The sequence below is a fragment of the Parambassis ranga genome, chromosome 12 (genome assembly GCF_900634625.1).
Source record: "Parambassis ranga chromosome 12, fParRan2.1, whole genome shotgun sequence".
Taxonomy (NCBI): domain Eukaryota; kingdom Metazoa; phylum Chordata; class Actinopteri; family Ambassidae; genus Parambassis; species Parambassis ranga.
Window position 1 is genome coordinate 3,772,660 of NC_041032.1, and position 284,920 is coordinate 4,057,579.

Below are 284,920 nucleotides of genomic sequence, written 5' to 3' on the forward strand. Positions count from 1 at the left end.
CTTACGGTGTGGCGGGGGCGTGGCCTCAAAGTTGACCATTCGCCATTACAAAGAAACACTGTATTTTCTGCAGTACCACCAACACACTTCATCAAAATCTTACAGTACTGCTATGGACCTGAGTCTGAACAGATATATATGCCAATAGGATGAAACCGTCACAGCGCCACCTACTGGCAGCAGGAAATTTCTGTTGTAAACATGTGTTTGTTGTACGTCTCTGGAAATGAGGGGAGAGGAGAGCATAGGACAGGAGACAGCGAGGGCCCCGATGCTGCTTGCAGCTTTAATTAGGTTTTCCTTTTTCACATTTAGAGCTAAATACCATTGTCTTAATGCTTTATTTTAATGTATTTATCATCAGTGTTCAGTTTTAGCATCATTTTTACACATCCTGTTTCCCCATTTAAAGGGGCATATAACTTTCTACAAAGCTGAGGGAGACAAGATGACAACGATCAGAACATTTGTTATATTATGCTCTTTCCAGGAGTGTCCCTTTAAACCATAAAAAAACAAGTCCAACCGACTTCGTCAGAACATTTTTACAGACAGATTGTATCCAAAACTCACCTGCAACAGTATTTTAGTTGGTTGTGCAGATTTAAAGGAGCTGCTGTTCCTTCCACATATAGGGGGTAGGGTTGCCCTTTAGGATTGCAACATATCTGAAGGAGCGGCACCAATTAGGCCTTTGTGTGTCATTATGTGGGTGTGTGTGTATTTGTTCGTGTCATGTAAGGACAACACAAAGAGTCCTCCTGCTGTGACATCATCTTTCTTTAAGTGGCTGGGAGAAGAGCACCTCCTGTCTCACACCTCTTCATAGAGCTGCAGAAAACACACACACACACACGTCTGTCTGAGAGGATTGTACACAATTATATTGTTCTTAGAAATTAAAACATCAAAAATGATTAAATAATACATTAGTGCTTGTCTTTGTAAGAAAATCTAAAGCAAAATTTAAGTCAGAACTTCAAATAAGCCCTTCTTTGGTATGTGTAAAAGTTTCATCATTCACTAACAGTAAACAACAAATAATAATAATTTATATTTATATTAAAAGGAAAAGGGCATCATCTTATGTGCTATGTCTGTGTAGTCTACCTCCTGCCCTCCTGTGGTCAAAGATATTAGTGCAGCTTTCTTTAATATCCATGCAGCACACAATGATGACATTTAAAATGTATTATGTTAACTGACTTGGACATTATTGAATTCAGCTGCCATTGGGTGGTTTTGTGCCTGTGTTGTCGTCACATGGTCTTGCTGAAATTCAAGCAGAAATAATTATGATGCTGAGAGCTGAATCGCTAAAATCAAAAATATAGTTTTTTTTTAATTTTGGGTATTCATAGGTTTAAATGTAACTCACTGTGGTATCTGGCTCATATGTTTCATTACTAAATCCAGCGGAGGAGAATGGTGATGGATTGGACATAGCTGTGACATTCTGTCGGGTTCGCAGGTAGTAAACCAGCAGGCCGGTCAATGTAGCGATCAGAAGCAGGACCACGATCACTGTGGCGGCGATCCCTCCTGCGTTGTCTCGTTTTGGTGCAGCTACAGGAGAGATGTGAAAATATCAGTCAAAGATCTGATCTGCTGGTGCAGCAATTAAAGACAACTAAAGAACTTAGGACTACAAGACATGTGCTGGTCTGATCGCCCTGAACTACAGCCAGCATGGATTGAAGGTGGCATTGAAGCCGTGATTGCTGTGATTGCTTTTCAGCTTTGTATTGATTGAACAGTAAGTGGAAACCGCAGTCTGTGATGATGAAGCTCAGACATGATGCGAGCAAAATCAACCTCACACATCATCTATGTGAGCAAAGCATCCAGGAAGACCAGCAATAAAAAATGAACATTTTGTGAATTTATTTTATAATTTAGATGATTTAAAGATAATAATATGTAAGATCAGGGACATCCTCACTTAAATCTGTGACTTGGTTAGCGCAGTTGATCCCAATGGTGTACACGATGTCATCCAGAGCTACAACACCTGCTGTACGTTTGATTCCTTCAAACACAATCTGGTAACAGCAAACACAACACGCAGGAATAAAACATACAAAAGACTAAAAAGAGATTAAGTATTAAATTAGTATATTGGGTGTTTTATTGGAGTGTGACCTGGTATTCCTCAGAGGACTCGACGTTGACATCAAAGCGTTTCCACAGTCCTCCCACTTCACTCACTTCCAGCAGCTGATGAAGACGACCGTTAGACAGCCTCCACACAAACAGCTGGCTGTCTGCTGCTCACATTCAGAAAACACCAAAAAGAGAAATACACCAAACATTCACACAAGTGATGGAGCCTGCACAAATACAAGATATGCATCCATACATGAGTGCTGTTTGTAGGCCCAGAATCTCACACAGGTGCCCTTGGTTGGTGGCAGGTGAGAGCTCAGCAGCTGGGCGTTTTGATTGGCTTGTGTACGGTTGGTGCTCGGAAACAACAGGAAGTGACCTGGAGGAAAATGAGTTTAATTTAGCAACACTATTTACCAAATGAATGAATTCAATTCTTTTAATCTCCATGAACTTCAAGTTTTTGAGCTACTGCTCCAATTATTCTGCATTCACTCTACTCAGTGCCCCCTATGGGCAGTAAGTTTAAACAGTGATACTGTTCTCTACAGAGAGTTTGTGTGGCATCTATAGACATTTTGATTTACCCTTTTCTGTGCCCAGAGTGTGGTCTTCAGCTGGGGTGGGGTAGTGCTTCTCTGTCTCGTGACTCGTCAACACCCAGTCCAGTTTGTCTGTTTTGACGTTCTGAGTGTTGCTCCAGCCGCACATCCCTTTCTCCAGAGTACACTTGGAACCTTTAGCACGACAGAAAGATGTGAGGTGAAGCAGTTGTGGGGATGATAATAAAACATGTCTTATTATTATTCCAGCCATTTCATCTCAAATATAGGGTCAGGTCTCTCCAACACAATGACACTATTAACCATATTTTCCATATTGCATAATGTTTGTTTAGCATTCCCAACAGACATCAATACAAACCCTGATCTTCACACGGGTGAGGAGAAATAAAGATGTCATCGACTGCAATGTGACCGTCTTTGCCTCCAACTGCCTCAAACTCCAGCTGCAGGGAGAAAACAGCTTATCAGCTTAGAAGAGAGTCTAAAGTTTTAAAAAAAAACTACACTGAAGGTCTTTAATTGTTCCAGAGCGGCCCTCTGCTTCCCCTACTCCGTACCTGCCAGTCCACAAGTGCACTCGAGATGTTGCCGTTGCCATGGCGCCAGACATCTCCTTGTCTCAGGCTGTTAGAGAAGATCCTCACCCTCTCCCCATTCATCGGCTTCATATACACAGTGAGAGAACCTGCAATTTACACACAGTTAAACATTGAAGAGTTTTAAGTTGTTATCTGTGTGTGTGTGTGAAGGAGCCTCACCAGGATTCACTCCTCTCATGTGATACCAGAAGTGGACACACACTGTCTTGGCAGTTCCTTGGCGAACAGGGGAGGTGAGGACTGAGCTAACACCGGAGGGTAGGTTAGCCACCATGTAGAAACCTGGACACAGATCAGACAGAGAGTAACCTTTGTTTCCACGATTTTTTTGTATGAATAATAAAATATTTTAACAGTTTTCTGTCTCACCTTGTTCAGTCTCCAGGGTGTGGTCAGTTTTGGGTCCAAGGGAGGTGTCTCCACTAGTGTGGATCCACGGAAATTCACCAGCGCTGCTGTACCCACAACGTTGACCTTCGAAGGAACACATACTTGGTGAGGTGCACGGACGGTCCAAGAATGCCACATCATCGATGGCCACCTGCCCATCAAAGCCTGAGCGAACCGCTTCAAACGTCAGCTGTTGGTGAAAGAAGGAAAGTAGAGGTAGTTTGAAAGTAGTGTATGTAGGAAAGTGGATGTAGGAAAGGGAAAGTGGATGGGGACAAAGTAAAATATTTATGCTGTTTGTCCATACCTGAAAACGAGTGTGCTGATTTGTCACTGGGCATTGTGCTTCGTGCCAGACGTTGCCATGGGCTCCACTGCGGGTCCAGAGAACGATCTCATAACCGTTCATATCTGATAGCTTCACATTCAGAGTGCCTGGATGGGGTTTGATTACTTTACATTACAACTATCCATTCTAAACTGACTGAAATTATCTTATCATTAAAATGTCACCACCTGTGTTTGGTCCATAGAGTTTGTAGTAGAAGAACAGGCAGCGTTCTGTTGGGTGTGGTGACTGTGGAAATGAAATCAGGCGCCCAAACGCACCACGCAGAGAAGGATTCCACATGTCCACGGCAAGGCTTCTGCCTGGGTGACAATACAAATGTTAACATGAGTTACAACAGCATTGAGAGCTGCTATAAAAGCTTACTCTATTGTAACATCTAAGAATTTCATGTTATTGATTAACAAGGTTGTTACAATGAACATACACAAGCACATATTATCATAAGTGTAAGTGATGCTGCAAATGTTGCTTTAGGGGCCCTATTAAGCAGAGTAACAAGGAATCAAAATTTCAGTGAGTGATAAAAAAAACACTCCACTAAGATCTTTGTCCTGAACCCTCATATTATATACAGTCATGAAAAATTAGTACAATCTCGTATAATTCTCTGCTTGTTGTGTAAAACATTCATACAAAACTGTGCATTACTGCTGTTCCTGCCTGAAGAGGCCAATCTGCAATTGCAATTCTGCTAAATAAATAATGGCATGGTGAAAAAAAGACTACAATCAGATTATTTCTATGAAGATTTTCCAACTCGTGAGACATAACAAAACAAAAAAGAAACACTGAAACATTGTACATACATTGTTTTATTATGGTTTCTTACCAGAACCTATGGTGTGGTCAGTCCCATTCAGCATCACCCAGTCAAAGTTGTCACTGTTATCCTGATACCATCCACACATTCCATCTTCAAAGTTACATGACAGTCCTATTGAACAAAGATTATTTTAAGTAATGAGAGTTATATATTGAATGCTTAGTTTGAATTTGTGTCATACCTGTTGGATGAGATGGAGTAAAGTCAGCATGGCAGGTGGTAAAATGAACATTTTTCACTTTAATCTTGGCATGAGGGCTAAGCTTCACAGCTCGGGCTTCAAATGCCAGCTGTGAAGACAAAGCAAGGAAGAGCTCCACTGTGATACCTTTACATAAAAACTGTTATAGATAGCAATGGAAAATGATATAAATATGTCTTCTAATTATCATGTGTCACTTGGAGAGGTTAAAAAAGAAAACATGTAACCTGAAAGCGATGTTTCCTGACACCAATGAGAATATCTGTGTGTTTCCACTCCCCCTCCCCTGTTCCCGTCTTCCCACTGAACTCCCACAGTTTAGGCTGCATGCCCAGCAAGCTGTCAATCACCCTCACAGACACCTCACCTGCAGCAGGAATGTACAACAGTTATTTATGCAAAAAAATCTGGCTTGTGTGTCTAACAACACGTAGGAGTTAGAAGTTACCGATGTGATCGAAATCCCCAGTGAGTGCATAATCAAAGCTCAGGTTGCAGGCTGGACCTGTGGGGCCCAGGAGGGGGGTCCTGGTCTGGGCTTCAGTCAGCTGCTGGCCCTTGGCCTCGGCAACATACAGATACTCCTCTGAAGAGTGACAACGAAGAAATATTCAAATATGCAAGTAGGTAAATCATTTATTAAAGATAAAAGATAACACCACATCATTGGAGTAAACAAAATATTTAATTAGTATATTATTCTTGGAGTATAAAATCAACAAGTGATAAAAGTGTTCATACCTTTACTTGTGGAACTTTTATATAGCACCCACCCCTGACTCCCAATGCTCCTGTCAGTCCATCCTGAGCTGCCCTCAGGGTAAGAGAAGTCCCCTGCAGGATTCATGGTGACGTTACACTCAAGATGCAGGAAAACCAAACATTTTTGGCAAAAAAAGGGAAAAAAAATCACAGTTCACGGTGAACAGGATGAGCAGACTCACCACATTTGGCTTCATCCTCTGCTCCCGGACAGTCATCATGAAAGTCACATATTAATGGTGGTTCAGCACATGGATGTTTGGGTGGTTTAGGGAATTTTTCCAGGGAAGTAGTTCCTATTACAGAGGAAGATGTAAAACCATACTGCAAGTCAAAAGGTGTTTATTCTAAACCCTTGTAGTCGTGAAATCACTTTTACTCACCAGATGACAAGCGGCATTCGGGAGAGAGAATGATGCTGTCCACGCCGATGCCTCCATATGTAAAGTTTCTGATTGCTGCCATTATTAAGATCTACAGGTGGAGAAGCGTTTGTTAATTCCTCTGGTGACTTGTTTCCATATCATAACTTTTTTGTTTTGTTTTTGTGGCTTTACACTCACCTGGAAAGTGTAGTTACTCACAATGTCCACCTCTGCCTTTACCCATAGGTCACCTAGAGACCCACCCCTCTCCCACACTGGGTAAACGTAGCGATCCGCCACCATCACGGTTAATCCACCAGATCTCGGCCCAAACTGGTGAGTGTACATCACCATCTACGGCAGGCGGGTACAGAAAATGTATTAAACTTACTATGTCTGAGGAGAATTAGTATCTGGAAACTGAATATTATGCTAAGTAAGCATAAAAGCCTCCATGGCTCACCTTACACGGGTGGGAACTATTGGTGGGTTCCAGATGTACACTTTGGAAAACAGCCCAGTCAGCTGTGAGACTGGTTTCAGGGACAGTAACATAAAGAAAATGACCTAAAGAAACAGCACATTTATAATGAATCAGAACATAATAGTTTCATTGACTAAAATAACTCATACATGCTTTCTGATTGGTCAGAGTATGACACCTGATGCACTGTTCTTGGAGTGATCTCTGCCTGGTCCTTTCAGAGGATCCATGGTGGAGATATTTGTCTGGTTTGTCCTCACCCATTTCAGTACAGAGAGTGACCTCAGGTCCCAATCACCAAGGTCATCTTCAAAGTCACTGAGCCGGTACCCTGCTGAAGACACAAAAATCACACACAAAATCACATCAAGTGTTTCTGCACATATTTCAACGTTTGCTATACTCTGGTGTCAAAATGTTTCGATGATTCCTCACTGCAGGTCTCCTCATCCGTCCCATCGCCACAGTCATCGGTGCCGTCACAGACCAGGCGCTGCTCCACACAGTTCCCACGTTTACACCTCAGCATCCCTGCTGGACAGCCTTCCCCAGGAGGTGGTGCTGTCGATGTAAAGATAAACGCAAACAGTCTTAACTGCTTGTCAGCCTTTTAAGAGCTCATACAAAGAACAGCACACAGGACTCACAGGGCAGAGCACAGTCCAGAAACTCCAGGTCATCTATGGCTACGTCTCCTCTTCGTCCCTCTGAGCGCTGAGAGTGAAGACGGATTTTAAAGGGTGAGGAAATACGGCCCAGAAAGATGGTGGCCTCCCTCCAGCTTCGGATACTGGAGGCCTCGGGGCGCCACACTACGGACTCTTGAGAACCCTGATGAAGGATGGAGGCCCACAAGGGTGCAGAATCCAGACCTGTCTGACCTATAATGAAAGTACAGATGCTTTATTAGCAGTGAAGCAACAAGGAAAAACTAACTGTACGTCTGCAGTGATTACCTGAGTCCCACAGGAAATATCTGAGGCGAAGACGGCATGTTGGTGAGGCCTGTTTAATCTCAGGAGAGATTAAAAGTGCAGTGTGAAAAGACACTGCCTTCACTGTAGTCACTCCCATGAACCAACCTATGTGAAGGAATATATTGTCACTGTATGAGCACTGTAGCTCAGCCTGGTAAGCTGATATATCTTCTATTTTTTATCTTCTGTTCTTCTGAATCTTTGGTTTAAGTCCAATTTGTTAGCATATAGAAAAAGAGGATTATGAGAAACATTGCTTAATTTGGATTGATTTGTCATCTGATCAGGTTTTAAATGAGCAATACGTTTTTTTATTTTGAAAGTTCAGTCATTGCAAAGCAGGTCTGATGCTCACTGAACAGTTAGCAGTGGAGAGAGCGCTGACCTTTCAAAATAAAACACATACATATTGCACCTCTTAACACAAAAACAGTAATAAAAGGAAAAGTCATATTATGTGCACACACTGTTTACATTACATCATTTCCAATTGTTTCAATTTTTATTAATATATTAATCAATATCTATGCACAGTGAATCAATTATATTATATCAATGGAATGAATGAAAGAGCTAGAATTAAATATTTAAAATGCAATATAATATTTCAAACCATAATCCATCATCCCTCTGCTCTCTTTCTGACTATTATAGAAGGACAAGCTGAACCCGTGTTCAGCCCTCCTTCATGCTAAGTGACTCTAATGTAATTTTAACTGCCGTGCTGAGATCACTGTGGCCGCAGCTGCAGAGAAATGACTGGCTGCTGGCTGTGAAAATAACCCTGTGATGTGCTAATTACACACTTTATCACTACATATCATGTTTACAGTGATTTCATTAGTAGCCTCTGCAAAGACCTGACTCAACTGATGCCATTTAAAGTAAAGATCCCACATAGTGTGACTGGACACACACACACACACACACTACTTTACCCATAGCTGTGCCAGTGGTGTAGTCAGATGATGGCCCACTGTCAGGCATTGCGTCCCCTCTCTGAAGTCTCTCCCATTTATACTCTGCACCGGAGGACTGATCAGTCTATCCACACATCCCTGCATCCTCAAAGTCACACTCAAACCCATTCCCTCTGTAGCCTTGGGGGAGGTTAAAGAAATAACAGCTATAACTAAAATGCAGATCCAAAATGCAGGCATCAATAAGAGCACGGTTTTGTCATATTCAAAACTGATTTTTAAACTTACCACAGTCTTGCTCATCGCTGCAGTCTGTGCAGTCGCACACAAAGTCGCATTTCACCTCAGGAGCCTGACATGCCCAGGACCCAGCAGCTGGGTAATAAGATAAAAAAATCAAGGGCTGGATGAAGGTGAAGCTGTGTGAAGTGGTTGAAGTTGGACTTTGTGTGGATCAACAGGTCATAAATGAATGATCTAATGTGTGAATTTAAAATTTGTATGTGGAGCATAACCCCCGACCCCCAGCATGTAAACAGGGATTTAAAAGACAAGATATATATATATACATATACCACAGCCACAGCTGACTCAAAGCCCCGAGTCTTATCAGGACTCATTGTGGTCAAAGATTTACAACACAACTAATGCGAAGAGGCTCAAAGGCCAGAGAGAAGTAATAAGGTTACTGCCTCCAAAACACCATCTGTCCAAGCAAAGGTCTGCGATTAAGATGCAACAACTGGAAATCTGACATATAGTACAAATAGACAAAATATCTATAAAACTATAAATACTAAAATATAGTTTTATATTTCTAAAATAATAACTTGACAAAAATAAATGATCTCAACAAATAGTCATGCATCGTATATTCTGATTGGAAGGAATCAAATGACTTCCACTCCCCTAATACTATTTGTTTTTTTTAATCAAACTAATGTGTGGCATGTTTGGAAATTTGAAGCCAACTAAACTTCTATGAATTACAGCACCACACAACCCAACAGCAACACATCTGCATAACATTCAAGACTACCCATTGAACACCCACATTGTCAAACCAAACATGCTCTTACCCCACTGCAGAGTTAACAGGAGAACGAGTGCCGAGCTTCTCATCCTTTTTCCTTCTTCTTATTCTACCAGATCACCCTGAAGCTCAGCCTGCTGCTGGAGAGGCTCGTCTAGTCAACTCTACTTCTAGGAGATAACAGCCGGACTTTAAAATCACCCGGCATGCAACAGAAAAAATCATAAAACAATTTCCTCCAAATGGCAAATTTCCACAGCGGACATCCGTAGATTGTGCAAGTGACACAGACATGATATTTTTCCCCATTTTTTTTTTAATTTAAGCCAATTTGACTTGTTTTGTCTATTGGTCTATCTAAATAAATAAAGACAGCATGAGCAGTTTTGTTATTAAGTAAGACAGGTCAAATACATGAGATGGAAGAGTAGCATTAGCTTAGCATGGAACAAACTTTATCTTATCTATTTTCAGTAAATGATCTCACTTTCTGCTATCAGCAAACTGCAACAATCAGGTTGGCACCTATAACTAGTGATTTTAGCGGCAATTGATGCATCTCTCATTGTTTATGTCTTATCCAGCATCTTCTCACTTGTATTTAATTACTGCATAATACTTTAATGCACAAGTTATCTTTAAGGGTCATCAAGTTCATATTGCCTTTATCTACCTACATTAAAATGAGGTCACAATAACCAGGTTAGCGGCTGTCCGGCTGCTGTAAAACAATAAGATAAGCAATATCCATGAAGGAAACAGTGCGTACAGTGTAAAAATTTATGAAACATAGTCATCGATGAGGAATGTAAGGCTCACAGCCAACATATGAGACTCTAAACAAATCATGTGAATGGCTGGGGGTCAATCTGTAAACCTGCCACAGACATTTATTTTGATGAGTTATTTTACAAATCAAATTATACACTATCGTTGGTTTGTTCTTGGCAATCTCAATTTCCTGCATTAAAAAACATGGTTTTGTCTTATGCTAATTAGTTTGATCACTGTTCCGCTCTTTCTCCGAGATTATTAATGCAGTTTCAGACAGTTTGAATGATGCATTCTGCCCGATGTCCAGCAGTTCATTTCAGTAGCCTTCATTGTCCCAGGTCACCTCATAGTCTGGATACCGCACCTTCAGTTTCTCAGTGGTTACAGCATGGTTTGCTCTTCCAAATCCCTGTAATAGAAAAATCCAAACATTAATGTTTCATTAGAGCAATAAAAACACTCTACATAACCTCAGAAAACTCTTACCATGGAATACCCGTAAACGTGGATCTTCTTGGCCTGGGAATCATGTCTGATCCTCCCTCCTCCGACACACTCGCAGTCCAGGTGGCCTCCCTTCTCCAGCTCCTCCGATACCTTTTCATAGATATCAGCTACAAGAAAGAGAGACAAAATGTAGCTGTCATAATATTCAAATAATAATCAAAATATTGTTATTCAACATGAATAAAGCTGGACTTACTTCTAAAACATTGATTTATTTAAGGTAATGTAAATTGCATTTTTAAAACTCTTGTTGTAGATTTAAACTCTGTCCAGCAGAGAGCAGCAAAACGCCTCTAGAGCACAGTCATTACTGCAGCATTCATGTCAGTTTCTATAGTTAGTCTACGGGCCAGGAGAGATGTCGGCCCCACTGAAGGTTGCTGTAACTTTCATAACAGCTGATAACAATAATTTAGCTGTGGCTTCAATAGGGGGTTTCTACCAAAAAGTTGACTACAGACATGTATCTTTTCAAAAAGTATAAGCAACCTTTGCCACCTTGAGTGGTACCGACAGCTCGTCTGGCCCATGGACTAAGTGGCCTGTGTTTCTAATGTGGTCTTCCACATCCACATTAACAAGGATGCATCTCTCATGTCCCAGCTTGCTTCACAGGAGTGACGTGATCCAAATGAATGCCAAACAGTGGTCAAGACTGGGGGAAATAAATGGAGAAAAGCGCAGGTGGAGTCATGGCAATATCATGGTTCCCCACTGGGATTAGTGACACTGAGAAGGAGCAGGCCTGTATGTGGCATTATGAAAAGGCTCAGGAGAAGGAAAAAAGGTGGAGATTCATTAGTAAGGAAACAAGGCTGCTGGTGGAGGATAACATCTTGGCATCCATGGCACAGAGTAGAGTCATCAACCAATGTTAGTGAGAGGAGGAGATTCTTAAAGACAGAGATCAATGAGAGACATCTGGAAATAAGACAATGACCTATCGAACACAAGTGGGTCACTTAGAAGAGTTTTATACTGAGAGAGCGAAAACACTTATGATGCGTTCAGGTGAACGAACGCCTTGCTGCCATCTTTCATTCGGACACAATGCTAACTCACCATGGTACTCAGCCCAGCCGTATCCTCGCACTATATCGACCTCCGAATCGTCTCCCTCTTCTCGGCTGTGAACTCTTATCAGAACGTACTTGAACACACCGGAGGGGTCGATGTCTGCCTGAGGTATGTTGGCCATGAGAGCTGCAGCCTTCGTCTGAGTGCACATCTCCAAACTTCTCAGCGACCACGCTAGCAAAGCGACCAACAGACCGAACGCTTGTATTTTCACAACAAACTCCGTGTCTGTCTGTGCAGGAAGCACAACCACTCGTTTACACGTTGTTAAGAAATATAATGCAGAAGCATTAAGTTATTAACACGAAACACAGCTCTATTTCGGCACAAGTACCGCCATGATGCATACGACAGCAACAACAATTCTACTTCCGGCAACAGCTTTCAAAATAAAACTTCAATTACATACGTATGCATTTGCGCCAAGCGGCATCCGGGGCACAGTCCATGCGGAAGTGTCAAAACGTGTAGTTCACAAGTTCCCTTCTAGTGTCAATTGTATTGGGGGGTTAATTTATTTACAACTCTCTTATTTGTTGTTGTTTTTTTTATTTTTTTTATTTTTTGTTTTTGCTGCTTCAGTCCATCGTGGAGTGGCGGGTTTCCTCACGAGCAGTGATGAGCAACAGCAACGCACTGAGAGTAAAGTTCAGTGACATAAAGTACCGAATTACAAGCGAGGGAGTCTAACTATATGTACTATATATATATTATCAGTTCCATGCACGCTTCTACCTGTCGCTTAAAAGTCCCTTCTGTTGTGCTTACTACTAAATTTAAGTGCAAAGCGCCCTCTGGTGGCCCTCTACTAGAATACGTGCAAATTGAAGCGTACAGTATGAGCACAGGTGGCATCTCTTTTGTCTGATATAATTCTGTTGGAGACTTGCTCATCTTTTTTACTTTACTTATGAAGGTATTTATTTGTTTATTTTTTTACTAAGTGCTTTCCAGCATTTGGTTATGGAGGACTTGAAATTCAAAGACAATAAATAGAGTCAGGAACTAAGGCCTGAGGAGAATTTAAATAACTAGTAAACAAGTAACTTGTACAACTGTGAAGGTTCAGTTCATTCAGACATCCACCAAAGGCAAGACTAATTGTGTAATGAGCAGCTAAAATCCTATGAATTAGCCCAGAAATCAATTTCACTCAAACCTACAGCCAGAGAGTAGAGTTTTTGGAGGCAACAGGTTATTTACACTTTCTCTCTGGAGGAGAACCAGCATGGAGCTAAAGTGCCCAACAGTGTATTTGTCATATCTTGACTGGCTCACCACAGCACCTTGGATTGAGGTTTATGGTATTTATCATAACAGCAACAACATTTGCAAAGTACGATACACTGAGGTCAGAAAAGTGTCTTTAAGCTTTCATTGAGGAGCAGTCTGGCCTTGTTTTATCTGGAATTTGCATGGAGTAACCTGAAACACAAGACATGATGACAACCCAATAAACCTGTAGTCATGTGTAAAGTTATTCCTCATAAAAGCCTGTGTGGCTCACGCCACCTGCTGACCCTGTGAACATTTCCAGGATCATTTCTATTCCACTCTTTAACATTGACATTGTCAGAGTGACATGTGGAGAACAGTGCTTGACTGTAATGTTACTTTAAAATAAGAGTTCATGTCAAGCATCAGTGCTGCACTCCCCAGAACAATGGCATACAGTATTTACTCCAAAATAAGCAGTAAAGCTCAGAGGTCATGTTATGGATCTCAGGCTTGTCCTAATGCTGCATTCAAAAAGCAGCAATAGACAGTTATGCAGCAAATTAAAGGCCATGATCAGCCTGTTCATGGAGGACAGATATCAGATCTTGGTACAATACTATAACCACAAACAGATGGATGGGATGAAACCAGGTGCTTGTATTAATAGGACAATTTATCTTGTTAAACCTTTCTTTCATGCTTTCTTCTAGTTCTTCTTCTTCTTCTTCTCTTACCTACCATACATCCAAAATCTGGTAGGTCAACCTAGAATATACTCCTGAAGACAGATGGCACTGTGAGCCAGTGTGGCATTACTGTGGGTGCTGAGCAGCACCACGGATAGCTCCAGGTGCTCCTCTTTTTTTTTAAGGTAGATCCACATCAGTGTGTGTGATTGAGTGTGATGAATTCATTGATGCACAAATCAAAAACTATAAAGGTAATTGAAATGGACCTGGTTTAATAAGGTAATATGCAAAGGTTTCACAATTTAGAAACTCTGTTTTAACGGTACTTTAATTCCTGTAGAATCATTTCATCATTTAATAACAGCTGAAACAGGTTTGACCTCAGTGCAGTAGGTTTTCTTGGATGTGCCAAAAATGAAAAGTGAAGGTCTCCCTTTGTCTGTGTTTATGTAATTTAATAAATGTTTTGCAAAAATGAACTTATTATATGTATTCAATAATTATAACCCTTAGTTATTAATCCTCCTGATCCTGTTGAAGACAATATATTTTATGGGTAATTAACCAAAAAAACGTGCATTGGTGCAACAGAATATTAAATTCATGTTAATGTGCCACAATAAAAACTTCCAAATGGATGGACATGTGACAAATCTAGTTTGTTTTTCTCTCTGCCACACAGTAGTGAATCCCGTCCAGTCTGTTCGGAGTGATGATCATCACATGAACTAAATACTGATAATGTGATAATGTGTGATATGATGAACAAAGCTTAAGAATTAGAGCATAACCGGTGACTATAAATGATGACAGATGAATAAATAGCATTTAAATGTTTATTTACTCATCTAGGACCAAATCAGATTCTTTGCCAATCAAACTAACATGCTTGCATTTGGGACTGTGGGAGAAAACCGGAGAACCCGGGGGAAAACCCACCTGGCACGTGGAGAGCATGTAAACTCCACACAGAGAGAAGCCAGCTGCTGTTACTGACCCTTCTGAGAGGCACAGTGCTGACCACTGCACCACCGTGCCAGCACAAGTTTGATGCTGTCCAGACGTCCTCCTGTTTCCACATCTTCGGCTGCTTCGTCTTCTTGGAGGAGCCTGGACCATCTGGACAGCATCTGTCCATGAAGCTGCACACAAATGCAGTGATTTAGTTTGAAGAATTATATTAAGTACAACTGTGAGAGCATGAAAAGAGTGAAACCCACCTCATGTGGCCTCATGGACCGCTGGTGTCTCTGTCTTGTTGTGATGTGTGAGGAGCTTCCTCTGAATGGGCAGAGTGGACACCCTCCTCATCCTCCTAGTGGCTGGAGGCTGGGGAGGATGGGATGGAGGCGTATTCTCACTCCTCTCACTGACTGGACTGCCTTGGTGCTGTAGGAAACATCATCAGCATAAAGTCAGATCTGTTAGCTTTAGCAGTTCAGCACTGGTCCTACTGAGGGGACTACTTACAGAGCCCGCTGACACACAGGTCACCACTCCTCTCCATCTGGTCTTCTGTTTTCAAGGAAATCCACCTGTTAGAGAAAATAGAGAGAGAGAGAGAGAGAGAGAGAGAGAGAGAGAGACTAGAAGACACACTGAGTCTGATGAACATTTTGTTATTGTGACTTATCCTTACACAGCCAAATTATTATTATTATTATTATTAGAAATTATTGGAATCTTCACTAAGGACTTACCTTCACCTTCACTTACCTTAACTCCAGACCACAGCAGATCTCCTCAGTCGGAGTCGCTGTCATCAGACCATCTAGGACCAAACGGGCCACACCCGAGGCCTGAGGCTGACGGAGCGGGTCTCCGGTTTGAGGAGGAGCTGAGGCCTGAAGTGGAGGGTGAGGAGTATCTGTAGACCTCCTCCATCATCCTTGGTGCAGTGGAGATGATGCCTGAAGTGGAGGGCATGGAGTCCTGAAGCAGGTCCAACTTTGGTTGTTTGGCAGCAGGCTCCTCAGGGGAGACGCTTCCAAAGCTTCCAAAGTCAACGCTGACCAGAGAAGAGCCAGGAGCGACCTCATCAACACTAGAGACTGACATGACAGGGACATCATTGGCAATCTCACCACTCCCAGACTCAGATCGGTCCTCCGATGGGAGAGAGAGGTCGCACGTCATCCCCATCCTCCTCCTCCTGCTCATCAAACTCCATCTGATCAATGAGTCGATAAATGTGTAACGCTGCAGCAGCCCACCAGTCGTCATCGCCGTCATCGTCGTCAGGAAACAGGACAAACTCAAGGAGGTCTTCTGGGGGATCCGCGATGACAAGGCCGACAAGGTCCTCTGAGGAGAAAAACATGAAAAAGGTTAAAACAAAGAGCATTCAAAGTGAGAGAGTTGTGCTAGTGTTGAAGAATGACTGTGAGATTAAGAATGAATGTATTATTCATCATAGAGAAATTAGGTAATCTGACAGGAAACACAGCTAACACTACTGGGTCACTGGTTATTGATTAGCTATTGGTAGCATGTAAACATAGAGGGATGGAGATTGCTTATTTCAGTAAATAAAACATTTGGAAATATTTCTGGTCTCAAAAAAGTACCACAACAGGCTTTATATATAAATATATATATATAAATATATATAAAACTGCATGTTCAAAGTAACACTCACACTAATGGTCAATTTTTCAAAAATAAACACCTCATGAAACACAGCAGGAACACATTCTGCACTACAGACAAGCTTTAATTTGCACAAATTTCCTGCCTGCACCCATAAACTAACAAAGTCACACAGGTATTTCATGCTAGGAAACTTTTAAATGTGTTTATCAAGCTAAATCGCTGATTTTGTCATGAAAAAGAAGGAAATATTTTCAGTCCTACCAGCCATCCCAGGGTCCATCTGAGCCAGCAGCTCGCAGGGGTGTCCGCTGGGGGCCATCAGGAAGAAGTTCACCTGAAAAAAATATTTCGGTTTTCAGGAGATGTTTAATCCGGACTGTCGATGCTCCAAGTGTCAGCTAAACAAGGGTTAACTATAGTCCAGAAGTCGTTTCCAAAGAGTCCGATGCTCTGTCGATAATCCGGGGTGTCGATGATGATCAGCTGTCCGCTCAACTTTTAGCTGCCACAAGGTTTTTTTTGCGCAAGTCTGCTCTTGTCAGAGGTCAAGTGCAAAAAGGGGAGTGTGAACGGTCAGCAGGCCACATAGAGACTGTGTTCCCATAACAACCCCTCCTTCGCATCTTTGGAATTAAATACTTGTTTTGTTTTAAAACTATATAGCCTATGTCATATATTTACACAGTTTTATATTTTGAAAATATTGTAATGTTTAATATTTTATAAAACAGGGCATGTGTATGTCTGGAAATCTAAATATCAAACATAACATAAACATATGACAAGAAGTGGAGGAAATGATGCCAAATAACGGCTTCAGATTAGAAGGACAATGATCATATGTAGCCTGCGGTGACTCTATCCGGCCCGCACCACCATGTGTAAAACACACATGATCTTTTTTGTAAATGTAAGATTTACATTTTGTATATACATGTTTAACTACCTACAACATTCCATAACACCACAGTAATATGAACAAAAATGATTTATTTTGTGCAGCAAAAATAACAAAGATCAAAGGTGGGCGCTGGACTCAGGCTGTTGGTGCGAGAGCGCAGCTCAGAGCTTTAACTGTTGTACGGCTGTGAACAATAAAGATGTTTGGTGATAAGTTTCAAAGATGGACACAGCAGGATATGTTGGGGAGTTCGGTGGAAACGGGCCTGCCTGACGTGCAAGGAAAAAGTCATCCTAAAGGAAAATAATCTCAAGCGTGATTACTGGACTAAATGCGGAGAACAGAAGGATCAGAGAGAAACACAGCTGCAGAGGAGGTTCACATCTTAGCAATATTATGAACATATTTCTTCATACAGTCAGATTCGTGGTGACCAACAGTAGTGAGTGATAAGTGCAACTTCATCCTGTTACTGTTTGCCGTTTATTCAAAGAGAGAGCGGGAGAGAGAGTCGTGCGCATTTACGCACATGACGCGTGTGTGTGTGTCTGCGCGCATTGGGGCGAACTCCACTGTGCGTGACACAGAGACCAGAGCAGTGTAAACCCAGGGACTGTAGAGACGGTAAAATCTCGATGACTTTAAAATGATGTTAGACTCAACTTAAAGAAAACGCTGGGAGGAAGCTCTTGTCTACTTAAAGTTACAGTAGATGGTATTATTTGGCTGATGATCTGTTTTTTGCCATATCTGCGACGAGGAGAAGGGTTAAAGGCTGGAATTAGTAGATCTGACTCCAGAATCGGAAAATAAGCGTTCACTTCTGTTGTAACACAGGTGTTTAACAAGCTGTTAAAATCCAGCAGAGTGCAGAAAAAAAGGCATCTAGTAAAATAAACATTTTCTATAGACCCCCAACTCTTTTGGCCCTTTCATAGGATGACAAAGTCTGGAGTGGCCCCCGATCAATTTGAGTTTGACACCCCTGCTCTAGAGCCTGCTGGGGGCCAAACAGCGTTCATCATATCTGACACCAACAGAAGTGTAAACAATAAATGTTTTGAAACTATAAATAATAATAAATATAATAATAAATATAAGTAATATTTTAAAACTATTAATATGACTTCAAAATGAACACACTTTGTACATTACCACTGCTGGAGTTTAAAGGCCCCTGACTGACACGGGGCCACAAGTGGTGTGCTGTAACATATTTATTGGGTGTAATAGTTTCCTGTCATGGTTAAAGTGAACACATGAACAATTGCTGATATTGTTTAAGATAAGATAAGATAAGATAAGATAAGATAAGATAAAACTTTATTAATCCCGAAGGAAATTCTTGTGCCAGAGGTATTAAGTTACATTAAATGCAGTTAAGTACAGAGTATAAGTGTCACTATAATCCAAAAAGAGTACAGTACACGGTATGAGCACAATATATGATACATGGATACAATATGGAGATGTAAGGTGCTAAGTAAACATAATATAGGAATGACAGTGATGCCTGACATGATTATCTAGCGCTTCTCCCTACAGAAAGGGGAGGAGTTATATAGTCTGATGGCCACTGGCAGGAAGGACCTCCTGTGGCGTTCTGTGCTGCTCCTCGGTAGTCTCAGTCTACCGCTGAATGTGCTCCTGTAGGACAGCAGTGTGTCGTGCAGGGGGTGAGACGTGTTGTTACGAATACTGAGGAGTTTCCTCAGTATCCTCCTCTCCGTCACCTCCACCACAGACTCCAGCTCCACTCCCAGCACCGAGCCAGCCTTCCTAATGAGCTTGTTGAGTCTGTTGGTGTCGGCCGTCTTCATCCTGCTGCCCCAGCACACTACAGCGTAGAAGATGACGCTGGAGACCACCGAGTGGTAAAACATCTGCAGCATGGTCTGGCAGACGTTAAAGGACCTGAGTCTCCTCAGTAGATACAACATATCTTATTGACGTGTTTGTCAGAGAGATTCTTAACTTTAATTCTAACGTTTTAAAATGTTGTGGATGTCTAAGAGCTCACCTGATCACAGTGTCATTTGCTGTTACTCGAATTGGGTCCTGTGTACATGTCAGGGAGTGTGAAGGACCCAGCTGTTGACCCATAAATCTCTGTCTCTCTTTGAGAGAGTTGAGTTGAGTTGTGCGTACAGATTGATTTAGTCACTGGTTGGATCCTCTTAGGAGAAAAACATGAAAGGTCAAAACAAACATGAGTCAAAGTGAAAGAGTTCTGCTGGGTTACCACTGGTTCTGGTAGTATCTGGAATGTATTTTGATATGATATTAATCTGATATTAATCACACAAAAAGGTTAAATATTCAGAAGGAAAAATGAAGACAAATGCTAAGAATAGGAGGAATAAAAATGTCCATAATAGTTTTAATTGATGCATGTTACATTCGATACCCACTGCCTTCCTCCCACACATAATTGCATACATACGTAAATGGCGTACACTATATTTACACATCTTCTGCTTCTGTACATGGAAAATCCTTACATATGCTCAAACATCAGAGGAGTAACAGGATACAATGTGTAGCTGATTGTATGCAGCTCCTTTGAAGCATGTTTTATATACCATTCTTCCAAAATAGGCATGTGCATACAGCACTGTCACAATTAGACATGACAGGTTAAAAACTCCACAACGCCTCTTCTTCCTTCAATAGATAAAAGTCTTCCTTCAGCAGAGTGTTGCTTCTAAAATGGACAAAGGTACAAAAAGACATGTAAGGTACCCAAACAGGATAGAAAATCAATATAAAATGTGCTCAGTGCATTAAGACTTTCCAGTATAACAAAGAGGCGCTCGCCCTGTTCCATCTCTGTGATAAATAGATTCACATTGTTACAGGCAGACAGTGAGAGGGCTTCCATCCAAACCAAAGTACAGTCACAGTAAACAATTAGCAAAGACATTAAAAAATACAACTGATGGGTCAAATATTTTCTAACATTACAGCTTTGATGAGCAAAAATAAAACTTATCTAATGCTCTTAGCTACCCTTTAAATTGTTGTTCTGACTACTGCAGTGTATACCGACTGGCTGACATGTGGCCATGCAAACACACACACACACACACACACACACTCAGCGCAGTGCCTGTTGTGTAACAGGATGACCTGGCACAAAGTGCTTTCAAACACTACAGGAGTCCTAAAACTAAAAAACCTGTTAACAGTGTGTGTGTTCAGTCAGCGTGTGTTCAGTCAGTGTGTGTGTTCACACAAGGAAGACTGTAGCAGGTGTTTACATGTGTTTGTTGTAGAATTAGACTAAATTGATTTTCTTGCAGCCACCTGCCGTGAAAAGCATTTTTATGATGCTTGTATGTTTTATCTCCATGCAAACGGTGTTGATATATGTATTCATATAAATAACAAAATAGTACAGTATAAATATAACGTTCTTCTTTCTCCTGTTTCTGTGTTACCATTCATGAGTACACCTTCTTCCAGCATTGCAGGGTTACGTCAAATGTGTGCGTAACATCCTTTCCGTCTTCGTTTTTGGCATCATGCGCAAAAAAGGTCATTAATGAAAACTATGACGAAAATGATTTGTCAACAAAATTAACACTGGATAGCAGTTTGTTTCCAGACAGATTACCTGTACACCTTTGTAGGTCACTTTTACAATACATTTATTTCTTCCACTAAGGCCACTAACTCTTTTTTCCATTTACTAATTTTTAATGTAGTAGGCTATTTATTTATTTTACTCTGATGGCACAGCATTTGTAGCCTAGTGCAAAAATCACAATCAGTTACACAGCTAAGCTTTATGGGAGTTGAAGTTCAAATTTGAATCTATCTGAGAATGTCTGGAAATAAGCAAAATTTAGCATAACTGGCAAAAAAAAAACCCACACTATGGGAAAAAAAAGAAAATACTGGCCTTTAACTTATGTAATCTGTTACATCATGGAAGGATTTAAATCCCTCATACAACTTTATTATGTCATAGAAGAGAATGAATATTTATACAATTTAACATCACTGCATTTAGTAAAATATTATAACACAGACGCTGTGTGGTTAAAATTCATTTTACAGGCCAACAAATGGATTGTTCAACATAATTATTGGTGAGGACAATTCAAGCATCACTGGATAAGTGGCAGTATTGACAAAAGTTTTATTAAGAATTGAGAGCAGCAGTTAGGATTTTTAAAAGATAAGACAAAATATGCTGCGAGAGTGATGTGGTTGGGTGGGTTGAAAGAATGTTGCTTATGCAGTGTTATTAAAATTTGTATACAGTACATATATTTCATAATATACTTCATTCTGATGTAACAGTGCTTCTTAGCATACTATAAAAACTGATTTCAAGCATTAAAAAATACATTCAAACTTCAGTCTAGATGGTGCTTTCACTGCCTCCTTTCTTCCTCCCATCTCTTGCTCTAAGTATGATGAAAACCAGGACTGCAGCGAGGAGCAGAGCAAAGAGAAAGATCAGGGTTCCCCACGCTCCAGGTGTCAGGGCCTTCCTCAGCCCCACCGTCTCTGCAGGCAGCAGATTGCTCAGACTCAGCATGTAGCCCAGAGCCCAACCCACCGAGGTGTCACCAGCCTGCAGGGTCAGCGGTCAGACGTTATGGACATATTACAGGGTGACGTTTTTCGTGCGAAAGCATGAAGCATTACCTTCTTCTGAAAGGAAATGTGCGAGAACGACGTGTCATCAAAGCCGTATCCTGTCAGGGTGAGGATCTTGAGGAACACGGCGGAAGCGCAGTAGTCCTGCAAACGAGACTTCTGCTCAGGAGCCAGGAGCAACATCTGGATAAAATAAAAACAAATCATTCGAAGTGATAATCAGCTGCTATAAATTGATGCTATGAATAAACAAAGCACAAAGAGCAGGAAACATTACTTGATTGAAAGTCATGCTGCACAGTGTCCTGGCTGCCTCCTCCAGCTGTGCAGGAGTGCTCACAAAGATCCCAGTGGTTTGCTGGAGAAAGGAGTGGGTGTAGAAGAAAGCAGAAAACGCCTGAAACAGAAAAAGAAGTGCAATACAACATATTCATGCTGTCTCTCCATGATGCTCAGAAACATCTCATGTTTTTATGTATGGAAAATGAAATTCTCTCTTTTATATATTTTGTTAATGTGCTATATAATTGATACAGCCTTTCTTACCATGAAGTTACCGGTGACATTTGGTTGGAAGACTTTGTCAAAGGAGCACTGAGAGAAGGGACAGCTGCTGAAGGAGAAGATCTCAGACACGTTACCCAGACAGTGCTCATAGTGTCCGCTGCCTTGTACCGTTAGAGTAGCCTGAGGGTTGTAGGGGCTGGGTTTGTGCTTTGCTGTACACGGGGTGCCGAATACGCTGCTCAACTTTAATTCCTTACTGTGGTCTGCAGGATAGCAGGGGTGGGTGACGGACTCAGAGGAACCCTGAGACTGAGAGAGACAGAGACACAGTGAGCGTTCACGCTCCCTGAAATGCACACTCTGTCCACCAGAGTGCACTGTTATTGTTATTTTAAAATACTACTGGAGAAACTTTTGGGTGTTAAACATCCTGATGCTGTGGAAACTCTCATGCAACACTAAGTAAATCAATGCTGGCAGTACTTCGATGATGTGAGCCAGCAGTCGTTTGAGGAACTGGTCCTGGCCGTAGCAGAGGAAGCTGTGCGTGTACAGAGAGTACTCCTGGCCGTAAAGACGCAGCTTCATCAGGTCATGTGCGTCCTCTATTTCTTCCTGAGTAGCGAACGTTATCTGAGTGGATGCCCCACCGAAATCAAGCGCCCCCACTGTCGGCCTGCCAGAGCTGAACCATCGGCCCACAAAACCATACTGCAAAGAAAAAATGTACAATGCTAAAAGAGAAAAGAAGACTAAAATATATATATAGACATGCAGAATATAAGATGATGGACATGTTTTAGTACCTTGATGAAGTTCTCCAAGAGGTATTTGACGGTGACCCAGCCGTACGCTCCTTCCTCTTGGCCGCTCAGTATTGCCGCCCCCCTGTAGCTGAAAGGGTAGGACTGGATTTTGCGACCCACTTCCTGCAGAATCTCAGCAGACTGTTCTGGGCTAGAAATCCTGAAAAAAAAGTCTTACTCTCATCACAAGGGAACCAATTTGCAGCCTTAATTAACAAGCAGTCTGCCCTGACTGGACATTATTTCACTGCTAGAAGGTCCACTACAGGATCTAGGATTGGTCCTCTCTTTGAAGGTCGCTATGGTCTACCAGGCAGCTCACAACTGTTTTTCCCTGCCTGAAAGTCTGGGACTCATCACAGACATGTTTGCTTTTTATCTTCTAACAGCTTTTGTATTTTGATCTCTTTATAGAACAGCTTATTTAGCTTAATATAAAATGTTCATCAGTTAGAACTGAAGCTTTGAAGTGGTATTTTTAACAAATGTACTGTAAAAAGTATTATTTTAAAAACACAAACACACTTTTAAAATGCTGTCGTTTGGTGCCAAAAAGACAGAGAAAGAACATTTGCATTTTTATATATGCCTCATACAGAGTAACTGGGCAGCTGTTAAACCACACATACTTATATTTGAATATATTTTAACAACTCCCTGATGTGCTGTAAGGCTCGGATCAGCCCTGCAGCTTCACACTACCAACGTCTGTAGCTAATGTTGTAAGAATGCTGTAGATGTTGTTTCAAGTACTTAAAGTCTTAAATATACATGACAGGACACATATACACACTAACTCACTGTAGAAGCCTCATGCCAGCTGTGGCTCCCAGGTACACAGGTGTGAGATGGTGTCTGTCTTTTGGGATGTCCTTTACTGCCTGGTCCAGACATGCCTCCAGACTCTGCCCTGCTGCTCCCCGTTGGCCTGCATAGCTAGAGATCCCTCCACCTGTGAGAAAGAGTGATGAACAGGATTAAAGTCATGCACAATCATGTTCTTGGGTGTGTAGAAATACTGTGTAAATTGTTGCAACACATGCATATCATGATGCAAAAACTCGATCCCACACCATTTCGACATTCAAACTTATTATTATTGTTACATTCAGTCACTTATATACAGAAAAAACAAATATGAATTAATATAAACATTGTGTTTATATTCGCCTGTATCTACTAAGGAGACTCAGGTCCTTTAACGTCTGCCAGACCATGCTGCAGATGTTTTACCACTCGGTGGTCTCCAGCGTCATCTTCTACGCTGTAGTGTGCTGGGGCAGCAGGATGAAGACGGCCGACACCAACAGACTCAACAAGCTCATTAGGAAGGCTGGCTCGGTGCTGGGAGTGGAGCTGGAGTCTGTGGTGGAGGTGACGGAGAGGAGGATACTGAGGAAACTCCTCAGTATTCGTAACAACACGTCTCACCCCCTGCACGACACACTGCTGTCCTACAGGAGCACATTCAGCGGTAGACTGAGACTACCGAGGAGCAGCACAGAACGCCACAGGAGGTCCTTCCTGCCAGTGGCCATCAGACTGTATAACTCCTCCCCTTTCTGTAGGGAGAAGCGCTAGATAATCATGTCAGGCATCACTGTCATTCCCTCCACTTTATGTTTACTTTACACCTTATATCTCCATATTTGTATCCATGTATCATATATTGTGCTCATACTGCGTACTGTACTCTTATTTGGATTATAGTGAAACTTGTACTCTTATACTCTGTACTTAACTGCATTTAATGTAACTTGATACCTCTGGCACAAGAATTTCCTTCGGGATTAATAAAGTTTTATCTTATCTTATCTTATCTTTATGGCTAATTGGAGAAAAGACTGTTTAAGTCAAGTGATGTAACTCCTTCTGGCAGGACAGGAGCTGCAAACCACAGGGCACCACTCTGACTCCTACCTGATTCACCACTGCCCGAGACAAATATTTGTTTACCTGTGTCTGTCTGCGCTGTGATGTAACAATGAGTGTGTGAGAGGACAAATAAGAAAGACATTGTGTCGCTTCCAGCTTTCTGTCTGAGTGATCGCCAGCACGGTGTGCATGCTGATTTTATCAGACTACATCACGGTTATAAGATCAGGTGGTGAGTGGATAGCGGAATGATTGCTTCCGTCTTAATGAACACGTTTCAGTACCAATTGGTAAAAATGAGGGAAAAGGATGTGAGAGTGAATAAGCTGTGTTAGAATATAATATCTGTGGGCACAGAGAAGCCAGCAGATGTAAAGGTCAGACAAAAAGGTCAGCTAGCAACAGGACAACAGTAACACACATCCGGTCTTGTCTTAAAACCAGGCAGTGTGATGATATACAAGATGATCTACAGTATGTGACCAAAAGTTATTGGACACAATGTGCAGCTTTATACTGCTGGTCTGTTGTTCTGTAGTTCTGAAGGTGGAAAAACTTGAGGCTGCACTGTACTAGTTTTGCTAATAACTGTTAGCATCATTGTGATTTTCCATTACCAATCAATGTATTCTGACAGTGTATTGACAAACCAGTTAAACAATGTCTTGAAAATGTTCCAGACTAACAGTTCATTGACCAGTTCTTGCAGCTTTTGAGCATATTATCAGTGTTTTGATTATAGCTTTGTCTGTTTGTTGGCTTCCTGTTTCAACATGGTGTAAAGTATGTGTAAAGTGTAAAGTATTAATACTCCCTTGGCTGGACAGTGAACCACAAAAATGGAGTCCAGCAAATAAATTATGCTCACTAGGTGTCCGTATACTTTTGATCATATAGTGTGCAGCATTTCTTGCTAATGTAGCACCACCAACAAGAACGGGGGCCACTTAGTTTGCTACATCTAAACCACAAAGAAGCCTGAACCACTGACGAGAGGCAGAGCTACACCTACCTATTTCTCACATCACAGCACAGGATACAAAGATATCCACTCAGTCATAATACATGAATACATTCCCATGTATGATCTAAGGTTGAATTTTGACCTATGTATTTTAAACTGAATACTTTTGTTTGAATAAGCCCAGGATTTCTTTGATCTTTGACCCCTTAAATTCATCTCCATGTCAGTCCCCCCTCTTGATTCCAAGTGAAATTTAGTGCCAAATGTGATAAGAGTCCTAAAAGACATCCCAAAGATATGAATCATGTTTGCAAGAATAGGGCCGGTGTAAGTGCATATCAGCACAAAAAAATGAATCTCCCATCCTCCACTGCTGGCACAACAACTATGAAAAAAAAACTTGGAAAAAGAGACAGATCTAAACAGACCTGCAGCATCTAGAGTTATCAGATAGAGAACTCCAGACAGAGGGGCTGAGAATAGTGCAGCCAGAATTAACAAAAGAAAAAAAAAGTGCTGTCATTTGAACAGATTGCCTGAACCCGGCAGCTTTAGACTGGTCCCTGTGTCACCCTTTAATGTTGACTTATATACAGCATAGATCTGCGTACCATTTAATAAACTAGCCGGCTACTTTTGCTCACTCACAAGCAACAACAACAAACCTTTTCATTGTGAATCCCGGCTGCTCTCGGAAGCACAAAGCTGTGGCGTTTAACATGCAAAACATGTTGGTAGAAAAAGTGCTGGTACTTACCCTTAACGTGACACTCGCTGTGCTGGGTGACCACACCTGTGCCATTTTGCTTGTCCGCCGGCCACTTGTAAATATACAAAGCCGTGTGTGAAGATCCAGCATCCAGGACGATCCCGTACTGCAGAGACAGAGAACACACAGGAGATGTAGGAGATTTAGAAGGAGCTAAAAAACAAGGGGGTCCAGACCTGAAGATGGATCAGCATCTGGAAGATATCAAGCTGAGACCAGGTTAAATAGTAATGTCAGTCTTCAAAGAACCCCATCTGTTTATTTATGGGGGAGACCAGCTTTACAAGATTTACAAGCCAGCATACCAGCACAAACGACAGCACTGAAATCCTAGTTTCTTGCTATCATTTTCTAAAGGTATTGAACAGAGACACAAAGCTACATGCCACAAGTATAAAAGAAGAACTGGGTAACTATGCACACACAGAAGCTAAAGGGATAATTGTATGTGTAAAAACGCATCACACTGGCAGATGGAAGATTTAAAAGTATGTGGACACTCAGCTACCACGTGTGATTGCTGGTCTCCATTTCTCAGTCCATTAAACATTTGTAGAGTAGGCTATGATGAACGGTGACAAGGTCAGGGGTGGGGGGGCCTTCAGGTCAGGGCAGGTGAAATGAGGAAGATCATTTCTTTGAGGTATTTGTGCCATGTTGAAACAGGAAGTTATCATAAATACTCATTATATGCTCTAAAGCTGCTACAATTAGTCAATGAATAGATGTTTGGAATGGTTACTCTGGAAACAGGAAGATTTTTAGGTCATCTTCCACTGTTAAGAACCATCAGCTGCACAGTAGACTGGGGCACTACACCTAAAAACAGAGCAGTACAACCATCCCTTTCAGCTCCTCCATGTGTTAAAGCATGCTTTCATTCATTCATATTGTTTTTCATGTGTCTGCAAGCCTAACAATATCATTCCCATAAATGGATTCATGTATCAGGCTGATAACAAGAGTTTGGGCATGATTTCTCAGGTTTTTTTGACTGGTTGCCATAGCAACAACTTTAGGTCAAATCTACACAGGAACAAGTTTATTCATTGTAAACAAGACTAGATGATGGATTTAAACTTTGCTTTCCGATTACATTCCAACTTTTTGAGCATTCTCACTAACATTTGGACATTTTCTTGTCCCTTTTTATATATGAATATTTCTTGCTAACTTTTATGTTATGAGCAGATGTCATGCACAGGACTCCACATTCTTTGCATAGAATGCTGCAGCTGGTACAACTTATATATTTATGAGCTGTTGTGCAGTAAAATGACCTGTTTTCAGGCACAGACCCTCTCGGTTATATTTTTTTTGCAGCCACCTACACTTAAACGAGTTTGTACAGTTGTTGTTGGGGTTTCCAAACTGAAACAGTCTGTTGAAATGCTCCTTTAAATGTCAAATGCCAGTAGCCTCCAGCTAGTCATGACATCTCACACGTTCTATATCTCCTAACTTTGTGAGAAGAACATTTGTGATGTAGTGTCATTAAAAATTATATAATATATTCTATGTTTGGTGTCTCAGTGCTGTCTTTCCTCCCTTAAATAACACATTGTCCTGGCGATGCTTCCACTTTCGCTACAATGCAGAGTCACTACAACTTTAATGCCCATTTAAATGAATGGGAACCTGGAGAAAGCGTGTTGAAATTCTGCCACAGAGAAAGCATGTGACTGACAATCCAAAGGAAAAGGACCACACACACATCAAATGCACAAATAGAGGCACATGCATCCAGTCTCTTGAACTACTACAGTGAGTTTACGTGGATGTGCCCATTGTTGTTTCCCATAAGATTTCCCCATTACTGCTGTGCACTCAGTTGTGAAGGCTCACTCTAACACTTGCCAAAATCAGGAATAGCTCTAATGATTTGTTTTCTCCTTTCTTTTATTACACTACGGGAACTGTTGCACTCGTCTCCCTGCAGAAAACCACTTCAATGTCCCCATTTTGTTTTTATGTGTGACTGGTCTTCCAGAGAGAAAGGGCAGAGGTGTTTTACTTAAAAAGGAACCACAGGATATGCAGCTGGGGAGAAAAAAAGGAGGCAGGAGAGGGGAGCTGGGTAGCGATGTGTGGTCAAATCTTTTACTGTCACATGGTTTTTACTCAAATTCTATTATATTTTTAAAAAAACAATGATTCAATGTTTTGCATTGTTCAGACCACAATTTGTTTCACATTGTGTTCTATCATTTTTTTTTGCTTTCAGATGAACATTCATCAATTTTCGTTAATTATTGCATGAGCAATCAGTGAGTGGTTGATAAGGTAATTAGATCACCAAGTAGACATGGCACATAGGCATTTTGATAGATAAAATGCAAATAGTTACTGTCTTTGTAAGGAGACATAGTCCAGAACCCTGAAGCAGACTTTATAATTAAGTTTTAAATTGCCTTTAGATATAAGTTAAAGTGCAAAAATCAAACAAGTTCAATAAATAAAAGACAAAAACACTCTGTTATGTGTTAATTTTATGTGACTTTGCATTTTAAAAAAAATATTATAACTGTAGGTGCAACAGGCAAGACAGCCAAGAGCCTAACTCACTAACAACTTTATCAGTGATGCATACACACACACACACACACACACACAGAAAGAGAGAGGGAGAGAGAGGAGGGGGGTAATAATGTCATTGAATTCTCCAGTGCCACACATTTTTACTCCCAGTCTGTCGCCTGTTGCCCAGTTTGGTTTACGCACCGTCTCAACAACATATAATACAACGTTGACAAACACCCGATCCAAAAATACCCAGCGGAACCGACCTTACCATGAACCCGGGCGCCTCCTCCACGTCCTCGGCGGGGACAGTCAGGAGCAGGATTGCAACGAATCCAAACACCAGCAGCGCGATGGGAACGAGAGGATGAGCGGAGCGCTGAGCCATGAAGTGAAAGTGAGAAGTGCAGCTTCTACACTGTGGAAATGTGAGCGCAAACTTAACAGCGGGCCAAGTGGGAGAAGTCGGTGACGGCTTCCCGCTGGCCGGGGCGTTATCACACACGCAGTCCGCTTGTGTTCACGCTTCACCTGCTGCCTGCCTGCCTGCCTCCCTCCTGTTTTACATTTCACTTGAGATAGCAAAGTCTGACCTGAATTACAGTTCCGAGTGCAGCAGCGGCAACAGCAGCCTCCTCTACGTGTCTGAAACCGTGCGCTACGGTCAGTGAATGGAGACAGCTCCAAGGCTACCAGCACCATGGAGGGAAAAATGTTCCGACAGGAGGAACCTGCAGCTGCTTGCATTCAACAGGGTGGAGCCACACACAATACAATCACTTCTGTATTATTTCATTGTTGATGGGACTTGGAAGGATGATTCATATTTATTCAACCATGAACGGCCAATAAAACTGGAAAGGTTCAGGCTGCTGGAGTGAGGAGTTGTTGTTTTCCTGCAGTTGCTATTTGCATGTGAATGGTTGCAGCTTACACCCTGACTTGCAAATTGTTCTCATTTGAATGACTAAATAAAACTTGGAATTAAGTTTTCACTTGAGACCTTTGCAGTCTATTTTTGTAGAAACTTTGCTCTCACAGTAGTAGCATGAGTTACTTATAGGAGGAGTTGCACCTCATGTTGTCGCTCACAATATTATTGTATCATATTATTGTATCCTTTAAGGTGACATCATGCTTCTGACAGAGATCCTTGAATAAACACACGTGAGGAATGTGCCTTTCCTTTGCTTGCTTTCTCATGTCAAATACAGAGAACAAGCCTCTGACAATAAAAGCGGGTGTGATCAGGTGTAAAGTTCACAGGGCCGAAAAATACAAATCATATAAGATATATAAGAGACAGTAAAAAAAGATAAGGGGTTGCTATGAGCTCATTTAGAGCAATGGATAATCAATCCTTTATCATGCTAGTACTGCTCAGATACCAATATTGAAGTGTAGTTCCTGAAGTGGCCACTTGAGGCTAGCATTCATAGGTGAGTAAATCCCCATAGATCTCAATGCAGGGAGCAATCCAGGGAATATGGTGCTAAATCAGGCAGGCTGAACAGACACAAAGTGACAAGGACACAGGCACTGAGCAAGGGTAATGAGACACATGGGTGGAATCAATGAGGGCCTGGCATGCAACCACAGTGGAGGGTTAAAAACACCAGGACAGGAAGTGATAGAAACTGAAAGGTACAAAATGAACCAGGAAGTGCAACTAAGAACGTTAGAAACACACAGACCGTGGATCATTACACCTGCGGTCGTTCCCTTTCTGGTTCAAGCCAACCTTTCAACTCACCATTGTGTATCTGAGGACTGCATGCAGAGCACATCAGTAACCCCCAATGTGACTGATTTCCCATAATCCTTCACTGTGCGTGGACAGAGAGAGATACACAGATGGACTGCACCAAAGCAAAACCAGCATGAACTGGACCTCAGAGCCTACAGGTGGTGGACTCAGGGGGTGGAGACACTTCAAATGTTACCTTATGGATAATGCAACACGAGGTGACCTGGTCAAAACAAACACTTTATCCACCATCGTTCTTGTTGTTGTTTATCCATCATGTCTTTCTGCTGTGACACCAAAATGGCATCTTTCACATTATAATTTGTTCATATAATGTGGTGTGTGGGGGATACACACACACCGCTGCATCCATTAAGCTAAACTATGTGGAAATATACTGCACACAATTGTACAGTAAAGTATAAATCATTGTGTTTCTGCCATAGGGTTCAGACCCTGGTTGTCATCCACTCAGACCCACATTAATCTTTCTGACAGACTGTCTGTAGCGATCAGAGCGGAGGGTCAATGGACCAGAGCAAATGTCTCACCTGACAATATCCTTCTCCTAAGGTACGTCATTAATTAACGATGACAGCCACAATTTAATTAGCCGTGACACTGGTGATTTAATTAAAGAATACACACATTGTGACAGTGTTGTGTTTGATTTCTAAAATGCTGGTTTTCATAACCACATTAGCAGCTGCACAAATGCTATAGGGGCAAGTAATGTTTTATATGTACACACCGACCTACCGAGAATGTCATGAGGTCACTTCTGTTATATGGGTTTCTACTGATTATTTACCAATGGGTGGCTCGGATAGCAATAACTCCGCTTCCCAGACTCACTCGCACACGATCCATTACGTTGCTATATATGGATCACTATATGGTGTGCATGTCTGCTTGTCACAGCACTTTCCTCCTGTGATAAGCAACTTCAGTACCTCAAGTTGTAATGAGCATATTATATATCCAGATAGGCACACTGTTGGATTTTAAAAGCTGCCTTTGTATCTAGTTTTAGAAACATTTGCTATATTTAGACCTGATTAAAATGTTGGTGTAGACATATATCAGTACCACAATGTCCTGGTAAAGCCAAGGGAGGAGAGCTGTTGTGTGACTGACTGTACACATTCAACAGGAAATCTGACAAATCATTTACAGACGGCCACATTTGAAGGTAGAGGAAGCAAATGGATTCCTGCAATAATTCCCAGAAACAACTGAAACCCAGCAGCCAAAAGATTAGTAATGATAATACCTGACACCATTTTAGCTGAATATTTGGTTAAATGCTGTATTGATGACTCATCTTTTATTTTATTTTTGTGTAAGCATTTATTTAAAAATACACAAAGCCAATTTGGATGATCTAAAACAATTAAATTATATAGGCACTAATACAGACAAATGTTCTAATGATGAATAGATGATGTATATTTCCTGTACAAAGCTGGAAAATCAAAGCACTACTGACAAGTAACAATATGTTTGATTGTTTGTGCCATACGGCTTTGGCTTTTGTAGCCTTCAGTCTTTGCTTCCTGTATTTTGTGTTAGACCCCGTTCACACTGGGGGAATCAATCCGGCTACAGCGGGATTGATTTCAATCCACGTCTCAGAGGTGGATCTAGCTGGATTGGCTTACATCTGGCTTAGGTCTAAACGCAAATGCGGCTAGCGAATCCCTAGTGACATCATACTTCCGGTTCATAGGGACAGTGTCCGGGTCGCGTACAAAAGCCGTATGTAAAGCCCAGACAACACGCTGGATGCGTTCAGACCTATTTTCAAATCTGGCTAGCACACACTTGTGTCCGTGCTCAATCCGGCTTCATCCAGCGTGTTTGCGGTCCTCCAAACCACTAGGTGGTGCCTCGTAATATACAGAGTCCGTTAAGGCACGCCTGTACGCATGCGTCGTGCGTTTTTTTTGTCCCGTGAATCGGAAGTAGCACACCGCTAACCGGAAGTAACATGTCGCTAACCGAAAGTAGCATGCCGGATTCGCTAGCCACATTTGCATTCACACCTGAGCCATATTTGAGCCAATCCGGCTAGATCCAGCTCTCGTGGGTGGATCTAGCCGGATTGAAATCAAACTGGATACTGCCAGATTCGAGGTGTTCACACTCAGAAAAAAAAATCTGTATAGGCCCGAATCCCGCTTTAGCCAGATTTTTTTCCCCAGTGTGAACGGGGTATTAGTGACCCATGGACTGCTGCTTCTTTACATTTTAAGGGTCACTGTCTTGAATTTAAGCAGATAACCGTCTGTTGTACTCCTACTTTACTCTCTTGTGATTTGAGTTTTAAATAATTTGAGCACAGGTAAATCTTGGCAATGCAAGTACATTTTATTTACAGTTGTATAAACAAGATGATTCAATGCAAGTTTTTTACTGGAAAAGGTAAGAAAAACAAGTGAATCCTCCTTGTGTGTGCGCATGTGTGTGTGCATGTGTGTTGATGCATGCCTTTGTATCAATTTGTGTGAGTGTAACTATAAGACATTCTCCGCTGCAGTTGCAAAAGATGCAACAGTACAACTTCATGAACCTTGTATACATGGACTGTATGTACATTTCATTCAACTGAAGTGTTCCAAACAGATGAACTTAACTGTATATACGGCAACAACACGCATCCAAAAATCAAACTGAAGCACTGATAAAAACACAGAAGCATGCACGGGCCTGAATGAGGATCAGAAGCGGCCTTTTGGTTCAGTTGTATGTGTCATTACTTATCTTTAATAAAACAAAATCAAAACAAAAAAGTGTTGTGGGACTAAAACACCTTACAGGATGTTGTTCTAATCGGTTTTCTTTTACCATTTGGGAGACCCCTCAGCATAAAGTGCTACGCAGTGCCAGACACCACAAAAGGATAATGATAGTCTTGTCATCAGCAGTGGTTTCTCATCTCCAGAACATGGGAAACGGCCTGTTTTTACACCTAACCAAGAACTGGCACACAAGCTCGCAACCTGAGCGAAGCTTTTGTTGTTGTTGTTTAATTAAAAAAATTCACCCGGTTTCCTTTCGTGTAAAAGTTCCCAACATGGGAGGAGGTTTTGCACGAAAGGCCGGGCGCTGGTTGGGTTAAAAAACGACGGCCCTTTGATGCAACCCCTTCGGAGACTGGAAATGAGAAAGACCGCCGCGGCAGAAGAGAGGAGGAGAAGAAGGGAGAGAGGGGGGGGGGACGTCCCAAAATGCAACATGGCTGTCTCAAAGGAATAAATAAATAAAATCAAATAAAATGTAAAAATACCTTACTGATTAAACTGTCATTTCTTATATTAGCATAAATAGTAGTAGAGCTGAGAAAAACTAGAAACACGTGCATTTAGAAAGGTTAGTGCAAAATTAAAAGAGGGGGAGGGGGGGTGCTATACAAGCTGGCCTTCAAAATAAGAGTAATCATCATTCAAGTACATAAAGCTCTTATTCATATACAAGCACACACATGCTTTCATCATCATCATCATCATGACTGATAGACAAGATTAGCTTCTCTTCAGTGCTATTAGTAGTGCTTTCCAGTGAAATAAATTTGTATCTAAAAACTTTTAAGGTGTAGATAAAAACAGGTAGATCCTATTAAAAATACTCCATTGAAGCTTACAGTACAGTATCTTGTATTGCAGTATATGTTGTTAAGAAATATTACAGTGTAATCTATGCCCTAATTGAAAGTGATATGTCAAGAGTAGTACTTGCACCAACAAAAAAAAAAAATCTAAATGCTAGACTTGGAAAACATCAAACATTAAGTAAATTTATGCGCGTTGAAAGACAAAACAAGGTTAAATAAGTTAATATACAGAAGGAAAAGAGTGTATATGTGAGTCAGATGGGTTCGTCTGTGCATGCTCAGGGACCCTAACAAACATCTAAGACCACGCAATCCTGTCTTTTTTTTTCAATCTTTAAAAAAAAAAGGTGCAAGTTCAGTGCCACTTCTTCAGCAAGCCGTATCCTCAAACGCTCCTTCATCAGGCGACGAAGGGGAACGAGGAGTCTTTTTTGTTCTCCCCCCTCGGCTTTCCTCTCCTCTTCTTCTTCCTCCTCCTCCTTCTCCTCTTCCCTCGTCTGGTTTCCTCTCTCCTCCTCTGGGAGCGAACGTCAGCGTCGCCCTCTCCTTTACACCACAGTGCTGACAGACGGATCAGACAAGTTGAGCTGGCCCGTGATGTCAGTGGGTGGGTACTGCTGCAGAGGTTGAAGAAAGAAAATAGAGGAGAGAAAAAAACACACAATAGGGTGTCATTTCTTGACATTAGCAACATTTTGCTGCTGTCTTTACATTATTACAATGTTAGTTTTCTAGACATTCATTCTGCAGAAGCAGGAGGGTCCTCTAACCCCTCTCAGGCAGGCTCTAATTTGTTTTTTGCAAAGCATGTTTTGGTTGTGCCTGAGGTGGGTTAGCTGGGAGTGGACGTATAGTCCTGAGAGTCTCAACAACAGCAAGTTTGAATCAGGCTTCATCCATTTTTTTTTCTTTTTTGCCTCCACAATATGACTGGGTGATAATTTCCTGCCACGGATGAAATAGACAGCTCATTTATCTCCCTGCAGTCATTTGTACGCATGCAGTCAGGCGGCTCCTCTAATTTTAGCAGCTGGAGATGAATTTTTTGGGGGGCTGATTTCAAAGTGCTGCTGCGTAGGGACTCTTACGTCCTGTCCCCTGCTTCTCTTTGCTTCTTTAAAAGCAGAATGCGTTGAATTATAGGCTTCTACAGTGCTGAGAGGGATAGGGGGGGGGCAGGATCCCAGATCCATGCATGTGTTCAGTTTCTATGGCAACACTGATTCTTTTCGGTGTGACAGCCATTTTTTTAATGATGCTGAGGCTGCTGTGGGCAATATATATATATATATGCAGACACAAGTTTGCAGCACCATGCTTGCAGTGAGATTGGGTGGTGTAACCGGTTCTTCGTAAGGCCAATCACATGTAGGTGCAGGTAAGCATCTCTGGCCTGCACATCAAACATGAGCAAAAATAGGGGAAGGTGTACCCAGATTTCCTTTAGGTGCCTCTCGTTTTAAGCTGATAGAGCCAATACATTCAAGCGAATGAGCTTCAGAAGCTGTTATGATGCAACTAACATGCTGAAAGATGGGGCAACATCCAGACTGAAGGGAAATAGCTGTTTTTTTTCTTTTAATCATCAACAATCAGAGTGGATGTCCCTCATCCTCTTGACCCGAGAGTTGCATCATTATAGAGCTTACAACCCCCATTTGGGTCTCCTCATGTCTTGTACCTTGAGGGCCTGCTAACAGCGCACCCTACTGGGGGTCAAGTGGACCAGCAAAAGAGAGACACTTGACTTCACATCACAACCACAGTTAATGGTTAAAGCTTCTTATAACACAACTACGGTGACTTTCTTTATATATGTATGTATATATATGGTACAAAGAGTATTTTTCTACTGTGACTACATCTATGACAGTTATTTAGCATGCTTGCAGAGGGAGAGAGGAGCAGTGTGGCATGTGGGTGAGGGACACTGACACTCAAGTCCATTGATATCCATTAATATAAAAGAAGAACATTTATATAAAATCAAAAATAATGGTCAAAGACTGAAGATGGCAGGTCTTTTGGAGCATCGCTTCTTTTTTTTGGTTACGTTACATCCTATTTAAAACCTTTTTTTGTGTGTGCGTGTGACTTGGGCTCTCAAACCAGCAGCCGAACTCTCAAATAGACATATTCTTCTTCTCTTCAAACCAATTCTATTGTCCGGAGGAGAATGCAGAAAAAAAAAACATCCATAAGAAAACAAAAGAGAAAGAGAGAAACACAGGAAATCAAACAAAAAAAAACACAATTCTTTTTCTTTTTTTGTGGCCCAGCCGCCATAGGCTACGTCTCTCCTGAGAAACACATTCAAAACAAAACGTTAGTACAAAATTTGTGAAGATGTCTGCATCTGATCTCCTACTTGGCCCAAGCCAGATTAGGTCAGTGCCCAGATATGTCTGGCCGGGCACAAATGAGCGCGGATCACTGATTTTATCTGAGCTTGTGCAGCACAATCTCCTCACACTGCGAATGGGCCTTTTTTTTCCAACTGAACTGTGAAGGAATGCACCAAACCCTCACACTGTCATTGTGCTGCAACAGAGGGGGATCAAGTAAAGATGGTTGTAAATCAAAGGACGGCTTGTGTTTATGCAAACACAGGGAGACTCTAAGGCTTCACCGAGGCCCCAATACCAATAAATGTAGACTGTCTCCATCACCTGAAAATATACCCTGAAAAGAGGCATGCACAGTTCAGACCACAAGGACACTAGAAATTAAACAAGAATTATGATAAACAAAATATGACAAAGCAAAAAAAGTAAATAGATTAATAGAAATCCATGAGTGTAAATCCTGAAATAGACATGTTGATAAATAAGATGACGCATTAGTTTTCTTCGCAGCAGGACTTCAACCTTGGAAAAAAATGTAAACATTTTTTGAAAAAAAAAAAAAACCATGACCAGGACATGAGCGCATGCTTTTCAAACCATAAGCAAACCAACAGCTGCTAAAACCCAAACACTGGAAGTGCAGGATTGGTGCAAAGGAACAATGAATATACAAAGGATCAAGCAGTCAAAACAACAGGACGTGAACACAAATATATTAACAGACAGTACAGTATACACACACACACATACACCACAAGGTCATTACCACCATCACCACCACCATTACCACCACCAAATAAGGACACAATGGCCAGAATCCACGTCCAAAACCAGAGGCAGGGAGGAAGAGCAGCCCAAGACAAAACACCACTTTTGCTTGCTTTTGTCGCCCCCCGTCCTCCAGCAGCAACTAATCCCATAGAAATAAATAAATAAATAAATAAATAAATAAATAAATAAATAAAATCCCTGGACACTTGAGGTGTTCCCTTCTTAAATTCAGAGCCCAGCTCCTGGCCTGGCCTGGCCTGACCTGAGAACCTGCACTGACCACGCCCTCCAGGCTCGCAGAGGAACTAAATGTTGTGATGGGGCTGATCGATGGTGGACGGACAGACACGTGGGCGGAGGCCGCGGAGCCGTGTGTGAGAGATGAACGAGTGGAAGATGCTTTTTTTTGTCGTGGTCGGAAATGGGGATGTAGGCAGAGAAGACAGGAGAGAAAAAAAGAGAGCAGAGACAGGAGCGAGGCGGAGGAGGAGGAGGAGGACGAGAAGGAGAAGAAGAAAGAGAGGGAAGAATAAACAGGGGAAAGATGTTGCTTCTTCGTCTTCTTACCGTGTCTTTGGAGGACCTACGTCTCTTGATGCTGGAGGCCAGGGTGGTACTGATGGACCTAAAAGAGGCTTTCTTTTTGGGGTCGGGCTCTGCTCTACCACTTTTCCTATCCTAAAATAAATATATGTAGAAGGATTATTTATGATCTCTGGCTGGGGTGATAACTGTGCTTTCAGTTTCACCCATTTTCTCTACCACCACCAAAACCACCACCACCACCACCACCTTATCTTTAATCATCTAAACACTGCTGGGGTCCTTGTGAAAAAGACTACAGCATTTGGAAATGTAAAATGCAAAAAGAGGGAGAAAGAAAAGGATAAAGCCTGTTAGATATGAGAGTGGAAATAGTTTTGTTCAGTCTGATATGAGGGTATTCGGGCTACATTTTCTGCAACCTTATGACACTTGGACGGCACAGCAGTCCTCTAGAAACATTGACTCGGGCCCCTAGAAATGCACTGGAATGAGTGATGACTAGTAAAGATGTCAGCGGGTGTGATACTGCTTAACCCATCTAAAAGATTCTGCCTTCCAGCTGAAAACACACAAGCAATCTCAGAATTAAAAAAAAAAGTAGGAAAGTATCTACTCGCATATTTCAAATGTCAGAAAAACCAACTAAAAGCAAGAGAAAAAGGAAGCAGTTTTAACCGTATCCTTACAAGATGGTGAGCCAATTTCCCTCCCTCATACCATCAGAGTGCCCCACAGCTACTCTCAGCACAATAACTGTGTGTTTGTGTGCAGTAAAAAAACAAAAAAAACTCATATTAAGGTATTCTTACATCCTGAGTCTCTAGAGAGGAAGAGGGCTGCATAGGGGGAGAAAAGAAAAATAAAATAAATTTCCATCCACCTGATTACTGTTATTACTTTAAAGAAGATCCTTATAAGCAAAAGCCAAGGGAACCAAAAAAAGGGGGGGCGGATATATATATATATTTTTTTGTAAAAACTAGCAAAGCAAACATCCACATCCAAAGCCAGGCAGGTATAAAAAGGTTAAGAAGCTATATCGGATGCCACTAAAATGCATATCAAAGAGGGAACACAACAGTAATTAAAGCCCATTTATAATCATTATACCTCAAAGCGGTATAATGGAAATTCACCCCACACACAAGGGAATGGGATGGAGTGAGATGGCAATGATCGCCTACTGTAGCAGCAAAATAATATCTCACTGTATTAAAGAGCAAAAAAACAAAATAAAAGTGTGCAGTAGTTATATAATAATATGAACAAAAGGAGGCTAATTCTAAAAGAAGAAAGCGCTCTAAGATGGATGTTGGGAGTAAAGTATAAATGGAGGATGGCTGAGTAGGAGCAGCGAGGGAGGCCCTCTGGGCGGGCGGGGCAGTGTGGTGTGAATTTCAACATGCCAAAAATGGATGGAGGAAAGGAGTAAAAAAGAGGGAGAACATAGAATAAGTAAAACACAAAACAAATAGCATGACAATTCAATCTTGGCCAGCACTGGCCCCCGCAGTACATCCTTTTTCATCAGGTCACATGACTAGGCTCTTTCGAGGGCACGTTCGTACCACCAACCAGCAACTTTTTTTCTCTCCACCCCAGTGCTGACGTGATACCAGGTTGTCGAGAGCCGGCAGAGGAGTGATTGGTGTGATACGGTTTTAGTGCAAATGGCAAATAAAAATAGTTTTTTTCCTTTTTCCTGTTGGAAGATGACATCTCATGTTAGTAAATGGTGAAAGTCAGCCTGTGTATTGTTCAGAAACAAAAAAATAAAAAAAATCAATGCCCAAGTGACATCAGCTCCCTTCTTTAAATCTTTTCTTCCCTCCTCCCAGTTCTTACAGACTGCAGGAGTGCAGCCCAGGCCGCTATGAGCCCTGATGAGGCGCTGCGTGTGCACAGTCCCGGCCATGCAGGGCATGCTGCACCATCGGATGAAGCGTGGGCATGGGACTCACTGCATGGCACTGCAGCAGCCGCCCGTTTCACATCGGAAAGCGAGCTGCCGCAAGTCCAGCATCGTTATATATGCCGTTACTGTTATCACAGCTGCGGGGTTTCTGACACTTTGTTTTCATCCCAAACTGACACCAGTTTCAGTTCTGTTCAGAGAGTGCACTTCTGAGTAACATCTGTTGGGAATGATGTGAGGCCTCTCAGGGATGCAGGGGTAAAACTAGTAGCACTAGGCCCGAAACAACCCAAAAGTGAGGTAAATGTTTACGATATAAATTCATATAAAAGCAAGTTACAAAACAGTCCTTTACATAAATCCCTAAAACAGACGTTTAGAAGTTTAAGTTGTAAACTTGTCTGCACACATCCATAGATTGTATATAACAAAGCACATCGGTTACATCACCCATTTATTTCTGAAGAGCCATGAGCCTCTCTCTAAAAGGGCAGAGTAATATAAAAATTCACCCCTTCTATAGTTGTTAGATAGACATTTTAACACGGTGGTCGACTCACTTATAGAGCCAGCTTCTAGAGGCCACAGGGGGAACTGCAGTTTATGATGCTTAGGCGTGTGTTTTATTTCTTAGCGCCGAAAGTTGCCTCTTGTACAGTCTTCAAATTCTTATTTTAGGTGAGCATGGAACAGTTTTTGTGTGCAAAAAAAAATCGAAGAAAAGTATATTTTTAGCATGGACTGGGTCTAATTAGTTCATACAGTGCTAAAATTGTCAGCTTGGTCAAATGTAAATCATAAATATAAATCATAAAGATTAAATCACTTTGAGCTACACAAGAATGGGCAGTTTTACCACATCTGCATCTCTGAGGCTACAGCCTTATAAAGCTATCTTTATTTTTTTCACAAAAGTTTACGAACTTTGAGGACAATGGAGAATAGATATAATGTCATCCTGACTACTCGAACAGATTTATTCAGGCGTGCACGGCCTCTGAAGTTAACGTCTCCGAAGGTATGTGGGTGCACAGCGCTTTGCGTAACCCGGGGCAGTATAAGCACATAATTACATACAGCACATGTACAAGCGGTCAAAAAATGATGGTCCAGGTTTCAGTGCTTGCTGCTCTGAGTAAGGAGGAGGCCACATGAACTGTGAGCGCAGATTTTCCTTCGTGATGACTTCTGCATCAGACATGTCATCTCAAATTTGTGAAAATTAGATGATGGTGAGTAATCAAATCAGTGCACCCAAACAGTATGAATAAGATCCTGAATAATATTCACCCAGAGCAGATTGGATTAACTTAACTTCATGGGCTCCGTAGCATGAAGGGCCATTAGTGCAGATGTAGTCAGAAGATTGTGTTTTTTAGCTCCGGGGCCAACAGTGACAGTCAGTGAGCAAGATGAGCATGCATGAGCCGTCTTTGTTCAGCAGTGCAGAAAGGTCAACATGATCATTACTGACATGGATCTAAATAGCACTGGTCTATGGGCAGTTTCGTGTGGCCCTCTCCTTCCTCAGTGAAGCCCCCCCCCCGTCTGCATGCATTCGCCTGCTGTATGCGCCTAGAGAACGTACATCCATATGAGGACACTCACAACAGTTACACACAGGAGTCAGTTCGATGGCAGACACTATTGGAAGGACATTGATTTGCTGACAGGCACTTGTGATTTTTTTTTTCAATACTGTACCTTCCACCGGCCCTGCTGTTTTCATTTGAGCAGGGCCAAACCTTTGGTTCAAGGTTTACAGAGACACAGCAGAAAGACGGCTAAGGCCACATCGCATGGCCAATGAAACGGGGATACCCTGTACCTCCAAGCTATCCAATCAGGGTGTATAAGGTGTGTGGGGACAGAGGAGGGGGTGCATTGGAGTACAGGGGCAAATCATGTTCTTCATCGGATAAGCAAAGGAATTATTATCTAGTGGTATCTTGTCATGAAGTTTTATGCATCCCAGAACTGTCTTCATGCTAAGATACCACAAGAGAAAGCAGAAACATTTTCGTTTGGGTGAACTGAACCTACGTATGAAGCCTCTGGCATGCAGGTGTTACACTCTTATTATCTATATAATAGGCAAGAAGACATGGCTGACGATGCTGGGAGGGTCACTGCTGTGTGTTTGTGCCAGGGCATTGATTTTGCTCTTTATGCTCTATTTGTATTTTTAGCTCCTGGCTGCCACAGTAATGGAAATCAATAGTGGCACAATGAAAGTGGTACAGTAATCATTGTTGTGAACGTTTTTATAATGTGTCTGGCAGGGAGCTTTGTTTCTTTTTTCGTCGGTGCATCATATGACCTCATGAAGCGCCACAGCTTAGAGCTACTATTACTTCATGCCATGGAGTTTTAATTTAGATATCCATCATGTTATAGGGTCGCGCGGTTAAATATCTTATCGTTATCTATTAGCAGCGAGAGGTGACATGGGGAGGGGGTGCAAATGGCTCTGCTACATACTAACGAGGGAGTCCCAACCACTGCTTGACTTCCAGAGGCCTCCTTACTGTCCTGCAGGCACACACAAGAGACACGGGCGCAGTTGGCCTCTGGGAACTGTTATTGTGTGGCCGCTCTCAGAATGCCTTACATTACATGAAGGCATCAGAGATCAGAGTTTTGCGTACAGTGATCTAGAAGTCTGACCACTACTGAAACAAATAAAATGTGAGGCAGAAATGGAGGCTTTCCATTCTTGAGCCCTTCCACCCCAGATGTGAACGGGCACAGGATATCATTCCTACCTGCAAGTTCTTCCTCCAAACATTGACGGCCGCAAAGGCCAGCTGCATCTGCTTCCTGCGGGCGTCTTTATGGCGCTTATAGGCGATTTCGATAAAGATGAGGAAGATCCCTGCTGCGATGCCTCCAGCAACCAGCATGAAGACACCTGTCAAAGGGTGAGTGGGTGGGTGGGTGGGGGGAGGGGGAAGACAGAGCAGAGACAGAGAGGCGTGAGATGCCGGCCTACGTGCACCGCCGCTCCCACCGAGCATGAATGCAACGTCTGCCTGTCATGCTTGGTGGTCGCACCTAATTCTTCATCTTAAGAGAAGACCACAACCGCACAAAATCACAGCACTGTACGGCACATTTCCACAGAGCACCCACGCTGACACTAATACACCGATGGTTTATTGTTTGTTTGTTTTTTTTATTTAAAGGTATTGGACAAAAAAGGGCTACAGTACCTTACCACTGCAGTTTTTGTCCAATCACTTTTAACGCTTTTTTCTACGCCATAATGACCATACCTGCCATGTTTTCAAAGGTGAGTGTGGCTGGGGCATTGCTCCTCGAGTCACACTCCTGGTATCTCACCCAGGTTTTATCTAGGTCTTCCATGAAGCCGTTCTCATGAGAACTGCAGGGGGTTGGGGGGGTAGTGGGGAGAGAGGTGACAAAGTTAATAAATGCTCTGGAAATTATGGAATAATCGAGCCGTTTACTCCCAGATAGCAACAAATAATGAGACAGGCAGACAAGTGTAGATACAGACAGACGTAAACTAGACAAGAGACAAACAGACAGACAGGGCAGGAAAGGGTAGATACAAAGAGTTATGTGACATAAGGCAATGTGTCGGATGGCTATAAACGGTCAATATGTGACCACGAAATCATACTGATAAGAAAAAAAAAAAGAAGTCATACGAGTAATGCAGCTTCGGCTGGGACAGACCTGAGAATGGCCAGGGACACATTCTGTTTCCAGGGGCTGTCCTTGCGCATGCCTATGCCAAAGCCCGAACGGAAAAACAGCTCTCCCGTGGTCACCAGGTCGCACTTCTGCGAGGCTTCAAACTCCAGCACCGCAGAGTCCCAGATGAAAGCATGCAGCTTGCTGTGGGGGGGCAGGGGGAAGGGGGGGGGGGTAGGAGGAGCAGGAGGAGGAGGAGGAGGAAGGAGTAGGAAGGAGGAGGGAGGAGGGAGGAGGAGGGGGTTACGGTGCAACAGTACAATGATTTACATACACATTTACGGCTCCCACCCCGCTCTCTCGCTCTCGCACACCAAATTGTCATTCAGCGTTTACCAGCAAACTGCTTATGGCCCAACTGAAATCCAATGCCAGATGGGTGAGGGCGCGTCCCTCATTGGATTCCCCCAATCTCAAAGATGTTCCTCTGGGTACAACCTGAAAAAGGGTGCTCCTGGACTCATTGTTAGCTCAACCTCACACTGGTGTCAGAGCTGCAGACACGCCTGTCGCTGTCCCTAATACGGCTGTCTGCGCTGGGCGATGGGCCTGAATCAGAGGAAACGTGCCAGTAAGTCCTGCCACTTCCCATCTGGTCCAGAGGTCCATGTCCCTTCCCCCCTGCGATAACTAGACTGTCCCTGGTCTGTGTGCCTGATAGGGCCGACGCGCTCTCGTCGGCCCGGCCTGTGCGAGACTCACTTGTCGCGCACGGCTTGGATGGCCTCGGCGGCACTCTCATAGTTGTGCTTCTCCATGTGGCGGTACATGGTGCTAAGCTCCACCTGCCGCCGGAAGTAGATGTCCACGGAGCTCTGCTTCACCGTGGCGTAGATGAACTTGTCGGATGGGTTTCTCAGCTGCACAGAGACACAAAAAACTCATGAATACATCATGTTATGTGTACGTTTATGACACATTAACAGCACTAGCATCACCCACCCTTGGGTCATTGATGCCGGTGATGCGCTCCTCAGGCCGGTCCAACACCAGGAAGGCAGCCAGGTTGGCAGTATAAGAGGCTACAATGATCATAGCAAATCCAGCCCACACCATGCCTAGGATTCTCGCTGAGAAGCTTCGCGGGGCACCTGTGTGGTGAGTTCAAGTCTAAGTTTTTGTATCAGTTATTTCCTATTTCAAATTGGATCAGCTGGATGATATCATTTTGGGCGTTCGTTTCTAGCAACCAAAAGGTAATACTTGAAGACGAGTGAAATAAAAAAGACCCACATGTAAACTGTTAAAAGACGAAGTGTGATTTGAAAGCAGTTAATTTGTCATCTTTAAAGAAAAACACGACAAGTGAGACGACACCCGGTGCCACCAAAACGCTTCATGTTGGTTCTTTCACAGCTTGTAAAGACTCACAGCATCACGTGGTGTTCTGTGGATGACAGAACATTAACAGAGGGATGATTGTGTCTCACCTTCTCCTATTCCAGAGTTCAGTAACACTCCCCAGGAGAACCACATGGCAGATGATAAGGTGAGGGCATCTTCTTCTTCTTCTTCACTATTCACTTTAAATCTTCCAAACGGGCTACAGGGGAAGAAATCGGGGGAGGGTAGCAGAAGACAGAATGAGAAATCACTGAGAACATACAGTGAGGGAATACCCTGGCGACCCAGGGCTGAGAGGGGAGAGGGGTGGAACTGAACATGAGTGAGCGAAGCGATATAAAGTCCTCAGAAAGGAAACTGGATAAAGACTGCGGCACGGGGACAGAGCGGTGGAATGGTTGGAGCCAATCTTCACCTCTGTCTGCTTTAGTGGTCCACACAAGGGAAGATCTGCAGTGCTCAGGAATACGTGTACACACACACACACTGACTCAGTCATGAATAGACACACACACACATATGGACACACACATACACACATAGGTCCCCCTTGTACCTGAACCGGTCTAGTAGGTAAAGCATCACCGCCACCACATGCACCGAAAGACCCACCAGCAGCCACAGCGTACTTTGGAAAGGCTGCATGAACGAGTCCAGTGTACTGCGAGGGATTTCCTGAAAACACACACACCGCAGGTGGTTATCGATTGATGATGAATACACTTGATTGCCTTAGGTTAAGTTCCCAGGAGGTTGTTTCAACTGAAAAGTTTCCACAAGTTAGATACCAACTTAAAACTTCGGAAAATCGAACCTAAGCAATCCAAGATGGCCGCCCAAATGCCTTTTATTCTGTCTATTCGTCTCACTCATAAGGCGACTCGCAACAGTGGGTGATGGGAAAAAATGACAGTATTGTGGTCACCATGGTAACCTATTTTGTGTGGAAGAATATGCTCCATTTCAGCCAAATAGAACATTCATGCCCACAGTATGAATGCACAAGCATGGCTGCTCCTTACCTTTTTAACAAGGATGGTGAGGCCTTGATATTTAAAAGGTTTGGAGAACTCGATGTACTGGGCTCGTTCATTGTTTATCGTCAGCGGGGCAACAATCATGTCAGCCAATCCACCCAGGAGCTCTCCCATCATGCCATTCCACTCTTTCTTGTTACTGTTGTTCACCTGCAGTCGCAGAAGGAAAGCGTTAACATCAGAATCGCTCCTGCTGGCGTCTAGACCGCAGAATGTTCCCAGGCTTTATCAGGATTTGGGTTAAGCCAACTGGGGATATAAATGCTAGGCATGCTCCACATCTCTGAAATTGTGACTGTCTTTTATGGTCAGAATAGAGCTTGTAGTTGTGCGTGCTTGTTGTAGGATTGTGCAGAGTTAAAGTGTGCTCATGCTTTACAGAACAAGGTTTTGAGGGTTAGGGTTGAATGTCCTGTTCCATCCATGCAGGTCTCCAGTTAATGGTGTCCTGTTTCTCCTCCATTTTGCCAGTGTATGTTAGTTCTTTATCTAGGCTACTTTAACACAGCACATGTCAAAAAAAAATTAAATTACAATTTAACAGAAAAATAGTACATTTTATGGTTAAACAATGCAACATTTCAATCAGAATCAATACATACCCCCATGGCAGAATATTCACATGGCTCATATTTGAGTCAATTAATGTTTTTGGATTAAAATGTAGCATTACCTACAAGGTTTCAAGATCATTGTATAAAAAAAAGATGATCTACTTAGTGACTTAGTGATAGCTGAATGCTGTTTGAACACCTAGACATAATGAGCAATTCATACTCTGATTTATTATCAGTTTATTAGGAGTAGTTCATCAACACAACTGTGGGTTCTATACAGCTATAAATGTGTCCCACATTAGTACAAGGTGAGGTTATATATAGCTGATCTTGATAGGACATGTGTCCTATTTCATTTGCAGAAAGACAAGGGGTACGTGGGGAAAATGGAAATTACAAGAAATCTTCAAGTGAGTGTTTTTATGCAATTTTAGGGCAGATAAAGTGGCAATGCAGTGGTAAATATATATTTTATATTCAGCCATGGGGGTCAGGACTATGTTCATCTCTGAGATTAATACTGTTAAAAGAAAATAAAACATGCATTATATGAGATGTTGCTGTGCCTCATGCAAAAAAAAAACAAAACAAAAACACTGAAACTAACCCGCTCCTGCGTTCCAAATTTCCCATCAGCCACCAGGTGTACTTCATAGGTGAAGTTCATGGTCATAGCCAGCTTGATCAGAAGATCAATACAGAATCCGTAACAACATTGGGGTACTATTGGGCGTCCTGTAACAAAACCAGAAACAACTAAAGTTACAAACAATCCTGAGAAAAAAAACATGTTAGATGTTGTTTTTAAATCCAGAGGCGGCGCTGGTAGACTGGACAGAATGCATGACACAGCGGTGCACTGCAGGTGATCACACACACACAAACACACACACACAAGCACACACACACACACACACACACAGCCACGCTTCACATTTCACTAGGCATCATGACACTCATTCTGAATGGCTGCATGCATACATATATAGATACCTACTGCATATATATGTATGCATCTCCAGTGGGTGTTTGGCGCGTGCAGTAAAGCACAGATATAGTATAAACGTCCCTGATGTGTTACCTGGGATGGTCTCATTGGGGCCAGTGCAGATAACCTTTTTAATTAAGACTCCATTTAATGTCATTTCCTCCTTGCATGTTCCATCCGGCATAGTGGGTTTCACATAGACAAATGGCTCCTGGTGTATCGTCACTATCTACAACAGACGGGACAGAAAGCTGTTTATCACGAACTCAGAGACGGATCTGTTTGGACCCGAGGGACCTCGGAGTGTTACAAGATGAGACAGAAAAGACTTCCAGCGATGCCCATGTACGGACTGACACGAGGATACACAGAATGTAAAAATAACTGACAAGGATACAGATGAGAGGTCCTCTGAAGGCCTGTGACAGATATGAGAGAGATAAAAGTCATAGCAAATACATCAGTGCTCCCTTTATGAGCGTGGATAAACTTCACTCCCCTGTGAGCAAGAAATGTTAGTGCGCTGTCTCAGAGGAGTACATCCGCTTAGATCTGGACCCTATCTGTGTGGGCATGTATGTCATAATGCGGCAGTAAATCCAAGACGCCCTACCTTTAAACGAGTGGACATCTGGAAGCCCTGTGGTTTCTCAGTCTCTCCTCCGGGCCAGATGATCTTCCGCTGATTGTTCATTACCACCTGCCGAGGGACAGCACACACATACATACAGGTGAGTGCTGACAGAAGGCATGCTGCTGATGAGGCTCCAACACTGTGGGTGAGCATCATTAATGAGTCAGCCTTATATAACCACAGCTCAGCGGTTCCTTTATTTATTGCATCCACCTCTGACTCGTGTGTTGTACCTGAGGGTTGTAGGGACTTATTATTGTTACACTTATCATCGGGGATGTGCTGATCCTGTCAGTCCTGACTGCCTCCCCTGGCCCATTTTTAAAATAAGCACAATTAGCCAGAATGTGGAATCGAAATTTACAAAATGATTGGGACACGGTAGCAACTAATGAGGTACGTCTGGAGCTTTTGGTTGCACCTGGCAGTGGAGAACTTGCAGTGATGACACTGCAGTAAACAGTAAAAAAGGGATTTTATACTCAGATCAAATGAACACACAGAATATGCATGACTACTTTTAATGATTTTGGAGTTAATAAAACCTTGAAATTAGTGGAATAACAAGCCAGAGCTAAAGATAATACCTTTTTAGAACCCAGTAGTTTCATTATTAGATACAAGCAGCTCTAGTTAGCCATCTAGAGTGGAACAGTGGGCAAATCCACAACCACAGAGGAAAGAACATGCAGTGATCAGGGGAATATAGAGGCCATAATGCACTTCACCCAAGCATAATCACTGGAAATTTCAAGAAATTTCATATGTAATATTTATATATAGGGAAGAGACTTTGTAGCCACTTCACTTCTGTGCATCCTGATGTTTTAAATGGCATCCTGCGTGTATTTTCGTGCCTGGACCCAGGGATGCGGAGTTGCCCTACATTATCCTATAGATAGAAAGCTAGGTCAGCATGACCCCTATGAATAAAAAATAGATGACTTTGTAGCCAGTGTGGCGTGTGGATGGGTGTGGATGGGGGAAAATGATGGGTTAACGTGAGGATATGTTGCATAGCTGAATGTCAGTTCACCTGTGTTCCATTGTATATGCCGACTTGAATGAGCCGAGACTTCTGATAGTTGAGTATGCTGTAGTGGGCGTACTTCCTGTCGCCGTCGTCATTAAACTCCACGCGCCCTGTCAGGCCCTCTGGATACTTAGATGACATGAGCACCCTGCGGCATACGAATGAGAACCATTATCTGGGTGAATGGATATTGTGCATCATCTGTTAGTGGTGTATGATTCCTTGGGAATTGGTCCTTATTTAATTTGCGTGGTTAAATGAATGATTTACCACTTCTTTTGTCAAAAAATATGATGCAAAAAGCAGAGTTGTGGTTGCTGAGCTGGGATGATGTTTGCAGTTACATGTGTTTGTAAGCATTTTTTATAAATGGGTCAGCTGAGACTCTTCATTTGGAAGTGACAAATACATTCTAGAAAATTCTGATCACACTCACCGTTTAAAAAGAGGCCCAGTTTTCCAGATGTTGGTGTTTCCGACGCATCCTCTGGGTGGCTCCGTGATGTTCTCCTTCTCAAACAGCTCCTGGATGGATTGAGCCACCACGGCCACCGCATCGTTGATATGGGCCGACTCATTTTTGCCGTTGATGAGCTGGAGGCCGATCAGACCTGAGACCGGGCCGACAAGCACAATCACCAACCTGAGCTGACGGCAGCCTCTCGGGCAACGCGTAAAGTGACAAAAAAAACTTATAGGGTCTCAATTTAGACATCCTGAAAAAAAGGTCAGACATCAGTTGCGTGATCCTACTTTGCTTCTCGAAAGAGAATTTGTCTCATAAGTGGTCGTTCATGAGACAAGGCAGCAAAAGTAAATGGATCATTTCTTCTGATGTTGCCACTGTAGACCTTTTCACAGTGTGTGTAAAGAGCCCCTTGAAGTTGGATTTTTTTTCAGTAAGAGGAATAAACACAGGCAGAAATACTATATACACAAAAAAAAACAACATGGCCTAAATTTAAAACCAAGCAGCAATCCAACTTCAGCTAAGTTTTCTGATTGCAACCAAGTCCATCAAGTGTTGCAAGTGTGAGAGAGAAAGAGAGGACAAGGACGAGACAACACACGCTCCGCAGGGGTTGTTAGTGTTAAGAGTGCCTGTGCGGGAAGACGGTCGACATTTGTGACCACAAAGTGATAAAATATCGTGAAAGCAAATCCATGAGCACAGACAAGAAAGGCTGTTGTAGCTTACCATTCTACCAGTTGTAAAACTCTTCCTTTATAATTCGTTAGAAACCAGGGTATTATTAACCGCAAAATACCAACACATTGATAAGTGTAGGTACACACAACATTTAAACCTTTAAACAAAGCATGCTTAAACGTTTAAATGCTCAACACACAACAAGCGGTAATACATTTAATCATGTAATGCATCCATCGTTAAATGGTTAATCTCTCTAATCCTGTGTGTGTGTGTGTGTGTTATGCTCGGCCTCAGAGTAAAGCTGGGGGGGTTAACTTGTGTATTCCCACAGATCTCTGCCGGATGAACGTACCGTCTGGCGCCTCACTCAGGGCTTTACCCGACATCTCCCGCTCGCCCACCAGCCACACATAGCCCGAACCCGTCATGTTGAGGAAGCGGGCGGCCTTGTATACCGCGGCAGCATCCTCCTCACTGGAAAGATGAGAAAAAGGATGTTCACATCACAGGATACTTTGTCAATACAAAAGTGAATGCTATACTTGGGCAACAGGCAGAATTATTTTTTTTTACAAACAAAATATAATAATATCACTTCTAAATTGTGTTTCCAGTCACTCATTGGATAGATTTAAGAAGCTTGTGAAACCCACAGAAGACGTCTCTGCAACAAGTTTTTCTACCATTTTTTTGGTTACCATGGCAACAAATTCCCACCGCAAATGGGGAGTGTTTGTGTAGTTACTCATACCACCACAATCAACAACAGTGACAGGCAGAAAAAGAGCCTGTAAACATCAAAATGGCATCAGGAGCATCTTTCACAGCATCTTCATACGTGTATCCATATTTTCTTGAGAAAACATATTAATACCTTATGAAAGACCAATCTTAAATGCAGATTAAACATGCCGTCTACTATGGAACATGAACATTGATGTAAGGGTTAAGTTTATGGTCGGCTATCTCTCCATATTGGCGCTACCAGCTACGAGGAATGCATCATTTCACATACCTTGCAGACAGGATGATGACTCGGGCCTCCAGCTCTTTCGCCTCCAGCAGCAGGGCAGTTAAGTTAGTCTCCTGGCTGAACTGGAGGACTTTCTCAGCCTGTGATTGGGGCATAAGAAAGGTCAAGCCAGCTACTTTTTCCTAACCTCAGACACCATGCTGCCTCTTTACCTGCTTGGCTCGAGCTTGGTCGACTTTTTTTTTTTTTTTTTTTTTTGTTAAACGAGAGACAGAGTAAAAAAGGAAAGAGCGATCCAGGGGGAACCGGCTGTGAACTAAAAAAAAAAAAAAAGCTTGAAGGGAAAAAAAAAAAACTTTTGCATTTGTTCGCATGCAAACTGAGGGTTATCAAGGCTCCAAAGAAGGACGTGCATGTGTTAGGTAAAAGGGGGAAGAAGAAGGTCAATGCAACCAGTAAACTAAAAACGGGTGAAGGGGGGTGAGGGGGGGAGGGAACGTTTTCCCCCAACAAAAAAACAAAAATTAAGTGGCTGAAAACTAGGAAAGTGCTACAGAACGGGAGGAAGTAGCATCTGGGAAACGGTTTTGTCCCACACTACCGGTTCTCCACAAAGGAATGGGCTTGCAAACTCTTTTTGAGTGTGTGTGTGTTTGTGTTTTGAATACATGCATTCCTTTATTGAAGGAGAAAATGAAAATGATAAAAGCGTGGCGCAGTTCACTGTTCAATTCTTTTTTTTTCTGTAATGACCGGAAATAATAGATTTTTCATAACAAAATCATTCTTCATTTAAATCATAGGGAAATGTCTCAAAGTAAAAAATTAAAGAAAAACACGTGCTACCAAGAGAGGGACATTTCTGGGTCGGCTGGTGACTGGTTTGGGCTGGTTTCTAGTTGCTACGTTTGGAAAGTTGGTGGGCGGCGTGCATTGACCATGCAAATATACCTTAGGTCCTCGCTTGTTGTCATAGGACAGTTGGTCGAGGTTTTCATAGTTCCTTTTTTTATTCTGATGAGTAATGTGCACAGAGAAAATATGCAGACACAGAAAAATATTATAAACAGTTGAAAATGGAGGGCAGTAAAGCATTCCAACAAATCTCCACTTTTCTGCTTCAAATTGGGATCTTTAACAGTGGGGCTTGCAAAGAACATCAGAGATGACCGTATAATTCAAATTCTTTTAGATTTTTGTGCAGCCATCGCTGTCGAAGAGTACAATCTGCTTTTTTATTCCACAACATCAACTTGATCACATTTTTGGCTAAAAATAGATCAACATGAAGAACTCATTAAATGTTTTTGCAATATGGTGCACCAGAAACTACTCATCTAAACAACCATCTGTTCATGCAACATCATTTCACAATTTCCCTGGAGCTTGTTCTAGAATTAAAAAAAAAAAAAAATCCAAAACAAATATTCATTTTTTTTGTGTGGCTTCTGTGACAATGTAGAATTTTTGCTGATTTGTTCAACTTCTTTTGCCTGATTGCTGAAACATCAGCCATAAAATATTCACATATTTTTCCCACCTTATCACTAGAAACATTACGCCCTTTCTACAGTGAAATTAAATTATTAAAATGTCAAACCTACAGTGTTAAAGGAACGCCAATGCAGAGCTATCACAGGCAGCCAAAGGCCATGCCAGCAATTTCTGACCTTCTCTGTTATTACAAAATTTTGCCAATATCTGCATCTTATCAGTAGATATTTCATTTTTAAGACGTTATCTGGTGAATATAATGTTTTGTCGGTTATATAGTGCATCCCTAATGTCTATCTTTTGTTCTGGTGACTGCTTTCTCTCCAATATAATAAACAAGAAGTCTTGATGAAAAAAAACATCACATTTGGTGGATATACATCCATCAGATACGACACATGGTCATGTTTATACTAACAGGATGTATGATCATATTGCCTGACATCATCCAATTATGAGACCAATATGACCACAGAACTCTGGGTAAGGAGGTATAGGCTGTGGACAGGGGGAGTAAATACAATGCAACAGACTTTCATTAAGGAGTCTGAGGTTCAAGTCCCCCTGACACTGCCAGTTGCTTTGTTTTCACCAGCTGTTTAGTTGAGTTTTTAATCACAGTTGAATTTGGCATAACAAAAATTTTCTGGTTAAGGTTATACATTAATAAAATAGGGTAAGGAAAGATCTTAAAACACCATAAATATAATTTATTAAGGAAAACCATTTCTGCAGTTGCCATTATTGGCTATTAAGTCCCTGCCTCTGTGTAAACATAGAGATGCAACTGGTGACATACGCACACATTCTGTTTTCAAAAATCATGACATCAGTACATCCATAACATAACGACAAATCTACCCTGTGCATGTGATAGTGTTAAGATGATAACTATGGTTGCCATGTAGAAAATAGTTCCTCCTAACAGGGTCTGTGGACTGTCTTGCATTGAGTGCATTTTAGTTCCATTATATCAGAGAGAAAGATGAAAGCTCTTCAAAACTCAACAACTCACATCAAAACAGAATAGCTGGACAACTGTAGTCCACAGGAAAAAAAATGAATATTTGATTTTGGGGATGAACTATGCCTTTAACTTAGTAAGAGAATCCAACTCACTGACTTAAATTAAAAAGGGAAACCTGCTTTGATACTCTGTCCCAAAAATTCAAACACTCAGCTCTGTGTGTCCCAGTTTAACTTCTCACTTCTGGCTTCTGTCTGAAGATATAACATCAACAAAAAACCTCAGTATGCATACTGATTGTTATAGGACATGGCACCTGCTGACAATGTGCAGGTTAAACTACAGTCAGACTCTCAGGTGTCACCATTTTGGACTCCAGTCCTATTTAGCTTTCTGTGTGAGAGTCCTGCCTGGGATATGCAGGGAGCCATTTTGCAGGAAAATAAAACATCTTTCTGCCTCACGGGGTTTCTTGCACAGCTGTCTGGCCACACAGCTAACACCTCAGTGCACTCTGATCCTCTCCCTTTTACAAAGCCTGGGCTGACCGTGCATCAACACGATATTCAGCCGTACGTCAAACTCACAGCAAAAGCTTGGCTGTGAAAACGCAATCCATTCACATCAGCAGCAATTCTTATATAATATTTGAGAAGTAATCACTAAATTCTGCATCATAATGATAACACTTCATAACTATAGCATAAAATATTGTGAATTGTTTATGTACAATGTTCATAAAACACTGCAGTTACAGAAAAAAAACATCTTTGTCTTTTTTTCCCCTGGAGTTTTTCTGAGTGCTCTATTTTTGTATTCACAGCGAGGCATTAATATTTCACATTGTGTTGGTCACGTTTTCATTCTAAGTCCACAGTGTCCAGAGCTTCTGTGCCAGTGGTGACAGCGATCCCCCCGTGACTGTGCGACCTCGCTAAAGACTTGCCACGAAGCTAAAAATACTGCTGAGTTTATACAACACAGCAGGGTGACAAGCAACAACTGAAGTACCAGAGAGCCAAACTAACAAGCTACCGCAACACCTTCAAAAACATTGTGTTTGCTATAATGTGAAGTAACCAACAGTGAAAGAGCCAGGGCAGTTTTAAAAAAAGAAATTTTAACCTAAAACAGAAATTGCACCAGCAGCTTGGGCACAAAAGGGATCTGTTTCATCTAATCATTTTTCCTCTTTTTCTATAAAGTTGTTAAAATCCTCAAATATCATCTCTGTTGGGAACGTTAGAATCATTCTTGGAGTCAGCCTCTAGTGGCCATTCAAGAAACTGCCTTTGTTTTTGGCACTGTGCACTGGTTGGGGATTGTTTTCAGCTCATGTGTTGATGGTTATCCACTGTAACAGGATGGCTTATGTAAGGGATAATGTGCTGTGACCGGGTCATTATAGCGAATTTAACCCGGACGGGGTGATCCAGGAAGGCTACTTGCACAGCTACTTATAGAAAGAAACCAATATTTTATCAATATCCAAATATCCAAAGTGACGGTTCGGTCTTCATAAATAATTGACCAATCAGAATTAAGACTTCACAGCAGCAGCGGAGCATTAAACTATACAGCACCATGGGATGTCATATTCATGCAGTGGATACACAGACAGCTTATTAGCATTAATTTGCTGCTGATAACAATATATAGAATCTGGCAGGCCTTTATTTAAGTTTTTAGTGTAACTATTGCCTCTTTGCTTTTGTAAATTAAAAAAAAAAGTTCAAACTGGCACTGTCATAACTGGAATGGAATCATAACTAAATATATTCATAATCAAAGCCTCACAGGCAGAAAGGCAGTTGCAGCATCATCTCTCAGTATTATAGCTGAATGGGAGACACAGATGGGTTCATTTGGAGATTCAAACTAAGATGATGCAAACATCAAAGCAACCTTCTGGATTCTTATCAAAGGCTTTTAATATCCAAAATTTCAGGCGCAGGAAGTTAGGCACAATCCTGATGGGAATCTTTTGTTTAATTGATGGCTGATACTTGATCCCAGTCGCTTAAATTAAGCAGCTTTCACTTTAACTGTAGCTGCTTTCTGCAAATTACCTCGGGTGTGTGTGTCATACTCAGTGTCTCTTCAGCTTCTGATTTAATTAAATCTCCGAATCAGGACTCATTTCACCCTGCCACACAATTACAGCAAAAAAAAGCCCCAGAGAAAGACAAGCATCGCAGGGTATAGAGAGAAAAAAAACATATCCCAAGGTGATTTCATCTTATTAAGTGGATGAAATAAATGGTGTTTTTCCCCCTACTCCCTTAACTCTCTCTCTCTTTCTCTTCCTCTTCCTCTTCCTAAAGGCCACGCATCACTGTTTTTGGCTCAAATATCAGCATTTCACTGACCCACATACACGGCTCAGAGCTACACTTAAATGAATGCAAGGAAAACGCAAAATCCCGTATTTTGTGTCTGTGGCGTCGCAGGCTGCAGTGAAAACAAGCCATCTGTAAAGAGCACCTAACTTACTACCATTATCTCCAATAAGACAAGTCTGTGATGGTTTGCACAGCCCCATGTTAAAGTCCGCTATTTGGCTCCCAATGTGGATAGACACAAGGGTAATTTGGACTATGGCGAAAAGCAACGTGAAGATGAGCAAATAAACATACAAACTTTTGTCAGATTTAGACCACATATTAGACGCTGTTGATGTCTCTAGGAATGTTAGCCAATGTTTACACAATGGTGAGAAAGAGATGTGTCCACACAACAGAAAGGAAAACAGTTACATACATAGAAGACCTTTGAGGTTTAAAAGCCTGACGCACTCGCACGCTCATGCTCACACGCTTAAGGGGTAAGGGAAGCGGGAGCGTCTCACCTTTGTTTCCCTTTCCTCTAGGAGGGTCTCGAGCCTCTTTTGAGCAGCCCGCCCCTCGTGGTCGTCGCTCACGATGAGGATGATGTGGTTCCAGTTGAACTCGCGCATCAGGTCGAACCACACATGGGCTTGGTGGGAGTACGGGGGGACTGTCCTCAGGAAGGACAGATGGATGCTCTGAGGGGGTAAAGTGGTCATAGCTCTCATTTTCACTTCCAGAGGTAGTGTTGGTGCCCTAATCGACTACTGTTCAAATCTATATTATGACAAGAGCTGCTCAACTAAGACAACAGTCTATTGTTATTTTAAGCCCAGACAATTTCAAGAACATTGAATGTATCCTCAAGTGTAGTCTGGAAAACCATTAAATATGATGAAACTGGCTCTCATGAGGTCAGCTCCTGGAGAAACTGCAAATTAACAGCATCTCAGATCAGGGGCCACCTTAATGCTTCACAGAATTCAGGCACATCTCAACATCAAGCGTCCAGAGGAGACTGTGTGAATCAGACCTTCATGGTCAAATACCTGCAAAGAAGCCAGCACTAAATAAGAACAACAAAAAAGAAACACAAGGAATTAACCTTAGATCAGTAGAAATCTGTACTTTGGTCTGATGGGTCCAAATTTGAGATGCCTTTCAGAAGCACAAAAGGTGCAGATGGTTTCTACACTGTGTGGTTTCCACTGTGAAGCACGGAGGAGGAGGTGTGATGGTGTCAGGGTGATGTATTCAAAATTTATCCAGCATTACCCGATACACTTTACAGTGACATGCCATCCCAATCTGGTTTGTGCTGAGTGGGACCATCAAGTTCTCAACAACTTTGGGAACTCCTTCAAGACTGTTGGAAAACCATTTAAAGTAACTAATGGATACCAAACATGTTCACAGCTGTCATTAACGTGAAATATGGCTACTCTGAAGAGTCTAAAATGTAAAACATATTTTAGTACTTAATTCCATAATGTGCTCTTTAAGAGAGGGTCTGTCCAAACCTTTAACTGGTAGTGTATGTGGACATTTTGCATGAAAGGTTAAAGTGGTTGAATGCTCACTTCTACAATATTAAATATAAATATCAAACCTGTAAAAAAGCATTAAAGGCATTAAATTCCTGCCACTGCTCAAAGTGGGCTACACAATCTGAATTTAAATGCCTCTGATTTCCCATTAATTTGCAGGAATGTGGACTGCACCACTTCGAAAACTCTGGCATTTTGTTTATGTGACTGCTTTAAAATTTCATTCCTGTGCCTCGTGCTTCATAATAAACATAACTCAATTCTGACGCATTATTAATGATGCTCTTTCAAATTTCAGCTGGAAACCCTTTTAATCACAGCTCCCCTAATGGACAGTGACGGGACGTTTAATCTAGGAATCTTTTGAAGACGCCTCAGGGGAGCGCTTACACTCCTTTGACTCACTTCCTGTTTCTCTCTCTCTCTCTCTCTCTCCCCCCTCTATTATTACATCTCCTGGTCTCATCTATCACTCACCTTGTCAGAGTAGATGGACATGCGGGTGGTGAGCCCCACTACGGGGATGCGGTAGAAGCCTGCGGTGTAGGAGACGGGCGTCGGTGTGAGGTGATCGTTGGACTGTGGAGGGTGACTCACCAGGATAGCGTAGACCTGCGGAGACACAGAAGAGGAACACTTTGTCATTCTGACACTGGCACTGAGACAAAAAGACTCTGGACACATGCTTTTCTTCCTTTCTCTCACACACAATATATGTGAATAAAAATGCTTCTGTGCTCAAGATTCTACGTCATAAAATGTGTGTACGGATGACATTTGCAGAATAAAATGTTAATTTGTGCATAATTAAAGGGAAAAGGATGCTGTCTTGGAATGAACACACCAATCTGATATAATAACGGTGCGATGTGGACACTTTTTGAGCCTTCTCATTTTACTTTCAGACAGTATTATTGTTGCCTTTAAGCCTCTGTAGTTTATAGTTGCAATTAATCACTAACAGATTGCCTCACAGAATCTAGGACATGTGAGGCCCTTGAGCACATGAGGCCCCGGGGGCACGCTGCCCACTTCACCAAGTCGATAATAGAGCCCTGGCTAAAACATCTGTTTTATTTTCCTCAAGAAACTTGTATAGGCTTTTAATTCAACATGCTGCTCTTGAATGTTGTATAACAGGTACATACACTGTAGAAAATGAAAAGAAGATGAGACAAGTCCTCTCCTTTGTTAAAATGATACTCAGTGTGTGGGCTAATATTCTTTCTTTTTTATATAGCTTAAAGCTGACCAGCTGCCTGATTAAAAAATGAACTTGTCTGAGCTTTGAGAATTGCCTCGGAGATGTGGAGGAAGGGGGATAAAGTTGGCATGGCTGTGCAGGCATGGATTATTGGATACGAGCAGGCCCGTATGGTTGGGTCAAAAATGAGGTCTATCTTCCAAGGACTGCTCGCAGGCATCTACTCCTCCATCTGCCACACACTCTCCTTCTCAGTGACTGTAATCACCTACAAGCTGATTAAACCTGCCACGAACGTTCTGTCTAATTTAGGTGTGATTTCCGTCTCATTTGCAAGAGTAGAGAGCGAGTGTGGAACCATTGTTGGTGTTATCTATACAACCCAATGGGGCTGATTGCAAAAAAGCTTTTTGGGGGGAGGTTGAATGTGTGACAAGAGAGTAGCTGTGAATGTATTATTCCACAAGCCTGTATCAGAGTCATTACACTAAGAAGAGGAACGAGGGACATGAAAGCAGCACTGAAGCTGTGGGTGTGTGTTTTTTTTTTTTCATAAAGCTTAATTATGTGTGTGGGAGAAATGGATGGAAGTGAGAGCGAGAGAGAAGGACACAGTGTGACATAATGTTGGCGCCCTTTAACATGAAGAGCGTCACATGAGAGGATGGTTGGTGCATTTCAACTCCCGAAGCAGCGCACCCTCTCTCATCATGCATTAGTTATGAAATGTGTTTTGTTTGTTGGATCCGACAGCACATATGGTGTGAATCTTTAAGATCACTGCATCCTTGAATTAAAAAAAAATCTGCATTTAAGTCAGATTTTTATTATGCATGTCTTTCTAGTACACTTTACAAATTGCGTCGTATCACACACACAAACACACACACACAGTGTTAGAACAAATTGTTTCCTCAGGGCCTGTTTTGCCAAAATGTTATCATGCAGCAGTGAAAGAAAAGGCTATTAATTTCAAATGACGTATTGCACATTTTCACTCCTGACTTGTTTCTTTGCACTTCACTTGATCTGCAGCTGTGTGTCCTGAAATGTACATTTGCCCTCTCATCCGGAGATATGCCCCAAAACCAAGGGCTATTTTTGGATGTTTAGAAAACACATTGTTCTTTGGGGACTTCACTGTATTCCAACAAAGTGGACTGATGTGTAGGAGGAGGTGGGTGCCAGATGGGACAAATGACTGGCACATATAGACTTGTTTTGTACACATGAAAGTCTGGCAGTCTCAAAACATGTATGTTTTCTGAGAGAAACAACTTTATGTGGCAAAGATGTTCTTCCAAAACACAATCACACCCGATTCAGACTCTAATAGCGGTTTAATGGTGGATTTGGTTACATGCTGTGATACAGTTGTGTGCTGTAGCGCCCATGCAGAGGTGGTAGTGAAGTACCTGACTGGAGATGAGGTCCTCGCAGACGGACAGAGCCATCTGGATGGCGTTGGGTTTGTGCGTTACGGAGATCGCGGTCAGCTTGAATTTGTCCCTGCCGTAGACCTGGTTAGCCTGGGTCACGGCATCTTTGAAGACCTGCTCGTACCTCTTCTGGCTCAGGACGGCCCCGATGTTCACAATTTTCGGTTCGCAGCCGGCCCGCGCGCAGGAGCACGAGAAGAGCACCGCCAGCAGTAACAGACGCATCGTGTGGACCAACAAACAGCACAGTGCAACCCGGTTGCTTTTCTCTCCGGTGGCGGGTCGGCTCGACCAGCTTCTGGACAGCGGCACGGCTCAGCCAGATGAATGCACGACTGCAGAAGCACGATCCAGGTGGGCGGTAAGAGCGAGGGAGGGAGACCAAAAAAGGAAGAGGAAGACTGAAAAAAAAAGCTGGTTATGTGCAATGCGGAGGAATGTGCATGATCATGTTAGGGACAGGGGCATCCACACCGCATTGTCCAGCCTTTTTTTTGTGCCCTCCTCTGCAGAATTGTCCAAACCTCCCAGCTGCCGCTTTGAAGAAGGAGTTAAACCACAACCAAGGCGTCCAGACGGCTTCTTCTCCGGGGCCGTGTATCGTTCTCTTACAGCCGCTGCTCAGTGCGCTCTGTCCGGACTGATCGCACCGAAGCGTGGCTGGCTGGTCGCTCCGGGGCTGAGCGGCTGCTGTCCTTGGTGCTGACAGCTGTGCATGCGCGCCGCGGTGATACTGCGCGCTCCCGCCGTATCTTCTTCTCACTCTGGGTTTTTGCGCGTTGGCGTGCTCCTAGGGAAGAAACTGCTTCAATGAAACACACACACACACACACACATATGCACTCAATTGTTAAAAAAAGCCATCATAACATGAGATGCAAAGCGGGGTCATATAGGCACAGTGTTAAGTTGCAAATACATGCAGGGTATATGGGCTGAAAAATGATTCCTCATTAGCTACAGCGTGGGCTTTGTTGGTGTGTGATTCTAAATGAAACATGACGGTTTCAGTGCAGAGGAGGGAAATGCTTTCTTATTACATTTACTTTGGAGTTATTTTCCTCCAAAGTAGGAAGCAGAGCCTGATTTGTCGTGTCGCTCTCTGCGTAAAGTGGACCGACCCCTGTGGACAGCTCATTCATCAAACGGGGCGTCAGCACCATCCGTCTTTCAGGCTGTCACACTTCAGCAGGGACGGACCCGCCTGTCTCCTCAATCTAAGAGAGTATAGGGAAACGAAACAAGACTGCAGATGTACTAAAATGTCCCTGACCCCCTCGAAACTGTTAAAAAAAAGCATCCCTGCAGCTAAAAAAGACAAGAGGCAGAATCAACCTCGTGGTTACCAAGGAAACAAGGTTTTGCTTAACGCGCACGCGCATGCATGTGCGTGCGCAAAGGAGATGCTTACAAGGAGGAAAATATACTCAGGCAACACGACAGTGAGTTAATTTATCACAGCAGGGAACCTCAGAATACATCTCTACAGCAAAACGGCCGTTCACACGCAAAAACCAGAAGATTTAGAGGGACTCGACTAGTCAAACAATCGTTTATCAGCTTAATTTTATTATTAATATTAAAGTACTGTTCAGATGTTTTCCCCGAGGGGTTCTAGTGCCGGGTCTCTGAGTGTTTATTCCAAGTATTAATCAAGACTTCTTGAAAAAAGAAGAAAGAATGTTTTGAAATGAGGCCAGTATATGAAGAGTGTTCTGAATTCTAAAGCACACAACACAGTGGTGTCTCTCTGTGAGCTGATAAATTAATCACAAGGCTGAAGAAATCAACATTCATCAGCTGCTGTATGCCCTGTCCAAATGAGCTCCTCTGAAACAAAAATAATTAGTAAGTTGAAAAAAACAAAAAAACAAAACAACAGTATTTGCACCTGCAGTTAAGTTTGCATTAAATGTTATTAAAATAAAATAAAATAAAATATAGGCTATAATAAACATTATCACCGTATATGAGAGCTTTACTTTACTGAGACCAAAAAAGTACAACTAAAATAAAATATAAATCACCAAATTTGGAAGTTTTGACTTTAAATGAATACAATTTAAAATCAAAATAAACATTATTACAGAATACAGGGGCTTTACTGGACTGAGACCCCCCCCTCCCAAAATATATATATATATATATATATATATATATATATATATATATATATATATATATATATATGGGGGGGGGTGACTGAGACCCCCCCCCCTCCCAAAATATATATATATATATATATATATATATATATATATATATATATATATATATATATATATATATATATATATATATATATGGGGGGGGGGGGTGTCTCAGTATATATATATATATACATCACCACCAAAGATGGAAGTTTCATTGGACTGCAACCAAAAAAAAAAAAAATCTAAGAAAAGAAGGGAAGAATAGTTTTGGTCCAGGATTTTGGTTTCAAGATAAAGCTGTATTAAAAAAAAAATAATAATTGAGATAGTTCTGCTGCTTGGCCATATGGATGAGTCCAGGAATTGGTACACAGTGTGTCCCCCTGGAGCTCAGCCTGGACAGATCTATTTTCAAAGACAATTTTCCTTGTTGAAGTGACTAAACAAAAAAAAACAAAAAAACAACCACAGAGCCTCCAAAATGGCAGGCACATAAAAAAACTGGACAAAGTAATCACATTGGACAGTGCAGCTAATGATTACCCTCCCAGCTTCAGTGTGGCTGCCACAACCAGTTTGTATTAAAACTCTCCACCTATTGAATGGCCCTGATGGCATGAAGGCCTCTTCTTATTAGATGGGTCCTCCTGTGTCCATCTCCTCCAGCCCACTCATCCACCACTCACACATCAATAAAGCAGGACCAATCTGCTCTGCAGCCAGTATATAATAAGCTGGTTTGTTTACTTGTGGAGCAACTCAACACAGACTCCTGTGGAGGGACTCCAGCTCGGAGAAACAAAAATAGGTACGATCAGCCGAGCACACAAAGATCACCGCAGGCTTTTAAACTTAAACATACACACACAATCCACACAGAGATGCACGGGAATGGACACACACCACTTGAGTTCACACTTGAAGCCGTCCACCCACACACAAGTCATACAGACTCATACACTACCCACGCACTCCTCTGCGAGGCTAAGGGAGGGTGTGTAGATTCAAATGTGAATGTAATCACATAACCTTTTCTAAGTGGCATGCACAAGGCATGTTCTTCTAATGATGGAGCAGAAATGTCAGGGAAATAATAACTGCATGACTGCTCAATAACAACATGAATCATTTAACCATGTTTTACCAAAGCCCGAAGGCACAATAAATGGAGGGGCAAAAAGAAAACGTTAAACCACACAAATAGCAGGAAAATAAAAGGAAAAAATACAAACGTAAAAGAGAACTGCCCCTTTAAATGCTGGATTAACCGAAACAAAACTTGTAGTTTCAGAGAAATGATGACACAGGGGAGATTTTCAGGGCAAGTACTTAAATAAATCTTAATCTGCAGCCTTTGTTTGGGACTACAGTAAAGGTCAAGCAGTCAACAGGATTACAGATAAGGATAAATCCTTGGGGGGTTGGGGGGAGTATGATTTCCTGCTGTATGTATTGACTGGGATATTATTTCTTTAAAGTGAGCATAACCAAGTGTATTTCATTTCAGGCATATGGACAAATGTATACGGACACCACGATCCAATCCAAGGTTTTTATTCCACCATTAATGCCGTGTTTATTAAGATGTGCTTTATTATTAATATTTATAGTATTAGCTTATTAGAGGACTACATATTAGGTTAATCCCCATGATCCTTCACGCTGTATAGATTAAGCTATTCACATAGACACCAGCAGTATCACATAAGGGCCTTGTAGTGTGTCTTGCATGCTAAATCTTATGTGTACAAGTGGACACATATACATATGTGTAAACAGTATGTGTTCTGGTTGCAATCACTGTCTAAAGTCAAAAGTGTGTTCCAATGATTTGATCACCCGTGTGTGAAGCACACAAGGCAGGTGCAAAACGGAGGAAAGAACATGACTCTTTAGCGCTTAGCATGACAGCATCGTGTTTCTCTGCAAACTGCGTGTCTTGTCCTTGCGATCTGACTTGAATATTTGAATGGTGTAAAAGAGGACTATAAATGACGTGTGACTTTAATGCACGGAGCAGCATTTTGCAGGGATGGATGTCCATAGATGTTGGACGCCTGTAACATCAAACCTACATTATCTGATTGAAGCAAAAGAGGTCAAGCTGACATAAACAGAACTTGGAAATGGATTGCCTCAATGAGTCATCCGCAGATGGATGCCTGCCGATCTGATGTGTTTCTCATGTAGTGTGAAGTCTTTGCATAAATTATATATGTGTGAGTTCCCTTTGCACTTCTCTTGCTTGCTTGCCTGTCCCAGAGTCGACCTGAAGTATTTATGCTTCCGACTCCTGACGTGCTGCAAGGCCATGTGGGAGGCTGAGGCCTTGATCAATATGGATCAATTTTTTGCTCCAAATTAGAAAAGCCAGGCTGCTCCACATATGGGATTTTGTTATTGAGACAGTCCAGCAAGTCAACAGAGAATTAGCATTTGATTTCAGGAAAACAAGCATGTACGCAATTCAGAGAAGCAACTCAGAAAAACGAAAAGGGGGCACACAACCAAAAACAAGCGTTGCATACAAAGATTCAGGCACCAAAAATGACTATGCAGTGCACGTATTTTATTTCCTCAATGTCTACAAGGTGTGCACCCACTGTGCACCCACCATGAACAATGAAGACAGTGGGGTTGTTCATATTGCACACGTGCAACTTTTAGCATACCGCTGGTCTGCTTAATTGTTCAATAATTAATCGATCATCCTATATTTTATGTATAAAACAGTGTAAAATGTACTGAAATTGTTCCTGTTTCCAGGCTGACAGTTCCAAACTTCCATTAATTGAATCATTGTGCAGCCTTAGAGCCATATAATGAGGATTTAAATGATAAACGTTCCTTTCAATTTGGCAGGAAAACAAAAAATGCAGGAGGTCAACAAACACAATATAGTTGCTGGGTCATATGGGTGGTGGTGGTGGTGGAGACAGACTTTTAACCATGGAGACCTGACTCTCATCAGGTACTGTTCAATTTTTGAACTTGACCACTATAACCCCTTTATTTGGTTAGGGTTTAAAAAAACTGCCACCAGCCTCGGTTGCCACGGTTATAACTCCATTATTTCTGCCTTTATAGCACTTCTATTAAAGTCTCAGACTAGTTACTGCCCATCTTTACACATTCATTTGATAAATATTTTAAGACATACATGGCAGATTAAGAAGTGTCCCAACTAAATGCTAAACAATTGTCCATTGCTGTAACTAGCATAATTGTATTCATCAAAGTAAAAGAGCTTTACTGGCAATAAAATGTACTTCATAGTAAATACAGACTATACAATTGTGCTTTTGCTAATTGTCTAAAATTGATTTTTTTAAGTTCATAAAATCAAAAGTGAAATCAAAAGAAAGGCTTTACTTGATTACAAAATACCTAATTTGTCTACACACACTAAGGAGCCAACGTCCTTCAACACAACAAAAAGTCCAAAGTTGCAGTCTTAGCTTTCATCTTTGCTGTAACTCTTTGAAGGAAGATACAAAGACTGAGATCCTAGGGCCAAGTTTCCTTCATGTGCACTATGAAAGCAGATCAAGCTGGGTTTTTGTTGCTAAGAATAAGCAGCACGGAACATCCGAGCTGTTCTGATGAGAAGTAGGGCAAAACAAGACCCAGAAAGATGTGAGGAGTTTTGATCCAAAGTCAAACTTCCATTATCAGTGGCACTGAATCCTACAAAGTTCTGTCACTCAAAACGACAACGAGGTTGACTGTCAGTTTTTGAAGTACTTCACAGGAGTTCATTTAACTTGTACCAACTCCAAATTGGATTTATCCCATGATAATGGCTACAGTGAAGGACCGAGATGCAATCACAGTCCAAAGGTCAGTTTGGAACAACCAGGTTAAGTGATAAGAGGTTGATTAAACAGATGAAGAAAAAACGGCCTTTCACTAGCCATTGCTGAAGAGTATGGACAGCATTATAAGAGGAATCACCATGTACAGAAAACTGCCCAGCAGCACCAGGAAGAGCAGCAGGAGGGCAGAGGCGGCGAAGCAGGCAGAGTATTCTCGCATTACTCTCAGTCCTCTGACCAGGCAGGAAGGGTAGACACAGCACCCACATATGTTTCTCTGTGTGTGAGCCTCCAGCTGCCTCTCCAGAGTGAGGCAGCATAACGGTGATGCCGGGACCTCCTGAATTTCAGGGCCTGCCCTGATGAGGGTCTGCACCGGCTCATAGACGCCGGTACAATAAGAATCCTCCTGCAGTCTGCAGATCTCCCACTGCGGGAACGGAGTGGTCTGACGACAGAGGGGGCACTGGAGCCTGCTGGCGTCCCTGGCCCGGCTCATGATGCCGGCCGTGCAGTGATGGCACAGTGAGTGGTTGCAGTGGAGCAAGGTGACGCGGTGATCCCCGTGCGAGTCCAACGGCTCGCTGCAGATGGGGCACTCGTGCTGACTGCTGTTACTGCACAAACTCCTGACACTTCCACTGCAGCCTGGCTGATCCCTGCCAGCCAATTCCAGCTCTTGTAGAACAGATGTCTTTCGGTCAGCCCCATCTGCTGCTGTTTGCGTGCCCTCTCTGTAATCCTCATCACGGCTGCCCTGATGTTTGTGCCCAAGCAGAGGCTGTATGCTCTCATTTTCTAGGTTTTCTGCTTCCTCCCTTTCCGATGTGAGAACACTTGCTGGCAGGTGATTTATTTCCAGTGTAGCACTTTCCTCCTCAGGTACAAAGCCTTTCACTTCAGACATCCTTCAGCAAATTATTCTTGGACAAAGCTCAGGAGGGGAAAATGTTCAGCAACACAGTTCTCTCTCACCACTAACTAAGATAAGAAAAGTACATTCACAGATAAACAGTGATAAGCACTAATGTGAGCTGGGACAAGTGCCACTGGCCAAGTATTACAGTGAACATTTCACCATTATGCTCAATTTAACATGTTAACGGATTCAGTGCATTGGAAAGCTTTTCCCAGTTCAGACCTGCATGAGCAAGCACATTAGAGCAGAGCGGTCTGATCTATTCTGCATATTTAAATAAACATTACAACTGTAGATTAGCCAGCTACACAAATACATTTTAATATTGAGCAGAGTATTACATCTGATATTCATAAGACAGTAATTCTTAACAGCGCCTGGTTGCCTTGAAATGCTTCTCCTCATCCAACAGTGACGGAAATGAAAGCAGTCACATCACAACGGAACATTATCACCATCACGTTTTGTCAGCAGGCACATTTAATACAGACTCGAAAGCACTGTAGTCATCTGCGGTGATGATGACAACAATGTGCAGCCAGATTAACTGAATACAAATAAATATTTAACTACAAGGCGACACACACACCTATGAGGTGGGGGCGTGAGTGTTAAGGGGTATAAGATAGTTGATCATTTGCATTAAAAACTCAATTTCACCTCCATTGTCTGTGTTGCCATAGTAACAACATCCAACATAAATGCACTAGCATGGTCACCATTATAATCGGGATTACTTTTGTATTTATCATTCAATAAATATGTGCAAAAAAATTGTATACATACATATTTGGACCAGGGTCCTGTTGAGGATAATAATGATGAGGTCATCTAGCACTATATTTCTGAATATATATATATATAGCAACATACATACATACATGACAATATGTTTCATAATAGGCTATCTAATATATCAGTAAGGCTTTGGTGCAAAGTGGGTATGTTTGTACATACTTGCATATTTTTGCTCAGTGTTTTATGATGTTAAAACATAAAAGATATCTTTTCTTAGTACATAGACTGCTGTTCAGTTTGGATCAATGCAGTATATTTATCATTACGGTCACACCACCATTTGCTACACCATTATCTAACAGAGTCATGTGAACTGTGTTTATGTAAAAGACATAGTTCAAATTTGTTATATATTCATATATGTGTGTGTTACCGTCAGTTTAAAAAGCATCTCACATGATTAGGTTTGTGAAAAGATCATTCAAAGCTGCTGAGTATTGATCTGAATCAGCAGGTTGCTCTCAGCTGTAATGAGCCCTACTGCAGACCGTGTGTGTGTGTGTGTGTGTGTTTCCAACCCTATAGTTTTGCACTTCCATGTGTAATTTTAGGCAACAGTAAAAATATGCTACAACAAATGTTCCTATTGAAATACAATGACACAATTATGCTTTATCTACACAATCAGTGGTTGCTAAGTAACCTGAGATATCAATGAAAAATAAACACACCTGCTATTGTACCTGCAGCTGAGAGGTGGTTAAATATTAGAGATTTAAAGTCACAGTTTGGAAGTCCAGATGAGTATGTATGACAGCGATAACACTAGAAAGAAAGCTGATTGTGAGTCATATACTGTGGAGGCCTTTCCACTGACCTTAACCAAGAAGCAGGTGTTTTATATTAGCACCAAACAAAGGCGACACTAAGACTGATTTACATTCCAACGGTCTTCTTGGCACAGCGGTGTTGTGCTTTCTTTATCAAAATGTCACATTTATGGGATGAATTCACTCAGTCAGTTACACTTCAGTGCTATATGAGGGACAATCCATCTGTTCTCTCCTCTTGTAATCTATTACTTGTGATTAATGCCACCCCCGGTGATTACTAGCCTCTCTGCTGAGCACTCCTCATGCAGTACGGAGAGGTCAGAAGTCCAAGGTGTCGCGCCGGAACTTCAGCCGCGGGCTGTTCTCGCTGTAGAACTGGCTGAACCAGCGCCTGTGCTTCTGGATGGCTGAGTCTTCCTTCACGAGGAGAGGCTTGGAGATGTACTTCTTATTGTTCCAGATCATCACATCACGCTCAAACTGGACACAAAACAAAAGCATAACCACAAATATTTATATTACAGATTAGTGTTCTCATGCTAAGACATTTAAAACATGTCTCCTCTCTTCCTCTGACTACATACTTCCCATAAAATGTGAAATAAAGTGGCATGAAATGAATAGATTTCCACATAAGTAATAACACTGTTGTCTCAGTGCATCCAATCATTATAATTTAACAGCAGGGATTTTGGTGTGAAGTGCTGTTGATTAAATGTCACTCTGCAGTGACTCCATCAAGCTGCTGAGATGTTGCATTTCAATGAAATCTCTTCTGAAATGAGTGTCAACAGAGACTAAAGTGATTTAATAATTCAAAGCAGTTTCCATCTCCATCTACAAATAAAAGCTGTTTATCTGTGTAAATCTATCTATGTTAGGCCGAACTTTAGTGCACCGTTTCTCCTTGTACTGTGAGCCAACTGTGACTATGATTCTTCGCCACTCTGCGTTAGTGATTATCAAGTTTAATGAGGACTATTTACACCTTTTCTGTGAGTGTGCAGTGTTACTTCTGGTGGTAATGCGGAGGCAGATTTAAAGCAAAGGCAGAGTGAGACGAATGTACACAATGAACTCTCAAAAGTAGAGCACTGTCTGTATTTACACCTAATGGGTTTCATAAAACTTTAAATTAAATTAAATTAAATTAAATTAAATTAAATTAAATTAAATTAAATTAAATTAAATTAAATTAAATTAAATTTTATTTTATTTTATTTTATTTTATTTTATTTTATTTTATTTTATTTTATTTTATTTTATTTTATTTTATTTTATTTTAGTGATCTCTAATTAGTGTTTTAGTGGTAGTAGTAGACCACTGTCTGTATTTAAAACACATTTTATTGTGTTTTAGCAGCTTTTATTTTATAACAGTGATCTCTAATTAGCGTTTTGTTTTAATATTACCACAAGGGGCACTAAAATTAGTGGCTTTAAATAATATTGTCCTTTAATAAATATTTGTCTCTGCACCTGAATTCGTTCGGCTGTGAGGATGAAGTTTGGCACCACAGGAGGGATATTAGACTGATAGAAGATGGTGTGAGAGACACACTGCAACAGAGGCTCCACTGGAGTCACACAATGCATGATTACACCCCGGCCCAAGAAACTGTGGTTAAACAGCAGGAACACCACACCTGGACCCACCTGGAACACAGAGAAAACGGCTGCATGACAATATATGAGTGTACAAGATGCTAATCAAACATTTTTGCATCATTTAACATCTTTTAATTACCTTTTTTTCCAGATAATTTCATGCACACGGTTTGTTGATAATAACTTTACTGCATGATTAGGTCCAATAATGGCTGCCTCTCATGTTATTATGTCTTTAATTCAATCTGATCACGTGTAACAGGGAGTATGGGTTTATTCAGCAGTTACCAGTTTGGTATCCTCACATGCTGTCCAATTGGCTCTGCGGTGGTTTAGTAAAGTGCTGTTGTTGCACTATGAGAAGTCCTTAGGACCACAGCCAAAAGCCACATCAGTGTTTTACCTCTTATCTAAATTAAACAGCCAACTCTTATCAACATGATGAAATCATTTTTAATTTGAATGGAACTACAGATTAGATCATTGATTTGCCTGTCAGGAAAGTGTGTGCATTGCTCCTTTGACCTTCACTGTACCTGTCTGGCCACAACGTGGACGTCCAACAGAGACCAGTGGCACCCAAACACAGTAATCTTATGTTTCACCAACATCTGAGAACAGTGCTTGTTGGGCTCTGACTCTGGTTCCCATTGAGCCTTCAATACAGAGGCAGACATATGGTGGTTACTGACACATTTTCGGTTATTAAACACATCTGACTGCAGATGGCACTTTACCTTCCAGTCATGTCGTATAAATTCCCAGGTTTTGCTGTTAGTATACCGCAGATCTACACCACTGACGATGCCAGGGGTGTGCAGATGAGCCAGGTGAGCTAAGTCTGCTGCGTTTTCAGGAATTTCCTACACAAGAGAGAAGACGTGATACACTCTACTGTCGGTGAGAGGTGAATCATCTTCCCAGATGAGTACCAACCTGTATGTGTGCGTTGATAAAATGCTCAGTTCTCCCCCGATAGACCCACCCGCCCGTCGTGATCTCCTGCAGCTCTGGGACGGTCCACTGAGGTTCTTCTCCATCACAGTGAAACCACACGAGGATCTGCCTGTTGACCTCACAGCTGGGCCAGGCCCGAACCTTGGCAAACTCTGGAACTTAGGGACAAAGCCTGAATCTGAATCATTTTTTACATCAAAGTTTCCAGACATACAGTAAAAAAATAACATGTTTTATGCAGAACAATACATAAAAACATCACCTTTTTCTTACCTTTTTCTGCATAAGGAATTTTGACACATTTGCCATCACTGCCCCGAAACTGCCATCCATGAAACGGGCACTCTAAGCAGCTTTCTAACACTCGTCCTCCCACAGCCAGGTTGGCACCCAAGTGAGGGCAATAAGCATCCAACACATAGGCCTTCCCATCCTGGCCCCGAAACACTGCCACCTGCTGACCTTCAGATAAATCACATAATGCAAAATACAAGTTCTTCAATAAGATGATATATATGTGATGATGGATAAGAAGGTTTTATATTAAGATTTGAATAAATAATACCCACATAGTACATATTATTCATTGAAAGCCAGTACAAAATCAGCATAACAACTTTATTAATTATTAATTTATCAATTATATATAATACAAATTGTGCACTGGCTAGTCACATGTAAATTCTCATACAGAATAGTGTAACAAATATTTTGGAGTACTTAAGTAGTAGTAGCTTTTATTTTATTTTATTTTATTTCTTTCTAGTTACCACATGGGAGTGCCAACATAGGGAATGTTCAAATCCTGCAGAATAAGATGCAGCCAGTCTAGATTGGGAACTACACTGCGCACATCTCAAAACCCACTGTATCTACTGTACTTGGCTAGACTTTTAGTTAACCTTACCCTTAAGGCTCATATTGCAACTAGATTAGCACAAGCTTTTTAACTGCTGAGCCAGCTCTGCCAAGGTAGCCCAGTCAGGGTGATTTATGGATTCTTAGAAATCCAAAGTAAGACTCATCCAAATGAAGGATGACACAGCACTGCAACGCTGCCCCAAGACTGTCGAGAGGCAGAACTCGACCAGGCTGAGAAAAGACACGCTAGGCAGAATTTAATATATGATGTAAACGGATGACACAGACTGCAGTAGTTCAAAGCAGGATGCTGTCCTTGCACATAAGCCCACTTTTGATTTGGGTCAGGAGAATTTGGGACAGTACGTGTCTGAAAACTTGTCCTGAAATGTACTAGCTACTGGGAGAAGAAGGCAAGTGATAAAAGTATGCATGTCTACACTCCATATAATGTTTTCCAACACGCCAACACACCCTGTGGTGTCCTGGCAATCCTTCATTGGCAGGATCTGCATTACGCTTGTATAGTGTGTAGGAGCTTTGTTAACCTGGCACACTGGAGCTCACTGTAACATATCCAAACTATAACAGTGCCAACATGAGACCAAGAACTGCAACTTATCATTCGAAACTTTACTGTTACTCTTGGCTTTGTGCAGACAAAAAGATTTATCAAAAGACTGATCCGTTGTCATGGAGATATTGACACATTGTATTAATCTACTAACAGATTCTTTTCCATGACAACTGTAGGACCCAACTGAAAGCAAAGAGGTATAATTTATGATAAATATCACCATTAGTTCCAGGAGCAGGTGTGTCCTTTTTACAGGTGGATATCTCTTTGGGATATCAAAACCTTCATACGCTGTTTGTTTGTCGATCACTTCCACATCACTGCAGGCGATGTGACAGAGACATGAAAGCTCCTCAGACTCTTTGAAATCGTTTTGAACTCAAACTCAAAGAAACTCTCTGAAGAGATCAAAGAGTCCCACAGCACAACACGACCAGAATTTCAACTGCAAAACACATATCAGCATGAAATACATTTAAACATTGCTATAAATCAAACGGCATATAAACTTTTGAATTGTCAGTGGTGCAGGTGTTGTATTAGTGATTGGACAGACTGGCTGTCCAAGCTCAGCACCGTGCTCATCTATTAAAAATTGATCAGTACAGTCAAATTTTCAAGATGACACATGATGAAAAAGGGGATGGACGAAGAAAGGTTAGCCAAGGCTAAAACTGGATATTTGTTGTTGCCTGTCACCCACAATGCCTCACAATGAGCTCCACAAATATTAGTAACGGCCGCCATGACACCTTCAAACCAAACAAGGCTTTGTTCTAAAACAAAGTGTTACTAAGCACCCTAATACATAACATGCCTTCCCTAAGACTTACCCATTGTTTTTGAAATAATGCGTATTAATACCCCCTCATATTAATGGTAATATGAGCTTCAACAGTTAGGCTACCTGTGAGACAGCAACAAATAGCCTACTGAATGCAAACATCAGATTTGTGGAAATGTGTCTTTAAAGCACCAATTTAAATGAATTAGATGTGGATGTTTTCTCTGTACCCAAAGATTATTATGTATAGTATGTATATAATTGATTTACCTGATGAAATTGACACTATACGTGTCAATTTCATCAGGCAAATGGCAAACAGTAGTGTAAAAATTAAAGATGACAACTAATTTCTTCTCCATGAATTTTAGAAAGTTTTTGGCCCACAAATTTCAGAATAAAAGACTTTCATTGGGAGCTTATCATTCACGGTTGCTATTTAACAAGTGGTGACATGAGTTATTGTAGTGTTAGTGCAACAGCTACTGTTCATCATACCTAGGACAGTGACATTTTTGACCTGGCCCCTCTCCAGCAGGTGTGAGTCCAGCACTCTGTACCAGCCGTTTGGGTAGACCGGAGGCAGGTCTCCAACTTTCCTCCTGCGCCTGACCTCGTTTGCTGCCTGCGCTCTGGTGCGACCGTCCTCTGCGATGTATCCCACATCATCAGGTGACCTGAGGAGCTCCAGGGGACAGAAGAGCAGCCGGTACAACCAGCTCAGCATGAGAAGGAAAACGCCGGCCACGATGCAGAGGACGGCCCGCTCTGGAGCGCCGACCCACCCGGCAGTTTGGCTCCATGTTGTCGGGTACCCGCTGCCCACTGAGTCAAGCGGATCTCCGACGTTTGTGATGAGCATTGCACCCACTCCCAGCCCAATGACAGCAGCTGCCTTTGTGCCGGACATGTTCGCACTGCAGCCTTTGCGCACACTTGGACATATCTGAAGGCAGGCAGCCCGACCCCCTGGTGTGGCCCCGGGTGTGGCTTTGTCTCCTTCAACACGCTGCGTAAAGCCATGCTGTCTGTTTCCCATGGAAACATATTACTGGTGCCTAAAGTTAAAATACACAATGAAAATGTGTATTTTTGCAGGAACTCCACAGTTCAGTGCGTAATAATTATACTAGTTTTCAGTAATTTATCTCTGTCATATTCATTTCGCATAAGTTTGCCTCATAGTCAAGCCTGTATGGTTATACTGACCTGACTTGTGTGCTGCCTGCGCCCTCTTGTGGTTGTTTGTCCATATTGTTATTGAATTTGTGTTCAAATTATAATGTGATTCTTTCCTCAAACATCCAAAGCCAATATGTTTGTACTCATATAATATTGCACTATAAGTACATCACTCAGCATCTAGAAGGCTGGGCAGAGTGCTCTTTCATCTTTACATTGGGCATTACACTGGGCTCACTGAACAGGTAGGAGTAAGTCCATCCAGACCTGTTAAAGGTCATTGTGTTTAGTCCGTGTGGCATGTTGACAATCAGATTAAGCATCCAACAGCAACTAAAAGAAGCTTTTAGGGCAAGGAAACCTCATGTGGCATAAGCATCATGCAGGTTAATGGCCGTTTCTATGGGAACAAGGAAGATGTAGTCTGTGCCAATGTGCACAGCAATTCTCTTGATGGTCTCTTGATGCTGATACCCAGTTGGACGAATATTCAGCAAAGGCAGCCTCCAAACCAGCCTGCCCCTTCTCTTTGGTATAAGCAGCAAGGAGTCTGTATCCGTCTTTATATCTTCTCTGCAATGATAATAACAGCATTATTTTTATAACCTCAGCCTTACAAAGGAGTTTTTTTTATTTTTGTCACCTAGGGAAGGAATGTCCTGTAAGATGAAGAGGTGTCCGTCCATGTTATTAACACCTGCGAGGTGGTCTATTTCAGCAGCGTTGTGGAACAACTGGATGATCAGGGAAGAAGTCTCCATCAACAACAGAAGATAGCAGCAGGTTGAACACTCCAGGATCTGAGGTAGGTTGGCACAAATATAAGAGTTAAAAGAAGTTCGAGTCCCCTGTTCTGATGAAGCCCAGGGCTCCCACATGGTATCCTATTGGCCCCACAATAACATTTCCCTTGTGTGCAATTTCCTGAATGCTGTACAGATAGTTGTTGAGAAAATGTGGGCCCATGGAGCCAGCAACCATGAAACCTCCTTCATACAGCCAAATCATGACTGGAAGATTAGATGACACCATGTTGGCCATGAGGAAGCCAAATGTTAAGGTAGAGGCAGTCTTCACTACCAAAACATGAGGGCTGATGTGGAGAAACCTCTTGCAATGCACCTTCCCAGCCAGGTTGAGGTTTGGGTTTGTCAGAATTGGGAATTCTTCTTCACCTGACCTTGCTTCTGAAGAGTGCAGACGCTTTTCTGCTTGCTCCTGCTCTTGCCTGCCTTAACTTTATTTTTCACTCCCTTTCACTCTCACTTTGCCAAAACTGCTGGAATTATCTTCAGGAAATCACCGAGCTTAAAGCAAAGATTTTTGCCCTGGAAATGGAAAAAGGACTCCATGAGACTCTCCCGATCACACCCGGTGGTAAGAAGACTAAATCTACATCAACAACATGCAGTGTTAATTATGATTCTGCCGCTGATACGCTTAACCTGGATGACACTGTGTCCTTTCCTAAACTTATGAAAGCAGTACCTAAACAGACTGATGCCACCTGGCATACACTTGGTGCCAAACCAAAAAGGCACAGAATGAGAAAAATTAATGATAATATCAGTGGGGTATACGCTGCATCCCCAAGGCATACAGCTCAGAAACAAATATTAACCACTGTCTGAGTTGGCTGTAAATAAGCCAGTATACAATGCAGTCAATAAGAAACGGGACATAAAGAATAAAACAGAGTGGGAGAGACGAAGATGAAACATCGGGCACACAGAGACCGGATCTATGTCAGAAGCGAAGGACAAAGGTATCTTGCTGCTTGGAGACGGCGCTAGCAGTGACATCAAGAATGAAAGAATGCTCACATGCAGCTATCCAAATGCCACGGTCACTGATATAAACAGGACTTCTCCCCCAGGTCGTGTCAAACCACCCAGGAGTCAAACAGATCATTCTGCATGTGGGTGCAGTTCACTCCAAGAGGGGCGAATCAGAACTGTTGAAAAAAGATTTAGAGAGACTCAACAAACTGGAAGTCCAATCAACTCCTCAATATCCATCTCCCCTCTGTCCTCCCCCAGATTATGCAGCTCAGGTCAACCCAACCCACCCCTCCCTCTTCCACTTCCCTAAGTACACCATCTAAGCCTCCCTGGCCAGCACCAAGACCACTGGCTTCTAAGGCCTTTAACAGCACTATGACTGCAATCAGGGACTAGGACACCCAGGGCTTTTGCTGTTTGAGGACTTGTAGCCATAATAATCCCACTACCAACCTGAGGCCCAGGGAGAGAGCACTCTCCCCCAGCACAGATTCATCAATTCATGTTTTGATAAGTGAAAGGAAAAGAAAGCCCCATCTTCCTAGAAATGTACTACCAAATTTAAAATATATTCCATGTTAGCCACAGTCTGTCCCCGAACATGGACAGGACAAGGGTTTTAATACATTAAATTTAGCTCTCTTAAATGTTAGATCTTTGGCAGGCAAATTGTTCTTAATTAATGATTTTATTCAAAAGCACCATCTGGATTTTATGTTTTTAACTGAAACTTGGTTGGGGCAAAACAATAGTGCAGCAGTTCTTATTGAGTCTACTCCTCCTAACTTTGGTTTCATGAGTGAAGCAAGATTGCACAAGAAAGGAGGAAGAGTCGCCATCTTGTTTAATGACTGCCTCTGGTGCAAAAAGGTATCCTATGGAAAGTTTGACTCTTTTGAATATGTTGCTCTTCAGCTAAAATCCTCCTGTCAAGCAACCTTTGCAGTTATCTACAAAACCCCAAAATACAATGCAAAGTTCTTTGATGAGTTTGCCAAACTATTGTCTATTATGTGGATTGACTTTGATTTGATTGCTCTAACATGCACTGTGAGCTGTAAGGTCTTATACAGACAGGTGTGTGTCTTTCCTCATCAAGTCCAATCAGTATCATAAAACACAGCTGGACTCAGATGAAGGTGTAGAACCATCTGAAGGATGATCAGAAGAAATGGACGCACCTGAGTTCAGTGGCGGTTTTGGGCACGGGCAGACCGGGCAGTCGTGCAGTTGGAAAAAAAATCATCTGTGCGGCGGTTTTTTATGTATATTATAGATCACTGTGTGGAGAATTGGCAAATTAGCGCCCCCTGCAGCTGCAGGCGCCCCTGATGCTGAGAAGCTGCCGGACAGAAACTGTGTGAGAAGGGGAGGGGGCGCGGGGGACAGCTCACCTCTGGGTCTCCTAACAGAACGGACAGGGAGTGAAGGAGGGAAGTCTCACTGTCCTGATAGTGTGCGTCACTGCGTGTTTGTGTATAGTGTGAATAGCGTGAATGATCCGAAGGAGTGAGAGGTCTTACCGTTAAGATCATTAAACAACACGGAAGTTTTGGGGCCATGAGTCCCGTTTTTAATACAGTATAATATTTTTGTTTTTATCTGAATAAGCAAGGACATATGTTTGATTCAGTACAATTGTAGTGCTCTAGTTTACATGCCTTTTATTAGTTTAATTTAAAAAATATATAGAAAATGGGGAATTTATTTTTATACCATTTATCATATCCATTTTGCAACCTGTCATGTTTGTTCCTCCGTCTCTGCTTCATCCTCTCTGTCCTGTCTCCCTCTTCTTCTCCTCCTCTACCCGGCCGACTGGCAGCAGGAAGGTTCTTCCTTATGAGCCGGGTCCTGCTTTTTCCTGACACTGTGGGTCTCTGTGAAGCGCTTTGAGACAATTTGTGATTGTAAAACGCGCTATAGAAATAAAACTGAATTGAATTGCAGCCTTCCCCCTTATTTAATGACCTCCACTCCCTGGAGTCTCGCCTGGGGAGTAATTCAATGTAGAACCGCCACTGCCTGAGTTCAATATATGAGAGTCATAGCAAAGGCTCTGAATACTTAGGACCATGTCATATTTCTCTTTTTCTTCTTTAATAAATCTGAAAAAATGTCAACAAAGTGTATATTGCCACACGGGGTAGAAACGGTACTTCAGAAGAAATAAAACATTTTGAGGTTTTGTCTGATAAAATACCAAAATTTGGAATGTTCCAATATATCGCATTTATGCCTGTGAGCCGACTGTAATAAGAACATGGAAATATTTGTGAATAAAATTCTATCACCATACAGTATGTAAGATCTGTTAACAGAAACAGATGGACTGATTCCCAGACTAGCAAATAACACAATAAGTTAAGATAAAAGCGTTAAAGCGGTACAAACATATTACATAACTAAGACATTGAAATTCTTCTGTTTTGAGTTTGGTTGTGTGTTTTTTTGTAGGATTTTAAATACTTTGCCATGATATAGGGTTTTGTTGGTAATTTCCCATTTTATTTTGAAAGAAGTAACTTCTGAGCAGAAGATTTAACTACAAAGATCAGTTACCATGACACTCATTGAAATAATGTCTGTAAATTTAAACATAAAACCATGAAAGTAGTATGTGTCTGTCAATTTATTTTCCATGAACCAATACCGTTATAACAGTTTAAGATCTACATTCTAGGTGCTCATGTGAAAAGCACAAACTCTTTATTCTGAGACAACTGTGGGAAGGTTGGGCAGGACGCTGGTCCAGAAATGCACATAACGCAACCTCAACTTCTGTCCCACATAGTTCGCGTTCATCTTAGAATTGATCTCCAGGAACTGGTGTCCAGTGCTGGTGAATTTGGGCCAAGTGGCTGGCACTTTTGAGTCTCCTTTGTTGGGATCTCTGTGGACACAATCAGAGAAACCGGAAAATGGAATTATTCAGTGTTACTTTATATTTCTCCGAAATTGTGCTGTTTTTTTTTTTTGCAGAATTGTACCCGGTTTTGGCGAAGTTAGTCCAGTAGGCAATCATGTAACGGGAGACGTCACGATGCTTTGGCCAGTATCCGAGCGGCGTGGTGAAAGGCTTTCCAAAGACGTACTGAAGGTCGTCAGCGTGGTCAGCCCCCACCCAGCTGGGGTAGGGCCTGCCAATGCCGCCCATACGGTTGGGTTGAGAGAACAGGTAGGAGTAGGTGCGTCCAGTTCTTTGGTGAGAAGAGGAAGAGACAGATGCAGAGGACAGTCACTGTGAAATTCTACAATGACATCTGTTTCACAAGATCTTATTCTCACGTGGCGTTGGTGGCATGATGATAAAGGGCAGCCTGGGTTGGAACCAGGAAAATGTAGTCTGTGCCAATGTCCACAACGGTCTTCTTGACGGTCTCTCTGCTGGGATTGGATCCCCAGGTGGATGTGTACACACTGTAGGCGTTGTCCAAACCAGGTTTGCCCTTCTCCCTAGTGTAGGAAGCCAGGAGCCTCTTCACATCCTCACTGCAATTAGACAGAGTGGCTTTCACACCGAGGTCTGTATCGTTACCTGTGTAAATCTAGTCCACATTGATTAAATAGTGGTGCGCACTCACATGGGGGTGTCCACAAGCTGAGAGTTGATTGACGGAACATCTAAACTAGTGAAGATGTGTCCGTCCATGTCGTTGACTCCTGCAATGTAGTCGATCTTGGCAGCGTTGTGGAACAATTTGGAAGGGTCATCAGGCAGGAAGTCGCCGTCAATCACAGGGGACAGCAGCAGGTTGAATAAAAGAGGGTCTGAGAAATGCGGATAATCAGAATAAACAGTGCTGTCTACATGTTTATTTGTATCTGCCATCTGTTGTTGACACAAGAGATGCAAAGTAAACCTTACGGTCAGGGGAGCTGGTCAGACTGAGAGTTCCTGCCAATGTTAGGGCCGCGGCATCAGTCATCTTCAAACAGGCAACCATTTTGTTATCAGTGGGGCAGTTGACCTTCAGAGCGACCTGGAGAGCGGGTTCAAGTCATGGTTAATTAAATTCCAGCCCTGAAGAAATGATTATTTAGAAAAATGTTGTGTATGTGCTTGTACATACCTCCTCAGCAAACCTGCGTGGGTTTTTGTTGATCGCCCAGGGACATAGGGCCACTCCACTCTGAGAGATGGCTCTCTTAAACAGGCCTTTGTTGTGTGGAGTGAGAGTCTGAGGCAGACGATCCAGAAACAATTGACATTTTAACACTTTTGCACAGTACATCATAAGAAATGCAGCATAAATGTTTCTTTAAAAAATTTTTCTTATCAGTTTTTTATATGGTCTCACCTGGAAGCTAACGCTAGCTCCACCTGCAGACTCTCCAAAGATGGTGATGTTGTCAGGGTCTCCTCCAAATGAACGGATGTTCCTGTTCACCCATGCGATGGCAGCCTGCTGGTCCCACAGACCGTAGTTTCCTGACAGGAAATTAAACACATTTCAGTTCACATGAAGAAGTAGCAGGGCAAACATCTACCAGGTTCTGTACTCTAGGTTGCCACCTACCAGGCAGACTAGAATCCCCAGCGCTCAGGAAGCCCAGAGTTCCCACACGGTAGCCCAGTGTCACTACAATAACATTCCCTCTGTCTGCGATCTCCTGCCCACTGTACAGATAGTTATCCAGGAAGTTGGCTCCCATTGAGCCTCCAACCAGGAAGGCTCCTCCGTAGATCCAGACCATTACAGGCAGATTACTGGACACTAGAAGACGGAGAGGCGAGTTAATCTTGCTTGGATGTTATTTGACTTTTGTGGATGTCAGTGTTTACCTGAGCCGCTATGGGGAACCCAGATGTTAAGATACAGACAGTCCTCACTGCCTCTGGTTTCAGTCATGATCAGGTTCACCTGAAGGCATCTCTTCCTGTACTCAGTGGCCTTCAGAACACCTGATAGACATGCATTTATGAATTATTTTTTGATGACACTTTTGGTCGTTTACATTATGTAAATCCAATAATGGCAGACAGACCACCCACCATCCCAGCCAGGGTGACGTTTAGGTTTCTCAAACCTCCCCGGGATGTCAGCAAAGGGAATCCCTCTGAAGACGTCCATGTGACGGCGCCAACCAAGGCGAATGTTTTCACCGCTCACCATCCCTCCCTCTGTGTACACCACACCGAGCTACAGAAATGAAATGACATGGACTAAACATCCAACAAAACCTCCTCCACTCATTTAACAAATAAACACAAAGGCTGTATATATTCTTTAACAACACAGTATATCCATGCACAGAAGCTGAATAATAGGGTTTGTGTGTGCAGCACTTACAGAGGCCGCAGAGGCAACTTCCAGAAACACGGTGACGGCAACGAAAATCCCCAGCATCGCCATCATGACCAAACAGTGAGAACCAGGTCAACTGTGAGACAGAATTTTATAAAGGAGACCCCGCCCCCTTAAACAACCGACACCTGACAAGTGTGCAGTCGATGGGCCAGGCTTTTCTCACTGTTATATAATAATATATGTTTATATAATATAACCACCTTCCTCAGACTCTAGAGGTACAGTAAACAATAAAAACACAGCATAATGAGGCAAAAATGTTACAGAAAATATATGTTCATAGTACCTTTATGGAATCAGATGGCTAAAAATAAAACATATAATGGGACAGAGTTCATGTATTTATGTGTTTTCTCTGCATATGAAACAACTTCTGGAAATGTACTACCATCATAGGGGAAAACACATCAGCAATTTTCCACCTCCAACCTAGCTTCAGCTGAGTTTACACAGCTGTCCAACTGAGCATAAAGTCACACTGCTCTATCCTCATTTCAGGTGTATTTTAGCTTTAGGGGCATGATATAACAGACCACTTTCACACAAATCTTTACAAACACTTGCTTTCTTTATTTACATATAAACTAAAGTCACAGAAATGGATGAAGCAAATTATATTAACAACATTGAAGTGTCTGCCTTTTGTTACATGTAATCTAATATTTCAGTCTCCATCTCATTTTCACTTCCCTCAGATGGCTCAAAATCATCGTCCTCATCTTCCTCTTCATCTTCCCTGTTCTCGTACTCCTCGTCCTCTTCCTCTACATCTCTCGCTGTAGATTTTACATTGAGGCTTCTGCGTCTCCGTTGTTTGGGCATTTCAGGTAATGCTGCAGTAGAGAAATTAAATCAGTTGGATCGAAAAAGTGTGAAAATGAACATGCTTTTTCATTCTACACTGCTCAAAAAATAAAGGAACACTTAAAGAACACAAAGTAGCTCCAAGTCAGTCACTCTTCTGTGAAATCAGCCTGTCCAGTTAGGATCAACACTGATCGTGAATCAGTTTCAGCTGCTGTTGTGCAAATGGAACAGACAACAGGTGGAAATGAGAGGCAGTGATCAAGACAGCCCTATAAAGGAGAGGTTCTGCAGGTGCTGACCACAGACCATTTCTCTGCTCTCATCCTTTCTGCCTGATGTTTGGTCACTTTTGCATTTTGTCAGTGCTCTCACCCCTAGAGGTAGCATGAGGCGGTGTCTACAACCCACACAAGCTGCTCAGGTAGTGCAGCTCATCCAGGATGGAACATCAATGAGAGCTGTGGCAAGAAGGTTTGCTGTGTCTGTCAGAACAGTGTCCAGAGCATGGAGGAGATACCAGGAGACGTGGAGGGGGCCGAAGGAGGGCAACAACCCAGCAGCAGGACCACTACCTCCTCCTTTGTGCAAGGAGGAGCAGGAGGAGCACTGCCAGAGCCCTGCAACATGACCTCCAGCAGGACACTAATATGCATGTTTCTGCTCAAACCATCAGAAACAGACTCCAAGAGGTGCTTACAGCCCAAGACTGTGCAGGGCGATTGGCATTTGCCCGAGAACACCAATGTTGGCAGATTGGTCATTGGCGCCCTGGCGATCGTGGAAGCGGGAAACTCGCGCTGTGATACGGCAACCGCCTGTCACTCAAAGCAGCAAGCCTATAATTATGAATGAGTTGAAATTAAAACAAGTAAGTTGTAAAAAAATTCACCCCCCATACAATTGACACTCGAAGAGAAGAGAACTTATCATTTGAGACCAGAGTGTTTTTTTTGTACCAGGCTGTAAGCATTTTAAAATGGGAGTCTGTGAAATGACTCACTTCTGGAGCCAGCCCCCAGCGGTTGCGGCGTGAACTACAAGTTTTGACACTTCCGCATGGGCTTCAAGTTTGCCGCTTGGTGGGAACATATGCTGGTGCAGTGGGCCCTGGGTTCCTTCTGATGCATGACAGCTTTACAGTGTTTAACATTGCAGTTTCAGTGCATTAGCATGTTAGCATGAGCTAACAGGGAAATAGTAAGTCCTAAGGATATCCTTTGTTTTGTTTGGTTTTTTTAATGGGCACGCTCCTTACCTGGTTTCTGTGATCGGACGACCTTCTTGATCATAGATGAGATGATGTCCCTCAGCTTGTCTGTGGTGCCAATAACACACCAGCCGTCACGCTCGTCACATGTCCGCTCCGTACCGCTGTTCTGGTCGATCACCTCGCGGATGCTGGGATGAAACAAAGCACCAACCATAATTCAATTTTTTTTTCAAATCTTTTTAAAGTCACTATCAAAATGTGGGTTATGGAAAATAAAAATATTTAAACCTTCTCACGTCCAAATCACAAAGTTGGTAAAACATTTGTCTGTGAGGGGGCAGCATTCCCTCCCTGAAAATGTAGGATGACTCCTGTAGAGAAGAAAAGAAAGGTTAACAGACAAGTGCTAATTACTGCCTTTGTGTTCAATTGTATCAAAATGCTTATAAATAAAAAGCTTATAGAGACTCCAACAATAAATATAATATATAATAAATGACATGCTTTTTCTTTATCGACCTTTAGCTGGTATGTGACTGGAGCTTGATCTCGACTGCTGCCTGGACCCTCCTGAGTGGGAAGATCCATCACACTAGCTGCCTGTGGACCTGGGAGAAAAGTCACTACATGTAAAGCACCGTTTAATTTGAGTCAAACTTTATAATTGTGAAAAATCACATGCAGCCAGATGTAACTCATTTACCACCATTCATTTATCTGCTTTGTCCAAGCAATCTGAATTAAAATGTTGCTACGGTAAATAATGAGGGCTGAATTCTCTGTAACTGCTTCACATTCACGGTCCTGGGATTGTGCCTGCTGGCTTAAGGTCACAAGAAACATGGCTGCATTTTGAATTTTAATGCAGTGGCACAACAAGCCCTGTGTAAAGTAAGGCAGCTTATGGCACATTTAAGGAGCAGTGTGTGTGGGATTTATTGGCATCTTTAGTGGTTGCAGATCACAGCCAACCGAACAGCGATTTGCATTTAATATAGACATTTAATTACTTACCTGACTTTCTGACTGTGATGGGTAGATTGTAATTGAGAGCGCTCCTCTTGGCTTTTACTGGCATGTCGGATAGTGAATAGCCTAAATTTGGGTAAAAAAAAACAACATACCGGTATCTTGCTGCTGATTTCTTTATTAATAGTATATTATTAAAAAAGTCAAGTCAAGTTCTTACCGTGCTTGCTGCTACAGCGGATCCTGAAATCCAGCATCTGGTATTTCTTAGCCTCTGGGTACTTCCGAGGGTCATAACCTAGCCTCACCCACAGGCTTCTCCATGGTCCTGTTACCTTAATTTAATTGTTCATTAGGAAAACTGTATTATGTGATAAGACAGGGCAGATTGTAACAATAATGACAACTTTGTAAATATATAGTTTGTAAATATAAGTACTGGAGATGCTTTAAAGCTTCAGATTTTCCATTTTAACATAGTTCTGTTCAATTGTTGCCTCTATAAGGCTTAATGCTCAGGCATTTAATTCTCATATAAGTCTAGCAGTATTTATTCTTTTACCCTAAAGGGCAACGATAAAGCTTACCATGTAGTAGGCATGGACGGGCAGCAGCAGCTTCAGTTTATCAGGGTGGATGTTGATGTTGGCCTTGACTGCGTTCCGTGACCAGATGGGCCGGCTCTCAAACATCTAAGCACAAAAAGTTCGGTCTGAGATAAGATAAAAGTGCAAAAAGTAATACATTTGTAACTTTTTTTATTGCATGAACCATTAGTTTTTCCTGAAACTGTTGATCTGGCTACAGCAGAGAGCAGAAGGAAGCAGAGACACAAATAACTGCAAGGTCAGTGTTTGCAGCTGTACTGATACTGCACCTCTTTCATCTGTTGTTCAACCTGCTTGTCGTAATCCTTCACACAAACTCGCACCCAGTTAACCTTGGCTGCCTCAAGACATTCAGTGGGTATGGTGGGATCACTGAAGCTGACAAAAATAGCATTGTGGGGCCGGCGAGCGCGATTTAAACCAATAAAGTTCTTCTTGATCATGGGAATTTGGCTATAAGCAGGACAGAGGAGAGGAAATTATAGCCAATATCCAGAAATGAATGATATTCCTAATAATATTGTTTAGACCTTACTGACTTTTGACACACATCAGGCCGGTAGAAATAATCCACTGGATTGTCAAGACGTGAAAAGATGGCTGGGGGAAGGAAGTAAGGCAGGGGCTGCTCAAAGAACTCCTGATTCTTTGATTCGTGGAGAATGATTTTGTCATACAACGATGTTTGTTTTCCATCTTGTAAATGCACAGCGAGGCACTGAAAGTCTGCCATCCCTAAAAAGAACAAATACGAAATCAGAAAACCCAACCTGAGCCACATCATGTTATGTATCCTCCAGGGAATTTAAATGAAAATTGTTGATGAAGATTCTCAGTCATCCAGGTCATCATACGTAGAGAAGATTGAAGCAATTGAAGAAGATTGCTTCAATCTTCAATCTTCAATCTTCTCTACATAAATGAAAATTGCATTTAACCTTGGAATTTGTATGTTGTTCCTATAACTCCGAGTATTTCCATGTGGATTTCAGCATCCTGGGGGTCTTTCTTTCGCACCCTTCTTCGCACTCTGAGGAGGAGGTTGCTTGAGGGGAAGCGATTTCCGCAAACAGAGTGACAGAATGGATCCTGGGGTCGGAAACGAAGCTCTAGACGCTTGTTGGGGTTAGCAAAAGTCTGTGGGATTAACAGGAAATACAGACAGTTAATGAGAGATGAAAAAATGATGGTGCCCAATACACAAAAGACATATACTGGACATACAGAATATAATTATGACCAAATTAACATATTAGACACTCATCACAGGGACACCAGGGCAGCATAAGATTAATACCCATTACAGAATTTATACACAAAGTAAATAAAAACAGAAGCTAATACACTGTAAATGTATTATAATTGAGGCACGTAGTTTTATAACTAGCTAGAGAAATATAGAGTGAAACGTTAGTTTAATGTCGTACGTTTTGGATAACTGAAACACAAAGTTTAGCTAATAAACAACGAATTTCTTTCTACAACGGTATGTCCGAGTTATTATGGTCTTCTTACTTTGGTCACTGTCTGTTCACCACCCAGAGTCTCCAGCATCTTGTCCACGTTTGTGACCATCGCTGGATAATCCACACACACCAGCTTCTTGTCTTGGAGCGGCACTGTGGACGAGCTCCCCGGCACATCGACATTTTCGGTCTGAGAGGAAATAGTCAGTTCTTTCAGGGTAAAATTCAGCTTTGCGTCCTTGGAATGCGCCATGTTTTACTTTAATTGCGACAAAAATTGCTCTGCGATGATTAATAGAGCGTAATGGACTTGATATAGAAATTCCCCGTTCAGAAAACGGAACGGAAATCCCGCAGTAACACAAGTGTGTATGTGTGTCCAGGTGCAAAATAACGCCGGGCAGGAACTGAAGTTCATATATATAGTTCCGGCGCGTTTAAACAAGGAATGAACTCAACAAATGGTCAGAAATAAAGCAAAAATAATTGTAGAAAAATTAAATTGTAGAAACACTAAAAAACATCTACACTGAAAAAGTTATATTTTCCTTTTTTAAACTTTATAAAACCAGGTAGGTCAATTGAGAACATTTACATTACATAGGATTACATTTACTTCTGTTTTTTTTTTGCACTTTTTAAATAGTTTTTTTTTTCATTTGCTGCTGGTTAAATAAGTAAGATTTAATTCAATGTCTTTATTTACAATTCAGTATTTTTACATTGCTGTTCTTTTTTTCTATACTTTTACATTTTTTAATCATGCTAAAAACATCACAGTAGTATAGTAGAGATACGATGTACAGTGCTTTCTCGTGGTCACTGACTCTTCCCTTGTTTTCAATAACTGTATAGTTTTCACAACTAAATTAATAAACTGTTGCTATGCAGCTCATGGCCTCATGATGGCAGTGTAAAACCAAAATAACATCACAATTAAAATCTTATAAATATATTCTGAATCCAGGTGTTATTAATTCCCTTTGAAACTTGATATGGATATTATTACAGCCTGTGAAAAGAAAGATCAGTTGTTATGATAGTGGACAAAAACAGACAGGATTTATGAGCTGGCCCATCCCAGAAACTGTCTGTCATCCCCTGAGAGAAGAAAGAAAGGGGATGAGGAGACAGTTGTCGGTGTGTTTACCTAGTTATTTAAGATGCATCGTTTAGAGGATAATTGTCTGATGTGTCGCTCTGTTTACTTTGATTCTAGTTTGTCTTCTTTTCTCATGCCTTTAAGTGAGTACAAGTTGTAGCCATGTAGTTTTCACAGTTCCAACGTTTGATTTTAGATTTAATGTTTTTTCCCCTCTTAATATTGTTTTTGTAATTGCATACAAAAAGCTGAACACTTATTCGAGTTAGCTATTATAAAATGTAGGTAATTTCACAAATGAGAAGTTATTTGATGATTGATGATTATCAGTTTCCTTTTTTTGGTAGGGATACTAGTGAGGAAGGGACTCACAAGCCTGATAATCTGTTGTGTGCTGCAATGGATATGGTCTATATGGGCTCCAGAGGGCTTCGTCCACAGAATGTTCTTCCCCAGCTCTTAGTACTCTGAGATATCTCATTTGAGGGCCTGTCCACTCCTCCCTGTCTCGCTGCTGGCCTGTTCTGGCCGTTACAGTGTGGTGAGGCCATGATAAGGTTATCGTGCTGCCTCCATGGCCCGGCTCACTCTGGAAGAGCCTGCTGCCCACAGATTTTACCACTCCTTCCTGCTACCACTTCTTGTTCGGTACGTCCCTTCGCCTGTCAACCATTCAGCTGTGGCTGGTTGTTTATCAGTTGGAAGGGGAAATCTGTATATATGGTCATATTTGGATGTGGGATTGGAGGCCACACCCCCAAGCCTGATCATTTTTTGTAGTCAAAATAAATGATTATAATCAATGATTTATTTCAATGCATCCTGGTAGTTCTTTTGACAGTGTGACCATCTGCCACGACTAATTCTCAAAACTGAGAAGAAGGGAAACTGTACAATTATTTGTTCTGTGGGTCTGTGGCTCATTAAACTAGAGCTTAAATGTATTTACTTGTTTGATCAGAACATTTTTGAAAATGTTTTTTGACTTTGAAATGAATGAATGAACAAAAAAGACTTGACACCTTTAGGGAAAGCTCAACACAGGAGTCAGGGTTGTGTTGTGTCACCCACACATTTTATATTGTACAACAATAATTGACAGAATGTTGCGATTCTGGGCCTATTAAACAAAGACAGGCAACCTTTCTAACCACCAGGATGAGAGTGAAATCACTTATAAAGTTCAAAATTTTATTCCAAATGTCACCAAAACACTGAAGATGGACATTGACTCAAGGCAAGTGACCGTCCACAAACCAGAGGTCATCAAAATTTCCGGTGGTACGGAGTTAGCGGTCAGATCATGATCATTATCTACTGTGCAATCATAAATTAAAAACATGATCAAAAACACTGCTTGGTTTGGCAACCTAACAGCTAAAAAGCAAGCTCACCAACATGCAGCAATGGAAATCATAGTGAGGACTGATGAACTAATAAAAACCCTGCAGACAGAATAGGAAACATCACCATCTCTTATTTCTTCAATATAAAAACTGCCTTCAGGAAAAAAAATTATACTTGCAAGTATTAGTGCAAAGGCAGTAGGCTATGTGCAAAACATATTAACACGTGCACCTTATTTGCATGTCTGACACGTCGAGCAGCTCGGTGTCAGTGATGTCTACATACCTGTTTGTACTTTGTATTATTTTTATTGTTCAGTCACACGGAGAACTTACATGTCACCATGACAACGCTGTACAATATTGTATAATGTTACATTGTGTCGAATATCCCCATGGAGATTAATAAAGTTTAACCTAAATTAACTAAGTGTTGGTTGTAATTAGCCACAACAGGCTCCTGATCATAACAGAAGGCTGTAAATGCAAAACGAATTTCTGTTTCTGCACTCCTGTAAAATATTGGCAACCTGCAACAGGCTCCAGCTACCGAATGGGTGGGTGGATGTTTGCCATGATCTCTATCTTTGTTTAGCAGTTTAGCATGCTAATGCACACACTGTAGTAGAGGCCAAATTAGTTTTGGATATAAACTAAAGGAAAGAACCAATATTACCATTTTTAACAGTGTATTGCTATAAAAAGTAAGACTAATTAAAGACTAGATAAGTGGCTTCAGTCTAATTCTGTGAAGCCACCACAGTAAATTGTCAGGATCCAAAATACAACCACAGAGGAAGCTGGTGTTTTTTTCTTCATCATATTTTGTAGGCGTGACCATTCAAACACGTCATCGGCGCACTTATCTATAGCAAGGCAGGACCATACTGCTGTGTCACTGGCAATCAAATAGTATCACACCAGCCAGACAGTGTGACAGCAGTGGTTGTGATCATATATATATAAATATACACACACACAGCATCTTCCTGTGCCCAGTCACACAGAGGAAATCTGCTGACAGCCTGTTTATTTCTGTTGGGATTATTCTGTGTGGCATGTCTGCTTCTTTGAGATGAGATTATGCAAAGTTAGGGGTCATTAAAAACACGAGATGTTTTCAAGATTTACACGTGCTTTCTTTAACAACTTCTTGTACTATTATATTTATGTCAAATGCACAGACCTCCATATTTGTACTTTTTCAACCTGTTTCCTTTGCTCTTTAATCCTTGTGTGGTCTTAGAATTCTGCCCTAAGGGTGAAAAATGACAAACGGCTGTGAGTTACTCACTTGGATGAATAGCAAATCACCCTCTTAGCATTGTCGATGTAGCAGCTCAATTGCTAAGCAACAATAAATCAATCAAACTTTACCCCTTCAATTAACCCCCTTATAATTTTGTGCATGAAACAACCTCATCATCAGCACAGTGTGGTATTTTATCAATATTTAATAAGTGCCACACTTGTTTGTTTTTTTACTGAATATTGATGTTTGTTATTATTTCTACTGCTGTTTTCAGCTAGACAAAGTACAAAGAAGCAGTAGCTGTGAATGCAAATAAAAGAGGTTCTGCAATCTATGTATACTTAATTTCCCTACAGGGATTAATAAAGTCAATCTTAATCTTATATTAGCATACCCTAATAATAAATAATGCTTTTGAGACATAGTTTTGTGTGACTTTTATTTTACAGCTGACCCCTACATGAATCTTTGTGCCCTACTTGTCTACAGCAGTTCATAGAAATATGACAGGTGATGTTTATTGGGGTCTTTTTAGGAAAAGTAATCGAATTTCAAGTTGAAAAATATCCTTTATGTTTTTTTTTTTCAGGGTTAATTTTTTTAGCCCCTAAGACAAAATAAATACAAATCAATTCACTCCCAAGTCACTGAATCACCCCAGTTTAAATATTAGAAAAAGGGTTAAAAAGATCAAATCTAATGTGTCTCTGTTTATGAAACAGAGACAGTTACAGATACAAAATGTCTGTTTGGTGACAGGTAGTTTTACAACAGTAAATAATGACTCAGATTCCAGACACATTTTTTTCAGCTCACAGGGAAAAAGGCCACACTTTTAGGGGATCTCCCACTCTTGCCTTCCATGAATGTGTCATCGATGCCTCAGGCATGTTCAGCCATCCCTTCCACCCTGCTCTGCTTCCAAAGTATCAACCAGGAGCTCATTTGCATAGATCCCATTTGCAAGACAAATTTGACTGTATCTCTTTACCCTGTGTGTGTGTGGGTGAGGTGGTGGCGCTCAGTGTATTTTGGAGCAGCGTGTGTTGTTTCTCAGACAAAGGGCTGCTGTTTTTAGTAATTTGTTGGTAGTACTGATTTTGAGACATCATGTCATGTTACAGAGTTGTTGACATGATGTCTTCATAGATTTACAGGCAGCATCTGCAGATGTTTAATTAAACTTGTACTGTACAGGGCGGGGAGAAATAAAAAGTCAGTAAATCTGCAGCATTTAGGATACCATGACACCTCAGGCAATATGCAAATAAGCAAGGGCTGAACAACAACAGTTCTCTGGGGCTACTTTGTGTGTCACCATGTGTTCCAAAAATCAAAATGACTCCACTGGATAAAGCTTTACACCTGTACACAAGTGAAGGAATGTTTCCGTGAAGGGTGCATGCATACTTCCGTATGCCCGTTATTCCCCAGGCTACACAACCCCTCCTCTTTCAGGACCCATGTCCTGTTTGTGTATAGTCCCACCCCGGATGATCCTGTATACCTCTCAGTCTGTTACCTGTTGGTGGGATTTTGATTTGCTCTGTCTCCTCACATCAGGGTGCAGCAGCACCAGCAGGTCTAACTGTTGTCTGATCCCATCAGACCCTATTGGTTTGGTAATATCAACACATTTTGCATAAAGACCTCAGATTTGTTTGCCAGACAGTAAGCCCTCATGTTTCCTCTCTTCCTGTTTTTCAGACACTGATTTCTGCAACAGTGCTGTAACCACTGATGAATGCATTTTTATGAAACCATCTTTTCATGTGCAGATTGTGCGTGTTTTGTTTACTTATTATCCGTCTCTGATGTAAAATTGTGGCTACAGTAGAGACCTAGTTGCTTCCACTGAGGTTAGCTAATCCAAAAAACCATAGACTGTATCCTTGACAAAAAGTATTTATCTAAAATAATTTGGTGTAATTTTGCTGTGTAACTATTCACTTTCAAATAGAACCGTAGGCTAAAATACTGCATTGTTATACATTCTGATGGCTTTAATGGCCCTATGTGTAACTATGGTGTCTTGTCATGAGTTGGCCCATACAGGAACATAATAGGTGGTAATCAGATTACTACATTCTTAAAATCAACATGACATTAGCTCACTTTTTTAAGTCACAAGACAACTGTGAGTTACCTACTTAGCTGAATGTAGCAGCTTGATTGCTATGAATCAATCAATCAAACTTTATTTATATACCATGTTTTGTACAGCTTAAGAGAGTCGCAATTGATAAGTTTATATAAAATTAAATAACATGATGTTAATATGTTTTATTATTTAGGCTATTATTCCTATTCACATAATCAAGCTGTGGGGAAACAGAGGATGTAATCTAACAGCACCATTAGAGCTGGCTCTGTCTATTTTATCTTAATAAATAATTACTTTTAGCAACATGCACATTGTAATCTATAGTGATAAGTATATAACATACGCCCTATAGAGCGTATATGTAAAACACAGTCACTTCATGATCCACCTATAGCTGAAAGTCTGAGCCATTTTCATGTTACATCAGTTGTTTTACTTCCTCTTCTGTATTTCCTGTCAGATTTAGGAGCCACAGGTGATGATCTGATTTGCCTTGAGCAGCTTAATGTCCTAACAGGTTTGGTGTTTGAGGAAGGTGGTTCAGTCTTCGTATAGTGCCGCCATTTGTTTGTTAAAGTAAATCCAACAGGCTGGTTGGGTGTGGTGACAGTTGACTAAGCAATCAATCCCTTTTCCACAGCCTCTTATTAATCCTTGTATCCCGTTAGGCTTCAATGCACCGGGAAGGCCGAGCCACCACAATGGATGTTTTCCCAAGTGTGTGGCCAAAAATTCATTATGGCAGATCTCAATAGTTTGTATAAGTCTGATTTTTCACTGAGATTATGAAGACGGTTTTGGCTCTTTAGCATCTAACAGAATGACACGTCAGCTGTATCTGGTTATACATTTCCTGCAGCCGCTCTCTAGTCACCGGTCTTGGATTTGCATGGTGTTCCAGGTGCGTTATTTGAATGCAGGATTACTGCATTATATGCTCTATCTCTTCCTCCTGCGAGAGATTTCCACCTGAGACTACAGTCGTGTATTTATTCTACATCCTGCTCTTGCAGGAAAGTGAGTCAGAAAAACACACAGAAAGAACTGAAAAGTGTGTTTACAGTGCTCATCTTAGACAAACATGTTATTTTACCTTGTAGCTACAGAGGATCACTCAGAAGAACATCCCACTTATTTTTACCTTTTATTACAATTTTACACTTTTTTAATACAAAGAATAAATCCAAAATATCATCTTTCATTCATCCACATGTAAACACAGTCTTTAAAGTTTACTCCCTGATATATTATCTGATACATTCTTCACTTAAATCACCTTCAGTTATTCACAGCCCTAAAATATAACCAATATTTACATTAGATCAGCTTATTGTTTTCATTATATATACACACTCTTCACTTCATGCCGTGCTGGCTCTCGTGATGTCTGCGGAGATCCACCTTACGCTGGAAGCCCTTGGAACAAATGTCACACCCAAACGGTTTGAATCCTGTGTGTTTTCTGCTGTGTGTGATCAGGTTGGAGCTCTGACTAAAAGCTTTCCCGCACACTTGGCATTTGTGTGGCTTCTCTCCTACAAAATTAAAAAAAAAAGCACAAAAAGTAATGAGAGATCTACAAATCACATCACATGTTCTCTAAAAATCTGTTTTTCCATCACTGTTAGGCCTTTTTTTGCCATTAAAATGCTGTTTGAAGAATCGTGCCATTGTTCAGATTTGTCGCACATGTGCTGGAAATAAACATTATACAGTATAGAGTTCTTTTTTTATGGATCACTGTGTGAAGCAGGAAAACCAGATATGCAAATCAACAGGATATTTGTTTAAGCTTCTTTTTTTCTGATTTATCAGTATACTCCTGGAAAACAATTTCTGCACGCTGCACCTGGAAAGTATAGGGACACTTCAATTTAAGTATATTTACCGGTATGAATATATGTGTGTTTCTTCATATCAGACTTCTGGTGGAACCTCTTTCCACAGTACTGGCAGGGGTAAGGCCTCGTGTCCGAGTGGATGAGCAGGTGCGTGGACAGGGTGGAGGAGCGCTTGAATGATTTGCCGCACATCTTGCACTCAAAACTTTTTTCCTTAATGAAGACAAAAGCATTACAAAAAATCATCAGCATTTTAATCAAATAAACTGATTTTACACATCCAGATTGGTGCTTTACAAGCTCCATGACAACAAGGCCAAGCAGGAAGGTGTGGTGCATTATGGGAAGTGTAGGATCCACACTTATTTATTTGAGGTTAAAGGACTATTCCTCTTCTTTTATTATCCCACAAGCTTGTACCTGAGAGTGGACATTCATGTGTTGCTCCAGACTGGCTGCGTGACCAAAGGTTTTCCTGCAGATGCTGCAGCCGAAAGGTCTCATCCCGCTGTGTGACCTCCTGACGTGAACCTCCAGTCCATGCGGTGTTGAAAACACCTGGAACACATAGGTCACGTTATTATTGATGCTAAAAGTTTGCCTTAATTTTTTTTTTGATTTGGAAATGCCTATACCTTGTCACAGGAGATGCAGTGGAAGTTGTTGGAGTTTGAGGAGTAGTGCGTGCTGCAGTCCAGAGGCTGCGGAGGCTGCGGACTGCGTCTGATGTGGCTGCCGTACAGACTGTTGGCGTGCTGCAGCACCGTGGGGCTGAAGCTCATCCGTCGGAGCTCGTAGGACGAAGAAGACACCGGGTCCCAGGCGTAAGACGGCTTGTAGTAAGGTGGGAATTCACCCATGTGAGACTCTGATTGAAGAAGGCGCACAAACACAGAGAAAACACAGTTTTACCTCTGTTGTACAGGATTAAATAGTTTCTAAAGATAAACCTGACAGCTCACCGGTTAGGTAGTATGTCTGTGAGGGAGCCACGGGGGGCCTGGTTGGCTCTGGGTGGACAGGTACAGGGCATTCCAGCTCCGTGTCCTCCTTTTTAGGCGAGCAGCTGTCTGCAGGAGAAGACTGCCCGTCAGACGGAGGCCTGTCTGTGTCTGTGGTCTGACCCTCCAGTGGGACTTCTACAAACCATTAAATAAATAAACCATCATAAAGGTTCCTTAGCAGCATGTAGCTGTTTGCTTTCATTTGCAAAAAGGCAACCACATTTAAAACATCCATGTTGTTTACATCACAGCCTTTATATGACAAGTTGTGTGTTTTATTTGTTTTTCTACAAGCCTTACCGTGACATATGGGACTCTTGGGCTCGTCTTCGTATAATCGGTGAATATTATAGGTCGTGCACCTTTTGTTTTTGACCAGAAATGACCGCGGCATGTTGATACTGCAACAGAAAAATTGTTTAAGCGAGATGGAAATACTGTAAATTATTTATTTATATATAAATAAAACGACGGAGACTAATGTGAATACATGAAATCTTTTGTGGGCGACAGTTTATATCGTCTCTTTAATTTCAAGTGCGTCACTCTTTATATCTTTAAAGCATACTCTTATATATATTATATTCTCTATTCTATTATATTCATATTTCTAAAATCTAAAAAAAATATGTCATCAAAATTGCTTGTTTTTTTAAAATTAAGTCGAGAACTTTCTATAATTTCACAGTTAACATTCTGCCGTAAAAACAGCTGGAAACTCACCGTTAACTTTCAGTCCACAGGTAAAATTGGTGCAAGGATGAGAGGAATTATTATTGTTTCCTTGTTCTATGGAGGAGGAGGAGGAGGAGGAAGAAGAGGAATCGTCTCTGTCTCGTCGAAATCCTTTCTCCAAAAGTTAGAAAAGCAAAGCAGTGTAAAACCATGACACTTGTTGCTCCTCTCTCTCTCTCTCTCTCCCTCTCTCTCTCTCTCTCTGCTTCTCCCCTCCCTGATTTTCAATCAGATAATTTCGCAGGAGAATCTGACTGTGGTTTCAGCCAATGAAAAGGCCAACCTGCAGGTGGAAATTTGCTTAAAAAAACACAAGGCCCGTAGAACAGTTATACAAAACACCCAGTAGCCTACTCCGATTACAAAATATAACCTATATAACTTATATAGAAGTTACACGTAGCCCTATGTTGAGCCTGTCAAACCAGAGTTAATTGATTGACGTTCAACTTCCCAAAATAAATAAATGAATAAAAACATACAAATAAAAAATAGCCTATGTTGATTGACAACAAAAGATAAAAAAAAAACAGAAATTAGTCCAAATTTCACAATAAAATAGCATTTCAAAACAAAAATCCCTCTCTCAAATCTCACCTGGATTTATTTGCTTTAAGTATAATGCTGTATATTTGTGTTGTGTGCAAAATTTAACTGGTTAAAAAGAAAAAAAAGGGGGAAAAAACCAATCATATAAAACTTTACAGCACCTCCAAAGATACACACACCAAACCAGTCCGGGAGATTAACTCTATTGACTCTTTTCTTGCTTATATGGAAGCGTATCGTTATTCAAACACGACAGATTTAGTGTAAGATCAGAATGACACATTCATTTCAACATATTTTAAAGGGTTAAAATGTATATACATGTATTAATTTTGGGAAAGAAAAGTTTTAATATCTGCTTGTCCAAATTGGTTAAAGAAACTCCCAGTTGATGGGTGAGAAACGCTTCGTGAGGGAAGAGGTGTAAGTGCGACATCTGGTGGACAATGTGCGCAACAACGTAAACTTTATTTGGACATCTATGCCTATATGCATATTATACATACACATATATATATGCATATTTGTAGGTGTATTAATGGCCCAGTGACTATTATTCCAATAGTTCATTTAGTTCTAAATTATGAATTTGAAAATATGTTTAAGCTCCTTGATCATTTATGTTGCATATATGTTTTTCTGTGTATGTGTATGAATCAATAAAAACTGTGTTTTATGATTTAATAAACTATTTAAGTACAACCTGCATTTGTGCATGTATATTTAATATCTGTGTAACAGCTGATGCTCTCGGTCTATGCTTTCACTGCCTGTAGGTGGAGCATGGTACCACTAAAGCTGCAGGATGCTACACTGACTTAACCTTAAAACTAGGCTTTATGCTAAAATCAATGGTGTTTAGACTTTAGGACAATGTGATGTTATAAAAAAATATATAGAACTAAACAAAATGTACATTTAAATCTGAATCATCTTCAATTTACTCAGTTGACTTGATATATACATCAGTAAAACAAACAAACATAAGTAAAAAGAAATGAAAAAGTGTAAAAAGTTGCAGTGATGGAAGGATGTTTGGGACCTATAGCTGTAGCTTAAGCAGTCATGTATGTGTAACTGTGTTCGATGAGGAAAGAGGATGTGGGGCATATAGTCACACATTTACAGAACCTAATACTCACTTTTTCCTCCCTGGGGGGAGTGTAAAAAGTTCCTGACTGCAAATCTAAAATAAAATGTAATCATCTAAACTACTTTTTATGTAAAGCTTATGATTTGTATTCTCTCAACAGAATAAAAAAAATGTCCACCTTTACTAAAATTGTACAATCAAAACAAACAAACATACATTTTGCCATCTATTGTTCATATTATTTACGCCATTGCTTACTTTAGATCGTTATTTCCTGGCAGGAATAAGCTTCTATATTGATCCCCTCACTAACTGATTACAAAAAAATTCATTTGCGCGTGCGCTCTCTGCATGTGGGTCACGCGAAACCGCATTACACCCTTCCACCAATAGGGAGATGGGAAAAACAATCATAGCTTTGCAGCAGAGCTAAGAGTTTGTCAAAATACACACGAGAATACTAATACAGCGTTAAATGATTTGATTTCCTAAACTTTAATTTTTCGTTAGAGTGACAGACTTGTAAAAGTTGCCGTTCTGAGGCGCAGGGAACTAACTTGTGGGATTAGTTTGCATGCAGCCTGACAGCGAGGCTGACTGCGGTGGGATGGGCTGTGAGGTGTTCAAGATGGCGGCGCCCTGTGGAGTGCAGCTACTCTAACAGGTAAACAGGTCCGATTATCTATATCTAATACGTTTTTCTTACGCCGAATTTCAACGCATATGTCATGTTTTAGTGAACACGAGTTGTTCTGCTTGCTTCACCGGCGATTGCAAGTGGGTGACAGGCCAAACGAATTCTCCACCGAGTGTGGGTCGCTGCTCCCAGCTAACGTTAGCTCTCGGCGTTGGGACTGACTTGTTTTTAGAAAGAGCCAGCGATGTATTTTCACGGAGGTTGATGTTTTGAACATTTCCCCCGAGATATTATCCGAGTTTTCTTCGGTCTTTAAACCGGTACTCGGTTTGCCACAGAAAAGATGCCCACATATTTTTATAATCGGATAAAGTAAACCCAACCCTGCCCATTGTTCTCTGCGAGTTGTTTACGACAGACAGCAGCCAGTGGTCAGTCTACATACAGCAGCAGCTCTGCTGCTCTCCAGCCTCAGACCACAGCCTGCCCGGGCTCCTCGCTGGTATAGTTATGCATGTCACTTTTCTAGATCATCATTATGGCCTTTGTGTTTTTTTTTTTTGCGCATTTGGTGTCTCGTACTTCTCACTAGATGATCTCTTGTAGCTTTCTGCAGCGATATAATATTAGCATGCTCCGTGTAAATAACGTGAATTCGTGGCTTTTCTGTTGCTATATCAACCATTAAAATCCAGCTGTTAGCATGTATTCACCGGCTTGCCCTCGTCCCTCCACCGTACAGATGCAATGGGTGACTAGTTTCACAGTTTGACCTCCCTGACCTCTCTCGTCACACCGTCACAGAGTCGCATGTCTCGTTGTGTGATTGCCTAATCTATGTAAACGCTAGCATCTTGTAATTGGGCTGTGAACAGGATTTTATAAGTGCTATGCTAACACAGGAGCGAGGTCAGAGCATGCTAAGATTGATTCCAGAGAGCCTGAGTCTGAAGAACATGAGGCAGGTTTTTCTCTTCTCCTTATGCTATTATGTTTCAGCTAATGAAACACAGTCTGATGGAAGATGAGTGAAACTGATTGCTTTCGAGCTCCTGTAGCTTGTTTGGCACTGAGGAATTTAAAATGATTGCCATAGAGGCCGTTGTTTTTGCCACTTCCTAATGTCAATAAACAATGGTAGTAAATGTTTGCTTTTATATTATATTATATTTAAAAAGAAATGTGTATAAAAATGCAAAGAAACTCCCCATGGTCTCATAATTATAAAGCATACTGTAATATTAAATTAACTTTAAAGCTGACATCAGTTGATTAATTTATTAGTTCTTTAGTATCTAGCTTCTTCCCTGTTTGATGCCATGGCTCTTCATATAGAGCTGCAGCAATGAGTCAACTAAGGTAAAAGTATTTGGCTACTGTGAATTGTTTATATTTATGGTTGCTTCTGTTTAAATTTGCGATTACAAGAATTTTCCCATACAGACTTAAATTGTGATAGACGTTTTTCTCTGCTGTCTAATAATCAGATAATTCGTCTTTAAATAACTAAACCATTAATAGATTAGTCAAAAAACAATGAGAAGATGAACTGGTAATGGATCATAACACTGAATCTATTATTGGACTGTAGTCAAATACAATAAGCAAGTTTAGGTCGACACTGAGCTTTGGAAAAGTTATTCTTTCTCTTTTGTGATATTTCAAACTAATCAATTGTTTGAATAATAATATTAGTCACAGCTCTGCTTCGCCATGTAAACCTCTGCAACAAACCTCGATCTGCTCACTAGACTGGGCCATTGAATCATTTATTCAAATTTGAGTTGTTTATGAAGCCGCTTATAAATATTCACGCTGGAGAATAGAAGGCCGCTAGTTACATGGCCAAATGTTTTCCAGTGTGTACATGGAAGCGCTCTCGCTGCATAAAGGGTCTTTGTGTGCTCCTGAGCTGCCTGAGATCACACTGAGCGTAGCTCATGTTTGCGCCACTGACCTGTCCCTGCAAGACGCTAATGTTTGTATCCGCTTTCCACACCCTAACTCCCAACCCCGTGACTCAGCAGTGAATTGACAACAGGAACACAATTGCACCGTGACTTCATGTGTGAATCAACAAACGGAAACATCTGCAAACGGTTTGCGTCTTGTTTTTGATTTGTTATGAATGAGAGCGGCCCAACAGGCTGTCATGTTCCTACCCGGAGGCCGGTGTTTTATGTGACATATGACTTAAGTGGAAATACACTAGATATTGATTCATTTCTTCTTCCTCAGATGGGCTCTTGTTATCTTGGTTTTTTTTAGTCTATGTTGAAATATTCAACATTCTTCACTGGTGCAGTAGTTTATGTCCCTGTCAGCTAGTATGAAAACAAACAATTTTCATCTCATCACCTTCTAATGTGCGAGGTGTCCTGGTTCAAGTGCTGAAATGAGATCTTTAAGAGCCCATGAGATCTCCGGTGCTGATTCATTTCCCCTGTTAGGGAATAAGCTGCTGGGTGCAGACAGCCATGACGATAATGACCTGCCTATCAGGATTATTTATGCCTGTTTTTCAGATGGAGATTTGCAAGGCTCCCCTGGCTTTCTTTACTTGACTCAGCGTCCAGCCTAAACGTATCAGACAAATATGGTAAACACATTTGGCCACAGTGTATCTCTCATCGCAAGTGTTGCAATCTTCAAGTCATCTTGAAAGAAAGTCACTCACAGGAAGGTAACAGGGAGATTTAAATTTTAGTTAATAAACCTGTTTGGTTATTATATTATGTGGGCTAGGATGGAGAATGAGTGATGCAATTTGTGGTTGCTCTGGTGTTGAACAGCATGGGATGGTTTGTTTACTTGTATTAGTTTGTTGTGTTTTCACCATATCAAATGGAGCCTGTAAAGGCAAATTATTTTAGTCTTTTTCACACTTTAACATGCCACAGTGTGAACAGCACAGGTGTAAATAATGCTGATGTTTTGCTCATTGTTGTGCTTATTGCAACACTTAGTTAATGTTGATGACATTATGCTCTTTCGAAGTCGAAGTGTCTCTTGTGGAATACAAAAAACATATTCTTATTAACAATCCACATCTTTAAGATTACACTGCGATCTGTTTGGCATTTGATGACGTTATGATCCCTAAAATGACATTTGTGTGACTCTTCTGTCTGTCACAGTTTGCCACAGTTTGTCACTTGGTTTCTGTCTAGTTGTTGTCACACTCTGTACAAAGGTTGGATAATATGTTAACATAATGTAGCCTGTGTGTGTTCTCATTAGCTGTATCTCAGTGATTTGTGAGGATTGACTTTTTATTCTTTCTGCATACATTTTTGCATCATCCTATTCTCTGCTGTCTGTGATCTATGTGTGTGTGTTTGTTGCTTGTGAATCAGCAGCACTTCCTCCTTGAAGTTGAAGTACCCTTAAGCAAACCACCTGAGTGGTTTCTTCTTCTTGTCCTCTTCTTCCTCCTTTTTCTACCTCTTCTTCTTCTGCTCCTCCTCCTCCTCCTCCCTCCGTTTTAAGGGGCAAAATACAGTATGTCCACCAGCTAGCCACTAACTGCTGTTAGGTGCTGGGTAGTACAGTGTATTTTTATTTTACTGTGTGTGTCATTGCAAAAAAAAAAACACAAGTCAGCACTCTGATGGGATTAAATGTCACATTATCTTACTTAAAGATAGAGTTTGTATGTATTTTTTCATAGAGTTTCTATTCCTGAGTATCTCTTATGAGTCACCAACATTCTCAGTTATCTGGTTGCCTTTGGCCAGCTTCCCATTGCATTGGTTGTCACATGAGCTCTAATCCTAGATCAGAGCTCTTAACTTTTTCTGGGAAATGTTTATGTCTTGGTGTAATGTAGAGGTGCCTGGAGACTGTATTGGTGGGTGGGCCCCAGGAGTCCTCCAGGCAAGCAGGGACGGACACCGCGAAAGAGACGCTCCCTCCACCTCCAGCACTGCCACCACTATGGCCAGGGAGCAGCCCAATGTGGGGGACCTCCTCCCACTCCTGGAGACCTCCGACCTCCACCAGCTAGAAGAGATCAGAGGCCTTATCAACGAGCAGCTGAGCACTGGTAGGGCCACTCGGCTTGTTGGCACGCTTTATCTGCCTAACCACCAAGCATGTAGCAGTTTGGTTTAATTCCATGTCAAAAAAGATTCCAAATGTATTCAAAATCTCCTCCCTGTCATCCATGAAGAGCGAGGGTCCATGCTGCTGAACGGGCTGGTGGACTACTTTCTAGACACAAACTCCGCCCAGGCCATGCATATCCTCTCCTCAGTCAGAGAGCCACATGATAAGGTGAAGAAAATCCCCTTATGAATTTGTAGACTGTATCTAGTTTGTTATCACAATGTAGTTAAGGGAAACAGGATGTACAAATTGTGAATGTTCAATACGTTCTAACCCTGTCACCTCTCCCTCACAGCACCTTCTAGACAAGATGAACGACTGTATGACCAAACAGGCCTGCCGGCTGCCCACCCTCACGCTGCTCGGTCATGTAATTCGCAAGCAGCCGTCCTGGATCCACAAGATCGCTCGATACCCTCTGCTGCTCTCGCTGCTCAAATGCCTAAAGGTAATGACCCAGATACGACTCGGTGAACAAAGAAATCTCCTTGTCAAGGCACCAAGAGGCATGTGGATGGATGAGGATTCAAGATTTCTCATCCACCTGCATTTAGAATGATGATAGAATCTCTTCCCGTAGATACATTTCATAAAGCATTATTAGCAACCTGCAAGATGTTGTTGGCTACAATGTGCTGGAGAGGTCATTATTGGCCAATAATTTAAACATTGAATGTATAGTGTCGTCCCAGTATATTATTGATAGCTTTGTCAGTCACTACTCAATTTGGACAAAGGTGAGGGCTACAGGGCTGCTCCTCAAACGTGTGCTGATTGAATCCTTGATTAGATCAAGGTCTTTAGCTGAAGAGCAGTCTACTAAATTTTCTCCATTGCTATTTTGCATTCCTGTAAAATTTAAACTGTAAATCTGGAGGTGTGTATGTGTGTGTGGTGCTAATCTGCAATGCTAAAATTGTCATTGCAAGCATGTTATGCGGACATAACTTGCTAAGTGTTCCTCCTCTACATGAAGGAAGGGGACAATAATTGTAAACTCTAATTGTCTGTCTTCACTAAATACTTTTTCATCTTTATTTTCCTGCAGACAGATACAGATGTAGTAGTGCTAATAACTGGAGTGCTGGTGCTGATCACTCTGCTGCCCATGATCCCTCAAGCTGCGAAACAACACCTGTGGGAGTATTTTGACATCTTTGGTCGTCTGGCTTCGTGGAACCTTAAGAATCCAGGTAGGTTATGTTTTCGGTGTGCAGTGACTGTCTAGAGGGTGTGCAGTGTAAAAATGCTATTTATCAAATATTGCCTGTTTAAGATTACTCTGTTTGCCTGGCATTCATGTTTTTGTTTTTTTAATCTTTGGTGGCATTCAGGGCATGTTTCAGAAGTTTACCTAATCCACCTGCACGCCAGTGTCTATTCACTTTTCCACCGTCTCTACGGCATGTACCCGTGCAACTTTGTGTCCTACCTGCGGTCCCATTACAGTATGAAGGAAAACATGGAAACCTTTGAGGAAGTAGTGAAGGTGAAGATTTTTTGGCTTTATTGTTCTTTATTAGATTTTTTTTGTTGCAAAATGAATACTCATTTTTATTCTGTATTTATCCTGTAGCCAATGCTTGAACATGTTCGTATACACCCAGAGCTAGTGACAGGAACCAAGGATCATGAGCTTGACCCCACCAGGTAAGCAACAAGTCCACATTGAATCCTCTCACCAACTTCTGGTTCACCACTCTGAATAATGGCGCTTTGCTTTTCTGTAGGTGGAAAAAGTATGAAATCCATGATATTGTCATCGAATGTGCCAAAGTGTCTCTAGACCCCAAGGAGGCCTCCTGTGAAGAGGGTTATGCCACCATGCCTGAGAACTTTTACCCCCAAATCCACCTGAGAGCACAAGACTGCACTTCCAGCCCGTACACAGACCTCCATAGCAGCTATGGTGAGAAAACACTCAGAGCATGAACAATACAGTACTTAAATGTACTTAACCAGGTGACACTGAGATGGGGTCATATGTCTACCAATGGGTTTTTTTTTATATATTTTATATTATCTTAAGCATCTTTTTTGGAATGTCTGCTTTTCAATTTCTTTTCCACTCTTATGTTATGACAGGATGTTGCAATAAGTAAAAAACATCTCCATCATTAAACATACTGTCAAGCTCAAAAGCTCAGATTAAAGTGTGTCAGTGTTTACTCATTAGCAGGCTTTTATGTTGGATAGCTGGCAAATAACAGCTCTTGACTAAACCATTAATCGTTTAATGGAAAATGTTTTAACACTGATTTTTTTTTCCTTGAGGCCCCTGTATTTTTGATTTCAGACCCTGAACTGTTTTAAAGGACAAAAACCAAACAATGGTGTCCCAAAGAGCTGAGGGAGACCCTAGGTTGTAGGGTGTCTCCGTTCATATACTGATCAGATTGTTTGTCTTCTTGACAACAGGAAGCTCTTCCTCGACCCCGTTCTCCACTCCACGGCAACCGCTACCCCCGCCCCTGTCCTTGCCCCCCTTCTCAGGGACACAGTCCTCCAACCGCAGCCCACAGACCTCCAGACGGCAGGTAAGATCATCCATAATGCGATCAAAAGCTGTCAGAACTGTGGTTTAGGACACAGGATTGGTCAGTAATTGATGATGAGAGGGTAATGCCAGAGCACAGTGTCGTTAAGCCTCCGCTTGCTGCTAGCTGTTGTACACAGGATGATGTATACACTCGATATAGCTCCTGTCAGATGGAATGTCTCCAAATTCCCTACAAATGGCCTCAATCAGAGGAATACCTTCTTTCTCTAGGTTTTTTAAAAAAATGTAAGCAAAGAGAAAGCAAGTACTGTCCTTACAGTCAGCGGACTGATAGGCAGTCAAAGCTTTAGGAATTACAACTTATGCCTCCTCTCCGTAGACACTACCAAGGGTTGGTTGCCTTAGAGATGCTGTCTCTTTCTTTTCTATTATTGGGCCAGTCACAAGAGGGAGGGTTCTGTTTTTCTGCCCCCTGGGGTCTGTCACAGGATTTGTCTCTGCGTTAAACACCCAACAACCCAGCCACATGGAAAATTTTGGAATTTTTTTTTTTATGAAAAACTGCAATGTTACATTGGCTCACTCAAACCAAGTTCATCTACTCTGCTGTTACTGCTATGTTGTCATACTTCTGTAAAGTAAGCATCTAACAAGATCTATCTTGATAGCTATCTGCATATGACTGATTTTTTTTTTAACCATATTTTTGTCAGCCTGACTTGGAGGAATGGTCTTAAATGTGTTGCAGTCACTTTGACCCAGGTTCTATTTTCTTTTCAGAACTCCACCTGTGAACTCAACTCTTCCTGTGGGGGGAAGGACCCTCTGTGGAGCCCATCCTCGTTGTGTGGCATGGCCACGCCCCCTTCCTCAAGGGGCATGTCACCCAACTTAGAGCTCTCCCACAGTGCCTCACACCTTCCCAGCCGCTTCCACTGCACATCAGGTAATGAAATACGGCATTCTAAAACATTCTGACTTCACACAGCAGCAACAGGATAACACACCGCTGTCCAATTATCTGCAAATGAACAATTATGTGGAAGTAACAATAGTTTGTTATTGCTTAAATGACGATTAGACAGATAAAAAAAGCAAAATTGAAATGTGCTTAATTCAGGTAGTACTGGACATTATACAGATGTAGTGACCGTAGTCTGTGGATTGTTTGTATCTGAGCAGGAGGGAAAGGAACGCCTGCCTCCAGCACTCCAGCCACCTCTTCCCCACCTCCCACCCTATCAGACGACTTCCCCATAATTTCCCTGCCAGCTAACACGGTCCAGTCCAGCCCACCAAGAAAGGTATCCCTTCTACACACCACTGTCAAATGTAATGTTCCCCCAGGATGTGACTTAGACAATAGTCACTGTGTTTTGGGGATTTTGCTTATGATTTTTTTTTCTGAATGTCGGCCACATTGTTCAGGATTCTGTGACTGTAAAAACCTGGACATTGAGTCAGATAATGTTGTAGCAAGAGGCAAAAAAAAATTAAACTGATTTACCAGACATAGTAACTTACATATGGGGAGAATAAAATGTTTCTCTCATTCAAGTCCTGACACGATTCATGATTAAACTGTATGACTTAACAGGATCGACGGCATGGGGATGGCAGTAAGCCAGCACTGGTGAGGCAGGAACCAGTGAAGGATCAGGAGAAAAGTGCTGAAGTACCTACAAACAGAGGTTAGACACGATGCATCTCTTTATTGTAATTTGTAGAAGTAAAGACCTTACTTTTAGTTAGAATCGAAGATGAAAATTAGTCAACATAATAATCTGACTAGAATTAATTTATTTGATTGAAAAGGTTCCAAGATCGGTGACATGCAAGAACACATCTATTAGTCTGAACTACAAACCATTACTATAAACAATTAAGCCATAGGTTTTAATATTAAGATTTTAAAAACAATTAAGATTGTAATCTTAATCAAGGGCAAATGTCACTTCTCTTGTTTGTGATTTCTGGAGACTTTACCTGTCGTAACACATATTTCTTTTCCACATCAGATGGCGGAGCCGCAGAGAACATCTCTATGACTCTGACAGAGCTGTCGGTTTTTATGAAGAAGCAGGAGCTGGAGCTTCAGCTGAGAACAGAGAAGGAGAGGGAGGAGGGTGAGTGTGTGGCTTGTAGAAGCAGAATGAATACTGTTGTTGTGATCTTTTTCAAGGAAACGTGGAATTTTACTGAGAGCTTGTTGCACTCCAGTGAGTATGTTACAGCACGAATCAGCTACGCACACATAGTATGTAAAAAGCACATGAACGACCACTACAAAGAAAGAAAAATAAACGTAACAAATTTGCGATTGAGTTCACTCTAAGTTGAGATTTTGATGCAATGTAAATGAATAGTCCAAAACAAAAATATATGTATAGAAAAGACATTTTAATAGATTTTAAATTATGTGAAGTGATTCTCCTGTTGAGTTAAATGAGTGTGAGCTCATGGACTAAATATCCAGGATGCCAACACATCCCTGTTTATATCCCTGTGTGTTCTGCTTGCTTGGCTCAGTTATTGGTTTAAATCCCACTTGAGCCACTTGTACTAAAAATAAATGCACCTACAGTGCTGTGAACCACTTTAATAAAAGTATCTGCCAAATGGCACATGCTCTGTTGCTAACGCTAACTGGTTAGACTCAAACATTTCTTTCCTCAGTTTCTGATAGCAAAAAAAAACAGAAGTCTCAAAAAGCTCAGATTTCCCATGCAGCAGAGCTGTTTGTGATTTCAAGTGTTGACATTTAAAATAGCCATCCACGTCTCAGTCCATCACAATCCTCCATATGTTGTTTCTGCTGCAGCAGCAATCAACGAGGAGCTGCTGAAGATCACCGAAGATAAGCAGGAGCTGTTGGGCCTGAGGGGCTTTGACTCCCCATTTTATCACACCACTGAGACTCTGACCGGCTGTCAGACACAGGACAAGACCCACTGCAACATCCAGCCTGGAGGCCCCATCAGGGACACGCACCATGGCGTATCAACACCGGACAAAGTGGAGAACACAGCAAGCAGCAGCGGTGTTGGGAGCGAAAGAGTATGTGGAGGAGCAGGAGGAGACAGTAGGAGTTCAGCCCTCGGCCTTGAGCAGTCTTGGTTGTTCCAGTCAGTTTTCACTCCCATTGATCACCACTTGCACCGGAGCCCCTCTGCCCCAGATGAGGAGGTCAGCAAGTTTGGGATGTTCTCGCCTAGCCCCTGCAGCAAGACCCCAGCCCCAGTTCCCTATGAGTCATTTTTTGACCTGGCTCTGCCAAGGGCGGCCTCACTATTCGTTGGCCAAAAGACTTCGGAAGCGGTGCATAAGGCGGCAATGGAGAGGCTGTCGCAGCGGGAGGAGGGTTTGGAGGATGGGGAGGAGGAAGGGGTAATGTCTGCTTCACCACTGGAGGTGCTGGATCGCCTTGTTCAGCAGGGGAGTGACGCCCATGATAAAGTTCTCAAGAGGTGAGGACACCAACCCTTTGTTTGTTTTCCTGAATTTAACACTGTAGTGACTGTGTATCGAGTTCTGAGTGCTGCCAAAACCTGTGTGACCTACACTCTCTCTCTTACATTATGCCCCCAGGGCTTTGTGTTCATCTACATTTAAGGTGTATCTATCGTTTTGTCCTGCATAATTGGATGACTTTTCATCTATAACATAAAGAATTATATGTCATACATTCAGATATTCTGAAATATATCAAGAATTTTGATGGAGATGAAGAATCTTTTGTGTGCCTGCTGCTGCTGTGCTGGAGCTGTTTACTCTCTGACTGCTCTGTTGTCAGTGTGAAGCTCATGTTGATCACACTGAGGCAAACTCGGGAGTGTGTTTTGTTGTGCTATTCGCTGTGCAGAGCCTGCCTGGGTTGTTTCCAGTCTATTACTGCAGACTAAAGGAAACACCCAGTTTAGAACAAGTATGACATTGTTCAGAATCCACCCCCCCCCCCTCTTCTCACACACATGCACTGAGCAGCCGGTCCGCCGAGCCAATAATCCAACAGCAGAGACAGTGTCAGCAAAGTCGGCACCAGGCACAGAACAATCTGTCTTCACTCACTTCAGTCGTCCACACATTTTACTGTCCTTATCAGAGTCAGACACAGGCCAATGGAGAGAATGAGGTCAGTCAACACAGAGGTCAAAGTGTGAATGAGGCAACGGCCCATTCTATCACCATATGGTTCTTTGACCAATATGGTGGACATTAACTTAATAGTAATAAATTATGGCGTCCTCTAGTATAGCATAACAACTAAAATATGATGAAAGTATTACACTTGTTAATGTCTTTCGTGTCTTTTAGGGAAGGGAGTAGCATTTAAAGGAACAGTTTGGGGTAATTTGTTTCTTGGTGTGAGTTTCCAGGGGACCTTATATGCAAGTCATTTATCTCCAGAACCCACCATGGTAACACCTATGGGACGTTTTTAGGAGTTACAGTTGTTATGGATACAGTAAGCCAAGAACAACAGAAGGGACACTGCACCTGCTCTTGCCTCCACTGAGGTGACACCTTGACTTTACGCTTGTAGCTGCGTGATTCACTTTTGTGGGAGGGGGTCAGGATAAGTGTGACACGAGTATCATCAAAAGAGTTTCTATTCTGTTAATTGTATTAATGGCTCTTACTTAAACCAGTCAGAAATGTCTGCCCAAGGGTTTGTGGAGTCCCCACCAGATTTCTGGTCACGCTACTGCAATTAGAAGTCCCTCAAAATGTGTGGTTTTCACTTTGTGATTGTATGGACTTTGAAATTAGAGAACTTCTTATTTTTGGACAAATTAAGGCTAGCAGTTTCACCAATCTTTCAGACTTTGCTCTAAGATAACTAGCTGCTGGCAGTATTACATGCAGGGGGAAAAGAAAATAAGCATATTATCTGAAATGACAAATTGTTCCTATAAGATCTCATGCCAAGACAGATTCTGTGAAATTTAACCTAATCCAAGAACTTCATGTCACTTAGATAAGAGTGATGGTAATTTAAAGGTCTGATACATTCTTTCATATTTGCAGGTTGCCACACTAGCTCCTTTGACCTGTGCTTTCCTCACCTTGTTCTTTATAGTTATAGCAGAGTTTAAGCTGCTTGCATTGTTTCTCATCATTGCCTCTTGCAGCAGTGAAGGCAGCCTAATGCCAAAGAGATCATTTTTATGACCTGTTTTTTTCATTCTCTTTTTCCAGATTACCTTTGCCAAGTAAGTCAGCTGATTGGACACACTTTGGAGGTAAAGCACTCCCTCCACAACGCTGTTGTGCTCTGATAAAAGAAGCTATTATAAAGACTGCAGACGGAGCATTATTTAGGCATGACTAGTGATTCGTCACGAGCTCCGAGACATGAGCAGCATGTTAAAATGTTACCAAGCTGCACAGGGAATTTGTTCAACTCCAGGTTTATCGAAACACAAAGTTCCCACAGTCACGCAGAACCTGTTCAACTCTGGTTCTTCCCTCCTCTTATTTGTATGCCAAAGCCACAAGAATCTAATTTTCTCCAGCTGCAGTCCACAACAAAATAGAACAAAACAAGTCTGCCAAGTTGTAATTACAACTCCAGGATTTAATTATCTCCCCTGGATGCTGGTTGACTGATAGGAGTCATGTAATTTCAATCGCATCTAAAAATGAAATTCCACTCTTCAAATGGAAGTGACTTTTGAGGTGCCCTCCATGTGTGCACGATCATCAGTCAACCATGAAAGTTACATTTAAACTCTTCCCAGTAATAAAAGTTTGGTATTTCTTAAAGCATTACTAGGTGTTCTAGTGTTTCGCTCACAAATCATAATTCATTTAATTCCTAAAAGCGTAGAGTATGTGTCAAACATTTGACTGTATTAATTACGTTATTATTACCGCGGCCTCCCCAGGTTCAGCTCCACTGGACGAGCTCCACACGCTGCGCAGCCAGCTGCTCCTGCTGCACAACCAGCTGCTGTACGAGCGCTACAAGAGGGAGCAGCACGCCGTCCGCAACCGACGCCTTCTCCGACGCATCATCAACGCCACCGCACTGGAGGAGCAGAATAATGCAATGGCGAGTTCGCACTCCTGGGAATGAGTTTACTGTTTTTAGAACCAGAAATGATTGAAAACAGACAGGTGTTGTGTAGCCTCTCTCTACAATAGAGAGTGTTTTCATTTGTTAAAACAATGAGCTGAGAAAACACATCTACATTCTAAAGACTTCTGTGATCACTGAGGCATTTGTAGCATTTCATAGTACCAGCTGTCGAATCATTTAGGTGTCATCTGCACAGAGATGTTCAGACAGATAAAGTGATTCTTACAAAGGAAGCATGAGGCCATTTGTTTTCCCTGAGCTGTAAACAAAACTGTCACCAGAATCACTAATTTTATTATTTAGCTTTACGTGTGCTTTTTTTTCTTACTTCGCATGTGTATCTGTGGTGTGTGTCTGTACAGAAAGACCAGCTGAACCTGCAGAGCGTGGACATCCTGTCTCTAAGAGAGAGCCTGCAGGTGGAGCAGCAGCGGTACAGGCAGCTGTGGGACGACCGCGAGACGGTGGTGACCAGGCTACACAGTCAGATCAGACAACTGCAGCAAGGTCGAGACGACTACTACACCAAGAACCAGGAACTCCAGGTATACACATGTATCCCCCCCCCAAAAAAAAAATAAAAAAAATAAAAACAATTCTCACCTGACCACACAATAAAGCATAACTAACCTGACTCTGGTTTCTGCAGAGCAAGTTGCTGGAGTGTCAGAAAAAGATGGATGAACTGGAGGCTGAGCTGCAGAGGGCCAACAACAAAGTCTGCCACACTGGTCACCTTCTCAACCAGATGACTATCAAGGTAAAAAAGGAGCCAGACTCCATAATCTTTCATGTTTAAATGGCCATCTTTACATCAAAAATATAAGACATGTTTACATGGCACAACACCCTTTCAGTCTCTACAGATAAGTGCCCTTTTTGTGAGAACTTATCTGCACAGGGGCGGAATCTTTATCTAAATCTTTATCAAACACAATAATTGTGATCATGAATACTTCACTTTAGTGACAAGCGGGTACCATCACAGTGCAAGCTTCCAGCTCCTCAGCTCTACTCTTGGTCTACCTCTTTGCCTGACTCCAAACAACCTATGGATGACAGCACAGATGCTTTGTCCATAGTTATTAAAAGAGTGTGTTTTCATTCAAGTGCTTGGTGGTGTTGACCCTAGTTTTTGCAGCCTGTCCCACACAGTTGCCACTGTTCAGTTCAGTGAACCAGTGCAGAAGGAGAGAAAATAGAAGTTACAAAAGCGAGCAAATACTGAAGTCAAGAGGGCACACACACACACAGCTGTTTTCATTTTTTTGTCCGCTGTTTGTGGTGAGCTACATTCTGACATGACGTTTTTTTCTAGTGTAATTCTTTGCACACTTATATTTCAAATGTCTCAGCTTGCATGTCCACAAGACCTCTAGCAATCGAAAATCGGAGAACTAAACAGGATGGTGAGCGTGCTAGTATACAGCAGGGTCAGACTTGGGGATCTTGGGGGTAGGGGGGAGCAACATGCCCCCGTCCTTCTCCTGCTACCTCTGTGTAGACTGTCCCAGGGCTCGGTTGCCTTGGTGATGTTGTCTCACCCTCTTTATTTTTGGGTCAGCAACACAGGGGGTCTGGGTGTTTTTCTGCCTCCTGGGGTTTTGTCTGAAGTCTACTTTCCCTCTTCTGACCCAGACTGAAACAAAAAAACCTAACAAGGAGCTGTTGGTTCAGGAAATATCAGACAGCACCCACACAGTGGCCTAAAGGTCATTGTTTATAATAGTTAGACATGTTGGGGGACATAAAAATGGCATATAATACAAATTGTATAATGCATCGTTGCAATGGTAAATAAAATATATTTATTTGGCAAACACAACAACAATATTTAGACATGCTCCACTGCCTCTAAAACAAAAAAAATAATCTGTTTACTTTCATTATGTAAATAAATGTCTGTACAGAAAACTGCAGCATACTGTTTAGCAGTACAAAAATTAATTAAATTTATTTTAAAAAATATTAAGCTCCATGCTTCGGAAAGAAAGCAAGCCTTTAATATGGCTGAAACTGGCTAACAGCCCAGCGTCATCACTCATCTCTCTGTCCTCCAGTGTGAAGAGACTCACTGTCTGTAGAGAGTAGAAGGGGCTGCTTCATCTCCAACTTATTCTCAGATGCTAAGCTAAACTGTTTACTGCAATTAACATTCTTTTTTAACCTGTTTACAATTTGCTTCCAATGCATTCCATTTGATGCCGGTGGGGGCAAGAGAAGAAGTCTCTGTTATTGGCAGACATGCAGACATCTTGCATGTATGGTTAACCATACATCATCCCCAGTTAGAGTGAGCTGATTCTGCTCTGCTGTGAGAGTAGAAAGGGAATCAGAAGCTGATATATCGTGCATGCCTATGTTGTAGGGCTTAATATTCTGTGACATCGTGGCCTGGGAATTGATTTCTTAAGATAATTTCGCAGAATGTTAAGTGTGACACATTTTCAATTAAGCTGAGTGACATTCTGTGATAAAGCAGTGTTTGTTTTAGACATAAATAGCTCCCTCGATTCATGTGCGGAGATAAATATTTGCCTGTTGTCGGAAGTTTAGATGATTCAGCTAAGCTCCCGAATGATTATTTCTGCCTCTCTTATTGTCGACATGTTCACAAATCCTCTCGGACAGGTTTTTATTTGTAGCATAATTGCTCCTTTGCCCTCCGTCATCATTGTTTGTCTCGTTTGTCCTTCAGCTGAGCAACAGCGAGAGCACCCAGCAGCAGATGAGCTTCCTGAACAAGCAGCTGCTGCTCCTCGGGGAGGCGCATAAGCTGTCCATGCAGGAGTTGCAGCACGCAGGCACCGATAACACAAAGGTACGGTCGAAGGAAGTGTGTGTGTGTGTGTGTGGAAAAACTGCAGAGATGATGAACCGAGATGAAAATATTGACACTAATTGGGTGTGTTGGGTTTCAAGCTGATACACGGTAAATGAAGTCAGAGGATGGATTTATTTGTTCATTAACAATATGTGTATATGATCATATGAAGATTGTCTATCAAAAGGTGACATTGTAGATATTTTAGGACAGGAATGTAGATTTATTTGTTTTATTTAAGTGTTTGATGTTTGTCCTACGAATTTTCCAGCAAATTAGCTTTTGTTCTTTAAGCAGTTTGATTCTGGGAATTTTTTGCATCTAGGCTGAGAGTGTTTATGACATTTTTTTGGGATACTGGTACTTGTGATGTTGGATTCAGGTAGGATCCAATCTGTTTTGGTTTCAGATTATATTATTCCAGAATTAAATAAGTTGATATAAGAAAGGTTAGCATAATATCCATCATTAATGAATACACTTTTCTACACACGTTTTCCGCCTGTGTCTGCATATATAGGTACAAAATGTGTTTTGTCAAAAGCATATAATAGCCTCTGTTTAATGTGTTGATGATGCAGTTTCAACTGAATGTCTAAACTTCATAAACTAACTAATTGTTTTGGCCTTTTTTTCTGCATTGTACCTCACAGGAGGCCCAGATGCTACGGGCATCATATGGCAAGGAGGTGGAGGCGTTAAGGCAGAGTCTCCTGGTTCAGGGTCAAAAACTAGAGGCAGCGCAGCAGAGAGTCGCTGAGCTGGAGACACACCTCTCCAAAAAGGAGCACCTCATCGCCGAGCAAAAGAAGTTCCTCGAAGATGTAAAATGTCAAGCAAAGTGAGTATCTGTTTTTACAAATTCCTGTATGAGCAATAAATCTGTCTCTTTTATTTTCCTCACCTCACATCTTTCCTCTTCTGTTTCCTTGTCCCTGACTTGTCCATTTGTTCGCAGGGCGGAGCTGCAGGCCTCAGAAAGCAGGTATCAGGCACAGAGGAGAATCACTCAGCTGCTGCAGACTGAACTCCTGCAGCTCTACAGCAGAGTAGAGATGGAAGCTCCAGCCAGCACCTGCTCCAGCTCACCACCAGGGCGCAGAGCTGACCCACAATCTCCTACTGACACCAGGTCACTGATTTTTTTTGCTTGATAAATCCCCCTGAAATGAATATTTGTCTTAATATTGAAATATTCTGTCCTCCACAGTGTCACAGTGCCAGATGGACCAAGTAAAGTTCACACCAACGAAGAGGCGGACAGCAGACCACATGACTCCCCTCGGGGCAACGGCAGCACTTTATCTCCAGGGCAACCAAAGGCGAGCAACTCTTCCAAGCCAACAGCCAATTCCATCAATGGCAGCCAGGACCTGGCCCCTCCCCTGCTCGTGGAGCCCTCGCTATCTTGCCCCCACAACAACTCACTCACACCCTTGCCCGCCTCAGATGCCCCACTGACCGTGGGCTCTTATCCCAGCGCCAAAAGCTTCCTGGGCATGAGGGCGCGCGAGCTGTTCCGCAACAAGAGCGAGAGCCAGTGTGACGAAGAGCAACCACCTCCCCGCCTTGCTGGCCTTGCCCACGGCTTGAAGACTGAGTTGTGCGTGGAGCCACCCTCCCCAGGTTATATGGCTCCTGTCGTCCCAGCACCTTTGCCCATTCCAGCCCAGCCCCCTACCGCACCCCCCGCCTCGGCTACTCCTCTCACTGTGCCCACCAAGGAGCCCGCAGCCGAGCCCAAGCAGCGGGCCTCCAGCCAGGAAAGTCCTTGCAGAAAAGCAGGAGCAGGCTCAGGCGGAGGGAGGAGTCAGGTAGGGTCCGGTCGCCCCCGGCAACAGCAGCTAAAGATCATGGACTACAATGAAACACATCACGAGCACAGTTAGGGACACAAGACTGGGCTGGGATGAAGGGCGGACTGAAATTTAATGATGGAGAAGAGCTACAAATCAGCAAAAGAGTAACATGTCAGCAACTCTTTGGATTCAGTGTCATTTGTTCCATTCCCCTGAGTGTCCTGTAAGTGGACAACAGGATTTCCCTCAGTGTTTGTTTTTTTTTTTACTGATTCATTGCCCTGAAGAATTTGGACAAGTCATTATGTAACCAATGAACATACAAAACTTATGAATTAAGTCAAAGATGCTGAAAAGTATGACACTATGGGCCTCATGTTTAAAGGGTCAGTCCACCCAAATTACAATTACAGTTGTATTTACATGCAAAACTCCATATGAGATACCTGTCTCATTGTGTTGGCTGAACATCTTAAAACCTGAAAAAAACGAGTCCAGACCACTTGCTGTTAAGTAAAAAGATCTGTAATTTGGATGAACTGGACACCCATTCGTATTAGATGTGCAGCAGCTAAGCAGGAAATGTCATGTCCGACGTTTGACACCTTATCTTGCCAGACTGAACTTGAGTAAGTAGTTCCATACAAACTTCCAGTTTTTTTTTCAGTGAGAATGTGTTTTGTTCAAATCTGTGAAGGTAATGAACTCATGTTGATTTCAGTAACAACAAATGTATGAGATTTTGAGTCTGTATTTAAGAAAAATATGAACATTCCCTATTTTTTAAAAAAAGATTTATTCAGCCTTGAAGTGTGCTTACACTTGGTTATCCTACATTCGAATCAGATCTGGCAACCCAGCACTACACAAATCTGTTCAAAGAAAACCTGCTGATTATTTTGACAGCGCCATGCAAACATTTAGTGTTCTGGCTGAATTCTGTCATCTCTAAACATAAATGTTGTTTGTCACATCCAGCCGTTTATGTACAGCGTATCTCGTTTTCTGCCGGGGCTGATAAACACGGAGTTACCTCTTCTTATTAAGTAAACTCCGGTTGTGAAAGTCGTCTAAATCCTGTTGTCCACTGGGAACTCCTGCTGTCATTTCCTTCTGCCTCGCTATCTAAAGCATGTTCAACAATCCACTTTAAATGCCAACCGTAGTAACTACAGCAAACCAAGACAGGAGGTACAATCAGCACAAAACTGAAGGAACCAGGACTCTGACCAGAGCTGGAGAATCTGGGACTAAATGGCAAAAAATGGAAGTTCTTAAAGCAGTGGCTTGTGTTTAACTGTGAACAATAAAGATCGTCTTCAATGTTTTGCACTACAAATCTGAGTGTTTGCCTGATGAATGTCAATAAGAAGGATCAGCTGATGGTCATGATTTGGTTTGGTTGTTTGTTTACAAAACAAGTATGCATATTTTAGTTCAGTTTTGATACCAATAATCAGGTGGTAAGAGTGGTTGTCCACACATGGTGTTTATCCACCATGTGTTGAATGTTCATAGTGCTGCAGCCATATTCAGTGAAACCATGATTATGACCATGACTAAATGCTCAGTGCAGGTCCAATAAGAACTTGGAAAAGCTGGAAAAGAAAATGGCCTAAATAAAAGTAAAGTAATATTGCAAAACTATTACGCAAATACAGTCAACGTTAACCCGTAAATTACGTCCGAAAATGTGCTTATTCATAGACAAGTGAAAGTATTTTGCCGAATGTTAGCCTAGCCTAGCATAGCCTAGCATGGTCACTGGCTGGGAAATGGCTAGCTTAACTTTGCTCAAAGGTAAGTCGGCCTACTTGCAACTCTGAAAGCTATATGATGTAATATGTGATATAAATATGAAAAGTACATCTCGTACTGATGAAGTTTATCACGTCAGCTACATGCTCCCAGCCTGTAGGTAAGTGGTTCATCTATAGACTGATAGCCTATAGCCGCTAAGCTAACAAGCATGTTTTCGAAAAATAGTGGCTGTTTATAAACACAGAGCATATGTTGTTTGTTAAAAGGTTAATGCTATTAAAACGGGTGAGTTTTATAAAGCAGTACAAAGATTTGTAGAAAAAGGAAGAATTGTGGCCATTTGCGTGGCAACATTTAATTTAACCGGTGCTGTAAGTGTACTTCAAGAATACAATTTACTGGTGTGATAATGTTTTATTTGCAGTTACTGAGTTTGAACACCTGGCATATATTGTGCTAAATATATTTGTTTTTCCAAATACTGTCTTTTATACACCTTTTTTGTCTGAAATTCTGCTTTTAACAATATGTGTTATATTCACATATGTGCTGTTCTGCTTCTTTCCACCAGAGGACACTGTTGTTCCAAAAACCTGAGAGCAGGCTCTGCAGCCATGTTGGGATCAACAGGTAAGGCAGGCCTGGTAACTATGTTGTTACACAGCTGATGATTGGAGATGATTTAAATGCTTAGGATGTTAGCAGTGCTGTTAAGGTCAATATATGAAATCATTACTGTATTGATGATTTTGGCAAGAATCGCAGGTTATATGTTTTTCTCACTGACAACAATGTAGTTAAATGTACTTTGCAAAAAGTAGTCATATCACAGCTGTAGAAAAAGCAGAACTACACTGTAAGATTACAGACACCAGATTTAACCCAGAGCAAAAGTTCAACCACATACATTTAAATACATTTTAATCTAGAAATTAAGACAAACCAACAACTGAATTTTGTCATTTTTCTGTTTGTATTTTTCAGTGTGCTTATGCCTCCGTGTCCGTGCGTGTTATATCAGCTCCCAATTCCCTGGGCCTATCTGCTAGCTCTCATCCTGCTGCCGGGACTGAATCATTCTTTGTGAGTACAACCGACCAAGTATGATTAGTTTATCAAACGTGTGCATATGTATTGCACGTCCAAAAAAAAAAAAAAAAAAGACAGAAAAAGACTGGTATGATTAATTTACCAGCATTCCACAGGGTCAAGGAAATTGATGCAGGATAATTGGGCACATAGGGAATCCTTGGCAATTTGTGCTTTCAGACTCTACTTGAGAAATTAGATGTCAGTGCAAATGTGAAATTGCTCCTCAATGTTCTCAAAGATTCCATGAAAATTTAAATATAAATCTTAAGTATTTCCAGCAAAGGGATTCTTCCTCCTTTTTTTGTGCCAACTTGAAATGAAGCTCTGTGAAAATGATCTGAATGAAGTGAAAGTGTATGAGGAGGGGGAGGGGGGGAGAAAAAGACATGCGAGCTTGTGTAAAGTTCGTGGCTGCACTCCGAGAAGGATGTCGGGGCTGTTGCTCTCAGTAAAATCCTCATGCAAGAATTTATTAGATTCTTTTTGACAGAAAGTAAAGTTTGAATTCATCTGAAGACGTGTAATTATAATATTCAAGATACGTACACCTATAATGTAAAGTCGGACGGTGCGGTGAAGCCTACTTTGCTTGTCAGTATTGAAGATAGAATACACTAACATATGACACATGTGTTCATATGAATGAGAATAAATTACACGGGGTGAATAATTGATGTAAAGGAGTGTATGTTTGCCAAGTTCAGGAGGCAATTGATTGATGAAGTTACCGTGTGTGGTTTACTTAAAATTATTCATCTGAAAATCACCCTGCATTTTTACACTGGGGCTATCAATTATTTGTTTTTTTTTGTTTTGTTTTTTTTTAATTTAGCTTCTGTTACATGAATTACAGAAAATTAATTAATCATAATCATCATTATCAGTCTGATCAAAACTTGCGGGGAAATTTTATATTTATGCAAGATCAAGATAAACTGATTGCTTTAAAAGTCTTGCTCCAAACTAGTTTATATTTAAATGTTAGTGTTTATTCCTCACGGACACACAGTGTAAAAAGAAAATGCTAAACAAGAATATTTTTGGTAAGCATACTACATACTGACACTCTGAAAAACGGCTTCATTTGTCCTCATTAAAAGCTTAAAAGTCCATGAATAAATAATCATTAAAGAGGATATTTTTTCCACCCTTTTTTTTTTTTTTTTTTTTTTAATCTTCGGCCTTATGCAAAATACACCCACTGACTAAATAAATATGCTTCATAAAGGCTGTTTAGAAACATGCCCTCCCCCCTCTACATCCACATTTAGATGGCTGACATGCACCTAAAGATCAGATCCTACATTGGCTGTTGGTTTTGGAGGGAAAAAAAAATTGGACCTCCGAGAGTCAACTTAATGCAATTAAGTGAGGATGATGAGTCTTTCTCTCTCTGTGCTGCTTGAATCAGTAAGCAAGGCAGAATCAAAACTTAAAGGCAAGAAGAAAAGAAAAGAAGCCGGGGCTGAGCGTGCACAGACCGGTCCCAGCGGTTTAATTATTTTAATTATCTCTCCTCTTTCAGCTTTCCTAAAAAAAGAGGCCATTAAAGGATGCCCGTTTGGGTTAATCTGATTAAAAAAACAAGATGGAGGGAGAGATGAAAGGCTGCAGATGTCAGTGCTAATCAGGGGAGTTAAAACTGCTATTTGTGAACTGGGACGGTTGTTAAAGTGGGTAGAAAGTGCACACAGTGTGAGTGTTTTTTTTTTTTTTTTTTAAATACGTTTTTCCTCACTTCAAAACACCTCCTTCCTGCAGCCTCTGTTGATAAACTCCCTCTCATGCATCTTCCTCAAACTAACGCCATGTTTGATTTTCTGCCGCCTATGTAACAGTGCTGGCAGCAGGTCAGGCAGGCACGGCGATGACGGGAAAGAAATAATATTAAAAGTTTTAAGTTTTGGTCTCTGGTGGTATAGTTTGGTAATTGTGGAAGCAGCATTAGCAAATAGCGACAACAAGATTGAGCCGAAAGTCGGCCAATAAGGCGCATGATTATCAATCTAGCAGTTCCTGCATTTTATTAGGGCTTCTTATTAGGGGAGTTTGCAAAAAAAAAACTCGGCAAAGACAGCGTCTCAGTCTTGGATTCAAAGTAACTTGTCTCATGCATTTTCGAAATAAGTTTCTTTCTTCTTCCTTGTTTCAAACTGCGTGAGAGTAGAGGGGTAAAAGAGCGGATTGACATGATGTTAAAGTCCAGCATGTATAAAATAAACATGTTAAAGTCAGTCAGAATATATTATTCAAAGGGATATATTACTATTTCACTGTAAGCTGTTGTGATGATAATAAATACTATAATGATTTAGTTCATTTAAGACGTCTCTGCAGGCCAAATGCAACTCTGTCAACTTTCATAATGCAAGGAGTTGGTAAAGTTCTTCTGACTGCAGAGCTTGACATTTGTTCAGGCAGGAATGAGCACAAAACCAGCACAGGTGTTGAGCCACAGCGTGGCTAGAGAGGCGGGGAAAGGAGAGGGGAGAAAAAAACAAAGATCTACTTTCAAACTAAATCAAGCAGAAGGAATGTTCTGAGTGTGTACAGAGATGGACGGGAGCCCATGCAATATTAAAGCGCCATGTCTGGCAATGCCAACCGTGCCACTCCTCTCCGCAGCTCCCGCCCTCCCGGCTTCCCGGCCATCGGCTCTTCCCTCAAGGTGACACTTCAAAGCGGGCACGCAGACGTGGCAGGCCTGGCTGTCGGCATGGAGCCAGCCCCCACCACCACCACCGCCGCCTCTCCCTTCCTCCTCTTTCTCTCCCGCCCACCACCCATTCTAACCCACCAACATCTCCCCCCCGCCTCTCAACACCTCCACCACCACCTCAAAGACAGAGCTCCTACCCCTGCTGGGCCAGGTCAGCGCCAAGATCCACACCGCTCGCCGCCTCGGGAGCCGCTGTCAAAAAACTCTTCTCCACAAGCTTAATTAATAACGGGCCATTCCTAATGCAAACCCTCTGAATCTGCAGCCTGTTTCCCTCCGATCCTATTGGTGAGTTCTGAGGCCTCGACAGAAGGCAGACAAGGAGAGGAGGGCTGGTTGGGGATGCATCCAAATCATTTGAATTTCGATGATTGGGATTCACATGCATTATTCTCCATGCTTTATAACCTATTTTCTGTGTTGTACAGTGTGCCTGCCTGCCTGCCTGCCTGCCTGTCTGTCTTGGTGTTTTTTTAGAAGATGTCTCTCTTCTGCAGATGATTGGAGACATTCGAACCAAAGAATATAGGGCTGCACTCCTCTGCCTGTCTGAGAGGTGGGGTAGGAACAACCTAAATGTGCACACATACACACACACACACCCAGTCTGCATCAGCTGGGTCCAGGGCTTGTAATCACTTCTCAAACCTGGAGGGAGAATTTTACCGAGCGTGCCGTGATCGATATTTGCCGATCCGTCTGCCCGTATCAACCTTAAATAAAAGGAGAGAGCAGGAGACAAGGCAGCACAGGCAGGTCGTGGGGAGGTCTGTGGCACTCCCGTTTGATGTCTGTGAAAGCGCTCATCAGTGTGTAGAACTGGCCTCATCTTGGCACGCCGGGTCACCGTTGCCTCACCCCGAGCTGCACACGGCTGATTGTCTCGCTGTCGGGGCGTGCGGGGTTGTTGTTTTCTGAGGTGAGAGGACGGATCTTTTCCAGCAAGCTGGGCTTCAGCTTTTTTTTTTTAATAGGACCCCGGCTCTGGCACCTCGTAGGCCTGCTCAGGCCGACACGCTGATGATGAGGGGAACTCGTCCAAACTCACTCCTCCTCCTCCTCCTCCTGCCAGTCCTGAGCTCATGTTGTTACTGTATTTTTATTCACCGCGTGTGCTCCTCAGGCTCGTCCGTTGCATTCTTGATGGGCTGAACGGGGGGAAAAAGTGCAGGCTAAACAACCCTGTGTGCCTCGAGAAGCCGTGGTTAAATGGTACACGGCTCGGAAACATAAGGTCTGCAAGTACGAGCTCAGCCACGAGAGCATTGCGGCATTTAGGGCAAGAAGCTGGTTGCATTAGCTGACACACTGATATAATTAGGTCGTAATAAATAAGAAAGGCAACGGGGAGTGAGGGCGTGTCTCAACAGTGGCCATTAGAGAAACCACATAGGTTGCTTTTAAAGAAAAAAAAAGAGTCACCTGTCTACCTGGAAATACACACATTTTTTTTCTTCATCCTGCTCCATCTCACACACATTTACTCAGTGTCCTACTTGCAGAGTCCTTATGAGTTTTGTTCTAAACCCCAGAAGCCTTGGCCCTTTAAGTGAGCTAACTGGGATGGTTGTAGGCTCAAACCAACCTTAATTAGTACACTTACTGCACAGCGAGGGCAGGTACAAACTCAAGCCTCTGCACTGCAGTTTCCCTCAGATTAAGCCTCGTTCAGACGATGCTCTAACCTCCCACAATGACTCGGTAATTAACTTCATTAGCTTTCAGTTCTCTTTTTAGTTTTGGCAAAGTGGGTGAGGCTTAGTTTTGGCCTCTGTTGAGATAATAGTCTTAGAAATCGGTTAATCTTATCTGTCTGTGTTTTTGCACCACCAGTGTTGCTGTATTTCATGAATGTTACCTGCTGTTCATCTTGGCGACATGCATGTGCATGAGCGGGTTGTAATGAGTCAGGCATCGGGTTTTAATAAGCAGAGCTTTACCCGTAGATCCTTCTGTGATTTGCATCCGTGTCGGACACGAGGCGTAAAGCGGGATGATTGATTCATGGCTCGTCCCATATTGGAGCGAGAGAGAGAGAGAGAGAGAGAAAGAGAGAGAAGAGAGATAGAGGGAGGCTGTAGATTTATTATCAAGCTCAGCGACAAAGGGAGGAAGAGAGTGTGCATATGTTAATCCGCTGGCTGAACGATGATCAAAGACTGGAACAAGCTGAGCCCTGCTGATCGCCTCGGGGCAAACGATGCTCTCCAAGCAGCTGGGAAAGTGTGCAGACGAGGAGTAAACAGATAGTTAGAAAAATCAATAGCTGAGGTTTCGGGCCACGGCATGGTGTGAAGGTCAAAGCAGGCCGGTGTCCGCGGCGCGTGGAGAGATATCTGGAGACCAGGGGCGCTTTTAGTCCAATTTAAGTGAAGTGGTGTGTTTACAGCTGAGTTGTGTCTAGGAATGAAGGAAGTTGAAGTTGAGGTTACGGCGGTTCTGGCCAGCTCGATGATATATATAAAATATAAACACCATGAAAAAACATTAGTTTGTGGTTCAGTTTTCAAACATCCAAGGATTCGGGTTCAGTGGCATGGGTGTGTGTTTGGAATGAAGACCCCCACATCAGCTCATTTGGGTTTCAAAGGAAGCAGGATTTTCTTTTGAGTGTCAAAACACCCTGTGTGGGTCTTGTGTGTTCGTTATCTGTTATCACACCCTCTTCTTTAGACTGACCCAAAGTATTCCCTCGAGGCTGCAGCTTCAGATACCAACACTGGCTGACTGCTTTGGGAATTTGTGCCATCCCTGTGATCCTTTCCTCAAAGCTCATATTCAGTTTGGATTTTAAAATTCCCTCCTCACAAATATGTCATGTCGATAATGTAGATAAGCAAACATTTTGTCTGTCAAATCTGCCATTGCTCTGTTTATTATAAATGTATATCTTTGTTCGCCTATAGCTGAATAATTATGATTGCTTAGCTTTTTACCCCCAAACTTTGCTGTCTTTTGCCTTCCTCCACTTCTGAAGCGGATTGTTTTTGTGATTAGTCACTTTGTTTAATCTGTTAATGATGCCATCCCCTCAGGCTAAATGCCTGATTCGCGCTTACCAGTTTATTTATTCATTTGTACTTTTGACGTGTTAATCTGCATAAACGGCACAGAGCTCCAGCAGGACCTCCGGATGTCTCTCTGCACCTGTCAATTACAACAAATGTGAGACACCAGGAAGCACCCACCCTGGTCTCTGCACCTTGATCAGGGTAGAAGTCTCCCTGTCAATCAACAGCTCTTATCCACCCAGTGCTGTCAGGGAGACATTGATATTCAAACCTTCATCTCTACTTCAGTCCTGTGGTATTAATTGAACAAAACTGCTGCTAATTAGGGTTGATGAGTGAATGTGCTGCATGCACAGAAATAGATTATATAGTAACACGAAATGCATTGCCTTTTTTTCCAAAAGCTCACCACTTGTCATCAGCTGCATGCATTATATGCTGTATTTAGGCCCTTCAGATGTTTAGATCCGTCATGCAGTCATCAGGGATGCATCTGATTGATTCCAAATTTATTAATGCATGAGAGGCTGACCCCAAATATACAGATAGAGTGATAAAGAGCTATTTTCAGTATGAACAAAGAGTACTGCAAACACCACATTAACATCAGGAACATCTTCAGAGTGTGCCATTTTTAATCTGAGGCTCAATCTGACATAAAAATGTGAAAGACTATCCTGATGCCACTTACTGTGCTGCTGTAGTTCAAATGTTGCAGGATGGTTTCAAGTCTGCCATGATGCAACTGCACAATGCATTTAAGCGTAGTGAAAGCTTGTGTCCAATATCTCCTATTAATGTCAATGCAAAACACTTATGAAAAAATGATGAAGATTATATGATTTTGATTAAAAGATATTTAATGATATTTTTTTTTTCACTGGGAAAACATGTAATGGTAAATGTTTCTTGTACTCCACAAACCCAGATATAAGCAGACATACAGTATGTAAACTGTATCACCTGAACAGTTTGCAGTATTTAAAGAACATTCCCAAGTTTTGACTAAACTACTGTACCAGGAGAGTTGGCAACACCACATGTCAAAAGGACGTAGATGACCTCTTGTGCCGCAGCCTGGCCATTAGCAAATCCTCTAGCATGTTGTTGGACAGCCGGAGACCTATAATTTACTGCAGCACGGCTCAGTTAGCCCTACAGCAGGCCTCTGGTTATCTGATGCAAATGTTCCCAAATGAAACGAATAGGAAATATCAACAAGCTCTGAGTAATTGCTGCTGATAAAAAATGCATGGGGGTTGTGGTGCTGGACTTGCTATTCGCAGATGCAGGGAAGTTATCTCTCATTACCCAGATAGTGATAAAGTGCACCGACTTCGCCGTCAAGCTAAAGCAATGCATTCAGTTCCATCTAGGGCTGCCGCCTACCACACGCTTGCCTGTGAAATCCATTTGCAGGAGTTTGTTATGAAGGAGAATATTGTTAGTGGCTACAACGATTAATTTTCTCTCCGTGTGCTTTGACGCTTGCCTCCATAGTTAAAAATCCATGCACATGAAGTTTAGATGTTTTATTCATTGTGGAACTTAATTTATATACAAGTATAGATGTACACTGTGAGGATTTTACACTAACAACCCCCACAGTACACTTAAAATCTAGAGTCTGTTGGAATTTTTTTATTGCTACTGAGGATTAGAATATCAGTTTTTCAGCTTATCTTTATCTGTGTGTGTGTTTTTTTTTTTACCCTGCCATAATTCAAGTCCTTAGTCCTTCTATCTGTCACCTGAGTGTCAGGAGTCATGACAAGCTCTGATTCAATCTGCCATGCAAAACAGCTGTTTGGCTCCAAGAAACCTGAATAATAAAGAGGATGACACGACGGCTGTCGCTGCAAGCACAGTGGGGGATCCTTAAACCCACTAGAGTAGATTATGAGAAATGGATGAGGGTTTCACAGCATAGATGGACAGATTTTTTTTTTTTTTGGGCTCCTGGGAAAAAAATATTCTAATTCAAAACAAATCTATGTTTATTACAAAAGCCTACCCTGAATATTCTCCCATAATGTTCTGCTCAACCTGTCATGTTTGCAAGATTAATCACAGCAGCTTCAGATGTACATTGTTTTACTTGTTAATTGGACAGAACATATTGCTAAACCCAATTACCAATTGGTAAATCTGAACATAATACCTGCTAAACATCATATATTGTAGATTTATGACTTTATGATAAATAAAAAAACTAATTACTTCAAGATTAAGGTCACAAAAAATAGGACATAAATATTTAAATAACTACATTTACACTGGAAAACCTTGGATTTTGTAGTATGTACGAAGTATGCACAAAAAACAGATTTTAATACACGTACATTTTGGTTGTATGACCCAACCTTGGAGAAGGAAATAGGAAATAGGTAAATTGTATAACAATTTGAAAGAATAAAGTTTTTTCTCATTAATTTGTGACTTTTATCACAGTAATTATTGATGTCAAAAAGACAGATCACATTCCTGTGAACTTAGAGATCTCAACATGCAGATGAGGGGAAAAAAAACTTCACATCTCAACATGGTTTAACGCTTGTGGCAGTGCGCTGACGTCAACAGCTGTTCTCAAACAAGCCCTTTGATGACTCATTGACAGTGGAAGCTCTGGATTGCCACTTTCACTAACTGGGGAAATGTCAGCGTCTGTGCTCGACGGAGGCTGATCACAGTCCCCTACAGCTACTGCCTGCCAGAACGAGGCAGTGATGAAATAGGTCTGGTGTTAATGGATGTGAGAGCAATCTTGACCCTCTCCAAAGAGCAGGCTCTCTGTCTCCATTAAAAAGGGCCTTTGCTTTGGTTGGGATCAGAGCCTTGGCTCTCTCTGTGCCACGGGGAGAAGCTAGACAAAGGTAATTGTATGCCTTCTCTGCCCCTCCACCTCCACATCAGGACTCTGGGGAGTGCCTGTGGAGGACACGGATTTTGAAACAGAGAGAAAACACACGCAGACAAGTAATGATTAGGTTATTAGCGGCGAGGTGACTAATTACCTAATTGTACTGTCAAAAGGGGGAGCAGGAGGGGTAGCTGAGCTGCAAGGTGAGGAGAGCAGAGCAGAGCAGAGGTGGGGTGTTTTGAGAGACTCGGGTTCGTCTCCTCTCTCCTCCCTTTCCAGGCTGGCCTACAGGGGTGGGTCCCTCGCTACGTCTCTCTTTCCCCGCGGCAACCCCCTAGCCTGCTGCTCAGGTCTCGGTGACATCTGCTCGTAGCACAGTCTGTCCCCCCCACCCCACCCCCCACCTCCCGGACGCAGGAGTACCCCCCCACATATGCCTCCCCGTGCAGATGTTGTGGTCCCTGGGTCCTCCCTGCGTGGAGAGCGTCAGGCCCGTTTGATGTGTGATGAAACGGAATCAAGCGAGCCACTCAGGGGCTCAGGGAGCAAAGGGGGTAGAAGGGGTGACGATGGGTACCAAGGAAGATGAGAGCCGGGGAGGAGGAGGGGAGGTGGGGAAGAGTACAGTGAAGATGGGATGTTGGGATAAGTCTCATTACAATATGAATCAGAGGGCAGACACTTAGCACAGTTGGGATGTCCCTTCACTGGAGGTCAAAATCCTCAGGAAGAGTTTGTTGACAGGTAGCAAAAGGGAGGTAAGGAGATGGAATAAAAAGCTTTACTCCATCTGATGAAGGAAGACAGAATGGGATGGATTGAGATCAGGGGAAAGGAAAGAAAATGAGGAAAAGAGACCAGAAGTCAGGACAGAGTAGAGGAACTTTACCTGAAGGGCAGGAGGAGGACTAGGTAAAAGGAGACAAGGAGGGAGGAAAGGAAATAGTAGTATAAAAGATATACAGTTAGTAAATATGGAGCAAGGAAGCAAGAAGAAAAAATATGAGATGAAAAAAGTCAGAACCAAAGCAGAGAGAAAGAAAGTGAATCAGAGAAATTGTAATAAGAAGAGAGGAAGCAGGAGTTGAGGAGCTGGTCGCATGCGTCTCTTCTCTTGTCTCCTCCAACATGGCTTCCTTCCCTCATCTCTTTACAGTGTTGCTCTATATTCATTTGCTCCAGCATCTCTCCCTGCGTAATCTTGCTCCCTGTGCAGTATGTTAATTATTGTTGTGAAAGAACAGAAAGTTAATGACGAGGATGATGATGATGATGATGATGCGATTATGATTACCACTTAGTGCGGGCAGTGCGACGCCCCGTATGAAAAAGTTTAACGGGAGGAAGTGGGCGAAGAAGCACTAACGGGGGATCAGGTGAAGCACTGGATAGGTTAGCAGTTAAAGATCAAAGTGAAAAACAAAGGCGGATTTCAAACGGGCCCAGAGAGCTTGGCAACAGACCCGCGGCTCCTCTGATAATACTTAGATCTATAAATGTTTCTCTTTTTTTATTTATTTATTTTCTTATTTATTTTTAAAATTATTCATCGCCATAATAATTTGGGCCTAACAAGCACTTGAGGGAGACGGCTTCCTTTTGCATCTCTCTCCCCCATTTCTTTAGTTCCCCGCTCCGTGGTGCTGGGTGCTCGGGGATTTGGGGGCACTATTAGAGAGAATTTCTTTTATTTGCTGCTAATGAATGATATGCATGATACTATTTTCTTTTTTCTTGTGTACTTTGTGGGGGTAACTGCGAGGATTGGGGCAGGAGCTGGAGAATTGGACTCTTTTTCAAGGCTTTGTTCACTTAACCCTCTTCTCGCCTTCCGAGCTAGTGCACAAGGTTGTTATCGTCACTTTGCCAGATTTCCAATTCAAATATGCCATCATACTTCATTTGACTTCACTGATATGGCATAGTTTGACTTTGTTTTGCTATTTTCAGACACACCGTATGTTTATGATATATGGGTTAACTGGTCTGTAGATACAGACAGCACAGCAGCTTTGTAAACAGCTCTGTAACTGAAGCAACTGCATATTTCTCTTTGTAATTGTTCTCGATTCAGCTGTTTTATGTCCATATAGTCAAAAACAGAGCCAGGCAGGGTGGACACTATATGAAGAAGATGGCTGGAAGAAACAGATATGATGATCAGGTATGATTTTTTTGCATTCCTCCCCCTTCAGAAGATCAGGTTTAGCCACAAAATGTAAAAAAACTAAAAATTACAGGTTATGCTATAAAACATTTTTATTACTCCTCTGTTACTCTGCCTTTATTTAAAGTACCTTAAATATGGCCCAACAACACTGCTAACAGCATTGTGCAGTTCTCTAGCCCTTTAATTCCTTCACATTTGCCTTATGTGAATGCAGTTTTCCTTGTTTCCCAGATCTTTACAAATCTTGTTAATCTTTAACAAGACAAAACAGAGCATCTCTGAGCTCACGTCATCAAAATTCTTGAAGCAGTTTGATGTTTTCTAATACTAGGAGACATTATTGCAGCCTTAGTGGCAGGTTTTGGAGCCCACAAAAAAAACAAATGACTTGTTAAGTGTGATGTTTTTGCAGTGAATTCTCCTGGTGTGTCCTCTATAAAGTATTTATTCTGCTGTTTGTGCAAAGACGTAGAGACTGGCTTGGGAAACACTGACCTTTACCTCTCTATGCAGAAATAATGCAAATACCTTTTAAAGCGTCGTCTGTGGACTTTCTGAACAACTCACCAACACAGAAACATAAACTATTTCGCCTGCAGTGATGGCTGCAGCACTATTTCCAAGTGTTAAAACAGCAGCACACATCGTCATTCATCTGTTCTGAGCCAACGTAAACATGGCCTGATAATGACCTCCCTCCTGACTAGAGAGAGCTGCTCCTCCTTGACTGTCCCTCCTCTGCTTTGCCTTTTTTTTTCTTCTTTGAAGAGCCCAGCCCTCCAAAAGTTTGAAGTTGTCTATCTGCCACCTTCTGCTTAAATCGGCACCTTCAGATAGGAATTGATGGAGGCGCTATTGTCTCCCTTTGGAGCGTGCTGCAGGAGAGGTTGCGTGATGAATGTTTGAGCAGTGGTGATAAAGCTGCACTTTTCCCATGCTGAGAGTCATGCCAGAGGCTTCGAACGCCTCGCTGGTCAGGAGGGGAGAGTCCAGGCTGGGCCGCCCTGATCTTTACCTCCTACAGTGGGCTGTATAGATGGGGCTACTGGGAGCTCTGGGGCTAAAGGTCGACTGTATAAGTGCAGAGCAAGTCAACAAAGCTTCATAGAGAAAACTTGTGAAGACTTGTGTGTGTGCTGATGGGCAGATCCACATTGATGCTGGCACTTTATTCTATTTTAGGCACACACCACAACTATGTGTGAAGATGAGCCACAGATGGACTCAATTGGATGCATCCAGTAACATATAAATATGTTAAATACCAGCCTTTGTTTGTTTATTCGCAGCTTGTTGCTCCCCAAACCCTGAACATCTGTGCAGAAGGAGGGGAAGGAGGGGTGATTGTAGGCCACATGGGGAGGGCCTCCTCTTCCTCAGTCTGTCAGCCCACCTGACTGCTGCTGTGGCAGTCCTGCCCAAGGCAAGACCACAGGCTAGGGCCTCCTGTGGGCCTCCAGCAGGGCTCACCAGCCTCCCCAAGCCCATTAGAGCACCCCTCCTTCAACCTCCACCCTAGCGGCCCCCACCCAGCCCCGCAGCCCTCTGCCCCAAGATGCCATCGCTCTCTGTCCTGCTCTCCTCAGAGCTGAAATAACTCTATTGTTTTCCAGTGTTTTCCGTTGTGTGCTTGTAATAGGAGCAGTTTGAGGGCATGTTTTTTTATTTTTATTTATTTTCTGCGTTTGCTTGCCTTGTCCTCAGGCTGCAAGATTTCAAATGAGGCTCTTGAGAGCCTCTGACTTCCAATGGTATGAGAGTATTTTTAGGGAACAGATCCCAGAAAGGCCTTTTACAGTTGCTGCACTAATGTGGTGTGACTGTCAAAGCTCCCACTTATGTCCATAGCTCTCTTAAACAGTCTAACATGGAAGATTTTCGAAGCACATTCATAGCATCTTACAGCACAGACAATAGCAAAGGGGTATTTCTGTTGTATATTTCTCCTTCTGGTTCTTACATCTCTGATTTAATGAGATTGTCTTGGGAGCAGCTTAGATTCTCAGAGGCAAGGTGAGGTGTGGAGGGGGGGATGATCAGATATTCTGGATATCCTGTGATTCTCTGTCTATTTGAGTCTTTTTGATCTAAATGAAACTACAGGGTGTGGAACAGACCCTGCATGTGAATCAGACCCGGCGACTTTGCATATGAGCTACAGAACTATCAGGAGAGCAAATTCATGTTAAACCCCAGTTGTGGATGCAATTTGTGAACGTGAGGTTCTGAAGCGTGCCGTAATAGTTCAATTTATAATTAATCATATCTGATTTGCCAGATTGCCATAAACTTGGGAAATAAAAATTTGGGAGTGTTGGGGCTTCTGGTTTTTTTTTTTAATGCATTAAGTATTTATGATCCATGATGGATATATAAACTGTGGTAAATCTGTTGCCTTGAATATTGATTATCTACGATTAAATATGCAGTTTGATAAGAAGGTTAGCACCAGTCATTGGTCAGCCTCGCTCTGTTTTACAACTTTCATATTATTATTTTTTTAATTCCTGACTTCCTAGTGGTGTTTCCCTGCTTGCAGTTCAGTATGCCAATTAGCTGTAGAGTCCTTTAACGAGCAAGTCATTAGTTCTAATTAGGACGTGGTTAACTGCAATGCATTAAAAGGCGAAACCCATCATGCTGAAGGATGGCGATGTCGCTGCTAAGCCTGACTGAAAACAGCTGTTGACTCTCCTGTGAGGCTCGCACCATAAACAAAGACTCCCCTGAGCACAGCGAGAGCCGACGGTACCTGTTTGTACAAAATTATGCAAAATAATAAAAGTAGGTGGGTGCATTCAGAGAGAATTGCTGCTTGAACATTATGGAAGCTTCTGGCCAACTGCTGTGATATCTTTTTTCTGCACGAACCTACAATCTCAACAGTGATATTTTATTTCACTGTCAATAGTAATTTTTATTATTATTATTATTTCTAAAACCTTTATTAACGGACTTTAAGCCAACACGGTGCAGTAGACAGGACATAAACAGCAAGCATCATCAACTGTCAGTTACTATTCTTTACAATTCTTATCCTGGTCACTGTCCATCACAGTAGAAAATGTTCAGAATGTAACACTTCCTAGACTAAAAAAAACAATGGACTCTAATCCATACAGCAGTTATGCTTCCTCCAATATGCAGTAAGTTGTTGATTAAAAGTAAGTTTAAAAAAAGTAGAATGTTAGCCACAGCTAAGATGATAACAGTGCACTATGTCATCGTGAGGCAGAAGCTGCTGATGCAATGAATTGAATTTAGTGTTATTGATTTGTCTGTGTTATTGTTTATTGTCTTTTTTAGAGACTGTGCTGTGTTGTGATTTCATCAAAGTGCCAACGAGTCTGACAGTTTAAATGAGTGGTTTGAGTCATAGCAATAGTGACATAAATTTGTTAATGTTACGGCCTAATTATTCCTTACCTGTGTCCCTAAGTGTTGGCACCATGTCACAATGTGTGACTGTGAGACATCATTAAAAGTGATAGGATTATATTTCTGGCAAGAAATAGTTCCCGGTTTTCCGGTAACTTTGTGCTTTGCCTGCTCCCTCTGGTTGGGAGAGCAACGAATGTCTGCTGTTGGCTATTCCGTCACACTTGGTGCGCCTCAAGAATAATCACTGCCATAGTGCAACAGCCTGACCTGCAACAAACTGCAGAACTTGTTGCAACCTCTTTGTTATAGGTCACAGCTACCTGTTATGTATAGCATCCACTGGAGTACTGATATTTCAGCCCAATCTATATGTGTCATCCTATTACGTGAAGTAGTCATGTAGTTCAATCTATTGTGTCATACACAGCGACATGAATCGTCCAGTGTGTTAATGAAATTTTTTGCGAACATGCGAAAGACACATAGTGAAAGGATTCATCATGCAGTAGTTCTGGGTTTGTCTCCCCCATGTGGCACTATTGCTTTATTCATATATAACGCCTACTGATTATTGCAAATGTCACATCTTTCTCATTTTCCACTTGCAGTTGGGGTTGGTCATTAAACTACAACTGGTTACGTGTATTTTAAAAAACAGGGTAATGTTGTAACTGGTTGTCTGAAAATTAATTAATGTCACACGAAAAAGACAATTGAAAGGCTCAATATCAGAGCGTTTTCACCATGCATGTTAAAAGTCAACATCACACACGATAGAATCATTGGTCTTTAGAATTTTTTATTTCATTTTTGCCACCGTAAGCTACTGGTCTGGAGCCACTACACTGAGTTTCAAAAACATCCTTTGGAAACCACAGTTAAATTATTTTATTCGTCGCAACTGAACAATTTTTCACAAAATATCAACACATGGATGCTTTGGTTTTTATCAAAAGCACAGTATCCCCAGCGTGAGAATTCTTTGAAGACATCTGGAGAATGATTAACTTAAGTACTTTTGCAAAAAATGTGCTTTTAAAGAATAGAATAGATTTACCGGTATTATCTTTGACACATTTGACAAACTCTTTTTGGTGAAGCTGCATCCCATTACTTGAAGTCAGAATATTTGGGAGACTGCTGTTTTTGCTAATGTGTGTGCTGGGACGAGGGAGGTGGCAGGGCGGCGGCAGCGGCGGCGGCGGTGGTGATGTGCAGGTGCGCAGCGAATGTGACAGAAAGGTACACAGAGAAAAACAGAAAGTGGAATGAAAGACGGTGAGGAAAGATAAAGAGGAAGAAGGAAATCAGCGTGCTAGACTCGTAATGTGGGTGTTGCGGGGCTCGGCATAAATCGTCGTAGATTACGGAGCCTGTGGAGATCTTTCGACTTGTGTTCCTCCTCTTCCTGCCTTGTGTTTGACATGAGAGTGAATGAGGTAATCCACAGTGCTCAGGGGTACACAGGCTCTGCTCCCATCTGGGCTTTGAACCTTTTGCTCACCTCACACTCGGTCTCTGGTGTGTCGTGGTACACTGGAGCATGTCAGACAAAGAAATTAAAGATGGCAGTTTACAGGGAAACACTCGGCTCTTTAGGTAACGCGGCACCAAGAAGAACCTGACAAATTGATTTAAAAGGATGAAATACATTCCCCAACCCACAAACGTTTTCCCCTCACCTTTTAAAACATATTTACCTCCCTGCCTGTTCCCGTTTTGTCACTTTGGGAGCCGTATGCGTACTTTGTGTCTGTTTGCATGGTTGCATTTATGCACTCATTCATTTTTTATGCCCGTAATAGCTCTTGCAGCTATTGTTATCAATCAGGATTTCTTTTTGTTTGCATCTGAGATTATATGTGTGCGCATACAATACGTGTGTGTTTTGAAAGTGCTTCGCTTGCAAGTGTGTTTTCAAAAGCAGGACTGCGACTGTTCCCTTTGTTGCTCACAGCTGTCCCATATTAGGGATCAGCAGCTATTCCCCAGGCAATAAAGGGTTTTCAGAGGACTTGCTAATTGGCTGTAATCTCCTTTTTAAACTTGAAAGCCAGCAAGCCTCCAGCCTCGCAGTTTACAAGCAATTAATGCAAGGGAACACTAATATTGCTGGTCACAACTGGTGTATTCCTGCTCCCTCTTCCTGCGGCTCCCTCTTATCTGATCTCACGGCCGTCACAGAGGCGGATTGACTCCTCCTGCGTTTTGGGCCCCGGTGTAAACAGCTACTCAGTAGTGGGGCCTTCTGAGGGAAGAGGCGCAACGGGGGGGATTTGGTCTGAATCTTGAAGTGTCCATAGGGATAGTGGCGGGGTTTGGGGATCGGAGGGGTTTCCTTCTTAGGAGCTGATGAAATAATAATGCACAGAGTTGGTGAGGCTGAAATTTGCACATGAAAATCCTCTCCCTTCGCGCTCCTTGCGTCTAATGTGCCGCCGATGACAATCCCTGCCTCTTACAGTTTATATGCAAATGAGTTCTCTCAGCTTCCTCCTCCTCAGAGAGTCGCCCAGCCAAGCTGTAGAGAGCCAGATAGACAGAGGGATATAAAGTGAACGAGACAGAGTGGGGCTTTTTTGTTGTGTTTTGTTTGTGTTTGTCTTGTTTATTTTTAAAAGGATTCTTAAAAGATGATAATATATTTTAATTTTTCCCTTTGTTTTTTTTTCCTGAAAGGCAATATGCAGATTCTCTGAAGAGTTTGAAATGCCAGACTTTTCTTTTGTGTTTAATTGGAACATAATGCCGGTAGTCTAAATAAAGTGTTTGTGTGAAGTGAGAAATGGTTGTATAATAACTTTTTTTGTTTCTCCTCTAACAAACAAGCCTCATCTGCCCCTCAGGAGTCTGCTCCAAGCTGCCTGCCTAAAAAATCTCTCTCTCTTTTTTGGACATAAATATGTTTCCTCTCTTTGACCTCTGCTCTGCCTGGTTCTCCCCTTTGTTTGTCCACAGGCGAGGGGCCTCTGCTCAGCTATCCTGCAGGGTTTTGTAGAGAGTAGTCAGGTGTTAACACCAGATCACTAGATATACAAGATGTGGCAAAACAAATCTGCTGAGAAATTACCTCTGTGGATTTAAAACGGTCAAAGATAATTGCCATGTTTTGACCTCTGTGCTGAGGTGTTTACAGGAACAATAACTAATCAGATTTGCAAAATAATGTTAAAAAATTATTATTTGTCACTTGATAAGCTAATAAAGGATTATCTTGCCATCTGTCTATTTTCACATTTCATGTCACTTTTCTAGCTCATCCTTTGTTTTGCTGTTCTTTGTCTATCTGCTGGATTTTTCTAATGCATGTTGCTTTTATTTACCTCCATGTTAAACCAGTAGTTCCTTTAGGTGACATTTAGCAGCCCAATGTGGCAAGCATGTATGACATTGGCACATCAGCTGAAACATCCAAACCATGTGTCAACATCCTATAGGGCTATACAACTAAGCCAACTACAGTTCTTTAAATTCCCACTTGAGGCAAGTCCATCCCCATAAACCTAAAATGTAAAAACTCAATGTTTACAACCTGTTATAACAAAACAGTTTATGAATTAATTATTAATTAACGAAGACTATCTAACTTAGTTGTTCGCCCCTACTTTGCCCATATTTGGAATCAATGGGAGTTAGGAAGTCTCAGGTGGTGTCAAGATGTCAAATGCTCCAGCAAAGGGTTTTACTGCCGAATCTGATGGACAAATCTTAAAATAAGTTTAGCTAGTGTAAAATAAAACATAATTCAATTTGTCATTTAGTGATGACTGCAGCTAGTTGAAACATTTGTCCTAAAACTCTTGACTCATCTGTATGTTATACCTTTTCATAAGTATGACTGTCCAGGACCCACCGGGCCACATTTTCAGCTTGGCTAATTGACACTTTGAAATTAATTGGCCAAACAGTAACTCGTTGTCAAAACAAGAAATGGCTAGAGGTTTCACACTGTGTTTTCACTGGTTTCCTGTAACCCCCATTTCAAAGCAAACAGTTAAACAGATGTGGGGGTGAGATAGACGGGAGGAAGAGGAGGGGAGTACAGAGATGGAGAGGAGAGGGGCTTTATGTCAGCCCGCTCTCCTCAGTCACGGCCAGTTAGTTAAAGCAAACGCAGGCGGACCCTAGAGAAAACGCAGGGCGGCGGAGAGTGCCAATCACGGCCGAGCCCTGGGCATTCCCTGGTACAGCTCGCCTTGAGCAACTTTTTATTAATTTAATAAACATCCCACAGAGACGGAGCAATGTGGACTTACGTACCCTCGCAGACAACAGCACTGCTCAGGCCTAATGAGATGTGCTACGCAAATAGACACAATGGACAAATTTACACATATACACACAATGTGGGCACACTCTTTCTGAAAGCACACAATCGTGCAGCCCACAGGCTCAGTTGCTCAATAAATATGTGAGAAAAAAAAAACATTTTCTCACTTAGCTATTGTGGGCTCCAGCCATGAAGATAGTTTTGGTTTTATTTGCCCAAGTTTTGAGATATACATCCTCTGTGCTTACCTCGGTGCCGTGAAAGCAAATAAAATATTATTTGTAGTTATACAGTAGTAGTATAAAAATTACATCTTTTGTGTACTGGAAGTTTGTTTAGCCCAAATAACTGACAATAACACAGAAAAGCCAGAGAAAAGATGCGTCAGATTTCAAGTTACTTTAAATTTTAATACTTAAATCTTAATGTTGAAATTTCATGTACCGTATTTTCCGGACTATAGGTCGCACCGGAGTATACGTCGCACCAGCCAAAAAATGCGTAATGAAGAAGAAAAAACCACAGATAAGTCGCACTGGACTATTAGTCGCACCAGCGGGCCAGCGTAAATCACTACGTTTTTAGCGTAACGTTGCCTCTTGAATTCCTCTTAAGTGGTGCGGCTGCAGGGCACTGAGACAGTGAGAGAGTGAGACGCATTTCAACAAGTCCTCACGCGGAGAAAGGATTAGCTTCACCGCACAGAAATTCCTATAAACATCCTGTAAATGAGTAAAAGGCAGATTACTGTGCGCTCATATAGCTGTCTGGAATTAGCGACCTGTCGGCCTAACAGCTCAGCTGCAAGCACACGCTCCATGAACGTGCGCGTCAAGGCTAAATAATTGTATATTTTTTCATATATAAGTCGCACCTGAGTACAAGTCGCATACCCAGCCAAACGATGAAAAAAGTGTGATTTATAGTCTGGAAAATACAGTACCTACATTTGTCTTGTGAGTTAAAGGTAAAATCTGCGGACTATGAATCCACTATAGCAGAGATTTTCTAGTCAGTACCAGGACCACTGAAATGACATGGTTGTCAATACCAGATATAGTTGGCTGCCAGTGTGTGTTGTGTGTGTCTCCTGCTATCTCACCATGTGTACAGACCTGTTGCTCCACCTGCACTTGCCAAGCCTAGTTCATGTTATTGTCATTATCTTCTGTTTGACGCTAGCTTACACCTGTAGGGTTATTATATTGCTGATCAAAACTGTTGAGTTTCACTTTTTATCTCTCTGCCTTCCAAGAAGTGGCTACCCTAGATTTCCTTAATACTTTCCTTTGAAGCTTTTGAAGCCCTTTGTAAACACAGACCTAACATTACAATGTAATTTATGCAATGCTCTGACTAATTCCATTCATTGTATTTGAATGCAGGCAGATCTCTTTGAGTTCTATTGCTTTTGAAATTTGGTTGAAATGGTCCTTTAACTTGGCACACTGTCTTTGAAGTGAACTTTTTTTTCCCTTCAACCCACAAAACACTCCTCAGACTGGAGTTCATTACGATTCCGCGGACAGCGTGCGATGCGCCAGGGGTCCGACTGAGAGCACAAAACATTATGAAAATAATAATGATCTCACTTTCACGCTTGTTTCTTCCTGCCCTGGCTGCTTATGGCGGGCGTCAGTGTCGATGGGAGTCATTAGAAAGGGTCGGCCTCTCCTCTCGACTGATGAGAAGCGGCTGCAGCAGGAGGGACCAGGGGGAGCGAGAGAAGGACAGACTCTAGCACGCTAACAACCATCATGATCATCACCATCACCACACGTATACCTCCTACTCTGGGGAGACGCTGCCTCCTGTCAAACAGTAGAAGGACCCCTGTTCGCCTGCTATGCGTGTATGTGTAAATGTATGTGACTGCATCTGCTTGTGTGTGTGCGTGTGTACATATGTATAAACATGTGTGTGTGTGTGTGTGTGTGTACACGCATCCTGCTGTCTACATAATCCCCTCCCTCGGCTTTGGCTTTGACTGTTCACTCCTCTTTCTATTCCTTCACCTCACCCCTCTGTCTCCCCCCTCTCCTTCCTCCTACATTTTCTCACTGCATCACTCCATATATTCATGAATTTCCTGTTTATCATGAAAACTTATGCATGAAAATAGAGGGTGGGAAGGAAAAAAAAAACAAAAACAACAACAACAAAAAAAACCAAACAGGGTGAATGTTGATGGGGGTTTTGTCTTGTCTGGGTGCAGCACTGCACAGGCAGCCTGGTCCTCAAGGGACGTATGCAAGAAGACCCTGATTCCATCTCCCTTTTCTTTACTTTTTATTCCCTTTCTTTACTCTCCTCCCTTCCATCCATCCACCCACCTTCCTTCTCTCCCCTATAACACTCACCCCCCGCCCTCCCCTTCTCCTTGCTTTAGCCTCCCCCACCACCTACCCACTGCCTTTCTCTTCTCTTCCCCGTCTCTCCTTCACAGTGTCAAAGCCAGTTACAGGCAGAAGAGCTCTCCTTCTTAAATAATTCACAAGTTGATTAATAGACTCACAAGGGTATAATTAGGCAGGGGAGAGACAGTGGCTAGTGTAACCAGTACAGTGCTTAGGGGAATTAGAGAGCGGGGTTATTGAGGAAATGGAGAGTACTAGTAAAAAAAAAAAAATAAAATAAAAATCGTGGCGGTTGCAGTGGTGGACTTGTGAAGAGGAGGGGGAGAAGAAAAGGGGGGGGCACCTTTTTCTGAGGCTATGTGTTGGATATGAGGCAGCCTCTCCAGGAGCATGGAGCCTAGGGTTTGTTTGATGTGGAAATTGGACAGTTTGAATCCGTCTCCTTTAATTTTTCACAACTTACAGGGCCCCCCTGGGTGCCTCACATTCCTCTTATAGGATATAAATTAGTTTTTTTTGTCCTCTCACCCCCTTATTTTTTAAACCCCCTTTTTTCTTCCCTTTTTCTTTTACACATTACCCAGGTACACCCTGTTATTTTTTTTCTTCCCTGCACCTTCCTCTGCTGAAGAGAGTTGTAGTTTCACCCCCCATGTTTGTCAAACAGTCAGTCATCAGCATAAAACTTCACTTATGTTGCCTCTAAGGCATCTTTTGTATTCTGAAAGGGATGTGCTTTCTGCTGCCAGACTGGTCTTCAAAACAAACAAACAGAACAATAGAGCAACAGATCTCTTCTCTCAGTTTAGACATCATATTTCTGTTGTGGTGATCTCTGTCTGCCTGGCTTTCACTGTTAAAGTAAAATGAAAAGAGCCGGTGGAAATACACCCAGACAGGTACAACAGTCTGCCTTCTCCAGGCATGGTGTTTTTCTTCTCCTCCTTTTCAGGAAGTACTCCACGCATTAAAACAGTCATATCGGAAACACACTGCTGTTTCTTTGGTTTGTTCCTCTGTATTTATTTCATTGTCAATATCTCAGATTGCTTCCCACAGTCCTGCTCAGCTGTGGGTTTTCTTTTTCTTCTTCTATTTTGTTTAAACTTAGAAATCGCCAATATCCAAACAGACTGATGTGTCCATCCCGACACAGCGGCACAGGGCTGACTCTGATGTGCGGCAGATCAGCCTGCATGTCCACGTGTCAACTCTAATTCAGACTCCTCTGTTCTCCTCTCATCTGTCTGCTCCAGATGTTGCACTGAGTGTCAAATCAGATCTCTGCTCCTGAAAAAAAAACATATTTCTCTGTTTGTAGAAACTGAAAGATAGACTTTGAAATTCATGCAGGAGGAGATGAGCCCAATTCAGCGAATGTGCGCCTTGATGCCACTGCTGATTTCATTTCTCGCTTGTTATCTGCACTGAATCATCTGACGTACTGCCAAAAGAAAAGATACAGAGCTTAATAGTTATTTCACTTCCTTCCCTGTCTTGCCGGTATGTGACAATAGTGTATTAATTATCCTTTTTGTCCCGTGTAATTGGCCTTTCTTTGTAGTCCCCAGCAGACAAATAATGACTTCTTGATATTTTTTTGGGTGCAGATACCCTGCCACCAGGAGGCGCTGAACAGAACGGGACCCCTGTGTGTTGATTTATTTATCTGTGTCTGGATTAAAGCCTGTATACCTGATAAAGGGGATGTCAGAGGAGCTTTGACAGCCACAGAGGCAGCAGAGTGTGTGCGATTTGGTCGTTGCGTCGGCAGAAACAAGGAGTGTCGATGGCATCTTTGAAGTCTTGACAGACGAGAGCCTCTGAACATCCCCTTAATCTTGCCTTCCCCGCAGAAAGGCGTGCAAGCAGGCAGGTTCTGAGCGCACTCGGCTCCCTGTTTGCCTTATTCTCTTAATGACACAAACCATTCAGCGACCACGCATGATAGCATTTCATCTGGCATAATGTGTGGTGGCTGCTTACTTCAAACGCTTCAGCGCCTCTCCACGTTAAGCCGGCTGGAGACAGCAAGGCAAGAGCCGGGACATGAACACACACACACACACACACACAGAATTTTTTCCTATTGGCTTGGGATGCCTGTGTGTAGTGTATGCTGTTTGATTGTGCTGATTGTTTTCGTGAGCCCGGCTAAAGCAAATACAAAGAATCTGCCGTGTATGATTGTCTGGAAATCAGATCAGTGGAGAGAGATATGTTTCGCACCTGAACGCTCTGTCTGCCTCAAATGATTCATGGTGTTTATAATCACCCTTGAACCTTGAACTGTTCCTATCACTGTTTCTTCGCACAGCACAGACAATGCTGTTTCCTCTCATAAAGACAAGTCACTACAAAGACAATGTCAGGGAAGGGTTGCATTGCATTAGTCTGCAGTCTGTATTCAGCTTATATTCCATCAGTGCCAATTTGATTTTTTTTTTTTTTTTCTCGTCCATTTCCATCTTCTTCCACATCACATCTAGGACAGGAATACAAGGGGCGTTTGTTGTGGAGGACCAGAACGGCTGGGCAGAAAAGGGCACCAGGGTTAATTACTCTATTACTGGGTGGCTCAGCCAGGAGCTGTTTAAACAGGCCCCAGTCAGCAAGGGATTAGGCCTCATTACTCCAGCTAAAGTTACGCCCACGACCCTTCCCCACCAGCTCTTACTGTGGGCTTGTCCAGCATTCTGGGGAATATTCATATAGATGGAGGAGGGGTTGAATATCGGAAGGAAAAAGAGATTAAGACTAAGCAGCAGAGGGGGAAGGACAGGTGAGAGGGAAGAAGAGCAAACTGGCAAATACGACGAGGCTTAACTCCAGTGGATCGCCTGCATCATCACCTGAGCTCAGCCAGGGCTACAATTATCCCCCAAAATGGCCAAGTGTAGCAAGATTAGCATCTGTGGCTCAGGTTACCCTCCCCAACCCCCCCTATACATACACACAGAACCGAACTCCCGGTCGTGCTTGGCCACCGCCTCTCTTCACCGTCCTGCTCTTCCAGGTGTCTGATGGCACTCTGTGATAATGACGGTGCTCTCATTTGCAGGAAGGACGGCCCGCTCGAAATTAGGTCGATGTTTGTGCTCCATGAGTGGAGCACGATGGGTCAGTTTACCAGGTCTATAGGGCATGAAATACTTTGGTTTACAGTGACAGTCATATGACTGATTGATGGAGAAGACTTTTGTGGTGTTGTAATGCTTTTAATGTCTCAAATATTTTGTACGCCAAAGTTTGTTTGGAGAACTGTGTGATGAGATGGTAGCTTGCAGCATACAGAAAATAAAATACAGGTGAAAATTCCTTTCATCTGTACAGCTCAATATCCTTATGAATATCCTTATATATCAAAAGAAGTTTAATGAAGTTTAAATGACAAAGACAAATTATTTTTCTTTATTGGTATTTTCAGAGCAATTACGTTCGTCTTGTACTGGACTAAAGTGTAAGTGGCCGCTTAGACTGAGCTGAATTGTGTTTTTGCTGTGAAACAGGCAAAGTGCCGAGTTGTGCTTTCACTCACCGTGGTGCTCCTAACCTGCATTTTCCTGTCAATATCGACATGCCTGGGAGGGCAGAGAATTTACGGATGTATTTCAGCAAAGTTTCCATTGGATCAAGTGGCTAAAAATGTGGATGTCTTCCAATTAGAAGAGTCAACTGTGTACTGGGAGAACTAATCCACAGGCTTTTCAAAACAGATTTGTGAGAGCTTGAGTTGTGGCTTGCTGAACTGCACACTGAAAGTTTTGTGTCAGTGACTCCTTGTCTTTAGTCCAATCACCTGGAACACATGAAAAAACACAGACATACACTTTTGTATCACACTGTAGTCACGCAAATCTCTCCAGAGGGGCTGCCAAATGCAGTCGATAAAAATCCCATTTCATATGAGTCAAAATGTTTTTTTTTTGATTTATGGGACATGCTCGCTCGCCAAACTATGTGATTTAAGTTTAAATCCAGAACAGAGCTTCTATTATATAATTGAGGACAAAAAATCAATAGAAGCAGCTGGATGTGGCCGTGGCATGCGTGGCGAACATCCATATTGAGAGTGTACCCTCTTCGATCTGTGTCTGGGCTGCGCTCAGCTTCACTAGCCTAATCAGACACCGAACAGGTCGATTGGAGGACTTAGCCAGTGGCGCTCTCTGATAGCATATGTTAACATGATTCTCCCTCTTGTCTGAAAAAAAAAAATCTGCACCTGAGATCCTGGGCCATTCAGAGCTCAAAAACCAGGGATTATTTTAAACATAGCCTGAGGTGAGAGCAAGATTCTACGCTCCAGTAACCTGAGCAAGCTGGAGGTGGGCGGCTGAGGACAAGAGGGGCAAACAGGATATTTATCCTATTGATTTTCTAAAGTTGAAACAAGAAGATTTAGGGGGGCTTGACTCTTAAAATTCCCAAGGAGCTGCTCTCTGTTCACAGCCACGAACACACACGCACACACTTGATACACACACACACAGACAAACAGAAAACATCCTGCTAGTGAGAAGTGTGAGCGAGGTTTAGGGGCCTTGAGCTGCAAAGCTGTGCTGTGCTGTGGAATGATGTGCCCCAATGTGTGTCAGAGGAATCATTATAGCTAGTGCTAGAGCTGAAGCCCGCCTATGGTGTTTGTGTGTGTGCGTATGTGTGTGTGAGTCATGTAGCAAAGTGGAGGTGTGAGCAGACAACAGATGGGAAGGGCCTCAGTATTGCAGAGATGTGGCTTTTGTCTCTCCTGCTGAAAAGAGGAAAAACCTGCAAATCAATAAGAAACGTGCTGTGAAGGAAAATGTGTGGGAATGTGACTCAGCTCCTGGAAAATTACAAATGTGTATGGCAGGTTCACAGTGTGACGTAGATTGTTTGCCTGTTGCTATATTCAGAATTTATTTTAGAATGGTGTGACAATTTGGGTTCTTTTAAGTGTCTGAAGATCCTCAGACATGCACATCATGGAGTATTAAAGTGAAGACAACTGGGCTTGCATGAAAGTTTTTGAAGGCATTTTAGTACTCTTTCTGTTTATGGCGGTTGTCAGTGTAAAACTTGCATTGATGCTTTTGAGTGTTAGATTGTAGACTGTTATTATGACAGTTAACTTGACAGTTGTGAAGGCAAACACAGCTCTCCTTGTTGACTCATTTGTGCATACTGGCTGCCGTGTTGGCTAGCCAATAGGCTATCTGGTTCTTTGGTAGAATTGAGCATAAAAACTATTATTTATAGAAAACTGATGAAACAGTCTGCAGAAGTCAGTTTTAGGAGAATACAATTTTTTTTTGTTCTATATGTTTTGGTCTCATATTCGTTGAAAAGTAATCTAAAATGAAGCCATACAGTTTGGAAAGAGCACAACATGTTAAAGGTAGGGTAGGAGATTTAGAAAACTCAGTGAGAGTCAGCCAGATTTCAAAAGTAAACACACGCCCCTTTCTCTCGGAGCTCACCCCGAAGCCACGCCTCCAAATCACTTGATTTAAGTCTCAACAACCTTCAGACCTCACTGGCATTACCTGAAGAGGAGCTGCGGTCTGTGACTTCGGCCATCATGCATGTACCTCTCTGGTGCGCGCAGAGCAGGAAGAGAGTGACAACCAGCCAATACTCCGCGCAGGGTCCACCCGGAGGATTGGCTGATGCTTTTAGCATTTTATAGCTTCCACAGATGATTCATATTCTTCGTTTTAATGCGAAACCGCCTAACTAATTGGTTGCTATCAGATTGTAAAGAGAAGTTAGATTAATTTAACAAAAAGTGAATCAGAATGAAATCGCCTACCCGACCTTTAAGCCAGTGCTCAACCACCCAGGCTATCACAGGCCAAATGAAAACAAATCAGTCACCTTCTAGCCGTCAATCTATCTTTGTCATAACAAAAATCCCTTTTATTTTCTCACTGGTCACTGATTATCCCAAACCACTGTTCTTCAGCCACAAGTGCACAGCTTGAAACCTGGCATGTTATACTTACAAAAAAAAAGTGAATATATTTCTATGGTTATGTTTGTAAGTCCATGTGTTATGCAACAGCAGTCCAGATAAACAAAGCAGAAGAAATTAAATATTGATTTATGACTTGATTTAAGTCTCAAAAACATTCAGACCTGAATCTAACTAACAGTCCAGTGAAGTCTCTGTTTTCACTTCACTGGCCCTTGTACTACAGCAACTAACCCTGTCATCACATTTCAACCCTCATCCAAACTAAACCTACTCCCCCCTCACCAGGACAGGTGGTCTTTTGATTAAATAAAGGGTTAAAGTTGTTTGAAATACAGCATTTGTAAAGGCAATTGTCCTACCCAGACGTGTCTGACATTCTTTAACCTGCTGGCTCCCTAGTGCTATGTCTGGGTAATGTCTTATTCAGCCGATGTGTGAACGCAGCAGGTAATAGCTCTGTGTTTAATTATATTGATGACAAAACACAGTTTAACTGCCACATAGTCTACTGAGGCACTTCCGCTTACCTGATGCACCGACAGCCACCCTCTGTGAGGTGCATGTGTGAACAGGGGACACAGAATAATGTTTGGAACTGATTCTTCAGACCTTAAGCTGAGACCATGTGTAAAAACTGCTCTTTGTATGTGTAATGGGGATTGATATTAACAGCACAGGCATACATGTGGAAAAAAAGTCTATGACGTGTCTCTGATAGTAATTTTATTTATTTACACTGTAGCAGCATATATTTTATGTCGTCCGACTCGAGACCGAGATTTAATTTAATCAATTTCTCCAGTAACTTTGGTTATGCTCTGTTGTTTAATAATATAGGCGGCATCGTGTGTTTCACTGTAATTGCCCCTCTTTATGATAATTACAGATTACCAGACAGGTCACAGGCCTGCAGTCTTGGCTGCAGCCATCATGTCTGCATTCTCCAGCTGCTCCTCCTGTTGGACCTCCTGGGTCAATCTGCAGCCATGACTCGCCGCCCTGCCGGTCACAACGCGTGACTCCTCAGTCATGCTCGCGGATGATTGCTGATCTCATAGGTGGGGAGGGAGGTGCCACGGTAATTGTTCTTTGGAGTGCCCCAATTATGCCATTAACGGCCCCCTCAGTGATGAGGCTAATGGCGAGAGACCTCGTTTGCATAGCATTATCTTAATTGAGCCCGAGGCCTGGCATGAAAACAAGCCCAAGATTATGTTACTGATGGATGGTGGCGATGGTCCGGCGGCAACCATTTACCCGACAGCTATATTAATTAACAGCTATCCAGTTACATGGGCTTTAACAGGGATGAATAAGTTAACATGGTGACTGTGACGGTGGTGGTGACAGGGCTCCTGTGCCTATGTGTGGGCTTCTAATCGAGGAGACACACTAATATGGCATGTGTGTGCGTGGTGAGGGATGCTAAAGAAGGCCTGGCATCGGATCTTATTACCCATTTCCTAAAGGAGGAAATCGAGCCAGTATTAGTACCAGCCTTTAAATAAATCACCACACAAAGCCTCTACTAATACTTTTAATCGTGAATTAATTACATACTCATTGCAGGGAGAAGACCCATAAATGTTCCAATATGCTCAGGCCTGAAATCTTTATTGCAGAATATTAAAGGAATATTACTACTCCAGAATGTGTTGCCTTGTGTAATGTGAAGCCAGGACTCATTGTGGATCACCCTCAGACCAGAACCTGGACTCACACATGAAGAGTGTCTCTGGATCAAGAGGGAGTTTTAAATGAAGCGGGCCAGCCCAGGTAGCTCTTTTGTTATGTAAAGATCTGCCATGTGATCCGGTCGGATAAAAGAGGAGAGAAAAAGAAACCGTTCAGATAAGCTTCCCCTCATCAGATAATTAAGGATGCCTTTGCTCCAGTTTCGCCTTCTTAGCATAAGTGTCTGATCAACTTTCAAAAAGCTCATCAGTCAGAGTTGCTCCTCGGAGCTCCACTCCAGGGGTTTAAGCAGGTTCCTCAAGGATCTGTCTCCCTGAGCTGAATGCAACAAAAGGGGGTCTTGGCCTGTGGCCTGCCCAGGATGATAAAAAATAAATACATCTAGTCTCTCAATTATTTCTTTAGTCCTTTAAGAGGAAGAACTTGACTGGCAGTTTTTTATTGCGGAAAAAATTACTTTACTTTCAGTCTAATCGTTTAATCAGCTAATCGATTTGTTCCAGCGCCCTCTGTGGTTTTGTTTTCAGCCACAGTTCTCCTGCTGGTGCACACCAGCACTTTGTGAGAAGGATTTCATTCCTATGTTGCTTCCTTGGATGTCACTAGTTTTCCATAGTGTGGTGGAAATGAGCCATGCAAATGAGAAAACACAATTCTCAACAATATGCAAAAAAAAAGGTCACTTGGCTACAGGCAACAATAAGTGAAATTAATTACTGTTAGCGCTGCCATGTAATTGCAGCATCTCAGCGAACGTCTTTTTTCCCCCCCTGGTACATTTTCCACCTCGACACCCCTTTGCTCCTTGTCAAAACTCTTCCTCCACCTGTCACGGTATGTGAGTTTTGTGCACGGTCGCCCCCCTCCCCTCCTCTTCCTCCTCCTTCTCTCCATCGTCGACACCCCACCACCCCTACCCCACCCCACCCCACTGCCTCCTCCTCCTCCTCTTCTTCTTCTCTGCCTCCCCTGCTGCCAGTTTTTAACTACACTCCACTCTGGCCTCTGCTCTACTTGTTACAGCCCCAACACGAGTGCAAACAATCAAAGTCTTTGGGAACGCTAAAATATGCATGGCTATCCGTGACAGACAGATAAAGCAGGGCAATTAGCCACGTAATCCTAGAGCATCGTACGGAATAGTCCGCCTCAGCTGTCCTCCCTCCCCTCCTTCTCTTTACTCTCTTGGTCTCCATTAGTTAAATGTACTCTGTGTGTCGGCTCCCCATCAAATCAAGTAACACTTCCCCTAATTGGCTTATAAATAATACAGCAGGGCCTACATTATAATTTCATCAGTGGTAAACATTGCGGGGGCAGTTGGTAAAGAACCTATCCCTCATTAATTTCTTAATTTGGGTAGATGGAACGAAGGGGAAGTGAGGGAATGAAAGGTGGAGAAAGAGAGAGATGTGGAGATCGGATGAACGGAGGGACTCGTATCACCTCAGGCAGAGAGAAAGAGAACGAGGGAGAGATAACGGAGAGAGGGGAAAAAACAAGGGAGAAGATGCTACTGCTGCTGCTTTTGTCAAGAGATGTCAGATATTCAATCCAGGGGTTTTGTCAGTACTCCTGTGCAATAGGTGATGAGGGACCCCGCCGCCCCCATTTTACACACAAATACACACAAGTAAACACACTCTCTCTCTCTCTCTCCCTCTCTTTCTCCCCATTCTCATTTGCCTGTTCTTTTTTCATAGCAACTTGATGAATATTTCATAACGAGCTACATAAATATTCATTCTAATAGTTTTGCACACAGTTATTACCGGTATTTCCTTTAAAACAAAAAAACAAAAATACTCATTACAGATTCTGCATAACCAGGGCCTGAAATAAATTCCCGCTCCCATGCAGACACACAAAAATTAACTAGATCAACTGCTCAGACAGTATTTCAACAAGATCTTCCCCAGTATGTTTGCTTCTTGTCAGCTTCAAGGTGTAATTATTTGCATGGAGGAAAGAACATATTCGTCCACGGGAAGTTCATTTCTAATTTTAGTCATCAGCTGCAATCGCAAGACAAAATGGAGAAATTCACAAAGGGTCCCTGTGTGATGAAATCCTTTTTGTAAAAGGCAATAGGTCTGTAACTAGCCTTCCTCCTCTTGACAGATAAATGTCACCCAAACCTGCTATTATATTGCATAATGCACTTTTAAGGGAATTTTACATAGCCTGTGATAGATGCTATGAAATATGAGGTATGAGAATATGACACCCTCTGATCTCTGAAAGACAGATATTAAAGCAAACTCTCAAATGAGCCATTTCCCCCCCCACTTCCTCCCACCCTCCCCTGCTTTCTCTTCCTGCTGAAATCTGAAAAATAAAAGGCGCTGAGAGCCCTTCAGCCATCAAAAGGAAAGTTAAGCGCTTCACGTTCTTGGTGAGATTTTGAAAATGGAGCCACCTGAAGGCAATCTGTCTCCACTGGAACCTGGCTTGTCACCGTTACAGAGAGCTGTCACTTCACGGTGCCTGCGCTGATGGAGACAGACACCCGTCATCCGCTGCATTTGTGAACGCTACGTGATGTCTTGCATGCCTGCTGAACGCTGTGTTTCACTTAAGATCTGCTGAAATTCACTTTTGCAGAGCCAGGAGTGCTTTTTGTTCACTTATCGCTGTCATCAGAAAAAAAAAATCCAATCCATAATGAAAAGCAATAAAAACATAACTGTCCATCAGTCACACTCAAAGCCAAATCACACAGATCTCATTAAACAGAGATGTACTTTAATCCTTCGTTTAAACGCAGCACTAAGTCCTGAATAAGAATGTTCTGACATGTATTTTATAGCTGTAAAATGTATTAAAGTATCAAAACAACTTCAAAAACAACTCTTCACATAGATTAAATGACAGCTTTATAATAAGACATCGATAGTTTAAATCTGAAACTGAAGATCTATTTGTGATGATACAAACATGCCAGCACTTTTTTGGCAGCACCTGCATGTGTGTGTGTGTGTGTGTGTGTGTTCTGTTGGACTGATTAGATTTGGGTGGTCAAAGACATGTGACCTCACAAAACACCTTGTTAGCCTTAGTTTAATTAGGACAAACTTACACAAATGTCTAAAGAATAAAACTATAGCATTTGAACATAGGCAGTAATAATGATGTCACCCATTGGTTTCTTGAAAGCTCAATGTGGAGGCTCTAGTCATCACTGTCTTGCCTTGCATGTCACCAACTGTAACCCCTGATTGATCTAAATATGGGCAAAGAGGTGGCAATTGGCCATGAAGGAAGCTTGTAAAATGGCACCGACCTGTCACTCAAAGAGTCCATGCCCTTAATTATGCTAGACTTTAAGACTTGATATAATTTACATGAGTGAATAATATAGATACACACACATGCAGTGATGAAAATAATGATCGCATTTAAAACATCCTCATTTTTAGTACCAGGATGTAACACATATATTCTGTAAATCTGTGTATAGGGCATTGATTCACTTTTGGAGACAGCCTCCAGAGGCAATTGGAGTAACTATATTTGTCAGGCCCAGTGTTTGGATTTTACATCCAAAAGGTCAAAGGTTAATTTCAGTGATCTTCACTGAAAATACTACTCTTTCAAAACAGCTTCTTAAGGTCAAGAATTTCCCTGGCGATGTTGTCATAGATTTCTGAGCTTGTTAGAGACTGATGTGATGGTGATGGCATTTAGCGGGCAGATGGTAGCCCCATAGAAATAAGTAAGATGCCACATTCTATGCTGAATACTGGGGTCTCCATCTATCAAAGACAACAGAAAATTAGGTTTCAGTGATAAATAGTGTCTGAATTTCACCCATAGGAGTAATAAATCACAGGTCACTCCCTCCTATGTTGCTGTCATTATCGTGAACAATCATTTTTTTATGGAGAATAGATTCTAATTGTGACACATTTTTCTTTTTGGTAAAGAAAATAAAGTCCTAAAACCTCCTAAACACTCCTCCAGCACCTCGTAACTGTATGAAAGCAAAATGTGATTAAGCCAAAGTGTAGCCTCTTTTTTCATGTCACCTCCCACCTCCGAAAATAAAAGACGTGCTACACATCAGAAAAGGTTAAAGTAACTGCATCCACTTAATTACAGCAGAACAAGGGGAGACTGGGAGCATGTTGAGAATGAGCTTAATTAATGTAGCAGTAAAAAGAGGCCCTCCCTCTTCACGTCCATTCTGCTGCTCAGTATTAGTTCCACTTCGCTGCTCTCAAAGCCAGGAACAAATAGTGACTCTAATGATGGACATGCAGTTTCCCCCCTCCTCTATTCACCCTAACACAACCCCTCGACTAGTCTCGGGTCACTGCTCTCTCTCTCCCCCCCTCCTAGCCATGTCTTCCCCAGGGACCTATGGAGGGTGGGGAAGTTAAACCAATGGTGTTCACTCCCCCATGAGAGAGCCGCAGACAACCTTGCATACTGACTTCATTAGCAGTGACAAGTTTGTGGGGATGCGGCTGAGTTTAGAAGACTTTCGAAACAGAAGAGAGAGAATCCTCGCGGGAATGATGTGCCAAACAGTTTATTGTGGTGTATTTCAGACTTTACAGACAGCCATGTTTGTTTCACAGCGAAGGGAATAGCGGCTTCCTGTCTGGTCGCTATTACACAAATAAAGAAGAAGAGGGATGTCAGATAGGGCTGGGCAATCAAAGCACAGCGTCCTGAATGTCCTACACATACGCAATCATTTCAGTTGCTTAAAAATTCTATGGATCTGCACATAAATATGTTCTAAAACAAACAATAATTAATGAATTTTAGAGAGAGAAAATACATAGGTTTGTATTGAAGTATTGTGATATTATACTCTGTTTACTCCGGCAACAGTGTCTGTTGTTTTTTATCACATTCTCATCCTCCTCATTTATTTGCACAATTCCCTTATACAACCGGATTTTGTGTAGAATGCTCCACTGTATACTGTAATACTGCCCGCCCTGTTATAAACTGCTCCTGAACATTTCTCCAGAAATATAAAAGGAATCAACAGGAGAGCTGTCAGTCTAAAACCACCAGGTGATGCAGTCACATGTCTGGTGTAGTCTAAACGAAAATATTCCGAAGCAACAAAATGAATAGGTGCCCTCAAGAGGATACGTTGGGACATATCATGTTCCAAATCTAGTCTAAACAAAACAAAAGGAATATCACATGAAATTAAGGTGTGAAAAGGTGCCATGAATGTTTTATGCCTTCCAGCCACTGACATAAAGGATATAAATATTGTATGCAAAGAGAAAAATCCCCTGTTTGAAGTCTTGAGAGCAAAGACAGTGGGAGAGAAAGGGAGGGGAAGAAGGTAATTACAAGTGGAGATGCTCTTTGACGGATTATTATATTAAAGCGGGGAGGAGGATCAACCAAACACAGCTAACCTCTAACAGTGCTGGTCTCCACCTATCAGTGACAGGAACATTACAACCTGAGGAGCCACTTCCACTTGACAAACAACACACCGAGCACCAAATCCCCAAGCTGGGTAAAAAAAAAAAAAAAAAAATCCCGACAGCCATGAAGGCACCAAATGCAGCAGCTAATAACAAGGATTTTACTCAACCTACTCTTTCAGTTATACAGCAAATGTCTACAGCTGATTAATAATGAAGTACGGCACTAATGCTTATTCACAAATCATAGGTGATCTTTCAGTAGTTCACTGTATAATAAAAATCTTATACAAAATTTAAATTCTTATACCGAGGACATAGCTTTATTTATTTATTTACTCACTCGCTTATTAACTCCGGGACTAGTACAATGTTATATAAAAGTTATTTTCTGACATGGACAGCGCAGTGCATCTATGAATGTCATACCAGGCTGAGGAATGTTGCACAGGGTACATCAAATACATTAGTAGTGTCAGACATAAAGGCATATCATCAATGCCATCACAGCCAAAACGGCAGCCATCCAGGTCCTTCGGTATCTTGTGGGGAAAAAAGCTGCTGTATCTCCACTGTGGAAGGGTTGTCCTTGTCAGAGCACTTCTCTTGTCAGCTTCCCTCACTGAATTTTGTGGACTTTCTGTGAACTCTACCCTGACAGCCCACCAGTATCTCACTTTAAATCCCTGACAACAGAGGTCATCATTTACCTGCAGATGTCACCCGTTTTCTACTGTTTAATCATTATTTCATCTCTGGTGGGGAAGTAGTAGAAAATATTTTTCAGGATCCACCTCAAAAATGGAAAGTCCAGTTCAGAAGCTGATGAGCTGACACATTGGTGATTTGGAGTCTGCTGTGGATAACTACATGGACACATTCCTGTGAGATATCTGTCAACATCATGTCACGGATCTTGTCTCTTTGTTGACTCTGACCGGCCCTCCGGGAAGGGGGTCGTCTTCTTGTCTCTCTCTGCTGCAGCTGAATTCAGCAGCCCACTTCTTCACTATATTGTAAAAAGTAACACCCTCCACCTGCCATCATGTCGTTATAGACATCTTTGAGTGATAAGGACTGAGGGAGCAGATGACTGCACAAAAGAATACATACAAAAAAAAGTTGACGTCAAACTTTCTGCACAAACCCCATGCAGGTTTTGCTTGATCAAGTTTTGATTGTTTAATGTGTGGCTAAAGCAGCTGTAAGAATAAATCACACCACTCCAACAGCAGTGTGCAGGATAATCTGATAAATGATTCACTTTCTAGTAAAATATAACACACCCCTTTCTTCCACAAATACGCTGAATCTTCCCTGAGTTTTGGGCCAATAAATACCACCACTGAACTGAGAAATATGGCTTTAAAAATAAAGTAAAAAAGGCTCCCTTTCATGAGCTCCTGAGTGTTTGGAGCATAGCTGCCTCCTCTCTCCTCGCCCCGGGGCAGGCTATCATCTCCAGTGACACCAGAGGGAGGGCAGACCCGCCCCACCTCTACCGGGCCAGAGGGATGTAAGGGATGAGAGGGTCCACGGTGTAAAGGGAGGCTCTGCTGCTGGCCCAGTCTCTCAGGTCCAACTTCCTCTTTGATCACCGGCCGACGACCTCCATGTCTCCCAAACAAGAAGACTAGGCCGAGGGGAGGGCCAGTGAACGTGCTGCCGGGTCTGTAACCCCTCCCTGATGCCCTTGTTCTCTCCAAATATGAATAAGGGTTAATTGTATTTAACAATATGCTCTCTAACCCCCCCATCACCACCGCCAACCCCTCCTTGATTAGAATTAGAATCACATCTGGAGCCATGTTCTGTCCCTCATTACTGCTGAATCTCATTACAACCCGCTCCCGTGGGAGGGACGCGCCGGGTTTTTAAGCACACTTTTTGCTTTCTTCCTGCCTCTTGCTCATCTCATCTGCCTCGCCGCTTCTTCTCTTCTGCGTTTACATTAGCGGAAGTCCTCATCTGAGAGAATGAGTGAGCACCACCACCCTCCTCCTCCTCCTCCTCCTCCTTCCAGAGCTTGGAAATTGTTTTACAGTGCCAATTAAAGTAGGTATGTTGAGTTTTTTCCAGAGTATGTATTATTCAGAGTGTATTATTTGTTGCACTCAAAAAGGAAGAAGAAAAAAACACTAAAATAGGACTAGCAGAGTAAGTTCCACTTACTTACAATAAAAACTACACCAAAGGTTTGAAAATATAGTCAACACAAGGAAAATGAGGAGAGCTTATTTATGGTGCCCTGAAGTCCTACTGAATAATAAAAAACTCCACATATAACCACATTTTAAACTTTGTTTCTGTGCACCCTTGTGCAAACACTGCACTTGACTGGGAATTAATTTTAGAGGGGGGAAAAATAAAGAAATCTGTAAAGTTTGATTCCAAAATGTTTTACCTCGGTAAAATATTCATGTGAAGCCACGGCAGCTTCTCTGCACAGTTTGCAAGCTACGTTAGTGAGTAAAATAAAGACTTCCAACCAATAATCAAAGCCTTTTATTAACACTTAAAGAAGGATTTAACTTAACAAAATACATTAAAAAAAAAGATGAAAAAAAAAAGTGTCTGGAAAAAGTCCCTGTGTCAAAGCTCTGAAGGTCACAGGGAAGCCCTGAGGTTTCTTTAGATCATCGGTGAGTCACAGAAGGAGCAGGGCGCCTGCAGTATCTTCCTTATCCACTCTGGATCTGTGGCGAAAGAAAACAAGGAAAGGATTTTAATTACATAAATTACATTCCCAGATTACACCATGTGGAGCAGCACACTACAGCAAATCATATAGGTAATGAGAAAAATTGCAGTATGGCCACTGGGGGCTGGCTCCAAAAAGAGTCAATCTGAGTAGATTCCCATGTTAAAAAGTCCTAATCTGGAAATCCAGAAATAAACATTTGGTGGCAAATGGCGTCAAGATGGTGACACATTGAGTTTTAAAAACCTTCTTTAGGAAACCCATGGGTGATGTCCAAGCAGGGCCGGCCTGAGCCTTTATGGGGCCCTAAGCAAAATTTCATACCACCACCTCAGCATCAGATGCTTCATCATCCTATAGGCTGCACTGTGTGTGTAACATACCCACTATCATTACCATCCCATCCTGTTTGTATTAATCAATGTTATTTTTTAAAAATATAAAATATATATTTTATCATGGACTTTTGGTGCTCTTGGGGGCCCTAAGCGACCACATATTTCGCATATGCCTTGGGCCGGCCCTGTGTCCAAGATGGTGTGTCCATCTTTATTTAGACTGCAAGGGTGACACATTGTGATCATTGACATGCCATCAAAATACTCTCCTTATATAATCACTTTTCACAATAAATGTTTTATCTTGCCTTTCTCAGCTTTAAACTGGCACATCAGTTATGTATTCCATGTTTTAAAAAAGATTATATTTTTACTATTAACCGCCTTAAAAAAAAAACCAGAATAATCCAGACATCTGCAGGATGTTTTTCGACAGGCGGTGGTAGGATTCTGTTCTTGACAGATGCCAAAAATGTACAGACCTGTCAGTCTTTAGCTCAGATAAGCTGCAATGACCAAGAGAGCTGCGCCTCAGGCACTCAGGCAAGACAGATAAAGACCTGAGATGCATGCAGCCGGTAGATGAAGCAGACCCTAAAACGCTGTAATGTTTTTCTCTCGCAAATCTAAACCATTGCAGACAAACACAAAACTGGTAAAACCAACCAGGTCTCCAGCTTCTCATTTTAATAATATGCTGTAAAATATTGCAGTTGTGCATTATTATGGTGATATATACATTTATGTGTAATAGACATGTGCATTGCATAATATATTTATTAACGTGCATGCATTTTAACCTGGATAAGTGGCCCACTGTGGTAATAAAGTAAGGGAATACTAAAATATATCATTCATTACATGTGGTCTGTTCATCGTGCAGTGTTTTTGTTTATGGTCTTGGACATACTGATTATAAATCCAATCACACATGGCAAAGAGAAATGAAAAAAACTGCTTTTTGGAATCCTGATTATTGTTTACTTGAGGTTTAAAATATCCCAAAGACTGGTGCAAAAACCAGGCTCAACTTGCCTCTTTGTTGCTGGTTGCTTCCTTCTCGGTTTTCTTTAAAAAAAATAAATACACTAATTCTGTTGGTAAACCCTTTAAGACTTGGTTCCAAAGATCATCATACCCTAGGGAAAGTGGAAATTATATTATGGACAAACCTGCTGTATGTCCACAATATTGCTATAATGTGATAGAAGTGACACAGCTTTAAGGTGCAGCCAAGAAAGAATGAGCTCTGAGACCAGTGACTCAACCCCTGACAGCAATATGATCAGTGTGACACATAAAGAAATCGAACCCGGCTAATTTCTACAATCATTTGTGTTATTAGGTTTTTAATGTGACTCAGAATCCAACACGTCACGCAGTGATCTGAGCAGCAGAGCTGGATGAAGGCTGACGTTGAAGGTGACAGGAGGAGATGGCTGATCGAGAGTGTGACTGTGAAATGGAGGTGGAGGGAGATGGAAAGTGGCGCTTACCCTCAGGCTCTGGCAGTCTGGCAATGCTATCCAGCAGGAGGCACCGTCTGAACGTCAGCGTCTGGCAGGCCTGGTATGACAACACACACCTGGAGGAGACCGAGAGAAACACATTAGAGAGCTGGCTGGCTGGCAGGGACAGACGCGCACACACACACATATATACACACAATACAAAAGTAGAGCAGTGCCAGCACTGAGGTACAACTGATGGGCACAGATTTCCCCCTCAGTGCCCAATAGAGAAACCACGTTCTAGTCTGAGAGCAGGCAGGAGGAATGTTTGACAGACGATATTTATGAGACGATGAGAGCGGTGCATGGGTAAATATCAAAAGGTGGGAGGCTTGATTACTGCTCAGCGAAGGTAAATAAACTGTCAAAATAAGGCATTTGGCATTAAGATTCAATTCATGTCCTGACTGTCAGGTTCAACTGAATTGCCTGTGAAGCAAAAGCTAATAATCTTTAGAAGTTGGAAGCAGTTTTCTAGGATGATCTGCGTACCTGAGCCACATGTGTCCGTTTTCACAGATGGCTTGTTGGTGGTCTGTGAAGGGCAGCACAGCCTGACACAGGCTGCAGCGCTCAGAGAATGTCTGCTTGTTCATCTTTTTCTTGATGTGGCCTATCAGGACCTGAGGAAGACCATGCATAGACACAGAGCCAGAGGGTGTAAATAAAGACAAATGCAACATGCAGTTCAACTACAGTTTTGTCTGGTTGCATAGGAGGAGACAGTACAAATGTTATTTGTGAGTTGACTGCATATTTTCCACTGAATTCCCAAGAATTATACTATTGTATTTGGAATATTCAGTACTGCTGCCAGAAATGGCTTGAGCCAGGTTTAAAATTCTTTATGTAAATCATTATTTGGGAAGTTAAATTTGAATACATTTCTCTTTTGTTAATAATGTGTTTATAATTTATGCTGTCTTTACATTCAAGTGAAAAAATAAAACACCCATTGTATTTATAGTGCGAGCCTAAACGTCCATAATGTTTTTGAACTCCAGAGCTGTAAGTGAGAATATAAATGGCCAATGAAAAACAAAAATTCACCCCTTGAGTCAAACCTAGTATGATTTGAGTGACAGCACTACTGGCAAAGACAGGTTCTTAACATGAGCCACATTAGCATCAACAGCTACCCCTGCAGCTGTGGCAACATGTACTGTTGCAGTTGTGCATGAAGTTTACTTACAATGTTTAAAAAGTATGTGGACACCAAACAACAAGCTGAGAGATTCATTTATGGATTTAATTAGGGGAAGCAAATGCCAGAATATTTTGGGAAAATAAAGAGTGTATGCTACATCAGCAGGTCATAGGTGTCTGCATACTTTTGGCAACATAGCAGTAATACTGTATAACAAAACGAGTCCCTGTGCGTTACCTCTGATGCTCTGTCGTTGTCTTTAGAGAGGTACTCCACCAAGCCACAGGTTGGTATGCTGATGTTTTCTGCCACCCAGGTGTTGAGGTACACCACCCCCAACACCTTCTTTATGTTTTCTCTCATGAGGTGGGTCTCCACAGTGTTGATCAAAGACTGCACCTCCGCCCTCCGCTCCTCCTGATTGTCCTCGCTCTCCTGCTTCACTGCAGCAGGCTCGTCTCCCTCTTTCGCTGCATCCTCCCCGTCCTTGCTGTCCTCATCTCTTATGAACACCTTGTTTTCCTTGTGTGTGGGTTTCCAGCTGAGATCCGTATGAGGTGTCTGTAGTGACTGATGCAGAATACGCACCAAAAAAAGCTTGAAGCGCCAAAAGTAAGATGAGTCTACTTCCTGGATTTTCTTTTCGAGTTCTTCTTGCAGAGATGCTGGGATGCACTTGTTTTTCAAAATTTGCCACCTCACAAGGTCGAGCAGGTCTGCCATTTTGTACAAGTTCTGTGTGGGGGACTTGAGAAGCAGACTGGCTGCAGCCTCAGGTGTTTTCAGGGTCACAAAGTGAACCTGGTAAGTCCTGTTTACTGGATGAAAGCCACCAACCATACCTTGTGTGGTGACAACTGCAACATACGCTCCGTTACGGCTCACTGCAATCCCGTGCATCCTCCTTCCAGTTAAGTTCTCAGGTCGCAACATGTCCTCTTGTTTGAAAATCAAAGTCTTGTGTGTAAATGTTGGCGTCAGCTTTTTAATCCAGCCGTCTGGGGAACATGTGTATACTGCGACACCATGCTGACTGACCGCTAGTGAGACCACAGGAAGCGAGTGCAGACCTGCGATGTGGGAGTTGTGTACATTAAGTCCAGCGGGTGAAATCATGAGCAAACACCAAAAGACGTAGCAGCCACGCGATGCGACAATGAGGCTGCAGCTGGATTTGTGGATCGGGTGGATCATGGGGACACATTTGATGTTTTCAACAGCAATCTCGTCACACTCCTTCCAGAGGATGACGGGATGTCGGAGGGTGAAGTAGCCTTTCACTCCCGACAGGCTTACCGGCACTATCTTAACGGGTCCCACAGCGCTGCCGATGATCAGGCCACTCATCCGGCGATCTGCGTTTTCATACTCCCACCATGCCAAGTCACTGGGTCTGCTCACACCTGATTCGATGATGTCATAAAACACCACACTATCCCCGTTTGTAAAGGGCAACACAAACTTCCATAAAACAAGATCACCGTTTTCCATTAGGACAGCGAGGAGGACCATCTCCACATCGACACACACGTTGTCGGACTGAACCTGCTTGATGGTGTAGATGCTGGACCACTCCATCCTCAGAGGTGTCTGCATGTGAAAACGCCGCTGAAGCTCCTCAAAGTCAAGCAGGTTTTCCTGTGGCGGCTTATTGTCCTTTTTGGCATAGCCTCGCTCCTTTAGCCTCTCACTATACTTTTTGGTCAGATCCACTAGAAGGTTCCACCCGAGACGCTTGTGGCTGTTATGAATGGTGAGTCTGTGGTCAAGTGTCAGGCAGGCGAGCAGGCAGCGTCCACTAGAATCACAGCCTAACGGAGACCAGCTGGCATATTTTATTCCTTTGTGCACGCCAATAGATGGGTTTATGACCTTGTCGGCCATAAAAACTTGCCTTACTGTGGGATCAGGATGTGTTGTGAACTTCTCCATCGCTTGTGTGAGGTCAGCTGACGGCCCCACCTTAACAGTTAAAGACAAAAATAATTAGGATGAATAAATAAATCAGGGATTTGTTCTCTTTACGATAATACACGTTCTATTTAAAAGCAGTTAATCACATCTCCAAATGACAGCAGGAATCCGACTTTGCCTGCCTGCCACTGTGGATTATGGAAATTCAACTGCGTCCAAGATTGTATCTGCCAAGTGGATTTTTGGAGTGGAGACGAACCTATAAACACTTGTGTTTACACAGCAGAGCAGCTGCGCAGAGACAAATTTACTATATCCAAAATGTTTCTCTTCACCACCATTTGTACTCCATCGCATCTCCCCCCCCCCCCCCCCCCCAATTTAGATCAACAGCTGCCAAACTAATAGCACACAAGTGAATATACACTTGGCTTGCCCAAGTTGCCTAACAAATACTGATACTATTACAACAATGTTCCGCTCAACATGTGACATCATCTGCTTTTCTCTCCCATACAAAAAAGGGATGTAAAGACAATATGAATATCAGTTTGAATAAAATAGTATTTATGTTGAGAAATATAATAAGATAACAATATGCTGGGAGTGCACCAAGTGGAGCAAGTAAACATATGCTAACAAATATGCAGCAAGACAGGACAAGACAAGACAGACAGATTTCACAAATACAGCTGCCAGTGAGTGAAATGAGGATTACAAATGTGACTCAACAGTACCTGTTTAACATGTGTATATAAGGATATTGCAGTGCTCTCCCTTATAATCCACCTCGCACATCTGTGCACATCTGCTCTGCTTATAACTGTTCATTACACTCACAGTACAGATATTCATTTACTGCTTACGAAACTGCACTGCTGCTCTCAGACTTGTGTGTAATAGTCAAGAGATCAGACACTTAATAATTCATCAACAATATTTACTGTATTCAACTGCAGTACAAGACGTGATTAGGCGGGAATCGAACCGGGGATCCACTGCTCTTGTGGTTCTCTACTCTGACTGTTAGAGGAAGGAGGAAGCATCTAGCGTGCAATGTTTCCCAGCGCCATTTCTATGAACAACTGTACACGCTAAATTATGGTTACACCACTATAAACAGGCGAATATCTGCAGTTATTTACCCGCAGCTTGCAGGCTTCCGTCGGGACAGGAATGGACGTCCTGTGCAAAGTTAGGTCCTGCTTATTGCTGTGGACATCACACACCAGCTCTATCACCGACAAGGAACTGGAGGTACACACGGCCAGTCGGTGATCCTGCGACCAGTTGAGAGGCTGTAGTCCGCACACCGGAGCCATGAGCGGAACGACGGGGTCCCGCTTAACCGACACATCTTCCCTGACGAGCAGCAGATCATCTTCGTCTTCTGGCTCAGTCTTGATAATAACATTCCCAGAAACTAGCGGTATCGTGTCACACGCACTGGCAGCCGCCATGTTTATCTGTAAGGTGGAAGTGACGCGAGAGGGAGCGGGATGAAAAAGAAGGAGGGACTTCCTCCGCTGGGTAAAATAGTCCACAGTGCGCGGACATAATAATAATAATAATAATAATAATAGGATTTAATGTAAAAGGCATATCCTGTATTGCATATTAGTGTTAGTATTATTAGTATTAGTATTAGTATTAGGACTAAAGTTGACTTTAGCAGACTCGCTGATAAATAAATACTATTGTGTGGAAGCCACGACCTTACTACATGATGTATACATTTCATTAAAGGCTACTGATACATGACTAAGATACTGTGAGAGCCCTCGATTGGAGCCATTATAAGAGCTGAAAACTAATATAACTGTTTTTATGCAGGGATTACAGTTTCTAAGAAATCTTAAGAGAAGTCCAATACTGAAGGTTAAAGAGATGTCATTTACACAGAATCATTATTTCTGATTGTTGACATTTTTGTCATTTATGCTTTTATTGAAACATATTGATTACTGCCACCTCCACAGACCTTTATATCCCCTTTAAATTAACAGTCCACAAAGGAACAAAGCTGTAATAACATCTTGAGCTGTCATTCAAAAAGGTTTCAAAATACTGATTTAATTTATGTTGTAAATCACATTATTGGAAAAGGTCTGTTTATGGATTTTGATACTAAAATAAAATACACAGAAATCAGATAAGGGGTAGTGAGTTTATATAAACCTGATATTGTGATTTTTAATCTGATCAGAAAAATTCTAAATATAATAATAATAATTATTATTATTATATAAAATTGATAAATATCATGTGTAGTGTATAGTACAATTCAAAAACTTAAAAAAATTAAGTCCCATGTGGTCACCTCTGTAAGGTGTAAACTTATATTTTATAATACATATATATTTGATGTATTCTAAATATATGTATCTATATTTATAATTGCAGCCTTGGACAGCATGTCAGGACTTGCTCATCGTCTGTATTAATTAGATTAGATTAGATGAAACTTTAATGACGTCCATGGGGAAATTTTGTCATCTGTGTGACAAATTCATTCAAAAACAGCAGGACTATGTTGAATCAACACTGGCACCCTACAATGACGAATACACCATTCTGAGAAGAAAGAAAAGGAATGAGCCCAATCACTCACAGAAGCAACATTTGTCATTTCATCTGTCCGAGCACGGTCACTCGTCACCAGGAGAGATCATTAATTGTCATTAATTAATAAAAATATGCAAACTGTCCCGTCCACAGTTGATGGCTCAGATCTATAACAGCATGCTCGGCGTGACGAGTCACCGGACGCTCCTGTGCGGGGTTAAAGGTCAAACTGCTGCCGTTGGATGCAGAGCAGGAGGAGTCCCCGGCAGACAGTGATTTGTTACAGCCCTCACATGAAAGCTCCTCCCGCAGTAGCTGCCTGACTCTCAGCAAGATGACAGCAGGATTTCAACAGGCAGGAGTTATTTGTCACAAAACAAATTGTTACAAATCTGTGAGACAAATATAGAATAGCGCGCCCACCATGTTTTAATCTCTCATTTTTCTGTCTTTTGTTTCGATAATCGAAATGAATAAATGAACGGGGACCATGGTATGTTTCATTCTTAATGAAGCGTGTAGTGAATGAATATTTTACATACCTGCTGTGTGTCTTTGGTGGGTTTTGACTAGGGACCCAATCCCAACCCGGGATGTATGAATGTTGGATTAAACATTCATCAAATGCTGTCACAAAAACTTTATCCTCTCCTGTCAACCACACATAAAGATGGAAACAGTCCCCAGTGCAGGCCAAAGAAGCCCAGCCATGATTTGAACTTCAGCCTTTGCTTTGCTCATTGTGTGGTAGTGGAATTATTTAGGCTGCACTGGACTCATGTCTGAAGATATATAGGTTATGTAGTGTGGGTTTATGGATATGGATGGGGTCAGCGCGAGTCAATCCCCTGCATCTCTAATATCCACCTGCTGTCTTGTTATTGCCTGCAGGTTCCTTCTCAGCCTTTCAAACCTCAGTAGACCACATCCTCTTCTGTTTGCTGCCTCTGAGAGCCAGTGGAGCCGCTTACATGTATCTTGTGAAGAAGCCCGCAGGGACGTTTTGATGCATGGTTCATCATACATGTTTTAATCATTCAGTCTTTCAGACACCTCCCAGGAGGAGGCTGCTGCAGCACATTACCGAGTACACACAATTAGTGATATAATCATGATGATGATAATGAAATGTATTTAGAGCATATCAGCGTGGTTCATTCTGTTCGAGGGAGACTGCAGCCCTGGAAAAGCCTCGGTGCTCGGGCTCCTGGCGCTCTCCCCCCCTGGAGACTGGCAGAGCCCGGCAGGTTGCCACGTCAGAGATTAGCAGTCATAGCAGTCGACTTGGCGCTCCTTCTGCGCCGTCAACTGCAAAATCCTCACCTGACAGGTGTTGCTCTCAATCAGTGCTCCTCTGCCGCACCTCGCGCTTCTCCTTGGGGTTAGAAGGGACGAGGAAGTCTTCCTTCACCCTTTATGCATCCTGACAGCCACTAGCAGGAAATGTTCTGAGATGTACTGGGCCAGAAAAGCAACAGCAAATCCCCCACTCAGTGAAAAACCATTGATATCACATCAGTGAGATCAGTAGGAAACACAGCAGTGGCCTTTTATTTAGCTCTCCTCGGGGATGTTCAGTCTCCTGTAAAAGGTCAAGGTGATAGGATGTCAGGATCAGAGGGAGGGCTTCAGTGCAGGAATAATACTACACAGTGTAAACCTTTAACAGTGATCACTGGTCAAAAATGACAGCAGTGGGCCAAGGGTGTGTTTGTTTTTGAATGGAATGGTGTTTAGATTTCTGGTAATGCCCCATTTGAGATATATATTTGCCAAGAAAAGAAGTGATATTCACCCCTAAAACACTGCCATACACACTGTGGCATTATGCAAATGAACCATGAAAACTGCTTTTTATTAAAAAATAGATTTGTTAAAAGTTGTTTCACAAAAGACTATATTAAACATTTAAACACTCAATTCTCCACTGGTGGCTTACAATAGGAGCAAATAAAACTAACAACATGAGAAGTGAGAAAATGTGGTGACCTGGCCTGTGGGCTAGACTGGTGCATAAATCCAACGCACCTTGATAAGGAGGAATATTAATCGAAGCCCCGCCCACTTCTTTTTTGGCCGTGTGACGCATTTAGAAAACGCGATTTGAAAAAGTAGGTCAGACGGCAACATGGTATAATTTCCAAAACTAATAGTTCTATCAACAGTCTTTAAACACTAGCATTTTCTTTAGGACAGAAGTTAGACTTATATTTGTGTGTTTTGCGTGAAATACCTGAGGGATGTATCATCTGCTGGGATACCTGAGGTTAACCAGGTGAGTAGCAGCTAGCAACTGTAAAGAATTTATGTATAGTATATAAAAAAACGTATCTGGTTGTTATTGAGCTGCTATGTTTACTTGTTATACTTGTTTTGGGGAGACTTACTGTTTGTTGTTGAGCATATTTAGGAAACAGTGCAAGTGAGTCCATCTGACTGATTACCAGTAATAGTGACTCAGTATTGTCTGTGAAGCAGATAAATGTTAGAGCTCATTCAATATGCTCCAGCAGGCCTGGGTTCCAAGACCCCTTCAGGGGGGTCGCCAGAAATCCAAACCTTTGTCTGTTTTAATATTGATAAGTTCACAAAATTAAACGTTGTTGCTTCATCAACTCTTTAATCATAATTACATCTAGATGAGCATTAACTAAAAGAAAGTGAAAACTGATTGTTGTTGTTTTTTTTTTTTTTTGCTGTACAGGGCTCAGCCTTTCATGTGTGCAAGTAGTGCATCTAACTTTCCAAGCAAAAAGGTTGTGAAACACTGCTTTAGCAAAATCTTCACATCTTTCTTGCTCTTTATATTTCTCCCTAAATGCTTGCTAGTTTTTTTTGGATTCATATACAGCTGCTGTATTTTTTTCCAATGTTTTAGTGAACAGGTGATCAAGGAGCAGCATTTCCACAGCACCCCAGTGTCGCCCTACATGCCAAGGATAGACCCAAGAGCGAGGACACACGGAGCTCACCACTCACCTGATTGGTTGTTCATCGCATGAGTTCGACCAAGGGGCTCCAAGGATGCTGAACATGACACGGGCAGCTGAACGCTGAGGTATGTGTGTGACTGTTGAGTGATGAGTGATAGGTTAGAAGATGTGTCTTTGCTGTGAAAGTGACGATGAACAGTTGCTTGTCTTGTCTCCCTTTGTGTTAAAACAAATTTCTACCCATGCTGTGACAATCCCATGGCTGTGAAAGAGCACTATTGTGGCATTTCCCTAAACAAGCGAAATGCCCCACAGTGTGATTGGTTGCAGAGCCAATATTTTCCCAAGGCATTTCAGTGTGTATCTGTAGGAAATTAAAAATGGAGCTTTGTGATTCACAAACTGTGGATACTTCACAAAAAAACTCTAGAACTGCTGAATCAAGAGACTGTTTAGTTTACAAAATCCTGCCACTATTTATTAGTTCGAGATTGTGTTTACCCAAGACCAGGCCCTAATCTGTGGGTTTTTAGGGGAAACGTGGGAACTGAATGGGAGGAACTTGTGTAAAAAAAAAAACAGCTCTTTCTATATATTTCTATTTATTCCCAGTGATAATGGCTGAATTATTCATCCTGTGTGATGATTAATTAAAAAAGGCCCCAGGTCCTGTGGCAGGTACAGGCTGCTCAGGCACACACTGACATTCCCATGTGATGTGCTGGATGTCTCTCCCTCCATTCACCCTCCTCCTGCTTTCCTCTACACATCTTTAGGGAAGGTGCCCTAACACGTGATGCCTGTGCACCCAACATATTAACCTAAATCACAAATACATGAGGTGAAAGACTAGAGCCTGGTAATCATGTGTTCGAACACAGGGTCAAGTCACAGCTCTAATCTGCAACTTGTATAAATGATGTACTTTATTTTAGACTCAACAGTACATCATTTGTGTGATGATTTAAATATTCTGACATGTTACGAAACAATTTATGGATGAGCCCAGTGGCTAAGTTCACTTTAGCTGACATTACAAGTTCCTATGAAAGCTTCACTCAGACTCAGGATAGGTTTGAGCAGGTTAGTTCATGCTTAAACTGTGCTCCAGCAAAAGGCTTGCAGTGTGGTTGTTTGTTCTGTCTTGGTAATAGATTTTTTTGGAGACCTTTCCTCCACATTGGTGCATTGTGTGACTTGCTGTAACCAGCAGTTGATTGTTGCCAGACTCAGGTAGGCAGCGGTGGTTTTGTCCCGTGACCCAGTATGGGCATCTGGCGGTGGGAGGACATGCCCTGTGGCAGTGCCAGGGGAAGGCCAGGAGGGCCGGGGTCCAGGCCTGCATTCGCTTCTGCTCAGGCCCCACTAATGGAACGGGGCTGGGCCGCCCATATGGCACTTGTGAGAAAAGAACTGGGGACTCTGGAGGTTGGCAAGCAGAGTCACCAGGCAGTCTCCCGTTAGATATTAAACAGGACAGGGCCAGACCTATGCGATCACCCCAAGACCACGAGGCATTATGGATGTGCTCACTGATGGGGATGGAGGCACACCTGCAGCAGAGCACACTATCTGCTGTTCCAGACAGCGCTGGGGAAAATAACGCACTCACTGTGCTCCTATTTATAACAAACAGAGAGACTTAAAACTAATAGTCTTATTTTCATCAGCTAGAACCTTCCCTTTCTTCAAGCTAAAATAATGTAAAGAGATTTTAGTGGGCAAATACACGTAACATATTTGCTATACTTATTGCAGTCAATTTTGAGTGTGTTTAATTTGCAGTAACTACTCGGTGAAGGCCTCACAGTCTGGGTTAACAAGCCAGAAACTTAGAGGATGTCCTCTACAGTTAGAGGTCAAGGAAAAATCAGTTTGCCAGAATGTACGCAGTGCTAGCTCCATGTTCAGAAGCTGGCCAGATAGGCAGTGTGTAGGCAATGAGGTGGACAGGGGGAGAGCAGTGTAGCCCACCAGCCCTCTCTGGCACTGGCCCGACCTGGCTTCTCTCTGAGCTGCATGGGACCAGGGGAAGGAGAGCCACACGGGATGGGAGGAGAGAGGAAAGTGTGCTGGGCTGGACTGCAGTGCTGCGGTATGGACTGAGATAATGCTTACCCTCTAGAACAACTCTGTGACTGTGCCACACAGGCTGATGCAAACGGAACTAAAATTACCACTTCAGGGTGACACTGGCAATTTGTACTGCAGACCTAAAAACAGAGAAATAGCGAGGGTAATTGCAGTCAGCGGAAAAATACAGTTTGACGTTGCCCTGCCCTGGTTTTCCTGCTAATACTCCATTAAAAAGTGAGGCCAGACTTTTAAAACAGGTCACTCTTTATAACCCCCCCCCCCCCTCCTATCTCAATTTTCTTTCACATCTCTCTCCTCCTCCTCCTCCTCCTCCTCCTCCTCCTCCTCCTCCTTGTTCTCCTTCCACCACCCACTTCTCTGGATCTGGAACAAAAGCCACCTCCGCTGCCGCCACCTCCCCTCCCCATCTCCTGCTTTTCCATTTTATTGGTGACAGCTGCCGCGAAACAGACTCGCGGAGCGAGAGAAATGATGTGTCAGTGGAAGGTCCTTTAGCCCGCGCTGCTAATCTGTCACACACCGTTTGTTGTTTACTGTTTCTTCCTGCTCGCCGACTGGCCGGCAGTGTGTGCCGCGCAGTAATGGCGACAGATGCTGACCCGCAGAAGTGTGAATCTTGCCGATTTCTCCCTGCTGTCAACCTGTAAATTACAGCTATCGGGAGTAATTAGACCCGATAAAACCCTTCCAAGCCTCACCCCCCTTGACACACACGCAGACACACACACACACACATGCACAATGGCCTGTCTTTGACCTGAGTGTGTGTCATTTGGAGGTAGTAGGCTGCAGGCCTGAACAGTTGTCTTCAAACTTAATTGAAAGTTGTACACCTTTATTCTCCTTTTTATAATTGAAATTGAATTATCCATTAGATATTTTCTTTGTGGTAATCAACATAACTTATTGACCACTCTTCATGTAGTTTTCTCTCTCTTTTGGGTCAAAGACTGACAACTTTTCCCAAAACATTTCATGACTTTGAGGACTCTGATTAGTGTTGGCAGTAGCCCTAAAGTTGCAGAGGTGAGTTCATCTACAGTAAGGTATCTTGGATGAATCTGCAGACATTGCCAGTTGTCCTCTACTTATCCTCACTGAGGTTTTGCAGGGACAGCGGGGTCTTGGGCACAACTAGACAAGTCAGCATCGGGGCCACCTCTTCTTGCCCTGGCATTCGTGTTCGGCCTGCAACCACCACGGCGGCCACCACTGCCAAGCATGCTCTTAAAAGCAGGGCCTCTGCCCCTTTAGGTAACTCGTGCGATACTAAAGGTCGCGCAGCCGGGTCTTGTCATCCTCTCTCTTACTCTCTGCACTCCTCCTCCACCTCCTTCTTCAGCCCTCAGTGCCCACTTCCTGACCATCAGAGCCAATCACTTTCCACCCCTCACCTCCTTCGCCGCCAATGCCGAGCGGCAATCTGTCACCCGGGCACTAGGAGATGCCACCCTGCCGTCCGCCTTCCGTACACTGCGGTAATGGCTTCTGGCAGCCCTAGAAAGATAAGTAACCGGCAAAAAGGCAGCAGAGTGGGATGAAGAGGGCGGGAGGACCAAGGGGCAGAGAGCAGAGGACCCTTTCTCATATCCAAGCTGCCCCCATCTCGACCCTCCTCTCCCCCTTTTGCCTCACCCTGCTTTGGCCCGGTCGCTTTGCGCGATACTTCAGTGAATAAATGAGTCGTTTTAATCCGACTGACAAGCTGGCATTGCCCAGCCCTGCCCTCCATCTGTACTGGCGGCCAGCGCAGCAGCAGGCCCCAGGCAGCCCGATGTGCCAATCCAACACACAGCTTATCCTGGCTGTAGCTTCAGGGACAGAAGGGTTAGAGCTCTATGCGGCAGCTACCCTCTCCACCAAAAGAGCTATTTATATAAGAAAGGGATTAGCCAGTGAAGGCTTTGATGAACTGAAAAAAATTATGACTTTGCTCCCATCTTGCTCTACTATGCCATCTTTTAAAGCAAAAACGGTAGTTTGTGTTTTGCTTTTCCATGTAATTAAATAGTCCAGTTAGTGTTAAATTTAGTTTTACTCTAGCAAAGCAGCTCTTTATGTTTTTAGGGCAGCCAGGAGTCTGATGAATTTAATTCATTTTAAAAACACACTTGTGATTCTGCTATGAATGCAAAACAGAAAGTGAAAACAGCTTAATATTTCTGTCCTGTCCCCACTACTCAGGGGTTAATTTTGCTCTGTCATCCTTGGCACAGCAGTGTCCAAATGCACTATCACTCACGCAGTCCACCGTCCCAACCAAAAAACCCAGAGGGAGAGAAAAAATACTTGGCCGCAGGAGGTGCTAAACCCTCTGCTCCATTTCCTCTCTCCACAAGCTCCTCTGCACTCCCTCACTTGGCCATGTGTCACCTCCAAGTCGTTTGGGAAGGGACCTGGTAACATTTGAGTGCCCAATTAAGCGCAGGGGCTCAGTCCGCACCCCCCTCTGGGTTCCGTTCAGGCACGTCACTATGAGCGGGCTGCCATCTTCCCTGTGAACCACACACACACTCTGATATATACACACTCCTCCCACCCTCTCATTCTTTTTCATGCTTACTTCCCCCGTCTGTTCTGCCTCTTTTTCACACAAACACACTCTCCTCCCTGGTTAAAGATCCCCCACAGATCTGATTGCAGCTTATCTTTGGAACAGGAGGTTATGACTGTTTGATCCATGGCCGCCAGACCCGTTGCCAGTTATACACCGGGGCCTGGATGCTGCTTATTAACCAGAGGGGTCCTCCCGCTGCGACGCAGCAGATCCAAAGGCCCGGTGTTTTGCTGCTTTTGGTGAAAGATTAAGCACTGTTTTCTTAAATTAGCCTGGAAAAGATAAAGCATAAAGATAAAAGAAGTTGTTCTTTATCCACAAGGTCAACTAGGCGCTCATTATCACCCAGATTGAATAATTACTGAACGTAAGAAGTGTAGAAAAAAAACATAAAACAACAACTCAGAGTTAGCGCAGTCGGGCCTTTTGAAGTGTTAAAGGACTGCTTATTCCCTTAACTGAAGTGAAAGAGCATCACTGGATAATTTAGGTTACAGGCTCAGCTGTGACAGCTGGGCAGCATTGAAAGCCAACCAAATCGACATAAATCACTGAGTTTTTTTCAATAAGTAGGTTAATATCTCAGAATGGGTTTTAATGTTTTATTCAGCACTGAGGCAGGGACAGTGTAAAGGGACGGCAAGTGTTTTTGAATGCAGACGGGAGGTGGAGGGCTGGGCTGGGTTTGGCATTTCCCTGTGGTTGCCCCTGAGCACGTCGGCCCTGTTAAAGGAGCACAGGAACGATATTCGCCCCTCTCGAGCCCTCTCCATATTAAACAAGTGCTTTGTAAGTGCGCCGTCATTACTATTCATCACAAATAAATACTTAAGCACTGAGAGCTTAGCACCCCGCTGCTTTACAGTTATCCATTATTTCTGTCACCTGGTTGTCCTTCTTTTGTCTCCTCCCCTCTCTGCGTATCTCCCTTTTGTGACTGGATGTTCTGATGCCCTTCAACTCAGTAGTGTGCTGGGAGGGAGCTGGTGGCTAGTGCCCATGTGCCAAGCCTCCCTGCTTGGTGTCCCATATTTTTTGCCCTCACCTGAGGCCTTGCCCCAACAGGACAGCAAGGCCAGAGGCTTTATTGTGCACTGTGCATGTCCCAAGATGATGCCCTTCCCTTTCTTCTTTCTATACACAGACACAACAAGCGCACACACAAACAGCCCCCAAGTTCAAATGATGCATGCAGCAAGTCCACTCCTGCTCCCAGACACGGGGGCAAAAGTCCACTGCTCTCCGTCCTCTACGGCGGAATTTTGGAAGGTGATCCGATCCTTTTTCCTCTGCCACGGTGCTTGGTGGGCTGGCTGGCTCTGGTGCAACGCGGCGTGCGCTGGCGTGGAGGCTGAGGCTGGGCCAGTGTGCTCAGAAGCTGATGAATTGCAGGCGAGATGCGGAGCGGCAGCCGGCGAGGAGCTCCGGCAAGCGGCCGTCACGCACTATCACCGTCTGCTCATGTGATGGGGGAAATCGGAGAGACAGCGCTGACAACTTAATTTAACACCAGATCTGGAGGAAGCCAGAGTGCCACTGCGCTCTGGATAATTGATAACTCTGCCACCCCACAACACCTTGCTTCACCTCGTACCCACCACACCTCTGTTCATCATTGACCCAAATCAGCAGTGGACAGTTTGCTGTACTGCTTTTAAAGCCTTACAGTAAGCTGTAAACTGAGTGTGGGTGGACTTTGTTGCTTTTCAGTATCGATACAAACACAGTACTTCAGTGCTCAGCACCATTTTCTGAAAAATTCATACAAAAGCTTTGCCTACATGAAAATAAAATGACTGCGTTCAATACCCAGATCTGACTTCTAGGCTTTTTAGGCTTTGTGCTGCCTTCTCCCTTTAGTAAATAGCATCTACAGTCAGATAGAAAGCACAATCTGTCCCTCGTCCTGACTTAAGAGCAACAGCGATGCTGAAATTTCTCCTTGGGCTGTGGTGTTGTGGCGCTGCGGGGGGATTGCGCTGCCTGGATCTCCTTCACAGGCTGTTGGAGGCTGCCGAGCAGGAGCCCGGTTGACTGGTAATGCCTATTAATTACTAATACAAACTGCTAATTAGCAGACCAAACACTGGCATCTGTACAGTTTGTTTTCCCTGCAGCGATGATATTGAGTTCTAACACAAAGAGGCAGTAAACCTGAGCTGCCTGATGTGCATCAGAATCAAAAGGGACTTGCTGCTAAGCATACTTAATGCCAGGATCAGTGGTCAAATAAAGGGCAAAGCCAAATGTTATGATAATGAAGTGGAACATGACCTCTTGTAAGGTTAGAAATACTCAAGCAGCAAGTAAAAGTAACCTTCTGATGTGGAACTCGGATCCGTTTCTTTTCCCACACAATATGTTTTAGCTGTCACTCCACAGCACTTACAAGACAGGTGTAATTAGGCTGTAGTTGCACATATGCTGTTAAACCTAATGGCAAGTATAGAAGCTTGTTTTGTAAATAGAAGGTTTACATTTTGTTGTGCATTTACTGCAGTACTGGGGTGGTCAGCAATTAGCACTGTCATAGCGAGAAGGTTTGTGGTTTGACTCTGGCAAAGGTTGCAAAGGTAGCACATTATACCCATGCCTGCGCGTACTCCAGTTTCCTCCCACATTTCAAAGTTGTGCATGTTAGGTTAACCGATTTTTTTTAAATTGGCTGTAGGTGTTTGGTTGTTTGTGTCTGTGTGGACCTACCTTTCACCCAGTGACAGCTGGGATAGGCTCCAGCCCCCTCAGGGACCCTGTCCAGGACAAAGCCGACAAAGAAAATGGATGAATGGATTTGACATTGCACCTGCACGTTGTTGCACTTCTACTTAAGTAATAGTTAAGTAAAAAAAATCTAAATTACATGCGAAATGAGCATAAAGTATTAAAACTGTCCAGCATTGGCTGCTGGCATCAGATGTAAGACTATTGACTTATTTTTTGTTGACCGTGAAACTTGATCTACATATGTTTGTATTTTGACATTAGGCATTGAAAACTCTGGAATCATGGGAATTAAACTTCTAGAGGTAACCAGTTATAGTGAAGTCACCCTGGGGTGCATTTCTAAATTATCACACTTGACTAGCAACAGTATCTGTTGAGTAACCCACCCTCAGGCCCCACCCAGCCCTTCCCAGCCAAGTCAAGATGCCACCCCACCCCACCCCACCCTGCCCACCCCTCGTTTCTCACGCACAAAAAAATAAATGAGTAATCGGCCACAAAGTGTCAGCCAGCCTTAATCCCCTTTTAATTTCCTTGTGGGGCGTGCGCCAGGGCTCTGGCTGCAGAGCGAAGCTGGCCGCTGATGGCAGGATGGCCGCAGTGGCAGGCAGGCAGGCAGTGCAGGCCTGGGGGTCTTTACTGGGATCCAAGCAAAGAAAATACAATAACCACAAACTGCCGCCACTGTTTGCCTTACACTTGAGCAGGATTTAGGTTCCCCCCGCACTCTCTCAAAAATATGTGTGCGCACACGTGGCTCCCCACACACACATGCACACAATTGTCATGCAACCAGATTGTACTATGGACATATGCATGCTCTTTTTCTTGCTGCCTCCCTTATGAGGGTGCACACACACACACACAAACACATACCTACATGCATATATTAAGCATGTGCTTGAGCACTCAAGCACACCCCTGGTAATACTACGTTAGATGAGGCTATTTATATCTTAATTTATACAGGTTGGTTTCAGCATCGGGGTCGCTGCCACACAGCTGCCCAATCCCCAGCAATCCCACAATGCCAAGAGTATTATCTCCTTTTGAACAGCAATTTATTTTCTCCCTCTTCACTGTTATTCAAAAGTAAAGGTCCCGTCATTAAAATGTATGCTTTCTCAATGAACTCGGCACTGGAAAAGGGCAGCCTGTGAACGGCATTCACTCGCTGTTCACGTAATGAAAAACATAAAGGAGGAACGAGATGCAGGCTGCGCATCTTTGTAACACATTTGCCTGAGAGGTGGCTTCAGTGGAACAAAATGGTGAAGGTTAACGTTATTCTGGCAGATGAGGGAATTTTTCATGACATTTACACATAGCAGGGATTTTCTTCACTGGGAGTACCCTCATAACGCTCTGCTACTCAGTATATGGGCAATGGCATATGCATTTAAGTGTACAAAATATTAAAAGTGCCTCTGTGTTTCAGAGGCAGCACAGATGCGGCTGTAAACACTTAACAGCGTACTTCATGCCGATCACAGTGAAGAGATGGGTGTAAAAAATACGAGGAATGTTGTTGTATATTTGAGTCTGGAATCAGGACTTTTTGCACCAAAGTAGTTTAGAATAGTTTTACCCTTACATAGCCTGTCCATTAGAGGGCAGTCTAAAATTCAGTGTACCTTTTTGTATGTACATACAGTTGGTCACAAAATATAGCAAATTAAGTTTTTTTTTTTATTTTGTACAATATACATGCATCACATTTTTTACCACTTTATTATAGAAATCATCTCAGAAGCCAACTGTCAAAAAGTAACATACTGAAACAATTACTTGACTAACTGGAAAGTCTGCAACAATGTTGGCTGTACATGGTTATTGTAGGGTGACTTTTGTAAGCTTCTTGGTTTTGAGATTTTTGTTCCCCAAATATCATAGAATGTTTTATTGGTAAAAATGAGCACAGTTTAATGTGTATAGAGCATTTATTTTTTTACAAATTGTCCATTGGTCAAGCGCCATCATCTAAATGTGTGTCGCACAGTAATTTGGTAACCTTTAGCCCAAATACTGAACTTGACAAAACAATTTCTGACAATTAAATTGCAGCGCAGCTTCTCAAAAGCATTCAGTTAGTGGGACTAAAAGGGGAAGAAAATATATTGGCCTCTGAGAACGTGTGATGGGAAATTTCCACCATTTTCTGACGTTTTATGGCTTAAATGTTTAATCCATTACTGCTCTTGAATGTATATTACAGCATCTGCTGTGTTTGATTATAAATAAAGCACCGAAAAGAGAATTTTCAAACTGTCCCTGCTTTCTGTCTATAAGGGTTTTTCTAAGCGCCAATTTTCACAGCAAAGGTCTTTATGGCAACATAAGGGGTTAGCCTAGATTTTCAGTCCAGTCTCATTTAAGGCTAATTCCTGTGTGGGTCTGGATGTTTGATCCCATTGCCCATCTGAAGTAATTAAAGGGTTATTAGTAAACAGATATTCACGCTCGCTCACTCTTGCCAACTGTTTCATGCCATCTGCTGCCGGCGCACGTGCTTTGACATTGGAAATATGCTGCTGAACCGACACGGGTGTTTCAACGCATAGGGAATGAACTGAGCTTTCATCAAGTCTAAACACAGTCAAACAGTGTCATCTTTGGGTGTGTGTGCGTGTCTGTCAGAGTGTGTGTGTCAGAATAAAATGGAAGCAAGCACAAGAAATTATAAGCCTGCTTGTGCTATTTTAAACATGCTTGTTAATTTCAGTTCCTTTTAACTGGCTTTACTTTTGAGAGCAGCCGACCACTATTCTTATATTTCATCTCCACAGCCCCCTCTTCGTCGTCATCTCTCACCATCTCCCTCGCTCCTCCGGCACCAGCTCTGCCCTCCTGTCTGTTTTTATCCTTTTTTTATTTTCAGTAATATAGAAGGGATTAACCCTGCTGGCCCCTTGGTGGTTACTGTTTCATTTTATTCTTATTAAAATCTTAAGAACCTGCTTTATTATTCCTGTTTGATACTACCTCAATAATCCTCTGCCTGCCTGTGTGTGTGTGTTTGTGTGTGTGCGTGCGTGCGTGTGTGTGTGGCATGCAGCCACAGACCCATAGGTGTGCAGTGTGATGGATGTGTGTGCTTGTGTTTGTGCTGGCAGGAAGTCCAGGACACATTACACAAATTTTGATCACGCTTGTGCAACATATAGACGCACAAACACTATCTGAGATCCAGGAGTTTATCTTTTTTCCTCACATTTAAAGCTTTAATATATGAAGAGAAGCATCGTAAAATGACACATTTGAGCTCATTGTCTGCTGTGTTTTTCTTGTTCTGTAATTCGCCACTTCTGACAGATGTGTTATTTTTTTTATTTTTTTTCCCCTGTACGTGTCGAGATGGCTATTACCGCTGATGGGTCTCTAGTGTTTGCTGTGATCTTTCTTACAGTGAGCTGCATTGATTTTGTGAAACCTCTGATAAATCTCAGACAGGAGCTAGACAGGAGTGTTGTCACAGCAAAGCTTCCCCCGGATCATGATTTTTCCTGCAGTTTCATTGACCCGGGAAGGTTTATTTAGAGAAGCAGTGCAGAGTGGCACTGTAAGGTGTTGTCTGTTAGTGTTCCATTACATCTACTGATAAATATTTTAAAGTTCACTGAACGTCTGTTGGAGGATTGGAAGCAGAGTATTGATTGATTTGAACTCCCATTGATCTCTCTTGTTGCTTTTAATTTTGAAGTATGTGGTTTTTTTTTTGCATGAACATGCAGTGACTCTTGCTGTGTCTGTGTGTGTGTTTTGAGACTCATGAGTGGAGGGTGGGTGATAAATTAAGAGGAATAGCTAATGTGACTTTAACCTATCATTTAGTATGCTTTTGAAGAGCATCTGTCCAAGTCCAGATGTAAGCTCTTCAACCTGGAGACTGATCATCTCTTCATTAAAAGCGTGATACTGTTCAAGCATCTCCGCAGGCAACCAGGAGCACAGAGGATTACACTATCGACTTAGAAAAAGGTCAACATTATTTGATTTTCTCAAAGGTTACTATTTATACCTATTTATCGACTGCCGTTTTCTCGTACTTGAGTGCGCCCAAACGGCACACGTAATTCATTTCCTTTGTCCTGTTGCGCGGGAGTCGTCTGCAAAAGTGTGTGCATTATAATTTCTCATTTACGATGCATTAAATTCAGATGAGAGGAGGATTGTTGGGGACAAAGCTGATCACGCTGTGCGAGATGAATCAGGAATTGAACCAAAGTGTTTCATTAAGAGCTGCTGGCTGGCTGCTAAGACAACACATGGCTGCATTCCACCCCACACACACTCCCTCCTTCTTTTCTTTTCTACATTTCCTTCTTATTCTCTCTCCTTTTTCATCACTCTCTCTCTCACTCACATCCTCTACAGGTGCGTAATTTGCTTTTTCAGCTCCAAACACCATGCAACTCTCTTCCACTTTCTTCCTTGCCTATTTCCATTTTCCCTCTCTGTCTCTCTCTCTCTCCGAGGCCTGTGAGAGCACCTCCTCCTTGCAAACAGAGACATAACCAAATCCTCCCACCCCCCCCCTCCCGCCTGTGCACCGGGGTCACGCCGTCAAAATGACTCTTTTTATTACAGTTCATAAACAGCGGCTCCCCCGGCGGCCCCGGGAAATTTCACATAAACTTTGATCAAACAGACGTTAGCCTCCCTGGTCCTCAACCACCTCTCTCCACGCGTGAAAATAGCTCCGCTCAATCACAGGCAGAGAAAACACACAGAAAACAGTGCAAATAGCAAGGCAGTCACTGATATATCAAGTCATTATTGACCAGAACACCAAGGGAATAGATCTCATATAAAAACAATAAGTTACTCTTTGCCTGTTTTTTTTTTCTCTGCAAGCCTCTACTCTTTTAGCACAGGCAGAAATGTAAGGCGTCGCAATGGTAGTAAACTTTGTGGCTTAAAATTAATAGCTTCGAGGGGAGCTCAGGTGAGCAATCCAAAGCCTCCAAAATAAAAGCCTGCAGCAGCTGATTTAAACTGTGTAGACGCTGGGACCTGCACGGTAGTTCTTCTCTCGCTCCGTCATCCTCTCCATCTCGTTTAGTAGAGCTGTCAGAACAGTTTTTTCTCAGTGTCGAGGGCTCGCAGTGCTCCCTTGTTGGTAATTGTGGGTGAGGCTCGCAGTAATAGAGATGAGAAAAACACGTTTTGTTGTTCAGTAAGATTTTCAGGGGGACAGCTTTTCACAAATGTAACACAACATCCACTATGCAAGGACAAAGGTCAGTTCCTTTTATCTCGCTTGTACTGGCTTCATGAGTAACAACTTTCCTAATATGTCTTTTATTTTAATTCATAATCAAACTACACATCTCTTACAAAAATAAAAAAAGAACTGTATGAACAAAACATCTTTAACAAGCTATGTTTTTCAAACATCAAATAACAATTTTATCTGAGAAAATATATCCCAGAATTGCAAAATGTTCCCAGCTTATATTAGAATATTATCAGCAAAAAAAAAAATCCAGCAAGCATGGCTTATTTCTTTAACAGCCTGCCTTCCTGTTACTTTTCTACCCTTGGATTTAAAAATGCCACATTCACTTTATGTTCTATTTTTATGCAAGTCCCATCACTCCTACTACCTAATTTTGGAAGAAAAACAAAACAGTCGGTCCCTTTCCAGCCTGTCCGTCTGCAGCCAGACAGCGATGACTATGTGTCAGTTTTGTATCGCAGGACATGATGCAGCTGTATTGTTTGTGTATCTGCCTCCTCACCACACTCAACCGGCTCTGCCTGGGTCCTCATATCAGCCGGTCTATCTTCCCCACCCCCCGCGCCGACTCCTCACCTTTCCCTCCGCTGCATCTTATGACTCAACCTCCCCTTTCTTTAATACTCCGTTAGCCGCACCAATTACACTATCTCTGCGAGCCATCTTCCCCACTCTGTTACATCTCCTCCTCCCGCTAATACTCTCCCAGGCCTAATTGAAGGGGACAGCAGCTCTGTGGCGTCACACGCCAACGTGGCGTTAAAACAGAGCGCCTGGTTACCGAGTGACACATCTCTTCATCCTGATCAGCTTGCCATATATTTATATATATATATATATATATATATATATACACCCAGCTGCTGTTATTGTCTGAGCCTCTTTTCCATTTCTACCTCTTCTCCTGTTTCTCCTCCTGGGGGTCAGAATGCAACCTGGAGCCAGAATCAGTCTACAAATTGTCAGAGAGGAGCCCAGAAGAAGAAATAGAGCCTCTGTGCCTCTAGTTCATTATGACTTAGGATGTGAGTTAGGCAGCAGTATGTGTTGACATTGTCATAGTTATCACGGGAACATCTGTGTACGGCCTGTCAGAGGTGTGTGTGTGTGTATGGGAGTGTGTTGCTCATAGAAAGGAGGACATGTTTGTGTGCCTGCATGCATATACATACGGCATGTGCTCTCCGTGCATATCTTTCTGTTTTCATGTGTCCATGTGGAGAATGATGGTTCCAGGTTTGGATGGCGGCATCTTGGCACCCACGGGGGTCTGCTGAAACCTGCTTCAGCGCAGGATCAAGGGGTGCAGGGGCTGCTGCCGCACCCAGCCAGGCTGACTGCACGCCAGCTGCAATCCCCCCCGTGCCTCCGCCACATCATTGGCAGGCTGCGCCCCTGCCCTTTCCCTCCCTGCTCTTCGTCTTCGCAAACTGGAAGGCTTCTTAGGAATTTATTTTATTCCTGCTTTTTCTCCTCACACCTGTGCGACACACATTTAGATGATGGCGCTTGACCAATGGACAAATAAGATGATTCTTACTCAGCATTACATCTAGTAAAACCACATGTTTTTGGGTAATTGCAGGGAAAATAACTATACATATATAACTATATAACAAGAAGCAGGATGGAGTGGCAGATTATAAATCATGCTGCAGCGCTGTGTGGAAACATGTTTGATCTGATGGATTTTTATAGGGAGCCTGTTTATCTTTGTACTCATGTCAATGTTTACAAATATGTTAGAATTATTTTGTATGGCTCATGGTGTTTGTCCTTTTCTGTGTGTAAGAGGATGTTGATATTCTTAGGAAAAAGTGTTATGAGAGCAGTCAGGAAAAGTTGATTCCCATAAACAGGCTAACTTGAGACATCTGTTGTGAGAAGCACTTGAATCACTATTTACTGTTTTGCAAATTTCTGCTGCACATCACAACCTGTGCATTTTTTCCCCTTCTTGTTTATTCTCAGGCAAGTGGGAGAATTTGTTGTGTTTTCCTGGGGTGTTATTATGGTTGAGTTTGGGGACTGTCAAAGGGACGCGCCGCTACACAGTTAAACTGGGACTCTCAGTACCCATCAGGCCCCTGTGAGTCTTTGTGAAGACGACACCACAGAAGGCGCCTTCCAGAGAAAGCGTCACATCCAGTTAGCAGACACCCAGCGTGCTAAAGAGGTTAAACTGCTGCGCCTGGCACAGCCAATTGTATTGATAACTGTTTGAAGCTGGTTTTCTCTCCTGCCTGGCAGCACGCTTTATTCAGCTTGCCACTCCAGACAAACTTCAAACCTCGGTGAGTGTGTTTTCCTCCACTCAGGTGTATACAGGTGTGGGTGTCTGTGGGCGTCTGTGTATATGAGTGTGTGCTTGTGTGTGCAGAGCTAGGGCCTTTGCTGATGTTTGTTTGCGCTGCCTCCATTCTATAAACCAGGCCTCTGATCTCCCAGGCAACATGCCTCCAAATTCCTCTGCTGTTCCTTCTCCATGTAAATATATCGGTGTCAGTTTGTCTGATGATGAAATGAGCATTACCATCCAGAGCAAGGCAGGGAAACCACGCTGCTTCTTTTGCGATTAAAGCCATCCTCTCGGCAGTGTGAGATCTCCTTCTCTTGCGTGTGTTGGAGAATAAAGTTTCTGCAAGCAGAAAAGTGTCTCAGCACATCTGTGTTTCCTCTTGACTTCTCGGCCTATTCCTACTTTTGCTTTACAGCTCTCTGCTGTCTTTCCCTCTCACACTCCACCAGTCTTTCGTTATCGGCTTGTTAGCCCGAGGTCCTCGCCATGGCCTGGAGTTATGGCTATGTCGGGCAGCTGCTTGGCCAGCCCTGGGGGTCCTCAGAGGCAAATGGCATGTCAAGGAGTGGTCACTGAGGTATATTGTCTTCCCCACCGTCAGCCTCACTGCCACCAGTCTCACTTGTCCAATTAGGGGCTTTTTGGCCCCCCTTTAAGTCCCAAACACGTCCACTCTTGACCGATTCTCCAACATCTCTGGCCCTAAGATGAACACACCTGACACCCAGCATAAGCGCAGGTACACATAAATACTGTGTGTGGGCTGACACACATACAAACAGAAAAAATGCAGTGTGCATCTTCTTGTTTGTACACATCAGTGAGTTATAGATGTCTAATACACATTTATAATTGTCTAATTAATCCAGGTGAAATGGGTTGCAGGATGTGTACATTTCAATATATGAATTAAAGCTCATTTAAATAATTTGTTATAATAACATTTATATTATATGTTGATTGAACTGTAGAACTCATATAGGACATGTAGGATTTTAATACGGATGAGAGTGCTGTTTCAATACGCCATGATTTAACATGCACATGTGATTGCGTTATTATTTGTCGAACGGCTGACTGCACTTTAATAATGAGAATAATTCAGTGAAATCCTTCGCATTTAAATCAAACTCAGGCTGTGTTGGTATTCCTGCCTGCCATCGCTGATTGACTTGATCGTCGTGTGCTTGCTTGCTCACCCTGTAGGCTACAAGCAACATCAATCATTTCCTTCTAGCCAGAAACCACAGCACTGCTCCCTTGACGTTTCTGGAACCTTCCCATAATTTAACCAGAGCAGAGACCTGAATGCTCAATGTAACTAAAATGTTGAAAGCTGCTTGTAAAACATCACATGTTGACAGGTTTACTTTAGTAATACACAGCGGTGGTTCTCTGGTTCAAGCCTTTTTTTTTTTAATGTGATGGTTCTGCCAAACCTTTACAACCCTCATGAAGAGACATTACTTAATGTACTTCCTAATTGCTGCTGCTTGTGTTTTTGGTTGCCGTCAATTTATCTATTTAACCCTTGAAACTCTTTACACTCGGATGCACATCAACAAACAACAATGACCCTACTGGTAAAAGTGGGAACATGTTACCTATCAACACCCTTTTTTCCGGCCTCCCTCACTCAGCCCTCTGCCCTGTCCTTACCAACTCACAGAGAGGGAGGCTTAATTCAAAAAAAGGAAGAAAAAAAATCAGGTCCTGCTCTGCTCCCTGCCCTCCACCAGGAGACAGAGTGTGAGAGAGCTGCCAGACATCACACAGAAGCACTGTAAAAAATACATGTATACCACTCCTCATCACTTATTGATGGCGTCTCCTCTCTTTATGTTTATGAGGTGAGAGGCCTCCCTGTGGCCCTGGACAGTGACCCCCAGGATACACTGAGGTGTCCAAGAAACTGCCTGTTCCCTCTAATTGAGCTCACTTTCAAATGAGAGCAGATCACTAACACGCTTCCACATGTTTTGCTGCTTTTACAGAGTTTGGAGAATCTGCTTTATTATGAGATCGGTGACATTTGCTGTATATTGTGATTAAAATGTATTTTTAAATGTTGTGTGTTTAACCTTTCAGTTTACAAATATGAAAATGGCAAATGTCAGTTAACATGCTATAGTGAAATATTTTCTATTGTTTAGCTTATACATTTATTATTACTAAATCTCAAGATAGTAGTTGCTAATAGGCCTATCATGTTGTGCTTTTGTTGACTGATGCTGAGGAAATGCACTTCATTTATATTGGGATTTTATTGTTTGGCTTTCCCATTTCCTCAAATGTCTTTGTGTGTAAGTCGTGGACAGATCAGTGTGAGATTTGATCGTTGCTTAAGGTTGTCGTTTGGTCCCAGAGGTATTTGCAGGGCTGGTTAGGCAGTGGGGGTCAGGGCCTGGGGCTGTTTGGGTTTGTTTTTCCCCTACCATGTCTTCTTACCTAAAGTGGCTGCTGAGAGAGTAGTGTGGCAGGCAACGAAGCCAACCGTAACACAACAAGGTATTGATTGAATAATCTGTGTCTTCTGATAGTAATGTGGCTTACACCGGCCCCCTGCTGCGAGCTACACAGCCTGGGCAAAGTGGAAGCAAATCATATCATGGGTTTGTTTAATGAATTCACTGGTTTTACAGCACTCAGACCCAAGTTTGTTACTCGAAAGTGTTTTGTTTATTCTTAACAACAATCAATGTTGTTTTTTAACAGAACATACAGATTTAGATAATAGCTAGATAATAGCTTATGCTGCACATTTTTGGCTAGATACTGGCTGCTTGTGGGCTTTCCTGCTGTTAGCCAGCATTGCTTAAACACAGCATTATTAAATTAAATTAATTATTAGTTCTACAATGGGGAAATTGCTTAAGGCAGCCCAGCAAAGAGTGTTTTTGTTGAATTGTGCTGTAGGTTTATCTGTTTTTTGGTGGTTTTAAAGAACCTTTTTTTGGAATTTAGCAGTATCTCATTGTGCGGTTGTCCATTCTAACCAGCTGAATACAACCCCCTCGCCATGTCTTTGGCTTGTGTTGGGTTTATTTCTTCTGGACTATACAGCAAAAATATGGAAGTGCAACCGTGTGGTCTCTGTTAAAGATGATGTATGTGTACATATGAAAAGCTTGTTCTAAGTATTCCTCCTCATGTTAGATTGAAAACATATAAGCATGAATGCCATTTTCAATTTCTCCCAAATCCTACACACTGGTCCTTTAAGGAAGTGTGAATTGGCCGTCAGAGCTGAAACTAATGCTGGTTTCAGTCGTTCATTGGGGATATTCACTCTCCTCTGCAGTCCAGTAAAAATATAAGAATGAGAGGTCTCGAGGGTATGCTGTGTGTGGTTGGGAGGCAGCAGCCTCACCTCTTTTCTTCCACGTGTCTAACCTCAGTTCTCCCTCTCCTCTCCTCTCCTGTCTTCCTCCCTAACCCTCCTTGTGATCCGAGAGGAAAGCTTTCATTATTTGCTGAGATTGGGATGTCAATCCCAGCGCCCCTGACCCAAGTTTGTAGTTCTCCCCCGTCATATTGGGGAAATGATTAGTAGGGTTATCTCCCTTCCACTCTGCGAGGCTTTCATTCCTCCTCACGGCCCCCTGTACCTCCAGGCAAGGAGCGGATCTTACCATGAGGCTGCTGCTCTCCTTTCACTGCTTCACACTCCCGCCTTTACACTTGCTGATACTTCATCATGTACTTCATCTCTCTAAATGCCTCTGTTCATTGCTGAGTCAGATTCAGTTCAACACTAACCTCTCTTTTTTCCCCTTCTTATATTGTCACCTTTTTAGGGCCATTGAAATGTATGTAGTTGACTTTGTAAATCTATATTATATGAGAGAGAAATATTGGTTAAAATAAATGAGGACTTGCTGGGTTGGTGCCTATATTTGGTGCTGCTTCTCTGTCTGCTGCTGCAAATGTATGACATATATGACCTATTTGAATTTTAACATTTACACTGAAACATCATTGTCATATAAGCTAAAAGAAAAAGAGAGAAAGCCACAAAAAAATACATATTTGATATTTTTCTTTTTAAAAGATTAATTTTAATTTACTATATCATTGTTAAAGAAAATGTATTTGTTGCAGAATGTGGAAAAAGGGGGCTTTAAATTTCTTTTTTTAAACCAAAGTCAAACACACTGTTTGGAGTATTACACATGAGGATCTGTGTAATAAAGTGGCTTTGCTTTGTTTTGGAACACTTGTGTGCTATGATGGCTTCAAAGGTTATTCTAAAAATGCACCTAAATGCACAGCATGTGGGATATACATGCTATGTGCATGTGGGAATCAGTTGACGTAATTTCTTATCACACTGTAAGAGCAGATATAACAGCATTTCGCTTATTCGCAGGAAACTGTAGAATGAGTTCTTTTCGTTTATGGCTATTGTTGAGGGGGAAACGGCAAAATAGGCCATGCGTTTCTTGAACATTTTAATTGATCTATTTTTCATCTTCCCTCGTGTATTTTTTTAAACAAAACGCTGGCAGTGCAATGGAACCATCTTAATGCAAGCTGCAGATGCGCCTCATTGGTCCACTGAAAGGAATAAAAGGAAATATAAAAGCTTTCACACCATGAGCACAATGCAAATTACGCTTTGATTCGCTCTTAATTTCATCAAAAGGTTGTTTTTTTGTTTAGTTTTTTTTTCTTTTGAATTATTATTATTATTATTAGGAGTCCATGGGATTAAGCAGAGTCACTGATCCTCTGGGTCTAAGCCTTTTTCTTTTTCTTTTTTTTTTGTTGTTGTCTGTCGGGAGCTCAACGAGACTCCATCCGCACTTCATTAACCCTGAGCCGGGGACAATCCACGGTAAGAGCCGGGGGATTTACCACCAGCCTTTCACATGCAAAGAATAGAAAAAAAAAACTCCCGAGTCATCCAACAAGACACAGGGGGGCTTTCCCATATAATCAGCTGTGCACTTTGCAAGTATAACCCCCTTTTCATAAAAGGGTCGTCGTTATCTGAATCGGTCACGGATCCTCATGATGGGACTATAATGATCTTTTGGCAAGTTGGGAGGTGATTTTTTTTTCTCCTTCTGTTTTTTTTCCCTTTTCACTTTCCCAGTTGTCCACACCGGGCGGCTCGACTAACTGTATTTTTAATGCAATTTTACGCATCATAAAAGCGCAAGTTATCAGGCCGTCAGTCTGATATTTCACGGCGTGGTCAGCCACTAAGTGGAGGCCCCAGATAACAGGTGCCATGCGTGGATGACAGCAGGGGGAGCTGGCTATCAAACCCATTATCGACTTTCAATTAAAACCTATTAAAGTCTTTTGTCTAATCGTTAACATCCTACACGCCAAGTCTTGTCCGTCAGCCTGAACTCCTTTAACCCCCAACGCTCCACGGCTGAATAACTTGGGTCCACACAGACTGTAATGGGGAGAGAGAGAGAGGTTGGTGCATGGGTGGTTGGTTGAAATTTGTATGGAGTAAGGAGGGGTGGTGGTGGTGGTGGTGGAGCCGCTGACCAGCTGTCCCCACGCTGATCCCCGGTCTGTAGTCAGCTCCAGCCCGGTCACCAGCTGTTGGAGCCGTTTGGCAGAGGAGCGCACATCCAACACCCTCAAGGAAAAGAAGGATGGAAACAATCAATTTCCAAATGGGGATCATTTAAGGCACTTAAACAATTGCGCACATGACATTAATATTTCATCTCCTGCATTGTTTATGGAAAACGAATTGGAGTTGCTGCTGTTAATTTGGGAAAGTGGGAATGGTGAAGGAGGGGAGGAGAGGGGAGGCTCCATTTTGGACAGAACACCCTTCTGCTTTGTTGGCCCTTCTTTAAAGACATTAGTTGGAATTGATCTTTGATTGCACTTTTGAATGTGTGTGTGTGTGTGTGTGGAGAGGGGGAGACAGAGATGGGGGGGGGCGTTCATGTGCGCGCGCTTGTTGTTCTCGATCAATTTTCTAATCGAACCATTTCAGGCACAGATCAAAACTTTGTCCACAAAGTAGAAGCAAAATAATAACGTACAGCGTATTTATATAATTAACAGAGAGCCACATAACATTTGACCACATGTGTTTCTGCTCTTCTTTTTTTTAAAGGTTAAAAAGGGATGTTAAAGCACTTGCTCCACTGGTGACACTCTTATTAGCTCCCCCCCACCATCCCCACCCTCCTCCCCAACTCAACATTAAACAGATTAAATCAACCACACTAAACCAAACAGATGAGGGGAAAGTAGTTTGACAGCCATGTTCAAATTCACTCGAACACGTTTTCGTCTAATGGAAACCGAAGAGCTTCTTATTATATTATTGGAGCTGCTTCAGGATAGTGATGATGCTAAGAGAAGCTGAACATCATGTTGTAATGAGAGTGTTCAGTTTTAACACGTGATCAAGCAAACCTCTGCGTGTTTATTTCTTTTAAATATTGTTTCGATTTTTTTTTCGTGTAGGGGCTTTTATTTTGGTACCAAACTTACTTACAATTTTTAACCCCTAAATATATTTGCTTCTGCGCACTGATCATGTTATACAAAAGCTAATGAATTGTGTGATTCCCACAAACCTATAATCAAACACAGAGTAACATGCTGTTTTTAAAATGTATCCCAAGTTTCAAACAGGTTTTTTTCCCATTGGGTTGCAGGTAAATATAGAAATCCATTTTAAAGAATAGCCTTGAGTCCACGTGTTGATTCCATCTGACCAGCAGCGTGGCGTTTCTGTTCCACACATACTCAAGCAGCCACGTGATTAAATGAAAGACTTTTATTTCCACATTTATAAAAGTAATTCTCTTTTACATCAAATCCACCCCCCTTTGTCCAACGTTTGCTGTGAATTTCACAAAAAAATAAAATAAAATAATGAACTTCACAAAATTGGGAGAGAATTTCAAGGGGGGAAGCTAGAGGAGAGAGAAACGGAAATCAAAATGAAAAACGATCCAGGAAATATACGAGAACCACTCCACAAGTTTGATATCTGCAATATACATTTTCACCAAAGGAGAGTATAACAATTCAGGGTTATCACGGCTTCATATGAAATAACATAAGTAATGCACAACGTCTGTTCAAATACATCCATAGCAAATCAACAGGCAGTTACACCTGTGCGCGGACCCGAGTCCAATCGGTTAGTTTATTGAAAATACAAAATGAACTGAGGTGATTGCCTCCCTTCTGCAGGGATAAAACTGCTTTTTTATATAAATGACTTGACAATTTTACTCAGCTAAAACTTCAACTAAGAACAAGAAAAAGACTTTATATAGATTTATTTCATTCCGTAGCTCTCGTGTTTGTGCCTCTATTTGGGTCCAGGCAGGTATAGTCCATCCTGTCTTTATGTTCTGTTATTTTTTTCTGACTCACTCACCTGTATAGTTTCTGATGGCTAATCTAGCCTATTAAATCTTAAACTGGATCACTGTGGTCTAAAAAAAGACGCACTGACAGATCAAACAAACGAAAAGTTTTCTTTTAAAATCAGTCTCTTTCGGTTAAAATGCAAAATATTCTTATTTACAGGGTGTAGGACTGCTGATCATCTTCAGGGGAAAGAAGGACAGATTTACAAAGAGGGGGAAAAAAACTTTGGATCCGATTTTCTGTTTCCGATTTTTCACATAACGACCTAATAATAATAATAATAATAATAATAATAATAATAATAATAGAGGTTCTAATTGGCGTTAAACTGTAGGTCAAAGTGCCACCAACAATTGGAGCCCATCTGCTACTGAGAAAACAGAAACACTGAATACTGAACCTGGGGTCAAATAAATACATAACTTATACGCTTTGATTCATATTGAAAAATAAATAAGTTATAAATAAAACTCCTTCCGCCCAAGACAGAAAGAAAAAACCTTCCACACAGACAGCTCCCGTCTCAGTCACAAAGCTCCGTCCTCAGAGTTCATCATCGGCCTCTTTTAAACTTAAAGGCCGAACAGTTTTTTCTTCTTTGTCGCGTTTTTATCTTTTTGTCTGTCTTTGTGTTATTTAGTCTAACAAGTTCCTAGTTGCCGGGGTCGGCATACAAAAAAAGAAAAAAGAAAAAAAAATCAGCAGGGGCCGGCTCACCGCTGCTGAGCTGGCCGGGGAAGCACACCAGACATGGGGGGCAGAGGAGGCGGTGGCTCGCTGCCTCCTTGCACACCGTGCAGCAGGATCCGCGGGACCAGGGGTCTCTGCAGGGCTGGCGGGGGTGCAGAGGGGCCTCTGTACAGGTAGAGGGCCGCTCCGGGGTCCAGGTTGGAAACCAGGCTCTGCGGGTAGAAGTACGGGGACGGGAACATCCTCTGCAGGGCGGAGTAGTTCCCAGCTTCAGCCAGCAGCTCGAGTCCCACCGCCGTCTGCCTCTTCCACTTTGTCCTGGAAGAGATGAAAGGGCCGGATTTAGTCTTCGAGCATGTGTATATCTAGGCTAAAAACGTGCGCAATGTGTGTGTTTGACACACTAAAATATCACCCATCTGTTTACCTGCGATCCAATTAAGTCTCAAAGAAAAAAAAATCACCAGAATCTCCAGCCTGCCACTTGTATTCACACCCAAGGATGTCTGTTAGGTTGCCAGCATGCACTCCGTACAGGTGAATAATTCATAATAAAGATAATTGAGTAGATATAGTAGTTTGCTTGAATTATTAATATGCACACATGCAATAATGCATTATTCATACTCCAAAGTGTTGTTTTTTATATTTATTTATGTCATTTAGCTGCTGGTAGTCAGAACTGTTGACAAATAAATACAGAAGTTAACTCAACCGAAAACTGATTTTTTTTTTAAACATGTTTTTTCTCTGTACACCTGCAGATTTGCTTATTCACAAAAACACTGTGACACTATGATTTCTAGCTTTTTTTGTAGGGTCATGTGACTTTAAATTGCGTAAAAAGTGATCGTGTTGCATGAAGATGCTGAAAAGGAGAAGAAACACAGTCAGAGCTGACAGGCGTGCCAGCCCTCCAACAAACAGGATTAGTGTTTGTAGAAGGAAAAACGCGTCCTCCTTTGATCCTGCAGTGATTTTATTTTCAATGTTTTCAAGAGTCAAAATTTAAATACAAAATAAAACCTGTCAAAAAATAAAATTAAATCCACCATAGGGGTACACTGCTTGATTAATAAAATTAATGAAATAATATATTTTTTTAAATTTAAATCCTGAAATGTAAAGTGTAAATAGTTGTGTGTTTTAGTCTTCCCTGGGTGTGTGACAGCTGTCGGACAAAACTATTGAAAAAAAGTCAACAAAACAGAACGGCGGAATAATCAATATTAAATACTGCCCAGTTGCAATGACTCAGATGGGCATGAACTCCTGCCCCTTTGGGTGATGGTGAAAGGAAAACATGGCGTCTCTGGGTCATGAGCCAGCCGTGAGAACTCAGATTATCCCCCTCCAGCCCTCCACCCCCTCCCTCTTATAAGAAGCAGCATCAGCATCTTTACCTCCGGTTCTGGTACCAGGTCTTGACCTGTGTGTCGGTGAGGTTGAGGGAGGCGGCCAGCTCCATGCGGTCCTGAACGCTCAGGTACTTCTGTCGCTCGAAGCTGCGCTCCAGCTGCGCCAGCTGGTGGTCTGTGAAGGCCGTCCGGGCCTTCCTGGGCTTCTTCAGCCGGACCTGAGGGCTGTCTCTGCTGCTGGAGATCTCCTTATCCCCCTCCTCTTTCACTGCCGGAAAAAAAAACAAAAATGGAAGAGGGTGAAACCAGAGACAAGGCCTATCTGCATCCCCTCATATGTGTGCAACCTCCACACAGGGTGGGCATATAAATCTGTGCAGAGCCATCATAAAGGCAACAACCAGTGGGAAAAATATTTTTTAAAAACCAATTGTAAACATTCAGCCCTGCAGTTTGATTTGATTCAAGGGAAAATAGCAAAATATGAAATAAATCTAAATAAATCTTTCTCCATCTCCATCAGGAGATGTGCAATAAAAGCTTGTGGACAGTTTAAGATCAAATGTATCGCGCAAATAATGTGATTAAACGTTTGTTTATTTATTTTTTTAGGAAAAAACGTGGACGAAGCAGTGAAAATAAACGCAGAGGTTTGATTCTGAATTATTATAAATTACTAGTTTGACACTTTATTAAGTTGCAAAGTTTTAATTTGGAAAAAAATTGCAAAACTGTATTAAATAATTTCAAAACATCACAGTGTTAACTGTACATTCCCACTGAAGACTGTGACATCACGGTGCCTATAGGCTGGTGGAGCTGTTTGATTTGGTCTTAAATTGTTATGAAAAGCTCTTCCAATATTCGTGCTTCCAATCTGATATTTTTTTCCCGTCAGCAGAGCCGCAGCCTTTGTTCTTTTTCTGCGTGGAGTCATGTCAGGGCGAGCATTGATATACTAGTCCTTATAGTCAATTTCTGAAAAGGGAAAAAAGAAAGGAAAGAAAAGAAAACAAAAAAAAATGAATGTAGAAGCGAGCGAGGCGAGAGATCTTGGTACTTGAATAGTTGAGTCGTCTCAAGAAGCACAATAATCCGCCTAATTGAGCCACAAGGGAAGGACGAGCCTTTCAAGCGCGACCGAAAAAACTTCACAGGACCGTGGAAATGAGCAGGAAATCAAGAACCGGGCGGCCTGCGCGGTTACAAATCTGATTAGCGCCGGGGACAAATTGCATCAAATCCCTGATATATTACAGGAGGCGGATTCGTGGAAATCAAAGTTACCGTACAAGGCGCTCTGTGGGGCCCCGCGGCTTCCTCAATCAATCAGCGCGTCGATGAGCATCTCCATGCACTCTGTGACACGCGTGAGCGCGCGGAATCACGCACACAATTTGTAGAAATTGATGACTTTACACCATATCAATATCTTATAAAGATTAACTGGTTTATGAAAAACAACAACTGAGAGCGTGTAAATTAATAATTGATTAAAAATCATAAAATAATATTATTTTTGATTTATTAGAAGTGATTTTATTGTATATATTTCGTGGTAGCCTACAGCGGTCGTCTTCCTTCCCGGCACTGCTTCATTAAACTGTCAATGGAGGTGACATGTCTGTTATGGCTGACATGATTGGAAACAGAAAGGCCCTTGATGGCATTTATCTGGAGGCGACCCTGTCATCTCTTCCCTTCGTGCCTCCCTGACATCAACAGATGCTTCCTGGATATTCTGCTGATGCAAAGTCTGAAACTGATGGTTTTTATACTTTATAACCACTTTTTTTAGCGTTCTGGAATACATCACGTTGCTAACAGCAGACGGGTTCAGGTCGATTTTTGGTTATTGTTCACTTCCGGTGAAAGATGCTGATGACATGGTGTCAGATGAAGTCTATATGTTTCCCTGCTTTTTCCCCACAGCATTAAAAATCTAAAATTATATATTTTTTTTACGGTAGATTATTTAAATTATTTAAGACAAAACGCCACCTACAAGTGACATATTTCACTTTTGTTTATATTTGCTTTTAATTACAACTTAAAGCTAAACCACTACAGTAAATATTAAATTATACTAATAAACATTAGAAATTGTATTTATTTATTTTTTCAGCAAAGTAAATCTGTTATTTTGCCCTACTACATTTTTCCACCATTGCATCATCTCTTTTATTAAAGAGTTTTTATTCACCTGATCAAATTTAATAATTTTACTAAATAAAAACTTTTTAAATCTTACATTTAATGCCAAACTGAATGAGCTGCAGTCAACAACATACAAAATATATATTTATAAATGTGTAAAAACAAAAGTATAAAGAAGCTATTTGTGTAAAACAGCAAACTTCCTATAACATGGTCACTATGTAATTATACTTAAATTCTATTTTTCTGCATGAGCCAAATGTCTGAACGTCACAAACCAAATCACTTTCCCCTCCAATCTCATAAAGCGCACAGTCCTCCTGACTGAAACCCTTACCTTTATATTCACTGTCTGACGATGAGTTGCTGTGGATTTTCTCCATAAACTCGTCTGCTATCTTCGAGGCCAGCCTGCCCGCCTCCTGAGTTGGCTGTCCATTGCTGGAGTACGGTGCGCAGGCAGCCAGGGGCTTACAGTCCGCAAGAATATCTCTGATGAGGAACGACGAAGTCACGGTCCTCTGCTGCGACCCCGCAGATATCTGCGCGTGTTGCAGGTGCGGCGGCAGGCCGACACTGTGACCTTGCCTCTGGGCTACCTCCTCTACGCACTCCCTCCTCGGCGACGGTGGCGACGAGCAGCCGCTCTCCACGTCTGATCTCGGGCTGAACTCCAGAGGAGAGCGGCACTCTCCCACCAAGCTGTCCCCTTTGGACACAGGACTTCCAGGCCTGTGGGACAGCAGCGAGTCGATGCCAAAACTGGACCCATTGGCGGACGCCTCCATTGTGTTGATGAGGCCTCCTTCAAACTACCATTTGGTATTCAGGACAAGTTTTATTTTAGGGAGGAAGGGGGTTGCTTTAGTCTCAGTGGATCCAGAAGAGAAGAGATGTTCCCCCTCCCTGCACCAGGACAAATATATAAATACACTAAAAATGGGGATTATTCATCTGCTATTTCCAGTTATGGTTCTTTTGGCAAAATATTTCCAGCCTAAGCTGCGTTACAAAAAGCGTTCATGCATGTTCTTGTTTTTCTAAAATGAAGAGTCTTCCTAATCGATGCAGGAGTCACAAGCCGATTCTTTTCTTGCTTCCCTCAGGAGCAACTCCTTCTGTTTTGAGTTCAGAAGCCTCGTCAGGAAGATGAACCAGTTATTGCCGAAGTGATCTCACCTGCAGGACACACGGAAAAGGTCCAGAAACAATGAGTATTTCTGGAAGTGCTGGAGCAGCAGCAGCAGGAGCGCGCCGGTGTCTTCGTGAAAAAAATGCGTTTCAGCACCATGGACAGGTACATGCGCGTCGGACCTGAGAGAGGACCGGAAGGTGTTTTTCAGGGAAGCTCGTCATGTGGCCGCAGACAACAGAGGAAAAACTGCTCGCATTCCTTGAAGGGAGACAACGAAACCTTTAAAAAACTCGAAGCAGAGAGAGAGCGAGAGACAGAGAGAGAGTCCGAGAGCTGCAGCAGTAAAAGAAAGCAGGAAAAAGCGGAAGACGCGAGAGGCGATCGAATGCGCGCTGCAGAGGCAAAAAAGGAGAGGTAAAGTGGGTTAAATAGTCACAACTGGCAAGTAAAAGGGACGAGATGTGATCAGGGTGGGAGGGAATCCCAAAAAATTGAACTTGAGGAAAAGTCAGGAGCTAGGTTTTAAGAGCGCCTCGTCCACGTGAGTCCCCTGTGACAAGCCTTCATTGGTTGAGGGAAGCTGGAAGTGGACCTCCCTACACGCCCACTCACTCACTCACTCACTCCCACCTCCCTCCCTCTCTGCCTCTCCCATACTGGCTCATCCTCACTTTGATAAAAGAGACACTGAATTCATCAGGAGACTCAGATCCAACTGTTTACAGGCAATTTTCACACTGTTTGCTTTCATTACATCATTGATGAGGCTTATAATGGGGTTATTATGTGGAGCGGCTCGGTGTTTTTCTTCTCGACTCCCTTTCTTTGACTGGATTTGTTTCCCACCTCCACCGCTTCCATTTAAGCATTTTTTTAAAAACAATTTCGATTTTAGTTTTATTACTAAACTTATTTTATTTTTACATTTATTCAATTATAATATTATCTTCTTTGTAGGATAAATGCTTAGCAAAAAATCACTGAAAGTGCTTTAATTTTTATTTTATCTTATTAACCTAAATTACTACTATAAGCTAATGATGTTATTATTGTTGTTATTATTATTAATAATAATATTATTAGGCTATTATTAACCAATTCCGGATGGGTTTATTTAAGGCTTTAAGGTTTTAATTTTTTTAAATGTCTTTTTGTGATTATTCATCCAAATTTCTATTTTTGTTTTTGTTTTTCACTTGAAAAACATTTATATAATTTATATTTATACAATTTTTATAGCATTTATACTTTTACAAAATGTAGGCTTGCTAAAAAGATTCTCGCCGTTGAGCAGCCGTCATTTAGAGAATAACAACTTTCTAATAGTCCTTAGTAATTGTTTACAATAGTCTGAGCAGCGTGACGCAAAAGTTCTAAGGCGCGTGAAGTGCCATTGTGCGCACTTTTCACCCTAACATGCGTGAAATACCATTGTGTGCACTTTGAGTCTCATCCTGCGCACAACAGTTTGCCCCGCGCGACGGCCTCGACAGCCCCTAATAATCTAAGTAACCCCCCTCCCATTATCATCGACACCCCCACACCTCCTCCTCCTCCGCCTCCTCCTTCTTCTCCTTCTCCACCCCATGTGACCACCAGATTGGAGGCGCGCGTCGGTCTCAGACACCGGCAGGTTAGTGAATCCGCTCCCTGCTCCCATGGGGTCCCATCACGGCTGCAAGCTGTCACATATGAGGCGGGGACAACACAGATATAAGGCAACACACACCCACCCTGACTTAGCTGTTTCTTTCTCCTCTGCTGGTGCATGAAAAGGAGCAGTGGTTTGAAGCTTTCTCTCACAGTTCTTTTTTGTCTCCTCTTCTCTTCTTCCTGTCGGTGCCTGTGTCCAGTAATGTAGTAGTGAATTAATCATAAGGTGATTAAAACGGACCCTTCCTCTTTGTGATCATCACATGGCCTTTCAAACTTAGAGAAGCTTTAATTATTAAGATTTGTTTCCTAAAAGACCACGAAGCCTCATTTATTCCATTTAATTTGAATCATTTGTTAATCAGGCTGCAGGTAGTTTGTTTCATTCCTATTTGTTTATTAAAGTGGTCATTTGAGCTGGAAAAATATAAGGTACCATTATTAATCTTTTGCCAGAGCCTGCTGGCTTTTCAGTCTTAAAGAGCGTTTACTTATTGATGAGTATTTGTCAATTATGTATTAATGTACATGTATTAAATAGCCCAATTTAAAAACAAAAAGGTAAAATAAAGGAATAAATAAAATGAATAAGGAGATATTTGGTAATATTGCATTATTATTCATGTTTTGCACATGATAAAATCCATGCAAACTATTTTTAGCTTCAAAAAGCATATGTTTTAAAAATTAAATTTAACCTTATAAGCTTTTGGTTGAGTCTCTAAATCCTTGGAACTGAAATATGTGTTTTCTGGCAGAAGACAGTGTAGCTAGACAGCTAGACTGTAACTGTAGGAGTGTGTGTGTGTGTGTGTAGTGTAGTGTAGTGTAATGATTTGGCTCATGCTGCGGCTCATTTTGAACAAGTGTCCCTCTGGTCAAGCGAAGCTCAATATTTTTTATTTTTTTTTCTTCTTCTCCAGGAAGTGGTCAGAATTTAAGGGTCAGTACAACTATTACTCCAGTGATACACACACACACACACACAAACTCTCGCTCTCTCTCTCTTCTCTTCTTTTTCTTCACACACACACATTCATACACACACTGGGAGGATGTTATTGATCTGTGTTAAAGACAGGAAACAGGGATGCTTTCAGGAAATGGACAGTGAATGGTCAATTGCTGTCTGTCCGCTCACCTGGTTAAGTAATACTTAAAAATCAATCCACATTGAACAGCCTTCCAGATAGATTTGCACCAAGTTGGCACCCTTGGGCCCTTTTCTGAGTTTTTGCTCTGACAGAGATGGCAGCTATATAATTTAATTAAATTTACTCCAACATTAATATTTCATTCTGATCAGGCTTCATGTCTTTAAGTATCAATAATCTAAAGCCTGGAACAGGATAAACTGGCACCAAGTATAGTTTCATCATGATAGTCCATACTGACCTGTCAGTTTTAATAATCTATGTGTGGACATGTGCTTTATTTTTATTTTTTTCCCCCCTCTGCATTACTGGAATCCTGTCCATAAGCTTTACTACTAATAATGCCTGCTGGGCCCCCTCAGCTTTCCAGGCTTTTGTTGGGGCGGGAAAAAAAAAGAAAGCAAAACATTGTGCTACATTTTATTTACTCGCTCAATTGAACAGGCGTGTTAAATATGTATCTAGATATGTTTTGTAAAAATGTGTGTCGCCTTTGAATAAACTTTGGCATCTCTATCGTTTTGGAACATCGAGTAAAGCGTGTCTTTCGAGGGGGATATGTGTAAAAAGATGACTCCTCTCAACAAACAAACAGCATTAAAAAAAGGTAGAAAAAAAGGAACGAAAAAGGCGCTTGCTCTGGAGCTGGTGCTGCACCTCGGACCAGTCAGGGATGCAAATGATGCACCTTAACGCCATCAGGTACTGGAGTTGACAGAAAATAATGAGAACCCGCTGAATCTTTTATAAGGTTAACACTCACATTTCCCAGTCAGCTGTCACACAAGAAAGAATTTAGCACATGCATGCGGGCGAAATAAACCTTCATCGTCTCATTAATGCTGACAGGGCCCTGGACCGGCAGCTCCCAGCGCCAGCGCCGCCACCACCTTCGTTTTGTGTCGGTAATTTGCAGCGGAGACAGACCCCCTTCTCCTGGAGAGGAAGAGGAGGAGGAGGAGGAGGAGGAGGAGGAGGAGGAGGAGGAGGAGGAGGAGGGACATATTACGAAGGAGAGTGAGAGGGAAAGAGGGGAATGGTAGAGGATCGTGGTGCGAGTGCAGAAGAAAAGAGGGAGGGAAGGTGGGCCTGGGGAGGGAGGGGAGGGTGGAAAGATGGCTAGCACGCCAGGAGTCTGATTCTCCCCTAATTGGAAGCATTGGGCATTGTCAACGGAGGATTTTCAGCTGCTCACTGACAGGTAGAGCCGTCAGAATGATAGCCCACTTGTCAGCGCAAAAGACCAATAAAAACAAACCACTTTTGATTTAATTGGAGGCCTAACCATGGTGTGTGTGTGTGTGTGTGAGGTATATAGAAAATGTGTGTGTTGCCTGCAGGGCCAGGGCCATGGGGAGGTGGGAGGAGGTGTGAGGATGAGTGTGTCTGTGTGTGTGTGTGAGAGAGAGAGAGAAAAGAAAATCATCACTCTAGCCATCAACGTGCTCGCCCTGCCTCCATCTTTTGCCATCACTTCCCATCCTCGCTCTCATCCAGCGGCTCTCTTTGGGAAGGGGCGCGCTAGCGGTCACCTGGTTGCCTGCGGTGAGAGGGGTTTTCAGGAGAGGCCGGTTTTGATTCAGTCCCAGGAGGGCTTCCTGAGCAGCAACATCAGAGCTCCGTCTTCTTCATCCTTCCCCCTTTTTCTATTCATCTTCTTCCTCCATCAACACAGTTGGGTTCAATACAGGATGAGCAATGTTTGACATTTCTTGTGCTCCTCTGTCGACTGAGACTCACACGACCAGAGGAAACTTTCCCTTTTCCTTGAAAGCAAATGTCACAGAAAACTGTGCAAGTACTTTCCAAAATGTTGTACGTGCTGGTTTAGCATGCACATGGTGGCACATTATTGGTCATAATTTCGTAAACTTGGATGTTGCTTTGTGTGCATGCATGTCAGCCACATGTGTCTTTGTGTAGCATTCAAGTGCTAAACTGAAATTAGTCCACTTTTCTAAAATATTTGTGAATACCACAGTTTATTAATAGTCACAATCATTTGTCTCTAATCTATTTCCTAATTGCAGGTCCCCACACATTGCTTCTGAATATGCAGCTGCCCTCCTGTCCTGCTCCGTCGGCCCGGCGTGCACGCCCCCCTTGCAGCCAGCATTTTATTATTCTTGACAGAGTTCAACGAACACATCTGGTCAGAGGATAAGAGGCGATGGAGGGATGGTGCCAAGAGGCAGAGAGGTGAGTGAGGAGCCAATGGTAAGGGGTGTGGGGAGGCGGAGGACGAGGACCTACGACCATCCATCATTGCTGTCCCTCATGAGGAATGCCAGCTTCTTCAATCTAGGGCCAACTTTCCCTGACCTTTGACACTAAAGCAAGAAGTCAGGAATGAGCTAAAGGAGCTATGGCTTAAAAGTGATTTTCATTAGTTAGTTTGCTGGTTAATTTTAACTACATTTTAGTTATAAGAAATCAGGCTGCTGTAAAGTGTGACTCTTACGTACATCAGCAGCAGAAGCAACTTTCTTGCATAAATGGTCAAACAATGAGAAGAGTTTGTTTCCTTTTCAATAGTCTGGTATAGTTTATTTATAAATGAGCACAACCTACCTAAGAAGTCACATTAATCACATAATGAATGAAGTATTTATTGTTATGTAAAATCAGGTTCGTAAGCAGTAACGTGATGACATTTTTTTACAGCAATATGTAGAGCAATTTAAAACTAGCTAATTACTAGTTTCTATAAACAGTTAGCTCAGAACAAACAAAGGGAAATGTGCCTCTCAGTAGTTTCTATAGTTGTCTTTTGTACTTGTGTTTCTTGCTATCAAACTAACATTAACTCTGTTTACATTCAATTTGCCCTCCTTTTGGAAGCCTGGTATGCGTATGGTATGGCTAATGATAGACTGGTATAGTTATAGTAATAGACTGGTAATAATAAACTGCAGTGCATTGGTACCGGTTTCTACAGAAGACTTTTATAATGTATTAATGCAGCAAACAGTAATAACTGGTCAATTAATTCATTTTTTATCAAAAATGCACTGAACAATAAGTACAGTAACTTTAAAAAGCACATTTTCACTTTGTTAATTAATGAGTGTCATTTACACTGAATGCTGAAAATATTTTCATGTGTGTACAGTGGTGCATTTCTGCCACACAAGCGCAAGTCAGAGAAAGTCTTTTTCCACTTGCATATGTCATAGTTCAATGTTAATCTGTCATGTACACTCCTCCTGAGTGATGGCATATTGGTGGGCTCACATTGGGTAGGGGATCCCCTGCAGCTGCCACAGGGAGACTCACACAAGCTGGTGGACAGTGTGGAGACTTTCCCTCAAGCTCCCTTCACTTTCAGAGGGGAGGTAGAAGAGGGCTCCGGTTCAGCCCTTACCCTCTACCCCCACCGGGGGACACACAAGCGGGCCGGGACCTTGGCCTTCTCCCTCCATGTGGGGAAGTAAGGGGCGACGAAGAGGCCGCGCTTATGTACATGAATCACATCGAGAGTGTCACTCAGGACATATACACACACAGAGGCAGAATATGCAAGTGTAATTAAACCAGTGTTTGACAAGATGCTGCAGAAACCTGTTAAAATGTAATGTAATGGCATGGGAGACATCGCTGGGAGACTGATGGTTTGGCTCCTTTTTGGGGCTGCAACTTATTTTAGTTATTTCATCATTATCAAGGAATGTCAGAGAACTGAGAACAAGTTCCCAGACATCCAAAGAAATGTCTTCAAATTGCTCATTTTCTCCCAAAAAATCCAAAGATATTCAAGCTATTCTACACATAATCAAATAAATGAGAGGAAATCAGCAAATTGTCATATTTGAGAAGCTGACAGCACAATATATGTCATTTTTGTATGAATAGATCATAGAAATATGAATAATTAGCCACCAAAAACATTTTCAATACTGTCATTTCTCCTTTTTTATTCTCTTTAAATTGATTATTATAGGGAACTAAATGTGATGCAAAACAATTTAGCAAAATGATCATTTTAAATGTGATCTTTGCACACGTTGGCTAAGTTGCTATTGTAAAAGTATTTACATTTTATGTATGTGGATGCTCTGATTCATCTAGGTCAGAGATTTGAAGAACATCTGAAGATGTTTCGCCACTCTCCTGAGTGACTCTGGATTCAGAAAAAAACCCATGAGTCTAGTTGCATCAATTTAAACTTTTGGTGTATTCATATTGTAATATTAAGTTGTAAGAACATTATGTTGAGCACCATACATTTTATTTCCAGTATAGAAGTGTTTCTGATGCAAACTCAAATTCACAATTTCTACTCCTCCTAACTTAGCAGAAGTTCTCCCAAAAAAATCAGGCCTTTTTCTAGTTTTGTCTCACCACACACACACACACACACACACACACACACACACACACACACACACACCCACTGGATCATGGTAGGGGGGCTCCAGCGTTGCATCCTCCCTGCTTCCTAATTTGGCCAATATGCAGGTAATATGTGAGGTCGCAACATCTCAATTATCACACCTCCTGTCAGCGGCTCCCAATCCTCCGCTCGCCGCTACCTTACCCTCCAACATGCCTTCAACCCCCGCCCTCGCACCCTCCCGCCGTGACTTTTATTGCTTCATTAGTGTGCTCCACATGCTCCGACGCACACCCACACTCAGCGAGCCCCAGAACCCTAACAACTTTTGGCAGATCAGCACGTGATGAGGGGATGATGAGGGACACTTTATACTAAAAGCCCACCTACCTGGCACTGTGGCCCATTTTTGTCTTGGAGTGCGGCGGGCAACCTGGTGATGCAGAAAGTAAGGGGTGGGGAGGGAGGAAACAGCTGGGAAAAGTGGTGTGAAGGTTTTTCCGGGTGTCACACTAAAGACTCGGGTGAGAAGTTCTTTGATAGTGGTGCCAAAACAATACCTGAGTCCAGTGGACTCTTGGCTGAAGTGACTAAAAAGTGCAATCAAACAGCTTCAGCTTCTGTTGGAATAAGCTCAAACCAAACAAAAGTGACAAGAATCTGACCGATCATACAGTGCCGTCATTCCATTCTTGACAGGTTATGATTCCTGATGGCACATTTTGATCGGTAGCTGGAAAATTATTGAAGGTGGATACTCGTCCTCACACCTGCCACAGCTCGCACCTGACACGGATCACTCATCACGGCCTGGCTTTCTTGAGCACCTGCTCTCCTGCAGCGGTGTCTGATTCCTGTGTAAAATACCCGTTGGGATCCATGCACGCATCTTATATTCCCTGTCACAACCATCCATCCTGCAGCTGAGCAGGTATGTCCAAGGTGTGTTTAGAGAGAGCGTGTGTGCCCACGTGCTTGTGCTCGTGCATGGTGGGAGTGTTCAGCGATGAGAATAAGACCCCAGAAAATGCTCATTAGAGTTGACCTTGGCACTTGGAGCGGGCGTTTGATGGATCGGGTACAGGGCCAAACAAGCCCCTGGGGAGCCATGATCTTATCTCTTATTGTACACACACACATACCTCCCCCCCCTCTCCTGACCCTATACTCCCTCCCCTCCACACTCCCCACTCCCCTTCCTTGCTCACTCACACTCCTCTGCTCTACACGCATCACAGGCAGAATAAATCTGTGTCTGACACCAGAGGAAAAAAAGAAGAGGGGGGAGGCCTGGGGGAGCAAAGGGAGGGAGAAGGGAGCAGTGCTTGAAGAGAAAGAGATGTGTGTGTGTGTGTGGGGGGGGGACAGGGGGAGAGAAAAAACACACAGAAGGCCGAGGAAAACCAATAGCTCACTGAGGTGTCATTACCTACATAAGTCAGATGTGTGTGTGCGCTTTTTAAAGAATTTCTGCGAGGCACTTGGAGTGTGAAAGGGGGGAAACTGAAGACACTGAGTGGGGGAGGAAAGAAGGAAGGAAGGGAAAGGGGTGAGGATCAGTGGTGTGATGAGTCTGAGATAAAAAGCCTCTCAGGTGCCTCTGTTCACGGTTTGTTCTCCTCCTCTTACCTGTCCTTCTTTTGGATGACACAAACACACAGTATTGCCACTACCACCCTCATGCCCCCCCTCCTCCCTCCCTGTCTCCACTCCCAACCAGGGGACACACCAAACACACAAAGAGACATGAGGCAACATCCACCTCCAGGATGGCAAAGTTTCTCCCCCACCACCCCAGCATCCCCATACTCACAGGGGTGGCATCACAGGCTTTGTGGGCTCTTTGTGTTCTCTTCTTCTGCTGCTGCGCTACGGGGAGAAAGTGACACTCTGAAGTCTTAATTGAGGTTTACCTGGTGTTTTTTCCTCAGTGTTGTTGTGCGTTAAAGTGTGGTTAAACTTTATAATCAAGCCTACAGGGTTTACGGTGTGAAGCGGGGGAAAGCGAGGAGCGTGTGATGACATTACAAACACCGGTTGTTTACTGGGCTGCTAGCAGCAGCAGCAGCAGCTAGCTCGCTACTTGCACCTACTGAGCAACAACAACAAGAAAACTCTGCCACATTCTCACTGTCAGTCAACAGGCTTCTAAACAAACCACTGAGTGTTCCCAGAAAAGGAATTTGAGTAGAATGCAACTATTTACTGAATCTTTGGGCATGTATGAATGGCTCCCTCTCTTTTGCACCCGGTCCCCCCTGTCTCATTCTTGTCTGTCAGTCTGTCTTTGCAGAGATCTGGGAGGGACTGAGAGACTGATGTCTCAGCTCCTCCAGGATCCCACCAGGAACGCCTTTTGACAGTTGCAGGAGCAGCAGGATACAGCGCAAAGATGTTGCTGTAATTGCACCTGGTTGCGTCATGAAAAAGTAATAATTTACTGTCAAGGACGTCAAGGTGTCAGCGTTCGGCAGGAGTTGATAAGGTATTGACTGCCTCCAGAGTGCTCACTCACTCTCACTCATACTCTTTTATAAAGTTGACTCCCAGAGAAAGAGGGAGACGGCAGAGGTTGAGGGGAATAAGGGAGAAAGAACCAAGGAAGTGAAAGAGAAGCGGGGGTTAAAAGGACAAGAGGAGAGAAATGAGCAACGAAAAAAAAAATGCTAAAGACAGTCGATCTGCATGCTCTGAGAGACGTTAATTGCACTCTATTTGCCACTTCTCAAACTGTGTTCATTTATAATACATGCACAGATTGCGTTAAATTATACATAAGCGATCAACAGGCTAAAGCAGCGTGGCGTGCTCCCTGTAAGTTGAATAATACACAATTACCACCTGGCACACTCCTCCATTCACTTTGATTACCATCACACGGGTCGTGACTCGCCACTGACTGACACTCACAGGCTGGAAACAAAAGAGAAAAAGGTGCAACGGTTGACCATTGATCTTAGTACTGAACACTAAGCCTCAAGGGAAGTTTTGACACAGGTGTCTGTTGAGGGATTGTGGGCTTTTGTGTGGTGTTGGGTTAGGGTCGAGTGTGGTGTCAGGGAAATGCAAGCGCTGTACTACATATATCCCCCTTTTAAAAAGTTATTTAACTTTGATTAGTTCTCCAAGAAATGTTTTTAAGGGAGTAAGAAAGTTGAAAAATATGAATTAAAATCATTTTGATTCATTTTAGACAACTTTTTCAAACAAGATTTACCCTGTAATGCTATACATTAACAAGCTTTTCACCTGGCAGCATGGTTAGCTGGAGCAATGTGCATTGTTTTGATTGGCAGACAGAAGCTAAATACACACAGGAGAACCAATCAGAAACAGCCCTCATTCTCTTTTCTAAACTACCATGTATGATGGTTCACTCTGATGCTCACTAAAAATATGCTAAAAGATATTATTACTTATTAAGTTAACTGTCTTATCAGTATTTTTAATTTATCTTCCATTTAACATTTACCAAATTAGAGCATTTTTGCTTAGAAGCACTATGGAATACTGTAGAAATACATGCTTATTTTTTTAGTTTCAAAAATGAAAGAACTTACTTTAAAAATGCCAAAAACTAACATAAGATGTCATTTGCTCTTGTGTTGAAAGTTACACTTGTTGCATACAATACACAAAAGTTGCCAGTGTAAAGTTTTTGTTTTGCTTGTTTGTGGCCTTCAGCAGAGGCCAAAACGACACTTGTGCATGCTCAGCAAGTCAAGAGTACTCGTTCTGAAATGAACTGCAGCATTGCGTCACTAACTACCTATTTGATTATAGGAATGCTGAAAGAAAGTCTATGAGTTGAGTTGCAGCCTTCTTACATTCATTATATGTATTCTCTGGATTATATTTGGCATTTTAGCTGAAAATGCTTGCACTGAGAGTTACCATTTACTTCAAATGCCAGTTCAGATAGAGAGGCTGACAAGAGCTGACTAGAGTCAGCAGTGCCAGGTACACCACAAAAACTACAGCGACGGTTAGCCACAGATGGTCGACGACACTCTGCAGGCGACTGTTGGCTCAGCATGTCAGGGACACTTCAGCAGAAGTCGTTAACGGGTGCTGGCATCCCAGCTACAACAGGGATCAAACCTGCAGGCTTCATTTACAGGACAATCTCTCTCAAACCAGTTCTCCACCCAGCTGCTCTCTGATCTTTGACCTGCTGCTTCATCTTTGATCAGGGAGAGGCCCTCAGAAGTTGGATGACGCCCGGGGCTGGAGCTTTTATATCGAACTTTCCCCCTTTTTTTCTTCTGTTGATGTCGACCAGGCCATTTCATTGCCATGGGTGGATAAAAACAGATTGATGATGGCATGTTTGACAGCTACAACACACGATTCAGCATCCTCATGTGTGAGAAGGAAAACACCTGCTTCGCTCTTTGGCTCTTGAATGCAGCTCCCCAGCTTAGCATAAGGGGAATGCCCTCTGCTTCAAAGCTGGGGTGACGTAAGCTAAAAGCCCCTTCTGATTGTAAAGTGAAAGCCACCTATACAGCAATGCAGTAGTTATCTGTCCTCATTGTTGCTTAATGAACCGTCAATGGAGCAGCTTGGACCAGCTTATAGACTTCTCATTGTTGCACAGGGACTCCCAGGGTTGATGGATTCAGCGTAAGGGGTCAGGATTTGTGGAGCTAAAGGCGCAATCCTTCGGATATTTCCCAGAGATCTAAAAGCTGGTTAATCAGCTCTCCCTTCATGATCTCCCTGGCTGTTCATCTTCCCATGGACGAGCTCTATCCTTCTTTTTACCACCAGCCTCCTCATGCTTTCTGTGCCTTTCTTCTGCTGTGTTTGTGTTTGGGATTTGCCCAAGTGGCCCCCAGATCAGATGACCTGACCCTAACTTGGCAGAGAATGGTTGGGGTCTTAGCTGGATCCTCTCTTACATTTTAATCACAGCTCTGTGGTTTTCGGTGGCTGCCACACACACAGTCATAACTTTTTTTTCGTTTTTTTTCCACTAGGCGCGGTAGTTATGATCGTTCTCTTTAACCTGTACTTTTAAACTGTGGTGAAGCTAACTAATCTCTCGCAGTGCCTCCTGTAATTAAGCACGCTGTCTTTATTTCTCTTGGATCACCTTGCATTAAAAATTTCCCCCTGGATATCAAGTGCCCCCCACCCTCCTCCTCTCTCCTTCCAACTCCATTCCACCCCCCCCCCCCCCCCACCCCACCTCACCCCCCCTTCCTGTGCAGTTTGTCAGCTGAAATGATTGCCTCTCTCTCCCGCCCCCTCAGTGGCATTTAGCTATTCTCATTTGCATGTACATGCCCTCGCTGTGCGGCCCGTGGGCTGGCGAGATTGATCAACAATGCCACGCCGTGTTTTATTACATGTCAGTCGGAAAGATGGGTACCACACGCCATGGGCACACATGCGAGCAACATGCAAATGTGTGCGTTTGTGCGTGTGCGGGTGGGTAGGCGTGTTGTGCTGTGTGAGCGGCAGGTACATGCTCACAAATAAAACACACGGAGAGAGCTCACGTGTCGCCTCCAGATTTTGACACTTTGCAAATATACATACACAAGTGCACACTTGAGACCTGTTTAAAAGGTATTGAAAACACACACATCATCCTGGACTCTGCACCCGCGGGAGTTGGTGCAGCTTGAACATGTATATTGTCGCTCGGTGAGGCTGGTGTTTACGGCTGTGTTTTAGCGTAGCCTAAGCCTTCATCTTCTCATATTACATACTGAGCTGACAGATATTAATATGCAAAATAGGAGGATGCTGAACAAAATGCTGATAATTAAGCGAAGATGTTCTGGGTAGAATCGCGCTTAAGAGTGTGCATGTGGGACCCAGCACATGGTAAGCCATATGCCTCTGCGCAGTTAGCGCTATCCTTTGGGGTAGGGGGGTTGGGGCCTGCTTCCACACAGGCACAGTACAAATGGAGCCTGGGAGACTTGAACTGTATCCTTATTGTGCTTTTATAGAGTCATCAGAGGAGAAAGATGCTGCTCTCACCCTGTTTTTGTTACAGATGTTGCTTTACCTGACACCTTCACAGAGGTCAAAGGTTACCTAAACTCTTCATTCTGACATCACTGGTGTTGCTTGATGAGAATGGGTCGCTGCCTTATACTACTTCACAAAGGCGTATCTCCCATCTCTCAGGTTGGTTGCCTTACCCACCGGCTCCTCCTTCCTTCCCTCCCCCGGCTGCTCTCTCCTTCCATCCCCAGAGGGGGTGAGGGAAGTGGGGAGGATTTTCGTGCTGCCGGGGGCGACAGGCTCTCTGTGCCATCCACTTACACAAACGGCAGGATCAGCGCTCCACACAAGAATAATTAGAAGATAATGGGTAGTAATGCGGCCCGATCTGTCCCGATTATCTCCTGGCACCGACCGGCACAGCGCCATCTGGTGCCAGATCTCGGGGCAGCGGCTGCTCTGCCACATGAAAAGAAGGTGGGCTTAGGCTTAATCTCACACCCCATTCTGTTATTGACTGTCTGTGTGGTGCTGTATTCAGAAGTGAGTGTGTGTGAGTGAGAGCGTGTGCGCATGTGTGTCAGTCTCTGTCTGGCCCTCTGAGATGGTTGATATATATCACAGAGAAAAAGTGAGATTGCATTTATATTACATGTATAGGTGACAGCCGGTGTTGCTGGGTGTCTTGGTGATCGACAGTAAAGCAGAGTGTTGTTGAGAGCCCGGTGTGAGTTTTTGCAGAGCTGTTACATGGACAAGTGTCTGTCATGCTGGGCTCTCTCTCTGTCTGTCTCAGCTTAACTCCCACCCTGCGTCTTCTTAACCAGTCTCTCTCCCACAGCTTTGGGCCAATTCAATATGACAGTCCATTGTGTGGCTAGTGTGGCCTGAGGTTTAGTGCATTAAGGCTCTTTGTGCTTTGTGTTTACAGAAGCTTTGCGTTCTCGACAGGATTCTAAAGCCCCTTTGCTCACACCACACCTTTGCACAAACCAAACGCCCTAATTCTCATAATGCCCCAGTTATTATCTGTTAGGCTGAACAGCGGTGCAGTGCTTTATCAAATTAACGCTTTTTATGGACAGACGACAGAGAAGTTGTTGTACTCATGGACGGGCTTGTGCTTTAAAGGTGTTGTTCTGCATCTACGCTTTATTTGGCAGACACCAGACTTCTGCTACAACTGATCAAATGAATAGTGAATACTTTAACATGACAGTTTATTGTTTGAGAAATATAAATGCAATCATTTTGATTTCATTACATTTTAGTATACAGTGTAGGCAGCCAAATAAAGCCATACATATACACCTATACATAATATATTCCTAAATTTAGAAATACAAGCACCTTAATTTACATTATATGCAGCATATAAGCATTATATGCATCTTGCTGTTTAATCATGCTAAACATGATATTTAAAAAAACAAACACTAAATTAATACGCCATCAATTTCACAACATGTTCGCTGCAGATAAAAACAAAACTAAGCACAAATGACAACCACAATGTTTTTAGGAACCATTAAATATGTAAATCTGTTTATTGTTTAAACAGTGTGAGGAATCATGTGACCAGAATGTTTACATTTTGAGTATTTGCAGTATTTGTTTTCTCAAGTGCCCGTTCTTTGCTATTGTTGTCCTCAATAGTGCAATATAAGCATAATTCCAAAGTAAATTTTCTTAATCTGATAGATTATATACAGCATTTTATGAATATAGCTCCCATTCAAGTGCTGTTTTTAAGATTACACATTGTTATACATGAAATCGTGGCAGTATTACAGACATTTAAGGATAGTTGTAGTCGTAGATTGATTGTTTTGATGTCATTCGGGCAGGTTGTTAGTCTGCTGGTCACAGCAGGTCAACCTAAAAGATGGTGTAAACAGTCTGTATGTCAGCAGGTACTTTTCTGTCACATGATACCTTTTGTATCACAGCACACAAACAGTTTGTGTGTTATTCAACCCCACTCTAAATCCACCTACTGCCACCCACCGTTCTTTTTCCCACTTCTGTCTTCACTCCTTCAGTGTCCCTCTGATTTGCTCTCCATGCACAACCTTTGCTGTTTATTGAGATGCTAACTCTCTTTATGAGCACCTAATCCCAGGGCAGGGGGGATAATTTATGAAGCATTTACACGAAGAAGCCTGGCTAATTGGAAGCATGTGTCTGCGTAAGCCTTCGCCAATGCAGCCACACTGCAGATGAGCAGGCCAGGATTCTCACTGCCTGTAACATCATAATCATCATTTCACCTTAAAATAAAAATGCCTCCACTAAGACTCTACAATCCAGCCAGGTCCTGAAGTAGGCACTTTAGTTGCGCCATATGTCAGAGAGGCCAAGCTTTCAGCATAGAGTCTGGAAAGCTGTCTTTTGTTTGCCGGGACACGTACGGAGACAGCATCCTTCCCAGGCTAACTGCCCCATCAGCAGAGAAATGAGCCGTCGGAGAGGCACTCGGCGATGCCTCTCAAGGCTTGACCCTGGAGTCTACTGCATCCAGAGGGAGGTCAAAGGTCAGTTAGGCAGGTCTTTGCCAGCCAGCCAAGAGGGCACTGGCCATTTTGATGTCAGATGACACCTCCATTTTCAGTTCACACTGCGGCAGCATCCGTGGCCCTATTCTCTCCAAGTGGAGCCTCAAAACACCCCCATCCTCATTTACATCAGGTCGTTTGTTATGACTTTATGATTATATATGGGGCTTTGTCTGGCTGTGCATGTACCTTCACCACTCCCAGCTGGTCCCCATTAATAACAGGGCCCCGGCGTAGACAGAGCAGGAGAGACGGAGGAGCTTGTTAGCGTCATAGCCGAGCGCAGGGGCTCAGCATGTGAGAGTGGAAGGGCCGACAGGACAGGAGGGAGATGTACAGTACACACAAACACACACACACAAACACACCCACATAGTCACCTGGAGTATCTTTCTACTCTCAAACCACAAATTTGAAGTACATGACATGATGTCCGGCATTTGTCCTAGCAATTGCACAAAGCCATCATGACGTATTTGTGTGGGACTACAGTATATGTGTAAATGTGTCAGTCTGACGTGTGTTTGTGGGCCACTGGGCATGTGTTGGGGTGAAAGCATAATGAGGCTGACTGGACGGAGTGGGGCCGCCATACAGACGGGCTCCATTGTGGGTCCCAAACGGCAGCAGAAGCCCCTAAAATCTGCGTCCCTGATCTACGCTCCAGGAGTCGGTAGGGAATAAAGGCGTGAAAATAGGATTTATTTAGCACGCCTCATCAAAAGGGAATTAGCAGGGTTTGGGGAGGGAAGACGGGGCTCTGTTTAGAGCTAGGATGAATGGCAGGATCATCTCTGTAATCCTGCCCCCCTCCCCTCCTACTTCACTCCTTTCCTCCTGCACCCAAAGAAAACGAGAATCACCCACATTAGCTCTGAAGGTGCCTTCTGTAGCCTCACTCTGAACCTCAAACCAGAAATCCTAAAAAGAAAATCAGTTTGTAAGATCTTGGCAGGTGAGGTTAAAACAGAACACCTGGATTCTTTTCTTCCTTTCTCCCCACCCATCTCTATCTCTTAATTCCTCTTCTCCCTTCAAAACATGGCCGCGGAGCTGTCAGACTCGATGATAGCGAGGATGACGGCACAGAGCTGGCGCACCGACATGCAACAAACAACGAGCAAGCGTGTAAACTAAAGCAAACAAAGCCCCTCTTCGCTCCTCCAAAGGCAAGGATCCCTCCCACCTGCCACCCTGCGCCGCTGATGAAACATACAGTAACAGAGAACAGCCATTAAATGGGCTAGCGGTAAAAAACGAGTTGTACATTGTGAGGGGGGCCTTGTTGTGGCACATCCCGCTCTCAGTCACATACACAAGCTTGTTCATTATCGTCCCTGCTCGTGTTTGTGTGTATGACACACAAGCTACCCAGAGATGGTAGCTTGTGGAGGGGGGGGGGGTTGTTACCTGGGAAAAGGGTGACAGGCTAAAGGGTGCTTGACTGGCAAATCTCTGTCAATGAGGCAATAAACTCAAGTTTTGCTCAAGTTCCAGACAAATCTCATCAACACTGCGCTCAATATTTATATAATCAGATTTTGGATAGGGTAGCAGTAATTGACAGGAAGCTCAATTTCCAGGAGTTGGGCAAAATAAGGTGTAACTACCCACTTTTAAAAATGTCACAGAACAAAAACAACATCTGATGTATTTATTCCTGGTGAGCAATAAATGTTTTTCGGTCAATCTCTTAATTTCTCCTTTTTTAAAAAAAACTAGAGCCACCAAGGCTTAAATGAGGCTAAAGTCCACACATTTAGACAAATGAAGTTTTAATTGTGGTAAAATATGCAACAGTATTAATCTACATTTTCTGCTCCCATGGGCTCATCTCCCTCTCTGCTCCCCCCTCCTCCTCCTCCTCCTCCTCCTCTTCGTCTCAGCAGCAGGGCTGATATAATGGGCTTGGCCAGAATAAGCAATGCTAGTGTGCCCATATATATATATCTCATCGCCTGGGTAATTCCAGCTCAGTTTATGTGTTCTCGAAGGCTGCGTCGGGCCCCGGCAGACCCATAGCTCCTTTATGTAACACCCAGGAGAATCTGCCCCCTGCACAGGTACAGGCCTGGGAGAAACAAACACCATCAGTAACCTGTCTGCTGTACATGGGACTGCTGGGCCCACCTTCACCCCTCCTCCTCCTCCTGCTCTTCCTTCTCCAATCCATCCGTCCCCTCTTTTCTCTTCTCCCTCCATCTCTGCACCCCGCAACCTAATCATCGCCGGCCCCCATTCCCATGATTTATCGCTCCACACGCTGCTGAAAACCAATAGATCAGGCTTGCGGCAGGGGGCCCGTGAGGCAGAGAGGGACAAGGGATGGGGATGGTGGCAGGGGGGCCGGATGGAAGTGGAGGGGACCTGAAGAAAAACCCACCTATGATGAAGTGCTCTGTGACGCAGAGGAGAAGCAACAGCAACATCACAGCTCGCAGTCGGCGTCCCGCCGTCCCTCTGAGCACATTCCTCTTTCTTCCCCTACTCCATATCTGTGCAGCCCTCTCTCCAGTGTCCTCCTCTGTGTCTCTCTCATCTTTGTTCTTTATGAATAGCCTCCTTCCTTGTTAAAGCCGTCACTAAACATCAGCATTAGCACATTTAGAAAATTTCCACAACTAGCTTGGATAAGCAGCCTTTGCTCAGTGGTCATTGAAGTAGACTTTAGTGTGTCCTACCACAGTTTCCCCACACAATATAATGTCTATAGAGAAATGCGCTCCTTTAAAGTTTCTGCAACTCTCTGAAAAAGGTAGTGCAGACTTGACTCAGTGTTCTTACAGGCAGTTAGACTTACAGCTGTTTGCTGTTTCACCAAGCATCTCCTCAGATCTGATCCAGTGTTCATCCTCTCCTAATCCTTTCATCCACTTGTTATGGCTAGGCGTGTCATTTCATTTATGTGGTGACTCTAACACTTGGGTAGAGGAGAATAGTCTTTCAATGTAATGGATCATAAAATGTTATACAAGGACTTAAGTAATGCCTGGAAAAAGTCTAAATTGTAAAAGACCAAGGGCCACAAAATAGATTCACACATTTCAGATTAATAGTCAAAACAAAGTCCTGACTGTCAAATGTTGTTTAGCCAACACCTAAAGGTATTTAGTTTATGCCAATACAAAGCAATACATATCCATCTTCCTGTTTTAGGGGCTGATGTCATTTTTATGCTGTGCTAAGTTAAAGGTCACAGTCACTGTGACCTCCAGGTTAGATAGAAGATAATTCAACACACATAGTTGGATCTGATTTGTGGGTCAAAGGTCACTGACCTCACAAAACACAGTTATTGGTCATAATTCAATAATTGCAACTTTTTAAAAGTAGGATGAAATAATATAGTAATAACATTTTTGGTTTAAAAGCCAACTTCTGTGTGACACAAAGTTCTGCTTCAGTGTATCTGAGTATCAGCAGACCTGCCACTACTACCACTTGACTGGTTGGCGGAGGGATACAACTGTAAGAAGGTAGTTCTAGTTCCTGATAAATTCCTAAAACATGACTATACCATTAGAGAAGTGATACTGCTTTAATCCAAAGTAATTGTTGCAAACTCCCAAAAAGAGTTCGTATCTTCAGTCCGGGTGGTAAAGTCTGTTCTTTGTAAAGACTCATAGTTGTGCAGGTACGGGCAAGCACTTGACCTGCCAGCCACCTGGCCTCTGCATCAACAACAGACACATGGTGTCAGTCCTCAGAGAGTACACTTCATTACAAACATAGATTGGATTATGTCTTCCAAAACAGACTGACCGTGTCCAATCATTCTAGTGCGCCTTTGAATGAAGAGTTTTCACCTTATGTCTGGACTGGTGGGTCCGTATAGGTTGACACACACACACACACTCAGCAACTGGCCCTCCTGGGGACTGGTACATGGGACTGAAGGGGGGAACAGAGGGGCATAAAAAGAAGTAAGAAGGGGGGGGGGGCAAAAGAGAAAGAAAAATGTCTTTTAAATGACATCCCCATTGTGAGCCGGAGCAGGACGATGGCACTTTGCAAAACTGCTAACAATGAGCACAGGAGAAATCCCTTATCCTACAGGGGCCCGGCAGCATGCTCACCATTACCATAGTCATTTAAATACAGTAATCTCATTTTCTGCCTCAGCCGAGGGGGCATGCTAAATTTCCCAGTGTGAAGGGAGGAGGAGGTGTGTGTGTGTGTGGTGGTGGGGGTGGTGGAGGGGGGGGGGTTGTGTTCAGGGTCTGAACGATAACTGACTTTTCCCAGTTTGTATGTAGGTGTCTGAGATTGTAGAAGCAGCACACTGCAAAAAAATCCTATCATTAAAAACATTTTGTCCCCCCAGTCTACAGTTAAACAACATAAGTTTTAATCCAGTAAATTATGATGGTCATTTGCAAAACATTCATTCATTTCATAAAACTAATTAATTGCTATAAAATCAGACATCAGACAAGAAAAATCAGAACTGGCATCTGTTAGCCTTCATTATATGGAAGATAAATCACAGGCCACACCTAACATTGCATTGCATATTACAGACAGATGTCTAAGCCATATCAGCGACATTTTATGTCGTTTGTGCCATAACTTTGCATTTTAAGCCTTTGGTTTGTTGTTTTCTGTAGTCATGCACATGCAATTACAAAAGTCTCCTGATCGTAGTGTACACCCCATGTATGTGAATCATCATGGACAAACTTATGAGACCTAAGTTGCAGCAAACTGGAATTAACATTTCAAATATTTTTAAAGATGTTTCAACATCAAAGACATGTATTATTGATGAATATGTCAGTTTTTGATGAATCAGCCATGCAATATAAGAAGACAGGTTTGACACAGTTTACCTATTCTGTTTTAACAATACACCAATAAACCCCAAAAGTAAACAAAGAATCCTCACACCCTTCCTGCCACTATCTGAATGAGTAAAATCTTTTGGCCATGGTAGCCAGGAAAATGGATTAGAAGCTTGTTGCAGATGGGAGACATTGGCCTTGTAACGTGTGTTTAACATTGTGCAACACAAATCATGAATGCAACCGAATAGCATCTGAATATATAGTTTAAAAATGTCCTATTGGAAATCATTGCCAGTTGACCAATTGTGTCATTAATGTGTAAAATATCAGGTGTCCTTTTCATTTATCAGCTTTTTGAGGAGATTTGGAATTGTTAAAAATGGTTAAAAATGGTGAAGAAATGAACTTTAAACTCTAACTGGAGGCCATGTTTTTTGTAGTGCAGGTGTTTATACATGAGCAGGAGTGTGTATGTGTGTGGCTGGGGGGGTGGGGGTGGGTTGTTGGTCGGGGTTGCTCCAGCAGCTTTGGGGATATCATATCAGATCGAACAACAAAAGAGGAGCGAGGGAGAAAAAGCAGTTTCCACACAAGCTGTTTTCATTCTTCTCTGCTTCCGGTCCAGTGGAACAGTTGATGAAGTTTAAATGAAGCAGAATTAGGAGATCAAGCAGACACGGGAACCGGTGTTGATGGTGTCTGCTAGGCCCCCGCCATCTTCCCCGCTCCCGGGAGAATGCAGCCGCGGACAGCTGACCTGGATGAAATCGAGAGAAAGAGAAGCATGGAGGACAGAAAAAAAGGGGAAGGGGAGGGGGGAGATCTTGTGAGGGGGATGAGAGATAAGGGGATGAAGTATCTCCTAAATGTGATAATCTCCAATCACCTCTAACATCAATTCTGTCAAGGCCCGGGTTAATGAGCTCACAGCCGATCAAGCGTTATGCACCGCCACCCCCACCACCACCCCCCCACAATTCTCCCTTTCTCTACCTCGCAGTTGCTCTCATCATCATTGTTGTTCTTTTGATTTAATCCCTCTTACTTCAGCTGATTTGAGCAAGAGGAGAAAGAGGGATGGAGGGGAAGGGAAAAGCCTATTACCCAAGCTCCTCTGCTCTCAACTATCTAAATGCTAACGATGTGAGGGGGCGAGCGAGAGGGAGAGGAGGGTAGGAAAATGATGATGGGAGGAAGACACCGAGGGGAAATGGAAAAGAGAGCACGAACATGTTGGCAGCAGAGGACAAGACGCAGCAGAGGGGGGCTAATCTGCTGTAGCTCAGGGTCTCCGGGAGCAGTTTGGTTATTTTGAAAGCGGGTTAGCTGAGGAGAAAACCCAGAGTCCTGTGTACTGACCTTCCATCCCTGGGGTCAAAGCACCTGATCTTGGTTCTTTACTTTCACTCGAACAGCTCTGACACCACCAACACCAACACCTCTTGCCTTACTAGTGCATCATTTTTTTTTACCTGCTTTCACTTTTCTATTGATTAAAACAGGAGGGGAGCATGTATGCCCACCGCACAAAATTACATGTTATAGATTTGATTCTCTTTGGCTGGTGTAGTTGGTTGGAAAAGACTGGGGTAAAAGCTGTGGGTCACCTTGAAGTGAGAGTAATGTCTGTTTCGATCCTGTTCTCTGTGGTGCACCGAGGGACCAGAGGCACTTTCAGGCTATTTCGTTATGAGTTTTTCGCTCCTCGCTTTGCCTCCTGAACAATTGTTTTCTTAGTTAGGCTTCTTGATACAGTACCCAGAGGCCCTAAAAACAACTGAGTAAATATTTGGCAATTGCTCGAAATGATGATTATGAGCCAAGGTTTGGCACGACCACATGATATGGTGTCTGTGCACAGACCTATACTGAGCTTTAATTGGACTACAAATTCTCCAAAGAGAGCGTACACACAGCATCCAGTGTTTCCCCTCGTTTAATTTCACTTTTTGTGAACTTTGCAATTACGCGGCTGTAGGTAGAGAGGCACCTGCATGTCGCACATTAATTGCCTTACAAGTTCGCACATCAGCTCGGCTCATTTACATGGCGACATGAGGAAGAGAAACACGGTGCGATGTGCCACTCTTTCAACTGTAACAATCATTTTAAATTTGTTTTCACTGCCTGGCACACAGGCATATCAATTCATCTCGGATACACAAGAACAATGGGAGGAATTTGCTGGAAAACACGCGCGCACACGCACACATTGACGCCTGCCTAAGAAACACAGTCACTTATTTTGTGCATAACAACTCTATACCCCTCAGATTCTCTCTCTCTCTTTCAAAAAATCCCATTTGATTTCATATTGGCCAATGAAACAGTGGAGGGTGAGAGGCAAGTGAACAATCAATCTTTGTAATGTGATCCACGGATTGAGCTCGGTGAGTAAATGTTTGCACAGGCATCCATCCAAAGTCTGCAGTCAAACGAATTCTGCAGAAAAGGAATCTATCCAGGGCAGGCCTCTCTCTTTATCTCTCTCCTGCCCAACAGCAGCAGGGTATCAAGCACATTATATTCCAGCGCTCTGTGCATTTTTCATATAGGCTCGCCTTTTATGTTTTATGTACGCCAGCTCAGGGGAGAACAGCTGTGTGGGCGCCGCATCCTCTGTAAGTTTAGAGGGGGAGAGAGAGAACTCATTTCAGTGGGAGAAGTGGAGCAGAATGCCAAACGCAGCGAGCGCTGTACCTGCGAACAAACAGGAGCTGCAGACCAAGGCCTGCCTCAACTATTACATTACCATAATACACGGAAACAACACCTCGCATGCTGTTACTGCAGTAATTTGAAAACAGATTGACAGGATTTACAAGTTCTCAGCTTATCTTTGCCGTGACCTCTGTGACCTCTATCTTCACTGTCAACTTTTGGAGTAAAATCATATGTTGGAGGCTTATTCGCAGTTGTTGTAGACTTTTCCAGGATAATCTGGTATTACATATAATCATGGAAATTGATTTTTTTTTCTTATGAATTTGATTCTGTGGAAATGTGTCCATATATATATATATATATATATATATAAAAAGAAAGGAAAAAAATATACAGTGTGATTTTATAATTGACCCTACTTGCTCTTTGATGCGGAGTTGATAAATCCCCTCAGGCTCAGAGAATAATGCACTGCTTATATGGAAGAGCTCCCTGGATGAAACACGGTGAATCGAACGAGTCTTTGAGAGATTAGAGGCTCCATTGTAAATTAGATTACGTGCTGTTTGTACAAACATTTTTGTTTGGGGCTAATGCCAATCAAGAAAACATCAAAAATATTAAAGGTCAAAATCAGAATTCAGTTAAACATTAGAATGTATTTATAAGAATATTTAAATAATTAAAAATATTAGAAGCTTTTGCAGAATGGGATGGATAGGCAAAGATGACATATAGCAGCTTTTTCAAAAATGGTGCATATGCAGTGCATATATTTGATTGCATATATCATGATATAAGATATAAATAATGCACTGTAACTCAGACAGTGTTGTAAAGTCACATGTGGAATATTTTGCTTGTGTTTCCCTGATATTGGTCACACCTCAGTGGCTCTCACCTCTCTGCTGGAGACAGAGGGTGAAATGTCTTTTTGTTTAGAGGGACACACTGCCACCCAGTGTTACAGGCTCTCAGGCAGGAAGAGTGGAAGTCCACTCAAGTTTGTCCACTACACTATTAGCTGTTTTAAAGCAGTCTGATGATGGGAATGTAGTCCAGAAAAAAACTAATTGAGGGATGCTCACTTATCCACTGTGATCTGTACATTTGGAACATTACTGTCTTTTATACTGTGTGTTTAGTTATATTTCAAAATATACACATAATCTTGTTCATTGACGCTTTAGGGAGAAAAACACACCAATATTATGTGAGTGTTGAATCAGCCAATCATATGGCTGTGATGTAGCATGGCCTGGGAGAATGCTAAAGTTTAATCTAAGCATCAAAATGACAATAAAGGGTGATTTAAGTGACTTGGGATGATGGTTGGTACTAAACTAAGCTTTTAGAGTTAAAAACAAAACAAAAAATCCCACAAGCATTAGTTTCTCTGAATATATGCCTCGTTGATTGCAATGATGAGAGACAGAAAATAGGAAGGCCGCAGTATCTCAAGTAACCACTCGCTACAAGACACAGAAGAGCATCTATAACAGTGGATGTGCAACAGCAGCATCAGATTATAGCAGGAAATGGAGGTTACTGTGTGCTCACCCAAATTAGATGATGGATGATTTGAAAAATGTTGCCTGGTGTAATGTGTTACTGTTTATAGTGGGAGGTATTCTTCAGTGAGCTATAACTGCTAAGTGACATTTGATGCAATATCCGCCCTTATTAAAGTAATGGAGTTATAATTGTGCATAATTCAATTGATGTATAATATAGCGTTTTATTTCTGTCTCTATATGAGATGTAACATAACAAGATGATGCCGGTCTGTTTTAAGAAGGAGATAAATCTCATTTTCTAAAATTTATTTATTTATAAATTTCAAAATTACATTCCTGGCAACGACTTTGAAATCGACCACTGATTGACAGCTGGTCAGTCTGAGATACAAACACCTGATGATTCACATTATACTGTAAGCCAGGGAAATTATTACAGAGACATAATGAATCCACTGGTTGATTGTGTCTAAAATTATGAAGACATAATTAATCTGACATAATTTTCATTTTAAGATTTTTTAAAGGGAAATTTTTGAATGTTTATGTCATAGAACTTATGTGCAATTTGATTCCTCTGATGTCCCAAATCACTGCAATCATTTGTAAATCTATTCTACTGTGATAGATTTAACCGGTCACTTGTCAGACCTTATCTGAACTGATTTTCAGACATATTTGGCTCTTAATTGATTCTTTTGTTCACCTCAATCCCATCAGCAAGAGGCTCAATTTCCATTATTGGCCTGGAAAAGGAGGGATGGGCAGATGGAGCGTGAAGAGAGATACAGTAGTTGGGGATGAGGAAAGATAACGAGGAGGACAAAGTACCCTGTAGGATTAGCAAAAAGGGTGGATAATAGGGAGGGAGTGTGACCGTGGATACAGACACCTATCAAGTGAGAGTGAAAATGGAGGGGAAGGACTGGAAATGAGCAAATCATATGCTGTAACTTATCCTCCCAGATCACCGGAGACTGAGGGCGCTTTGGTTTTAGATGCAGGAAGGGCCATATTTCAGGTAGCCGCAGGGAGGCGGGAGGGGATTTTTTCACACTTGAGAGGGTTTTTACCTAACTGGCCACATTGGTCACCAGTACACTAGTCCCAGCTTGGTGCTTTGTCAATGTGCTGTGACTAATCCAGGAGGGTTCCCACATTTTATCTCACCCTAATTAAAAGAGGATTAGATGGAATGGAGCTCAAAACCACTTCAACACGCATAGCCCACCATCCCTTCCCTTCCCTGGGATAACCGCACTTACTGGAATTGCCTGGACATTCTGTACACCTGAACTCAATATATATAATAATAGCTCTGTCACTGAGTAAATGGATTGGTTTAAAAAAAAGGCAGACACTGTATCATTCTTCAAATGGTGTAGAAACATCCTAAATCTGCTCTAATTGTGTATTTAATTTGAAAATTGAATCCTAATAACTTCATTGTCATTTGTGGGATATGTAGGGTCATTTAAAATACAGTGGCTGCTATAGAAATGTAATTATACTCTATGTTACTAAAGAATAAACAGTGCTTCAGCAAACAAATTAAAAGAGGTAAATAAAGTTAACAGGAAAAACAGAAAGCAACCAATGGATTAACTAAATAAACATAAATCAAGTGATAAATTATGCCCTGAAAGTCGGCTTGCAGGCAGCGTGACTTCAACTTTCAGGCCCAAAAACCTTAATTTGGTAACTTTAGAAGAACTATTTAGCATATTTGAATGGTATTGTAAGGTAATTATAGTTGCTCTCAGCTGTTAACTAATCCTGCACTTTGTCCCATTAAAAGTCATCTGAGATTAGATAGTTAATTGAGCTAATTTAACTGACCTTTTTTTTAATCCCACTGCAGCAGTGGTATATGGGGAGGCCTTTTAAAACCAGCCTCAGTGTACACTGTATGTCACACGTTACACACTCAGATGGGGTAAGACATTGTTAACTTTGTGGCAATCTCCCCTTGTATGTGAGAATGTGTTATCTAATACTGCTTACACATGTTCAAGTCTCATTTTCAATGTATTTGTTGACACGCTTGAGATTCAAAACAAGATATTACAAAAACTGTGTTTTTGTTTCCTTGTTTGTTGTATCTGATTTAAGGCCACATGTTGAACAACTTTTCAAACTAGAAAAGGGCATTTCCTGAAGTAAATGCAAGTTTGATTGCTGCAGCTGAAGCATCGCTTTAATGCTGATGTGAAGGATTGCTCTGAACTGCTGGAGAATCAGAGCTTTGTATGCCTCTGTGTGTCAGCCTGTCACCATGGTAACAGCAGAGGAGACCTCAAAAACCACTCCAACTTTGAGAGCCTGGCGTGCGGAAACGATTTGGAATTAGAAAATTCTGAATACAAGTTTGATAGAGCAGCATCTACTGAGCGTTTTAAGACTAAAATGGAGTCTGTAGCTTGAAATTTGTAGGAGGAGATACATTTGGCAGATGACACCGAAATTGCTTAATATTTGAAAAACTATATTTTAAAAAAAAAAAGTGGGTGAATAACAAGAGTTTGATTGCCTAGCAACTATTTGAATTTATTGCCTAGCAACGGCAATCAAACTAACCCTGTGTTAAACGTGAGCCTTGTACAGTCGACTGTGCCTCGCCCACTTTCTGCCTGAGAAGACAACCTGCTGCGTCACAGCACCCACAAGTCACAGTTCAGGGTAAACGGAGCCGGTCTTACTGAAGCAGCAGCGTTTACAAGAGTCCTGACTCTCACTGTTACATATCTACATACCGTATTCAGCTCGAACTATGGACGAAGATCTTACAGTGAAACCATGCAAAAGACGAGAACGCCAAACAGGTAAAGGTTCCCCGCTTTGAAATTGTACTATTTCGGTTAGTTTTGTAACAGAGAAAGCGTCATTCAGCTTTTCTTTAACCGCTGCAAAGGCTAAGTGAGATTATACCAAGTTATTTAGCAGTTTGCTAAACACAACATTGTTGTGAGTTGTATTTTTTTTATGTGAAACCTATAACAAAACGTAGTGTTACGTATGAGTAACACACGTTAGCCCACGATAGCTAGCTAAGTAGCTAGCTAGATAATGCCTGCTTTAGCAGCAGGATAACGTTTTAGTACAAGAAATTCACATTTAAAACAAATGTCTAATGGTCTTAGCGTAGAGCATCGCTGCCTGTGTTTGCATCCAGCTTCGCTGCTTTTATCGGTAAACATTATAAAAAACCTTACATCCAGTGTGGGTGGGGAAACTTATTGATTGACATTTTCAACAAACGCTTGGGTTCGTAAAATCTAGTTGCATGAAAGCAGCTTGGGTCAGAGATAATGACTGGCTGGATTTAGTTTGAGAAAGGCTGTGGTCATCAGTATTAATTGTGCCAGTGATGTCAATGTCTAAGCTGTAAGCCTTTTACTGATAGTTATGTAAAAATGACTAAATACAGCAACAGATCCCGATTGACTGTCAGCTGTTTACTGGCGTTTCTACTTCTAACTTTGTCTGTAGGTCCAAGACCTCATGCTTTACATGATGTCGAAGGTATGGATCTCAGACACTGAATGGTTGCATGTCAGTATAAGGTTTTGACTGATGTAAACTGTGTAGATGGAATCCTTATCAAATGCTATTTAGCAGAAAGCCAACTTTTATAGTGATCAATCTGCTCTGCTGCATGATTAGGAGTTTTTAGAGACTTTATTTTTGAACGAATGTGTGCAAATGTACTGAAGTCAGTATTACCACAAATTGTTTTGACTAGTTGAATTTATTTTGTGTTTATGTATCTGGTTTCCCAGCTTTGGAGAATCCAGACACTGACATCGGCTTTTGTGGCTGGCTGCTGGTTGGATTCTCAATCCTTCTCATGCTGCTTACGCTGCCCATCTCCATCTGGATGTGCATTAAGGTTAGCTGCTTGTCATTTCCACAAGTTTACAAGTAAAGCTAATTATATAAGACATTCTTGATGCTGCCTGTAGATACATTCCTCCTACGGACTGCTCGGACTGTTGGACCATCACTTTGCATTTGTATGTTTGACGAAAGCATGAGCTATTTTTTAGATTTACTTTCTCCCCCACCATTTCCAGATTGTGAAGGAGTATGAGAGAGCCATTATCTTTCGCCTGGGACGCATTTTGCGAGGAGGAGCCAAAGGACCAGGTATTCATATGTGTTTTTTTTTCTCCCTTTACATCTTCAGCTGCTCCACATCTAAGTGCGGCTCCTACAATATTATGATCATCGCACTCTAACTTACACACACTTCTAGCTCTCTCCTGAAGAAAGAAAGTTAATGAATCATGATCAATTAGCAATTAATATTGGAGAACCAGTGGCTAAAATCTCAACCAATGGTGGCAGAAATCAGCGAAAAATATGACTTGCACTTACACTTACACTTACTTTTCATCTGGGGTGTGGTGCCATGGCTGAAAATAGCTGTTAGCAGTCACATGACCACCACTTTACCTCATCCTTCATCTTCGATGCAGGCAATTCACTTAGACTTGATGACTTCTTTTCTTGGCAGGCTGTATGACAGGGGTTGCTATGACAACTCGTAGGCTCCGGGATCATAGCAGCCAGATAGTATACAGAGCATTCTTTAAGTCCTGAGGGCAGGGTAAATTGATTTGTTTTGGCTGTGCACTACAGGCGACTGTTAAAATGCTGCTGGTTTGTCTGTTGCAGGCTTATTTAACACTTACGCTGCATGTGATTTGGAAGGTTTGTTCTGCTGCTGCTGAACACCAGACCACCACGTGGTCTGGTGTTCTGTGAGAACCGTGGGTATTGCAAATCACAATAATTGGTGCAAGCTGTTGTGGCTTCATACCACACATACCTTCACGTCACGTGATGTGCAGGCAAGATTCTCTTTGCAGTAGATCTTTAGAAAGAGCCATCCTCTCATGGCCAAAAAATGTGTGTAGAGCCCAACATCAGCGTCCCTAGAGCCACACCACAAACACTGAACAGAATGAGACAAAACCATGAAAGGAATCCCTGAAATGGGACCGTCTTCCTCCCTGGCATCAACAGGGAAGTTAGTTTCAAACACTAATGGTGGAACATTTTGGTACCAGCGTGGAAATATCCCACTGCAGAGGTCAACCATGTGACCTAGCTGTACATAAACATACACATCACAGAGGCTTTGTTAATGTGGGCTCACAGTCCACACAGCCATGTGTCTGTTTGAGCTTTGAATGTCTAATTCATCCTACTCTTGAGTGATGTAAAGTCTGTTTTGAAAGGTAGTGTATTTGTTAGTCAAAAAAATACAGCCTCCCATGAGGAATAATTAGCATACATCTCATAAATCACTGTCTCTTTATCTTTGATTTCTTGTTTTACTAGATCTAAAAAAAATGTCAGTGTCCTCCTAAAATACTGAAATGTGACTCCTGAGAGAACCCTGTTTATGACAGCACGGGGTTAATAATAGCTCTCTGCCTGCAAACGTCACATTCTTTCAGAGCTCTAGGAGCTAGTTGAATTCAGCATTTGGTTTCCCATTGTGTCCCCTTATCCATATAGCCTGGCTTCCTCTCCATCTACCAGCAGCTGCTTTCAGCTCACATGGGTAGTGTGTAGGAAATGAGAAGAAGTCTTTTGTTTTGGGGTTTTTGCTGCTATGTGTGTATACTTATGAATGTGTTTATCAGAATGTTCCTGCACGTCACAAGATGGTTTACACTAAGACCCTGTGGAAGGCATTTTAACTTGCGTGACGGGAGCTAGGATTGTTTAGTGTGTTGGACGTGTCACGGTAGAAATGGCTGCTGTTATCTTCATTTCTCCTCCTGAGCAGATGGCTGTGATCTCACCATTTAAATTCACAATATCCTGACAGGAAGTGCAGCCAACTTCTATCTAGCCTGTGCGGTATTAATGTTTGCTAAATGATCGCACACCTAGCACATGTCTGACTCTCTCAGGCACATGCCTAGTATTGTTTGAAGCGCTAATTCAATCACGTTGACTTGAAACGGGTTAATGAAAGCCGCAAATATCCACAGCTTTGCCTCGCTGTCAGCACAGCTGCAGCCTTATAAAAAAAAAGAGCTCGACTTGGCCTCCTGCCAGAAACTTTCATTCATCCTGGTGTTTTCAAACATTTGTGAAGAAGCTTCCTCATTATTGTGTTTACCGTAGCTTTAGCCTTTGTTGAAACTATTTGCATTCTTGTGATTCCACAGGGCTGTTCTTCATCTTGCCGTGCACTGACAGCTTTATTAATGTGGACATGCGCACCATCACCTTCGACATCCCACCACAAGAGGTATGACACGCACACTTCCAATTACATTAAACAGGTGCTTTTGTCACTTTCACAGAAATTCAAGGAACAACATCATAATTGTTGTGGATTTTCCTCTTGGCTCATTAGAAATTCTTTTGTCAAGTGAAGCAGAACAAAATGCTTGAACCTTTCCATGACACATATTTCAACCTTTCATTATCACTATCCTGCTTTTAGGTTTTGACCAAGGACTCTGTGACAGTGAGTGTTGATGGTGTGGTGTACTACCGGGTCCAGAATGCTACTCTGGCCGTGGCTAACATCACTAACGCGGATGCTGCTACCCGACTGTTGGCCCAGACCACCTTGAGGAACGTCCTGGGTACCAAGAACCTGGCAGAGATCCTGTCTGACCGTGAAGAAATTGCACACAGTATGCAGGTAGAGCTCCACTCTTTATCTGGAACGCTAGTACTTATTTGCAAATTTACCAGCCTGAACTCAGTCAGTGTTAAGTTAACAAGATGCAGTTCCATGCTTGGACTCAAATAAAACATGTCTAATCCTGTAGAGCCCAGCTTTTAGTCTTTACCACCATTTATTTTGTGTTGAAGCTTTTAATGGAGAAAGAAATATTAATATGTTTAACTAAATTAATTTTTAGTTAAGCATTAAAGCCAGCTGCCTAATATTGTGCATATTCAGTGAGACAAAGCAGGTCAACAAATTCCAGGGCCCACACATCGCACTGTACTGCTACTGTCATTTCAGATTATAGGTTATGCTGTGAGTATGTTTTCATGCACTTACACGCTTGTCACTTATGTTAGGTTCTTATTGCATTACCCCATCTGTATTTTAATCTCATTCTCATGAAGCAAAAAATATGCTCATGTTGGTTCGGCTCCATCTGCTGGACAATTATAAAAATGCAAGATGGTGGTGTTTTGGATCAATTGGAGTTATCCTGACTCACATCTGAACTAACAATCTGCCAATAATAACTTCCGTCACTTTATTGTTTTGTACCAAACTCTGTAATGCATCCGTCTCTGCAGTCCACTCTGGATGATGCCACAGATGACTGGGGAATCAAGGTGGAGCGCGTGGAGATCAAAGATGTGAAGCTGCCCCTTCAGCTTCAGAGAGCCATGGCAGCTGAGGCTGAGGCCAGCCGTGAGGCCAGAGCCAAGGTACGGTGGTTTGGACTTTGTTTACACCAGTATTAGATCTTAGGATGTGGTCTCCAGGAACTCCATATAAGGACAGACATTGTCTCCCAGTCATTCACCATTTTGTCCCCGCTCTTTCCTTTTTTAAGGTGATAGCAGCTGAGGGTGAGATGAACGCGTCACGCGCCCTGAAGGAGGCCTCACTTGTCATTGCGGAGTCTCCATCAGCCCTGCAGCTGCGCTACCTTCAGACCCTCAACACCATCGCTGCTGAAAAGAACTCCACCATCATCTTCCCTCTGCCAATGGACATGATGCAGGGGTTCATCAAACACTAAGGAGGGGGTCTAATAACAACACACAGTCTGAAAACATGCATCACTTTACACGTTCATATTAAAAATGCTGACACATGTTACATTTTTTTGTAGCCAGCTCCTTTTTCACTTTGTAAGAAGGTGAAACTGAAACTGACCATTTTCTAGCCAGCAGCATTTGTTTGTTCAGCTGAGAGTCAACCCGAATTAGTCATAGTGGTAGTTTAGCTTTTACCTTGTACTTTTATTCTTGTCTGTGTGTTATGCTACGAATACAAATCAGAACTTAGCCAAGGCTCCACGACTGTCAAAGAACTAGAGACCTCAAAATCTCCATTTTACAAAGATTTTAAAGGAAAGTGCCTGCTGGACATGTGGCCTGCACCTACACACACACACACCTACACACCTACACACACACACACACACACGCGCGCGCGCGCACGCACGCACGCACGCACGCACACATCTCCTTGTGTAGCCAATATCTTGTTTTATTGTAGCACTGTTGTAACCACAACCAGTATATGCATATTCAGACTACATTGTAGTTGCTTCATTGCTAATCCAAAGACCCTAACTGAATGTGTTTTTTTGAGGTTAGCTGTGCCATTGTTACTAAAAACCCATACTGCCCTCAGCTTCAAACCTAACACTGTTACCCTGAAGATTTGACTTTTATGAGGAAATGAAAGAAGTCCCGACACACTGTGCAACATTGAATGTTGTACATATACTGGTTTATATTGACCACACTCTTATCAGCAGTAGAATAGTGTCTTTACATATCGACTGCGATGTTGGATGCAACGTGAACATGTTTACTACTACTATGCTTTCTGCTTATACACAGTCATATTTAGAGGGGTGGATAAGATACTCGAAGCACTTCAAGTTGTCATAGACCTAGGTAGAGAAGATTTAAGCAAGGCGTCTGGACTTGTAGAGTTTTCTTGAAGACGATGAGCAGCGGAACGTCTTCAAGAAAACTACAAGTCCAGACGCCTTGCTTCAATCTTCTCTACATATGATGACCTGGATGACTGAGAATCTTCATCAACATGCCATAGACCTAGGTATTCCTTTTATTTTGTCCACCCCATCTCTAGCTTCATTCTGTACTCAGGAGAAGCAGAAACTACAAGTCATCAGCCAAAAGCCTTAACTTACTGCCATCTATTCATTTTAGAATCCAATATCATGTCTCTATGCACTTCTACTAAAAGTCTCTGAAGAAATGTGTTCACCGTCTTCTTGTTAACACACACACACACACACACACTCCTGCTGGGTGCCAAACATCTTTGTATTTATTTCTGAAACTTAGATACAGTAGTTCTGCATGTCGTTTAATGTGCTTTATAGTGTGTTTAACCTATGACCGACCAGTGTTTTCTATAGATGTCAGTTATGCTGTGGTCAATTGTGTTTTTATTGTAGTTACAGTAAATCCTGTATTCTATTTATTGCTGCAGTGGATGAAGGTTATTTTACTGCAATAGCCATGCTGGGTAAAGTCAAACCTTGCTGAATACAGTGAAGAAAGGAAGTGGGTACATCATGCACTGATCCGTTACTCTGTTATGATTCACAGATTCACACATTCATGGTTGTGGTTTTACTTCTACTTTGCTAGCTTGCTAACTGAGGAAAGAGGTCGCCCATTAATATGAAACTGCCTTTAAATGCTTTATTCAGGTTTTTATGCTCGTTTGTTTTTGCAGCTTATATTTTTTGTACGTTTTGGTATTTGAATTTATCTTATATATAATATTGCATATATATATTCTATATACACATATGATAAGCTCAAATAAAGACACAATATCCAGAAACATTTCAGTTTTATTGGATTTATTTTCTTCCAGGTTGGAGTCAGGGAACAGTTGAAATGTGAAAATGTTTAACTGAAATGATACAAGGCTGAAGGTGTCAGAGGAGGAATAACAGGTTTTTAAAGCAGCAAAGCATCATTATTTTCCCATTAAATTCCTATTAACCACTGCGGCAGGACACACACTTCCTGTGCATGGTTGGATGTGTGGATTTTAAAATAAATAGAAGTGACTTCTCAACTAAAGACATCCTTAAATGGGAACAGTACCTCTTTTAAAAAAGAAAAGGCTTACCGTAAACTAAAGGAAATGATATTAAGGCATTGGTTGTATTGCTTTTATAAGCTGAGTTTTCTTGGCAGTTTTCAAATATTGCAGCACACTAAACACTCTTACATTTCACGAGTTAACAGTTTTTATTGGCAAAATAGAAAATGAAAAAAAACAAATCTTGCATAAAAGTTAGATTCTATATTTAGTGCAAATTGCTACAGAAAGCCTGTTTTATCTGTGAAATCCCTCTTTCTACTGGTTATTACATAACGCACGTGAAGGCACCACAGCAGCAGGCGACACAAAGTGAAGGTTAAAAAATATAAGAAGGAAAGTTTCTTGTATTGGCAGCTAAAAAGTCTTCATGGCTAGAGCTCGGTGATTGTAGCAGAGCAGCAGGGTCAAGGCAGATGGGAGGGGGAGGGGCACAGGTGGGTGTTCACAGGGCCAGTTCAGCCATGGCACGCTCCAGGGGGTCGGTGGTCCAGTAGTCGTGGTCCCAGCCCAGGAACCAGCCGGAGAACGTGGGCGGCTCGAAGCCCTGCTTGAGTTTGACGATGGGCGTCCTTGGGTCTCTGTTGGCCGGATCTGTCTCAATGTAGCGGACCGCTAAAGAAGGAAGAGCTCGAGTTGAAGGTAAACATGAACTACAAATGCAAAGTGCTCACATGTAATTTGATTTGCTCACCAGATGCCATGGACTCTGTCTTCTCCTCCTCCTGGGCCTCATTTCCAATCCAGACAAACACCTACAGAAGAAAAAGGTTCATTTATTCTGTTGTGATTGTGCTCTGGATTTAACATGTATAACACAGCTACAGCTAACGTTTGTTTCTTACCTGCTCCCAGGTGTCGAGGATCATGACATCATCAGTGGCGAGGTCATCTTGGGTCATCTCCCCGGGTACCTCCTCAATCTGAAGAAAAGGGTTTGTCACGTTTACAATAGAGTTTAATGGTTTGCCTGTATATAGGACATCCGTCATCATTTGTATCCGAACATGCAGACTTACGATGAAGTTTCCAGTCTTGTTGGAGCAGGCAAAAAGTCTTGGTGGATGAGCGTCCATTTTGTCCTTGAGTCTTGTAGAGGTGCGATATTCTGCCTTTCCACCCAGAATCTCCCAGAACTGATCTGTACGACAATGAAAACACAAAAAAAGTTAATGCAGTCGGAAAATATTTGAAGAAGAAAGCACACCCAAAACAGTGTGACAAGAAAAAATGGTACATAGCTGCTTAGCTTAGCATAAAGACACCTGAAGAGCACCTGGCTCTGCTCTTATGACACAATTCTAAGCTAACTGGTAAGTAGCTGCATATAAAACTTTCTCTCTTTAGCCACTAGAGGGCTGTTGCTTGCTAAGGATTTAACTATATAGTTAAATCCTTAGCAAGCAACAGCCTTAAAGGTATAAGGAAGGAAATATTTAACCCTTTTTACAAAAAGGTGGCCCTTTCACTGTGAATTCCATGACTGTTCTTCGGTTAGTAATGATGAGCTAACGCGCTAAATAGGCCGGGATTCTCAGAGAATTTGTTGCTTTTAGCATTCTCTCTCACATTGTCGACTGATCTATTATTAATATAGAGATATTGATTAGTGGAGCTTTAAAGAGCTTTGAAAGTATTAATGTGAAAATGTGCTTTTCAATTAAAGTAGATTAGCACCGCAAAGTGCCACACAGCAGTTATCTGTACTTGTTCTTCGTGAATTTTGAACAGAATAGTTCAGAAACCACCAGCTTCAACTCTCAGAAATAAAATGGTGAATATCTCGTGTGTCTTCAGCTGAGGCCAGTCCTCAAAAGCAGGCTGTTTATAAAAAATTGAATGTGTTGTGTTTTACCCTGAGGTGTTTTTATAGACTGGGTGAAATTGTTAGAAGTGAGTTTTTTTTCTTCTTGAGCTTTGAAAGCAAATCACAAGATTACTGATAACAACAGAGGGGTGATGCAATCAAGTCTCCTTTGTTAGCTGAAAACTGAAAAGAGAACTGTTTAGCTTCACATTAAAGTGCTGTTTTAACTGCTAGACCACACTGTTGTATTTGACGCAGATACAGCGCGGAGAGATAATGTTATTTGAGGTGTTTCCTCACCGGTCTCTCCTCCCTCAGCCAGCTCTGAAGCAGACGCTCCCAGGATGTCACACAGCTGCTGAGCTCCCTGCTTCTCTGTGTCGCTGGCACCCACGCCCGTCCACAGGAAGGAGTCGCCGGGGGTCACCAGAACGAAGGCGTCATTAGAGTTCAGGTTGGTTGCCACGGCGTCAAGCTGCGTGAATGCAGAGACGTTGTTGGTTAGTGTGTGATTTCAGATCAGTTGCTGGGTTACATTGGCCCACGGTGAATTCTCTTACCTCCACGGCTCTGGTGTGTCCCGCAGAATTTGAGCGCACCTGGAAGAGGCGTGTCTCTGCTGGAGCGGACTGACCTCCCTCTCTGGACGTCCCTCCCTTGTACACCACCATGGGCTGTCCTCCGAACAGACTCATCAGATGTGCCGGCTCCTTCCCCTGCACCACCCTCACCTGGTACACAAGCATAACACATTAAAAATCCAAATAAGCCGCTGTTACATTAATTCATATCGTAAAAACGCCTCATGCAGTTTCATGTCGTGAATTATCCCAGCGCGGTGCCATCACATCATAGCAGACTCACACATCTTCCCTCGTTATGTCTCTTGAAATATGCATCAACAATATGTGACAAATGTCTGCCGCAATTCCAACTGCAGACACAAGATGGCAGCGTTCAGCCGATCCATGTGTGCCAGGAGGTGGTGAGAGGAGATCAGTGAATTTAGGACACAAAGTGAGACACAACGGTGCAAATTATGCTAATCCTGAGTCTGTATGAGCAAATGGTGTACCAGTAAATATTTACTGATGAGTTTACATCGCATCAGAGAGAAATTATTTGTATTATATTAAATTAAACACACAAAACTGAGACGTTTCTTCCTGTTGCGAGCAGGTTGATCAAATATTTGGTGTGGATGCTGAAACAGTAGCTTCCTGTTTGTAGGGATGATTGTGCAGTCTCTCTCTCTCTCTCTCTATGTCTTTATGTTTGTGTATGAAAACACAAAGGTTTCATAACACACCCAGAAATATAAGTGCTAGACAGAAAAGTAACAGCAGAATGGCTGGATTCAAACACACACACAGACCTGTGCCATACATGCAAAGTGAAGACACACAAGAGGAACATGAATGAATGAAAGACTGAGTACACTGAGTACACAGAGCCACATGCTAACAAACATTAGTGCCTGCTAATGTTGGTGTAACGTCAGGTCAGGGCTGTTGTTTTTGTGAGCAGACAGAGCTGGCGACAAAGGAGGAGGAAGCCTCTCATTAATGTTCACACTGGAATGTCCTGTTTGTGGCTTCACTGTAAATCACATTGAACTCGTTAACTTGTTACAAACAAATTGTCTGTGGCTCTGTACATATCATAGGAGTCATTGTGTTTTTTGGGGGGGAGGTTGAGGAGCAGGATGGAAAAAATACCTGAGTGGTTATAGGAGCACCAACAACCTGAAGGTTCAGAAACCAAAGAGGAAAGAAGCAGCAGCAGCAGCAGCAGCAGGAGCAGGAGGAGGAGGAGCAGCGGGGAAATCAGGAGGGAAAAGAGTGAAAGGATATGACTGTGCTGAGTAAGCCACAGGAGACACATGAATAACATGGGTGATTAAAAAAAATGAATATAAGCCTATGAAAATGTAGAGAAACACAAAAACACAAAGCGCTAAAGGAGCAACGTGTACCTGCACGGGACCGCCGCCGAGCTCGTCATCCAGCTGGGCGCCGAGGATGGCACAGGCCCCGATCTCATCCTGACTGGAGTCCGCACCCTGCCTGTGAAAGAAGGTCAGAAAATAAACCCATCTGTTAGTCTGATTCGACTTGTCATCAACGTGGATAATTACAAATGTGCTTTAAGTTTATTAGCTGCTGCATCTTAAGGAGCTTTTTTCTTGTTAAATTATTGATGCTTAAACAAGAATTTTAATGTTGCAGGAGATTAAACAGATATTTAATATCTAATGATGGCAATGTTCTGTTTATTTTATGAAGTGTACATTTCAGACTAAATTAAAAAAGTATACATTAATAGATATTATATACTCTACAAGAGTAGCTCCATTTTATTTACAGTTATTGAGCTACGTTTGCCAGCCTTATCCTCACAGGTCTGGATCTCTCTGATCCGGCCTACAGTGCTGCTTGTTGTCCTCACCACATGTAGATGATGTGTCCCTGGCGTCCCCCGTGTCGATAGTTGTAGAGGATGATGTAGCTGTCTCCTCCGTAGAACTGTCCATATGAGGATGGATCCACCGCGACCTTATCGGATCCTTCAATACGCCAGATCTGTCGGGAAAGACCAGAATAGAGCGTGAGGGGGATAATGCGCCCCCTGCAGGATGGGGAAAGTATGAGCAGCAGACGTTTTCCATCCAGGACACTGCCATGTTATTTCTCTCACCTGTTTCTCCCCGCTGCCATCATCCACCATGCCATGCTGGGCGGCCATGGCGGAGGAATCGTGCAGGCTGGAGGCGTCAAAAGGCACCTTCTCGATCTTGGCGATGCTGTTGGCGATGTAGGCCACACCCAGTCCCACGGTCTGATCTTTGTCCCGCCAGTTTTTGAAGAACTGCTTGAAGAGCGGCGTTTCGCCCATCTCGGGCAGGATCTGGACCTGAGTTTGCTTGGGGTAACCCATCTTCTTGATGAACTCATCTGCTGCCTTCAGTGCCGCCTTTCGCTCGTCCATGTTGGCATCCTTGCCTGTGGGGAGAGATAGTGTTTACATGGACATAATCAGAAAAAAGTTTTTCTTTACTATTTATTTTTTGTATTGGACAAACAAAAACCACAAATTTAAGGAACTTGAGATACTAGTTAGCTTAGCTTAGCTTAGCATAGCACATGAACAGACAGCACCGCCCTGTACAGACCTTTCCAGACAAAGATCTTGCCGTCCGAGCCGTGGTCCAGGATGAAGCAGTCACCGGACTCCAGGGCACTCTGAGCAAAGGGGTTCTCCTCCGCCACCAGGGCAATGGTCATACCTCCGCTGGCATTGGACACCTGCAATAAGGGGAAGCAGGAGAGGTGTGAGTTGTCACTTTGCACGGATGTGAAACCTGTATGGGAGCACAATGAGGAATCGAGCACTCTGATCTGTATTTTTACACTTGCTGCTTTGGCTCATGTGAGTGTATAGACACCATGTTCTCACCTTGTAGAGTTTGGCCCTCTTCCTGTTCGAAGCATCAGCAGTGACGTCATCAGAGGCTCCTGGAGGTAGGTCTGGTTTGGGGCCTAAAACCTGGGGACAGAAGCATTTTTTAGTAAAAGATTACGTTGCTCTTTCAAAGGTTGAGTCTAATCAAAAAAAAACATTATTAAACTCTCACCTCTACCATCTTCTCTCTCTCCATCCCCTCATCGCAGACATAAACCCGGGCTCTGCCGCTGCGCTCGTTGTCACGGATACCCTTGGCGACCTGAGTAGCCTTCAGCTTCTCAAAGCGGTTGCTCTGGGAGCCACACCACTGGTAAATCTCCTGTGTAGTGAGAACGAGAGCCAGTAACCCATATCTGTCTAATTAGATGATTATCTGTCTGACAACAACATCAGCTCAGTCTGACTCACGTCTCCCAGGTCCAGGATGAAGCAGTCTCCCTGGTTGAAGCTGTCCCAGCTGACTGGCACTTCTGTTGCCCTGACAGCACGTCGACCTTTGACCTGAAGCACCCGCTGCATGACCACCTCATTGGTGACGACGTGCTTGAACCCAGACGCCACGCCTCCTTTCTGGATGATAAAGGAGACATTTCACAATAAAGTAAGTGATACATGATTTGTATTTTAGTGGTACTGAAAATCGCTGCAGTGTTTTTTAGCAAATTACTTAGAAAAGGAACTGAATCTTCCTTTAACAGCGAATGAAAACAAATATTTTAAGATAATAAACAAGCTGGAATCACACGAAGAACTAACAGATCCATGAGTGATGACGGTGTCATAGCTGATGCTGGTTCAAACATGAGATCTTACCATGTATTTGATTCCAGACTTGAAGTAGCCCAGAAACGTTTTGGACTCGTGTCCCTGCACCTCTCGATACTGGATGGGCTTCCCCCCCAGGAAGTCGTCCATTTGGACCGTAAAGATGGCCGCCGAGCCGCTTTCATCCTGGGTGCAGAAATCCCCTGTGAAAGCACACATATGACTCTCCATATTAAATCCTGCTCCTTCTTTTATGGCAGCTGGTCATACTGTAGTGCAGAGCTACACATTTTGTGTCTGATGATTCCCCACAGTGGGAACTACAGTGAGTCAGGAGATCGAAATGTGTGTGTGTGTGTGTGAAAACTTATTTGTATTTCTGGTCACACAGTGCAGTTCATGCAGCAGGTGGGAAGATTGCATCACATCCTGTTTATGGGTATATGCCGTTTCCATGATCAATCAAGCTGACTAAAAGCAAAAGGAATCGATACAGAAGCGCAGAGCCGGCTCAGCTGTCTAAAAATGAACCAGTCAGATGTTTTCTGTTTTTTTTTAACCTGCCAATACTCATTTAAAATACCAATGTTAACCCCCTGACCTGAAATACAGGCACTAACATCAACCAGGAGCTTTATTTTAAAAAGAAAACCTGTTAAATGCTGCATGGGTCCACAAACATGTACCTGAGAAACATGTGACATGTATTCATTTTATCCTTTTAATGCTGTGAAATATCAATATTTTCACTAATCCTGTTGCTGAGCAGCTTTTATTTACTGTATACTCCCTCATTCAATAATTATACTAAACATTACAGCAGAATATGGAATGGCACCGTATCCTCATACGTCCAAACAGCTGACATTATAAAACCATTGTAGAAATGATTGTATGTAAGACCATTTGTAGAAACAAAGCCCTGCCCCTGTGTCACATGACCTGCAAGTCAGACAGCATCGTAGCTGACGAAAATGACATCACCTGCTGATTTTTCAAGTGTTTTCACGTGTCCATATTTAATCAAGCTAACTCACTGTTTAATTTGACTGTAGACGCTGACCATTCTTTCATGAATACAACTGGACTTGTGCAGAATGGGACAATGCAGGAAGGAGGAAGGAAGTGGAAGGTACCCAAAAGCTGGTGCATTTTTCATGCAGAATTCTAATCAACAGTATGACAGGAGTTAATCTTCTATGAATTTGTGATTTTTCTTTTTCTCTGGGGTGTCACATGAGTAAACATCTCTACCTGAGTGACCCAAATCCTAAAAGAGTGATCCTGCAAAGTCATGTGCTCGGTTTAAAACATATTTCCCTTTACTCTTTTTATGTGCCTGCACTCACCCAACCAGAAGTGGAGGTCATACTGCAGGCTCCCGGAGCGTTGTTTGATGGTGTTGAGGATGAGGTAGGCGTCTCCGGTGTAAAATCCCCCATACAAATTTTCTGGAACCGGCACCAGGTCGAAGTTCTCCACCCTCCACACCTGGAGGCCTGGATTCTGTCCGGCCCGCTCAAACTCTGGGTGGTGCGCTGCCATCCTTCCTGCAGGTATATATCACACGGTTAAGACTTACACGCTGTTCTTCCAATACGATCGATATGAGTAGCCGTACTGCGTGATGACAGGGACGCTCTATGTGTAAGAGATTTTCTCTGAAAAACCTCATGCCACTCCCATTAAAGCTGACCTGTTGCCATGGATACAAAGATAAAGTTTATGGTTATAGTTGTATATTAACACACAGTAGCATGAGTCACTGTCAGCCGGGTGTTTCCCTCTGGTCAGCGGCAACAGGAAGTCCTGCCAGTTGGCACTTAGTCATATAACTGTTAGTGATGGTGGCAAAGGAAACACTGTGTTATTATAAATAGAAGACAGTGAGAAGAGCCACTATGATTAACACTTTGCAGAGAAAGACTCTGCCATTTATGTTAAGTGAATATATTAAGGACACAGCGGCCTTCTGTCTAATTACACAAACATTCTGGGCACTTCATCCATATCTAATAACACAGAAGAAACATGGCGCCTAGTCAAGGGTTTGAAGAAGGTGTCTGAGCTGCACTGGATTACGAACACTGGCCTCTCCTTGCAGCGTGTGTGTGCATGTTTGAGATTTCTAAGGTAGGAGTTGAGCTTCCCGTTTAAATCTTTGCTACAGATTCAAAACTGTTGAGCTAAAATAAACAACAAAGTCAACAGTTTAGGCATGGTTGAGATGTTTATCTTAGAGAAGTATTACAGGTTATGATAGATTATGTGGGTGGATTTTGAGGATGTGCTGTTGCTCAGCAATCATGCTTCATGTGGTAGGAAAAATAAACAATTAAAGCACTACTTAAAAATATGTATGTCAACAATTTTGCATCCCACAATCTAAACCCATTATAAAGGACAATAAACACTGGAGTGCTCATTTAGAGCCGGAGCTACTTTAAAGGGGGCTTCTATGTGCCCTCATGGTGGAGCACAGTCCTCAGTTTTACTTGTTTATTCAGATTAAGCGACACTTAAACCAGAGATTTGAACTATCAGTGCTTTGTTACTGTTCAGAAAGTTTACAGAAACAGTTTAAACTGGAGGTCATGTAGTTCATGCTCGACAGAGAATCCACAGTTTTCCACAGGAATGCTGCTGCCTTTCAATTTGTACGATTCTGCAGCAAGGATCGGCCGTTCCTCTAGGCAGCCGTCTGCCCACAAACATGGCAGGAATCTGAGGAAGTGACTCACAATTCACACAACCGGGCCAACAAATATAGGGGTCCTCTCGTGTAACAGCCCTAATCAGTGCACAACATGGAAAAGTAGACAGATAACATTTGTCCTATTCTGGTGATTGGCTGGCATCGATGTGATCATTGAAACAGACAGTATGCTCTGCACACAGTCAAAGCAGACACATCCTGGAGTCATATGAGGCTGTGCACCATCTGAACTTCCATTAGTGTCTACACCCAGGTTTGGCTGGGTAAAAAAACAAATAATGTGGAAAGTTTCTAGTGTGGATTTCTGATCTAATCAAGTGGATCTTTCTGTTTAGGTTTCAGTCTCCCCACCAGCTATCAAAGAACTTCCAGTCAAGGTGTTGATTGGACCCTCTGGAACGTCAAAGATAAGACGGTTCAACCCACCAGAAAAATCAGAAACCCTATAAGTAATCTCTTCAAATAGCAAAGAAGCACAACGACTTCCTGTAGTCATACAGTATAATCATAAGGTGTGTATGGTACACAGCTGTATCTGTATAAGAGAAATAAACACTTCAAAGTAGCAATCACATCCTCAAAACTACATCTTCCTTAATATCTGTGGAACTAAACCGACAGTTGTGAACCAATAATCTGATAACATTGTGTTTCCAAGCCGGTGTTGATCAATTTCTGCTAGATTTCATATACTCGCTCAATAATTTAAAGTGATAAACACACAAATCTGGGCAACATTGTTGTTCATATCGATGTCTAAAAGTAAAGTTGTGTTTTCTTTAAAAAATATAATCCTTGAAAAGTTGTCTAATTGAACGCTTCACTTGTGGAAAATATCACTTCATATTGTGAAGATCACACTGACTGTGAGAATAAATATGACTTGACTCTGGCTGTGATCTACCTCTCTGATGGAGAGAACTGTTCCGTCTGCCTCAGCACATCAGAGCTCAGAGTTAGGTACAGCCTAACGCAAACATCACAGGGCAAACACAGCATCTGAACAGCCTTTGAAGAATCAAAGCCAGCATTAAAAAATGTAACAGGCGTAGATGATAAAAAGATAACATGAGGGATAACTCAATAGAGTTTTTGTTTTTTATACTACTGCTTGTATGAAGCTGACTAAACGTATTAACAGCTGAATATTCCTGGGCAGCTCCATGTTGGATAAAGTGACTCAAGGAGTGTCTGTCTGCTCAACACACACACAGAGCTCAGAGCTCGGAGTTTAAATAGAACAGGTCACATGACTGTTGGTCAGCGTGTATTAACAGGCAGGCTGAGCTGCAGCAGTCCATCCCACACCTCTGTTCAGTCTGGCGTTTTTGCCCCGTCATCAGCGGGGGGGCCTCCTAACAAACATGCAGCAAGTGTGTCATTCCAGCCTCAGCTATTTGCTCCCCTCCCCCCATTTTTTTCCACCAGCCTGTCTTTTGTGAGATTTAGATTGTGGAAAAACTTGATCACTGGTGCAGATAACAGTGGATTCATGACAAAAACTAAAATGTGATGTGTCCGCTCATGTCCTCATCTTAACAAAAACAAACTCAGAACAGAGAAATCTGTTAAGTCTGGACTTCTGAGCCGTACCAACACGCCTCCGCTGATGGTCTCCTGTCCGAAAAAAAGAAGACATTTCAAGCAAAGGGGGCTTTGTGATGACTCATTTTCTCCATGCATGCCGCCCTCCTCCTCTTGAGGGCTGTAGCACTGCCCTGCAGCTCAATCTGGGTACATCAGATAATCCTGTCCACAACTCTGCCCTGCTTCCCTTTCAGCTGTTTAAACAAAGAGAATCAAAGTTTATGACTTTCGTCAACAACTCTCTTGATATATGGGTGGTTGTTAAAATATATATGAGAGGGAACTGCCTACCTGAAAACACCTCTGGGAAACAGTCACAGATGTGGAAGTGAAGCATCTACTCACCTTTCTAACTCTAACCCCTCTTGCGTAACAAACACAGCAGCCTTGTCTAAAAACCGATACTAAATTCTTTGTGTTTGTAATTATAATAATGCATAAAACCAGTCTAATGAGTAACTCACCCCTCTAGATCTATAATATTGGAATCACAGGTTCTAAATAAGGTGCCAATGGCTGATTGGTTGAATGTCTATTCTACATTTGTTCTGCCCTCTGGAAATCCAACTTGAAACCACAGAGACCAACTAATTCTTTGTATGGAATTAGGATGGTTGCTCAGGTTAATGCTTAAGAGGCATCATGCCAAGATCCAAAAAGCTCCCTTAAGCCTTTACAGGTGATTACCAAAAAGTCAGTCATGGACAAAAACTGCTCAAAAAAACCCTCCAAGAGCCCAACGTTCACTCCACCACAGGTACATCTACAGTTGTTGGTTTCAAAGTACATGCATCTGTCTTCAGAAAGAGATTGTAGGCATTTAACAGGAAGTAGTCAAAGTGGACATATATAAAGACCACGACCTTGCACTCATTAAACTAGACATTCTGCATCCTATCAAAGACTGCTTGCAGATAACACTGGACCATGCATCTGAACTGCAAATAGACCTTTCAACATGATAGTGATCCTACGCACAATGGCTAAAGAATGACTGGAAGAGGAGAAATTAGCCCCGATTTAAATCACATGGTTGGAAACTGTAAGGACATGCAAGCAAATACTCTGGAACTGAAGGATAGGTGGTAAACAATGTCAGTGGCTGCAGGGTAAGACATCATACATTAGACATTTCTGCTGTAGGGGGCAATATGAACTGTATGAACTGGTTTGAGGACCGAGGTGTGGTTACCTTTGAATTGTTGTTAAAGAGTACGACCTAGGACCAAACCCATGCTTAACCGCAAGAGGTCGCTTCTCAGGAACCTGTGATTAAGTCTAAATAACCCATGGATTAGTTTCTGGAATCACAGAACTCTTCTACGAAACCTTTACTTAGAATCCTCTCGATGCTTGTGTTCGTGTCATGTTTATGTTCCAAATATGTTGACATGCAAAACAGTCCCTCCGGTTAAAAAGCAGGCCAACAGTTATTTGAGCCTTACAAATCTTGTAAATTGGGTGTAGCCTGTTGGTGCAGCTGCTGAAACCAGACATCCCATAATCTCTGGAGTGATGGTCTGACACATCCCTAACCCTAACCCTGATTGGTCAACGGATCCTATCTATACATCTCTGCCTGATACATTTACATAAGCTGTCTGACACACTCTCATGGCAGCTGTAACAAAACACATTCAGGATGTTGTACAAAAGCTTCCTGGCAAACAGTGGGACTATTTGGATGTTTCTATAGCAACCAAAGCTATTTCTAAAAATGGAATGAGGATACAAAGAAGCAACAAAGTGTCAACTGAGGCATAAATATAACTTCTGATCAAATCTAGCAGTGAAACTGAAGGTAAATGAAGCTGAAGAGGAATGTGAAGAAGTTTGTGGTTAAAGCCAGCACACTGCATCACTCAGGGTTTCCACAGGCTGTCCATATATGGCTGCCTGTGCGTACACGCAGGCTTTAGACTTTCTTCATTAAAACAAATGGAGAAAGCAGCAGAATTCACTCTGCAGTCTACAGAGTTCTTACAGTCAGAGCTAACAAGCAGTGAGTAGCTCAGCATTGAATTACAGCTACTGCAATCTGTGCTATATGAACGATCCTTTCAATAAAGCGGGTTAATGACGGAACTACCTGAATGAAGAGGTTGTGATCGAGGACGGACTGATGGTAGACGGGTGTGTGGACCTGCGTGAGCTGCGCGGTGAGAGCTTCCGAGCTGCAGCGGGAGCAGAGAAGCGTCGAGTCGGGGGAGAAGCGGAGTGCAAAGCCGCTGTTTATGATTGTGGCCCGGGACACTCCCTATGACACTCCCCCCAGTCTGCTGCCGCACCGCCTGCAGAGGGGCGGCTTGCAGGCTCAAGCCCCCTCTGTCTGTCTGTCTGTCTATGAATGTGTATAATATGTAGTTTGATTTAATTTCACTGTTCTATTTTAGTTATTGTTCTTTTTTTTTACAACACAAGGGCCCATGGGTTTAGCTTTAAATTGCAGGTTTTCTCATAAGACTTCCGCGTACCGGGGGTGCCCCTTCCCCTGCCTGGTCCCCTGCTGCACACTCCCTGCAGGCTACTGCAATGCTGTGCATGCGCCCATCAGGCAAATGATGCACTCACACATACACCTGCCTAATGAATGCTTGTTAAAAGTGAAGGCCTCAGGGAAAACTGTACAATTACTTATAATAGTGTGTGTCTTGTAAACACATCTGCAGACAGGAAGTAAATGTCAGGAAATGAAAAATTGAATTATGAATTAATTTATATTTTGAACTCTAATATACAATCCCATGATTAAAAGATATGAAACAGACAGCTTTGATTTAATATCAATTTCATCAATTATTTTACTTATTTTTGTAATTCATTCACACAAAGCAGTTTACCTCAATGTAACCCACAAGTCCTCAGGTTATGGTCGCCCTCTAGTGGCCAGAGCAGCGAACAGCACGGCAGTTCTGATATTTAATATAGTCAGACACACCCAGACAAATTCGACATGGTTGGCTAAGCAATAAAGGTGGCTACTTAAATAGATAATTTAACTTAAATTAAATTTGTTAAAAATATCATAAAAATGGTCAATTACAAAATGTGATTATCTCATTAACATTAAACATGTTGAATGAAGGTCATAATACAAAGGAGAGTGTTTTTTTGTTGACAGTGTGTTGTTGCGTTGCGGGGTAACAGCATGCTGTAGGACAGCAAAAAAAGATTTATTTATTTATTTTTACTGTCCTAGGGGCAATTTGTTTAATATTTATGGAAGTCACATGCTGCTTTAAACAGATGAGTTGAGTTACTTTCACTGATGGTTATTGTCTACCAGCACTCTCTAAAATTATAAGAGACGTTATTCATGCACGAAAACAAACATCTCAACAAGAAAGTTTTTGTGTTTCAGACAGGAGCACATGCTAGGCTACCCTCACAGCCTGGGAGCACAGTGACTCTCAGCCAGACAGCAGCTGGATCAGGCTGCTGGGTTTTTTTTAGGGGTCACAGCGGCTGCTCTTTTAGCATTAGCATAGCAGGTCAACATTTTCCACTGATATTATGCAATATCTATTTTTGCAGTGAACTGCCACAGACATTCATGCTCTCAGTGGATTAATCCATTCTTTTCCTTTTTTTTAAATTTTTGTTTTTGTACCAACATTACTTTAATATATGCGAATATATATCTCTGCAACTTGTCATACCCATGCAACATCCCCATCCCATCAGCCCCAACTGTTTAATATTGTGTTTAATCAGCAAATATTAGCACGCTAACATGCTAAAATATTACTATTATATATAAGAGTATGTGTGCAGCATGATCACTGTTAGCATGTTACACTGAATTATCATCGACCTGGATAATCCAAACACTCTTATAGTCCTATCACTGTTACTTATTGTGCTATTCACTGATTTAAATGCAACTCAGGCTTTACTGAAACTTTTTATGCAGTCTGTCTCTGTGATGAGGGGCCAACCTCTCCAGTTTCTATGATAAAAATATTGATCTTGACCTTGTCAGATTCAGAGTTTTTGGTGAAGCGGGTCAGAAAATCAGCACCTGGTAGTAAACAGACAGGTTCACCAAGTCTCATAAGATATTATATTTGGCAGTTTTGATAGCTCCACTCCAGCTGAACAAAGATCCATCTCTGTTTCTCTTTTCTCGGGCTTGTCATTTGATGATTTTATACTCATTTGAAGTGTCCATGAAGGTGAAACTATCGCTGGCACATCTGAAGGAATGTGTTTGCTCTTTATTTCCCTCCACAGTCTGCTAACAGACAGTGGATCCTTTGCAGCCTCATATTTAAAGGAGGCATCTTACTTACTTACTTGTTGAGAAGCAGGTGAAGCATGGTGTATATTTTGATAATGCTGCAGCCTTGAGCACATGAAGGTAGGCATATTGATGTCTGTATTTACTGATTTTAATCAATAGCATCTCTGGCGTATACAGATTCTATATATTTTATTATGCAGTCTGATGTTCTGTCAATTCCTGTCAAAAGTGCATGCGCGTGCCTGTGCATCTGCTTAGCGGTGTGCGCGCGCATTATAAAAAGCCTTTATTTCACGTGCGGAAGAGACGCTCGTGGGGTGGGGAAGAAGTGACTTGTGGGATGCGAAGTAGCCGGCGGCAAGAGAGACGGAGGGGGAGAGTGGCTGACACACAGAGAGAAACAACAGAGAGAGGAGCGCGAAATAAAAGGAGGAGAGCGATCAGACCTTCAGCCACACGGTTTATTTAGAACCTGCACATCCAGGTTTGCGCACACAGACAGCGGATACTGAGCGGAAGAAAAAGTTCAGATCCCACGAATCAGCGCGTGGGAGTGGGGAAGCAGGATCGTGACTGACTGACTGAGGCAAGCTCCACTGTCTGTCTCGTCATGGCAGGTAATTCTATTTAAACATTATCACATAAACACCGCGAATAGGACGGCATTTGTTCACAATGAGACCGTGTTCTTAACGAGCTCACCGCTGCAAGATTTCGCTAGCGCAGCCGAGTGTCTGTTGGCTAACAGTGGCTAGCCAACCAAACTTAGCTAGTGCTAACGTTAGCTAGCCAGCAGCAAACTCAAGTGTCATCGCCCATCTGGCCTGCCTTTGCCGGCTAAAGCTACATAGCCAGATGCTGTTAGCAAACGTTAGCTGTTTACCGTTTCACTGGCTCGGGACCGTTTTTTTGCAAGCTAACTAGCCAAACACGGCTATCCATGACACTATAGCGCTAAGTTAACGTAGCTGGAACAACTGATTCAGACTTGTGCACGGGCCTTACAACACGTTATTTGCAATGAATCTAGTCTGATTTGAATGATAAAAAGATTAAAACGGATGCAAGTAAAAGTGGCTGTCTCCATTACCGTGCAAATTTCGCAAACATGCCATGTTTGGCTTGACAAGCCTGGCTAGCTAATGTTAGCGCAAACTTTGACATTGCCCACATGCAAGCTAACACTCCAGGCCTGCTGCAGACTGGGCAAACTGATGGTGCGATGTCTTCCTGAAAGGAGTGAAGCGACAGAGAGCAAGTGTTTCTAATACGAACACATACTGAAGTTGAAAACAGTTCCTTCTAATAAGATATGATCAAGATTGTGTTTAGCATATTGTAGCGTTTTCTTTGATTCATTAGCTGACACTTGTGAATGTAGTTATCGTAAAATTGGTGCAAATTGTGTGCGCATTTAGTAATGTACAGTAAAAAGGAGATTGACTTGTTTTGAGAAATAGGGGTTATTAATTTCTCTAGTACATGCATTTGGGCGGGGAAATTTACAGTGATTTTGTGGCCATGCAAATTGCACATTATCTTATCCTTAAAGCTGATTTAGAAGATGATTTGCACATTAAAACACCTGTTAGCCGTATATGATCAATTTCTTTGTAGACAGGTGCAGTCATCAGGAAGGTGTCACATTCTTTCTTAAGCAGTACCAACCCTGCCCTGGCTTAAAATCATGATTCATTTCAGGATAGGTGTGTGATGAAATCACAGTGACTCATAAATGTCCTTGATTATTTTTGCAGAGCTATTCTATTATGTGTGGACATTCGCTAATGACAGATCAGACCAGTTTTCTCTGCGTAACAACAGAAAGGATCACATGTAGAAATATGTGTTCTTTAGCCATATGTGTTGTGCAATGATTTCTGTGTTGGTGGAGGACTTGTTGAGGCGAGTGATGGAGATGATCAAATATGGCAGCATGTAGTTTCTTGCCTGTTATGCATGCTAGTCTGGCATGGCAGCATCTCTTAATGTTAACGGTTGATTAGGCTTAAAATACAGCATGCTCCAAGACTGAATTCACCCAGTCTGGTCAACATATATGAACACCCAAATGCAAATGTTAAAGAACTTCACATTGTCTGTATTGCATAATATTTGCATTGATATGTTTTTAGTTCCTTTGTCTCGGCGCTAGACTTGCAGAAGTTGCGAAAGGATCGTGTGCATGTTTTTTTGCAGCAGGTCGTAACATATAGCTGTGGTTCCGTCATCATTTCTGCTGTCTTTGGTGCCTGAAATTTTATGACATGCAGAAACAAAAACCCTTCTACTGTTACTCTTTGAGCCCAAGTCCAAACATGCAGATGATGTTTTGACATACACAACCTGCAGTTAATTATTGTTAAAGGTGCTCAACATAACCATAACCAGCCAAAAAAAGTGTAACAGCCATCTTTATCTATATAAACATGTTCTTTTTATCTTCTACAGGACCTGGAGGTGACATGCAGTGGTGCTTCTCTCAGGTGAAAGGGGCCATTGATGATGACGTAGCTGAAGGTATGATGTCTGATTTTTAAAGAAAATATGTAACACAAAGCATGCTTGACAAGAGCTGTAAAACAACATGCAAGCAGGCACTAGTTGCATGTCTCTTTCCATTTTCCACTGGCTGCATACAGTGCAGGTTGTCCTTGCTGTGATGTGATGATGCACTATGATGCACATTTTAAGTGTACAGTGCACCAGGAGAGTGCACTGTGCAGATATCTATTGTAATACAAACCATACTTGCGGTTCCTACTTCACATTTAAAGATTCTCATTTTGCCTTTTCTTGTGACAGGAAATGTATCTTTAACCTGGCACTGAATGTAGTCAATCAAAAGGAAAAACAGACTTTTTTTGTGTCCAGCTGGATGGTGCATGGTACAGACACCACTTAGAGCTTTCAGCAGGCTATATGGCTGGTGATGGATAAAAGCTCTGATGCTGAATGGATAAATTATGTCTGTCAATCTTTGCACAGTAGTTTATATTCTAATTGTGTGTAGGATTTCAATCAATTGATTTCAAGGTAAATGCTATGTTTAGCTCAGTAATGGGAATGTGCCTACAACTCTGGCTCTGAGAATGTTGTTGTGCATTACCACTCCCATAACAGTTGCTGTATAAAGGATGCTGTTTGTCTGCAGATCAGATCTATGTCATACGATCTACCTTTCAACATGTGTCTGGAATCTAAATGTTGACAACATGCTTTACTGTCAGGCAAAACTGTGACCCAGTTCATGTTGTTCGGTAGCAGGCTGGCATGTTTCAGCCCTTTAACACGTTCCTTTAGTAGACGGACAGAAACGTTGTACATTATCCTGAGTCTACATCTGTTACTGAGCTTGCTAAACGCAGGATCCACCTATAAAACGATGGTGATTTCATTAAGCATTAATAACCACTGTTCCTCAGGAAGTTGCTTTTCCAGAATTGACTCTTATTTTGCGGACTCCCATATTTCTCTTTATCTGTACTGTTCCCTGTACCATTTGCCTGCACCCTCCCTCAAAATAGAATATTTCCATAACAGTTGGCGATGTGTTCTCATCATGTAATGCTGCTCCAAAAATACCTTTGTGGATTGTGGCCAAACAGCCTCAAATTGTACTTAATCTATCCACAACACCTGTCCAGATGTTAACATGATTATATTCAGCGGTTGGCAGTAGTGATGAAATGGCAGGTACGGCCCCCCTCCGATTCTTGTAGTCCCCGTGTGTGCATCAGTGTTACACAGTTGAATGATGCACCATGACTCCTGGCAGCTGCACCTTCCTGCAGCTCCTTTGCAGTCGTCTGCCAAGCAGATGTGCAATTTTATCTGGGAGTGTCCTTGCTATTTTAGATCCTGCCCTGACTGTTATAGTTCCTGCTATACCCCTGCTTTGTAGGCATCAGTAAAGTTTTATGTTTAATACTCACTCAGAAGGAGTACGTGGTTGTTAAATGTTATGTAGAAGCTGAATGGTCTGAGAATTCTATCAATCAGGTATTTCCTAATGACAGTTCCTTTCAAGGCCTAACAATTTAAATAAGTTTTGAGAAGTTGATAAAATGCTAAATGCTATTTATACCTTAATTACTCTTGGGATGCTTTTCCCTTTGACGGTTATGAAATAAACTTATGAAATGTTATTTTCCTCTGGTATAAATGTCTTCCATATTGAGATGTGAAGTATAAGTGTGTCCTCTAGTATCCCTGCTCTGGGCTCAGATATATAACCCCCCCTGCTTCGGGCCTCAGGGAGTACAATCTATACAAAGACTACACGCTGCAACCTTTTGGAGCATTGTCTTTCTGCTTCAGCGGGCAACAAAGGGTTAAGCGCATGCATGTGTATGTATGCGGAGCTGGGATTCAGTTTATAAAGCAACAAACTGCTGCTGGGGGTAATGCCGTCCGAGTAAGTGGAAAAGAAGGGGGGAAACTAGGTTACTGATCATTTTCCATCTGCATTCCATGCTGTTTATCTGCTGCTCTCTGAGCCATACATCCAGAGTTAGTTGGGATTCACGGAGCGGTTCCTTAATGTACTCGATGCTGGAAAGAGGTTCTTCTATCTTGATGTACCAATTTAAAAAACTGTATGCTTAAATGTCTAAATGTCTGTTTTATTTTGTTGCAGCGGACATCATCTCCACGGTTGAGTTTAATCAAACAGGGGAGCTGCTGGCTACAGGGGACAAGGGCGGGCGTGTGGTCATTTTCCAGCAGGAAGTAGAGGTAAAGCCATGTTTTTGATGTTCATGGTATCATTTTTAATTATGGTCATACCTGAATTGTGTTTTATGAAAATTGGTTACTTTGCTTTTGGACATTTTTGAATGTCTGTGGATGCTTTGATTTATCCAGTTCATGTTATGTTATTATGGTGTTTTTTTAATTTTTGACTATGTATTCTTTTTCCTATATCAGTTTATTTCTCACTAATCAGTCGGCTCTTATTGAAAAGATGAATGCAGTGAAACTTGTCAGACAAAAAAAACTCCTGATCTTTGTATTTAATTGTTCACGGTGTCCAACAGAATAAGAATCAGCCCCAGTTCCGGAGCGAATACAATGTTTACAGCACTTTCCAGAGCCATGAGCCCGAGTTCGACTACTTGAAGAGTTTGGAAATAGAAGAGAAGATCAACAAAATTCGTTGGCTTCCTCAGAAGAATGCTGCTCAGTTCCTGTTGTCGACTAATGGTAGGTAGTCATTTGAATGAAACGCGTGCCCACATATTTGTTAATGCGTTTTGTGACTTATGAGGACAGAAATTGAGAAGATTGCAAAAGCTTCTTAAATTCTTAAATTGACCAAAATTGTAATGGACAGTGTTTTCTGTTGCCTGCCACCTATGCAGGCACACCTCATGTTTTTGGGCCCTTTGTATTATGTATGAAGACACGCTGTGCTCTCTTCTGGCATTTCACAGATGATTGCCACTGCACAAAATGTTGTTACATGTTAAGGGTACAGAGTGTCTCAGCAATTTGTGAAAAGCTCAAACTGCATAGAAGGTGTATCTACCAGTGGCCTGAAGACATTTATGGATTGTACTCTATTTACACTAACTTGAAAAACCTGTAGCAAAACTAATATCACTTTTAATACTCTTTGATGCCCACAGAGTTAGCTTAAGTGACAGGTCCCCATCCAATATCCCCCATTTTTTAGAGAATACCTTTGTTTTTTATGGTTCTGCTGTTTACAACTTGTTTTCCCTCCACAGATAAGACAATTAAACTGTGGAAAATCAGTGAACGAGACAGGAGACCAGAGGGGTATAATCTCAAAGAGGAGGATGGACGCTACAAAGACCCAAACACTATCACGTCACTGCGGGTCAGTCCTTTATGCAGATTATTAAACCAGGGAAAATCTGTGTTTGTGCTGTTTATGTATGGTTTATAGTCAGAAGTAACACATTTTTATCGTTTGACAGCTTAAGTGATTTAATTGAAGTAACTCAAAAAGCAACTGAAAGGCTGTCTGTATAGAGAACACACAGCATACTGAATGACACTGCTGCATTATCTAGTAATTATAGTCTGTGTAGACCGTGCCAATACACACTACAAATGTATTCCTGCTCTATAATAGCTTTCATGTTGTGTCTGTGTTTTTCAGGTACCAGTTTTAATGCCTATGGACCTCATGGTGGAAGCCAGTCCTCGGAGGGTGTTCGCCAACGCTCACACCTACCATATCAACTCTGTCTCAGTCAACAGTGACAATGAGACCTACCTGTCTGCAGATGACCTCCGCATCAACCTCTGGCACCTTGAGATCACTGACCGCAGCTTTAGTATCCTTAAACATATTTGTCTGGATGCTGAGTCTGGTGGAATTAACTCGTTCATACTGCCTACTGATCCACCATCCGTCAGATGGTTTTTCGTTTCTCTCCCATGTGAATGCCCTGCTCAGGGGACATTATCGACCAGTTTTACACTAAAATGTGTGTTGCTCCTTAACTTTATTCTCCTCAGATATTGTTGACATTAAACCAGCCAACATGGAGGAGCTAACGGAGGTAATCACAGCAGCAGAGTTCCATCCTCATCAGTGTAATACCTTCGTCTACAGCAGCAGCAAAGGAACCATCCGTCTGTGTGACATGAGGGCTGCCGCACTGTGTGACAAGCACTCTAAACGTGAGTACCAACGTAGTTATTTTTAATCACCATTCTCCTACCTTGACAGATTAAGTGCTAGAATAATTATGCTAAGCCCTTTGATTGTCACTGAATCTACACTTCATCTTACACCAGACACATTTGTCATTTGGTTTCATTTCTCTTTGCGTCTGCTTCATGCCTGCTTTCTCTTGTCCAGTGTTCGAAGAGCCAGAAGATCCTAGTAACCGCTCCTTCTTCTCTGAGATCATATCCTCCATCTCAGATGTGAAGTTTAGCCACAACGGACGCTACATGATGACCAGAGACTACTTGTCTGTGAAGATTTGGGATCTGAGCATGGAAAGCAGGCCGGTGGAGACCTATCAGGTGAGACTTACAAACACATGCACAGTCCAAATGTGTGGTGTGAGGTTTGTTACACAATTAAACTAAACAGGCTCTGAATGCTATTTTACTTCCCCGTTGACACAGATTCCACTGACTGCAGAACAGTACATACATGCTTTGAATGATAGGCCCTGTTTATTCTTTGGTTTCGGAATCTCTTGGCATCTTTGGTATTTAAATGGAATCACGGAACTGTTTCACTTTATAGTCTTTTCACCTTACTGTCATGTGTTTCTCTGTTTCAGCACAATGACATAACTTTGTACATAAAAAATAAATTTAAATTATTGCATTCGGTGCATTATTTGAACACCGTCAATGGAACACAACATTTAATGTGCAATGTCATGAATTATACACACACAAAACAATGAGATTTTTGTTTTCTGTGGCCACACCTTTTATGAATCATTCCTGTAATGTCACATCCTGGCCGCTAGGAGGCAGTGTATATATAGCGCTTTGCAATGCTCTGACCTGTGTACAGAGTTTGCTCCTTTCAGACAAGCTTGCAGATCATATAATCACGTGATGTGTTCCCTCACAGATTTGGAAATTATTTTTTTAATGAGTAAATCATAAGATCTTTTTCTTTTTACTTTCAATCATTACAGGTTCACGAGTACCTGAGGAGCAAGCTGTGCTCGCTCTACGAGAATGACTGCATCTTCGACAAGTTTGAATGCTGCTGGAATGGCAATGACAGGTATATGCAGTGAAAAGACAAAATAATATCCCATGGAAAAGACTCAATTGTTTAAGACTGCTCTTGCTTTATAAACTATTGTTGACTGGTGTGCTTGAGTTTGTCCTATTACATTACCTCAAAATTGAGATTAGGAATATTTTACTTATGGTATAAACTCATACTTTTCTTATGTCCCCCACCAGCGTGGTGATGACTGGCTCATACAACAACTTCTTCCGGATGTTCGACCGTGGCCATAGGCGGGACGTAACATTGGAAGCCTCCCGCGAAAACAGCAAACCCATGCAGGTCCTTAAGCCTCGCAAGGTGTGCGCTGGCGGCAAGCGCAAGAAGGATGAAATCAGCGTGGATAGTTTGGACTTCAACAAGAAGATCCTTCACACTGCCTGGCATCCCCAGGACAACATCATCGCTGTGGCAACGACCAACAACCTCTACATATTCCAGGATAAAGTAAATTAACTACAGGGTGAGCTCGTTGTGAGATCTGGCACGGGCGAAGTCACGTGCAGCCTCACCCGCCTCATCCAGGGTGATCTGTGGTAACGCCAACAACCAGCATCCTGTCCGTCGCTACCGGGCGACCAGACTTTGCCACTTTGTTCTAAATGTGGACAGAGGAAATCTCGCTCTCGCCCATCATCAGTCAGTCTGCGGCAGAGTGACTCCTGCCTTGTTGTTTCAGTGATGTTGTGCCAATTTTTTTCCCCCTTTGTCATGTTCTTTTTTGTTTTGCCAGCCAACCTGCCCTTTTCTTTTCTAATGTGGGTAAAAGTTTAATTTCCTTGAAATTCTAAATACAGACACACTTATTTTTATAACTTATCCCCCCCAAAATGATCTGTGGTAGAAAATAAATACTTATTTAGTATGTCCCCTTATTGTCCTGTGCCATTGTAGTGTTTATTTTTCTAAGAAAATATTGACCTTTTTTGTGTGTGTAAACACCTTTTATTAATTAATCCATTCATTATTCTGTCTGTCCTTTGTGTCACTTCACATCTCCCGTGTTTCATTAAACCATACATACTCGACAGTCACACAAAAAGTTCACAGTTTCCTTCACATACACGTACAACTCATATTGGACAGCAACACCTCCGCGGTTGCCTCCAGGATTTTGAGGAGTACTGTGTGTTTTCACGAATTCGGTCTGGTGAGGTGTCGTCCTGCTCGCTGTTGCTGTTGCTGTGCCTCAGGCTCTGGGCGGCCAAACAGGCCCAGAATCCAGAAGAGATTTTTTTTTTCTTTGTTTTTTTTTTTTGAGATTGGCTCTGTGTCTTGACATCTTTGTGCATTGGTTCCAGTTGCTCCTTTTTGTTTCGTGTTCAACAATAGTCAGGTATAAGAGATAGGTTATTCAAAGATAATTATTATGATTGTCATATTTATATTAAAAAGTAAAAATGTCACCAGATTTGTTCCGTCCTATTTTGTGAATTTGAAGATGGACCTTAAACATATCTTTTCGATTCATCTTTAAGTATTGTCTTCCCATGGTGTACCACGGCTCAAGCAGTACTTCACTACAGGGAATACATTTGATTTGACACTGGACTCTTGCTGCACCAACGGAAGTACTTGGATGTCTGTGTTGTGAGACTGCTACTTAAAAACATTATTTGAGGCATTAAAGTCACTGAAAGTGTTTGTTTGAACTACTGCTACTATATGTGATGGTACAATGAGCTGTGCAAAGACCTGCAGCCCTTGATGTCGCCACACTATATTTATAATGTGGACAGTTCAGATTATATTGATGCCTCTAGTAATGTATAACAATGATTTTAGTCTACGACGGTGAAAAAAAATAAAGGAACTACTTTTTTGCATCCTTGTGACTGCCCTTTTGTTGGTGAAATCTACTGTTGATCCCTCTGGGTACAAATGAGCCCCTTGTTATATGTGAACAAATTTTAGATTTATTTGGTGCCATGTGAAGTGTAGTTATTAAAAATAGATGGTGGGTTATAAAAATCAGCTGCTTCGACTCTGCATATTTAGACATCACTCTATGTGGTAAGTGGGTTACTAAAAGCTGGAACCTGGCACACATCTGACTCACCACAGCCTGTGTACGTGGAGACACGCACACCTCGTCCTCATGGTTAATGTCCCCTAGGCACCATCCTTTAGATTCTACCAATTTCAACTTTCTAAATTATTTTTGCAAGTAGTTCATGCGTGTCATACCCTGTGGGCGGGTGTGTTTTTTTTAGCCTGTTATGTAATGTAACCCCCCTCTCCTTCTTTTGTTATTAGAGGGGACGGCGTGACGTCATCAGCCAGCTCCGAGAAGGTGTGCGCTGCTCGCGACTGCTGCTTCCAGACCAGCTAGCGCACGAAAACAAACGGCAGCGGTGGCTTAGCTTTAGCGCCCCGCTCTCTTGGGAAAACAAAAAACGACACAGAAGGCGACACGGGGTCAGCTGGACTATTGCACGTCTGAATGTGTACAGATAAGGTAGTGCACGTTTTGCACTGACTTGAGCCTTTTATGCAACCCACCCTGCTCATCAAGCACGACGATGTCCGACGCTGCTAACACCACTTCCACAGACAACAACGGAGACTCGGGGCTAAACGGTAAGCTGAAAGCTACTATATTTCTGTCCTAGAACATTCTGGAATTGTGTTTTATTCTCTGAATACACGTCTGGTTGCACGGCCGTGTGTTTATAATATGTTTAGTGGAGGGTTAATAATTAAGACGGGTTAATTTGCCCTTTTTGTCTTGTTTTTCAGTAGCTTCATTGAAGGGGGAGGAGTTAGAACGGTATGTTCCGTGTGTTTATTGACAGTAATTGAACCAATAGCAGCCACATAGACTTGATTGACAGGTATGTAGGCTAATCGGCGGTTCAATCACAGGGTGGAGGAGGTGGGACGAAGCGTTGTCAACAAGGGAAGAAGTCAGAAGTGGGGAAAATATTTTTGATAATTTATAGTACGTGACAGTCAATCCCGCCCGTGTGAATGGCAATAAATAGTTTAGATATCCAAAACTGTTACCTCACCGACTCCTTTTATGTGCTTTTAAATTTTAGTCGATGTAATTTTGCCAGCATCCGTGATATAAATAAATACGCGTCAACTCGCTTGGCATTTGGTAAACGGCATTCTTACACCGGGCGCTGTGGGAAAATGTGTTAGGTGTGTACTCCAGTTAAATTACGACAGGCTACAAGACCTCGGCTTGTGTTGGCCGTTAGACACGTAAACAAATGCGTGTTTATTACACTGCTTCACTGGCTCGGGGGCCTGCTTAGAGCGGCTGCGGTTTTACTTTTATAACACTATGGAGGGTCGTGACTTGGTATGCTATTTATGGCCACAGCGACAAGGGGACAGACGTTAAGGACGTGAGGAAACTGGAGGAAAGTGTTACACCAGTGTTCACACCAGTATAAGGACGTGGAAGATTCAAAGCCATTATCTGGGCAAGAAACGAACTTTCCAGCCACTTTGCTTGGTGAATAGTTACTTTCAAAGTAGACAGACAATCCCAGCACGTAGTTGTTAAATAAGGGTAATAAAGTTTGACCTTTCAATTGTCAAGTGTCTCATTTTTTTCTCTTTTGCAAGATAGAAAGTGTTGAGACTGTTTTTGTTCTTCTCTAATTCTAGTTGTCTTAGAAGAAGCCAGCCTTTGTGATGATGATGATAAATCTACAATCCTTGTGTTTGTAAGGATAGAATATTTTATTTTGAAGGGGCCCCACCACAACAACTTTAACCCAACCCCTTTTGATGGCTTCTGCATTTGGCTGATAAACTTGGTGCTCCCCATTGTATCTGACTGAACCAGAGTAAAGGCTGTTCCATACTCCACGAAAACAGAGAACTCGCTCCACGGGTGGTAAGAGTAAAAAAAAAAAGTTTGTTTCGGCATGGAGGTACCCTGCTCCGTGAGACGTGTGTGTGCAGAACTCCTCATACGGCCCTCCTACGCAACGCACGTCACACACAAAAGGTTGACAATGCAATTGTATTGCAAATTGTGAGCACAGTCGTGGTTACCTGGCCTAACGAGCTGATAATGCTCAGGGAAGAGGGCGCACAGCATGACAATAGATGGAAGATCAGTGTAGCTGACTGTAGCAGACCTCTGATCTGTGTGAGTTTAATTCTGTGAACGTGTGGATGACTGTCTGCAATAATACATCCCGTCCCGGAGTATGGATCCAGCTTAACTTGAATTGCGAGAGTCACACACATTTGTACATCAAAACAAATTCTGTGTTAACAATCCATACAGAGTCAGAGCTTTAGGGGTAAGAAGACCTTGTACTTGTAGAAGATGAAGAAACTTGCAGCATCTGTTATGTTATTTTAGTGTTTCCTGGGGCTCTCCCACACAGCTGACATTTTTATCTAATACCTGAGGTCTTCTGGAAAGAGGCAGCCATGGTCCAGTTTGAGCCTTGGCATCATTGGATCAAGAGAGGTCACATCATGTCTCCTCTTTGTAAACTCACCCAACAGCTGATAAGGGCTTTCTGGCCAGAATGTTCGGAAGCATCAGCACCATAGCAACGTGGTTTTAGGCCACGGAGGGGAGACAATGGGTTGTCGACAGCAGCTTGGCTTGCAGTCCACTATGTAATCCCCAGGATGTGTGCGAGTGCTGAGTCGAGGCCTGGTAAGGGGGAGGGGTGCACCATTTGGGTAGCTGGTATCTGGCCTATTGACTGTGAAACATAGTCCTATGGAAGCTCTTATAAACATGGTGTTAACTTGAACTTAGTTTTATTAACCTATGTACCCTGCACAGGAGGACTTACTCGTTTTGTATTTTGGGAAGGACAGGAGGGGAAAGTGTATTCAAGCTGAATGACAAGGGATGTCAGCGAAATCTTTCCCCCCTTCTCCAGATTCTTGCCCTGGCGTTCCTGCCCGTCCTCTATATTTGTAACATGCTGTGCCTCTTCAGCTGCTTGTCCATGCTAGAGCTCACGTACAAACAGGGGAGAGCGTCATATATCACAGTCAAGGTTTACCAGAAACCACAGCACATGCACTGGCAAGAATTTACTGCCGTCTCACCACACAGCAGTAAATAGAGCTTTACTCTTGAACTGTTTTGAATGACAGTTCATGCTGCCTGCTGTCTTGTTGTCTCTTAGGATCATAATACAGATTATCACATAGTTATTAGCTACTAGTTCTGTTTGTTTGTTAGTTTCCATGCTCCTTTTATTGTGCTTACTGGTCTCAATTACGATATTACAAAACATTATAGTAATATGCACTAAAATGAAAAACAACACAGTTGAATAATTCATTTGCTCATAGATAATTGTAGTGACAAATGTAATGTAATGTAATCACCTGCTCCTTTGGGCGTATTGGATGTCACTCGGAGCAGGATATTGGCTTATTGATATACTGACAACTTTACTCTGGTTGCCTGTTATCAGCACACCATGACTCTGCTTGTATTTATGTAAGATAAAAGCTTTTGGTCACAAGAAACAGAAAAAAACTAGTTAATTGCTTTGTTTGTGGAAGCCATTAAATAAGTAAAAAGCCTGTTATGCTATTATGAACAATGTTGGTCAGTGTGTTGGAGCCAAAGTGTGGGGACATAATCTGTTTTTGATGAATATCTTTCCCAACTATAAACTTGATACCTGTGTAATCTCACAGGGTCCTGGGTGGAGTTGGAGATGAACAGAGGCGCAGCTGGGTTGGCCCAGTCAGCCTCTGCAGTTGGTTCGGCCCCGGGCCTACTGCCGCTTCCTCAGGTGGAGGAAGAGGAAGCCATGGTGGGGGGTCTGGAGCACGTCCCATCTTCATCCTCAATCCACAATGGAGACATGGAGAAGATCCTGTTGGACGCCCAGCATGAGTCAAGCCGCAGCAACTCCTCCTGTGACAGGTAATGTTGAGAATACTTGAAACTTAGTGTGATGCAGTTACTGAATCATTGCAGGACGCTTTTCCCTTGGTTGTAGTAAAAATTATTTTATTACATTTTTTTGAGAAATTGCTTGTGACTTGGATTGGATTACTAACCATCCACTAAACGTGCATTGAGACGTGGGGAAGTTGTGCAAAGTAAAACACATCCATGCAAATCATGTAATAATGTTGATCGATCCTGTGTAAAACTACAACCAGACTGTAAATCAGGAGTGGCTTCTCTTCAGTCGATGACGTTGAATTAGCTTTGACTTCAGCCACTCCTTGTGAGTCGGCATCTGAAAATAAAATGACATCTTCCTTTATATATTGCCTCACATTTTTTGAGCATGGTAGAAAAATCCTGACCCTTCAACTTTTAGCCACATCATGTGCTTGTGTGTAATCCTCGAGGCTGCAATAGGGCAGACCTTATCAGCAAGCAGAGCAGTCAGCTGTCAGTGAGTCACCTGCGGATGTTTTCAAGGATCTGAGCCTAGAATATTGTGTAAACAAGCTGTTCTGAAATAAGCACACAAACATCAGCACATCTCTATCTTGTCACATTTAGAACAATACAGATTGTATGGATAATAAGAGATGTTGTTCACTTATCCCCTCAAAGACACACTAATGTTAAAACTCAGAGTACAGTAGCAGTACTGAGATCTGTTACCGATAAAGGGACAATATTAGGTACTTCATCATTTCCACTATTTATCGTTTATTCTTGTTAATTGTTATGAATTTCAGAGGACAATTATATACACTGCATATGAAAATATGCACTGTTCCTATGGTTACCTGTAGGTTGACATCCTCTGTGATTGTGAACACCCATGGTCCAGAAGTATTTTACACAAATTATCCTGTCAAATCACACATGGGAGTTTTTATGAGGGAACTGAAAAGACAAGGGTTCATGACTTTGCTGATAGCAAGGTCCTTTGCTTTCTCTCCATTTTAAACCCACAGCCCCCCACGGCCCCACACTCCCCAGGATGAAGGACAGATCATCTTCGACGTGGACTTGACCAGCAGAAGAGACAGCCAAGTAAGAGTTTATGTGCCTCTCAGGTTCTTCATCAGTCTGTTGCCATGGCAGCCTAAACCACCGGCCTTGGAGTGGTGTGCGTGTACATAAAAAATGACAGCTGCTGCCTGCCTTTAGTTTCTATGGAGATGGCTGCCACACCCAGTGTAGATTTTAATGATTTTGCACAAATATTGCACACTATTACTTTCACTCTGTTTTTTCTTGTCTTAGGTTTTCAGAGTACATTTCACAACTGATTGCATGAACATAAAGCCTGCAGGAAAATGTGCTAAAATAGCATTTGTCTCTTTAGTCTGAAGAGGATGTGTTGGACAAGGAGAGGGATATGGACATCCTAATGAAGGACGCAGATTGGGTTGCTGACTGGTCTAGTCGACCGGAAAACATTCCCCCCAAGTAGGTCTTAACTCGGTAAACATCAACCAACTGTCTCCATGGCAACTGGACACACTCAGCTGCTTGTTTGTGCAGAGAAAATGACTGGTCATTATGGCAGTAAAGTTAGTCTGAAGCACAAACATAAAGCCAGCTAGTCAGGACTGAAACTCTCCTGCTGATGCCAAATGATGCAGTTTTCTCGTTATAAAACATTTTTTAGATGTTTTTGCTCTTAATGACATAAAATGGTACTTCAAATCATCATGGCTGTTGTCTTGTGTACAGTCACACATTTTGACATAGCATGTAAAGACATAGAGACAAGATGCCGCTGGTGTTAGAGCTAAATTATGATAGGATTTTAAAAAATTAAAAAAAAATTACTTTGTTGATTAGCCTGATAATTTGTTCCTTCACGGCAGCTTTAGAAACTACTGTAGATTTGTTTTACTAGACAAATGACCTTTATATGTTTGGATGCCTTTTAACCTGTAGAAGATGGTGTATCTAAAGTCAAACGTTTTGTGCAGGGAATTTCATTTCCGCCACCCTCGTCGCTCAGTGACACTCAGCATGAGGAAGACCGGGGTCATGAAGAAAGGAGGCATCTTCTCCGCCGAATTCCTCAAAGTCTTCATCCCCTCGCTGCTACTATCACACATCCTCGCTCTGGGGCTGGGGTAAGATTCAAAGTCTAATTATATTTCCATGTGGTTTTAATATACAAATAGTCTCCATACTACATGCTTGAACAAAGGAGCCCTTGTCCTCTGAAACCAAACTGACAAAATTTTATAAGCTGCTTAAAAATTGGTGTTTCAACATATAATGACAGTCTGGGGCTATACATAAGCCCCAGAAGGGGGAGCTGTACACCCACTGACAAACTCGCAGTCAGCGGTGTCCTCTCTGTGATGTCTGTCTAAGAAACTGGCAGAGCAGCTGCTGAGGAACTGCACACCTGCTGTCTCATGCTAAGTGCTGACACTCCCAGGAGTGCCCTGTTTGTGATAACACACAGTGCGGTAATCTCAGTTAGATAATGTCAGCTGTCATACCTCACACAGATGTCCGTGTTCAGTATAATGTCATTAAGGAAGCTGTCAAAATAAGCTCCCTTGCTGGACAATCTGTGTTTTATTATGCTTCGTTGTTGTCATCGTTGTGGCTCTGCATACACTGGTAACTTCTGATATATTTTCAAGGAATATATTTAAGGGTGAGCATGGAATAATAAGGGTAATTTCATGAATGTAAGATTAGGATTAGGAATGTTTTCTCCTGACATGTCCCATCACAGATGCAACTTGCATGCTGCATTTGAAAAACTTAATAACGTAATTTGCAACCTGTCTCTCCCTTCCTCTCAGAGTCTACATTGGAAAGAGGTTGACCACACCTCCTGCCAGCTCCTTCTGAGGCTGGAAGAAAAGTGCCTGAGAAGTGGCCATGAGTTGTTGGAGAAGGTTTTGCTGTTGTGAGAAGAATGCCCATCTCTCCTCTCTCTCTGTCCCGCCTGCCCCCTCCTTCCCCTCTACTTGACCCTGAGATATGACATGTTCTTAGGAGAAATGCATCTGCCTTTTCCCCTACCTCCTTCTTTCCCCACCCTCTTTTTTCTCAATTGGCTGTTCTGACTGTCTGTAGATATCCCCCTCGTCCCCTCCCTCATGTCATTCACTCTCTCATTTGTATCAGCTTTTCAGAATGAATAATAATCTTTCGCTTTCCCTTCCTGCGGTTGGGTTTAAATGTTTATAACGGGTGGGTTTTCAGGGAGGGTTGCAGCATCGAACCAAACTTTCTACTACACATGCTGTTTCAGTGCCCTTTGGTTATCTGACAACAGGGGGGAGGACCGTTTGTAGAACTGACCACAGATTGTGCCACCTGCATGAGTAGCCCAACAGTTGATCTCATAAGGGTTTGACCAAATTCAGAGTTGGCTACACTGACTGAAAATGTGATCATGCCTTTTTAAAAGTAGCCATTTTGTTCATTTTCTGTAGGTAATATCATCTTTTTTTTATTTATTTGACAGCAGTGGTGGTTTTTGAGATGATTGCATGATGAGAGGGGTTACCAAACCACAAGCTGATGAATTTGCACTGGGGGAAATCTCTGTAAGAAAATGGATTTATGTGAACACTTTTGGAAAGTGTGTCAGAAAAGATGGCTGTTGTGAGTTGTGCAGGCAGGAAGTTCAGTGTGTTAAACAGTATTTTGTGAATGGGCCTTGTGTAATGGCACTGGACACTACAGAACAGACATCTGTCCAAACTGTGTGTCCCTGTTCCAGCGAGCCTCCTGGTTTGTCTGACCCGTCAGTCCCTGCTTATTTTTGCCCCAGATTGTGCTGGATATTATAGGATTCTTACATTAGTGTGCAATTTAAGTAACCTGAAATGAATCAACCCCCAAAGAAGTTTTGATTTGATATATAATAAGTTGTAAATGTGTGTTTTTCAGGTATTTTGAAAGATAATTTGAAAAAGTAGAATTTAAAAAGGAGATTTCATGGGAAAAATAGTTTACTTTTATACAATGAAATTAACTTTGGGGGTATTTTAGTGTTTTTTTAAGCCATCCAGTGTACCCAGACCTGCTTCCTGACACTCCAGCATGTTTGCCAAAATGAAAATAAGCAGAAGATACAAATGATGGGATCTGACTAGGTTTAGACAGGCAGAAAGTATCGCCTAAGTGCAGCAGCTTCTGAATGACTGAAAGGAGGGGGGGGTTCAAACAGGTGCTAGTTCAGTGTGTGCTCACACTTCATGGTAGAAAAACTTACTGTGTTATCTCTGAGGCTGGACCATGAACAGTTTTGGTCTCAATATGACAATAATCATCATAGTTTCAGTCTTAACCAACACCAGACACGTTGAGATGTGCAGGTGTCAATCACACAATAGATCTTAATGAATGAAACAAAAGAAATTATTTTGGCAGACGCAGTAAAGGTAAAATTTCCCTCAAACAACCAACCATCACTGTCTTTTCAGCCACAGAGATGCCAAACTTACTTCATGCGACCTCCGTGTTTCTGCCTGCGTTTGTACATGCAGCATTGAAAGTGGTACTTTGTCTTGTTCTTTCCTGTGTAGTTTGTTTTGACTGTTTGTTTGTGTTTTTTTCCCTGGTGTTGGAGAAAGATGTGTACGCACAAAGCAGGAGTCGAGTTTGACACAGCTCACATTTAGTAGTGTGAAAACAAACCCCCATTGTTGATGGCAGGGCCTGATGTGAATAGAAATGGAAGGTGTGGAGAGAGATTTCCCTCAGAATGAGATGATCTATCAGTAGTAATTGTAATGATGCATTTGCTTTAAGTTTCTTTTTTTCCCACTACATTGGAGAAATTGAACATTTTGTCATTAAAGATTAACTGAATGAAGCTATTTATTGACTGTGCCTTTTTGATTTTAATAGTTTAGAACTAATACTACATTTGGCTGATGCACAAATCTTTACTAATCTTTACTCCCATAAGGCCCATAAATGTCTCTCGGCTGCTGTCATAGCTTAAGTTCACCTCACCAGAGGCTTTGTCCATCTGCGGTGTGTTCGTACACACGACTGGTCTGGAGGCCTTGGGCTTCTCAGGAAATCACGAGACATTTGCTAGCTAAAATGCCTTTGAACTCTGGTTGAACGTTACTGTACGAAATTGCTTAGGGCAGTTTAGGAAAAGATGCAGGACTTTCATGTGTTTATCTACAATAACATTTCAGTTGATATCTTTGCTCACTTTTAACACTGTTGTCTCTTGTTTTCTGTCTGTATGTATCCTCAGTTGCCCTCCTGCAGTAAATACTTTTGGTAAACTTCTCCCTGTCATGAAATTTTACAAGTGTCAAGTTGTTCCTTGAGGGCACCCTGATCCTTTGACCCCCCCAGTGTGACGTGGGTGTTTTAGCTGCTTGAAACTAAATCTGGAAGACCTTCAGGAACACACCATGTCAGTGTTGATGTTGGCTATTTGAAACTACTTGATGGGACCCTCTGAAAAACACTGCCTCCATACTCCCACTGAAGACAACAGGACATACTCTGCTCAGAGGGGAAGCACTGCACTCCTGTGGTAGACACACTGCAGTGCTTGCTCCTCTCATATCCTTTCAGTAGTCTCTGTTTGTTCGGTAAGAAATGATGATAAGAATGATCATAAATCAACAAATAATTCAGATCAGAGCTAATCATCTTAAATATGAACTTGTGTTTAAAATGTACAGAGTGTAAAAGCTCAGGTTAGGTATGGAGGCCCAGGCTCACCTTTTAATTTAAACTGTGTTTTTTTTCTTTTGCATGTTTTAATGCAAAGAAGTATGAAATTGGCTAAGCTTGTGGTTTTGACTGTACAAAAATTGACAGAAATAAAAAAATAACAATATAAGCAAATCTTACACATGTTACCGCTCATCAAACAGAGCTCAGGTTGAGGATCTGACTCTCTACAAAAATTTTTAGCTAACCCAGTACAATTGATGTAATGACTGATAGTGTATCAATAATGATCCTCCTAACAATGCTTCTTCCACTCATCCATCTTCCTCATATGCAACCTCAGAACACCTGTTCTCATCCAATCCAGTCACAGTTACACATGTAGTCCCTCCCACTGCAGCGGGACGGCGTTACCATGGGTTACGGGGTGGTGGCCAGCTCAATCTCCATCACTCTGATGAGGAGACTTCTCTCCTCATCTCTTCAGGAATTCAGCAGAATGTAAAGGGTCAGCTCTCACTGACAGATAAAGCAGTTTATTTTAACCTTTAGTATATTTAGAAAATGAAGTAACTACCTATGCTGTTGCCAGGCAGATTTTCTCTGTTTGGCTATAGCTATGTTTTTGTCTTTTTTGGCTCCTATACTTGTCACCATTTGAACTGATTCATGTTAACAAAGTGGCATTAGTAATGAACGTTTCCTGTGGAGGACATTTGCTAGCCACATGTTTAACATCAAAAAGATCACCATAGAAACATTGCTAACAGTGTGTATGTATGCATCTGTGGCTCTGGAGGAAGATGTGGTCCTGTTGCTCCTTAACCCCAAACTAATGCTCTCAGTCAGGTCAGCACCCTGGAAGCATTTTTTTCAATCAGTGAAGAATGTCTGTAGTTATTTAATTAGTGTAGCTAAAACTCGACATCCAAGAAAAGGAGTGAGGACGTCACCAAATTTACTGACAATAAAGTCAGGACAGTTGGACTGTCTGACATAATATAAGTTAATATAAGTTAAAATTAAATAGTTTGATTCAGACTGAACCTTGTGTGTGGAGTTCGCGCATTCTCCCTGTCCTGTGTGGGTTTTCTCCAGGTACTCTGACTTCCTCCCACATTATAAGAAGTGCTTCTTATGTTAATAGGTCACTCTAAATTGCCTGTATTGGTGTGAGTGTGGGTGTGAATGGTTGTTTGTATGTTGCCCTGCGACAGACTGGTGACCTGTCCAAGGTGTACCCTGCCTCTCACCCGTAAATAGCTGGGATAGGCTCCAGCCCCATGTGACCCGGTACTACTAGACAAAGTGGGATCAGATGATGGCTGGTTGGATACTATATATAATATTATATTCTGTATATTATGTATGTAACAGAAAAAGATAAAGTAGAAATGGATGGAGACAATGCCTTTAAACACCTTGGACCCCTTGGAGATTAGGAATCTAATAAGCAGCGTTTTCATTGGCCGATTTAGAGAATCCACTCATACCGCTGACCTCACTGCTTGTTCTACATCTGTTTCTGGATGCCAGGGCCGTGCCCTTCCTGTCCAGGGACCAGATTCTCCCTAGCCTCTTCCAACTGTTTATCGGGCATGCTGCCAACTTTCCCTTCTAATTATCTAACTCTCCCCCCACCACCACCCTTTTGTGTCTCCTCTCAGTGGGGGGTGTTTGAATGTTTCAGCAAAGTGGGAGTGTCAGAACGCAGTGTTGGCCTTTGGGCGTGGCTGCACCCCAGACATTTTTTTTCTTTCTTTTCAGAGTCCACTTCTGACATTAAGAAATCAGACTCCTGGTGGGTGCTCAGTGTCATAGGCGACCACCCACACACACACAGTGGTCCTCACAGCCCACACACACACACACAGCGGCCCTCACAGCCCTCTGGGAGAGGGAATAGTAGCAAAGCCATTTGCTGCCCACTATGTTGTTATGGAAACTGGGCCGACATGGACTCAGTGGTAAAATGTTTTCCATGGCCTACTGTGCAGGAACGCTTTTGTGTGCAGTGATGTAAGACAGAACTCTCATTGATCACCATGCAGCACTGATTTATTTATACCTCATATCCATTTATCCTCTGTAATAAATAGTCATTGAAAATCACTGAATGTTCAGTTTGCTGTGAGTGAGAGATACAGGCTGTGCATTATTTGGCTGCAAAGATAGACAGCAGAGCAAAGTGCACCAGATGAATTATAATCGTGTGGGAGAAGACAATCTGAGGCTAAAAAGTGTCTAGTGTGCAAAGTCTGAAAACACCGGTATAAGCAGGAGTTAGTGGTGCAGGCTTTTGCAGGGGTAATAATCAATATCAGGGTAACAGCAAGTGTTGGGAGTTTTGAACCCAGAGAGAATATCAATATTTTGAGAGGTGCTTTGACTTGTGCTGCTGTCACTATACTGCAAATAATACTTAATAATACCAGCATCACAAATAATAAAAATAATGTTGAAGTGTGGTGCCCAGAATTATGCTTTCTGAGAAGGTTTAGCCTGTTTGCAAGTATGTTGATTTCTACAGAGTAAGAACAATTAAAAAATAGCTTCCACCTAAGACATAAATCATGAATGACACCAGTGACTGATGCCTTTGAAAAAAAAAAACTCTAGCTGCAATTTTTTTGCAACAGAAATGATACAGAATACATCTTTGTTAAATCAGTTAAGATTGGCAAACTGAAAAATGACAGGGAGTTGTGTTTTGAGCCTGATAAAAATGCTCGCTCAAGTTTCTATTACACTCAGTTCTAGTTGTCACAAGCTAGAAACTCTTTGTGATTCAGCATTTTCTTTGTCTACCTCCTGATATCTGAAGTTCCACAGAGATCAATATGATCGATATGACACAGTATATATATCCTTCAGTGTGATTCTATACATATCAGCTTACTGTGTGCATTTGAAGTAGAAAATAGCAGACCATGTTAATAAGGTAAAAACTACGTACTTGTATTTTGTCCTCATAGGTTTGGTTGGTGGATGTTCTCATGTGGGAAAATGTAAGGTCACACACTTAGAGCACAAATCAGAATCTTGTCAGAAGTTGCAGTAATAAAACAGAAAAAAAGAAATAACCATCAATTCCATGTTCTGCATATGTGTGGATCTAAATGAATGAAGTGCAGGTTGGGTGTGGTGCTGAAGGGACAGCGCCCTTCATTGTTGTACTGGGTGTGACTTTTGGCGGAACTGTCCGTGGTGCTGATCTCTCTTGACCTTTAAAACTTCAGACAGCAACGCCCCACAGTGACATGAAAAGACTGTATGACATGCTCTGCTTATTGCATTACGCGCAGCTTCTAGTCCCCCTGACAGGCTGGTCGCTCTGTCCGGATGGATTAGAGCTTTTAGGAGAGGCTTCAGTTTGGACAAGGAAAAAAAAAGGGAACCATCACTTCCGGAGAGTCAGATCTGATGCGCTCCTGGCAGCGCCAGTCTCTGGATACAGGCTACAGGTAATCTCTCACCGGAAAACATCCTCCCCCTATAGCTTATTGGGTTCTTATTTTGACAAAGATAGCTGTAGGTATCTCCCTCATGCAGACTTGTAACTCGCTGAAGGGTATTGGCTGTAAGCGAGGAGCTAATTAGACTCATGAGTAAGCAATTCAAAATTGTTGAGCTCATACAACAAGAAAACGGAGGAGGATTTTTTGTCGTTTTCTTTCCTAGATAGATTCCCTAGATGCGTCTGTGTCTGTACAGTGGGAGTGTTTTCATGCAGCATTAGCCTTACAGATTTTTTTGCGCTTTTGTCACAGTGCGACCACCTGCGCTTGCAAACCCCGAAGGCGGTGGCTGTCCAGGCGTGTGGAGCAGAAGAAAAAAAAACACACACACATACACAGAGAAAGGACGCTAAGACTCTGAGCATCTGTGCAGCTACACCCAGTGAATCCTTACAACCCGACGCCTGCAAGGCATGTCGACCGCCGGGGAAGTGCCAGCATTTTTTAAGAGCATGGGCTCTGACAGCCCAGCCAGGCCGAGGCAGAAATTCTGTGGCATGTTCTGCCCTGTGGAAGGCTCCTCGGACAGCAAGACGCTGGACTTTGATGCGCTCTCGGCGTGCAGGGGCAGGAGTGACGGCCGAGTCATTGACCGACAGACCGACATCTCCCAGCCGAGGAAGGTGGAGATAAGGGAGAGCACGGGCAAGGAGGTTCTACAGAATCTGGACGATAAGCGGGTAAATTCTATGGTATTTTTTACATGTGTATGTGTTTCCATCTATTTTTCTTTCTTTCTTTCAACCTGCATCATTTTGTTTTTTTCTAAACTCTTTTAACTAACCCTTCACCTCTTTGCGCCATATTCATCCAAAAGCCATTCATTACAGCCACTCAGATGAGTTTGGTTAAGCTTACACAGCCAGACAACTTGCCCTGACTACATTTCCCAGAAAGCACAGTGATGTAACAGAGTGTGTGGAGGGGCCACCATGCAGAGCTGCCAGAGGGAGTGGCTCTGTCAGGCGGCTCTCTGCTGCACATGACGGTGAAGAGCAAACACCTGCTAAGTAGGAAAAGAAGCTGACATGAATATGTGTTATCTGCACTCATGCTTGTTGGTGGAATCAATAACAGTTAAGATTCATGAAGCAGTGGATTCTTTGCTCCTTTGCAGCATCCCTGTCCTATGGGGGTTGTGTGTGTGGGGGTGGGGGTCTGTTATTCTTTTGAGGTGCAGCAGTGAGGGTGTGGAGATGATCTCTGCATGACTTGCAGGAATGTCCTTCAACTTTTCTGCTTCTTCTCGGGCAGTTGTTGAGGTTTTAGTGACAGGCCGTCATCTCTAACAGCATCAGTACTTCCTTTACTTAATATTGAAGTGCTCAGGATGCTGTTAAAAGCTCTGGGCGGTGGTGTTGGGCCCTGGTTTCATCTTACATATTGATTGGAAGCATTAGCCACACAAGCACTCTTTAGTCCTATACATGTATGTACAGCATGCTATTCACTGACACAAGAATATGCATTTAGAAGTGATTTGCTTATCAATAATAAAAGAGATGCAATACATGAGGAGATGTTTGTAGGCTGTAGCAGAGATATTGGACTGACATGACTGACTGAATGTGAATGACACGAGTGGATTACTTTGAGACGCTTGTACTTGAGTATTTCAGATTTCGCACACAGGGTTGTGCAATATTAGGTGAAAATTATAAATACCAGTTAAAATCAGCATATCAAACAACAGCCTTTACACATGAATGTTCTTAATACTAAAAATATGATACATGTAGCTACATTATTGTGGATTTTTGCCTTTATTCAACTAAAATAATGAACCAGTGACATTTATTTGTAGTTTTGAACTGCTTTTATAACTATAAATGACAGTCTTTCACCTCATATCAGTCACTTATTTTTTATTGGCCTCTAATTTTCTAAAGCAACATGTTTTTCTGCTTACAAACAAATAATAATTCATGAAATGCTTCTTTTTAAAACTGAGTTTAAGGCCAGTTTACCTTCAAATCATCTATTCCCATTCATATTTTCTAGCCTCCTCTCCTTATTCATCCATCTAAATTGTTGTTATGTTTTTGCCTGCTCTTCATTATAATGGAACTAGACAGATTATTGTGCTCACAGGTGCACCAGAAAACACAACATAGAAACTAAATAGTGATGTCTCTCTCTCTCTCTCTCTCTCTTTTTTTTTTTTTTTAGAAATTATTACTCCACATAGCTTGTTGTGTACCTCGTGGGATTATTTTCTACCCATGCATGAGATTACCATGTAGTTAGTTCTGAGAACACTGAGGAGTAATCTGCAAAACTCTGCAATGCCCATGAAAATATGTCCCTTTAATTTGTGTCATGACACAAATACTGGATACGGATAAAATGATCAGTCTGTAGTGTTAAGCCATCAGATAAAGTGAGTTGTGTTAAGATGGCTGCTCGCTCTTCCTTCACTTGTTCACTCGGTGGATGTTAGCAGGCTGCACTCTCTGCTTTTCCTAATCCGGGGAGAGCAATTGATGGCATTAGCGGCTCTGTCCTGTCAATGGAGCAGGGCGAGGCTCTGCGCATGCTCCGTGGGGTTCTTTTATGGGGAAGAGGCTCGCTAGCGGTCCCTCCCTCCTCCCTCTTGTCTGACTCCGTCTGGGAAGGAAAGGCTTGGTGCATCGGCGGAGACCGGGGAGGCTGCCAGGACGCGAGTTGTGATATAGTTTTGAGTCTTTTCCACACGCTATTGTGGCCTCCCAAAAGATCGCCTGCGACCATTTTGGCTTCTTCATCATCAACCATCACCGTCATCCTCACTAGAAACCGGCGGCAGGCAATAATCCGCACAAACCCGTTGCATTGATAGCGGTCCACGGCGCAACGCGAGACGAACCACCGGTGAAGATGTCTGGCTATCAGGGCAAGAAAAATATCCCCCGCATCACAGTGAGTGCTCGGCTGCTGTAATGTTGAAGTAGCGGAGGGATAAATGGAGTCTGGTGTCCTGTGTCGGGTCGTGTCGGGCCTGCGGGTGTGGGTGCAGGATGTCACCGGGGGCGGCATGGTGCCTGCGCCGCGCCGCCGCTGCTGCGCTCCAAGACAGATCTGAGCCTCAGGGCACGAGTTGTTTTCTGAGGAGCGTTTTGCTGATGCATTGTGGGGTTATTTAGAAATCTGTGTCGGTATGGAAGGCACAGAAGTCATTGATGGCGTGTGGAGGCTGATAAATTATAGATTTTTTTGCAGCATCTTTGTGACAAGTGCTCTAAAAAAACTGAGCTGGTTAGAATGTTTTTATTTCCACTCACGGTGTTCCACTCTTTGTCCGTGGCGCGCCTGCTGACAGTTCACGCCGGTGGTCTTTGTTAGGCGGTGTGTCTGGTGGCCGGGTATCACTGCACACCAACTGGTGGAGCAAATGCTTCCCTGCATCCGCTGTAACACTCAGTACCCGGCTGGATTTTTTTCTTCTTCCTCTTTACGCTCTCCTTTTCACTTTGTCACACCAGCGCCTTTTTTTTTATTTCACCTTGATAGAGTCGTTTCAGATTAATTAACTGTGTCTTTGTGGTGCAGGTCGTTTCCCCTGGATTCATAGCAGGGCTGCAGGGATGGTGGTGGTTCAATGGAAAGTAGAGAATAGGGAGGGGAAGGGAGGGGAGCGAGGAAAGGGAGGGGAGGGGACAGTGGGTCCTATTTCCTTCCATGTTTCTCTTTCAGCTGTGTAATGAAGGGAGGATGCATACAGACAGAGCTGATCAGGAAGGAGGTCACTGCCTTTTCATTCACTAAGATAATTGGGTTAAAATGTTGAAAAAAAGGCTCAGAGGATGGAGATAAACCAGAAATAAAAATGTCCTATATGAGTTATTATCCAGAGAGACAGATACATGTTGACATTTCAGTCACTTTAGGACATCAGGGGGAGGAATGATTTGGAACACATGATGGCTCCTGCACAGGATAAGGGGCCATTACTCTTATTTGTACTTGTTTGTCACTAAGGTGGACTCCTCATGGAGATTGTGTAGTAGTGGTGTGACAGATTTTGTCATATAAACCTGCTCATCAACACAGAGACAGAAGATGGTAGCCGGTTTCACACACTCTATGACATTGATGTCACCAGAAGTGGCTGATCAATTGGAGCCAATCGTGGATGGATTGTAATAATAATAATTGCGGCAGTGAAAACATTTTGCTTTCATACTCTCTCTGCACTTCTTAAGACGCAGCAGCTGGTTGGTAGAGAGATCTGAGGATTAGAGTAGGTGCTGTAGTCCCAACAGCGATTAAGTAAGACCCTAAATGGATAGACTGCCTATTCTTAAACAGTGCCTGAAAGAAAAAAAAAACAGGTCAGAGAATCAGAGAACTGGTTTCTCTGAGGTTTGGCACCCATGTTGTATTTCAATCAGTCATGAACTTCTATCAGGGAGGAGCATGGTGAATGCGTTGCACGAGGGCTGCTGAATAGGAGTGTCTTTTACCTCACACGCTGCTGGCCTTCTTCACAGTGTGAGGAGTGGATGGGTTTATTAGACTGGATGCCACAGAGGAAATTAATGAGGTTAAATTGAATAAAACCTAAGCAGGAAAAAGCTGAAGCGGAGACAAAAGGACCTCTGTGTGTTCCTCGTCTGTCTGCACACCCCAAGCTTAATCAGTTTACGTTACATATTAGGCTGAATATGAATCCGTCCTGCTCATTCTTCAGTCATTATGGGTGGAGTGCTGGTGGCCATGTAACACATATGCAGCCGGCTCTTTGGCAGATGGAGTTGGGTCAGCTGCACAGACAGGGATGTACTTAAGGCAGGTCTCATCAAATATGAATGAACTGCTGCAAGTTGGCCACCTGGAACTGGAAGGTCCAGATTCACACTGCTAAGCTGCTACAGCAGTCAAAATGTCAAGCTCCTATGTGTCATTAGGTTTAATAATAACATTTCTCACACGTTATTGCTGAATATTGTAAATGGAATATGGTTTGAGAAGCTTCAAACTAAATTCTATTGATCGTTAATAGATGAAATGACGTCTGGGCTGCTTGACCTAAAATGCTTTGCATTGGCTATAAATACAGATAAAAGAAAAGTATTTTTTTTTTAGAAAAGTAAAGGCACATCTGGTGTAAAAGCTGAAGGGGAGGGGACGGTAAAAATAGACTAAAGCTATAATAAGACTGTCCTGGATTAAAGTCTCTGTGACTATACAAGAATCCTCGCCGGATGAGGGGATCACTAAGTAGTCTGTTAGTACACCTCTAGTACAGTAGTTGTCCCTGGTGATGGCTCATTTTGTGTGTGTGTGTGTGTGTGTGTGTGTGTGTGTGTGTGTGTGTGTGTATTGGCTCCTCATCCTGCTGTGCTATCACAGTGTGTGAAGCAGCCTGGGGCGCTGTCTCTTCACACACACACACACACACACACACACACACACACACACACACACACACACCTCCCAGCAGCTCCAAAACTCAACATCATCCTACATTCATAAAAAGTCACAGAGTGTGTTTGCATGTGAGCACAAGAACTTGGCTGCACTATGTGCTTTGTAAACAACACAGTGAGGTCAGTGAGTTTAGAAGTGAAACTTCTGATAAGTTTTTTTAGTATTCTGAAAGAAAGTTTAAATGGCATTTTGTGCACAAATGTAAAACGAAAACATCCTCTACTGTAACTTTAATTTGTCCTTTGATTTGAATTGGTGCAATATATTCATCCTAGTGTCTGTTTTACAAACAAGGCATAAAATTATAGCTCAGACATCGTCGTGTATTCAGCTTAAGCTGTGTTTTTGCAGCCAGGTTGGTGTTAGTTGACATATTATCGCACTGGAATTACTTTATTTCCACTTAATTTAAAACAGAAGATAATCAGATTGTTTTCCCTGCAGCTGTCTGAACATGAACAGAGAAGTTTTTGGTAGCAGGCTGCTTTTAGACTAATCCAGAACACGCATAAATCATAGTTTGAATGTCTGACCTGGCAGCATTCTCTACCTGACTTCACAAATGTTCCCAGGATATTTTCCATTTTGGACAACAACACACAACGTTGCCGGGTTACATCCAGCATGGGCAGACGTTTGCAATGCACCAAAGCTTATTTGTGCCCTGAGTTTTTTTTTTGTTTTTTTTGAAAGTCAGTTTCCTCAGTCACCAGGCTTCTCTTTCTGACGGCGGAGTTGGATCACACCTGCTTTAGTTTTATGATTTTAATAATCGTAATAATTGATCTGCCTGGCAACAGTGGATGAATAATCCATACAAACACAGTCCATCATCAGCCTGTTCCTCTCACACTCAGCAGCGCCTAGCATCAGCACACCCCTCCGCTTTGGCTTTAAAGCTGCCACAGTTTTCATAAATAATAATAAATAAATATCACATGGGTTGCTTTTAATGATGCAAGATAAATTTCACTTAAATGTGCAATTCTTCAAAACTGTGTTGTACATTTTAGCCTCTTTTAGCTCATTGTTTTGCGTCATGCTGCTCACATTAGCATTTTACAGCAAGATGTGAGTTAAGTTGCAGACTTTATTGACACAAGGCTTTCCTACCATGTTGACAGTAATCTTCTTTATGAGTTGTTTGGACTATACTAATACTATACTAATTGTTTCCACATAGAATTCAGTTTTATATCCTGTTAACATTTTCTTTTATGCACGCCCCCCTACATCACTTGTGCTTTCCAAGCAGGATGTGTCGAGTTTACAAAGGTGATGGAGGTCGGACTGGGCAGTCAAGGGATGTTATTGCTTCACTAAATGAATGAATGAGTTATTATACAGTATAAAAATAGCTCCAAAATGTTTTAAATTTCCCCGTGGAACTATGTTTGCCTGGTGTGACATTTTAGTCTGGAATGAACATACAGCAGTTTAGTAACAGTGGAGCCATTGAGCTTTGTCCACATCCTGTTTGTAAGAGGTTCCCATGAAGGAAAGGTCACTGTCATGTTTGGCTCAGATCCAGTGGAATCACACAATCACACAATAACACACACACACACACAAACCCCTGTGAGCTCCAAACAATTCAGATTCAGGGCAGGTCATTGTTGTGCAAATACAGCTCAAGCTAAGAACACACAGAAAATTCTTCTTGCTCACCCAAACCAGTCCCACTTTACAGATCTAATAAGAGTAATTGTTCTTGAAAAGAAAATGATGCGAGTGTCAAATCAAGAGCAGCTTCTTGGCAAACCTCAGAGAGTAATGTGATAATGACAGTCGTGATGAGGCACATGATGTAACGGCATATTTCAGAGCAGTTGTTGGGCTGAAAACAGGCCAGCAGCGGGCTGGAGGGAGGCCAGTCACTCAACCAGAGCGGTCAGCTCTGCAACTCAGATCGAAGATTACCGCACCGCTTGTGTGCATTAGTTCGTCACTGCTGTCAATGTGTGTGTGTCCATGCCCCACCTTTCAGATGATAGCTGTAAAGTATTCCCAGGATCTGCTGCAGTCAGCTGAAGTGTGGGTACTGTGACACTGTTGTCCTGATTGGACATGTTGTTAGCATTAGGCAGAGATTTAAAACAGGAGATATTAGGAATTTCAGGAATGAGTATGACGCTGCCTATCACCTAAACAGATCCACAGTCCAACGCTCGAGAGAATAAAGGGTGATCCTGCAGATTTCAGAGATATTGGAAGAGCGGTTGTGGCTCCAGAGGGAGTTGTGAGTTGAATGAATGTTCATTATGCAACAGATGCACGTCAGAAACAAGTTATTTCCTGTATCTGTGTCACTCTTGCCCTGCCTCTAGATGAGTAGCAGGTCATGGAGCACATGATGTGATCATATCTTTAGAACATACTGAGGACAATTTGAAAATTAACTTTGTGATCCCCAGGGACATGATAATTCTAAAAATAAAACTTACCTCACCGTCTACTACTCTACTAAAGGACAGCTGAGAATTGTTAATAGTTGTGTTGCATTGTGGGTAATGTAGTGACCAATCGCTGGCTGATTCAAAAACTAAATTCTACATGCTCCAATATTTGTTTTTGTTTTCTGTGTACATGAGGCAGTGCGCTTGGATTACTACAAAATGCCTAGAACAATTTGTAAGCATGAGGTAATATTTGTTGTGAGTTGTGTGTGTGTTGGTGGAGGTGCAGGGCGGGGCCTGCAGAGCAGCAGTTGTGCTTGGGGGCCAGGGCTGCTGGCCTGGTAGCAGCTAGTTGCAGCGCCTTGAACAGAGCAGCCTTTGTTAGCAGGGGGATGCTGGAGTCCTTGTGACCAGAGCTGCCACTCCCTTTTTGGAACGAGAGGGCCTGGGCCCCTGGGGTGTAACTCCAGGGAGAGACAGCAGGGGTTGGGTATAGGGGTGAGAGGCTGTAGAGAATCCCCCTTCTCTCCCTCCTCCTCCTCCTCCTCTCCTGCACAGAGACAAGTGGCACACAGCAGGCATGGATGATTGATTACACAGTCTGAGCTCTGATTGGTGTTTTTCTCATGTCAGTTACTGAGAGCACAGATGGGTGTGTCTGCAGGCTGTCTGCAGGCTTTTATTGTCACAACCGAGAATACTTGGTGTTCTACCTTTCTTCTTAGTGATTTGAAGAGATTATGCTACTTCTCTAAAACTCTTTCTCCCTCCCAACATCACACCTCCCTCCTCCATCCTTGCATTAGCATATTAAGAGAGTGTATCTGTATGTATTCAGAGGAAGAAATCCAGTATCAGCTGAAAGACATTTTACAGCCATGTGTTCCTTATCAGCCTAAACAGGCCACGCAGAGGCTGCTGCGTGTTTGGAGTATTTATGTTTTGTTGTGAGTGTGCCAATCCACCTCTTTATGTGACATCTCACAAAATGTCTTTCATCTATAACGCCCTTAATCCGGCGTCCAAATCGGATACTCACCCTCGTAAGCGTATTTTTATTGGCGTTTCTAAAAAAAAAAAATCCCCCAAAATCCACAGCTTTATTTGATCTCTTTCTGATTACACACTTAATGTTTTTGAAATGCACAGCGACTAATCATCTATTATTGTTTTTCCAGAGTGACCGTCTCCTGATCAAAGGGGCCAAGATAGTGAACGATGACCAGTCCTTCTGTGCTGACATCTACATGGAGGATGGAGTCATTAAGTGAGTTCACTTACTTTAGTTTTTTCTTTTAAATTCCACTTTAAATTATGTTTCGGTCCAAAAACATCTGTACTACATTATTGTCACTATTGCAATAAATACAAAATATAGATAAATGATGACTATGGAAATGTAATAGTAAGCAGCTTCATAATGTAGCTATGTACCAATGGAAGGTATGTTTTTGTCTGTCCTCAGACAAATTGGGGAAAACCTCATCGTGCCCGGTGGGGTGAAAACCATTGACGCCCACGGTCGCATGCTGATGCCGGGCGGCGTTGACGTGCACACTCGTTTCCAGATGCCCGATCGAGGCATGACGTCCGCCGACGACTTCTACCAGGGGACCAAGGCCGCACTGGCCGGAGGCACCACCATGATCAGTGAGTCCCTTTCAACAGAGAGAGATAGAGAGAGAGAGAGAGAGAGCTCCTGCTGTCTGAGTTTCACTTCATCCAAAGCTGACTGCGGCGTCTGCAGTGCGTCTTTCCGCCCTGCAGTGACTTTTCATTAACTGATTGGCTTTAATTGAAAATGTCTGAATGAAAGCAGGAAGTTGTGCCAGGTCTGGTCATGACTGAGCCAAAATATGAAACCGGCCATCTGGTCTGATGACTTCCAGCCATGATGGATGGAGATACTGAGTGAAATGAACCGTCTTTCTACTTGGAGCTACATATTACATTAAACAAATGAATGCTTTGATATACAGCCCGTATTTCTCTATTGCAGCTCTCACAGTGGTTGTATGACACTGTGCAGAATAACCAAGGTGATGTAATGCAAAAAGAAAACAGCTAAAATGAAAAGGTCTTGTCTAAATGTCACAGTGGCCCGCCCTCTGCTGACTCAGCAGGTACAGCACCCTCTCCTGGGCAGCAAAACAAACCCTCCCTGCACTCCTTAAAAGCTGACTGCTGCAGACCCAGCCAGGCTCAGACAGATGTGGCAGCATGACTGTGACATGACCGATGCCATTAGACAGGCGAGACGGAGGCAAATCTTAAAATGCAATTACACACAAATAGGATTCAGGAATCAGAGCAGATTAAATGAGGGTTAACTTGATAATATTAATAATAATAGTTAAGGGATGACAGATATTAGTAGCTCTATGTGTTTATGTGTGTGCATCCAGTTGACCATGTGGTACCCGAGCCTGGTGTCAGCCTCATCTCGTCCTTCGAGCAGTGGCGTGAGTGGGCCGACAGCAAGTCCTGCTGCGACTACTCGCTGCACGTCGACATCACCGAGTGGCACAGGGGCATCCAGGAAGAGATGGAGGCACTTGTGAAGGATCACGGTACGACCAAGGAAAACTCACAGTCCTCAAATTAACATGCTCATCTTTACATTTACTTCTATTACCTAAAAGGATTAAATCAACTGTCAGTCTTATAGCCTGATTGAAACATATCGTTATATCAACACATCCACATAAGGTATTTAAATCAGACTTTAATTAACTTTGTAGCAGAAAAAATATAGAAACATGACACTCACTAGCACCCTCTAGAGGCAGTAATGCTCACTACACACTTGAACATGGGGTCAGATTGCACATTACTGTGTCCTGTCATTCAGTTTCAGTAAATGAGAGCTTGTCTGCTGCAGCTGCACTGCTTTGAAAACACTTTAGACATTTTAAGATCATGACTTCAACCTTCCTAACTTATGCCTGATTTTTACATTTACATCCTATATCTTCCTGCAGGTGTCAACTCTTTCCTCGTCTACCTGGCATATAAAGATGTGTTCCAGCTTACTGATGCTCAGGTAGATCATCTTCTTTTCCTTGTCACTGATTTCTTTCATATGAATCCATAATGATGATAATCAAATGATAAAAACAAGATCTAGCGTCAAATAAATAATCTGCTTCAACGCTGCAATGATACCTTTGTGGTGCAGCATTTCCTGCACTAAAATAGATTGAAGTGGAATTATCCTTTAACAGGAGACTCCCCGCTGCACATAACAAATTGCTCTCAGCTTGCCCATTACTACCATTAGTATGTTTGTATTAGACTGCCAAGCAGTCACCTCATTATGTTTGTATCTGCTTTTTCTTCTGGCAGCACAGTGACAGTAATACCTTGAAGGAGGAGGGAAACAGGGATTGGTAGCCTACAATAAGTCTGACATTATAATATCATAAAAACCATATCCCAGGCTGGATTTTGGCCCTTGCTCTTGTTCTTGCGTGAGTTACAGTGTGAGTCTGTTTGACTTGGCCAAGCATCGTCTCACACTGATTGTCTGTGTGTTTTCTCCTGGGAGAGCGAGCCGCAGATCGCACATGACTCATGGTTACAATGAAATAATCCCACTTGAAAGCAGTGCTGAAACAGATCTGGATGGTCTTTGCACCTGCGTGAGGAATGCTGGCAGCTCGGTGCTGCCACAGTTTATCATTTTCTCTTCCATGTCATACTCTGATGGTTCTTTATTGTTGCGTGTTTGGCAGCTGGCAGATGATGACTCATTCAGCACGTCGCTTTTCCTTTCTGTCCGCATTGCGTTTTCTGAGGCGTCACACTGTGAAAATTTCAAGCCATGTGCACACCACACAGAGATTGAGGGGTATTGAGGTTAGGATTATAGTCTGAAAGTTTACACGTCTTTTGGTGCTCGATGTTAATATGATAGAACAAACAAAGCAGATAAAGCTTCCTGACATCAGTTAAATCTGTTTTTTATATAAAATATTGGTTTTAATCCCAGACAATATTTTGACAAAATACTGAGATGCCACCTTTTCAAACATACTGTGTAGTGAATGAAGTAAATGCGTTAAATGTGTGCTTTTAACAGCGCCCTCCTCTTTACTGCAGGTTTACGAGGTGTTTAGCGTGATCCGCGATCTGGGAGCCATCGCCCAGGTTCACGCTGAGAATGGGGACATCATAGCCGAGGTAGGACACTTCACACCACGATGAGACGCCATGTGGACAAACAAGCATACACTATATGTGATTTCCTGATTTATTTTTTTCCCTTAAAATAAAGCTATATGTTTATAGGGGTCTGCTTGTCGTTAACAACGGCTGTGACTCATCATTTAATCTACAGTCAGGCTCTCACTGTAATGGTCAACAGATGAGGATGAACGTTCACAGAGGTCATGGCCATGCTTACTTTTACAGTGCCAAGGCTGGGCCTGAGGAACATGAGTGCACCTGCACATGACTCATCTGCTCACATTTCCCATGGGGGTTTGTGTGTGTGTGTGTTTAGGAGCAGCGCAGGATTCTGGAGCAGGGGATCACTGGGCCTGAAGGACACGTGTTGAGCCGTCCTGAGGAGGTGAGGCAGAGCTTCGGCACGGCGGACACTGACTGACACATCTGAATATCAGCTTTGACTTTGGGGCAGTAAGGCAGAAAAAACTGCTTACAAGAGGATGTGACCTTTGCAGCCTTCACAGCTGTCTGTGTTTAACAGTTTCATATTGAAGCTGCAGGCGTTTCACGCTCATCCTGCACAGGAATGATATGATAATCCCTGCTCTACAACCATTATAGATAAGAACACATCCCACATATGTCAGTGTACCGATGGACACAGGGCGTCACACACTGTGGTGTTGCTAAAATGGATTTTTCTATAAGTGTAATTCTAATCTAACTCCTGAGGCAAGGTAAAAGAGCAATTTCTCCAAGTTGCCATGGTAGTGCTGTTCCTAACTCGGGTTAATCAGATCTTGATTGTAATTTATGATATTATTTTTAATGATTTCATCTAACCGCTCTGGGCTAAAGAGACAAAGAAAATAACAAATGTAATATAATCCAAAAGTTGCACAGTGTTCATTCTGCCTGGACGATTCCAGCGTTTGTTTTGCCAAAGACGCCTCTCTTAAGTGTTTTACCTTATTTTTATTGCCATGGATGGAGAACAGATTTTTAGAACATAAACACGCTTAAAGGAGTAGTTCGATATTTTAGAAAATTCAAATCTAGAAGATCATCATTAACACTCATAGCCTGTCTGGCTATTATTTTAAACATGAAGCTATAGTAGTGAAGCTATATAGTGGCTATTTAACTTTAGGATATGGATAGCTTTCCAGTGCTTTCTAAACTATCCATGCTAGTGAGAGCAATGTTCTTTTCCGCTGAAATATATGCATGTTGAAGTGGAAGTGGTGTAAACATCACAACATCTTCCATTTTTAGCAAGAAAGCAAAACAATTTTCAACAGGGTGCCATTAGCATTTCATATGACTGTGAACACTAGAAATAATACTGACGAAGAACTAGACTCAGATCATTTTTTAAATCTGCCCCATTACTCAATCAAACCCTTATCGTTCTGTAGGTGGAAGCAGAGGCAGTAAACCGCTCTGTTACTGTGGCCAATCAGACCAACTGCCCCCTTTACATCACCAAGGTGATGAGCAAGAGTGCTGCTGATGTCATCGCTCAGGCCAGGAAGAAGGGTGAGAAGCTAAGACAGAATTTTGTCATGCGTGTTGAGAAAACTTTAGTCTGCGATGTTTTAATGACACCGGACTTTACAGGCACTGTGGTCTACGGAGAGCCAATCACCGCAAGCCTGGGAACGGACGGCTCACACTACTGGAGCAAGAACTGGGCCAAAGCGGCCGCTTACATCACCTCGCCTCCATTGAGCCCCGACCCCACCACACCAGACTATCTCAACTCCCTGCTGTCCTGGTGAGAGTGTGATCCAGCACAAGGAGTCCACACACAGGCATCATTTTTTGCTTGTCTGAGCATATTTGTATTTTCTTTGCAGTGGTGACCTGCAGGTGACAGGAAGTGCACACTGTACCTTTAACACTGCCCAGCGTGCTGTGGGTAAAGACGACTTCACCTTGATTCCTGAGGGCGTCAATGGCACCGAGGAGAGGATGTCTATCATCTGGGACAAGTGTGTGGTAAGGAGCCCTTATGCTTCAAGAACGATAAAATGAAAACACTGAATGCAACAAAAGATGGTCACCACCATTCTATTCCTGCTCTCAGGTGACGGGTAAGATGGACGAAAACCAGTTTGTGGCCGTGACTAGCACCAACGCCGCCAAGATCTTCAACCTGTACCCCCGCAAGGGCCGCATCGCTGTGGGTTCAGACGCCGATCTGGTGCTCTGGGACCCAGATGTCACGAAGATCATCTCTGCCAAGACCCATAACTCGGTATGATCTCCACTCATGAATACATCAAAAATACAAGGATTAAAGCCTTCTGTGTAGTTTGCCTGGACTACACTCAGTCCAAGACTACAAACCACACATCTTAACACGAGCAACGATGTGTGATAGAGGTTATGATGAACAATAATTAAGTTTGTGTAACCGCTGACAGCCAGCTGGTGTATTACTCCACTCTTCTCTTGTATGGGATGACTGTTGCCTGCTGAACAGGGTGTGGGCCTCACACAGTGTCGAGGGAGTGATGTCATTTCCAAAATCTGCCAGAGAACTGGAACACATCATTTCTGATTGTTAGCAGGCCAATCATATGTCTCCCTATGTGTTTATATATATGTGTGTGTGTGTGTGTGTGTGTGAAAGAGAGAGAGAGAGAGAGAGAGATGTGGTGTATACCATGTTCTGTCATGTTTCCTTTTATTCCGCTTGGTCAGAAAATGACGGACTGATGTTCATGGGAGAAATTGCTCATTTGGAGTGTGTGTGCATATATATGTGTATGTGTGTGTGTCATAGGATAGCCCAGCCTACTGGTGATCTCATTTCAGGCAGCGTCTGCAAGAATTGCCATGACCTCAGCCTTTAGCTCCGGTAGCTTTCAGCTTTTGAGAGAGCAGTCATAAGGTTTCCAAAAGTGGTCTCAGAGCAACCTCCACATCCTTCCTGTCCTCACACACACACACACACACGTGCACACAGACTTCTTCTTCTTCTTCTTCTTCTTCCTCTCCCATCAGTTAGCTCCTCCTCCCTCTGATTAGCTTTGCTTTCCTTTTTTTTGTATTAAACCAGAGGGAACACTTTGAAAACTAAGCGAGTTAAATCAGTTAAGCTCCTTCCACAAGTGCACAATAATCCACCCGCTCTGGCAATTTTATACGCTGGATTCACATGGGACTCCGTCAGCATCGCACTGGCAATCAGATAAAAAAAAGAAAACGTCAAGTTTTTCATACATCTGTGAACTAAAGGGGGGCATACACAATGTGCTACAGGAGGTTACATCATCCTGATGATAGAGGAAAATCACATGGAGAATATGAATCATAACATGTCTGCTTTGAAGGTTGTGATTTAACGTGCCAGCGCTGGTGTTAGGAGGCACAGGCAGCTGTAATAAAACATCACAGGAACACAGCTGCCGGCTGTCGGACATGAACTTCAACCTGCTGCTTCTAATCTAAAACGCACAGACCGGACATTTGTATCTTTAGAGATGCCACAGGGAGTGGAGTGCACAATAATTCACTGGGTAAAGTCAGATCCTTCAAATGTTTTTTCTAGGACTGAAAACTTAAACCAGTGGAGAAGTTAAACCTGCACTATTTTCTGATGACTCCATATAGAAACCCATGTAAAAATATTTTCCCGAGGACGTTATGGTTACAGTTTGGGTACCTGGTCATTGACGTACATGGTGTCCTGAGAATCTGTCACTTTCTCAACTAAACATGAGTGGATTTGGATAAACAAAACAAGATGACAAAGGTCTAAATGACATTTTTGCTCTTCTCTTCTTCACAGACTGTGGAGTACAACATCTTTGAAGGCACAGAGGTGCGCGGTGGGCCTCTGGTGGTCATAAGCCAGGGCAAGATCGTCTTGGAAGAGGGCAAACTCAACGCCACAGAGGGCACTGGGCGCTTTGTGGCTCGTAAACCCTTCCCTGACTATGTCTACAAGAGGATAAAAGCTCGCAGCAGGGTGCGTTACGGCTTACTTGTTTATAAAACAGCCACCTGTCTGCAATTTTGCCTACATACGGCCCTGAGTCTCCCTCATTCGACATCATTGTTTGTGTTTTATTTCCCACAATGCAGCTGGCTGAGCTGAGAGGTGTTCCCAGGGGACTGTATGACGGTCCGGTCTGCGAGGTGTCCGTCACTCCCAAAACCATGACTCCTGCCTCCTCTGCCAAGACCTCACCCGCCAAGCAGCCCAGCCAGCCCGTCCGTAACCTGCACCAGTCCGGCTTCAGCCTATCCGGTCAGTCACATCACCATCGATCCATAACTGGAGCTTAGCTGATGTTACTGGTTTTTTTTTTTTACTTGATTCAAATAAGCCTCCTTTTGATCACCCAGGAGCTCAGGTCGATGACAACATCCCACGTCGGACCACCCAGCGCATCGTGGCTCCTCCAGGCGGCAGGGCCAACATCACCAGCCTGGGTTAGAGCTCCACAGCTCAGCCAACGAGGAGGAAATGAAGATCCGCGGAAGGACGATGTCTTACAGGAGCTGAACGAGAAACCACGGAGGGAACGGAACCCTTCACAGCACCTGCCCGGGCCACGCGTCAGCCTCGATCTTTCACCTCCTCCTCCTCCTCCTCCTCTTCCTCCTCCTTTGCTGCGTTTTTCACCTACCTTCTCTCCTCTTCCCTCTAATCCTGATCCTAGAGGACACAGTTAGACACAAAAAAGGTCTGCCTCATATGATGAAAAAAGAGAAAAAAAAGATCTTTATTTGAGCACTTTTGACTGCATCCGTTTTTTTTATACCATACGTTCTCTTCCATTTGATGTTTGCTTTGCTGTTTTTTTCACTGAGGAGACTAAAACTGAATTAACACAGTTAAGAAAAAGCAGAAGTTGATGCAGGATGTTTATTTTTTTGTTTTTTTTTAGTTATAATGGAGCATGGGTACAAAACCATTGTTGTTATGTTAAATAAGCCAAATGCCGGGTTGCTTGAAATTGAAAAGTCTTTGCAGAATCTCATAGTTCCTTCAAGCTGTTGACTATCTGTGATTTGCATTATGTTGCATTTCAGTGCTTTGGTATCTGTCACTCACGGCTGCCATCGATGTTTGATGATTGATGATTGATGATTGATCCATCGCCAGGGTAGGGGGGGGGGCCTTAAGGTTTGGAAAAATCTTTTGTCATGGTTACAGACTGGCTGCAGTGGCTCTCTCATGTTTTTGGGGCTACATAATAAATTGCAGACAGTTAGTAGTAGCTTTACTCTTCATCGTTAGGTTCACAGAGAAAAGAGAAACACAGCCTCTCCTTGCCTTACTCTTGTCGCCGTCCTTTTAGAGAAGTGCGGGGAAGGTGCCATCTACTAAGCAGCTAACATGTTTTTGTCTGCATTCCTGTAGAATCACAAATTAAGATTTTTTTTAATGCATCTGATAACCGTCCATCACCATGCAGTGCATTTACATAGGGAATGTTTCTCCTCCTCCAAATGTGACCGTTTTATACTCATCAGCTGTTTTTCTTTCTACTCTTTATGTGCCTGAACCCACAGAAGTTGTAATGATAGTCTGATTTAATTGTCTTGTTTTGTTGTACTTTTTATTGAGGTAAGTGAAGGATGTAAGATAAAAAAAAAGATGTAAAATAGCCAGGATTAACCGATTCAAAGGTGCCAGACTTTGCGCTTTCGTAGGGCCTGCTCTTCCAACAGAGCCCCCTATAAAGCAGAAAAATGCTCGATATCTTGAAATGTTTTAGAGTTTTTAACTTGTTGTCAAACTGCTTTTTAGTGTCATTCTGTAACTAGGTGCCTAAGGGCTGAGCACTATTGATTTACGCTTGAAAGTAGACATGAGCTATTGTAATTCTGACTAGTGTGCAGTGTTGATGATGTGTGAGGGATGGGACACGCACAGCACGCTCCCGGACAGCACTCCTTAACCAGTTGCTCTCAGCGTTCAAATGTTCTTGTTCTTTTTTTTTTTTTTTTTTTTTGGAACAACCTGGTTTCAGTTAAACCAAGACGAGCTGATTTCACGCTTTGTTAACTTGGTCTCCATCTTTCTGACTAAACACGACACACAGCTCTCACACAGGGGCCAGTTATGCAAACACAGAGATTAAGACTAGTCTAAGCTTTAGACTGGGCTTTACACTTTGCTGCTGGCCCCACATTTATATACACACAACGTAGACCTCTTCTCTGTTTGTGCTTTCAACCTCCTCCTCGCCCCTGATCCTGTAGAAGGCGAAGTCTGTCAGCGTTACAAATGGTATATGTATTTAAAGAATCTGAGGCTGGGGGGGATCGGGGGGGGTGGGGGTAACAAATGCATGTCTCTGAAGCATTCAGAGATGAGACGAGATAGGAATTGGAAGTGGAAACTCCATCTCCACGGCAACCTACACTTCACAAAACAAGGTTTTTGTAAGTCAGGAGGAGTTTTTACCGTTCCCTGACCATGATCCATCCTGTTGCTGCCTAAACTTTTGCTGCACCATTACCTTTGGCAGTGATGTGCACAAACACTAACACTAACAGTTTGGCTGCAAGCTCTCTCTGTCTCCCTTTTCTTTCTCTTCCTCCCCTCCCTCCCTCCCTCCCTCCCTCCCTCTTTCCCGCCTTCGCTCTTTGGTTGTTTCTGGCTGTTGCCGTGGTGATAGACCCCTCCACTCTCATGGGGTTTTGCTTTTTTGTTTGTCATGGCAACGCTTGTCAAGATCGGTGGTTGCCAGTAGCAACATGTGTCTGACCTGGTGCTATTAGGACAACTTTGTACACACACACACACATATTTTTTTAATTATTCTGTTACAGTGGTGCAACATTTCGACATAATCCTGTGCTGAGTTGTGTGGAAAAGAATTTATTTGGGTTGAAAGCGCACTGCAGACACACACAGACACAGAGACACAGACTAAACAGCAGACAGCCGTTGCCGTGATGCAGCGCCTGTGCTTGAGGAATTGACTTGGATATTAAAAACTAGCTGTCAACGCTGGCACCCTTGCCGTGTCCCATGCCTCCTCAGTTTACACACATACACACTAACACACACATACACACACTTATACTCCTTTAATGCTCTGTCGGCTTGGATGCTTTTTCTATGCCATATTATGCTAATGATATATGAGTGATATGTATGTACGCAATGTGCTGCAGACTGAGAGGAGCTTCCTCCCTTCCTGTTCTGAGGTTGTTGATGCTGTTGAACACCTTCTTGACCCTCCTTCCCCTCCCCACCCTGCTCCCCTCTGTAAGCCTCTCCCCTTTGTGAAAGTGAAACCGTGTGATGGTATTTGTCTTGGTGGCTGTGGGGGGTTTATGGGATGCTTGCTCACTATGGGGAAAAAAAAGTGTCAAATCCCACGGATGGTGATGTAAAAAAAGAAAAAAAA

General features: G+C 42.5%; 16 protein-coding genes across 26 annotated transcripts in view; 5 read left to right on the forward strand and 11 right to left on the reverse strand.

Moving 5' to 3' along the window:
* Nucleotides 1–417: 417 nt before the first annotated feature.
* On the reverse strand, nucleotides 418–8,912 carry mamdc4 (MAM domain containing 4). Its single transcript, XM_028418574.1, has 28 exons — nucleotides 8,835–8,912; nucleotides 8,565–8,726; nucleotides 7,606–7,731; nucleotides 7,297–7,530; nucleotides 7,085–7,210; nucleotides 6,828–6,983; nucleotides 6,629–6,732; nucleotides 6,364–6,519; nucleotides 6,184–6,274; nucleotides 5,983–6,096; nucleotides 5,780–5,872; nucleotides 5,487–5,624; nucleotides 5,266–5,405; nucleotides 5,018–5,126; nucleotides 4,843–4,947; nucleotides 4,178–4,312; nucleotides 3,969–4,096; nucleotides 3,641–3,851; nucleotides 3,431–3,553; nucleotides 3,230–3,357; nucleotides 3,031–3,115; nucleotides 2,694–2,843; nucleotides 2,360–2,485; nucleotides 2,143–2,267; nucleotides 1,943–2,042; nucleotides 1,379–1,566; nucleotides 1,207–1,272; nucleotides 418–831 (listed from the first exon to the last, which is right to left on the reverse strand). The coding sequence occupies exons 2-28, from the start codon at nucleotides 8,611–8,613 to the stop codon at nucleotides 814–816; spliced, it is 3,324 nt and encodes a 1,107-aa protein (XP_028274375.1). The 5' UTR covers nucleotides 8,614–8,726; nucleotides 8,835–8,912; the 3' UTR covers nucleotides 418–813.
* A 1,433-nt stretch (nucleotides 8,913–10,345) lies between these two features.
* phpt1 (phosphohistidine phosphatase 1) lies at nucleotides 10,346–12,310 on the reverse strand. The gene is made up of 3 exons (XM_028418575.1): nucleotides 11,923–12,310; nucleotides 10,840–10,967; nucleotides 10,346–10,762 (listed from the first exon to the last, which is right to left on the reverse strand). Exons 1-3 carry the CDS (start codon nucleotides 12,086–12,088, stop codon nucleotides 10,670–10,672), a joined length of 387 nt encoding a protein of 128 aa, XP_028274376.1. The 5' UTR covers nucleotides 12,089–12,310; the 3' UTR covers nucleotides 10,346–10,669.
* A 9,069-nt stretch (nucleotides 12,311–21,379) lies between these two features.
* entpd2b (ectonucleoside triphosphate diphosphohydrolase 2b) lies at nucleotides 21,380–30,114 on the reverse strand. Its single transcript, XM_028417858.1, has 9 exons — nucleotides 29,661–30,114; nucleotides 26,858–26,975; nucleotides 24,063–24,213; nucleotides 23,262–23,421; nucleotides 22,939–23,166; nucleotides 22,495–22,764; nucleotides 22,226–22,345; nucleotides 21,997–22,131; nucleotides 21,380–21,922 (listed from the first exon to the last, which is right to left on the reverse strand). Exons 1-9 carry the CDS (start codon nucleotides 29,775–29,777, stop codon nucleotides 21,707–21,709), a joined length of 1,515 nt encoding a protein of 504 aa, XP_028273659.1. The 5' UTR covers nucleotides 29,778–30,114; the 3' UTR covers nucleotides 21,380–21,706.
* Nucleotides 30,115–33,797: 3,683 nt separating this feature from the next.
* Nucleotides 33,798–61,453, reverse strand: grin1a (glutamate receptor, ionotropic, N-methyl D-aspartate 1a). Of its 4 annotated transcripts, none has more exons than XM_028417717.1 (21): nucleotides 60,720–61,453; nucleotides 58,578–58,712; nucleotides 57,075–57,251; nucleotides 52,717–52,779; nucleotides 51,808–51,905; nucleotides 51,145–51,266; nucleotides 50,076–50,250; nucleotides 49,643–49,787; nucleotides 48,586–48,672; nucleotides 48,066–48,201; nucleotides 47,592–47,719; nucleotides 46,413–46,577; nucleotides 45,947–46,065; nucleotides 45,477–45,589; nucleotides 44,989–45,137; nucleotides 44,749–44,906; nucleotides 44,029–44,190; nucleotides 43,602–43,711; nucleotides 43,092–43,237; nucleotides 38,433–38,543; nucleotides 33,798–35,366 (listed from the first exon to the last, which is right to left on the reverse strand). In XM_028417717.1, exons 1-21 carry the CDS (start codon nucleotides 60,966–60,968, stop codon nucleotides 35,298–35,300), a joined length of 2,817 nt encoding a protein of 938 aa, XP_028273518.1. In that variant the 5' UTR covers nucleotides 60,969–61,453; the 3' UTR covers nucleotides 33,798–35,297. The 4 variants fall into 4 exon arrangements, with proteins under 4 accessions (XP_028273518.1, XP_028273517.1, XP_028273520.1 ...); XM_028417716.1 differs by having other exon boundaries at nucleotides 48,054–48,201; XM_028417719.1 differs by lacking the exon at nucleotides 38,433–38,543.
* A 6,800-nt stretch (nucleotides 61,454–68,253) lies between these two features.
* Nucleotides 68,254–74,898, reverse strand: LOC114444086 (cholesterol 7-desaturase). Its single transcript, XM_028418491.1, has 7 exons — nucleotides 74,487–74,898; nucleotides 72,040–72,228; nucleotides 71,746–71,924; nucleotides 71,547–71,672; nucleotides 71,346–71,465; nucleotides 70,681–70,857; nucleotides 68,254–69,681 (listed from the first exon to the last, which is right to left on the reverse strand). The coding sequence occupies exons 1-7, from the start codon at nucleotides 74,896–74,898 to the stop codon at nucleotides 69,520–69,522; spliced, it is 1,365 nt and encodes a 454-aa protein (XP_028274292.1). The 3' UTR covers nucleotides 68,254–69,519.
* A 4,667-nt stretch (nucleotides 74,899–79,565) lies between these two features.
* Nucleotides 79,566–82,357, reverse strand: LOC114443916 (bile salt-activated lipase-like). Its single transcript, XM_028418294.1, has 11 exons — nucleotides 82,246–82,357; nucleotides 81,948–82,095; nucleotides 81,738–81,857; nucleotides 81,472–81,669; nucleotides 81,253–81,383; nucleotides 81,025–81,132; nucleotides 80,820–80,934; nucleotides 80,536–80,722; nucleotides 80,240–80,443; nucleotides 79,942–80,151; nucleotides 79,566–79,844 (listed from the first exon to the last, which is right to left on the reverse strand). Exons 1-11 carry the CDS (start codon nucleotides 82,309–82,311, stop codon nucleotides 79,661–79,663), a joined length of 1,671 nt encoding a protein of 556 aa, XP_028274095.1. The 5' UTR covers nucleotides 82,312–82,357; the 3' UTR covers nucleotides 79,566–79,660.
* A 455-nt stretch (nucleotides 82,358–82,812) lies between these two features.
* gtf3c5 (general transcription factor IIIC, polypeptide 5) lies at nucleotides 82,813–87,693 on the reverse strand. Its single transcript, XM_028418295.1, has 11 exons — nucleotides 87,373–87,693; nucleotides 86,796–86,994; nucleotides 86,397–86,592; nucleotides 86,127–86,310; nucleotides 85,837–85,941; nucleotides 85,470–85,584; nucleotides 85,295–85,375; nucleotides 84,800–84,888; nucleotides 84,569–84,651; nucleotides 84,326–84,468; nucleotides 82,813–83,096 (listed from the first exon to the last, which is right to left on the reverse strand). The coding sequence occupies exons 1-11, from the start codon at nucleotides 87,574–87,576 to the stop codon at nucleotides 82,909–82,911; spliced, it is 1,587 nt and encodes a 528-aa protein (XP_028274096.1). The 5' UTR covers nucleotides 87,577–87,693; the 3' UTR covers nucleotides 82,813–82,908.
* Nucleotides 87,694–94,340: 6,647 nt separating this feature from the next.
* Nucleotides 94,341–96,905, reverse strand: gfi1b (growth factor independent 1B transcription repressor). The gene is made up of 7 exons (XM_028418189.1): nucleotides 96,696–96,905; nucleotides 96,273–96,373; nucleotides 95,931–96,107; nucleotides 95,604–95,836; nucleotides 95,389–95,526; nucleotides 95,016–95,181; nucleotides 94,341–94,662 (listed from the first exon to the last, which is right to left on the reverse strand). Exons 2-7 carry the CDS (start codon nucleotides 96,364–96,366, stop codon nucleotides 94,484–94,486), a joined length of 987 nt encoding a protein of 328 aa, XP_028273990.1. The 5' UTR covers nucleotides 96,367–96,373; nucleotides 96,696–96,905; the 3' UTR covers nucleotides 94,341–94,483.
* Nucleotides 96,906–98,827: 1,922 nt separating this feature from the next.
* Nucleotides 98,828–116,777, forward strand: tsc1b (TSC complex subunit 1b). 3 transcript variants are annotated; one of them, XM_028418090.1, is made up of 22 exons: nucleotides 98,828–99,013; nucleotides 102,816–103,031; nucleotides 103,158–103,261; nucleotides 103,389–103,541; nucleotides 104,142–104,286; nucleotides 104,428–104,582; nucleotides 104,670–104,743; nucleotides 104,824–105,002; nucleotides 105,512–105,630; nucleotides 106,374–106,539; nucleotides 106,776–106,897; nucleotides 107,191–107,284; nucleotides 107,612–107,719; nucleotides 108,415–109,060; nucleotides 110,793–110,806; nucleotides 111,482–111,648; nucleotides 112,038–112,220; nucleotides 112,325–112,435; nucleotides 114,374–114,496; nucleotides 115,153–115,340; nucleotides 115,458–115,631; nucleotides 115,710–116,388. In XM_028418090.1, the coding sequence occupies exons 2-22, from the start codon at nucleotides 102,923–102,925 to the stop codon at nucleotides 116,386–116,388; spliced, it is 3,813 nt and encodes a 1,270-aa protein (XP_028273891.1). In that variant the 5' UTR covers nucleotides 98,828–99,013; nucleotides 102,816–102,922. The 3 variants fall into 3 exon arrangements, with proteins under 3 accessions (XP_028273891.1, XP_028273889.1, XP_028273890.1); XM_028418088.1 differs by having other exon boundaries at nucleotides 98,830–99,013; nucleotides 110,793–110,836; nucleotides 115,710–116,777; XM_028418089.1 differs by having other exon boundaries at nucleotides 98,830–99,013; nucleotides 108,418–109,060; nucleotides 110,793–110,836; nucleotides 115,710–116,777.
* Nucleotides 116,778–155,465: 38,688 nt separating this feature from the next.
* Nucleotides 155,466–162,060, reverse strand: gtf3c4 (general transcription factor IIIC, polypeptide 4). Of its 2 annotated transcripts, XM_028417892.1 has the most exons (5): nucleotides 161,732–162,060; nucleotides 158,910–160,634; nucleotides 158,018–158,148; nucleotides 157,511–157,599; nucleotides 155,466–155,671 (listed from the first exon to the last, which is right to left on the reverse strand). In XM_028417892.1, the coding sequence occupies exons 1-5, from the start codon at nucleotides 162,044–162,046 to the stop codon at nucleotides 155,607–155,609; spliced, it is 2,325 nt and encodes a 774-aa protein (XP_028273693.1). In that variant the 5' UTR covers nucleotides 162,047–162,060; the 3' UTR covers nucleotides 155,466–155,606. The 2 variants fall into 2 exon arrangements, with proteins under 2 accessions (XP_028273693.1, XP_028273692.1); XM_028417891.1 differs by lacking the exon at nucleotides 155,466–155,671 and having other exon boundaries at nucleotides 156,918–157,599.
* Nucleotides 162,061–189,084: 27,024 nt separating this feature from the next.
* Nucleotides 189,085–193,364, reverse strand: barhl1b (BarH-like homeobox 1b). Its single transcript, XM_028418317.1, has 3 exons — nucleotides 192,914–193,364; nucleotides 190,465–190,687; nucleotides 189,085–189,379 (listed from the first exon to the last, which is right to left on the reverse strand). The coding sequence occupies exons 1-3, from the start codon at nucleotides 193,362–193,364 to the stop codon at nucleotides 189,085–189,087; spliced, it is 969 nt and encodes a 322-aa protein (XP_028274118.1).
* A 27,608-nt stretch (nucleotides 193,365–220,972) lies between these two features.
* On the forward strand, nucleotides 220,973–227,891 carry stom (stomatin). 2 transcript variants are annotated; one of them, XM_028418403.1, is made up of 8 exons: nucleotides 220,973–221,157; nucleotides 221,825–221,857; nucleotides 222,115–222,224; nucleotides 222,409–222,481; nucleotides 224,524–224,606; nucleotides 224,805–225,008; nucleotides 225,626–225,760; nucleotides 225,889–227,891. In XM_028418403.1, the coding sequence occupies exons 1-8, from the start codon at nucleotides 221,106–221,108 to the stop codon at nucleotides 226,075–226,077; spliced, it is 879 nt and encodes a 292-aa protein (XP_028274204.1). In that variant the 5' UTR covers nucleotides 220,973–221,105; the 3' UTR covers nucleotides 226,078–227,891. The 2 variants fall into 2 exon arrangements, with proteins under 2 accessions (XP_028274204.1, XP_028274205.1); XM_028418404.1 differs by lacking the exon at nucleotides 221,825–221,857.
* On the reverse strand, nucleotides 227,884–240,754 carry gsna (gelsolin a). 2 transcript variants are annotated; one of them, XM_028418400.1, is made up of 17 exons: nucleotides 240,588–240,754; nucleotides 235,545–235,745; nucleotides 234,244–234,398; nucleotides 233,839–234,000; nucleotides 233,600–233,749; nucleotides 233,422–233,511; nucleotides 233,138–233,270; nucleotides 232,663–232,967; nucleotides 232,414–232,547; nucleotides 231,941–232,031; nucleotides 231,684–231,710; nucleotides 230,526–230,696; nucleotides 230,266–230,440; nucleotides 229,178–229,299; nucleotides 229,004–229,081; nucleotides 228,853–228,913; nucleotides 227,884–228,773 (listed from the first exon to the last, which is right to left on the reverse strand). In XM_028418400.1, the coding sequence occupies exons 2-17, from the start codon at nucleotides 235,738–235,740 to the stop codon at nucleotides 228,604–228,606; spliced, it is 2,220 nt and encodes a 739-aa protein (XP_028274201.1). In that variant the 5' UTR covers nucleotides 235,741–235,745; nucleotides 240,588–240,754; the 3' UTR covers nucleotides 227,884–228,603. The 2 variants fall into 2 exon arrangements, with proteins under 2 accessions (XP_028274201.1, XP_028274202.1); XM_028418401.1 differs by lacking the exon at nucleotides 231,684–231,710 and having other exon boundaries at nucleotides 228,604–228,773.
* A 2,295-nt stretch (nucleotides 240,755–243,049) lies between these two features.
* On the forward strand, nucleotides 243,050–252,309 carry ppp2r2ab (protein phosphatase 2, regulatory subunit B, alpha b). Its single transcript, XM_028418402.1, has 10 exons — nucleotides 243,050–243,358; nucleotides 245,193–245,261; nucleotides 247,381–247,478; nucleotides 247,781–247,946; nucleotides 248,474–248,586; nucleotides 248,872–249,049; nucleotides 249,234–249,398; nucleotides 249,580–249,749; nucleotides 250,385–250,476; nucleotides 250,662–252,309. The coding sequence occupies exons 1-10, from the start codon at nucleotides 243,352–243,354 to the stop codon at nucleotides 250,939–250,941; spliced, it is 1,338 nt and encodes a 445-aa protein (XP_028274203.1). The 5' UTR covers nucleotides 243,050–243,351; the 3' UTR covers nucleotides 250,942–252,309.
* Nucleotides 252,310–252,741: 432 nt separating this feature from the next.
* bnip3lb (BCL2 interacting protein 3 like b) lies at nucleotides 252,742–261,219 on the forward strand. The gene is made up of 6 exons (XM_028418445.1): nucleotides 252,742–253,065; nucleotides 256,129–256,360; nucleotides 257,359–257,437; nucleotides 257,733–257,836; nucleotides 258,349–258,498; nucleotides 259,189–261,219. The coding sequence occupies exons 1-6, from the start codon at nucleotides 253,008–253,010 to the stop codon at nucleotides 259,235–259,237; spliced, it is 672 nt and encodes a 223-aa protein (XP_028274246.1). The 5' UTR covers nucleotides 252,742–253,007; the 3' UTR covers nucleotides 259,238–261,219.
* Nucleotides 261,220–265,482: 4,263 nt separating this feature from the next.
* The window catches only part of dpysl2b (dihydropyrimidinase like 2b), a 19,443-nt gene continuing 5 nt past the window's right edge, over nucleotides 265,483–284,920 (forward strand). Inside the window, exons 1-15 of one of the 3 annotated variants that reach the window (XM_028418443.1) lie at nucleotides 265,483–265,509; nucleotides 265,816–266,243; nucleotides 274,547–274,635; nucleotides 274,834–275,018; nucleotides 275,774–275,938; nucleotides 276,350–276,411; nucleotides 277,470–277,550; nucleotides 277,873–277,941; nucleotides 278,957–279,077; nucleotides 279,159–279,315; nucleotides 279,398–279,539; nucleotides 279,628–279,798; nucleotides 281,338–281,517; nucleotides 281,634–281,799; nucleotides 281,898–284,920. The exon at nucleotides 281,898–284,920 is cut by the window's right edge and continues 5 nt beyond it. In XM_028418443.1, the coding sequence (XP_028274244.1) occupies nucleotides 265,977–266,243; nucleotides 274,547–274,635; nucleotides 274,834–275,018; nucleotides 275,774–275,938; nucleotides 276,350–276,411; nucleotides 277,470–277,550; nucleotides 277,873–277,941; nucleotides 278,957–279,077; nucleotides 279,159–279,315; nucleotides 279,398–279,539; nucleotides 279,628–279,798; nucleotides 281,338–281,517; nucleotides 281,634–281,799; nucleotides 281,898–281,989 (1,947 nt within the window). In that variant the 5' untranslated portion in view covers nucleotides 265,483–265,509; nucleotides 265,816–265,976 and the 3' untranslated portion in view covers nucleotides 281,990–284,920. Of the gene's footprint in view, nucleotides 265,510–265,572; nucleotides 266,244–268,123; nucleotides 268,462–274,546; nucleotides 274,636–274,833; nucleotides 275,019–275,773; nucleotides 275,939–276,349; nucleotides 276,412–277,469; nucleotides 277,551–277,872; nucleotides 277,942–278,956; nucleotides 279,078–279,158; nucleotides 279,316–279,397; nucleotides 279,540–279,627; nucleotides 279,799–281,337; nucleotides 281,518–281,633; nucleotides 281,800–281,897 lie in introns of those variants that run through there. The other 2 variants (XM_028418442.1, XM_028418444.1) reach the window with 2 other exon arrangements.

Bases quoted from the DNA above. Each gene is read 5' to 3' on its own strand.
- mamdc4 (XM_028418574.1), bottom strand. From the start codon at position 8,613: ATGCCTGACAGTGGGCCATCATCTGACTACACCACTGGCACAGCTATG. The intron at 6,097-6,183 runs GTGAGTAAAAGT...CCTCTGTAATAG, and splicing joins CGAATGCCGCTTGTCATCTG to GAACTACTTCCCTGGAAAAA. The intron at 4,948-5,017 runs GTATGACACAAA...TTTGTTCAATAG, and splicing joins TACTCCATCTCATCCAACAG to GACTGTCATGTAACTTTGAA.
- phpt1 (XM_028418575.1), bottom strand. From the start codon at position 12,088: ATGTGCACTCAGACGAAGGCTGCAGCTCTCATGGCCAACATACCTCAG. The intron at 10,968-11,922 runs GTGAGTTAGCAT...TCTTTCTTGTAG, and splicing joins CGGCTGGGCTGAGTACCATG to CTGATATCTATGAAAAGGTA. The intron at 10,763-10,839 runs GTAAGAGTTTTC...TTTCTATTACAG, and splicing joins ACGTTTACGGGTATTCCATG to GGATTTGGAAGAGCAAACCA.
- entpd2b (XM_028417858.1), bottom strand. From the start codon at position 29,777: ATGGCTCAGCGCTCCGCTCATCCTCTCGTTCCCATCGCGCTGCTGGTG. The intron at 22,765-22,938 runs GTACTGCCAGCA...TGTCTCTCTCAG, and splicing joins TGCTGGCTCACATCATCGAA to TCTCAGGGTTCCTCTGAGTC. The intron at 21,923-21,996 runs GTAATGCTTCAT...CTGACCCTGCAG, and splicing joins ACATTTCCTTTCAGAAGAAG to GCTGGTGACACCTCGGTGGG.
- grin1a (XM_028417716.1), bottom strand. From the start codon at position 60,968: ATGCGTCTGTTACTGCTGGCGGTGCTCTTCTCGTGCTCCTGCGCGCGG. The intron at 38,544-43,091 runs GTAGGAATGATA...TATTTATTTTAG, and splicing joins TTTGGAGGAAGAACTTGCAG to GATAGGAAAAGTGGTAGAGC. The intron at 35,367-38,432 runs GTAAGAAGACGA...CAACCTCTGCAG, and splicing joins GTAGGTCCTCCAAAGACACG to CAGTACCCACCCACTGACAT.
- LOC114444086 (XM_028418491.1), bottom strand. From the start codon at position 74,898: ATGTCCGGCACAAAGGCAGCTGCTGTCATTGGGCTGGGAGTGGGTGCA. The intron at 71,673-71,745 runs GTTGGTACTCAT...TCTCTTGTGTAG, and splicing joins TTATCAACGCACACATACAG to GAAATTCCTGAAAACGCAGC. The intron at 69,682-70,680 runs GTGCAGAGACAA...TTTTGTGTCCAG, and splicing joins TCACAGCCGAACGAATTCAG to TTTGAGCGTGATGTGATGAT.
- LOC114443916 (XM_028418294.1), bottom strand. From the start codon at position 82,311: ATGATGGCGATGCTGGGGATTTTCGTTGCCGTCACCGTGTTTCTGGAA. The intron at 81,670-81,737 runs GTAAACACTGAC...TCCGTCTTCTAG, and splicing joins GGTTCCCCATAGCGGCTCAG to TGTCCAGTAATCTGCCTGTA. The intron at 80,444-80,535 runs GTGAGTGCGCAC...GTCTAATTGCAG, and splicing joins CAGCTTGTGGACACCCCCAT to TGAGGATGTGAAGAGGCTCC.
- gtf3c5 (XM_028418295.1), bottom strand. From the start codon at position 87,576: ATGGCGCATTCCAAGGACGCAAAGCTGAATTTTACCCTGAAAGAACTG. The intron at 86,593-86,795 runs GTTAAATGCAAT...TGTTCTTTTTAG, and splicing joins AACAACATACAAATTCCAAG to GGATGGCAGACTTTCAGTGC. The intron at 85,376-85,469 runs GTAAGAACTTGA...ACCCAAATTTAG, and splicing joins CCGCTGTAGCAGCAAGCACG to GCTATTCACTATCCGACATG.
- gfi1b (XM_028418189.1), bottom strand. From the start codon at position 96,366: ATGCCGCGGTCATTTCTGGTCAAAAACAAAAGGTGCACGACCTATAAT. The intron at 96,108-96,272 runs GTAAGGCTTGTA...AATGGTTTGTAG, and splicing joins CAAGAGTCCCATATGTCACG to AAGTCCCACTGGAGGGTCAG. The intron at 95,837-95,930 runs GTGAGCTGTCAG...TTCTTCAATCAG, and splicing joins ACAGACATACTACCTAACCG to AGTCTCACATGGGTGAATTC.
- tsc1b (XM_028418088.1), top strand. From the start codon at position 102,923: ATGGCCAGGGAGCAGCCCAATGTGGGGGACCTCCTCCCACTCCTGGAG. The intron at 103,542-104,141 runs GTAATGACCCAG...ATTTTCCTGCAG, and splicing joins CGCTGCTCAAATGCCTAAAG to ACAGATACAGATGTAGTAGT. The intron at 110,837-111,481 runs GTAAAGCACTCC...CGGCCTCCCCAG, and splicing joins TGATTGGACACACTTTGGAG to GTTCAGCTCCACTGGACGAG.
- gtf3c4 (XM_028417891.1), bottom strand. From the start codon at position 162,046: ATGGCGGCTGCCAGTGCGTGTGACACGATACCGCTAGTTTCTGGGAAT. The intron at 158,149-158,909 runs GTAACGCACAGG...GGTCTTCCTCAG, and splicing joins ACAACGACAGAGCATCAGAG to GTCCTGATAGGCCACATCAA. The intron at 157,600-158,017 runs GTACGCAGATCA...GGTCTCCTCCAG, and splicing joins AACGGACACATGTGGCTCAG to GTGTGTGTTGTCATACCAGG.
- barhl1b (XM_028418317.1), bottom strand. From the start codon at position 193,364: ATGGAGGCGTCCGCCAATGGGTCCAGTTTTGGCATCGACTCGCTGCTG. The intron at 190,688-192,913 runs GTAAGGGTTTCA...TTTTTCCGGCAG, and splicing joins GTCAGACAGTGAATATAAAG to TGAAAGAGGAGGGGGATAAG. The intron at 189,380-190,464 runs GTAAAGATGCTG...CATCTCTTCCAG, and splicing joins ACCTGGTACCAGAACCGGAG to GACAAAGTGGAAGAGGCAGA.
- stom (XM_028418403.1), top strand. From the start codon at position 221,106: ATGGACGAAGATCTTACAGTGAAACCATGCAAAAGACGAGAACGCCAA. The intron at 222,225-222,408 runs GTTAGCTGCTTG...CACCATTTCCAG, and splicing joins CCATCTGGATGTGCATTAAG to ATTGTGAAGGAGTATGAGAG. The intron at 225,009-225,625 runs GTAGAGCTCCAC...CCGTCTCTGCAG, and splicing joins AAATTGCACACAGTATGCAG to TCCACTCTGGATGATGCCAC.
- gsna (XM_028418400.1), bottom strand. From the start codon at position 235,740: ATGGCAGCGCACCACCCAGAGTTTGAGCGGGCCGGACAGAATCCAGGC. The intron at 233,750-233,838 runs GTGAGTCAGACT...CTCACTACACAG, and splicing joins TCATCCTGGACCTGGGAGAC to GAGATTTACCAGTGGTGTGG. The intron at 228,914-229,003 runs GTAAGAAACAAA...TTTCTTCTGTAG, and splicing joins TCCTCGACACCTGGGAGCAG to GTGTTTGTCTGGATTGGAAA.
- ppp2r2ab (XM_028418402.1), top strand. The intron at 248,587-248,871 runs GTCAGTCCTTTA...TGTGTTTTTCAG, and splicing joins ACACTATCACGTCACTGCGG to GTACCAGTTTTAATGCCTAT. The intron at 250,477-250,661 runs GTATATGCAGTG...GTCCCCCACCAG, and splicing joins TGCTGGAATGGCAATGACAG to CGTGGTGATGACTGGCTCAT.
- bnip3lb (XM_028418445.1), top strand. From the start codon at position 253,008: ATGTCCGACGCTGCTAACACCACTTCCACAGACAACAACGGAGACTCG. The intron at 253,066-256,128 runs GTAAGCTGAAAG...GTAATCTCACAG, and splicing joins CGGAGACTCGGGGCTAAACG to GGTCCTGGGTGGAGTTGGAG. The intron at 256,361-257,358 runs GTAATGTTGAGA...TTAAACCCACAG, and splicing joins AGCAACTCCTCCTGTGACAG to CCCCCCACGGCCCCACACTC.